The sequence below is a fragment of the Microcebus murinus genome, chromosome 8 (assembly GCF_040939455.1).
Source record: "Microcebus murinus isolate Inina chromosome 8, M.murinus_Inina_mat1.0, whole genome shotgun sequence".
In the NCBI taxonomy this organism is placed as follows: domain Eukaryota; kingdom Metazoa; phylum Chordata; class Mammalia; order Primates; family Cheirogaleidae; genus Microcebus; species Microcebus murinus.
The window spans coordinates 54193277-54481634 of NC_134111.1; the positions used below are offsets into that span (position 1 = coordinate 54193277).

Genomic DNA, 288358 nt, shown 5'->3' on the forward strand with positions numbered 1-288358 from the left:
CTCAGCATGTTGACTTTGTCATCGTCAGACTTACTAAATCTTGCACATAAGGCTGTCATAGTCCTAGACTTCACATTTTTGCAAAGCCATGTTCAAAGGCAGGGTGGCAAGAAGGCTTCTCTTCAAGATCACTCTCTAATTGTCAGAGAAGGACGTATTTTCCAGAAGCTTCTAGTGGGTTTCTCCTTATATCTTATTGGCAAGACTGGGTACGTGGGCATGACTAGCCACAAAGGGTGTTGGTTGTTTTAGTGCTATTGTAAGAGGCAGGGTTTAATAGCATGGAAGAAAGGGGAGGGGATTGATGGACAAGTAGGCAAATAACAGGAGTCTTCCACAGGCCACAGATGTGCTGGGTTTCCCATAAACTATGAACCTTTTCTGCAATTTCATGCCACCACCTTATGGAATAAAATCATGTTCATGAGGAACAGATTCTCACAACTGTCAGACCTGGAGTCAAGCCTCTTTTCTTTGCTGGGTGGTGGGGAATTTTCTTTCATCTATTCTTTCATTTCTTTGTCCAGCTACTCACTCATCATATATTTATTGAGCATCTAGCAGATGTTCTTACATTTTTTTATACCACAAAGCCCCTCAGCAGCAAGATGAAACCTAAGGATGCCCACTTAGAAGGTTTTTTTTAGCATTCACTAACATAAACAAAATTATAAAGGAAACCAATTAAATTGAAATATAATTTACTTTTGGACCCTGTGGCCAGGTCCTGTGCTGGTGCTAGGATATAAAATAACAGGAATTAAGGAAAGAACATTGGTTTTGTGCAGCTTAGAGCCTAGTGGAGGAGCCAGCTAAGCCAAAGGTGACTTAAGACTTGATGACTCTGATAGGGTAATTCTGGGAGCACACATGAGGACACCCAGCTCAACCTTGGTTAGGGGTGGAGGAAAAGAGAAAGATTCCTGAGTATCTAAGACAATATTCAAAGGAATTAAGCAGGAAAGAGGTAGTGGAAAATTAGTTCTGGTGAGAAAGAAAAGTAAGTGCAAAGAGAGACGGTAAGGAATTTGGAGGACAATTATAGTTCAGTATTTCTGGAGCTTAGAGGGCAAAGGGCTGGCTGGTTCTGGGGAGCTGGGCAGAGATGAGCTCAGGCCAAAACATTCCTGAAAGAATCTGGTGCTGTGTTGAATGAGTGTATTATCTGAGGCAGCTTTGACTAGTGAAGACAAGTGACAAGATTGTAGTGACCTTGCTGGGTTTTGCTCACTGTGGCATCTGCAGTCCTCAGCACAGTGCTGTGTTAAATAATGGTTACCTCTGGGTTTCTAATTCCTAGTCCAGCATATTAAAATACATTCTGTGAGTACTCAGGCAACCATGTATGAAAACATGCTCAGTCAGTTCCTAAAACAGGATCTTCTACAACTCTTATTCCTCTCCCCCATTATATGCCTGGCTTAGAGTGGCTGCCACACCCTTCCATCTCTGGCCAAAAAAGTCAAATTGTTGGCTGCATCTGTGGGAGTAAGGCTTACAGGTGTGAATGGAGCCCAAGTTTCGAGGGCTCACCCAGGACCACGTGGGAAGTTGAGTGGGGGCACCTGCCTACGGGACCATCACACAGATTCAGGGCTCTTGCCCTACTCTGTCACCAGGCTCCATGAAGCCATCCAACAGCTGCTTCCTTTGTCCACTTATTTCCTATAAAAGTACCAGAGTCATCATGCTCTAGGTTTCCAGAGTTTCCTTGGTTTCCTCTAACAACAATCCCCAGAGTTCACAAAAGTGTGACTTGTGAGGTATTTCACATATTAGCATGCACCTGCCTCCCAATATTCAAGGAATGAGATAAGGATGGACAGAACATCCAGTGGGAATAGGGAACCTAGATTACCTGAGAAGAAGTAATGACAGTCAGATGTTAGAGTTGGAAGGGAGCTTTGAATGTGGCTAGTCCAACATTTCCCCCTCATTGAGGACCATTTTACAGTTGAAATAAGAGAGTTGGACTTGATCATGGCAACTGTGTCCCTGATTAGGGTTGTGGAAGCTAAGTTGTCTAACCTCAAAATTTAGCATCTTGATCGCTAAGATTAATGGCTTGGAATATATGTCTTTGGACGTCCTGGCTAAGCATAAATTCTATGATTTTGAATCACACCAAACTCTTTCAGTATATGTGAGTCTAATTCTCACTTAAATTGTAACCTTCTTAGTTCTTCCTAAGAGGGATTGACATTTAGCTGCAATTTTTAAATTGATCCACTTTTTGTTATATGGACACTATTTTTTTATGGTTATCCTGTGATTCATGAGTCAATTTGCTGCAAAAATATCAGGTGATGTGAGTGAATTATTCTCATTTCATAGTGGAAACATAGTAGTTTTTCATTTCCCATGTCAGTTAAAATATCTTTTAGATTCTATGTTCTGCATTAAAAAAAAATCTAGCAAACATGTACACTTTCTGTTTTGGGAATGTGTTAGATAACTTTGCACTGTGAGCAATGTGTTTGTGAGAAAGTAACAGAGCTGGGTAAAATTCACATAAGCTGGTATTCTCTATTCCAGGAGCTAAGAAATGTCATTCCAAGGGATAAAAAGATCCTGATGTCAGTAGCCTCCCAATTTGGTTGAATCAGAGCCCCAGCTCATCAGTTAACTTCACTGTGTCTGATCCTTCATTTGCAAAATGAGAGATAACCTAACTGACAGCCAGATAAAGAGGAATAAAGTTTGCAAAGCACTTAAGACATCTACAGAATGATTTGAAGAGAAAAAGATAATAATCCACTTGGATTATTCTTTGATGACATGGCAGATTGGCCTGGTGACATAATTTATAGGCCCTTTTCTTTGTCCACAAAAGGCTCTTAGGATCTGTGACTGTGTTTCCCTGGAATTGTACTAATTTTTGGCATGTATCAGGCCCTGACCATGACCTAGATTTTGAACAGAAGATCAAGTGAGGCCAGATTGGACCACCAGAGTTCTCTTCCTTCGTGTTTTTCTTTACTTTTGATAAATACCACAGCACATAAATGTTTAAAAAGAAAAAAAATATGAAAAAGGTATCTTTAAAGCAAAATCACATTTAGAAAATTTTGTTCAAAAATCCTCGCTGGTGGGCACTGAAAGCGAGCTAGTGAGCTGTTTTTTAATATGGCAGATTATAAAAATATCAAGGGGGAAAATGTATATATTGTAATTATACAAGAAGGGATCTTATGAAGAAAGTCAGGCACAGAAATATGGATTTCCAAAATATGAAAGACATTGAGTAAAGCAGTGCAAATATTCTAGAAGTTTCTAATTAGGTTTTTGACTGTGGAATTCGCCTTTGGCTAGAGCAAGAGCCCAGCTGTTTTACAACAGGGTCTTTTGCCTCCTAGCAACATGCAGACAATGTGTGCCTTAAATAGCAAGGCTATTTTCAAGGGCTACATCTCTTGGTTGTCTACAATTTCAATAACACATTTTCTGGAATTATAATTCATGTTGCACAGCAGTTATTTCTTTTATTGTTTATTCAAAATTTTGACTTAGCAATAAATTCTTATGAATTTTATTTTTTGATGCATTAAGTTTAATTGGAATGCAAGACTTTCACTTTGAGGTTTTGGTATTTTTTAGAAAAAATCATTGGTCTTTAAATGGAAAGGTTTGATGGAATATTAAATTTGATGAATCATAGCAAGTGTCTGTGTTTGTTAGCTTTTATAGACCACATTAAAGAATTCATTAATAAAGTCACACTGCATTGCTTTGAGTAGGTTCTAAAAGGTTAACGACTTGATGCAGGCTGGTGTTCTCAAGCTTTGCCATGAGGGTGGCTCGTGGCAAACTTAGTTCACTTTGAAATTGGAATACAAAAGAGAGATTTTATTTCCTATCTCAAAGTCTAGAAATTTCTTGGTCTTCTTTCTCTTTTTCTCTTCTTCAATCATCACCCAAAATCTTATGCATTCAGATGTACACGCTTTGAAGCTGCAGGAAACCCTGGGGGAGCAGTGGTGTCACCAGAGAGATCACCCTCCCTCCTGGCTGCTCCTACAATGACCTTCTAGCAAGCAGAAGCTGACTCAACTATGAATCACTCATTTTGAAACAAGAGCTGTTATTGGAGAAATATATTGTTAACTGTTTGATATTTTTTCCCTTGGTGGTTCTGTTTTGGAAGACAAAATATCTACAAGGCTGCATAAGAATAACTTATACAGCCCCTATTACAGTATCATCTATCCAGAGGACACCCAATTATGTATTTGTTGACTGACTGAATAACCACTAGATTCAAGACTCAAGGATGCATATTCTCCTATTCTGTGGCTAGGAGCATTTGGAGTAATTATTACACTTGGATTGTTTACCCCAGAGAATTTTTTAGTCAAACTTTTATTTTATGTGTTAGAGACAGCATTAAATTAAATCAGACTGGAATTGTGTGGCTGCGTTAAAAATTTGCTCAATTGTGCAATTCCTTAATATTAAGTACAGGCTCTGGAGACACTTCATGAAAATTCATGAAATCTGTATCCTTCTCAGAGGAAACTCTTTCTTGACAAAGTCAAGTGTGAAGGTAAATTTCTCTTAAAAAAGAGACTTATCCAGTGCCTTGATTCTGTTGGGAATTGTTAGTAAAATAAATGACTCAAATTGGTTTTGTATGGGAGACAAATCAAAGCATTTCCATGGGGGTTGCAGGGCTGACCTGCAGTAGCTTAACCATTTCCTGAACAACTAGAAGCTGCTTGATTGGATGGGTGATAGTTCCCATGTTAGTCATTGTAGAGAGAAAAAGAAAAGTTCATAAAAAAGAGGCCACCAAGGGTTATATGGCTGCAATTGTTTCCAGGCTGAAACAACTTTGTATCTGTTTATTATTGTCAGTATTTTGTTACATTGTTCTTTCAGAATCAATAAAAGCTAAACTTCCCGCATGGTTTTACTACTAAACTCTCCTGGAAGGATGCATAGTACTGAAAGTCAAGAATGGCAAAACAGGGACAGAGGCAGAACTCACGGTGATGAGTAAAATTTAAGCTGAGTTTATTTAACAACCCTTTTCTGAGAGGAAGTTGTTCTATTAATGTAAAACATATGGAAAGATTCTTTTTTTTTTCTGTTTCTTTTTTCTTTTTTTTTTCTCTTAATGTATGAGGTAAATCTTTTCTTCAGAAGAAAAAAAAGAACAAACCCCTATAGTAGGGATGTTTTTCTTTTGACTAAGAAAGGCTATTTTTAGAAGATTCTTGACTCAACTTTTCTATACTTCTAAGAGGTCCCAGCTGTCAGTCATCATATGAGGTTCAATTTATCCTATTTAATGGTAGTTTTTATATTTAATGCAAAGGTAGTTTTATTAAAACTAGTTTAACAAGCGTGATCTTTACATTTTTCTTTCCTCTGCATGTCTATTTTTAGCATGAGCAAAATAGACACTATTAAGTGTATAATAATTCTTGATGTTTGCAATTCCCAGAAATAACTTTCACCAGCATTGGAGTCTAGGGTTGGACTACAGTGCTGCTAAAGTTGTGGTGTGCTGGCAAGCGTTTAACAACCAGCTCCTGGGAGTGAGGATGTATTTGCCAATGTCCAGGGCATAAATGCTCCCCTCATGCCTAATTTGAAACTACCAGCCTTCTATTGCTGAATGAGGAGTTGGGAGGAGATGTACACAAATGGCTCTTGCCAGACAGTTATCAGTTGGCTTCAGCATGTTACTGTAGACGCCTCCCTAAGTTACATGATTATGATTCTGTGATTATTTAACTGATTAGAAAAGGAGAGCTCTGTTGGTTTAATTATTTTTACCCCAAATCTATGAAAACAATTGTATGTAAGATTGGAAATACTGGCCCTTGGTATCAATATATGCTAACTTTATCCAAGCACTGCAAGAACCAGTTCTGGTACATTTCTTTTGCTAAAAGGTTTTGGTTGAAATCACCTTAACAGAATGTCCTAGGAAAGAAATTCTCTGCATGAGGAACAATAGAATGATAAATTATTATTATTAGTTTTCCCTAGCTTTATTGAGGTATAACTGACAAATAAAAATTATATATATTTAGGGTATATAATGTGGTGTTTTGATATATGTATACATTGTGAAATGATTACCACAATCAAGCTAATTAACATAGCCAACACCTCACGTAATTACTGTTTTTTTCTGAGTATGTGGTACGAACACTTGAAATCACACTCTCAGAAAATGTTGGGTATGCATTATTATTAACTATAGTCAACTTGCTATACATTAGGTCTCCAATACTTATTCAGCTTATAATTTATACTGTAATGTAAGATTTGTGCCGTTTGGCCAACATCTCCCCAATCCCTCCACCCCTCAACCCTGGTAATCAACATTCTACTCTGTGTTACTCTGAGTTTGACTTTTTTTAGATTTCACATACAAGTGAAATCATGTGGTGTTTGTTTTTCTGTGTCTGGCTTATGTCACTTAGCATAACGTCCTCAAGGTTCATCCATGTTGTTGCAGATTGCAGGATTTTTCTTCTTATTTAAGACTGAATAATAGTAGAATGGTAAATTATAAAGGGTGATCTACCTCTGAAATTTAAAAAAGTTTATTTTTTAAGATATGGTCTCATTATTGAAATCAGAGACTCTATAGAATGAGTGCATCTTTGAAGGACCCATTCATAGGGTCAATAAAAAATGATGGGCCAATGAAATCTCTGGATCTTTCATAGAGAAACAGGAAAGATAGGATCCATCTATGTGTGTGCGTGCATGTGTATCTATGTGCGTGTGTATATATGAATGTATATGTATATATGGTTAATCATATCTCTAAGGTACTTTAAAGAAAGTTATATAGAGTGAGACTTATCATTTGCAGCTGTTTAGGAGGAATGCCTGCAATGTGAGCAGCACAGTTTTGAAGATAATAGATTTATGAGTTGCAGGAAGCCAAATGTGTGATCACTTGGACCAGAATCTGTTAAGTATCATGTTGCTATTTTTCCCCTTTCTTCTTCATCTTAGGTCACATCTCAAATATGAATGTCACCCAGAGGTTACCCAGGTGATCTCAGGCCATCCCAAGTGTGCAGCTGTGCAGAACTTGATCTTGAAGGACAGATGGCATCAGGGAGAATTCCTTTATACCTTGCACTGGCCAGGGCTGAGTTTCTGACATTTCTGTCTACAGACAACAAAAGGCTTTCACTGCAAGCTGCTTTCTGATGCGTGCTTAAAACCAAGTCGAGCGCATTAAAAGGGTAAAGAGGCACAAATTTGCTCACTGTGCTCTGTGATGAATTAAATAAAATTTTGATGGGAGTAGATGGAAGGAGAAGTAGATTTTTAAAAATATTTATGCTCTCTTCTCCAAAAATTGGATTTAATATTTATTTCAGGCTGATTCTAATTCTCTATTCATTCCAATACACAATGTGTTTATATTATATTTTCTTTAATAAAAGACATTTTAAATAAAATGTTTAATACAGATTATATCTAGCTGAGTTTGATCTCCCTTTCTGATCTGAATAATAGTAGGATTCTTGCAAACCTTTCTCTCAAACCTTTCCTTAGCAAAACTTAATGTCACTAGGACGTGGTATGCTTTCATGGATTCTCCTACAAATTTTTCCTTTTTCAACTAGACTGTTTTCTCAGAACTCCTTCTCTCTAGAGTTACCAAGATCCTTTGAAGTATTATCTGATTTCAGAACTAAGGCTTAACTACCTTATTTTCAGGAGACTTAAAATAACTCTTACATCCTTCTAATTTAGTACTTCATTCCACTATGTATACACTTCAGTCCTCTTCATCCATCATATTTCTGAAAAGTACAAGGCAAAATTTCTGAAATTTAGCAGTTAATTTGATTGCTATGTGCTTGAATGAAAAAAAATAGTAATAGCTAACATGTCTTGAGTGTTTTTACATCCCAGGCATTGTTGTAAATGCTTCATGTGCCTTTTCACTGACAGTGATTTAAAGGAGATAGGTCATATTCTTACCACCAGCCCCATTTTCCAGATGATGAAGTGGAGGCAAAGGGAGATCTTGAAAAATCACAGGACAAGTCAGTGCAGCCAGGATTTGAACTCAGCTTATGTGATTGGAAAGTCCCCATGTTTATCCATCATTCCATGCTTCACAGAAGGATCTTACAAGTTGTTTTGAAAGCTCTGTCTAACCAAGGCAGTGTGTGAGGTGGATGGAACACAGGAACAAGGGCCAAAAGATGGGCCCTTAACCTGATGTTTTTCATGAATTGGTTGTGTAAATTTGGACAAGTTGACCTCTCTGGGAAAACCTAGGCAGAAATTCATTATATTAAGTCCTTAACAAGGATCTTATTTATTTTAAATAAATACTAAGGCTCTCAGTGGGAGGCCAATTAAGCAGAGCTTTTAGGATTAATATCAAACACAGGTTCTGGGATCAGAAATGTGGTTGACACAGGGCTCCATGCAGGATTCATGAGTAGAGTCCCTTTTCTGCCATTCACCAGATATCAGATGGGGCCAAGTCAGTCAACCTGCCTCCATTTCCTCATCTGTAAAATACAGATAATAAAAATCATCCATCCCAGAGGGTTATTGAGGACAGATGAACAGTGCACTTAAAACACTTAGTATAACATGTATATGGTTCTATTATATATATGATCCTGTGAGGTCACTATTATTAGCTCCACTATACAGTGAATAAACTGAGGCTTAGTGAAGCTAAATAACTTGCCCAAGGTTATTCTTCTAAGTGGTAGAGTCAGCATTCTAATCCAAGCAGATGAGTATTTAACTAATACAATAACTTTCCCCCAGGACAAGGAGGGCATTATATGTTGTCTATTACCTGAACTAACAGTTCTTTTTCCAGGATATCCTCCACCTTCTCACAATTCAGTAGCCAAAGGACTAAACTGGTACCCATAGACTTCTGGGATTCCCCTCCCACAGGCCCATAATCCATTGTGATTGGATAGAGCCTGCCACTATTCTGATTGGTCAGTGCTACACACACACACACACACACACACACACACACGTCACCACCACACAGCCATCACCAAGCCTTGGTTTCCTTTTCTGGAAAACAAAAGAGGGTAAAGGAATGCAACCTCAAGTCTCCTTCTAATTTTCAAGTTCTACAGGCATGGGGCCAATCTCCTGGCCCTGTCCCACTTCCCACATGCCACATAGATAAACTTGTTTTACTAAGAGCTAATTCCTATTTAGTACACAATACTGAGAATCATAAAGAGGCTGGAAGAAGGCAGACCAAAGACACCAGCTGCCAGATCATCTCAGAAAGAAGAAAAGTTTTGGATGACAAAGAAAACACAAACAAACATAGATCAGGTATAATTCCAAGGGAAACATGCCAGAACCTACCAGAGATTCCAAGGGACGAAGTTGCCGAACAGAACAGGAAGGAGCAAGGTATCAGCAGAGATCAACCCTGGAGAGGCGTGGAGTCCAGTGAGAAGGGTAGGTGGAGTTTGTTTCTCGTTCTCTTGAGTCTCTGACAGTTGGTCCCCAAGCTGCTGGAGAGACTTTCTGCCCACAGGAGCCCAGAGGCTGCTGCTGCCAGTGAGATGGGACCTTCTTGTGGACAAAGCGCCAGGCTCCCACCCCTCTGCGCAATTCCCACCCCAAAGACCTGAACTGGGATGGGTCTTTTGGATTGCCATATTGCTTCTCTACCCACCGTGTGTCTTTGTCCTCCTCAGGGGGCTTCAACTCCTCAAGTTTCATCTCACGCATTCACACACAGACATTTCCCAACTCTGGCCCAGACTGCAGGAGCCACAGGGATCCAGTGGGTCCTGGGTGACCTGCCTAACTCCAGTAACTGGACATTCTGGGCAGGAGACCTCCCAGAGGGAGGGACAGGCACGATCAGAGTGCTGCCTTTCCTCCACCCAGACTCTTTTGCTTCCCTTCCTCCCCTCCACCCATGGCTACTGAGAGAGACACTGGAACCACCACATTGAGGCTTCCACAGACAGTGGGGTTCAGACTTTTCTTCTTGAGGAACTCTGAGGGGTTCCTGGACTGTGAGATCCCTGCATGCCAGCTCTCCCTAGTGCTGCCTTCCCAGCTGCTCCATCAGAACAGGGCACACACCGAGGCAGAGGGACATCAAACCTGCTTGGGTGCCCTGTGGCAACTTGACACCAGAGCGTTTCTTCCTGGCATGGTCATGAACTGATCTTCAGGGACCAGGCGATGGACCTTCAGGTCAGATCCCATACCCCCAAGTCTCAATTGCATGGCTCAGGGGCAGGGAGGGGAGATTTGTGAATTGCTTTCGGGAGGTGAGGGAGCCCACATGGGTAGATCAGGAGGAAGAGTGCAGTGTGGGTCCTACCTGCTGTGTGCTCATGGGGTAGCTCTCCCCACAGGAGAGCCACACTCTCAGCTCAGGCTGGGGAATCCTGGGCAGAGAACAGTGTGGCCCATATCACAGTTGTGGGGGAACTTGGCTGGCTTAAGCTCCTGCTTGCTGGCAGACACTGGAGGGAAAACCTTTAGAGAAAATGAGGGTGGGGATGAGCAAGGCCTACTCCAGACTGCCAAACTGTGAATCTCAGATGGTCCCACCTCCACAAGCAGAATTTCTGGTTGGGTGGGACCACTTCAGCCCCTCCCTGGTGGCTTTGCAGACTTTTGTCTCCTACCAAAACAGCTACCTTGCCAACTTTTATGGAGTCTGAGGGCAGGCTCACATAGCCCAGTCCTACCCCTCCATACTCCCCCAACCACATCTGCTGAGACAGAATAAGAACTCACCTGGAAGTTCCAGGGGCCCACTCACCACCTGGGGCATTCAAGTGCTTCCTCTGAGGAATGAAAGCTGGTCAAAGGACCCAAAATCAACAATGTAGATTTCTCCTTTTGGCAAGCACCATCAGGCAGCTTGACAGGGAGGTCAATTTGCATGCCCTTTACAGCATTTTCTGACTTAATTTTACAAGTTGTGAGTTGATTCTCACCCACAAGCACCACCTACTGTCTCAGAAACTAAACTGAGTGTGTCATTATAATTGATACTGTTAAGAAGACCAGAGGGCTGGGGGAAAAACAAGATTTCAAAGATGTCCATCCTCCCTCATCAAAGAGAGATAGGGAATCTGCCCACACATATAGCTCACAATTGCTACAGCCTATAAATACTTAGCAACTTAGAAATCCACCACACCAAGGATATCTATAACCAAGGGATCCATTCAGAACCTAGATCACCATCAAAGCACTAAGCAAAACCAAAGGTTCTTACCTAACATATGCCATTATACAAACACATCTGTACGTGTGAGTGCAAGGGAGTAAGCCATATCTAAACAAAAGGAAATCCAAAAATAAGAAGCACCGGCTTCTCCAGATGAGAGGGAGTCACCAAAAGAACTCCAGAAGTATGAAGAATCAACTTGAATTCCCCACTCAAGAAACATAACCTGGATGACTGGATAAAAAAAAAAAAATGCAAGCCAAGTATCTGCTGTCTCCAGGAAACATATCTAACACACACAACATATCTAACACTCTGACTCATCAAGACTCAAGGTAAAGGGATGGAAAAAAATATTCCATGCAAATGGAAATCAAAAGAAAGCAGGCATAGACATTCTCATATCAGATAACATAGACTTCAAATCAACAATAGTAAAAATAGCAACAATAGTAACAACAATAGTAAAAAAAAAAGACAAAGATAGTCATTGTATAAGGGGAAAGGGAACAATTTATCAAGAAGACATAATAATCCTAAATATTTATGCACCTAACACAGGTGCACCCAGATTCATAATGCAAACCTTACTGATCTAAACAAACAGATAAATAGCAACATCATAATTTCCAGGGACTTCAACACCCCACTGACAGAACTGGACAGGTCCTCCAAGGAGAAAATAAATAAACATTAGACTTAAATGAGGCTCTAGAGCAAATGAGCCTAACAGACATTTACAAAACATTCTACCCCCAAACTACTGAATATATACATTCTTGCCATCAGCACATGGAATAGTGTCTAAGATAGATCACATCTTAGGCCACAAAATATGTCTCAATTGGTACTCAATTCTACACAAAGTCAAGGAAATTAAACAACCTCCTGCTGAGCAACTATTGAGTCAAGGGAGAAATGAAGGTGGAAATTAAAAGACTCCTTCAACTAAATAACAAAGGGGACACAAGTTATCAAAATTTGTGGGATTCAGCAAAAACAGTCCTAAGGGGAAAATTCATAGCGTGAAATGCCTACATCAATAAAACAGAATGATCACAAATCAACAGTTGAATGAATTGTCTCAAGGAACTAGAAAAGGAAGAGCAAAACAAACCCAAACCCAGCAGAAGAAAAGAAATAACTAAGGTCAGAGTGGAACTAAATGAGATAGAAAACAAAACAAAAAATATACAGAAGATTAATAAAGCAACAAGTTGGTTCTTTGAAAAGATAAATGAAATTGATATACCTTTCACTAGATTAACCAGAAATAGAAAAGAAAGAATGCAAATAAACTCAATCAGAAATGAAAAAGGAGATATTACAACTCATACCACAGAAATACAATATCATCTGTGAATACTATGAAAATCTCTATGCACATAAACTCAAAAAAGTTGAGGAAATGGAGTTTATATTGATTTTTTTTTTCATTTAAAAATCCTCTAATGGTGTAAGAAAGACCAGTAGATTCAATGGGAAATGTATCTAGCAAGCTGGTTCTTGCTTATATATAGTGATAAACTTTGTAGCTGCCTCTTTAACCAAGAATTTGTAAACACAACTCTAACAAATGTGAGTTTTTAAGGATTGTTATTTACTACTTTGGGTTGTAATTAGAACAGTGCACATCTATCTTGCAAAATTTTGTAAATATTTTTGATTTTTTTCATAAAATGTAAATTTTACATAAAAGTTGTGCCCTTAATAAACATGTAATATATAATTAAAAAAAAAAAGTTGAGGAAATGGAAAAATTCCCAGAAACACACAACCTCCAAGGCTCAATTGGGAGAAATAGAACTCCTGAACAAGCAGTTCATTATGAACAATGAAATTGAAGTAGCAATAAAAATTTTTTCTAATAAAAAAAGGTCCCAAACCAGATAGTTTCACAGTGAATTTTATCAGATCTACAAAGAAGAAGTGGTACCCATACTGCAGAGATTATTTTATAACATCAAGGAGGAAGGAATACTTTCCAACTCCTTCTATGAAGCCAGTATTACCTTGATACCAAAGCCAGGAAAGGGTACAACAACAACAACAACAACAACAAAAACTATAGACCAATATCCCTTATGAATATAGATGCCAAAATTCTCAATAAAATTCTAGCAAACCAAATTCAACAGCACATCAAAAAAAATTCACCAACATATGTATGTAGTTCAACATATGTAAATCCATAAATGTGATTCTCCACATAAACAGAAGCAAAGCAAAGATCATATCATCATCTCAATAGATGCAGAAAAGGTATTTGACAAAATTCAGCACCCTTTTATGATAAAAACTCTTAACAAAATAGGCATAGATGGAACATACCACAAAATTATAAAAGCCATATACGATCAACCCACAGCCAACATCATACTGAAGGGGGAAAAGTTGAAGGCATTCCCACTCAGAACTGGAATAAGACAAGGGTGCTCACTTCCATTCAACCTAGCATTGGGAGTCCTAGCCTGAAAATAGTATGGAGATTCCTCAAAGATCTAAAAGTGGACCTACCATTTGACCCAGCAATCCTACTACTGAGTATTTACCCAAAGGGGGAAAAAAGTCATTTTATCAAAAAGACACCTGCACTTGAATGTTTATTGCAGCACAATTCACAATTGCAAAGATGTGGAATCAACCCAGTGCCCATCAATTCATGAGTGGATTAATAAAATGTGGTATATCTATACCATGGAGCACTACTGTGCCATAAAGAATGAATTAATACCTTTGGCAAACATCTGGATGGAACCAGAGACCATTCTCCTAAATGAAATATCTAAAGAATGAAAAAACAAGCACCAAATGTACTCATTATTAAATTGGAACTAACTGATGTACACAGATGAAAATAAAACTCAGTGGAAATCATGCAGGTGGGAGCAAGGAGAAGGGGAGGGGTGAAATCATAACTAACGGGTACAGTGTACACTATTTGGGTGATGGGCACACTTATAACTTTGACTCATGCAGTACAAAAGCAGTCCATTTAACCAAAACACTTGTACCCCTGTAATATTCTGAAATAAAATTTTAAAAATACACAGGAAATAAAGTCCCAGATCAGTTGACTAAAAAAAAAAAAAAATACACAGGAAAAAAAAATTAAAGGTCTTTCATACTCTGAAAAAAAAAGAGAGAATTAAAGTTACACAAGGCAATTACTAGTAGGAATAGCCTTAGGATATATTGAAATTTGCTTATTTCATGTGTCAAGTGATTAAGAACATTAAATGCTGCACATGAGAAAATAGAACATGGACAGACAGGAATAATGTTGTGTGTCTTTAGGACACACATTAGAACACAAGAGAATTAGTGCCCAGATTTCACTGAATTTATTTCAAATAAAGGCTTAAGAATGCTGTAACCTTTGAACTATTGCACACTATCTAAAGAGAGATACAAAACCATCTACGACTTATAGTGATTTCATCAGATTCTCTAAAAATGCTTTTCCCCCCTTAATAAATGGCTAGGATATTGAATTTTCAGAACAGTAGGATTTCTATATTTTGATACTTGCCTGATTTCTTAAAGTTCCCCAAAGTGCCATATCACTTCCTAATTGATTCTAATAGACACATGATTTGAGTCTTCTTGGGTTCTCCTTTGTTTAAGAACACTGGCAAAAGAAGTCACCAACTGGCATCTCTATGGGGACATCTTCTGTCCAGGAACCCTGTTTAGTGTCTAGGTTTCATGACGATGCTGACTTGAGTCAGTGCTACTGGAAATGAAGCTGTTTTGTAAAATGCTTCAGATTCCTAGTTATTTTCACTGCTGTCTCTTTAGCCCTGAGCATCTCTGGGGCAGAACTAGAAAGGGGCACTACTCTGTGTGAGGGGAGCCTGCGTCCACAGAGGAAAGACACCCAGAGTCCCATGTCATGACCTATGTAATTTATTTCTAACTGAAACCCCATCTTTAACTCAGTGTTATCTTGTATTTCTGGCACCCTGCCTACCCTCTGTGCTGTGTATATTGGGGTTGGTTTCGGGAGAGATCACCCAGAGAGGGACATCTTTAGCATGGTAACATCCTTTGGATGAGCTAAACATTCCCATCTTGCCTGAAGTTTTTCAGTTTTTAAACCTCATTTTTCATTGTGCGATGCTTGATAAAGATAGCAAAATCGTGTGAGTGGGTAAATAAATGTTAACACATGCTGCAAATACAAAAGTGGTTTCTCCTGCAATTGATAGCGTAGGAAAATGTGCAGTAGTATTTAATTTGCACTAGTAGGTGAGAGCCCGGAATCCTTCATTACGACGCAAAATCTGATTTTTGTTTGTGACCAGCATGAACGCTGACCTCTGCCCTTTGAATGATCTTTCTGTCTCCCAGAAAGTTCATGAAAAGGTCATGGAGCTGCACTGACTTCCTCTGTGTGAGCATGGACGTGTCTTTGCTATTGATCTGGGGAAAGACCATTCAGTGGTTTTGTTCATTCTATTTTTAATGGAAACCCGATCAGTAATTATAAAATTTTTCTACCGGAATTCACGCCTGAGTAAGTGAAGAAAGCTAACCTTATTTCATGCTGATTCTGTAACGTTGGTCATAACTCCCAACTAAATGCATTTCTTGAACCCTTAAAAAAGCAAAATATGGCACTTACTGATCGCAGGTTCAAAGCAGGAGATGAAAAAAATGGCTTAATAGCTGGAAATAAAAACATCAGTGAATTTTTCTTATAGATTCCTTCATGTCAAATTCACATCATGAGTGACTCTCAGTTTTCCCTTTAGATCATCTTGGCATGATCGAGGAGCAAAAATAAAAATGATTTCTAGTATATTCTTGAGGTGATTCCTTCTTTTGATGCTGCTTGTCACCGTAAAAGGGGTTATGAATCTCTGGAAACCTGCTCCACTGTCGGCAGCATAGGCACCGGTTTTCAAATCAGGCTGCAGTAACTGGTACAGTTGGAGGGTTTTAAATCTCTACTAGAAAACTATTGCCATTTACAAACAACAAAGATTGTACAGAAATGGTGAAAAATGCACTTGCGTCATATTTAGAATGATTGTGTGCAGGGGGATATAACAATACTTTTCAAGACTGTAAGCAATACGTATATTCATATCTCGTGTTATTTATCTTGTAGATATACAGCGCTGGAAGTTCTCGGCTGCTAGCTGTTAGGCTCGTGGCATTGAGAAGGAAAGATCTGAGGCTTGTCACTGCCATATATCACGGCAGCTGTGCCCTTTGATTACACTGGGGCACCACCAGTCATTAATAACAGGGAAAGCTTTTTGTCTGGCAAATGCATCGCGGTACAGTCCTTTCTTAACACCTAGGCATCTTGGTGTCGTAGCAAAGGTAAATTAAAGATGAAGCTTGCTTATTTTACAGCTATACTTGTGAAAATAGAGGTGCCCTTTCCAGAACCATTTAGAAAAATGTAATTTTTCCTAGTCTTATATACTTGAAACATTTTCATTTTTCGCATTTTCTCAAGGGAACCCCGTCATTAAGTCTCATTCGAACAAACAATATCAGCACAATGTAATTATGATTTTAATTCCATCACTGTCACACTCATTTGGCTACCAGAGTTACAAAACAAGTGATCATTCAAGACAACAATTACAATGTAGACTTAAAAATCCACGTGTGTCGATGGTTGAAGATTTCTTGAAGAGCATAATGTGAATGGGATTTGCAAAGTAGAATGCTTTCTGAAAACAACATGGTCAAATTTGATGCTTACTGAGTATGTTGTTTTGAAGGGTTGATGCCAGCAGCCTGTTTCCCAAGCAGTAGCGCTTTCCCATCAAAAGTCATCCCAAAGTTGCCGAATTTCTGGGAAGCGTGATTCACAGTAAACTAACTCACAAGAAATGGATTTATAAATCCCACCTCTCTATGTCAAATGTTACAACTTCTAAAAGATGAATCATAATACTTACACTGTGTCAATTTTACCTTCATTTCTATTGCCATGAGAATCCACTAAGACCCATCATTTCTTGCCTACCCTATCATAATAGCCTCTTCGGTTGTTTTCTTACCTCCAGTCCAGCTTCCCTTAATTCAGAGTTTTTCAAAGTATGAGATTTTCACAACCCATTGATGGGGGGAGCTATAGTTTGAATGTGTTCCATCCAAAATTCAGGTGTTGAAACTTCATGGCCAATGGATAATATTAAGGGTGGGGAAAATTAGGCCATGAGGACTTCTCTCTCAAGAATGGGATTAAGGTGCTTGTATAGCCTACAGTGTTGGGCCCTCCTGCTCTTCAGCCTTCTGTCATGTTCAGACATAGTGCTCCTCCCCCTGGAGGATGCAGCAACAAGGCGCCATCCTGGAGCCAAAGAGCAGCCCTCCCCACACAACCGAACCTGCCAACACTTTGATCTTGGACTTCCCTGCCTCCACAACTGTGAGAAAACAAATTTCTATTCTCTATACATATACTTGCAGTTGCAAGTACTTTTTATTATAGCACCACAAATGGACAAAAACAGGTGGTGAAATCAATTTAGTGTTTCCTCATCAATATTAAAAAAAGAAAAAAGAGAGAGAGCAGAATGGGCTAAAGCATAGTGCAGCACATCACACAGAGTAAGGGTATTATTGCCTGAAAGGATTTCCTTCGGCCGTGTGTACATTAGGGTGTGTGTGTGTGTGTGTGTGTGTGCGCGCGCGCACTCTTACTGGTTCCAAATGTAAAATGTACTTCTTCTGTAGTCCTCATCAAAAAAGTTTTAATATCTCTGCTCTAGCTCATTGTTTCCCAAAGTATAAGATGCTTACAGGCATTGGATCATGTGATGAGAAAGTTATTACCTTTACAGTGCTTTGTCTAATCTACATAATTGGGTCAAGAAGAAAGTCTCAGGTTGGTGCTAGCATATCTTTAACACCCACTTGACATTTAATAAACTCCTTTTTTCAGTCTGTTTTTAACATAATGAGAACAGTCTTCAAACTCAAATCCTTTGACAAGTGTCTGGATTAAATTTTATAACATTGTTTTGTTAATATTGCTTCCATTGTGTTCATTTTTAAGGAAAATGACACTGACTTTCCATTGATGCTTGTTATATAATGTTTATTTTAAAATAATTTTAGGGAAAAAAGGAAGTCAATTTAGAGGATTATTAAGGAATTCAGAATATTCAGAATATAGGAGGTAGACAGGGCAAAAAAAAAATTATGATTGGTATAAGTAAATTACCAAAGTATTTACTGAAGTTTGGACAACACTATTAATCAATTTTTAAAACTACTGCCAGAATAATCTTTCTAAAATAGGAATCAAATCCTATCATTGTCTCTGCATAAATGTTCTCAGCCTTGTTCCACTGTCTACAAGATCTGAGGCTTGACTCCTTTCCCGTCTCCTATAACTCTACCCACATCCAAATTTTGCCCCTCTGTGGGACTGCTACCCACCCTGTGGGCTCCCCCTTACCCCTCAAGACTCAGCTCACATGTGAAGACTCCAGCCCCTGCCCAAGCATCTGGGCACCCTAATCTCCAATCCCTCAAAGCACCTTATTTACACCACTGGGATCTATCTACTACGATGATTTCTAAGGGCCTTTTTTGTTTGTTTTTACATTTTTACTTACCCTAAACCCCAAAGTGCTTTATTCATCATTGTCTCTTAAGCATCTAAGGTAGTTCTTGGTGCATGCATGTGGTGGACACACAGAAACATGTGAGAATGAATAAATCCCTCATAACAGAAGATAAACTTGGCCCAAGAGCAGGACCAGACATAATTTAGGAGCAAATTACAAATCCTAAATTTGTTTTATCAGCATAGAGAAAGCCAAAGGAAATTTGAAATTAATAACAACAAGGTCATAATATTCATCAATATTTAGCAAGTGCCTACCAAGGGTATGACCTTCGACATGCATTATCTCATTTAGTCCTACAACAACCCTGCGAGGGAGGAGCTATTATTGTCCTCTGTGTGGAAACAGGCTCAGCAAGGCTAGGTCATTTGTCCAAGGTCAATAGCCCTTTGGTGGTGGAGTTGGGATGCAGAGCCAGGGCTTTCTGCTCCCAGAGGCTGCCCAGCCACCATGCAGTTTGCAAAGGGGGATCGACTGCGTCTCTACTCTTGAGGCAGAGTGGAATTGGCATTGAGAACCTGTTTCCCAGGGCTCTGCCCCTCTTGGTCCCAACCGCACCCATGTCTGTTGAGAACAGCCCCAACATCTTTGCTCTGCCCACGGATTTCTCTAGCACTCTGCCGCCTCCTGGGCCTGACAGCAAGTCCCCAAACTTCATTCTGCCACATTGGTCTGACTGCAGGCTTCCCTCATAACCACCGCTTCACAAAACAGCATCACGTCCTGGTTAAGAGACTCTGCTGCCACGCTGCTTGGCTGTGCAACTCATCTGTGTGACAAGTTACTCAGCCTCTGTGCATCTTAGTCTCTTCAAGGTTAAATGAGTTCTTATTTCAAAGGTGCTTAGAACTATGCCTGGCACACAGTAAATATTAAGAGTGTTAAATAAAGTGCAAATCCTCTGGCTTCTGCCAGTTTTGCTTGCTCCAGGTACACATTTTTGCTTGCTTGAGTCTCTTCAGTTCCTCACTCTTTTAGGTGGCCCACAGAGGCTGTCACCCCCTTGAATACCTTGGTCAAAACACTGCCTTGCTGCCTATAACATATCGATGTTATAATTTCTTTCATTCTTAAATAACACCTGCTTGGGGGCTAATACTGTGCTAAGTGCTATAGGACAAGAAAGGCGTAGTACAGTCTTTGTCCTTAGGGAGCTTACGATTGCTAAAAAACAGGATGAAACAGAAAGCATTGTCTCTGTCATGTGGCCTGCTGGGTGTCCCCAAAGGGAAGAGAGAGCAAGTGTGAGCATGTGAGGTGGGGTAGGCACTAACGTAGCAGAAAAAGCCTAGAGGCTGGGCAAACTGAGGCAGGACCTGGGCAGGGCCATTGGCCCAGCGTTCTGGGCTGGAAGAGGCAGGGCAGGGCATTGCGGCAGGGACTCCAGGTGGGACTGGGGCAGGCCTTGGGGTGACGTAAGACACTTCAGTGTAGAACACAGAGGTTTCGGAGGTTTCCCCAGCACCCTTCCTGCTTCTGCCTACTTGGTACCTACCCATGCTGACCACTAAGCCAGCCCCAGGGAAGACAGTGGCAGGCAGTAGGAAGGGCCTGAGGGTCCTGTCCAATCAGTAACCAACTCTAGGCTGTGATGTTCACAAAGACCCTGAGGAGAAGACAATTACTAGGGTGGAAGGCCCGTCAGAAAACCAGGCATATCGATGTGGACTAAGTGAAGAGGCTGTACCTCAGGGATTAGGGAGCATCTAAGTCTCCGTTCACCCTGAGTCCTAGCAAGACTGAGCCTGCCAACCATTCCAGGTCATGTGCCTGCTGGGGGGAGGCAGAAATAAAGCAGACCTGGTTCTCATTGGTCCCCAGTGTCATGGGGGGTGGAGGGCTAGACCATGCACAGAGCAGGTGGGAGACTTTGGAGTCCTATCAAGGAGAAGTAATGTGTCCCCCTATAAGATCAGTGGCATAATACCAGATGAGAGCAATACAGTGTCCCAAACCCAGGTGCTCATGTGCTTTAGAGCAGTGATTTCTTCTGGGGGGTGATCACACAGAGTGGCAATAAGCTAGACCTGGCAAGATACAAGTATTACTCTGATTTCAGCAGATGGAGTTAGGACAGGAATACAATTCCTGGGGACAGAGTGATGGCAGGGGTGAAATAGCACAGGGTGCAGGTGAGATATAGTTAGAAGCTAGGGGTAGAAACTGGGGACATTAGGCAGCAAAATTGGCACTGTCTTTAGAATAATCACATTAATTTTCTCATTCTGGAGACAATCTTGACCTATTCTTAATCTCTAGAGGAATTCATTGCCTAAGTGTCCCTTTTGACACCAACCCTCTGTCAGTAACTGAGACTCAGTGTGTCCGTGGTCCTCAGTAAGGGAGCGGGTGGAGTGGTGGTGGGGGGCAGGTATCAGAACTGAGGAGGCAAGAGTCCAGCTTGAACAGGCCATTATCCCACTGCAGCCCTAGGTGACAATCAGTCCATCCCTGCTCCCAAGAGAAACAACCACTAGATGCTAGAACTCAGTTTTGGTAAAACACGTGGGAGTTGCGCTTGATAATATTTAAGTTTCCTTGTGTGCTTAGATTCCAAGACTCTCTTCTCAATGCTTGCTCATGCTAACAACATCATCTCCAAGTATGTAATATTTAAAGGAGCTAGAAACATTTTGATTTAACTAGAAGAGCAGCTGCTATTTTTTTCATGTCACAATAAAATACCGGTTTTAGCCACCTTGGGAGTAAATTGCGAATCATTTCAATAACTATGTATTGCACAATTACCGTGTGCAGTGAAGATAGCGTGCCGAGACAGCGTGAGATACAAGTGAGTATGACAGGGTCCTTTACCTTGAGGAACTCACAATCGAGTGAGCCTAATACTTAAACACACAACGAGGTGAGGCAGTGTAACACAGCGCTTGAGAAAGTGGGCCTTACACAGTGTTGTCCCGGTGATCTGGAACTAAATGAGGGGTGTACTGGCTTATAGTTCACACCTGTTTTCATGGCATAAAAACTCTTACTGCAACTTATTTCAAGCTACCAACATGACATTACGGATGCAGAGTTGGAAAGAGATGCTAACTACGCACTCCCTAAAGCTTGTCCGAGCTGGCTCTAGAGATGACTGTCTGGTCCTGAGTCTCAGCTCTGGCACGTGCTAGTGTGGTACCAGCTTTGTAACTCCTTCAGGCTTCGGCATCTGCCTCTGGAAAGTGGGATGACAGCAGTGTTTATCTCACAAGGTCGTTTGAGAGTTGTACAAGATAAGCCATGTAAAGCACTTGGAACAGTGCCTGGCACGTGATCTCAGTAAGCCTGAAGTTAATTATTATAATTAAATACAAAGAAGATGGCAGGATGGCTTCCAGGTAAGGGATTCTAGGATTTAAGACAGAGGTAAATTTTTCTGCAGTTGCGGATGGTGGGGTTGTCTCTCATCTCAAGAGTTGGGGGACAGCATGGCAAAGCCAGGCAAGTAAGAAAGTACCAGTCAGGTTCTGAAAATTCCACGTAGCTCAGTTTGGCTGGAATATAGGTTTGCCCTTTTAGGAGCAGAGACATTATGTGCTTAGGAATTAGGCTGGGCCATGTCATGGGGTCTTGAATGCCAGATAGGACTTACTGTAGGGGGCAGTGAGAAGCCATTGACTATTTAGAAGCAGTGGGGTGACATGAGGCCCAGTATTCCCAGAAAAACTTCTTTAAACTAAAGGGGACACAAATGTCCAAGTGAAGTGAGGTGACTGTATCAAATCATCCTCTGGGAATGCATACTTAATCCATTATTAAAAACAAGTATTGACTGGCTACTGCCAAGTCTGGCACACAACTGAAGAATATCTGGGATTCAATCCATGGTTCTGTACTCCACACAGTTGGGCGCATGAAAGTTTTCAAATGAGTATATCTTCGTAATTTTTAACTCACATTGGTAAAATTTCATATCAAGTAGATATTACAGAGATATATGATCTCACTGAGCAGAGTCTTTAGTTTCCAGAATCACTGATACGAAACAAATTGCTGCCCTTTAGAAGTGACTTGCAAATAGAACTTCCTCAAGTATTAATATTATAGGATAGGAGAAGACTATCACTTTCTACAAAGCTGATTGAAGGAAAAATTGCTGTTGATACTCTTCTCCAGAATGTCACCTCTTTAGAAAGTACTTTATTTCAAAATGGTTCATTTGCTCTGGATCTAATTTCTATCATTTCAAGGCTTTGTTTTATAAACAATGTTCAAAGAGCCATTTTTTTAACAGTTTACAAATTACCCCAAATCACACTATTTTTATAATAGTCTTAACACTGTGCACTGCTTACCAGTTTAAAACATACACTGGCATCCATTCTTCCTTTCGTCCTCACAGTAGCCCTTTGAGAGGGGAATCCCAGGGGTTTCGATTTGGATGGCACCTGTGATATCAAGTTAAAGATCCTCATTCTTTATTCATTCACTCATTCAACAAATATTTGTCATGTGCGTACTTGACAGAAACTATGTTAGGATTACTCATGATGAATAAGAGGGAAGATATCTGTTCTCAAGAAATTGACATTTTCAATGGGAGGCAGCCAATAGATACACAAGAAAATTATGAAGATAACGAAAGATTATGGTATATACTCCAAAGGGAATAAACAGGGTTCTGGGATAGAGAGGATGTGGGTGGAAAATTGTACTTTAGATATCATTGTCAGGGGGTGACATTTGAACTGAGCCTTGAACCATAAGAAGGAGCCAGTCATTGAAGACCTTGGTGCAGAGCATTTCAGGCAGAGCCCAGCAAGTGCAAAGGCAACACTGAACTTGGTGGTTAAGGAATCAAAGGAGGAAGGTGTGGCAGAGTGAGATAAGCAAAGGGGACAGTGGTACCGGATGACATAAGAGGCATAGACAAGGCCCAGATTCTCAGGACTTTGAATTTCTATCCTAGCCACTGAAGGGTTTTAAGCAGAGGGGAGATGTGTATCTGCTGGGAGGTGAATCGACTTGTCAGGGTGCCAAGAGTGCAGGCAGTGAGACCAGTCGGGAAGCTGAAGCCCAGAGAAGGAAAGCTTGCTCAAGATCATTCAGATAGTTGGTGGGAGATTCAGGCTTTCTTCTTCAAGGTTCAGTGTTCTTGTCATTTTGCAAATAAGGAAATGTTTAAGGGATTTTAATTACTGTTTGTACGGGAGCATCTGGAAAGTTTATCTTCTTAGTCTTCAGAAAAAAATATTATTTTGAAGTTTTTACTCTGTGTGTGTGTGTGTGTGTGTGTGTATGTTAAAAAAATGAGAGCAGTCTAGACTGCATAGTCACTAGACATATGGATGTGGCAGCACATCTTACTATCTGTCTATACTCCCTTCTTTTCCTTTCTCTTGCCCACAGATCCCTTCTTTTGCTCAAGATGGCATTGTGTTTTCCAGTCTTCTTTGCAGTTGAGTAGCTTAGTTTTGTCCAAGTGCAATTTTGCTGCAGATTTCTGGGAAAGTTTTACTTTCCTGAGAAAGACTCACTTCTTTCTACATCTTTGTCATTTTCTTCTTCCAGTGTGAAACCATGGAGATGAAACCCGCATGTTAACAGGGTAGAATGAGAAGCTGGAGGGAGCCGGGTTCTTGAGGGTTTAAAAGCTGCCACACCAACTTCGCACGTACCACTGCAGAACTTCATGGCGGATGGGGCAAAGTCTATTTGTAATGATGACTGTGTAATTTAAAGCCTCAGTACAGCATAAAGTCCTGTGCGTTATGCCATAAATATTCATTGTGTATTTGACTCATGGACACAAAAGGCGTTCTCACAGCTTCCGTGGAAAAGGCTGAATAACAGGTCATTACGCAGGTTTATAGGGGCAAGGGGTACCTTGGGCTTTCCGGTCCCTCAAAAGTGCCGCAAATGCATGACCACTGAATGTCCTCCATGAGCAGTCTACTCCCGGACTAGGCTAAGCAATCCAAATGGGTATTATCCATAACAACAACCTGTGACATTGAAAAAGTATTTCCACTCTCTGGGCTTTTTGTTCTTCTTGTATTATCCACTCACCAATCTATTCATGGGGCGCACATTTATTGTTTTCTGGTTTCAGTTATTCTACAATCCTTTTAGCTTGAGGGGTATCTGGGAAAATAAAGCATTTGGAAGGTTACCAAGAAAGGCTGACCATGAACTAGCAGTCTCATGCGGCCACAGCCCCGCAGGCCAGGCTGGCTCTAGGGGACCAGTCACGGAGGTGGATCAATTACCACCGAGAGGTTACATGCTGCGTGATCGGAGCACCTCACATGCTTTCGCAGTTACAGCAGCCCCTCTTAAGCGGCTTACGCTTTGGTATTAAAAGCAGAATTTGTATGAGACATGAAAACTGGTTATGGCTCACATTTGGGAAATACAGTCGCTGAGGTCATTTATTTTTCTTTAAAAAAAAATACATCTTAAAGTATTTCTTGACATTCGTTGGTTTCTTTTCCAAACGGTGCCCCAGAAAATACTAGCTTTGTGGTCATTAATGGTTCTGAGGTGGGGACTTGCACTGATTTTTTAAGCATGAGCGGGGAGAGGGGAAGAAGAGATCAGTGCATTCGTTTGTTGTCGAGCAGCAGGGATATACTTTTCAAAAATGCACAGCATCTTGAAAGTTTGGTTTCGCATCACCATTTATATTCCTGAGGAATAGACGTGTCTCTCACTCTGCAGCATTGTTTCGTGACATTTGGATTTACAATGTTCAAGTTGAAGTCTCTAGCCCCTTGCAGTCTGTCAAAAACAGCTTCTTTGTCCATTTATTTTTGTCTTCCACACCCAGTCTGAATATCTTTTGTAAATTTATACTTGACAACCCTCGTATTTCAGTAGCTGGCTTCGGTTTCACAATCTACCTTGCTTGCTCAGTTACATTAGCTGAAACAACAAATTTAATCCATGATGTCAATAGTAAATTATAGCAGAGAGGTAATATATGTCTGACATCATAAGGTCAAGGCCATGGTAAAAAACACTGCAAATTCTGGAGTCATTGTGTTTGATTAAGCGGTCGGCTTGTGCTAAACACTAACATTATGAAAATCAGATTATAAAAACCGCATTTGGCTAATCTTATTTTTTTTAATATCTTTTTTAATGGAAAATTTCTAAAAGCAGAAAGCTCTTTTATTCTACACCGCACTGTGGATTTTGCTCCCATGGACATTGGCTGTGTAATTATATTTTATATTTGGTAGTGGATAAATAATTAAAATGAGAATTACTTTCCTGAAAAGATTCATTTAGAGCACACATTTTCTATTACCATAGCTGTTCGATGGGGGAGGGGACGTCGCCTCCTACCTACCTAAACTACCTTGCCATTAAAGTATCTAAATTACCTCGGTGAATTCTGAGCACAGAAGTGGTTGATGAATTGCTTTTGCATAAATGCACTTTCCCTTTGCTAGAATCTAATTTTATGAAACACTCGTGAGTGTGTGCGTACACACACTCACCAAGAGACACACACATATACCAAAGCAACCACTGAACCCTCTCAAGAAGAAAAATTGAAGGCTGGAATTTTCTCTATATAATGAAGTTTTTTTAAACGTTGCCAGTAATATAAGCATCTCTGAGGAAAGCCCAAATGGTTTCATCTCCTGTAGGGAAGAGCAGTTCATGAATCATTGTTTCCAAGCAAAAGTGTTTCATTCCTTTAACTGGGGCTATCAATTGTACTGGCTGATTTTTTTTTAAGTATCAAAATTTGATTCTGGCTTAGACTCATTTATTACAAGGGGGAAAAAAACGTTTCTGCAGAGTGAACCCAAAAGCCATTCTATGGGTGAAAGGGTCTGAGAACCACATCCCTTTTGACATTACGGTGTGTTTAAATGGTTTGATCTGTCATAGGCACACCCAGCAGCCAATGAGGGTTTTAAGCAGCGACATCTCTCACTTGGCTCAGATGTATTTTTGTTTGTTAATGAGAAGCATTCATGATAGTTTCCATGTGTTCTTGCTGCGTGTGTTAGACATGGGAAAGAATGCAGTATCTGAGCCCGAGATGCAAGGTGGTGGAATACTCTGTGTTAGGTATTAGCTTACTATCATTTGCCATTTGTGTCCCTGAGAAGGGAGAAAATGGCTTTAGCCTCCAGAGTGCCAGGGCTAACCTGCTTCTTACCGGACGTGAGCTGGAGCGATTTCTCTGGGAATCTGGAGAAGACAAACAGGCTGGCAGAAAGGAAGTAGCCTCCATTGTGCCCAGACACAGCCTCTCTGACTTGCCCGCCTTCATTGTTGTGCAGCACGTGACGAGTCTGGCTTTTTGGGCCAGAGGGGAGAGAGGAGCTGGCCAAGCTGGAGGAATCCCACATGCCCAGGCCAGTTTCTCCGCCGCACCTGCAATCGCTTGCCAGGAGCAAGCTGAAGAAACCTATGCCTCCAATTGACCTTGGCTCAAATTCATAAAGCACTTCAGGAAAGAAAATGACTCCTGAATGCTAAGATTATTGCAATTAATAACTATCCATCTTTTATGTCCAAGATTTCTTTAATTTGGTAATTGATGCTCAAGAGAACATGAATGAGATGCAATTCCTGCCTTCGAGAAACTTAAAATTGAAAATCGTGACAAAAACCCATATAGCTCTAAGTCAGCAGTCCCCAACCTTTTTGGCACCAGAGACCAGTTTCATGGAAGACAATTTTTTGGACTGGGAATGGGGGAGTGGCGTGTCATGGGTGGGTCGGGTGTGGTGCGGAGCTCAGGCGGTGATATGTGGCCAGTTTCCTAACAGCCCCCAGACTGTAATGGGTTTGAGTTATGGCCTGGGGGATTGGGGACCACGGCTCTAAGTAGTCTCTCGGCCTGGAATCCCTCTCTCTGTCACACTGCTGCAAGGGAGGCCGGGAGGGTGGAGAACAGGTGTGTGTCATTCATGCTGGGCTTAGTCACAGAGTCTAGCACGGTGTGCGCTGATCCATCACAGCCTGACCGCATTGACTTGCATTGATTCATATGCCAGTGAAAGATCACGGGTGTGTGTTATGTATCTTGCCTTATTTCATCAGCATGTAATTGAGATATTTTTCTTCATAATAAAATTTAAAAGTTATTTAATTTCTCTAATTTTCGTTACCAAGTAAAAAAGGTCCTACACAGTAGGTTTTGATCATTTCTGGTGGGAATTAGTTTTTTCCTCTACTTTAATCCAAGAGTAAATTTTGCTTCCTGAATGGATGAATATGTGAATTGTTGCAGGTACTGTGATCCTCCCATCTGCACTTAATGGACTTCCCTTTCACTCTGATCATGCATAGAAGCTTGCAAAAGTTTACCCTCCCAGTTTGGCCTTAAAGACGTAGAACTTTAGCTTCTGGGCTATTGGGTTGCTTCTTTGGCTAAACAGTAGAAATAACTAACAATGGGTGAGTGTGCTCCATGTTCTAGGTATGTGCTTGGAACTTTATTTGCTGTATCTCACTAAGTATTTGCACCAGCCCTTTTGGTTAGCTATTGCCATTTTCCCATTTTACAAAAGAGAAAACTAGGACCCAGCAAGGCTATGTAACCTTTCAAGGCTACACATACAATAGGTTGATTGCCAGCCTATGAATTGATTTCACTTGAGTCAGGTGTTCACCCTGCTTCAAAAATCCATGCATGGATCCAAACTCGACTGCCTCCAAATGCCACGTGCCTAACCACTGCCCAACCCTGCTCCATCGCTGGTTCCCATTACAAAGTCCCCTTGATGTGCATTGATCTCCTTGCTACTTCTGTCAGTTCCAGAGTGACAACTGAATTCCTTTATGATTTAGAAAGCAGTAGTTTCTTGGGTTTGCCTCACCACCCCAAGTGAGCCTGTTAGCAGCTGCTCGTAGCAGGAGCACCTGGGAACATGACAAATGGTGGCCGCCTGCTCTAGGAATAAACAAACTCTTCGTTATCCCATTACCTATTTTCCATTTCCTGCTAATCCTAAGGATTTATTAGCACTATTTAGGTTAATGTATGGCTGTATTGTTTTACATTGTTTTACTTTATACTCTTCACATGATGGCAGATTTAGGTGCTCAGATCCTCTGTGGCTTTCTGAACACAGAAGTGGATGAGTTTGAGAAGATAACTCCTCTAGCACCGGCACCCTAATTCCTCTTCGTGGAGTAGCCTTTCTCTAAGGGGCTGAGAAGAGTTGGGCAGATGGACACCATGAACCCAATAGGCTTGAAATGTAAGGCAGCATTAGGAAAGAACATTTATGCTCACTTCTCAGTCAGCCTACGCTGACGGTAAATCTTGTGGGGTGTACTGAAAGTAGAACTAGACAAGAGGCCCAAAGCCCACTACTATGCAGGGTTTTTTTTAATGAAAATCAGCAAAGGCACGTGTGTGGGTAATGACTATGAAAAAAGAGACTCTCACTCAGACCCCTTTAACAAAAAGGCATTTATAGCAAGATCCTACGCGGACTGCAATAGGAAGGGTGCTGTAGGGTTTCTTCTGGCCATGTCCCTCTCTTTGTCTCTTTTTAACTCTCTCTGTATCACAAGTGACATGGTCTTGCTCTTGTGGTATCTGTTCTGTTTGACCTTGCTAGCCTCTTGGTGTGTCCACTGCTGTGTCCACTCTTCTGAGTTTCTTGTTTCCATCTCCTTTAGGATTTAGGAAATGGTAAAGAAGCAAAACACAGCCTGAAGATGTGCTTCATTCGGCCAGCTTAATGTTCAAAACAAATTTTGAATTTGAGTATTTTTGGTAGGGCATGTATTATTGACATATAATTGCAAGTTTGCATATTTACTTTATTCAGATAAAGGCATTTGAGTTTAAAACCACTGTACCCTGCATGTATTTTCTCTACTTCTGTCTGCTTATTCATAGTTTTTGCTACTTCTTTATTTTCTGTGACTTCTCAGACTCCCGGCCCCCATCCAATAATGTGCTCAGCTACACACACACACATGCACACACACACACACACACACACACACACATATCTGCATATCCTCATTCTAACCTTCATTAGATCTGTTTCTCTCCATTTACATCCCTGAGAAGGAGCCTTGCTACCCCATACTACATAACAGCAGTCCAAGGTGTCACTACTGACATGTTTATTCTAGTGAGAAAGTACTTTGTAACTTGTACAATGCTATACAAATGGAGGGTGTCCATTATTATTATTGTTATTATGTGGTAGTATATTTTAAGGTCATATAGATAGATCTAACTTCCAAAAAAAATTCTCTCCTGGCACATGTGATGATTTATTGCTTTGGAGTTTATCCAAAGACCTTAGCTAAGAAACACAGCAGTTAATCTAAGGACCAATTTTTTCACTGATGTGAACATACCCATGGGTGTTCTGTATGCATCTGTGGGGGAAATTTTCAGATTCAGAGAAATGGCTTGGATTCTTGGTTGAGTGAGGTAGTCTGCGGGCACAGTCAAGGCACCCTAGAGACACACAGGCAGACCCAGGTCATTTGGGGGTTCCTTGAAAATAGTTTTTCATTTTTGGACACAACAAAGCCATCAATGTTGAAAAATGTTGTGTGGTCTTAATTATGCTTGCAAATTTGGCCTCTTCCTCATCTTTGATACACCCACAAACTCTATTAACTCAGTGATTTACCTGTTTTACTCTGTCCCAAACTACTCTGCCAACTGGGACTTAGATAAAAAATAAACCCTTATTAGAAGACAAATAAGGGATAATAGAAGCTCTTCTCTGGGCACTAAGGCTAGATGTGTCTCTCTCAATGTCTCATTTTATAAAAAGATAAAGACAATCAGAGAAGCCAAACTAATAGATTGAAATACTTTATAAATATTTAGACTTAACTAATAAAGTAGCATATGTTTACAAAGAATATAGTCTTGGAGCTCTCATAACTAGAACTAATTAAGCTTGGTAATTAACTTTGGAAAGAACCCAAAAGCAAAGAAAACAATCACACATATGATCTCTTATTCCAGAAGATGCAAGATTTTGCAAGTGCCAAGACTCAGTTGAATGTCTCTTAAGTTTTCTACTAGAAACACTGGAAACCCAATAGGCTAGATCTTAGCCCGCTTGTTATTGTGTTATCTGCCTTGGCCCAATTCACAGGGATGTTGTGAAGATAAAAGAGGTTACAGATGTGAAGATATATCAAGCATATAGAAGGAAAGGTGCTATGTATATCTCAGGTATTATTAGCATTATTACTATTACCGGTGCTAGCAGGCTTTTTTCTTCAAGGATGCTGCAGCACAGTATCCAGTTGTAAAAAGCTTAAGAAGTAAAAACAAACAACAAAAACAAGACAAACAAAGCAAACAACAAACCTCTTGAGTCAATCCAAGAGTGCCTGGTCCCAGCATTCTTTATCTGTGTAGGAGCCTTTTGAAGCATGTATCAGACTGAACACAGAGCTTGAGAGCAACATTGGCATGGGGTCGAATCAAAATTGGATGTGTGTGTGTGTGGGTGGGGTGGGGTGTCAATTAATCCCTTCCAGTGCCTGCAAGGTAATGCAAAGAGTTTTAACACAAGAAAATTGAATGTCTGTGGATACTAAGAATTGTAAGGTGATATGCCAATTGATCTGCCCCAGCTCTTCAGGTAGTAATGCCTTTACACTTGAACAAAAATGGCAGGGATTGGAGCAGTTAGCAAATGTTAAAAGACATATTTCTTTTTAGCATCGTATGGACATCTTCACAGGATATTTTTTTAAACTGTGTCTTCCAGGTACCTAATCACTAACTGGAAAAGCCTGATCAAAATTAAACACTTAAAAAAATTTTAATAGCAGATTTTCTTTGGAAGGAAAACAAGGACAATATGGGTATTTTTAATAAAGAAAAAAGAGTCAGATGTTTGAAAAAAGGATTATGTTTATACACATCTCATTCCCAGCAGTGTTAAGTCAACCTCTGTAGAGCACTGTGTGGAAACAATGTTGAATTAGGGCATTATGACTAGAAAAGGGAAAATATAAGAGGAACTTGGAGAAATAGGAGAGATGATATTTAGCGATCGTAGTCATTAAACCAGAAGTTCTGACTTGGAAAGAATCCCAGTTGTCATCTCTTCTAGTTCTTCCCAAACTTGAAGGTGCACATGAAGGTGCACTCAGAGGTCTGGTTAAAATACAGATTCTGACTCAGAAAGTGGGTGGGTGGTACTGACATTCTGCTTTTCTAACCAGCTCTCAGGCAATGGGTCCATAGACCACACATGAGTGGCAGGGATCTACCACAGTTCCCTACCTGATAAATGAATGTACTCAATCGCATCGTATCTTTTACATCTGGTATGGGCTGTAGAGGTCACAAAGCACTGTCATATGTCTTCTCATGTGATTTTTGTGATCCCATGAGTTGGGGCACATATTATTATTATCTCCATCTTCTCCCAACCCTGCTTCCTCCACCTGGTTCACAAGTGAGCAAACCAAGGCATAGATGAGTTGGACAAGGTCTGTGGTTGCAATGAAGACAGACCAGAAGTGAAGTCTTCTTACTCCTAGCTGAGATCTCTCATCTTAGGGGATGTAAATACCAAATAAATAGGCAGAGAATGGCAGCTAGTTAGAGGAGAAGTATTTCAGTAATTTTTAAGTGTTTCTTCTGTGAAGTTCAGAAGTGCTTTGTATGTATTACTATGCAAGCTGATTCTCTTTTAAACTGATTTCTCTTTTTTGTCTGAGGGGCCCTTTTGAGACTACGTCAAAAAGTATAGACCTTCTTCAGAATATTACACTCACTCTCACTCACACCCAAATGTTCAGGGTAATGAACTTCCTTGAAATCTGCATCACTATATCTCAGGTTAAGGAGCCTGTCTCTGGCTACCTTTCAGTTTCTTGCTCGCCTTGTATCTTTTTTTTTTTTTTTTTTTTTTTTTTTTTTTTTGAGACAGAGTCTCACTTTGTTGCCCAGGCTAGAGTGAGTGCCGTGGCGTCAGCCTAGCTCACAGCAACCTCAAACTCCTGGGCTCAAGCAATCCTCCTGCCTCAGCCTCCCGAGTAGCTGGGACTACAGGCATGTGCCACCATGCCCGGCTAATTTTCTATATATATTAGTTGGCCAATTAATTTCTTTCTATTTATAGTAGAGACGGGGTCTTGCTCTTGCTCAGGCTGGTTTCGAACTCCTGACCTCGAGCAATCCGCCCGCCTCAGCCTCCCAGAGTGCTAGGATTACAGGCGTGAGCCGCCGTGCCCGGCTTCGCCTTGTATCTTGAATTCACCAACTAGCAAAAACACATTTCCCTTTCTTTGTCTTCTTTTATTCTCTTGGAGATTATGATATGGGAGACATATAATTTGTATATAAGCTTCTAGGCACTAGTACTCAAGATATTATCATTGTTTTTTCCCCCTCCTTTGTCCCCTCCTCTGTTTCCTCCTCCCTTCCTCTCTTCCTTTCACTCGCTCTTGCTCTCTCCCTCCCTCCCTTCTTTCCTTTCTCTCTTTTATCAGAGCATGCTCCTGTCTTTGGCTGAACTTGTCATCTATTAAGAGCTATTTTTTACATGATTTTCTTCCAGGTCAGTGTCTTCACCTGGGTTCCCCTGAAAGTAGAGTCTGATGACCAGGGCTTGTGTGCAGTGGGTGTCTTTGGAGGTGATCACAGGGATCCGGGTGGGAACCAGGGAGCTTCAAATAGGGAAAGTGGAAAAGCCCATCAAAGGTGCCTTATGGAGCTGGTTTCTGCTGTGATCAACTAGACCATCTTGCCAGGATCCATCTGAGGACATAAACTGCTTCTCAGAATTGCTCACAATGAAAACCATTGCCAACAAAATGTGTTTATCCATCAGCTTTCATGCCCCTTGGTTAGGGCTTTCCCCAGTACTATTATTGCACGTAAACTGAGTAGGCTTCTCTAGGTTTGGTTGCTAAGAATCCTAGGGCTTTATTCATTCTAGAGTATCCAGTTTATTGGTGGATAACTAATTTCTTATACACTACAACACAATACACTATGATGTTCATAGTAGTCTCTAATGATCCTTTTTATTAATATATTTATGGTATCAGTTGCAATGTCTCCTCTTTCATTTCTGATTTTATTTATTTGTTTGAATATTTTTCTGTTTTTTTTTCTTAGTCCAGTTAAAGTTTGTCAATTTTTTTTTCTTTTCAAAACACCAACTGTTAGGTTTGTTGATTTTTTCTATTGTTTTCCTATTTTCTATTTCATTTGCTTCTGCTCTAACGTTTACCATTTCCTTTCTCCTGCTAACTTTGGGCTTAGTTTGCTGTTTTTCTAGGTCCTTGAAGTGTAAAGGTAGGTTCTTTATATGTGATCATTCTTCTTTTTAAATGTGGTTATTTGTTACTATACAAACACATAGAAGCTGAGAGTAGAATGGTGGTCACGAGGGACTGGTGGGAGGGGAAAGGGACGGGAGTTATTTGGGGGATACAAAGTTTCAGTTATGCAAGATGAACAAATTCCATAGATCTGCTGTACAATGTAGTAACTATAGGTAACAATACTGTGTTGAGCACCAAAATTTTTAAGAGAGTAGATCTCATGTTAGGTGTACTTGCCACGAACACCAACAAAAATGAAACCAAAAAATACAAAGGGGCACCAGGAAACTTTTGGGGGTGATGGGTACATTTATTACCTTGCTTGTGGTAATGGTTCCATGGGTGTATGCATATATCCAAACTCATCAAACTGTATACATTAAATATGTACAGATTTTTATACATCATGTATACTTAATAAAGCTGTTAAAAAGAAGAAGAAGAAAAAAAATAATCCCAGGGCAGGAAGGTGAGCTCTTTAAATGAGGTGCCATTAGCAGAAGTATCTTGCAGAGATTCTAGAGGAAATGAGCTGTTGCAGTGGCTGCAATCAGAGGTGAGGCTGGCAGGAGACAAGGTGATGCTAAAGAGCTTCTGATGTGCCAGGTCTTCCCCAGCCAGCTTTTGTGTAATTGACTTATGTTAATCTAATAGAAGAATTGAAATTTATTTCTCTTAAATTTCACCTTATTGATTTTTGCCTGGCAATGTAGCCTAGAGAATAATTCAAATATTTTGTTTCCTTCACTTATGGTTTCACCAACCCTGGCCAGTTTTGTTTGTCTACTTAGGTGGTTTAGACCCTTGGATGTGGAATCGGCTGGCCTAGACTCAAATCCCAGCTCCACCACTAACTAGCAGTGCTACTTTAGGAAAGCTACTTAACTTTTCCCACTTATAAACTGGGAATAATTACAGTGCCTACATAATAGAATTTTTGTTCCAAAGATTAAATGAAGTGATTCTTGTAAAACAATTAGCCTAGTCTATGGGTCATATAAAATAAGTGCTTAATAAATATAAACTATATTTTAAGTGTAATGAGTATAATTTTAATTTTATGTCTTCATCTAAGTCATTGGGAAAAGTGTGGAACAGGAAATGTTCAAATGAAGACCTCAACAGTAATTTTTCTGAATCTTTCCTTTAGGTTAATCCGTGGGATCATAAAATCATAGTTTTCAGAGTCTGACCACCAATCTCATGCTTGAATTCATCACAAGAGGAAATGTCAATTGCTTTGGTGAATTAAAGGAATCCTTTATCTATATAACAGTGTTACTCAAAGTGTGGTCGATCAACTGTTACTGGTCTGAAATGAGATGTATAGAAATTAAGAGTACAAATTTTTATAACAATTTGACATTGCCTTGACATGCAAATGCATTATCAGTGGATCCATTTCATTGAACAGTATATAGACCAGATCAGGGAGGTTGAACTCATGAGGTGAGTTATATATGGCGAGCAGTAAGAACATCATAAAACATATACTATTTTAAGGTTAATTTGTCAATTGTAACTAAAAAATACATGAATACAGAATCCTTGTCTGTTCAGAAGTTAAACTATAGCTTTACAGAATAAATTGTTGGAACTGCTTACTTTTAAAGAATTGAAAACTTTTGCAAAACAGTATCACCGGCTACATTTTGGGGAAAAAGTAAAAAATGGATATCCTGCTTTCTTCTTGTTGTTACCATGAATATATCTTTGTAAGATTGGTTTCTGTATTGTAAGAGTTACTAAAACAGAGACAGTTTTGATATACATTACCCCCTAGGAGTAGCATTTTCATCAATTTAACCTAGATTAGATAAGTTAACAAGCCAGAAGTGAGCTCATTCATCACATTAAAATCAAATATTGATATAAACAAATTGTTCATTAAAAGCATATCTGTAGGTGTTTAATATGAGGAATTTATTCCACTCATAATTTCATGTTATGATTGCAGAATTACAAAATTTATGGGTATAATAGCAATTTTCTCTATTATTCACCTTTACAGCTGTTTTCAATGAACAATGTGTACTCTTTTTAAAATTCACTTCTTTTTCCTATGTTATGTTTGATAATTATGGAAGTGTAATTTTCTGTCTATCATTAAACCTAATATTAAAAGGGGAATATATTTTACATGTCTTTTTAATACATTTTTATTGACACATTGTGATTATACACATACAAGGGGTAGAATTTGATGTTTTAATAGATATATATGATGTGTAATGATCAAATCATGGTAGTTAGCATATCTATCACCTCATGTATTATTTATCCTTCTTTTGTGTTTGTGTTGAGAAGATTCAAAAACTTCTCTTCTAGCTATTTTATAATCTATAATACCTACCGTTAACCATAGTCACCCTACTGTACAACAGAACACCAGAATTTATTCCTCCTATCTAATTATAACTTTGTACCCATTGACCTACCTTTCCTTATCCTCCTCCTCCTCCATCCCCTGCCTAGTCTCTGGTGACCACTGTTATACTCACTGCTTCAATGATATTGACTTTTTTTTTTTAGATCACGTGTGAGTGTGATAATGTGGTATTTGTCTTTCTGTGTCTGGCTTATTTCACTTAACATCTTCCAGATTCATCCATGTTGTTGCAAATGACAGGATTTCCTTCTTTTTTGTAGTGAAATAGTATTTCATTGTATACAACAGATTTTCTTTATCCTTTTATCCATTGTTAGATACTTGACTATTGTGAATAATGCTGCAATAAACATGAGAATGCAAATATCTCTTTGAAGTACTAATTTCATATCCTTTGAATATGTACCCAGTAATGGAATTACCCATTCTAACTGGAATAAGGTATATATTTCATTGTGGTTTTAATTTGTGCTTCCCTGATGCTTAGTGATGTTGAGCATTTTTTCATACACCTGTTGACCACTTGTATGTCTGCTTTTGAGAAATGGTGATTTATTATTAGTGGTTTTACAAAAGTTACCAATCTCTTAAATATTTTTTTAAAAGCCGACCTTCCATACTAGATAGTTTGAGAAGCACTGCTCTATGCTATTCACTTGATTTACCAAGCCATCAAGAAAAACAAAGGTAATGAGTAACGCTTATAAAATTGACTAATACAACCCTTATAAGATCTTATTATCTATAAACAATTGCAATTGTATCACATAAGACATTGTAAAGCTGGATTATTGCTAATTGAATTAGCTTTGAAGATAGGTTAAAAAAAAAACCCATCAATTTTTACATTCACAACAATGTCCACGAATCTCATCCATAATCACGGAATGTTAAAAGTGGAAGGCATCACAGAAAATGTCACCTTTCGAATTATGATGGCTGAGACCACAATAAGCATCACCCCCCAGAGAAGGCAATGGGAAGCCTGGAAGATGGGGTGGGTTGGGAGGGGTGCAGGAGCACATGAAAAGCATCACACTGGGTCAGTTTCATTTCTTAGTATAATTTTTCTTGCTGACCCCATGACTCGGACAATATGGCCTGGCCTGGCCTGGCAGCTCTAAAATTGGAACAAAGCTATAATTCATTAGCCAATATTATCAGTTCTGGAGTATATCCTGGGATTACCAAGACTTGAAGAAGACAAAATAAAAGCACAGAAGGAAGGAAGTCAATAACAAAATCCAGTGTATGATTTTCTTTTTAGGAAAAAAATGGATAAATATATTCATTTTAAAAAACATCTTTATTGAGATATAATTCATATAAGATAAAATTCACCCACTCAAAGTGTACAATTTTGTAGGTTTTAGTGCAGTCACAGAATTGTGCAACCATCACCACAATCTAAGTTTCAAACATTTCAATACATTCACTTTCATATAAATACTAATCATGCACATATAAATATTCTTCTGAAAATTTTTTAATTATTATGGGTACATAATAGTTGTTTTTGTTTATAGGGTACATGCGATGTTTCAATGTAGGCATACAATGTGAACTAATCAGATCAGGGTAATTGGGGTATTCATCATCTCAGCCATTTGTCATTTCCTTGTGTTAGGAACATTCCAATCCCATTCTTTTAGTTAGTTTAAAGTATACCCTAACTTATTGTTGACTATAGCCACTTTGTTGTGCTATTAAGTATTATTCATTCTATCTATTTTTGCACCCATTAACCATTCCTCCTACGTTATTATTGAATAAAAAACTACATCAATGGTCACCTTAGAGGAATTAAGAGTGCCTAACTAAGGAAGCTATTAGCTTCTTGCCACTTCTCTGTTTCATGCTCAGAGGGGAGGTGAAGGGGCAGCACGGGGCTGGAAGCCCTCACCTCCCCCGCAGAAGCCGGATGCAGTAAGTGCACTGCTGTCCCCCCACCCGCCATGCCCTGGTCCTGACTGTGAGTGGTATGCGCAGCTTTGGGCCAGTAGCTGAGCCTCACCAGCCAGTGTCAGTGGTGCTAGTGGTTTCTTAATGCTGATGCTAGTCTGGTTGCAACTATTAATGCATGTCTGAGGTGGCCACAGAATATCAGATGGTTTTACTTCCCATGAACCTGGATTATATTCAAACCAGACGTATACAGAGGAGAGGAGCTATGCATTCCTATTTCTTTTCCTATGTTTCAAGTCCTAAGTTCCTTGATCCACTTCTCACTTCCAAACATGGTCTGTCCTTCTAGTTTACCCCTTCTCACAATTCTTACCCTTTTCTTTGATTCTTTAGGAAATCTGATTGCCACTCTTGGAAGGATAACTGGGATAAGCTGTCTTTTGATAAACTGTTATTATTTTAGTGGCTAGACATTCAGCCAACAAAGTATTTTCTTAAATGCAAATAACACATTCCTTTCCAAGTGCACCACTCCAGAGCACCCCAGCCACCAACCACAGCCCCACGTGGAAATCTTCATGGATTAAAACAATAAATGTGTTCATCTGGGAAGAGGGAAGAAAATGAGAATGTGATTTTTTTGCAAACTCAAATGATTTAAAAATAAATACGGAGAAAATATAGTTCCCTAATGTAAACTTCACTATGAAAAGGCAAACATCATAAAAATGTGGTCTCTGTTTCAGGTGTTCTGGAAACAAACTCACTTTTAGGGTTGGGGAGCAAATTGGGAAATCAACAGAATGGAAGGAGGAATCATGTGTTTGCAGGCCTGTATATCATCCCCCTTCCTTTCTCAAATAATTTTTTCTGTCTTGCAGAAGTTTTAAGACTGTAACTTTGGTTCTGATAAACAGTTAAACAGTTTCATCCACATGTATGTAAATAATTCAAAATTTGAAAACGTTAGGCAAAGACTACACTGGTTTACCTTTTTCATTGTCTATAAAGGGAGTGATAGTGAAAACAAACTGGGAAAAGAACTTTGATAATATAAACTCACAACCTAAACAGAGATCTTTAATATTTTTTAAGCACAGCTCGTGCACCAGCCCTGGGCACTGCACTGACAGGGTGCGCATGTCAGAGCAGAAGCACCCATGAACAGCTATGGTAAAGCCTAAGTGTGCTGCGCCGGACAAGGAGCATGGTGCTATGGGAGAGCATGGCAGGGGTCCTCCTCTAGGAAGTAACATCCTTATGGCAAATGGAAATCACAGGTTTCCCAGAAATAAAATGATTTTAGCTTCACTGCTTAATACTTGGATTAGCAGACACCAACACACGATGGAAACCTACTTCTCTGTTTCCTACAGGTTAGAAGCAGCTTCCTGAACTCGGGAAACTGCCAAAATAGAAATGCTGCTTCAATGCATTTGAAAAGAATTTTCCAACATTAAAGGATGTCAATTGCATAGTTTCAGAACAGGAGCACACTGGCAATCTTCTCCATTTATCTTTTTTCTTTAAGATGCTGGCATCTGTTTCTGCTCTGTTTGCTAAGGTTTTCATTAGAAAAAGTACAATTATACAATTCTTCTCTATTATTAATACAAGACATATTGTCTTTTGTGAGTGATGAATTCAGACAAGCAAAGTATCTCTGTCTTTATTTTCCATCATAGTTGGTCATAAATCCTGCGACCTACAAGTGGTAATGTGCTTTGGCTTTATGTAATTGTGCTGGCTGGAGCTGTGGATGCTCGTGTCTCCAGTTTTATTGTGTTGGGAAGACAGACAAGTCTTCCAAGTTGCTGATGGAGACGCTGGCAGTGACCCAGCTCTCTTGGGTGATGACATGTGGATTGCTTTCTCTAAGGGATTGCTTTCCTCTGGCTAGCAATTTCCTTCATGGCAGTGTGTCCATCCTTTGTAAGACCATGAAGAAAGTAGAAATATTCCCCCTCTCCAACACTTAATAAGGGGATGTGTGGGAGGAGTGGGAATGGTCATGTTGACTTTGAAAGCATAAGTGAGAAAATAAGTGAGTCACCTTAAATGCATACACATTAATTCACTCCTCCCTCCCTCCCTCCCTCCCTCCCTCCCTCCCTCCCTCCCTCCCTCCCTCCCTCCCTCCCTCCCTCCCTTCCTTCCTTCCTTCCTTCCTTCCTTCCTTCCTTCCTTCCTTCCTTCCTTCCTTCCTTCCTCCTTCCCTCCCTTCCTCCCTTCCTCCATTCCATATGCATTTATTAAATACCTTACATGCCCTGCACTATACTGGGTATCATGAGAGTCCTAAAGGTGTTTCAAGCTCTGGCATGGACCAGACACTTGTCATGGGAAATGTGGGGAAGAGTGTCGGCTTTGACAGTGTGTGCTAGAGCAACATTGGCTGCTACACAATCAACTTCAAAATTTCAGTGACTTCACACAACAGAAGTTTATTTCTCACTCAAATAACCATCCAAAACAGATGTTCCTTTCTGTGGGGGGGTTTTCCTCCATGTGGTGATGAAGGATTCAGGCTTCTATCTTGAGGTTTGGCCTTTCTCTATGTCTTCAGAATGATTTCCAGCTGGGAGAGATAGTGGAAAAGGCACAGCCACTTCCTAGAAACCTAATTCTGCTCATTTTCCACTGGCAAGAGCTTGTCCCATGACCCAGCTCGATGCACAGGAGGCTGGCTGGGAAGTACCATTCCTGGCCGGGTGGCTGCATCCCACAGTATGGAAGGAGAAACAAAAAACTGAGTGGACAGTTAGCCACAAGGAGAATATGAGTGAATTCTCTCTCTCTCTCTCTGTTTTTTAGCAATTAATCTTTAGATGGCAGGTCCAACATCCTATTTTTCAAGTAAGAAAACATGATATTGTTTATGCCACTTCTCATTTTCAAATCACCTACCATGGTGTGATGTGGCTCATTTTCTTTTCTTTTCATTTTTTTTTCTTGAATGGATCATAAAAATTAAATCTAAAATGAATGCAGTTCTTCAGAGAGCAGGTTTGGTTGCTTTTCAAGACACCTAATTTACAAAGCTCCCTTTAATGGGCGCCATCTTACAGCCGGGGAAATGAGCCACTGCCTTGGCAGTCAGGTTTGTTAGCTTTTTTGCCTGAATCCCCTCCATTTTCCTCCCAGCCTCAGTGAGCACAGTTTCTTTTCATCCTAATGTGGTGGTGGATAAAATGAAAGGAAATTTTCTTTAATTCAATAGTGAAACTTTCCAGTTGTGAAGCACTTTGAAATACAAACTAATTAATAAACACAACTCTCTTCCAAAGCAGTAAGGATGGCTGTTCTCATTTTTCACAGCTGAGAAGGCTGCAGTTAAAATAGTTTGCCCCAGGCTGTGCACCTCTGTGGTGGAAGAACTTTGAGGCACCAACCCTGTATTCTCTCAAGATGGCATGTTGCCTCTCCAGAGAGTAATTGGCTTTTATACGGGTTGTAGCTAACAGTGACTTCCTCAATGACTCCACAGTGCCCCTGGCACTGGCTAGGCAATTAGTAATGTTCTTGTCACAAACTGTGAGTGACCCACTAAAGAAAATAAAGAAAAAGTGACTCACTGGATGGCCCTATCTCTCACAAATACTTCTAGAGACTGAAGAAATAATTTTCCAATCATAAGCGCTGTGCTAAACTGGGAATCAGAAAGATGAGAATATTTGTTCGTATTCTCATGGTACTAAGACCTTAGAGCCAAAATTATTATTATCATTTCACAGATAAAGAAATTTTGACCCAGAGATAGTTGCTTCCAGTAGTGAATCATTAATGGGTCTTTCATCCTAATGCCATTATTTTTTCTTGGCTCACAAAATAATAATACACTGTGTACAAATAGCAGCTATTTTAGTAAAAAAAAAAAAAATTATAATAGGTGACATCATGTGTGAAGGTTTGGCTTGACCATGTCTTTTATGATGGAATAATTGATTCTGAATTATATATCATGGTGGCATAATCACAAACTGGCCCTGCTGGTAGTGGCATCTGTAGCCCACCTGGGAATCCCAAAATGCTTTTACTGTACCCACAGTTAAAACATTTATATTTCCAAGACTGCATCACAGTTTGGTTATGAGGTATAGGGCCTGTCATTAGAAACACTGTTGGCTGTCAAATATAAGAGAAATACCTAGGACAACACATAGATCTTTGCGGAATCTTTGCTTCTCCCTTCTTGAAGTATATGCTATTTATGTAAGAGAGGGATTAATAGTCATGAATAAATCCAGCCAGGACACTCTGGGTTCATTTGCATATGTGGCCATAGTGAGACTTGCTATTGATGTTATAAAACTGCTGGGCTGAATAAGGGAGGCACAAGCCACCTGTGGCTCCTGGGCATGACAACACAGCTGGTACAAACTGAAAAATGCTCTACCTGTCAAATACACACCATATTTTGAAGATTTTCCTTCATAGGAAAACAAGATTGCAAAATATCTCATTATTTTTATATTGATTGCATGTTGATATGATAATATTTTGGAAATATTGGGTTAAATACAATAGACTTAAAATTAATTTCACCTGTTTCTTTACACTTGCATGTGGCTACTAGCAAATTTAAAATTCTATATATGAATCACATATTTCTACCGGAAAATGCTGTTTTAGAATTTTAGCCTTTTAAAAGTTTACTAAATATGAAAGCATATTCAACCACTCAGTCCCCTAGACCGCCAGCAACAGCTTCCTTTTGAATGCACAGAAAGACAATGTTCAAGTGAAAGGATGTTTCCTGACTTTGGAATTTGTCTTTATTATTTTATTTTCTAATATTAGAAAAGAAATTAAAGAAAATGTTTTTTCTATCTTTTTCCCTTGGCTAACTCCTGCATATCCTCCAAGACAGCTCGCTATCACTGCCTCTTGGAAGCTGTCCCTCACCACAATACCCCACATTCTCCCCTGTCTAGTGGCCCGAAGCTGGCTTAGCTGCTCCTGTTCTGTGCTGCCCTAGCTGTATTCGGATCACTGGCTTACTTGTCTCTCTACCCCATTTCCTATAAATTCCCATGGTCAGAGACTGTCTTTGATTTTTATGGAATATTTCCCATATCTAGCACAGTGCCTGGAAACATTTCATAATCATTTGTTGAATGATTACTTAATTCAAGAATAAATGAACAAAAATAATTCTTTAGTTGGCATTGTTATTTCAGAGCTATATACATAATAGTAGCTTACATTTGATGGACACCTTATAAAAGTTATGTTAGTTGATTCTCACAAAAGTATCTGAGGGAAAATCCTTCCTTGTTAGAAGCACCCCATTTTATTAACCATGATTCTTTGTCATTATTATACCCCCCTGCCACTCAGGAGTGCTGTGAAAAGGATATTGATGACTATAGACTGCCATGTGAAAATTATAAAGTAAAAATGTATTTGTATCTGTCTAACACAGGTCAACTAAGTTGATGGTAGAGAGGTATTAACCATATATGTGAAGCATTTGTTGGCAGTTGAGAAGGTGTCTATGAAAAGTTAATGTTGTGTTCAGGGTGTCATATAATTTATTGTCCAGACCTAGATACTTTAAAAGTTAATGGGAGTGCTATAATATTTATTCTGGTACAAAAAGCATAAACTGGACTGTGAGGAACAAATCAGGACATATCTTCACCCTACTTACATTAACCAAGAGCCATTCCTCAGGCAAGTGACCCATGGTATAGAAGGCATGGATGGGCTGTTCCCATAGGCTGATGCAAAGGAAGAGATCCTCACTCTTAATGGAGGTCCCAGGAGTTAGGACCAGCAGATTCTATCTTTTCCGATGGCCAGTCTCTCTGGGTGAAGGAAATCTCTCCAGATGGAGCAACCTAATGGGCACTATGAGTGAGAGCTCTGTCTCTTGCCCATCAGTTCACACACCCAGAAAACTTCTGGGATGGATCTGTCCCATCAGATTCCTTCCTTTATCGGTGCTTAGTGACCAACACCTTCCTCTTTCCTCCTATGGCCCCCCATGAAGGAGGCTGGAAAGAGGAAGGAGCATTGAGCTATCGTTTATTAGTGTCACAAGCCTCTGTCACTGTCCTCAGTCTGTTCCTACTAGCCTTGGGGAAAAACTAAAAGTTGTGTTATGTTGATAAATGCTTTTAATCAAAACCAATGCATACATTATTATTATCTTTTAAGAGATGAAGAAATTGAGGCTCAGAGACATTAGGAGATTCACCCAGGTACAGTATCATGGTGGAGATTGTGAGGCCCAGCCTGGGGCATTTTCCACTGTAACACACTGCTTCATGGAAACACCTCATGAAGACTGCACTGCCTTAATTACATTTGCAATATAAGCCTGAATGTTTCCAAAGAAATGAAGTGTGACATTCACTCTGTTTTCCATAGGTGTGGCCACCCTGTGCCATTCCTTAGGCTCGTTGTCCTTGGACAAATGTGACTGTGGGTCTAATAACTACAGCCAGGCTAGCGGGTGCATGTGCTGCCCGAGAGCTTCATAGATGCCAACCAGGATTATTTAAGTTTTCATTCAAAATCTCCTTTAGGGTGACTTTTGTGCACCTGAAGTGCCCGTTCAAGAAGATCAACAAATGGCTGAAGACAGATTTTTCAGCCAGAGGAAAGAATTATTACCTTACCATCAGTCTAATGAAAACAGAGGTGAAATACCAACCCGCACTAGATAAACAGCACACCGAGCCATCCATCACACTCAGCCGCACTGAGCAGAACACCCTAACCGATCTCACCTGACTCTCCTGCGCCTCACTCAGACAGGCGTTCACAGCACCTGAGAGCTGGGCCCTTTTCCAGCAAGTTTCTGTCAGAATAAAGACCGGAACAGGAATCCTTTAAACCATTCCCTCTCCGGATCTAAATTCCCTGTTCTCTCTAGCCATGGACAGCACTGGCTTCTTAAAGACTTCCTTTGCACTTGCAGACAATGCTGAGCTGGTGTCCCTTCTGGGACCTGGTTTCCACTACTGGGTCTCCTACTCAGCACCTCCAATGGCAACTCTCGTTCTCAGAACCTCTGAGTTGATAATGAGCAGCTTATCCACTCATTCAGTGGAAATGCCTGTCTACTAGCAAGCACTTTGAGTATAGAGATACAAGGCCTCTGTTTTGTAGGAGCTCAGAGTCTAGGGAAAAAGAAATCTTGCCTGTGTACAAAGGTTTTCTTCCACTTTTCACCCATATGATCTCTCATTTGGGTTTTGCAAGGTGAGTGACTGCTATGAGTGTATCTTTCCAATGGTGAATCAAGGAAAGCAGTGCATGTTTTGTTAACAATGGCCTATTGAGGAACATGTTTGAAGGGCTCTAGCACATTATAAATTGTGTTGATGCCTACTTATCTTTCAAATAAGGAATCATAATAGAAACAAAATTGAATATTAAATAGAATTGTGGAATACTTGTGATGTGAAAGGCACTAAGCATATATTATCTTGTATAATACTTTACAGCAATCCCATGAGGGGTTTGGGAATCCCCAATATACAAGAGAAGAAATTGAGCCCAGTCTAAGAACACACATCTAGTGAGCAGCAAAGCTATTATATGGCCCCAGGTATTGTTAATGATATTCAGAGATGGTTAATTCACAAGAAACTAACAGTAGATATAAATGTTGACTGTAGTGGAGGATATTCCTTTCTGAGACACAGACTACCTTTTTTCCCCCTATCTATAGCAACACCTTTCTGGTATCACATTATCTTAGAAGTTGCATTATTATCCTTCAGATATATGCAAAGGGAAAGTGAATAGTTTCAGAGGATGTTCCATGCAGACTATGGTAAGGACAGATGCGATGACCCTTCAAGCCATACACATATGCATACACACACACACACACACACACACACACACACACACACACACACACACACACAATCTCCCATGAGTGGAGTGATTTCCACCTTCACCCCCATCACCATCTCTCTGGGGAAATTCTAGATAAGTCACAAAACTCTGACTCTCTGATTACTTATTTTGTGTTCCAAAGCAGTGCATCCAAGATCACATTCTTCCCTTACCTTGGGCCATGCTGTATTTCCAGAGTAGTTTTACAAGTCAGTTCCTTGGTATGCTAATGAGTATGACTTAAAAGAAAAAAAAAGGCTGGGAGTGGTGATGAAGTCCTGTGGCTTAAAAAAAATGTTTGAGAAATACAAAGGTAAACAAAGTGAAATAGGCATTGTGACTGTGGAAGCTTGTCCCAAACTGATTTGAGAAACATTGCAGGACTTGTGTTCCTCACGACACTGGGCTACTCTCCTGCTGCTTCTGAAATCACTTTTTCCAAAGGGTAAGGAAACATTCTGTCTCTTTAATGATGCATTTATTTAAGTAACTTAATGCTTAAAGGTCAACTACTTTCCCTATTTCCAAGCTTCTGAGACACCTCGCTGTCACGGCCAAGAACCATCTATCATTTATTTCCATTGCCTCTAACACTTATACTTGTGGAGGAATAAACTTGTAAGTAATCATTTTACCGGAACCATGTCTAATCATATTAGTATCTCACCCATGGTGGCTGCTCCATAAAATGTTAAAAGATAAGAAGAACTGAGATTTTGGACTTTTCTTCTGTGGTTGTGAACTTGGAAGTAATCCAGCTGTCAGGTCAAAGACAAACTTCACCTGCTTTGCTGTTTCAGATCCATCATGCATACGATGTGGCAAGATAAGGTTACACCCAGGGAGGTGTTGAAACATGGGAAATCGAACCGACCCCAGGGCCATGTTAATTAAACCAGAGCTCTGCCAAGCAGGGCTTATCAACTGAAGGGGCTGGAGACTCCTTAAACATGCGCAGCTCAAGATCAAACCCAACAAGCCCTTACCCATGGCTGAGAGGCACTCCGAGGACCCGTTTGAAGTACAACCTGAACTTTGCTGGCACCGACCCAAATGCCTACACCAGACTTTGATCATGTAGCTCTAAGTGCTACAGGATTTCAGGCCAAACTGAAGCTCAACTACCTTCACTAACAACGACAAAAGGTGGAGATCACAGGAAAGCAAGAAAGTCCAAAAACTTCAATCTCATGCCAAGGAGATAGCGCTACAGTGAGAAGCAGTCAGTGCCTCCTGAACTGTGCTGTGAGCTCCCCTTTAGGGCAGAGGCATCAATGTCTCCCTCGCAGATGTTGTGTATTTTCACCTTTCCTTCTTGCTATTAAGTTCATGGTCATCAATAGCTTTTTGCATATTAACATTTATTTATCTAGTGCATTTCTGCTCTCTATGTATGCCATGCCACGTGCTATGGCAGTCAGAGAATTTTGATGGAGCTATATATTCTGGACCAACACAACCAAGGTTTGCTTTTCTATGTTATGGTGTAGCTCAAACCAAACCCTGGGCTGGAAAGCGGTTCTCATAATGCGTTTTCCAGTTTTGAGGAAGATGTGGTATTTGTCCAGCCCTTATGTTTTGTGCACCTTTTCCTTGGGGGTCTCTGAAGGGCTGAGAGCCAAGTGCTGAGAGAAGGAAAGCCGGTGTGTGTGGTGTGTGCCGGCGGAACGCGGCAGCCCGGGGAGCCTGGGAGCCGTGCTGAGTGACGTTCTGCATCGTTAGCCCGGGCAGGACGTCCTGTACAGACGGGATTTGTGGCACCCATACAGGTTACGAACTCTGGAATCTCTGCCTAGCAAGAGGTGCTCCTTCTGCCTGCAGCCCCTTTCTGGCCTAATAACTCTTTCTCTGTGCATGAAGTAGCTGTGTATGGTGCTAAGTGTTACCTGAGGAAACAGTTCCTTTAACTGCTAATTCACTAGTAGTAGCCAAAGAATAAGGTCCCTGAATAACTAGATCAAAACCGCAACAAAACCACAGCTATTTTCTATGATATCATTATTAGATAAGCATTCACTCACCTGTATTCCCCCAAGAAGGTGGATTCTAAAACAAAATTCTTTTGTAACTGACGCTACCTCCTTTCACGTCCTTTCACTTTCATGCATGAATCTCCTGCAAAGACACCATATGGGGTCATGTGCTCACTATGTCACACATGGTACTTTTGCATTTTGCCTAAGATCCCTGGGTGGTGCTTGATTGTGTTGGGTTCTTTTTACTCAACAAGTTCATGATAGCTGAGCTTTGTTCCATGTTGGATTGCTATTATTGTTTTAAATCATTAAAACTGTCATGTAAAATAGTCTTTAAGGCAGAAAAGGACACAGACTGGTCTATTTACTTGGATTTTCCAATCTAAAGCACACACATTGAATAAAAACAAACAATAGTCCTTCTCGAACCATTTGCTAAAGTGCATGATCAGTGTCCTTCTCCACTGCCCAACCCCCACTCTCTGACCTCATTTCCCATCTCTTCCCTCCTTGCTCCTGGAGCTCCATCCCCTCCTTCCCTCCAACCCCTTCCAGTACACTAGAGGTGGCCTCTGCACTTGTTGCTTCCTACAGCTGACTGCTCTTCTCCAGCTGTCTGCATGGCTCACCCCTTCTTCCTCCAGGTCTTTGTTGAAATGTCTCCGTCTTAGTGAGGACTTCCCTGGTAATCCTAGCTAAAGCTCTCCCGGTACCAAACGCTTTCTGTTCTCCTTTGTTGCTTTATTTTTCTCCCAAAAATTAATTGCTAGATTATATATATATATATATATATATATATATATATATAATTTTTAGCTTGTTTTAGTGCTTGTCTCCCAAGCAGAATGTGAGAACAGATAGTTTTTGTTTGTTTTGCTCTGTGTTGCATTAGGGCACATGGCAAGTTTTTTTTTTTTTTATTTCAGCATATTATGGGGGTACAGATTTTAAGGTTTCAATAAATGCCCATTTTCCCCCTCCCTCCACATGGCAAGTTTTAATAGGAATTTTTGAATGAATGAATGAAGTCCATTCTCTCTGCTGGTCACTACTGATTAAGCCAAACATGGTTTCTCATTGCAAGGAATTTACAGTCTTACGGGACAGACAGATACTAAGTAGTTAAAATATGTGTCCACACAAAAACCTGCACACAGATGTTTATGGCAGCTTTATTCATAATTGCCAAAATTTGAAGTAGCCATGTCCTTCAGTAGGTGAATGGATAAATAAGCTTTAGTCCCTCCAAACTAAAGGAAATATTATTCAGTACTTAAAATAAATGAGCTATCAAGACATGAAAAGACATGGAGGAAATGTAAATGTATATTACTAAGTGAGAAAGTCAATCTGAAAAGCCTATGTACTGGATGAATCCAACAATATGACATTCTAAAAAAGCCAAAACCATGAAGACAGTAAAAATATCACTGATTTCCAGGGGTTAGGGGGAGGGAGGGGTGAATAGGTGGAACATAGAGGGTTTTTAAAAAAGCAATGAAACTACTCAGTCTGATACTATAATAGTAGATACATGTCATTATTCATTTGTCCAAACCCATAGACTGCACAACACCAAGAGTGAAACCTGATGTAAACTATGGTCTCTGGGTGATAATGATGTGTTGATATGGGTGCATCAATTGTACCAAATGTGCCACTTTGCTGGGAGACGTTGATGAGGCTGAGATTGGGAGGCAGGGGGTATATGTGAGAGCACTGTACCTTCAGCTCAATTTTGCTGTGAATCTAAAACTGCTCTAAAAAATAAAGTCTATTTTTAAAAACAAATAATTTGTGAGCAAATCTTAGTGTCTCCAAGATCACTAGTTTGAACACAAAAAAGCAGCATCTACACTATGAAAAAAAAAATGCTTACTGCAGAGTTTGTGAGCGGGAAGGGCAGTGGAGCCAGCCTGGGCTTCCTGTGGAAGTGATGTCTAAACCAAGCACTGAGCTTTTACATGGAGGGCCAGGGGCAAGAGAGAACAGGGCAGGTTCCAGGAGCTGAAATAGTAACAGCAAGTTCCAGGTGGCTGAAGCTGGGATGTGAGAAGGATCCAGAAGTGCAATGAAGCTCAAGGAGAGGGGAGGGTCAGGCCTCGAAGGTCGAGCCAGCAATCCTGAGGAGAGTGAGCAACGGGAAGCCATGACCCAGTCGTGATAGCATTTTAACCGAATTTGAGAGAAGCAAAATGAAAAGCTAAAATGAAATAGACCACAGTGCATGCAGACTGTCAAATCTGCCCTTGGGAGAACCGGTCAACTCTGGACAAATAAAAATAGTAAGTACACAGGGTACAAGTGAAACAATTTCCTGGAGTCCTCACAGTTTTAGGAACACACTGAGCCCATCCCTGCCTCAGCATTTTCACCCACCATGTCCCCCTCACTGGGAAAAATGTTCTTTTCGCCCATGCAAAGCTACTCATCCTTCACAAATACAGTTGCAGTCCACCTCCTCTGGAGAACCCTCTCATAGCTCTTTCTGTCCTTTCCTTTGATCTCCTAAAGTACACACCACACAATTTAGCTCTTAATGGTCTACCTTCTTGAATAACTTGATACCTTATTACCCCAAGTAGAATGTTCTCTTCTTGCTAACAGGGACCCCTCATCCCGCCCACCTCCTCCCCACCACTGACTAGATGAGGACATACTAGGTCCTTCCAAAATGTACCAATTAATTTACCAACAGATTACTGAATATACCCTGACATTTTATAATCTTAGAGTCACACTTTATAAATGAGAACACCTGAGCATATGTAGGTCAGCAGGGAAAGTGAGGGGAAGAAGCAAGCTTCAGAGCTATGATCTGGCTATAACTGAGTCGTGATCCCAAGCAAAAAAAAAAAAAAGAAAGAAAAAAAGAAAAAAATTAGAAAGCCCTCTAAGATGGTTGAGCATCTGTCAAGAACAAAGGCAGAATATCCAAAATTTAAGGGTAGATCTAAAATATAGTCCAAAATTATCCAATTACCACAAGAATACCCAGTAGGGCCTGAAAAAAAAGAAGCTTCAGGGAAATTTGGCCAACTGAATAAAAGACTACAAATCTCAGCATGGTCAGTACTGATATCCAAAATAACGGAGTAAAATATACAAGAACAGCTCTATTTCTGAAGATGTCAGGGCCCTCCCTCCCTCCCTCCCTTCCTTCCTTCCTTCCTAGAATATCATGAAAAGATTCATTAAACATTGCCTCATCATTCATGTTCTCTTTCAGTGTCTTTACATTGGCCATCAAGGACCATTAAATGGATGACCGTAAGGTAGTGTGCTATCTCTTGACTCCAGTTTCAAAATCTCAGTATTTTGCAGTAAACTATCTCTTCAGTGAGCATCTGATGGTGTTTGACGAAAGCCTTACTGAAAGAAGACAACAATGAATGGGTTGCACAGTGCCGATCTAGATCGAGCAGTCTGTCAGATGTCACAATACACACACACACACATAAAAGTTACAGCAGGGCCTCACTGCCCACACTGTGCAGCAATTATCCTAAGTTTATTTGGGGTCAGTACGGCATGATGAGGGTGCCAACCACACAGCTCTAGTTACAGGCGTGTCAGTGTTACTATTCTTGGTTCCCATAGTCAAGAGTTGATAACTTGGTCGTAAAAACTTATCATGGAATGAATCTTGGCATATAAAAGTCATTTCCCAGAAGAATTTTTTAAATTACAAAGTAGAAAAAAGTTCCACATGCTTTACCTTTCTCATGTTACCCACAGCCCCAAAATGAATTACCAAGTCCTTTTCCTTTATTTTTTCTTTCTTCAAGGAAATTGTGTACTTCAGAGCCTTAGGGCCAGTTTTTTACCTGACTTGTCACGTAAAGGTTATCATTTGGAGTGAAAAGAACTAAGTTCTGTGCTACACACAGATATTTCCCTTCAGATGGTGATGGAAATAGAGAAGGTTGGCTAACACTGAAATCTCGAGTTTGAGTTCAAAGCTATATTTCTGAATGAAAACAAGAAGCTAGTATTGAAATTGTGCATTTAAATGCTCTTTTTCTTGAACAATCTCTACTATAATTTTAAGTAATGAAAACCGGTAAGAACAAAGATTCAACTTTGTTTTTACTTTACAAATGCAGTAACAGACATTTATGGACTGCAAATTGTCTTCCAGATATTTCGTGAACATTGTGCCATTTAATACTCACACTATTAATAATACACACTATTAATAAAGGCATTAATTAACTGCTTTTGTTTTATAAATAAGGAAACCAAGGCCCAGAGAAGTTAAGTAATTTGCCAGAGGTTACACAGTGGAGCTGGAACCAAAACCCAAGCCCATGAGCAGAAGTCAAATCTGTGTTTGTCTTTTCAACACTTAAGTGAAACAAATTACTCACAGTTAAATATATACTCTAAAGCAGCAGTCCTCAACCTTTCTGGCACCAGGGACCAGTTTCATGGAAGACAATTTTTCCATGAATGGAGGTGGAGGGGAGGGGTCTGCAGCCCATTCGATAACAGGCTGCAGACCAGTACCAGTCCATAGACCAGGGGTTTGGGACCACAGCTCTAAAGGGCTTAATTTTGCTAACATAACAAGTGTTTGAATGGCAACTGTTTGGGCTTTATAGGACTGAGCCAAAGAAAATGCTGATACAGGCAGCCCTGCCATTTAGCATGCCCATTTTTGCCCACGTTGTCTTTGGCAATTCCCCTAGTCATCTCCAACTCATTCAAAAAGTTTACCAGAAGAGTTAATTGATCATGATGGCTGGTGGGTAGTACTAACTCAAAGCTCTCAAAGATGACTCCCATTTAAGCTTAGTGGGTTACCCTCAAAAAATAATTCACACTCATGTAAGCTGAACTTCTCCTCAAACAGCTGCTGGGTATTAAAGTTTAATTTTGATCACACCATCCCCCAATATTTCATAGTAAAAGTCCGATTCATCAGGTTTCCAGGTTTTTCATAAACCACTTTTCCTTCTCATGGTTAGTAATTTTAACTGGAGAAAGGGAAAAAAATCTCCAATATACAAAATCTTTTACCATCTTTCACCTTTTTTATAATATATTTATTTATATCCTAAGACCAATAGGCAAAGACCAAGTCAATTTCAGTATTTGGCATGGGGCCTGCTGTAATATTGATGAGATAATATCAATCATGATTATAAGTTTCTCTATCATTATGTGAATATTATTTTATAAGCTTTAATAAGATGCTTGAGTATTTAAGATGAATGGTTTAAAAGTCTAAATTCATATTCATGCCAAATACACAGGACATATTTTTCATAATTGTTCTTGTCCCTTGGGTCAGTAATGCAGTTTATAATCATCATAAAATTTCATTCCTAATTCCTTTTAATTTATCAGAAAGAAAATATGGATGGTTATTACCCAATTAAAATACTCCTGATGCTTTTAAGGTAGACATTATGGGGTTTTTGGAGTTTCACTGAAGACAGTTAAAAAAAGAAAGAGCAGCTGCATGACTTCAAAGTGTATTTAAGTGCTCTGAGTTTGTGGCGATATTCAGCTGTTCAGCAGCACCCTTTCCCACCTGTCTGGTTCTCATCTCATCTGTGATGTAACCAAGGGAAGACTGGAACATTTTGCCCACATGAAAGACACAGGAGCATGTACCTAGAGACAGAATTTTCATTTAGTAGCCATAGAATCCATTCTGACACTTACACACACTTGGCTTACAGTCGCCAAGAACAGGAACTGGGAGTAGGGTCACCAAAGAACCTGAGACAAAGGCATGAATCCCAGTCCACATCCTTGACTGGACGCAGTGCCACTTGCTTTGTGAGAGACACAGGAGCTGTGCCCTTGTGATGGATGCTTTGTGAAGGTGTTTGCTAAAGGTGTTTTCTCTAGATGATTCACATGCTACTGGCCAGAAAGCAACCTGGAAGGTGCCTATGCACAACTCAGTAGGAAAGACTCTGTTACAAAGGCTACAATTTCTTCCAGAGAAATGAAATGGATCAAACTGATTAGTAGCCACAAAAAGAAAATGCATAGTCATCAAAATCGCATTCCAATTCATTATGAAAGAATTACAAACAGAATTTAGCCTGACGCTCCTTCCTTTGACACACTCCATTTGTCTAATTTCTTCTCTACTTGATCATGATCTTAAAGCCATAACTGTATTGAAATCTATTTTAATTTTCTTCACCTCACTTATCAGAATATTTTAATTTCATATACACATGTATCCAATTCTCCAAAAAGAAACCCTCCAAAGTCCATAAGATTAAGATGACAGCATTCTTGATGAAGGATACCATGAAGATGCCTTATTTGTGCCCAGGCTTTCAAATAATCCATGAGCCTCTCCAAAACAGAGCAAAGTCGAGTCTTTGCAGTGGGAGCACAAGGATTAGTTGGACGGTGTGGTAAAGGCAAACAGATTTATTTAAATATATGCAAATAACTTTCATCTGTGGCTGTGTTACAGTTTTTAAAGAGCTTTGGCATGCTCATGTTGTATCCTTTGGCAAAAATAAGCATATCCACTATTCCTAGAAACAATTCACAGTTGTTTCCTAATAAACAGTCATTTGTGAATAATATTTGCTTTCCAAATAGGCAGATTTTCATGAGAAGTACTTAACTGTAGTCTCCATATCATACAAGGTGATGAAGTAGTATCCATTCTTAAGTAAAAATAATACCGTGTTCTTAAAAGGACATTTGGTGGTTTATTACTTAAATGGGTTTCACCCACTCTAGTACATTTGGCACTAGTTATTGTGTTTTGCTCTAGCAGGAGACTCCAATGCCTGAGTACTAGTTACTCCGGTTCTGAAAAGCTATGAATGTTGATATATGGCTCCTCATTATGAAAGCTTACCTCTTTATGGCTTCACCCAGGGGAATGTATGGCTTCGGGCTTTTCTTTTAGGCTCTCTGACCTAGAGGAATGAAGTTTGGAACACAGGATCTGCAGGCGCTGACTTGTGAAGGAGAGGCTCAGAGCTGCAGATATCACTGTATTCAGTAAGCTGGGAAACTCTAGCCAGGAAACAGGGAACAGTCACTAAGCCTTTCAAAGTAGGAACAGAGCCCCAGCTTTTAAGGAGGCTAGCCAAACAGGTGACAAACTGTTGTACTTCAAAGACAGGAAATCCCTTCAAACATCAAATTGTAAGGACCCAAAATGACCTACATTCAGGAAAACGGGGAGCCAGTAATTCAGCATCATGTCTGTTCCAGTCTAATGAAGTGTGTCTGGTGGATATTAACTGGTCCTGGGGATCCCTACTCCAAGTAGATGCCTACCTTTTCCACTGAAAACCATGTTTTCAAGATCTTTTAAAAAAGTCATTTGAGTTCACATCAAATTAAAGTTACTATGTAAAGACTCTCTCTGGACCAGTTTTCGCTCATAAAATTAGTCTGGTTTAAAATCACAATTACTCAGAATGTTTAAGTAATCTATGAAAATGTTTAAAAATCTTCCTGAACATGCATACTAAGGGAAAATATCAGCCTTGGAAAAGGAACAGATGGATTATTTAAAGTTTGAAAGACAGACTGGAAGCTCCCCAATACCAAGGCATGGGACTCCCCAGTTTTCCCCAGCTCAGAAGGCAAAATCTAGATGGATTTCTTGCCAATCCCCAAAAGTACTTAGGGCTGTGGATGCAGAAGTCTGAACCATGTGTGAATACTAAATTCCTGTCCAATAGGCTCAGAATAAAGGGAGGGCTGGAGGTGGGAATGGGTGAAGTGGGGCAGAGAAATGGTATATGCTATTTTCTCAAGGCAGGGCCTCTGTCCCTCTGCACTTGGAAGAATTACTAAACAAATGTGTAAGTGGGGAGGAAATGGATGGGTGAAAGCCAACCTCATCTCAGGACCAAAAAGTTGTCCTGTGTTTATGTTTTCAAAAGGCAAAAATCCAAAAAGGGTTGAGATTGCAAAATTCCTGGGAAACCAAAAAGCTTAACCCACATTCCATAATTTTATCAATTTAAGCCTCTCTGAGCAGGGAGGTCAAACTTCATTCTGCTTCCCGCTTACACAGCAAGTCAACTTATTTTGTATGTATAGCTATAAAGTGTTTGCAAGTTTCCTAAGTCAGGCACTCAGGATGAATTATGAATGGAATTAGCCAGCCCGACTTGGAATTTCCTCACTTTTACTGGTCTTTAAACAAGATTTTTATACATTCATATGTAACCGATGGACCCAACACATGAAATGGCCCTTCACATAAAACACTCTGTTTTAGAGTGATTTTGCAGTTAAGGAAACCTAAATATGAACTTCTAATGTGGAAAAGGTAGTTTTTATATGCTGTTTTAAAACTGATCTGGAAAACTGATGAGCTGACCACAGGATTTCTGTCAGGAACTGAAATTAAGTTTATATTTTAAAATACAATTTTAAATGCTTGCTTTCTTTCATAAAGCCAATCTGCTTCTTATATTCTTAGCCTTAGTCACCTTAAAAATACATAAATTTGGTATTTGGTTATTGAGTTTTGAAGTTACAAGGTATAATAATTTAGATATTCATAAATACAGAGCATAAGAAAATCCTTCCTGAGTGCAAAACTACCTTTAAAATTATCATACAAAGGAATGAATGCTGCACCTCCTGATTTAATTTCAGCCATTAGCTATATCACACCTTAATACATATTTTTCCATATAAAACTTACACTGTCTTAAAATTTTCATACAAACTAGCATGTCCAAATTGATTTCAATAGTAATTTGTGTGCATAAAAAATGAGATCAAGATCAATGCCAAGTTTGAGAGAAAGAAATGAACTTGGATTGTTTTTTACTCCAATAAGGCACATGTTCAAACTTATCCCATGTATATAAAAGGAACATTAACATAAAATATTCTCAACTGTTTATGCAGAAAGTAATACAGAACAAAATCTAATAATTTTTATCATATAGCTGATACAAATATTGAGAACATTTAAAGAAAGGTACTAATTAAAACACATAACATTTTCAAAGTTTAAAAAGCAGTTGGAAAAAGTACGTCTGCTATTTAGATAGAATATAATTGCTTGCACATTTTAATGGTTGTATAGATTTCAGTAGTAATATGTGTTTACAAACTTTTTGTCTTTTCCAGTCCCTCAAACATATAAAGGGCAGAGAATATTCTTCTATATTTTTCACAACACATTAAAAAGTATCCGCCATTTTGACAGAACTATAAATTATAGTAATTTTTTTATGCTTGATTATGGAATTTCTATAAGATTGAAAATAGTCTCTGAATTTTTTTCAGAGGTGGGGAAGAACTGTGTGTGTAAACTACTTTAAAATATGTTTTTATATTCATCTAAAATGTATAAATTCCCAAGTCTCTTTATGAAAAGCTTTGATCTCACAATTTTATATAGATTGCATTTACAGGCTTAGAAATTCTATTCTTTCCATTAAACTCCATGAATAGGGTTGTATTAATATTATTTAAAATTTTTTTTACAAAAATACAGCAAGCATATATCTAGCTAGAGAGAGTTAACAATAATAGTTGCAATATTTATAAAAATATATTTTTCTGAAAGAGAGATGAACTTCAATCTAAAATATGAACACAGAGCAAAATAATACAAGTGTGAAGTTTTCTTTTGAAACTTTTCCTTTTGAGGAAATGTTGATCATACATTTCTAAATGCAAAACTTTTAGTGTACACTGTTAAGAAAATCCTAGATAGTAAAAAATTTGTTTCTGTGCTTCCATAAACATACTTGCTGTACATTTTCAGAGGCAACACTGGCTGGTCACATTCACAATTGTTGTCTGCAGGGAATGGCTCAAAGGCCACTCAGTATCATCTGCCCCTTCCCCAGGGGGGAGGAACAATGAGTCAAAATGGAATTTTATTATTTATATCCATTCTTTTAAATTCTGTTTTTATTAGCTCTTAAAACCTTTGGTAGCAAAAGTCAAACCATACTGAAGTTAACCTGTTTGCTTTTTTAACCCCGCAGCTCCAGGATATTTCAAATTCAATACCTTGCAAATGACAACAAACAGGTTTTTCTTTTAATTGTTAATGACACGTTTTCCATATAACTTATAACAAAAGAAAGTATAAAACATGGGCTTATAATCCTCCCTGTAAATTAATTATATCTATTTCAGGCTTGGAGTATTAAATGAACATTGCTCATCAAGTGACCCTTGGATGCTCCGTTTGCCCTTGAACGTTAAGCTTGCCAACTCAGAACCAAAAGCCCTTGCCATTTGGAAAATAAAAAATACAAGTCGTCTTCACCCTAGTAACCTGTGCAAGCCTCTCTAGGAAACTGGAGGATCTATGTGGTAACTTTAACTTACCTCTTCTGGGCTTTACCAACGGGTTTAACCTAAAAAATACTTTCCTTCTGGCAAAAGGTAATTTTTAAGTGCAGTTTAAAACTTTGGACGTTCCCTAAGGAGAAATGACGCCACGAAACGTGTCGCTCAACATTTATTTCCCGTTTCACGCACACTGACTCTGACTCTTCGGATGGCAGCGTTGGCATCGTTTGGGAACCGCAGAACAGGACGCGGCGCGTCGGTCGCCCCTAGCTAGAGAGCGCCCACCGTTCACAGGGCACCGCGGGCAGCGTCCCCCTCCCTGGAAGACACACACCTTTCAGACCCCGCACCCCTCTTTACAAACCTGCGCGGGCTTTCGGGGGAGGGGGAGGCAGGCCTGAGGCGGGGGCCGCTTCTCTCCAGCAACGCGGGGCGGCGGCGCGCCCGAGCCATTTCCTGCCGACGGCCGAGTCCACTCGGAGCGGCGCGGGGAGGAAGTCGGGCCCGTGTTCCAGGCGGAGGCTCTGCGGTCGGCTCGGGCCGGGGACAAGCGGCCGCCGGTGCCAGCCCGCGCGCCCCGGCGGCGACCCGGAGCCGGGCGGCCCTGCGCGCCGGGGACGGCCGGGCGCTCCGAACTCGGGCGAGCGGGCCGGGCGGGGCACACCTCCCTCGCGGAGCCGCGCCGTCCCAGCCGGGCGCGCACTTGAACCCGCGGCCGCGCCGCTGCCCCGCCGCCATCCGAGCGCGCCCGCGCCCCGCGCGGAGCCGCACGTCGGCCGCGCCCGTTCTCGGCTTCCCGCCGCGGGGCAGCCCTTCCCCGGGCGCCGGCCTGGGGGCCTCCGCGGGCCCCCTGGGGTTTAGCACTGCCGCCGGGGGCCCCTCGTGCCGCTCCCAGACCCCGGATCTGAAGGCGGAGACCAAGTGCTGCCTGCGGCAAAGCTCGACTTGCACTTCATTTTGTTCCGATTTGGAGAAAATGTCACAGGAGAGAGAGAGGGGGGGGGAACCCTAACCGTAAATGCGACGTGGAGGGGAGCGCGGCGGCGGCGCCCTGGCGGGCATTCCCGGTCTCGCAGCGCGCCCTAGTGGACGCCCTCCCGCTCCGCTCCCCGCCGCCCTCGCCTCCCCGCGCTCCTTACAATCTGCTATATATTATTTCTTCCCAAGTATTGACAATGTGCGAGACTCCAGCAACCCCGCAGCTCTTGTCTGTAATCAGCACATTTATTCACATTTAGGGGGGGAAATCCGAAAGAAATCCCCGTGACCCTTATTGGGTTACAGTGTCGTTTCCCCTGGATCCTCTTTTAAATCCACTCCACACTGCTTCTCTGTCTATTACATGCTAATTTAATTTTACTATGGAAGATATTTTCAGCATTTGCTGAGGACAGTAAATTTTGTAGTTTATGTTATTTCACTTTTTATGACTTTTTAACACTTAATAAAATTTTATTAGAGCACTTTTGTGTTTACAAGGCCACAAAACTCTTGGCAGGTTGTCAGAAGTCCTTTTTATTATGATCCTACTGATATACTGCGAGTAATGAAATAATCATGTCCAGAAATGTATCAAAGGCCAGAGGGATTATCCCACTTAATAGCTCCACAGATGCGCCCAGAAGAACGCGGACACGCGGCGGGACGGGCTGAGAGGCTGCGGGAGGAAGGAGGCAGCCCCGCGCCTTTCTTTAGCATTTCGGTTGCTTTCCTGAAAGGCTCCATGCAGGGTCATGTGACTTTCTGCGGTCTCAATAAAAAAAAAAAAAAGAATTTATTCTATTGCAAAATGTGCTTTTCTTTTTATTCTCCTTGTGTGGGCATTTAAGGCTGTTCCAGTGGCAGTGGGGCTGGCTCAACATATCCGTGTCAGTCGCTTTCCTCTCATTTCTAAGTGTACTTTTGTGGCATTTAAGCAGCCGATGGTGACATTGGTGTTGAGCGGCGTGGCTTCCACAGCCCACATTGAAGACACTGGGAGGGACCCAGGAGGGCACAAGGTGTTTTAAGGTCCTTCCCCTCCTGCCAAACAACATTTTTTTCTGTTGCTTTTGGTTTTATTTTGTTTTGCAAAACAGGGAAACAGTGTGACTTAAGGACTCAGCTTTCTGCCTTATAGCAGACAGCCAGTATGCTGCTTTTATTTTATTTTTATTTTTTTGGTAAGACTTGCTATGAGAAGGACTGAGATGTTGCAGCTTTTATTTCTTTTTTTAAAAACTATTTCTTTATCTTTTAAATAGATATATGATCATTTAACACATGGGTGTTCAGTCCATTCTTGCTCCAAGAGAAGGCCATTGTACTTCCTGACCCTGAAAGCAAGGTGGGTGGCTTTATTTTATAATTAAATTTTCTGTCTTCAGCTTCATATTTCTCTTTCTTTATTTTTCCTAAAAAGTGTATCAACGTGATAAAAGAGATGAGGAATGGACTTGTAAAAGGAGTGGTTTTGAAATTACTGTTACTACTCGTCCATAGCACGTGTTCTTCTAAACTTTGGCTTTGAAGAATTTCAGAGATGTTTTTTACAAGCAAGTGTGTATGTGTACGTGTGTGTGTGTGTTTCATGTTCCAGCATAATCACATTAGGATCTAGTAATCTGCCATGGTTTAAAACAGCCCCTCTCTCTCAATTGCCTCGATCACATGCAAATGTGTACTCTCCCGTGCGGATATATATCAGGCTGCCCGTGAGGGCTCTTTGATTTCAACTTCAAGGGAGCAATTTAGTTCTTTGTATGTCGTTTGCTAACCATGGACAAAACTTAGAGCCTGTCTAATAGTCTACTGTGTGCCCAGGATGGTCCAGATTCAGAAAAGAACATATGAAGGATTGCACTCATTCCTTAAAAAAAAAAAAGAATTATGTCCTAAAACTATTGGGGCAGCCATTTTTCTTCATTTACAGTGTTTTCAATTTACAAATATGAGACAATTTTTTTTTCAAATTATTTGTCTTTTTCAAATTATTTCTCTAACAGTTGAAGAACTAGGAAGTGATGTTAGGCTCTGAGTAAACATTCTTCCTCCATTCTGGTTATTGCTGATGGTTTGTGTTCTTCACATTTTATTGCAACAGATACAAGATTGGACAGAGAAAAAGGTTCAGATTTTAGCTCTCCAAATTCTAAAGTGTTTTACGTAAGGAAATTTATGCTTAAGCGTAGAAATCAAGAGGAGCATATTAACTTTCATTCAGCTATAAAGTGATAGTTCAATTCTATAAGTAATTTGTGTTTAGGACAATTTAAATAATACTTCAAAAGCTGCAATAGCTTTCAAGTTAGAAATTTGTTTTATTAGATCATGAAGTAACCCTCCCCTAAGGTAAATCTTTTTAATGCATCAGAGTATGTTTATAACTCTTATTCAAAAAAATAAGAGAGATTGGCTTAAATATGATAACAGCTTGGTTAGTGTCCATAGGAATTTTAGAGTTCCTTCTGAGGTCTTCAGTGCTGAAAGGAAAGGAAAGAGTGAAGCCCCAGTCTTGTGGGTTAGGGAATCCATCTTCAAAAAGAGGAGTAAAGGAATGAAGCCAGAGGTATGCAACTGTCCCCTCCTGCGACTAGGTGCTGTGAGGAAGCAGGAAGGTATGGGGGTTAGAAAAGCAGACCCTAGAACCACTTGGCTTGGTTCTGCTCTAGTTCTGCTGTGTATTACTTGTATGGCCTTGTTATCTAACCTGTCTGTGCTTAGTTTTTTCATCTGTAAAGTAGGACCATTGCTAATATCTCCCTCCTAGTTTTGTTGATTGGTTAAAAGAGTTAACTCATTAAAACAGACACTGAATGCTTCTTAAAGTAAACGCCAGGAAGACTGACATGTCTGTCACAACTTTTCTTGGAGTGGCATCCTTCTCAGTAGAGTTAAGTGCATCCCTGAGACTGACAGTGCCAAGAAAAGTTGTGTCCAGTGCCATTTTACTTTTTCTATGGGTTTCTAAGTTGTTTCCTTGATTAGCAATGGGGTTATAAAGTTTTTGAAGAAAGAGAGAATTCACAATTTTGAGGGATTCTCTATACTACTCAGCACAGTGCTTTGTACTTAAGTAACAGATAATTGATAAGACAATCTAATATACCACACATATCAAAGTCATCCATATTATAATTTATTATTCAATAGACAGTAGTTGCCAACACTATGCTAAATCCTTTGCACACATTGTTTCATTTCGTTCTCACACTAATCTTCACACAGGTAGTTATCAAAACCCCCTGTTTTCCAGGTGAGGAAGTATGAGGCTCAGAGATGTCTGGTGGCTTTCTCAAGGTCACACAGCTAGTAAATGACAGAGCTGGGAGTTTAACCCAGGTCTGTGGGAACGTTAAACCTATTCAGTTAGCACTCCTCTACACTGCCTCCCAATCTGTTTGGCTTTATAGAGACACTAATCAACTTGGTCATTTACAATTATTGTGTAAACCATGATGAAAATGGAAATGATTAAGGCTGGGAACCAGGCCTATTATTCTCGAATTAGCTTGAATCTTGTACAATGATTAGAATGCTGGGTTGAGGGGCGTGAGACTCAGGTTGCCTCCTGGGGCCTTTCCTGTCCTCAGCTCCTTCCACTACTACAAATAGATGTCTGAAAAGGCCTACAGGAGAAGTAAGAGTTACTTTTTCTCCTCTTTGGAAAAATATGATTAAGCTGAATCTACCTCATGTAGTATTAAGACATCAAGTGAACAGATTTACATGTCAATTAAAGACCAAGAGAGCAGTACTCAGACAAGTGAGTGGCAGATCAGTTTTTCCTTTTAAACAAAAGTTTTTAATGGACTTTAAAGATACCTTTCTCCCAAGATACCTGATGGGTGTTCTGACCATTTCAGGGAACAAAGAACATCCTGAGACCATAAGGAAATCCTTGGTCCATGTACGAGGTTATTTAGTGAGTGAGAGTAATGCAGGAGTGCTCTGCTATAACCACGTGATTCATTCTGCACCCTTGAAACAAATACATCCAGAATCCCAGAAGAGAAAACTAAGGACCCCAGGAGTTGTTCTGGGGAATGTTCAACACTCCCTTAGTGAAAACTCCATCCCAGGATAAATTTCAGAAGTGGATGATGAAACAATGAAAGCCACTGGCTGCTATCTGGCAAATCCTATACTTTTCCCGAGAAGAAAGAGCTCAGTCTCAGGTTTTGTGGAACTCCACAGCCAAAACATTTAGAATTAATCTTTGACTCGTGACTTTGTGACTGTTGTTGCTGGGAGAGGGGGCGAGAAAGAGGGAGGACATGAGGGATACCTCGGAAGAGCTCTCGAGTCTGCAGATACAAAGCTCCCCCGATACTCGCAGAGTCCCGGACTCCAAGCCTCTGCTGACCGCTCAGGAATCTAGGGCATCACCAAGCCTTGGTGGCCTTGCTGGCCTTGCTGGGAAAGAGTCCCGGGGTTTGCCAGTCCTCTGACACATGTGACTCTTTTCTGTCTCTGAGGTTTCATTTTTGAAAGATAAAAGTAATCAGACTTTTCATTCATGTTTATGGGGGTTTTGCAGTTAAGGATATACTTGCAGCTAGTTTTGAGCTCTTCACTGTGAAGTCCGGATCATTTTTTTGCACACATGAGGAACTTGTGTCTTGATGAATGTTTGATAAAAGCAAGCGAAAATTAAAAAAACAACATCAGCTGCTCAAATTCAATCCCATCGAAATAAGAATGTAGCACTATGTACCTTAAAACTGAGCTTAGAAATCCCTAGAAAGAACAGCAAGCAAGTAGATGCCCAACCCATGTTGCAGCAGACATAATTTTAAGCCATTGAAACTTTTAAGGACCTTGAACTATTTTCTTCAAATTTGACTTGCCTTTCTTTCTGCATCTGTGAATTTGCCAAGTTAAAGTTTATTGCTATAACAGCTTTTGAATGATAGTGCATCTCTTTTGAAAAGGTCTGAGTACTTTTTGATTATTTGATGGAAAGAACGTATGCTTTTCCCATTTTAAGTGTCTTTCAAACCCACAGCTCTGATATATATGAAATCTTTAAAAAAATGTTTTCACCCTTTTTAGGCTAAAACCATGAAAGTCATGAGTGGTTGCTGAAAGGATGTTTTGAATGAAATGGTTTCTCACCTCTAATCTCTGCAGCTAGCCTGTGGATCACACCTGATTCCTAAAGTTTCAGAATCTAGAATAAATGCAATGATCAGAAAGGCCAAAATACAAAACCTTAGGCAATAAAGCAGCGAGCACACCGGCCGGCTCCTAGGACAGGAAGCCACTGGAATCTGGTTGCTAGGAGACACTCGTCTTTCACTGGCAGCAGGAAGATGTCCTTGAGCGTGGCTTCCCCCGTGGTTGGCTTTGGACAAGCCGTGAATCAGACTGTCCCCAATAGTGCCGCCCTCCCAGCAGGGCCCACCAGCCCAAGGCACAGGTGTCACCGAGGGGCAATGATGGGTCGTATTCCCTCAGACAGTTTCTTACCCATACCTGCTTTTCTGATGTAATCTTCTGAAATCAACAAGCATTTGATACGTCTACTATTTGATATGGTTATAAGAATATGGAATAATAGCTTCCCAGGTAATCATTTAGGGCTTTTTTTTTATTTTACAAAATAAAATTATGCCCTAAATTATATGAAGCAGCCTACAAGCGCTATAAGAAAAAAGAGAGATAAGATAATTAGTTTGTGGTAATTAAAAGGTTTCCTAGAGAACAGGGCATCAGAGCGGGAGGCTTCTCCTGGGGAAGAATGAGTCTGGCGGATGAACATCCTGCCTGCTGCAAAAGGCCCTGGGGGGCAACGTGCTTGTCTGTCTTGCTCACAGAAGCATACCCCCCCCCCCACACACACACACAGGGCAGTACTGGGCAGGGTAAGTGCTCAGTGTTCAAGGGCTGTAGGAAGGAAGGAAGATGCATGGGTACGCACAGTGGGAGCCTGGTGGTCGCCAGGTGTTCCAGGGAAAAGCCAGTGGAAAGAATGCTCAAGGAAGAAGGCTGGCCTCGTTGTTGTTTGAGCATCAAATCTGTATCAGCAAATGGTGAGAAATGAGGTGGGCTGGGTGAGGTGCAGCCCGGTTATGAAGGCTCTTAAAAATCAAACAGAAAACGGCTTCAAAAATTAGGGAGCTACTGTGGGATTGTGAGCTTGGTGGAGATCAAACTTTTACAGTACAAATGCTTTTTCAAATGTGATTGTCTCTTAAATATGTGCAGTTTATTATATGTCAATTATAACTCAATAAAGCTGTTAAAAATACATGATCTCATTAGATGTTCAATATTTGGTGAAATGGACCTTATCATTATTTCATTTTTACAGATGAGGAAACTGAGACTCAGGGAGGTCCGTGGCTTGCCCAAGTTCATAGGAATCAGGTGACAAGCCAAGGCTTCCAGGCCGTCTGCCTCCAGGAGCCGCATTTGCTCCTTTCTGAACTCAGCCCTCCGCACAGGGACTTGGAACAAGGCCGGCCAGAGGCTGGGGAGGGCAGTTTTCTCCTTCTCCTCCCTTGCTTCATTCATCTTACCTTTCCTTTCCCATTCTTTCTCCTTCCCAGCCAGTGTCTCAGCATCAGAGTGATGCCCTGCTAAGCCACACATGTGTGGGGGCTCCTTGACTGTCATAGCTGCTGTAGGGCTAGCTTAGGGACAGTGCTATGCCATCTGGGACAGGAAGGGCAACACCTTTGGATCTGAAATATTATATCTGTAGCACTTCTTTGGAGAGATCTGATGTAAAAGGGAACACAAAGAATGAAATTTGGAGCCCATAAAATAGTACAAAGATTTGGACAATACATGGGGATATTACATTTAAAAACACATTAACTGCCTTGTGAGTTGTATTTAACTCATGCTAGTTTTGAGCCCAGGGCCTTGTGAAGCAAAATCTGGCCAAAACTCTGCAGTTGTTTGTGAAAAATCTTACTATTTGATGTTCTTATTATTACAATTAATATTGACAAATTAATTCTTGAAAAGTGGATTAAATGAATAGAAGCCAATAAATTTCGTTTTTCATTAAATGAGAAAGGATCATTTTGTTTTTGAAGCTTTTATTCTATTTTCATAATAAAACACCGTGGTCCCAAGGAAAAAAATTCTTTTCTAGTGTGGCAGTCAGTGTTTAAACGTGCATTTAAACGTGCATTTAAACAACCATCTGAATGATCTTCCAGACCTGGCTTCAAAAGCAAACCTCACATGCATGTAGTGATAATCATTTAGATTTTGACTTGCATATTAAATGGCCTCAACTCTAAGTACCTAGATCACATTAAAGAGGAAGCATAGTGCTGTGGGCTTTGGAGGCAGATGACTCTGAAGTTGGAATCTGCATTTTACCATTTACTAGATGTCGCTGGTATTAGATGTTAATTAGCCTCTGTGAGCCTCAGTTTCCCAATCTGTAAAATGGCAACAATGAGTCCTGTTTAACAGGTTTGTTGTGGCAATTAGATAACAAAATGGATGTAAGGTATGGTGCACAGTGGCAGGCGTGCAGTGAGCCCTTATCAAGTGAATGGTGACACTGACATCATCATCAGCTCATCTTCATCAGCGCCACTACCTGAAACACTCTGGCCTAGTCCATAGACATTAGAGAAAAACAACCTTATTTGTTTGGGCTTCTGGACTCTCCCAAGGCTGAAACTTATATTTATAATACTACAACTTTGATACATTTCTTTCCTTAACAGTTCCCTCAGCAGCCTTCCTTTTCTAACCAACTTGTACATATAGAGTTATTCAGCAAATGACACCAAAGAGTTTCTTAGTAAATGTTTGTTGAATGAATGTGTGAAATAAGCAACGCCACAGTCAAAGCAAGTTTACTTTCTTCCATTGATTCCAGTGAAGCCTCTTTTTCTCATGAAAGGGATGGCGATGGTTGGTACATGGTGCTGTTGATAAACGGAAGTGACATGGTACATGTGGCCTGTGTGTGCAGGGACTACTGGCCCATGAACCCAATCATTCAGAAATTCCTTTTCATTATATTGCAAAGCAACCAGCTGCAAAAGGAAAATCTAGTTGTTAACTCTATCTAGTTGTTAACTAGTTCTTTTACAGAAAATATTCAGGTTGGCAGGAATTTTTTCACTGAATCCTTTTTTCCCACCCCACCCAGAACCCCAGTCTGCATCACGGGTATAGACAAGCTGTAAAACATGTGTGTGCTGGGGAAAAAACAGTATTATACTGTTTTTGCCAGTTGAATACATGGCAAATGGGAGCAGAATTAAGACAAACAAACAACAGCAAGGAAGTCAAGAAGCCTGCAGGGGCGAAAGACAGTTTGGGCGGACAAGACACCTCTTCCCAAGGGGCATTAAACCAACAACTGGAAACAAGAGGTCTCTTCTTAGTAATAGAGTCAGACATATACACACCCTTTCATCTTATAGTTATACATTGAAGGGAAAAAAAATTTTAAGTATTGGGCCTATATTTTCCTTTATTATCAGAGGCTCTCCTTCCAAATTCTACCAAGAATGCTGGTACTAGTAGTAATCTTGAACAGGTCCTAAGATCCTGGGAAACCTCACTTAGCTTCAGAGGCAAAGCTTAGATCACCATGCCAGAACCTAGTTTCGGGTTCCTACTGGGACCAGTCACTGCCACTGGTTCTGTTTTGAGCTATCTCACCTGGGAATCTGGCTCTATCTTTCTTTGAATGTGCCCAGCCCAAGGGGCTCATCCTAAAGGAATATCAGATTAGACCACCAGACCTGTGTCTGAGTAATACTGTTTTTTCCCAGCACACATTTTCCCATCCGTCCATCCATCCTTTCAACAAATATCCTCATACTCTCAAAGGCATAATTGTTTATACCATGTTTGTCTTCTTGACTACTTTATCTCCAAAACTTAGCCCCTACCTGGCATAAGCTAACCATTGAAGGAATATTTGTTCAAAAAATGAATGAACAGTTATAAAATGCCCACTATATGTTGGTTGAATAGAGGGGCATGGATTTGACAAAACACAGTTCCTGCCTTCTTGGTGTTCACAGCTATTTTTCAGTATGGCTTTGTACCCCATCAGGAAAAAAAATAGATTTCAGGGTTGCTAATGCTCTCTTTGTATTCAACTGACTGGCCGTTTCAATAATTGCCTGCATAATGCACCAAAACAGATGCACGCTTCCCTTCGGAGAGAAATGAGAAACAAGCCAAACAGCTTCACATCACTCAAATTCTGACCACTTCTTCCTAAAGTGCACAGCACCTTCAGTCACTAATGGTTGGAAGAGACATTGGGGACACTAATCCTAATGCGCCATTTCCTACAGGTCTTGTTAGTTCCCAAAACCATCTGTAAGAAGTTATTGTGTTTGGCTTTCTTAAGCCATATTTTTTAAGCAAGACATTTAATTAGCGCTTGTTAGGATGTTTCGAGTGCTTTGGCCACTTGTCTCACCCCTGCTGTTTCTTCTTGGTCAGCATATTTTCTGGAAGTGTTGCTTCCGGGAAGGGGCATACGATGCATCTCTTTTTGGAGGGTTGCAGTGCGTGGCCACATGAGGCAAGTGGAGAGACCGGCCGTCAGGCTGTGCAGAAAGAGCCTCCGTGTTCACAGTGGCTACTTTGAAAGGCTTCTGGTTTTGACATTTTTTCTGGAGAAAACTGAGATCTCAAAATGGGTTTGAAACCAACAACTAAAGATGTGTACACTAGAGAAGAATGTCACAAAGGGAAATGTATTTGAAATCTTAAATCTAAGCACCTTTGTCAAAAAGAGTTTGCTTGTAAGGACATAATTTTTCGTTGCTCTAAGAAGACCTTATGAAAACTGCAAAATAGTTCATGACACTGAAAAATCCACCAATATACCCTAAAATAATAAATAGGTTGAGTGCAGTTATATTATTTTTACAAATATTTAATACCATAAATTAATTAAAGCTTCAAACTGTTTTACGAAGTAAGACATTTTTACTGAGTTTCCTTCTAAATCCTTAATCCATATTTGGATTAGAATGGCTTGAGATTTATACTAGTTTATGAATCATGAATGCACATCAAATCTGGTTATACTTATTTTAAGACAATATGGAATCTGTGAAATGAAGAAAAGTGTATCTAGATAGGTTAAAAAATGTCATATAACCTACTAAGAGAACCTGTTCATATTTTTTTCTGAAACACATATTTCAAAAGGAACAAAAAGCAAAAGGCTGCATGTTGATTATTGCTTTAGTGATAATTAAGAGAAATTTTCCTTCTCTTTGAATTTTAATGTGCTCCTTTAAGGTAATCCTTGATTAAAAGGGAGAAGTGCAATAAATGTAATATAGAGTTAGCCAAATTATTAAATCTCCATATTCCACATGTAAAGTAATTTCTATTGGAATCCCTTTTGCCTCTGTAATCTAAACGTTTACATATATTAAAGGCGGCAGTGAAGGATTAGCGTTTGGCACTGGGTGTCAAAACATTTCCCGCTGGGCTCTCAACCACTAACAAGCTTTTTTGTTTGGGTAGTATGTAATGGGGAGGGAAGTGGGAGAAGAAGGGTTGGGTTGGCCAGCTCTTGACATCTGAAATCTTTATCAGTCACAGCAACTTTTTCGGTGTGTGTCGATGATTTGTGGTATTGTTGTTTATCCGTGTATCATTCACTCGGACTCTCTGTTTAGATGCAAAGGTCTCAAGACCATCTGCAATCTTGGTGGGTAGCTGTAGCAGCCCAGCCAGACATCTGGCTGTCAGTTATAATTGCATCCCTGTCCTTAAAGTTGTTGTTAGAGTCTCCAGATTCCCTTTGAACGTTCTACTGCGATGCACCACAGTTTCAGGCCGTTGATGTGAGAGCTGGAGTCAATTCCTGGCTTTAGTCTAGTTGGAAACAAGATTTATGAAATTAATCCATTTTGCTGGAAGGGTGGTTGTTTTTGTCTGCATTGAGTTTAATGATACATCAGTTTGCTCTGCAGCCTGTACGACTCACTCTTTGAACACAGAAAGAAAAAGTGCATCCGAAAATTATTTTCATGGTGTTGCCATGTTTACTGTTTCCTGTTGTCTTTGCCTGAAAGTGTTTTAGCAAAAATTAAGGTTGAGTATAAAAACATTTGAGCCAGAGGATGAAAGGAGTTGTTATTATGTTTCCTCTCTAGGTTAGTCTGGTTGCCTTTGATTTAAGCACTATAGACTTAGGACAGGATATGACACCAATTAAAAACATGGGACTTAATTTTTGGACTAAACAATCACATAATCCTTCTTCTGGTATCTGGTTGAGGGTTACTGACATGACATTTATTTTTCAGCCACAATCCTAAATTTATTGGGTTGGCTTTATTTAAGGTACATGGGGCAACTAATATTAGTACATGTAAAAGCCTAACAATGTCTCAAAATTGTAAAGCAGCTATTATAAAGAGAATATATTTTTTCCTGATGACTGTCAACACCAGGCCGAGAACGCATGCAAACTTATTCCATGAGCCCCAGACTCATTCTTCTCAGTTGGAGGCAGATTTTGATTTAAGATCTAAATTTCAAAACAAATCAATTAATTTTATCTCATAAAGTACAATGGGGAAAAATTTTACTAATAACCTCTCCTTAGCCTTAAATTGAAATTGCATTGCTATCAAGAGAGTTTTACTATTTATTGAAAAACAAGTTTAGATAGTCATCATAAAATAATACATTAATTGTTTAAAAACATGAAAAGTAATGTACTGTATTTTGGCAACATTTAAATCACACAATTAAATATTAGTGCTTAATTTTAATGCAAAAATAATTAAAATGAAGGCATGCAAATATAATGAGCCAGGTCAGCCTCCCCATCTTTTCACTTTGACACCTTGTTTTACTCTAGCTAATGATGCTATGAAAAAAGTATTAGCGGTTTCAGTTCAGCCCCTGGTGGTCTATGTCACATATTGCATAGCCTGCTGGTGGGTCCTACAGGGCTATTTCTCATTTGCAGACAGTAGTCTTTTATAGCTCTGTCTGGAAGTGGGGGGATCTTGGAGGGAGGGTGGCCTGTTTTAACCTATTTATTATGCACTTAAAAATAGTGAAAATGTTTATAGAAAGAAGTGAAATTAAATTTTGTAAGGCACTTTAGTGGATTTATATGTTCAAGTTTGAACCTACAACTCCATACCAAGTGCTCAAGTAAAGTCATTATGTTTAAAAGAAAAAAGTCACTTATGACTTCTACTCCATGTGGAAAATTACCAAAGACTGCAATTTTTCTAACCACGAACTTTCTCATTTCCCATGTGCAGTTGGTTAGCTCCTCACTATATCCCCAAGGAGTCTGTGTGATTCTGAAGCACTGCAGAAAAATGAGAATTTCCACACTTAGAAAGAGCCAAGGCAGCATTTGTAATGATTAAAAATAAGAGCAGAAGAAGTAAAAGAGGAAGGAAAGATTGGCCCTCAGGTTTCTTTCTCCTCTGTGAAAAATGAGAGTGGGAGTTCCTAGGTGAGAGTCAAATGTGGGCTTGCTTTTAATTTTTATAGGACATTAGGAGGGAAAAAGAGAAAGAAAAAGAATAGCAACTCTCTTAAATTTCCTAACTCAAAGTTGCTTGCAGTGAATGCTAAAATGAAAGGAGTCATCAAGGCCAAATTCACTATGCAGCTTTTGTGAACTGTTAGAAACAATTTCCAGGAACTGTGCTTTTTACATAGGTTTGCTTTCACTCTCAGCTTGAGTGTTAATTTTTGACTAGTCCTTTCTATCCTTTCCTCGAATGTACACAGCTGGATTCTTCAGCATTCCTTTCTCTCTCTCATACACACACACACACACACACACACGCACACACACACACACGTATGTGTACATGTACACACGCATACACACACATTCTATATATTTAAAGAAAGCAAACCCCTATCCACTCGCTAACAGTATTTTAAAAAGCAGCTTGATAGTTGGATTAGAGAATAGAATTCTTTCAAAGACAACTCTTGTGTGCACAACGTGTTAACTGTTTTTTGTGCCACCATTTTATTGTATGCGAGCAGACGCCAAAATGGTGGTTCCAGCATTTTGTTGTATAAGGGCTTCTTCACATTCAGCCTGCGATCGAAGAACCAGTTTGTATACCAATAGAAAAGCCTGATCTCTCAGGCCGGGAGACTGATTAAATAAAGCAAACACACAAATCTTCCACTCACTGCTTTGCAGATGCTTAAGCAAAATTTTAGATAATATAAGTACAAAGAGAACAAATCCTGGTTAAAATTAAAAATGCAACAGAAATTATATTTCAGTTAAATATATAACTCCATGGTGTTGGAAAATGCATATGTTATTAAAAGACCCTCGAACGTCGCAATTAGTAAGCTACCTTGAGAAAAGATCCAAGACAGAGTTAGCATAGAGAATGTGGATGTTTTACTTGTGAATAAACGATCTTTCCAGATCAAGGTTGAGGTCATTGGTGAGCTAGTTTAGGTGAGCTCATTCCACAGTTATTTGCACATGCAAATTGGGGTTCCAATTTTTAAAATACGACTGCCTTTTGTTCACGAGATGAGCTTTGATTAAGTTCTTAAAATATGAATATTCAAATAATTGAACAATGTACCTTTGCTAATAGTTCTTAGTTTTAATTAGCTCCTGAATAGAACCAAAGCTAAAATGGATTTTTACTTACCCTTAACTGGATTTCAAATTGGCGACAGATAAATTTGACTAGGAGAAGATTTGACATTGCCCTCTATTACCTGCAGCTGAATTAACACCCTCTTTTTTCTGAAGAAAAACATTTTCTTCTCAATGAGGTATATATTTTTAGACTGAAGAAAACTGAGGCTCATAGCATATAGTATTTGGTTGTTTGGGATTTTTTTTTTGCCTTTTGACTGCAGTTGCCAAACATGTGAGATTATAAAAATGATTGTGCTTCATAAAATAGACCTGCAGCAACACTGTTTACGGCACACACAACAATATTATTTTCTGCTGTTTGGTGTGCAGAAGTTGTAAATAGGAAAATGTGTAAGCTATTAAATCTAGTAGCAATAGGACTCTTAAAGCAAGGTTTATTATACCAATGCCTGAGAAGCTTTACTTTTTTATCTGTGTGTGTTAAATTTTCGTGTTTGCAACAGTATTTTAGCTCTGGAGCCATTTATCTGGTAGCATCTTGGAGGAAAAAAAAAAAAAAAGAAATGGACAGATGTCCATAAACAAAGGGCTCCACCTGGTGGGAAAGAGGAGGTATGAAATGTTGATGAAGAGAACTAATGCTGCAAAGGCAAACAGATGTTAGGGCAGCCTGTGTGTGTGTGTGTGTGTGTGTGTGTGTGTGTGTGTGTGTGTGTGTGTGTGTGTGTGCGTGTGCGTATGTGTGTCTGTGTGTGTGTCTGTGTGTCTGTGTGTCTCTGTGTGTGTTAATGAATATATTTGAAGGAAAGAAAATGACACAATCCTCCAAATTTGAATTCGAGTGTTATTATAGCCTTACAGATAATATTATTTGATTATTTCATGTTCAGTCCTTCCATTTACAAATTATTTTATTCCAAATACATACATCTGAATAGATATTAACATGTGATCCTGACAGATATTGAGCACAATAGAAGGAAAACTATCCGTATCATCTGACTATCTTGCTTTTTAGTAGAATGCCTTTTTAGTAGTCTGCCATTAGCAGACAAATTTAAACAAAGAAAGCCTTTGCTGCAACACAAGGGTGTGCTTTTTGGGTGGCTTTTTGGCTCACCTTTGCAAGAAGACCTGCAAAGCATGTGTTGCTGAGCTCAGTCAGGGGAGGGAAGAGTTTCAAATCCATGACGAACAGAAAATTGCTCATTTTTAAGTGCCATTTGTGGCTGAAATGTTGAAGAATTTGAATCTACATATTGTGATTCTTCCACCTTTTCAAACTCTAAAATTAGGGCAGGAATTACACATATCAAATGCTATGCAAAATGTAAAATAGGCATGCGTTTATGGCTTTCTACGTAAGGTGGAAATTAAATCTTCAGCCTCCAATAAAATTGTATTTCTGTAATAAAACTGCTGCACCTTGACTCTAGACTACATTGAATCCCAAATTAAACACCCCATTTGCTGTACTGTAACAAGCAAAAAGGTTTGCTACACTGAACAATATTACAGGTAGGAAAAAACGTATTCTATTTTGCTTTACCATCTATGGGGAGTCCACCAAAATGGCTTCATTCCCCATCCTTTCTTTTTTAGAAAAGAGTGTTCTAAAAAAAGTGAGGGAAATTTTTAAGGTTTGTCTTTCATTGCTAAAATTTATATTTCTTCCTAAATTATATAAATCAGCATAGGTGACTAGGCTTAAAAAAGTCAATCAAGTAGGATATTTACTACAAAATGCCCTACTGCATTTCATGGCTAACTCAGCCTGACAAGCAGAAACAGCTGGTGTGCTAAAGGCTAGGTACATTTCTTTACGCATTATATATAGCGTAGATGCTTTTCCCTGTAACGTACACGCACCGTTCACTCCATTTCCACATCTGAAGTGCACACATACTGCTACATAATCTATGAATGGTTTAAGCTTAGAATGTTAATACATGTTCTGTATTTATCTCACCCAGTGTTGATTTAGAAGAATTAGACTGGGTGTTATTTTAAGCAGTGTGATGTTATAGATTGATTTTTTTTCCTCCACCATGCCATGGCCTAGCCAACACTGACTTCTGGCCATTCGTGAAGTGTCTATTAGAAATGAAAGGCTACCGAGGGTGAGGAATGGAGAGTGATGAATGGTAATATTGCTTCGTCTTACCAACTGAAGTGCAGGCGAGCAAAGACAGGGAGCTGTCTGTGCCTCTGTCTGCCTCAGCTGTCCTCCCTGGGCTCCCTGTCCTCCCTGAGCCACCCTCTAGTGGACTGAGGGGGGAATTTCCTTTCCTGGCAGCTTCACCCTGCTATTCGTTTAATAAATATGCTCCCCTCCCCCTCTCTCAGGAGATGGTGGATATTATTAACCTTCAAGCAAGATACAGCGAGATGAATGTTAATCACGAAGGGATTTCTAATCAAGTTTAATGGTGTAGGACATAGAGAAGTTGTGTTAGCAGTTTCAATCCTGCTAAAAATGCTAATTGTTAATGTTTCATATGATAGGTGAGGATAATAGGAAAATGGCAACAGCTTTATAGTTTCAATTTGGAAGTTGTTGCCTATAATTTTGAGGCATATATAGAGGAAAGGGGTAGAGTCCTTAGTATGAATGACTTGTCAAGAGACTAATTTAGGGTTACTTCTTTAGAGAAATTGGAGATTTGAGGCTTGATGTCTACTCTGCTCAAGAAAGAGAATTCTTTGCTAGGAGGAAATCTCTTAGGATCAGAAGCCAACAGGAGAAATTTTGGACCTAGAAACAACAATACGAGTCTACACTGAAGGATACAAAAGTTATAGTATCAAGTACTGATCTTTTGAACACTTTCTATCTTTTATATTTCCTTCTGTGTCATTTTTGCCAACATATAAAGACAATGTTTTTAAAGCAGGTATTTTATCCTGACCTAGGACATATAGTAAGAGCACTTAGTCGTCCTAGATGATAACCAAGAGTAACACCATTTTTGTCTTCATCAATTCATCTCTTTACCTAGGCTCTGGTGTAAGGACACCCCACTGTCCCCAGCTTCAGTGTGCCCAGTCTTGTAAAGTTGGCACCTCATGTACCTCTGTTGTCTGTCTGGCTATTTGAGCTGGGGTTCTTTGGGGGCAGATACACACAAGGAAATACAGGTTATTGAATGTTATATGAGCAATGTGTTCTGCATGTATTTTTACAACTACCCTGAATTCTATGGATCAAGCTTAAACTTCTACTATATTTCATGGTGTCACCATGTTATGGTGTCACCATATGTCATGGTGTCACCTACTAATGAACTGGAAAGTCTTTGCTGCAGTGCAGCTTACCAGTTGAATATGGGCCTTGAAAAATTTCTTTGTTTTTTGGAATTTGCATATTTAGTCTACGTTTAGAAAACACCTAAATAATAAATGCAAATTATAAAAAAAATCCTTTAAGGATATGAGCCTATACGCATGTGGACCATTTTAACTATATTGTTCCAGCCTCCATATGTGGCTTTTGTCTTTTTTTTTTTTCAGACTCCTAAAAAACTGATTCAACACGAGAAGATCTAAGTGATTCCCAGGTGCTAGCAAGAGATATGATATTAGTGACTAGCATTATTTTCCTGTCAATAATGATAATTATACTAATTAGTCCAGGCATCACACCTGTGTAAAACTCTTATTCCTATTTTACAGACGAAGTAACTGAGACATCAAAGGTTAATTGCTTGCCCAAAGCCATGTAGCAACTTGGTGAGTACTACAATTTAAAATCTCACTCTATCGTTTCCTTGGCAATGGAACAAAATTATTTATTGCTTGTATCACAGGAGGTTGGTGTTGATGAACAATGGAGCAAAGAGGTCACATATTATTTGTTTTAAAATTGTAAAGCCTTTCTCACATGAGTAGAGTCTTTTAGTAGATTCGTTTAGGTTGAAGTTACTTTAGCATCATAAAGTGCCACGTATGTACTTTCAGCAGAATCAACAGTCACCCAGGCACATGGGGAGATGCTAATTAGAGATGAGACAGACCCCAATGTATTCTTCCTTTGAAGATAGAGTAAATTATTTTCATCTTCTCTGACAGAAGAGTATATGGGCTTTTTCCTCTACCCAAATGTTTCAGTGCAAACTGCAACTGTACTTCAAGAGGCAGTTTTACATGCAGGCACTCAGAGAACAATGTGGAGAATCAGTCCCTTGGGATAAAAAAAATTTTTTTAAACAGCAACAACAAACTTGAAAACAGATGGTTCTGATACAGTCTGTTAAGAATGTAAACAGGAAAATATCTTTGTTGACTTATTTCTTAGTAATCAGTAGTAATTATTTATTGTCTAGGGATGAATTACAGATTTCACAAGCATGGCCACAAATGGCCTCTGAAAAGTGAAACTAAATTTTTGACATTAGTGAGGAATTAGTGACCCCTGCCCAACCTTTCTCATTAGCATTCTTCTTGATTGATATAAAGGAATGAAACTCTTGGAGAGGAGAATTTCTTCATTCTTCCTTTTTTCTTTTGTCATCATTAAATTTAAAGTTATTATGCCCCTCTGACTAACCCATGAATAGGTTCATTTTAAAAAGAAATTAAAGTTTCTCTGTAGATTAGAGAACTAAAGTTCTCTTTATTCCCTCCCTTCTTCCTTCCAATTCTTCCTTCCTTCCTTCCTTCCTTCCTTCCTTCCTTCCTTCCTTCCTTCCTTCCTTCCTTCCTTCCTTCCTTCCCTCCCTCCCTCCCTCCCTCCCTCCTTCCTTCCTTTCCTCTTCTTTTTGGAGGAGGATTTATTATTCTAGATGAAGATAGAATATTCTCTCTTTAGAGTCTGGGCTGAATAAAAGAAAATCCTTATATTTCTTTGTCAAAGACTTTCTTTTCTGATGGTTACTTAGAGTCAATAAACTTTAAATGAGTACTTCTTACTTGCAAAGCCCCGTGCTAGACACTGGGGATACAAAGATGAGATCAGACATACTTTCTTCTTTTATAGGGTCCATGGTTTAACAGGAGAGGCAGATATGTCAACAAATAACTCTTGCTCAGTTTGTCAGGAAGTGGACAAAGTGGCATGGACAGGGTGAAGGGAAGGGGTGATCCCTTGGGAGATCAGAGAGCTTCACAGAAGAGATATTGGATCAGGTATTAAATATTGCTGTTACCGATTCCTGGCTGTCCGCTGTGAGTAACGAAAATTCAAATTGCTGGCCAGTTTTCTGGATGGCGCCAGTATACAGTATCTGTTGTTTGGGCAGGATGTAGACAAGATCATGAGATCCTTCCATGATCCAGAAGTTTTGAAAGGCACCCTTCTTTTATATACAATACTTGTAAAAGAAAACTTAGTCTGTATTTCTGCATGATGATATGCCTTTGGAAAGAGTAGTCCCTTTTTTACCATGTAATTCAGCCATCTGAAGATACTTGTTATTAAAATAAACTAGTACAAATAGTCTATGCATTACATCCTGGAGGCTCTAGGCATTTCTATTATTCAACAATATTCAAGAACTGTTTAGTGCTTATCACATGCCAGACACTATGCTAGGCATGTCAATTAAGAGGATAAATACTATATGTAACCTCTCCTTTGTAGAACATAAAACTGGGTTGGGCAGGACAATATCCAAATTATTTATTAGTGAAAATGTGACAAGTGCTGTTGTAAGCAATAAATGCTGATTTGTCTACCCTGATTCTATTCTTTCTTCTGGAGATAGCATCTAGATTTTGTTTATAGAACTACCCTTCACCATTGCTTGCAACCTCAGTGGGGGCTCTCAGTCAAGGTGCCCCACCCCCAGCTTGTGATCCAAGATGGGCCAATCAAATGCTCTTATCCAGTAATGAGCGCTCTCCCTCTACAGTTTCATAGTCTATCTTAAAAGTTTATAGTTGATTCATCCTTAACTTTTCTTTTGATTTTGAGAGTTACTCTTATATCCTCCTGATGAATTTAAGTTAATCATTTTCAACTCCTCACAACAAGTTATAGTATTTATAGCACTGCCTAACAAGCCAGGATTCAAACAAGAAGTAAACTAAATCGTGGCATGATTTTGAGGATTTAGTGCAGTTTAAAAATAGACAATCCATTTGACTATCTGTTATGCTTAGAACATGCTATTTTGAATAGCATGAGTTAGATGACACAGGATTAATTTTCACCTTCTTGTGTCTATAATAAAAAACATTTCCATAATAATTATAATAATATCAGGAATCATAAATTGTATTTAAAAATGTAAATATAGTCTAGAGTTGTGTTAACTTTCTTATGTAAGAATATGAAGGTCAATAGCTAATTTAAAAAGCCGCTAGATCCAGAAATGTAGGTAAAATACAGCTACCCAACTGAAGAACTGAAAAATCACAAATTAACTCAAACTGGGGAGAAAATGAAGAGAGAAGGCAGGCATATAAATGAGTGAAATTGTTCCTCTTTTATGGAGAGAAGTCAGTAGGTATTGACTGCCTAAGGTTGGGAAATCAAGAGAGAGAGATGCAGGCATATTCTTTATTTAGAGTTAAAGTAGAAACCACTGGAAGAGCTAAAATATAAATTTATTAACAGTGTCTTCCTTTGGGGAGTGGTTAGTAGGAAAAGGGGGTGGATAGAGGGTATAATTTGACATAAACTTGGCTGGAGAAGATCTGGCATTATAGAAATATATGAGTCATTAACCTAGTGATGGCATTAAGAAAGAGATATTATCCTGGGCTATGTTGAGACAAGTATCATTTGCAGCTAGGAAATAATTCTTGTTAAAATTTATTGTAGGTCGGGCTTTTATTTGAATGTTACACTTTGGGTGTGTAACTTAAAACATATGTATGAAAATTGCAAAGAATTCATGTACAGAAGAGGCAAATGATGACAAGGCTTGGAAACTATGTACACAAGGAAAGGAGGCGAGTTGTTTATCCTGGAGAAGAGAAGGCTGAAGGGAGATGAGATTAACAAACTTTGGGCAGTGAGGTGGAAACATGGGGAAAACCAACCAACCTTCCCCATCTCACTGGACCCAGCAGAAGAAAAGGGGTTTAGACTGTATCAAGAGAGGTTCTGTTTTTAAGACACAGAAAAACTTTGTGATCTGAAAGTGTGACTGAACTTGGGAACAGGCTGTTCCAAGAACGTTTGGAGTACTTTAGAAATAAAATAGAACGATTCGTTTTCAAAATAAGAATTTGTACCAGACTAGAGATCCCTTTAGAGATACAGCAAGTACATTCTATAGTTAGATGTCTGTGAATTTACATATGGAGAAAGGTTAATGATAAAATGGTCCAAATAGTCCTACCTTGGCTGTGATTCCCAGGTGATATCTCATTAGGGAAGAAAAAATCAATATTCACAATTTTTTTCTTTGAAGTACTATGCTAACTACTGGTTTCTTTAAAATATATATGCATGCACACATACATATTACTTTATATATCATGTTTTAAAAGAAATTCATATATTCTTAGCAGTAATAGTTCTCAGATTCAGTTTGTACCATTATTAAAATATTTATGATTTATTTTCCCAACAAAAAAGTAGTAAGTTTTTAATGCTGAAAATCTTCAAAAACACAGAAAGCACAAGAAATACATTTTTTTTTCATTAAAGAGTGAGCAAGCAAACAAAAGCACATGAATAGATTCAGTTCTCCCTTATCCTGACTGCTGCCAACTGATCCAGCTGGGTTTCCCTTTGACTGGAATCTGCTACCCTAGGCCGATCCCTACAAGAAGGAGATCTGCGTGCAGGATCAGCTGCATCTTCATCTTTCCTCCTCACTGCAACTGGATCTCACTTTCCCATTCTCAGCCACTTACATGTTGAAACAATTATTAGAAATATGGTGAAGGAGTATTGACTTACCTGGCAGCTAAATCAGAGTTACTCCCTTTTGAAATCTGGTTATATAATTGGTTTCCACGTAGCTGTGGCCCTGGCACATTTAGTTGAGACATTAAAATTAACATCTGAATGTTGGTTCAGGCATGTGTATTTAATACCTGGATAGAATTCTTCAACTTTGGACTTTGGGTCTAAAGAAGAAGAAGCCTGTCTACCTGAAGCTCGTAGTTTCTTGAGATTTGTAGGGGCAGGGAGGGGAGAGTGAAGGAAATGACTATCGGTGCTTTAATCAACAGTGGCTGCCACAACAGGATTCCAGAGCTTGAAAAAGTTTGAACATTACAGTCCATACTGACTGCAGGTGACAGAGGCACCTTACTGGCCACATCTTTCCATGCTTGCATAGAGTTGAGTTACGGACAGACATACCTAATTTTATCGCACTTTGCTTTATTGCACTTGTAGACATTGCTTTCTTTTTTAATTGAAGGTTTGTTGCAATCCTATGTAAACAAATCTATTGGCATCATTTTTCCAACAGCATTCTGCCAACAGCATGTGCTCACTTTGTATCTCTGGGTCACATTTTGATAATATTTCAAACTTTTTCTTTATTATTATATTTGTTGTGTTGATCTGTGATCAGTGATCTTTGATGTTGTTATTGTAATTTGAGGGGGAACCACAAATAGCACCCATACAAGATGGTGAACTTGATTGATAAATGTGTGTGTTCTAACAATACATAAAATATTTCAAAATAGCTAGACGAGAAGACCTGAACTATTCCCAACATATCGAAATGATAAATACTTGAGGTGATGGATACCCTAAATACCCTGACTTGATCATTACACATACCATGCATGTACAAAATATCACATATACCCTATAAATATGTGCAAATATTATGTGTCCATTAAAAATGTAGATTTATGCAAATAGGGCCAACCTCAGGCATGGTTAATCAGACTCCTGTTCTTTTCCTCTGAAATTCTCTTTACTCTTTGCTCTTCCATGTGTCAGCTTTGTTCTCAGACTGACTCTCTTCAGGGTCACAAGACAACTGCTACAAGCCCTGGGGCTGCAGCTTCCCCATTCACTTATGGGATAGAAACCATTTGTTGCCACAACCAGAGCAAAGTAGCCTGGGTTTGCTCTGATTGGACTGATGCAAGCTGCAAACCAAGCACAGTAAGCAGGTGGTGTAAGATTATGAAGGTTGACTAAGACCAGCAGGGCCCTCCTCTGAAACTAAAGATGGGGACAGTCCCACTTAAACCCTATCCTAGCTATACAGAGGAAAATCTGGAGCAGCTGTTAAGAACAGGGTAGAGGGGCAATGGATCCTGCGAGAATGACCAAAAAATGGCTCACCATTTACTGGGCTCTGGGTAAGGCTTCTGGCTCTGGGGAAGTCCCTGGGGTGACTAGAATGTTCTGATTGATTGAGACAGAAGAGTCTCATTGTCCTGGTCAGATGGGGGCTGGGTGTCAGACAATTTGACTAAAGAACATAGATGGATATTTCTTGTAAAAAGGAGAATGTTGTGTGTGTTCTGACTGTTCTACTGATCAGCCATTTCCCAGTCTCTCTCCCTGTCTTCAGGACTCCCTGTTCCCTGAGACACAACAATATTGAAATTAGTCCAATTAATAACCCTAAAATGGCCTCTAAGTGTTCAAGTGAAAGGCAGAGTCACAAGTCTCTCACTGTAAATCAAAAGCTAGAAATGATTAAGCTTAATGAGGAAGGCACATCGAAAGCCAAGATAGGCCAAAAGCTATACCTCTTGCGCCAGTTAGACAAATTATGAATGCCAAGAAAAAGTTCTTGATGGAAATTAAAAGTGCTACTCCAGTGAACACATGAATGATAAGAAAGCAAAACAGTCTTTTTGCTGATATGGAGAAGGTTTTAGTGGTCTGGAGAGAAGATCAAACCAGCCACAACGTTCTCTTATACACATTTCGTACCACATAGAAATCTCTAAGACATTCGCCAGGGACCGCACGTTTTGGGCCAAACTGCATTTTATTTAAATCATCACAACTACAGATCATAATGTACTTTAGGTGTTGCTTTTCAATAATTATACAATTTTCATTTACAAAAACAATTAAACAACTAAATTAAACAATTAAAGTTCCTAGTACTTTTTTACGTATGGCACTGCATAAAACATTTTCCTCTATGAAGAGGGACCAAACAAAATTTACATAAGTATCTGATTCACTCCTTTTTCCATGGGCGGCACAAACTCTGCAGGCTCCCGTAGGACATTTTTTCTTTCCACTCACTGGAATACACGTAGGTTCATACTGCTTCATATCACCTGACAATCTTTAGGGTGGATCTTTACGAGGTGCTCTCCTTGCACCCCCAGGGGAAGGGCTGGACAGATTGTCTCTGGCTCCGGAGAGCGTTCATTATTGTCATCTGTTATCCAGTCTCTTGCCACTGATAGCAGAAACTGTTTATACTTCATTTTTGCTTGTGGATTGAGGATGTTATACACTCTAAATGAATTGAAAAATCCACAGTTTATAAGGTACAGCACTACTTTTTTGTCCATTTCATTGTTTTCCTTAGAATGGAACAACACGAAAGGAATTGACCCGCATGGTCAACGCCTTTCATGTGGGCATTGTATTCCTTGATGCAGGCAGGTTTTACAATATTCTATCCCGTTTTCTATTTTGTTTTCCTGTTGTCGAGACAGAAATGTCATGGATCATTGATATCATTCAGACAACCTTGCTTGTCTTTTCATGCTAGGAGAAGAATATTGCCTTTTTTGGAAAGTATTATGTCACCTTTCTTCATTGTTGATGTTTTCATTTTCAAATTTGGCAGTAAACCTCTACTCTCCCTAATGGACAAGACAGTGTGTTGACATCCAAGGTCCATAACAGATGGCGCACGAAACACAAGAAAACCTGTGAGCGATACAAAAGGTGTTAAGCCAAAGCCTAATCCAGAGCAAGGCCCTAACTTTCTGCAGTTCGAGAGTTAAAAGGCTGAGAGGGGTGAGGAAGCTTCAGAAGAAAAGTTTGAAGTTAGCAGAGGTTGATGCATGAGGTTTAAGGAAAGAAGCCATCTCCATAACATAAAAGATGCAAAGTGAAGCAGCAAGGGCTGATGTGGAGGCTACAGTGAGATCAAGCCAAAATAATGTATGAAGGTGGCTACACTGAACAACAGATTTTCAATGTAGATTGAACAGACTTAAGCTGAAAAAATGATGCCATCTAGGACTTTCATAGCTAGAGAGGAGAAGTCTATGTCTAGATTCAAAGCTTCAAAGGACAGGCTGACTGTGATATTCTAAAATATAATTTGGTCTTTGACACTGTTTCTAAAATCCTTAGACACTCTAAAATGGTGTATTTTTGTATGCTAATTAGTTGACTGGTGGCTGGAAGCCCCAAGGTAGCTTCAGGATAGGTCTGGTTACCTGAAAGACCAAGGCAGGAGGTCTTGGTAGGGTTGAGACATTCAGCCCACCCTGGACCTCCAAGGAGGGGAGAGAGGCTGAAGGTTAAGTTGATGACCAATGGCCAAGAGTCTAATTAATTATGCCTATGTAGTGAAGCCTCCATAAAACTGAAAAGGACAGGGTTCAGAGAGCTTCCAGATATTTGGATATGTGAAGGCAGAGGCATGGAGGTGTTCTCTGGTGAGCCACTGGTTCCTAAAAATTAATAGTTTAGTACTTAAGAAAAGCCTATTATTATCTATTCCCTGTAACTTAATGTGGTTATTTCCCCAAGTAGATCCATAGCATTAATATATTAATGTTTATATAGTAACCTTTTTTTATATATATAAGAAAATCTATGCAGACAGACGTTACTTTTTTATGTTATTAATTCATTCTCTGTCATTTTAGTTTTTTAAAATCTCAGAGAGCAAATGATTCTTACCCTTTCAGTTTTCACTTTCCTTATCTAGAAAACAAAGCAATACGAGGTGGTCTCTAAGATCTTTTCAAAACCTGAATAACTTGGGTCTCTGCATCTAGGTTTTCTGAAGAGATAAGATTGGGGTATTTTTCCTTAATTTTGAATACTTCATTATAAAGCCTTTCTAAAATGGGTGTGTTATCCCTTGCCTGATATTGTAAACAGTATAGACAGAACACTTGGGACCTCTTCTTGGTGAACCATGGTCAGGTGTGTGAGAACACGCACGTGGCTGAGTTACATACCAACAGCAATGTCCTCAGGGACGAAACCAACATTCAGACCTCTGGCTTTCTGAGTTCTTTTATCAGAAATGATATAATTTCCGAAAAAAGCAGAACAACAGGAAGGGAAGTGAAAAAGTCTCAAAGGCCACTAATGACTGAGGAAATTGGCCAATGGCAAAAAGCCAAGTGACTTTTCACAACTAAAATGCCATTATTCTTTTCTACCTCTGGCATCTATGCTTAACTCCTGAGCAACTGGCTAGTCTTGGTCTAATGTTTGACCAGTTTAACCATAAGGAACAGGAAGGGACAGGAACCCATGAGGCTTTGGGGATCGGGAGCAATTGAGATGACTGAGAGTCATTACCAGGGTTGAGAAGAGGTACCTAGAGGTGAATTGCTTGCTGTCCAGTCGTAGAGTCATGGTTCATTCATGTAGAATGTGTATACATGGTATAATTAGTAGGACTCTAAGTTCCTAAGCATCCTCTGACAGGAACGCTAGATTCAAATCTCTTTCATTCTAGTAGCTGCATCACCTCTTTCCACCACTCCCGATGTCACTTGTGTGAGGAAATAACTTTAATATGGCATCTCTTTATCTAGGGGAAGGGGAAGGGGTGGACACTGAGGACCAGGATGGCAAAAGATTACCCTCTAGTCATGTCCCAAATCTGTCCATGGCACAGCCAGTCCACTCAGTCTAATTATTTTCACAATTGACATCAGCCCCAGTTATATAAGCTTGAACGTATTAAAAATATTCTTCACACTCTAGATAGATAATAGGGATATGTGTGTATACACATAATATTATGTGTATATATTTTTGTAATGTATACATAGTACATGTTACATGTATAGGACACACACACACACACTCAAAGGTGAAAGCAGAGATGCAAATTTGAGAAGCCAGAGAGGAACCACTAATTTTATATAATAAAAATGATTGGAAAGGATTAAGGAGGACCACCTGGGAGTGTGGAGAAACGTTTTGGAGGAGTCTCAGAGGGAGAAGAGAGAATTTGCGGAAACCGTCAGAGGCTGTGAGACTTTGCACCCGGGAGAGGAGTCGGGGGGACGTGGTTGTGTGTTACTCTGTGTTCTATCACTGCACTTCTCCCCACAAGTAATACTCTACGTCTACAAGACTTTTCCTTGTTTTGAGATTCTAAATTGTGCTTTTGGAGAATCTCACTATGAGGAGACGAGCTCTAAGCTGAATGGTTTTTATTTAGGCTGCAGATACTTTCATTAACGAGAACATAAAGGCACCCCACTGAGGATATCTGAAAACCCAAGTTGAATGCGCTGCTTCACACTCTGGCCCCTGCTGGCTTGGTTGCCATCATCACTTGTGGTCTAGTTTACTTAATAGCTGTAAAACCAGAAAAAAAAAGAAAGAAAGAAAGAAAGAAAGAAAGAAAGAAAGAAAGAAAGAAAGAAAGAAAGAAAGAAAGAAAGAAAGAAAGAAAGAAAGAAAGAAAGAAAAGAAAAGAAGCAGGAGCATTCTAGCCAGCTGCCTAATTTTGGAAAATCATATAACTTCTCTGGGTCTTGTTTTCTGTGTCTATAAGAGGATGTTTGAAATTTCTATGATTCTAAGCAGCTAGACATTAAGTGGATTGACTACTACACCTGTGGCACAAATGTGTTTTTAGAATAGTAGTGGGGGCCAAGTTTGTCAGAGATTGTTTGAATGAGAAATTGATAGATAAGGCAACTTCTTCCCATCAACCCTGAAAAAGTGTGTTGACCTTTGTCACTTGTAGGCATCTGATTAGTATCCCGGAGACTAAGCGTGCCCTTCCAGCTTTGCCACGGAATCAGTCCCACTTCGGAGCACGGTCCAGATGACAGCACAGAAATAGTAAGGGAGTAGAACCGCGGTTTTGCTAAAGGGAACCCAAGGCGGTTTTATGCTTCCTTCCCTGGGAGATGGAAAATCCCATTCCATCGAACAAAACCATCCCAAGGCTCAGTGATGAGCATTTTGTGTGTCACACGTAACATTTCCAGTTACCCTCCTTTGTTTGACTCAAAGCTCATTAAGGAGCCCCTTCCTTATGATTTGGCTTGCTGGTTAGACCTGCCTACAGGGAGAGAATGCGCTGCAGTATTTTTGTTCCTGTAACAGTTATAGCTCATTGTAAATTTTTAAAAAGAAAAGTCGATGATATTAATGTGAAGAGGGAATTTAAAGGGATAGAGTGTACTAGAGAAACAGTGGCGGGTGAAGGAGGGGCAGAAAATTGGACGGAAAGTGCATCATTCTGTGACTCTTAGAGAAATTTTGTAGGTCATAGGAACACAGCTTGGAGGTTACCCATATGTCTGTTCTGCTGGTTTGTCAACATACACTTGGAGCAAATGTCCACAGTGGATTCGCTTTATAATCAAGGTGGCGGTTTGCAATTCATCTCTAACAAAGACTATGAATAGTTTATTAAAGACTGATTTGTATTGTGAATAATAATTATTGTAAATAAATAGAAAGCATAGTGGTCACAAGAGAAATAAATAAGATTCATTTAAAAATGGAGCTGGCATGAAATTGCTGGAGAGATTTTGATGGGGCATTATAAAATCTCTTCTATGTGGAAATATCTCTGTATTTATAGATTGACCTACTTCCATGTAATTCTAATTGGACTGGTACTGATGATGGAAGAACTTGAACATTTCAAAAGTTGAACAGTTTTACAGAGACTTCTGTCAATATATAGAGCATTAGCAGTTAATGGGATATATATATATATATTAATACTTCTTAAAGGTCATTTAAAATGTATTATAACAACTATTAAATAAGCATGTAGCTTTATATATGTCACTTAACCTCAAACTAAAAATCTTCAAGAAGCATAAAGACAAATCCCTTCAATCAAAAAACGAGCTGCTTAGCAGTCTAAGAAGAATATAATTAAAGAAGCCTATTTTAGGCATGTATGCAATTATTTTAAGGTATGTTTATAATTTGCATTTAGTAGCAAGATGGGATTATTAAGCAACAACTTACCATCCTTAGTAATCACATCAACAAAAATAAAATGTCCAGAAACTTTAGGAAGTTGATTAGTAATCTATATTTTGTACTAATTATGGGGGGCAATATAGATTATAAATACACAAAATAAAAATACCAGGTTACTGAGTGCAAAAAAATAAACTTTCACGTATTTTGACAAGCATTGCCTGGTCTGAACTATTTATAATACTTTAGAGTGTACTAGTGCTTTTTTGGTAATATAAAAAGTAATAGAATCTTAGTAATATGAGGTCCCACTAGAGATATTTGCTATTAAATTGTTGCTGAGTGTGCTGAGGTTTGGGGGAGAATTATCGAGTTTGCAGATTAGCAAAGCAGGTTCTGGCAATGTTTTAAAATTGAATCAGTGATGCTTTAAAATGGGGAATATTTTAAAGATTCACAATAAGAATTTAAAAATAGATGAAAAGATTGGTTTGCTGTCCTCAAGCACTATATGTTAATTAGTGTTTTTATGTAAACTAATTTCCTGTTTGTCTACAGGTTTAAGCATATACAAGCAAGGGGGTGGGAGTGAGGTAGAGTTCAGGACAGACTAATTGAAAATGAGGTGTGACATTAATTTTAAATAAGTATTTTCCCATTTCTGCTTTCTTTTATTTTTTAAACAACAGAGCTGCAAACACAAGATCGCCCAATTATGTGAAATTAGCCTTTTGCCTGTGTTTCTAATTCTGAATTTGATATACTTTAACTGTCACCCTGAATGTTGCCAGTGAACACTCTCTTATCACCTGGGCACTGTAATCTTTATGGGGACACCAAAGGCAGGGATATGCCATGTGTAACCTTTTGCGACTCGCCATGAGCTTTCCTTTGTGTCATTAAAACCCTTTCAGCAAGGAGTAAAGTTGCCCAATATAAAAAAGTTCCTTGATGATGGCAGAATTGTCACATCTATTCTCTTAACTGTGTCCACCAGTTTAAAAATGAAAAGGTCAGTGGTATGGCAAGAAAGGAATTCTTTGTAGTTGCCAAATAACTGTTTTAATTATTTTTATTGCCTGTGTTCCACTCTAGAAGTACCAATGGTGAGGAGACAGTTACCAAAAGTTCGAAAGAGGAATCCTAGTAGTTTGTCAGCAATAGTTTCCAGCAGTCATCTTTGATTTATTTTGAAACAATTATTTAAACCAGAATTAGTTTGTTATTAAGTCACACATAAGGTAATTAGCTTGTATGGTATGATTGATTATTTGAAGGAAATTTGTAATTAATTATCATAAGATATCTGTACTAGAAAAGGAACTCCTTTATAAATTGAACTAATTTTCATGGTACTAATAATTATATTTATACCTATTGGAGCCTTTATTGAGTATTAACATTATTTGTTGTTATAGGATAAACTTAGATTTACAAGGATCCTGAGGAATTATCCAATTTAGCTTTTATTTATTTACTTTTTACCTTCAGAGAAGATTAAGCTAAAACTCTACCTATTCCTTGAAAATGATTCTTTTTGTCCTTAACCTTGGGGAAGCTTTCCTTTCTTTGAATTCTGTGCTGGACATTTGGCACTTAGCATTGGTTGCCCTGTACTGCAATTTTATCTGTGTTCCACCTCCTGAACCAGAGTGCCAGACCTTTCCAAGTCAAAGACTGGATTTCAACATTTTGGCTCACTTTCTCTGTATCCTATCGTAGTGGTCTATCGTAGAAGATGCTCAATATGCGTTCAGGATGATGATATAACTTATCTTGAAAGTCATGTTAGTCCTTAACAATCTTCTCTTGCTATTTGATCAACAACTTGAATTAAAAAATGTTGGAGCTCCTTGGGATCTTGGAGATGGTCTAGTCTGATCTCTGTCTTACAGGTAATAAAACTAAGTAAGGCCCAGAGAGCAAAATCACTTGCCTAAGAAACATTGCTGGTTAGTTGACAGGATTTGGACCAGAATTCCAGTTTTCTTAACTCCAGGCCCTGAACCCTCTTTTTAGTATACCATTTTATGTTGATACCAGCGTATATACCCTACTTTAGAATGCAACTTCTCAGGTAAACTCTACTCTCCTTAAGTTTGTTCATTTGAGTGAATGAATAAATGGTTCCTTGTAAATGTCAGAGATACCCCACCCAATGTTCTTTCTTTGTATGTTCATAGATAGGCAGCAGCTTATAATGCTACAGATGTATTCTGATATTAGCCAGTGGCTCTGAAACCTAATTTACAACATCTGGGTATTCAACATTCTCTCTGTCTCTCTTTTTTTTTTGAGACAGGGTCTCTCTCTGTTGCCCAGGCTAGAGTGCCATGGTGTCAGCCTAGTTCACAGCAACCTCAAACTCCTGGGCTCAAGTGATCCTCATGCCTCAGCCTCCTGAGTAGCTGGGACAATAGGCATGTGCCACCATGCCCAGCTAATTTTTTAGGTATAAACTTTTAGCTGTCCAGCTAATTTCTTTCTACATTTTTTAGCAGAGATGGGGTCTTGCTCTTGCTCAGGCTGGTCTCTAACTCCTGAGCTCGAACTATCCTCCTGCCTCAGCCTCCCAGAGTGCCAGGATTATAGGTGTGAGCCACCATGCCTGGCCTCAACATTCTCTTGAACAAGTGATTTTTTTTTCTTCTGAATTCTATTTGTTTTAGGTTGCTCATGGTAGAAGGTTTGGGAAATAAATCATCATCATTTGTTACTGCTCCAAATTGGGAAACCAGTTCAGTGAATTGTACATCTGTATTAGCTGGTGTGGAAGGACTGTTTAAAGCATTCTCAGACATGTAGCTAAGCAAGTCTGGGGCTCTCTGACATTACATAATTTCTCTGCTAAACCAAAGATCTCATTGAGTTTGCTGCTCAGCCACGTCTTAGTTGGATTAAGGGTGTATTTGCTCAAAGCTCAGTTTCATCATTTGTGCAGCTTCACAGTATTTCCCCAGATAGGGAAACTGTCTTCCAGGCTTGACTGGTTTCTCAGACATTGCTGGGAGAATTTTCATTTGTCACAGATGTTATCTCATTTCTAATTTTTGTTCAAGTTATTTTAAGGAAAAGCACCACCCATTTTCTCTGACCAATTAAAAAAAAAAAAGATGAAAAGATCTTGTCAGCATGAATAATAGCAAAAAGCATATGACAATCTAAGCTTTTGAACTCTGAGACAGCTGGGGTGCCCAGAATCAGAGTGATTTTCTTTAACGACTTCAGAGCACCATGTGTGTGCAATCAGAGCAGACTGTGTGATCTTAAACAGTCTGCTCATGGTGTCACATGGGGAGTTTCCATTTCTTGGCTAAATAGATTTTCTGGTTGAGAATTAGCATCCCATCATGAAAAGTAGGACCGTGTACAGGGATGTTGGCTAGGAACTTTGCTATCATTTGAAACATGCCCTTCCCTTTGCCTCTCCTAACCCCAGTGCCTTGGAATGCTATTTGGATTTGGGTTTCAAGTGACTCTAAATTCTCTCCAAGAAAGAAGAATCCAATGACGATTTAGCAGCAAAAACTGGGTTAAAAGCACAGTCCATGTCTGCATAGGAATGAAGTAGAAACAGACTGTGAAAACCTCACCTCTGTTCAGCATCACAACCAGAAAGTTGCAGACAAGAGGACGAGAGGAAGGTCTGGGTTTTCACTATGTTTGTTGCAGGTGGTCATGAGAGTGATAAGATGTGACTGTGACTTGTGGTCGCAGGTCCATTTACTTTCAGGGAAGCAGGCTGACAGGCTAAATACTGTGGTATATTGATTACCTTAGCATTTCATAAACTAGCAAAGTTTCCAAAAAGAGTTTTAAGACTAACAATATTGCTAACTCCTTTCTACACCTAGTCCAGTACAAATGAACACATCAAGTCTCTTTTATCCTTTGTTTCATATAAGAAAGGAGGTTTTAATTCTGCAATATGAGAAGACCATAAGCTAAGACTGAAGTCCTTTAAACTGAATAAATTTAATTTTAGGAATGAGTCCCAAAAAATTTCTCTCATTTTGCTCTGGACCTGTGAGAATGTTTGCATAGACTTGCCTTTGGGAAATCCCTGCTCTAGAGCAAGCACCACAAAACTCCCTCCTTTTACGACTGCTGCATAGCTTTGCTCCCAGCTAAAGCTAACTTTCTGTGTGCATGATGCTCTTTTTAAGATTCTGGTTGAATATCACTTAGTACTGGCTGGAGCCTTGTTCAATAGTTTTGATCGATGCTGCTGGTATTATCATTATTCAGTCATTCATTCAATTTGCTTATATAACAAACAGGCAGACCCAGGCTATGTGCTGGAAAGATAAGATAAACCACTACCTTCAGGGAGCTTGAAACTCCTTTTCGAGAGTCTGTTATTTTTAAATAGTGTCCATTTTTGTACCATGAGGGCTTATATGTTAAGAGAACACAAACAGAAATTATAAAATAGGTATTTGTCTGTAGGTGCTGAATATAAGTTTATTGGAGAACGATTCTCTTTCCCTTTCTTTTTTCTATACTATTCAATGAAACCCTGTTTTTGATAAAATAAGGTATTATAGACGTTATTCAACTAAATAAAATTCTGACAATGAAGTTGGAATAATGGAATCTAATGTGATTTAGGGGACTCAAGAACCAAAGAACATTTATAGTGTGCACAGCCCATGGAATCTATTCATCTGATCAACGCAATTTGTCGAAATATTGTTCCACCCTCCCTTCTTTCTCTCAAAATATTCCAGCCACTAATAGCAACAACAATAAATAAAAAGGAAAGGAGGAAAGAAGAAAAATTTCCTTAGGGGCATAAATTATTCTAATTTGCTTTCTACAATGATAAAATTAAGTAAACACCAAATAGCTACATTAGTTTGCACTGTGTAGACCCAGGCTTTAATTGCTGGGTAAGGTTTCTTGCAGCTGATGGGGCTAAGAAATTGCTTTCACTTTGAATAGTGTGTATTCAAAGCCCTGCTCAGTTAAATTCAACTGTTTGCAAATTTAAAATTGAAAGGTTTTGTATGTTATCTTTTTAATTTAGGACTCATTTCAAAGGCATATCACTCACTGGATGAATTACCATCCACAATTCCAAATGAAAATCAAAGGGGTCTTTAGGCAACATTGACACTACCAAATATTTGGCATTGTACTGCTACACTATGAGCACTAAGTAAATATTTGGTTAATGAATAAGTACGCAAATTCAATTAATGAATTAAATTCATGATCATACTATTTTGCATTTGTATGTTGCTTTATAATTTGTAAAGTGATCTCACATTTATCTTCACAATAGCACTTTGAATCAAGAAGAAATTAACTTATCACGTTGTATTCTACTTTGAAGTTTTGAAGCCACGAAAATGTCCTTGGCCTAAAGTAACAACTATAATAAAAATGTGCTAGGAAGTGTGAATAATTAGAAAAACAAAACAGAAATAATAAAATGCATACAAACAGTTTAATGAATGAAGTAAAAATAAGCAAAGGGTCAAAATAGTGGTTCCAAAGATTATGTTACCATTATTTTTATACATTGTGGGGCAGAGTTGATCTTTAAATCAGAACGTCACCTCCAATTAATGTTTTCTCTCATATGTGTGTGTATGCATACATAGGCATGAATGAGACTGTCCAGAAATTATCCAGCCATTGTTAATGTAACGAGAATGGTTTGCATGACATAGATGTAATGTGGCAGCCAATGAGAGTGGAATGGAATACACATGCGTGAACAATGACTTCAATGTGCTAGTCAGTGGGGTGCTAGACACAGTAGAGTGAGCATGTGTACCGTGTGGCCATCGCATTCAAAATGACTGAGCATGTAGAGCAACGAATCTGCATCAAATTTTGCATTAAGCTTGAACAATCCTCCGAGGAAAATATTGGGATGACCCAGAAGGCTTTCTGAGACAATGCAATGAGTGCAGTGCAAATAAAAGTGTGGCACAAATGCTCCAAAGATTGTGGAGAATCTGTTGAAAGTGATCTACGTTCTGGAAGGCCTGCAACAAGCAGAACACCTGAGGATGTTGAAGGTGTACGGGTTAGATTAACAGGCACTGGGAGAACTGTGTGAGGTCCCAACGTGCTTACTTTGAAGGGGACTGAGATGTCATTGTCTTGTGTACAATGTTTCCTGTATCTTGTATCTTCTTCAATAAACGTCTCTATTTTTCATATTACATGGCTGGATACTTTTTGGACAGATCTCATATATTGTAGTTTTTCTATTCTCCCCAGAAATATAATTTAAAAAAATCTAGAGAGTTACAATCAAATATCAACACCAGAGCTTCAGTGCAAGTAGCCAAGATGGCAGCTATGCTCCTAGCTTTTACTCTTTCCCTGGGTAGAGTCATGGTCTTGACTGAGCTGAGTGTCAGTAAAAGTAGTGGTGGGCAATGCTCCCAAATAATCCATCGAAGGACCCCAAAACTGGAGTCTCCACACAACTCTCCTTCCTTGCTAAGGCTGTGGATGACAGAAAGGCTTCCTCGAGAAACGAGAGGCAAAAACCACCGATGGCAACTTGCTTCAAGTTCCCAGACACCTCAGCTCCCAATTCTGTTTCAAGAGCTCAGTCATCATAAATTGCTGTGAGTTCTAAGATATCTCATAGAAAAGAGCATTTCAGCTACCCTAGACTGAAAGGTGTTACATGAGGCTTAGTGAATGTTAAGAATGTTAAGTAAATTCCTGAATCCCTTGTTTTCTTTTGTTGTTGTTGCTGTTGTTCCTGTTATTTGTTTTATTTGATAGTTGTTCTTTAAACATACTTATAGTAAAATGGACTTATAATGAATTCACAGGGAGATTGCAAAAAAAAAAAAGTGTGCATATAAAACATGTTATGTCCCTGAAAGAATGTGTTCCCATCTGTGTGCACATACCTTTTAAATCCTGCCTCAGATTCCCTGAGTGTAGGCTTCGTAGTCCGTAGCCCTGAACTGTCCCCAGGCCACAATCCAGCTCTTCAGGATATTGTCTCAACATTAAATGCAAAAGAGATTAAAAAGAGAACTGGAAGCCAGGAGGTGACTGGGGCAAAAAATATTGACCTTCCCAGAGAACTTTGTTTATCAAGATGCTTGTGAAAATTGCAAAGAGGGCCACATTAAAGCTCACATCAAGGGGGACTAATATTTAGTAGAAGAAACATATAGAATCAGAGGACCTGCATTTCAGGTTCCTGTTCTGTCACTTAATAACTGAATATCTTTAGGCAAACCCTTAATCCCTCTGAGCCTCAGTTTCCTCATTTGGAAATAGGGATACTAATACATCACAGTTTTTCTGAGGAAGTGATGGAATAACTACAGGACAAGTCTGTATGGACTATGAAGTGATATCAAAACAGGTGTTATTGTTAGTGGTAATATTTTATGACACTTAGTATGTTTTGATTATAAAGAATAGTGCTTGTTGCAGAAAATATTACAGTGATATGAGTTGTAATGCGCTGACAACACAACTGAGGGATTCTGGGGTATGTGCAGATCCTAGTAAGTCTAAAGCATCTGCCTTATGTTTCTGGGATTTACTGCCAGTCCAGAAACACTGCTTTGGAGCTCTGGGTGACCACAGACTGCCCAGAGTGCCCTGTCTCCTAAGGCCACCTAAAGAGTTTCCACCAAAAGACTTCTCAGAATTAACCAACTAGCTAAATTGCAGGTGCCTGCAAAAACTGTGGGGTGGCCTGAGTATTGGAAAGAGACCTCTGGGATGGAAACCAGGGAATGGAGTGCCAGATCCAACCCTCCGTTAACTCTTTATGCTGCTAGACCTCAGTTTTCTTGTCTACAAAATGACCAGGTTGGACTAGATATTCTTTGAAGTAGATTCCAGTGATGGCGTTTGTGAGTCTTTGCTCAATCTATTGTTTTGGTGGCCTCTTCACGAACCAGTGGGTGCCAATCAGGAAGGTGAGACCCACCTGATGTCAGCACAAGGAACTTCCCATGATATTTCCAGGTGCCTTCAGGAATTTGGAACACCACTGTCATTCCATGTCACCCATAAGACGGGAGAAGGGAACCCAGTCAATGAAAATTACGGGGAGATTGTTTGTTGCCCAGTTTCAAATATCTCCATTGTGCTCTTGTTTCCCTGGGTGGATGGAAAAAAACCGCAAATATGGTTTTGCGAAATGTGAATTGGTTACAGATTTTGTTTTTTACAGGGATGAGAAGTAGATAGATTAGGTGGAAGAGACAGAACTAAATGAGAGGGGAAAAGACAGAGAAGCATCTGCTGGGAAAGACCAGAATTCCTTTTGCCTCTAAAGGGAACAATAACATGTTGCTGGGCATTTAAACATTGCTTCTGACAGTGGCTTTCAGCCTATATGGAGCCCTTGGAGTATTCTGGAACGAAAAGTACTTAAATGGAGTTTCTAAATAATAACATACAAATTTAATGTTGGGGTTCTTCAACCCAAAATCAGCACCAGCCTCTACACTGATTAAAGCAAGCTTTTACAGAGGATTTGGATCTTGCCAGCATTTTTGCCCATTCAAGGCAATTTACTGAAAATTTGAGACAGCTCTTGTAATAACACAATAAGAATACAACCTTTTTTATTCTCTTAAACTTGTCATCAAGAATATTTGCTGCAAGAATGTTGTGTCAGATATTAAAATGTGATTGCTCAATGAAACGGTTTTGCTTTCATTTTAGTGTGAGAACAGTATATGTCAAGCTCTGAAAGATCTGGGAGTAAAAACACAAGCGATCATTGCAAATGAATTCTTAAAACAGTGGATTTCTTTAGAACGTAATGAAATACAACTTGAAAAGATAACTTACCAAAATGACACTGCTCTCACAATATTACTGGAATAGTCTTCCTGACTGAATCAGTAATACACTATTTTTTAAAAAATTAAAGTGAGGCTGATGTACTGACATTAAATTCCACACAAATATTCTGGTTATCTAGGAGTAATTTATTGTAGTTTTACTGGAAATTTTCTCCTGTTCTTAAAAGGTTTTACAGGCTCAATTAGCACCTTTACTTCTAATAATCAATATTGATTTTACTGTATTCATTTTAGATTTTAAAAATTTTGCCTAAAACTCAAATCTTAGCCATTTTTAAAGTAACATATTTCATTTTTAAAAAACAAGGCTTATTGGGTGGACCTTGACTGCCATCTGGAAAATGATACATTTAATAAATTTTCATTTATTTTAGGTGGGTTCTTGATTCGGAAAAGAAATTACAGTTCTGGGTAATAGGACCTCTTTGGATTCTGAATAGTTGGCAAAGTGTTAAGCAAGAATATATGCATCATTTTTCCAGTATCTTCTTAAAATTGGGTAGCAGTGGTTATTTTGAGTCATATTGCAGATTCTTTTTTTAGCCTGCCTATTTGTCTCCTACTTCAGTATACTCGGAGCGTCTAGGAGCTGACTCTCCCGCTCAGGACGAATGCTAGCTTCACAGGGCACGTTGCCTGACGGGGCAACATGGACGTGGCCCCTATTGTACTAAGAGATGTCCTCATGGGGAGAGTCAGTGACAGTCAGGGGTGATTCCTATTCATTCACTGTGCTGTGACAGTGAGCTAGAATTACCCAGTTTTGTTTTGTTTTTTTTTTTTTTACATTATTAGCGTTTTCCCCCATATGACTGGCTTTCTCTGGTAACATTGCATCTGCAACACAAACATTTCGTCAAATCCTTCAGTTAAATCCTGCAAATTGTTTTGTTTAAATGTTTCCTGTGGTTTTTTTTAATATAGCATTTAATTTTATCTTCCTTTGCAATTTAAAAGATCAGTTTTTTTGTTGTTTGCAGCGTTCGGTGGCACCAGCAAAAAATTAAAAGGATTTCTAAGGACTACCTTTTCCAGCCACACATTTCACAAATATCTGAGCTACCTTGGGTGAGCCAGGAAATGTCTGCCGCCACATTAGTGATGTGATAATGGGCTTCACATATCACCTGGACATTAATAGAATGAAATCACTTACTGCTTCTGAAAGCAGCTTTGTTCTCAGCGGGTGTCCTGAAGGCACTATATGAGCACAATGGACTTTCTATCACAGAGGTGAAAGTCAGAAATAGCCTAAACCCATCTTTATCGCTGGTTGTATTTGTGTGTGTGTGTGTTTCATCTTTATTTAACGGGTCCACTGATATTTGATGTAAATGACCAAAATTCAGCTAGTTGCATAAAGTATTTCTGTGTGGGTCTCCAATCTGCTCCACTCTATGACATGCAAAAGTTCTAATGACTGGGGACCCCTAACTCAGCTGCAATAGCCCATCAAAGGTGCAACTTTATTCTCTCATAACAGCCTTGTAATGTGATCAGCAGACATATCTGCAAACTTTTCCCTGAGCTGTGCAGATGTGGCCGTAAAAGAGGCATTATGCCATTGTGTATTTCCTACTTGCCTTCGAAAATGAATTTGCTTTCTGATTATAGCAGAATGGCTGCTGTATAAATTTTTCTACAGGTGCACATCCACCTAAAGAAAGCCCAATTTATGAAAATCAAGAACTACACAATGAGAACGATTCAGGGATATTATGAATTTTATAAAAGTGCCCTTTGCTTTGTAAAATCATTTGCCATAGAATTCTGTAAATAAAGGCATCTCCGGTGCATTTATGGTATTCGTCAATTAATCAAAATTATATTTGTTAATATTTTTCAGATAGAAAACTGTCACACAAATTAAAACTTAGACATTATTAAATAAATAGCTTTGTGATTTTTTTTTTGGTTGAGAAAAACTAAAGACTGGGAAATGATTTGCTGTATGATAGTTTTATTTAAAACTTGGGATATATTTTACTGGAAAAAAATCAAGCCTTGAATTATTGTTCACAGAAATAAAATGTATGGTTTCTAAATTTTAGTTTTGCGTTTTTAGCCTATTTCTCCTCTGAGGAGTATGGGCTTGTGAATAGTAGATATTCTTCATATCACATTCAGAATGTAATCTGGTTTTTCTAGCAATCACATGGATAGGTGTAAACAGATAAATAGTCACCATACTCCATTGACTGCCATGGCTCATTTTTCATCTTTTGAAAGAAAAGCCCAAGAGAATTTTTGTCAGAATAAATTGGAGATAAAAAAAAGTTCTCTTTTGAAGTGGATACTTTGAACATGGCAGATTTGTGGGGAATTGTCTTTTGCCTTTGACTCCTTTTAAGACCTAGAAGACTCCACAAAATTAGAATTTTGATTACATAAGCAGTGTTTATCTGACTCTGAATTAAAAAACTGCTTTTGAGCCAGGGCTGGAATTGTTTTGATTTTTGTAATTTCAGATATATTATCAGGTTTAACACTAAATTTAAGCATTATAAATTAGTTGACTTTTCCCTTAATTAGCCACAGCTACATTCCTATAGAAAACCTGAAAATATGAATAGTTACATTTCTCTCAAAAGGAGTCTAATTACATGATTATCTGAAATAATACCCCCTTAACAATTCTTGGAACAATAGTGCCTATGTTTTCTCCCTCCATGAAGACTTTTCATAAATAACACAGTCTACATTAAGACAAACAGTACATTCAGCAAGTTTTGTGATATATAAAAAGGCAAGTTGGAGAAAGCAAGTGAACCAAACCTCTGTATTCGGAATAAACTTCTCCACCCCTTTAATGTAGAATTCACAACAGATATGTACATTGTTCATAGGAATATTTTAATAGTTTTTTCATATAATATTATCCACCAAATATCCAAAGAAGGCAAATTGCTCACAAGAAAGAATCTGAAGAAGCCCAGAAATACTGAGCTCTGTACGGAGACATAGTGAGGATAAAATGTGCAGTGAATAATAACAATAATACCAACTACTAATAAACAAAACATGATCACTAGAGTAGTGGTCATATTCAAAATAGGCCTTCTTATTTAAGGCCAAAAAATAAGACCCTATCAATCCTGATCTATCTTACTTATTTAAAGCACAGTAAAACAATACTTCTAGCAAATCCCTCTAGACATTTTAAATCCTACATAAGATATACAAGAATTAAAGAGCATTACATGGACTTATGGATGGCACAACTGCAGAGTTATTATCCATTGTACGATAAGGAATGGCTTCCCCTCTAGTGCAGGGTTTGTTTTTTCCCCTGTAGTCAACGTTTAACCCATTCTAAGTGTTTAGCGAGGACAGATGTGTCAGTTTTACTTTTCCAAAAACTTCTGTTCAGAGAATTACATCGCAGCATGGTGACATGCATTGCTCTTTAATACAGGTTTCTTTCTTTTCCAAAAATTCCATTTTATTCTATATTTATTCATTTCTTTAAGGACTACTTGAATTCACCAAAAAAAAAAAAAAAAAAAAATCCTTATACGTGCTACATGCCATGGGTCCATGGGCATAAATAACATGATGTGAATTCAAACACACATCCTTTTCCCATTTGTTTCCATTCTCAGTGCCAACTTTGGCTCAATAAACAATGACCTTCAGCTTAGCATGAAGGAAGCATCCAGTACGTAATGCACAGAGCAGTGCCCCTCCGAAGAATGAAACCCTTCAGAATGGCCAAGGGTAAGAATAGAACAGAAGCCCATGAGAGCAGAAGGTGACAGTAGCAACTGTGGCTGCATCAGGGAAATATTTTCAAGCATAGTTTTGTTGATCATTTTTAAAAACATAACCCAGTAATAAGCCTAGAAGATATTCATGAAATGAGGAGTCGACATGGTCATAGAATTTAACGAGAACTGAGATTGCCTAATTCATTCCTCCTTGCACATGTTCTTTAGCTTCTCCGGCAAGAAAATAAAAGCATGAATCCTTTCCACATTTCTCAAAAGCATGTTTCAAGGATTAAAGAATTCAAGGTGGCAAAGGATCAAATTACTATTTATCTCTTTCTAACCAGCAGGGCATCATGCAGTAAGTACACTGGAAGAGCTTATTTATTGAATCCCCAATTGAATTGGCCTCAGAGAGTTAATACAACATCCATGGTGACAAATTTACTCACTACAAATGAATTGCATTAGTTCCATTATTTGTAAAGCACTTTACCACCTGGGAAGAAAGTTGTAGTATAAATCCCATTCTTTTCAGTATCCTGGCTAGGGAGGTTCCAAAGAAACTAGCTCAACCCTTTATGAGCTGGAAAAGTCAGGGTTTTTTCTTCTATTAATTTGCTAAGTGTTCTCTGCCCCATGAGTTTTAACACGTGGGAAATATGGCAATTGGCAGAGGATGAGGACAGGGAAAAGAGGTGGGTCCTTTGCTCCACTCAGTTCTTCAAAGGCTTGTGGTTTTGCAAAATTTGAGATTGACTCTGGCTCCAAACAGGGGCCCTGAGTTAACAACTAGAAGAATCATGTTAGTTGAGAATTACCTCTAGGCCAGAGAGCATCTCAAAATTTTAGAAGATTCAGCATGGGTCTCAGAGTTCCCACATCTTATGTTCCCTACCCCAAGCATTTCACAGAGGCAGTATTATATAATGTCAGGCATATATATTTGGGAGCCCAATGATCTAGATTCAAGCCATAGTGCCCATCATTGTTAGTTTGACTTTGGCTCAATTAATTTCACCTCTGAGCCTCAGTGACAGCCTCGAAAAATGGGAATAAGAATAGTAACAATATTAATATCAGAGGGTTATGGTAAGATAAAATATGATAATGCATGCAAGTTTCCTAGTATGATGCTTAGTACATCATAAACCCTCACCAAATGTTCCCTTTTATTTTTATCATTGGATGAAACTTTTCATATATGTGACTCCACTAGAAATGGCACCCTGAGTGATCTGGGAGAGTCCAGTAGACATTAATCCAACTCCCTTAGCATGTCAACAGTAGACTATAGACATTTTTGCTGGCTCTTGTCAACACATCCTGCCCAGTAATTTTGAACCCTATTCTGGATAATAACCGGGATTCTTCCATCCATTTGCTCAGGGAACACAGAGTTAGGGCCCTGTGGGTAGGTCCTATGCCAGTCACTTTAGGATGAGAAGGGAGAGTCCCTGTCTTTTGGAAAGGTGAAAATACATGGAATTATTTTTAAAACAATATAAGGCATATCTATACTTACAGATGAGTTAGTAATGAATTGTATGTAATTTGATTGTTTGATCACAGCTAACACTGAGGGCTCATCAAAGGCCAAAGGGCACTGTGCTAAGAGCTTTGTGTAAATTATCTCATTTAATCCTCACAAGGATCCTAAAAGGCAGACACTATTATTATTCTAGACTTTAAACTCAAGGATTCTAACTCTGGAGTCTATATCCTTGACTGCTACCCTAAACTACTGTCCTAAGACAGTATTGATTGCTAACTCACTTTTTAAAATTACTAGATGCTCCTCTAGTACAGCATGTCTTCTTTGAAGACTTAGACCTTACACTTTGTCACCTTGCTGTGTTGATCCAACACAGTTGCAACAGTATTTATTAGCAGTCATAATCTTTTCCACTTTTATCTGCAATTGCCAGTTTATAGAGAGTATTATATGTTTCATTATTTAGACCCCATGTTTTACCAAAACGATTGCAGAGTTCTGTATTCCTAGCTTGGAGGTCACAACCATCCCCACTTGGCAGCTAAGGAAGCTGAGCCTTGGAATAGAGCCATTCTAGTGATGAGTAAAATCAAGTATAGCTTGAACTCAGGTCCTTGACCCAAATAAATGATGAAGTCATTGTTAGTCTTTTAAAATCTAAATAATGCATGCATTTTATGCGACCAATGCAAAAGTGACTTTAAACTTGATGGGTGAACCATTGCATTATCCCTCTGTTGCCAGCTCATTCCTAGTTCGTTCAGTCAACATCACTGAGATCCTCCCTAGGGTTAAACGTTGTTGGGGAGGCAAAAATAAATCAGATACGGAGTCTGGCTGCAAAGAACTTATTTGCAAGGGGAAATTAGAATCTTCAATTAAAGAAAAATAAATAAATGAATAAATAAAATAAAATAATAATATAGGCCATAAAAGAAGGATTGGAGTTCAGGGAATTCAAGAAGTCTTTGCAGCTGGCTTGCAGCCCCTGTGGAAAAAAGTGGCTGCCTTAGCAGGGAAGGGAGCTCGTGTTAAAGAAGTGCTAAGCTGGTTTACTCAAGTAAACAGCTGGCTAGGTAACTGGGGGGTAAGGTGACAGGGGGAGCACAATTTGGCACAAAAATGAAAAACATTATTGTCTACTAATTTAACTTTTCTATACCAGTTGTTTTGTTGTCACAGATACAGAATGAAATATTTTATGAACTTAAATGAGAGGTTTCATACACCAAATGAAAATATTTACAATACATATATATATTTTTATATTTAGCATTTCATTCATTTTAAAGCTATTCCACACTGTTCGACTACTGTATTGAAAACACTTCTTTGTAACACACTTATGCAGTTTCCCTTTAAGAAAAGATTCTGGGCCTGTTTTTCAGATGGTCATTCAGTGATACAAACCTGTAGGACTGAGATAAATTGCTCCTGGAAACATTTTCCTCTTGGAAAATCACAGATGAGACTAAATGAGACATTTTATATATATAGTAGCAAACAGTCATAGGTACATTTCATTTTGAAAGTCCCATCTGTCTTGCAACCTAAACAGGTTTTGACACTGCAGAGTGATTGCAGCACTTCAGGACATGCGAAAACACCAGAGATACACTACAGGATACCAAAGAACTCGCTCCATTTGTATGTTTTGGATTTTATTTTTAAAAAGCAAAAATATAATTAAAACTGCAATTGTGTCTCTTGATCTATGTGGCTACTGTATTTTGCAAAGGATAGCTTGCATACCCCAGCCCCTCATTTAAGTATAACTGGTATAGCTGCAGCTTTTACAGCAAAAGAGAACCAGCAAAGCTTTTTGCTAGGATGAGAATTTTAATTGATATCATTATAGCTAAAAGTTTGGACATGGTAGGAATAAAGACTCTGGTGTTATTTTCAGCACCGTATTATTCATTTTACATCTTTCTGTCAGCTATGTGCTCAAGTCCACAGAGTCTGTAATATTTAAATTAATAATGTAAATTTAACTATTGCCATTAAAGCAAAGAGCTAATTAGGTCCCTACTTGCTGACTGGCAGTATGATGCAATGAGTAAAATGATTTGAGCTGATAGCTAACATTGCCAGGAAAATGTGAATTGAGTTCACTTGAGATTAAACAACCTCTGAGACTTCAAAGGAGAGGAAAATAAAAAGTATCTCATCCCATTTTTCTAAAAAAGAAAATCCATGAAGAGATACAAATAGTTCATCAAGCAGCTGAGACCAAGTTTTCTGAGATGTTGTACAATTATTTTGTGCCTTCCATTCAATGGCTTTTCTTCTAAGCACTCTGTGGAGATGCATTTTTTCTCAGGCATCAGTTAGAATGTCTGCCTTTGTCCATAGTTCTCACATCTTACACTAGCAAGGCAAGGCAAGCAAGCTGAACTTTACCTGTTTTATAAACACCTCTTCTAAATAAGCCCTAGCATTAAAAAAAAGAAAGAAAGAAAAGAAAAACCTGAATGGCATTTCTGTTTGCCATTATTCTCATTCCAGAAAAATAACCCCAAATTGAATTAGGTAGCAGACATAGAGAAAAGAGGCAAAACAATGCTATGTCAAATTCAGGTCTGGAGAGCTTGTCCTGGAACTTGTAGAAGCAGAAAAACAGTGTAGAAAAGCACAAAAAGCATTAAAGGCATAAGGACATATTCCATTTAATAAAGTAAAGACTTTGATGATTGTCAGAAATGAAGAAAGGACTTTCTTATACTGAAATGAGTGTGGGCTTTTCTTCCATCCCACACCGGCTGATGGGGAGTTGCTTTCAGGACATGGGCAGCCCACCCTCTCCTCTCTCTGCTCTGACACAACCAGTGGGCTGTTGGAACATCTAGTGAGAAGCCAGGCTGATCAGGGGGTCCCAGGTTGAGAGGTACGATGGGGCAATAATTGAATGTGAGACAGAAAAAGGTAACTTGGCTCAATGTGCTTTTAAAACATTAGCTTTGAATATAATAAAAGGTGAACATTATGTTCACTGAGGGATAGCTTCTCTGTCGTATGAAAAGCCTCCATTTTTAAGAACAGTGCTCTTACTCTAAGGAAACTGATTATTTAATTGGATTGCTACAACCTAGCACTATTAAATATTTGCCTCATTTAATTTCCTCAAATGACAGTTCATATATCTGTGCTAATGAATCCATTCGTTAGTAGGAATATTTTCTCATAGCAAATTTACTCATGTTCTTCTATTTTATCAAAGCTTCTCTTTCTCTTTCTCCCCATTTCTAAAGTGTCATAACATGATTCTCCAAGGATAAGTTGTCCGGATTGTCTGTCATTGCAGAAGGCTCTTCCATAGAGACTGATGAAGAACTCCATTTACCTAAAGCATTGCTTTCCTTTCCCTCCAGCTTAGCAAGGAACTGGCACTCCAGTGACAGAATGGAAGTCTTAATTGCTGAAAGCCTATGCTGGCTGAAGGTGTTGGTCCAATTACTCTTCTAGAACTTGTCTACATGGCATCAATGGTTTCTGTTTCAGACCAAAATTTACTTTCTATTTTTCTTTTTTTTCCTTCTTCTTCTTCTACTTTTTTTTTTTTTTTTTTTTTTTTTGATATAGGCTTTCACTCTGTCACCCAGGCTGTAGTGCAGTGGTCTTACCATAACTTACTACAGCCTTAAACCCCTGGGCTCAAGCAATCCTCCTGCCTCAGCCTCCCGAGTAACTAGGACTACAGGTGCACATCACCACGCCTGGCTATTTTTCTATTTTTGTAGAGATGGGGGAGGGGTCTCACTCATGCTCAGCCTGGCCTTGAACTACTGGCCTCAAGCGGCCATCCTATCTCAGCCTCTCAAAGTGCTAGGATTAAAGGCGTGAGCCACTGTGCTTGGCCTTTCTATTTTTAAAAAGGTGGGTCATTTAACATCACTAGAGGCTATGTTGCACAGTGATCTGTAAAAATAACAGCTGCTGTGTGCTGAGAGCTTACTATGGCCTCACATACATGATATCTAATCCTCAGGACTATTTCATGACTGGCTTTGAAGTTAGATCAGTTGTGTTGTTTGGAACTTAGCTTCTGATATGGTTTGGATGATTGGTCCCTCCAAAGCTCATGTTGAAATTTGATCCCCAGTGTTGAAGGTGGGGCCTGGTGCAAGGTGTTTGGGTCACGAGGGCGGATCCCTCCTGAATAGCATTGTGCCCTCCGTGTGATGATGAGTGAGTTCTCACTTTCTCAGTGCACAAGACAGCTGGTTGTTTAAAAGAGCCTGGCACCATCTCCTCCCTCTCTGCTCCCAGGACCTGCAGGTTGAAGTGAAGAATACATCAAAAACAGGCTGGTTCACAGGAACCACAAGAAGACCAGTAGCTAACATTGATTGAGGTTTTCCTAGAATAGCTAGGTTTGTGTTTAGCACTTTACATGGATTATTTTATTAAATCTTCCCTACACCCTCATTTTATACCTGAAAAAACTTTACTATTAGTATCTGGAAGTGAGCAACTGAAAGCAAATTTTCCAAGGGGAAGGAACAGTCCATAATAATTAGCCCAATTTTTCCACTTTGCATCCAGATTAGCAATCCTAGTATCTTTGCCAAAAACCATGTAAGGCAGGAGGGATCTCCTATGGGGTTGCACAAAGAAGAAAAGGAGGAAGAAGAAAGGCAGGTGAATAGATCCCCTCCCAGAAGCTTTCAGAGGTGCTATGCCACCATGAGCTGTGATCCTTCGGGCCAGCAGTGCCTTGAAGCTTTGCAGGATGGAAACAGCCAATGCTCTGCAAACTGTCAGGTATACTGATAGCGGTTAATGCCAATGGACTGGCCTTCCATGATGCATTTCTCCATCTCTGAAACATAAACACATATACATTCCTGTCCAGATCAGACACACGGGCTTTCCAATTCACCTTTTCTTTCCTGAACAAGCATATTTATCACAGTCAATATACGAGAAATGTGCTTTTTGTGCAGTTCCCCTTGCCCCCCTTCTCATACCTTAAGCCATCAAAAGAGCACAAAACTCTGTGACATTTTGTAGGATTCACCTCTGAGACTCCGGAGTCACAAAAGCAGCTGGGAGTATTGATGTGTCCGGGTAGCAACCAGTGTCTTGGGGGTCTTCCCATTGATTTTATTTCTGAGTTCACAGGACGACCCTGGCGTGTTTGCCTTGACTCAGTGCTGAGATGCAGTCATCTTGGGACAGTGTGTATAAAGGGTAAAGAGAGAAATAAAGGAGGAAAGGGATGGTACAGGCCAGCTTCAGAAATACAGCTATGAGGTTGAGTGAGCCGAACTGTCTCACCTACTATATTTCAAAATAGAACCTTAGTCCCGCCCCCCTAAAATACTACGCCATGAAGTCCCCAGTGCTCTCAGGATCAAGCCCAAGCTCCTCGATGTGGCACACACAGTCTTTTCAGATTCTACTCTACCCTCCGGCAGCCACCACTCGCCTTCACGCCAGTCTTACTGACCCATTTCCAGTGCTAGGCTTGCTTCACTCTCTGGCCTCAAGGGCTCTGTGCCTGCTGATTGCTCTGCCTTTTGGGACTGTCCTCTTTCCTCCCTGGCTAGGCTACCTTAAATGCCACCTCTTCCGGGAAGCATCTCCTGACCACCGAAGACCTGGTTATGCTCCTCTCTTACGGGCTGCTATAATTGCCTATGGACTCTGTTCTTATCAAAATACTTTTCTCACTGGTTGAAATTTCCTTTTACTTATCTGTTCCCTGTCAAAGCTGAAAGCTGGCAGGAGGGCTGTGTCAGTGTTTTCATATCCAGTTCTTAGAACAGTGCATGACTCAGAGAATTACTTCATAAATATTTATTACTGTGGAAGTCCTGACTTTGGTTGTTTCTTTAGATGACATGTACTTATACTTAAATGCACAAAGTGTATGGAAATTAGTATCCGTGTGTTTGTTCCACTGAAATGCAGGGTGTCTGAACACCTGTCTGATCTACCACACAGTTTTCATGCACTCTCCCTCTCACATAGGCACACACACACACACACACACACACACACACACACACACACACGGTTATTCAGCTACATTGTTGAACTAGAATGGTGCCTATGAACACTACTCTAAACTCAGAAGGCATGCTTTACACATCCACTCTGCATTTACCCAGAAACCATGGTTACTAAGTTTACTAATTATTCACACAACCTTGCTAAACAATTGGTATAAGCTCACAGGAGGCTGAAAATGTTCCATCCTCTTTTTATTCTGGATAGCTGAGTTTGGGTTCATAAGCCCACAAAAAGACAGAAAGATTTCTCAGAACCACCCCCCTCCAGTTGGTTGCAGAGTGGGGAAAAGGCATGCATGTTTTATCATGGCTATTGTTTCCAAGACTCAGCTAAGACCTGAATAGATAAGCACAAAATGTATCACAGAAGCAGCCTATTATTTGTGGGCTTACTGTGACTGTCCCCAGGGCCTTGCAAATCATCAATGAAAAATACAACATACTTTCACAGAATTAAAATGCTTGTTGGGCAGATAGCTCAACTTCGAAGAGTGACTTTGTTTAGAGCCACCTGGTAACATGTTCTCAGTCCTCCTTCCTGGACAGGGAGTGGGAACCACTCCTTACTACCTACCTTTTGACCTCTTAACACAAAGCTTGTTACATTAAGGCAGGAAAGTTTTATGTGTGTGTGTGTGTGAAGTTCTCTTGAACAGACAGTGCTATAAAAATGCTGTTATTAATAATAAAGGTTGGCTAACCTAAGAACACTATAGAATTAAAGTGATGAGATTCTATTTTTAGGCAGGCTTGCCAATAACATGCAAGTATGGTAAAGCTATGATTTAAAGCTCACTTGAACCTTCCATTGCTCTAAAGAGTACATTTTTGGGGCCGACTGCACGCAGTAGTCAGCCACACAGAGCTCTGTTAATGCTAATGGTGGCTCCACTCTCAAATCCCAGCATGCCCAGCTAAAAATAGGCCTTCGTCTTTCAGACATGGAAGTGTATCTCGCAGACAACTTGCTTTCACAAAATACAGATTGGCCTGTTCAGTCACTCGAAAACCCCCATCACTGTCTTTGAAAGGATCAAAAAAGCCTCTAGAATGTGTTTGGAAATTTTTATACATCTGTAATTTTGTGATGATAAGGGATGTGCTTTGGAGGCTCAGTTATGTTTATTTTCAGATGTGAAAAGATATTTAATAAAGGCCCAGATTCTAAGTGATTCATAACTAGAAAAGAAGTCCTACTCCTCAGGAAAAAAAAAATAATTAGCTCTTCTACCACTAATGTTCAGGTCAATGCTTTGTCAATAACAGTAACTCTTCTTCGCCAATTTAGTGCTGCCTATAAAGATCATTATGACTCATAATTACGGATGCAGATTTATGTCAAAATGCACATATAAATCTCCGATTCTGGCCATGGGTCACCTCTGATCAGAAAAAAAGATTTATAGAAGGAGACACTCTCCTTGGTCCCTGTGGGCATTTTCCTTTTCCATTTTGGGGCTAGAATTGTAAGTTTAATATAAATGACCCAAATATAACCCAAAGCACATTACAGACTCACAGCTGGAGAGAGTGAGGAGCTGGCTGGCTTGGTGGTGGGTGGGGGGAGAGGATGATGTAACTACAGAAATATACTTTCTGGGATCATTGTTATCTGACTAAATGAAGAGCACCTTTTCAACACCTGCTGGCCAGATTCTGTAAATTGGAGGAAAGATGATTATCTGAACAGAGGGAGATGGTTTTTCAAATGACTGAGACTTCCCAAGGCTGAAGTCTACTGCTTGAACCCAAGGTCATCGTAGTCCTGATGGGTTATCAAATTCTCTGGAAGCCTGAGTGACCACACGAGATGTCAGGTTGGCCTTGGCAAGGATTCTGTCATGCTGGCCTTTGTTTTCTGATGCATTTTCTGCTAGGAAATCCAAGTTTTGAAACATCGGGTCTCAAGAGAATAATCTCCCTGATGGCAAAGGGGCAGGATTTCCCCAGCACCTGTGGAGGATTTGAAAGATGCTCTCATGCTACATGTGCACAGGTAACTGCTAAAAAATTGCTGACTCTTCTATTTAATACCTGCCTGAATGCTGGGTTTGGGAGATTGCTATGAGAATACCCAGATAGTCCACTTTTTCTTGCCTGCCAATCTCAACCGTATATGCCTAGAAGAGATAATAGATGTTTAATATAGCACCTCTCAGACAGTGTTAATAAAAAATGCACAGACGGTTAAACACATACCTACCCTATGACCAAGAAATTCCACTTCTGAAAATAGACCCAAAAGAAGCAAGTGCATATGCTCACAAGAAGACCTGTACAGGGATATTCATCAGAGCTTTATTCATAACAGCCCAACCCTGGAGACAACCTAAATGCCCATCAGCAGGTGAATGGATAAACTGTCACATGGCCTTGCATTCAGCAATAAAAAGCAATGAACTATTGACACCCACACAGCATAGAAGAATCTCAAAACCATTACATCAGGTGAAAGAAGCCAGACACAAATGAGTCCATAGTGTGTGAATCCATTTATATGGATTTCAAGGATAGGTAAAATGAATCCATGGAAACAGAAGTCAGAATACTGGTTACTTCAGTGGGACTGACGGGTTTTGACTAGAAAGATGAACAGGAGAACTCTCTGGACGATGAAAATGTTTTATACCCTAATCTTGGCAGTGGTTAACATGGTATATACATATGTAAAAAATTCACTGGGCTGTATACTTAAGATTTGTGCATTTTACTGTTTGTAAATTATAGCTCAATAAATAAAAGTCTTAAGAAGCTATGTGGAAAAAAATACATGGAGAAAAGCTCCTTTTTAAGAGCAGTCATGAACAAAGGCAAAATCATGAAGACATTTTAAAGAGTAAATGAAAAGGGATAAATGAAAAAATATGAACCTTTCACCTCTTTGCACTTCTATCACATGACATGAAAATACTGGGACTCAGGAAACTAAAATCATTATAGGATGTGCTTAGGAATTCACCGAGAGTTCTTCAAAGGTTTATTTTCAGAATGTTCCTCCTAAATTAGGAAGTGCTTTATTTGCAAGTTTCTCCTTAGGAAATGGTGTTGTTTAAACATAAACAGCCAGGAAATGGATATTTTCAGTTGATTCATCACTTGTCCTAACAAGAGATCAATTAGTTAATGATACTGTTGGCCTTAAGTGTATTTCATTAAAATGTTTTTTATTCTCTTGAGCATTTGGGTTAATGAAGGTGTGAAGCAGTGGTGTTTTTATGATAAAAATTGAAATCAAATACACATTTCTGATTTTTCAAAAAATATATTTCAATCTTTTTGCATTTGTCTTATGATAAAGACTTTCAAGTTGTCAAAGGAAGTCTCTATAGGGTACTTGCTTTCATGTGTGGCTCATGAAACAAACAAGTTTATTTTTCAAGAACGATCATGACATAACTTCCACATGCCATCTGCTACTCATTATTCAGTTGACATTTCCATTTCTGGAATCCTAAAGTTTGTCTGAAATTGTTAGTGACATTTACAAAATGCTTGCAGAATTTTAAAATGGGCCCTAGAGATCACCAAGTCTTTCCTCCTCATTTAAGATGAGGAAACTGAGATCAAGGAAGGTTAAGTGTTTTCCCCGGGTTCGGCTGCTCTGGCTGACTTCTTGTGTAGAATTTGGATGCCTTTCTTGAACTCTGTGATAACAGTAGATCGTGTGATCAAAGAGATATCACCGCTGCATCATTTGTGAGTATGTGTGCAGTTTACAGAATGGGGAGGCCAGATATAGATCGTCTTTGGGACCCACAGTATTTCCCAGTCATGGAATTCTGTTTCTAATCTCTAGTTAGTTTCCCCGCAGTGAAGCTTCTATGACTCCCGTTAGGCTAAGTCTGTGTATCCTCCTTACAGTAATAATGCATGCAGAGCCCTGTGAACCAGTGTAATGCGTATCATGTGGTTTGGGAGCTGCATTGCCTTGGCTCACCTCTCCCTTCATTGCTTACTAGCTGTGCAGCTGAATTACTTGCACTCTAAATCTCAGGTTCCTCATCTGGACAATGCCAATAATGATATTACCTTGCCCCATTTCATTTTTAGAGTTAAATTATGCTATGTATGTCAAGTCAGCCTGGCCTTAATGTTAATAAATATTCAATAAGTGTTAGCTAATTAGATCATTTTGGAATTTTTACCAAAAATATATACTCTGTCTTATTTTGCTTGGTTTTCCCACCTCTACATTTTTGCATATACAGTTCACAGAACCAGACACTCCTCTTTCCATTGAGTCCTCTGTCAGGCCTCCTCTCAGCTCTAGCTCCTTCCAGCATTAACTATTTTATTCTCCATATACCCCTCATCTGCCTGGTTTTCCATGGCATGCATAACTCGTTTGGTCTTATATGCTCTTTAATTATTTTATCTGATGTAAACTTTCAGAAGGTAGAGGCCATAAAAGGTATTTCTTTTGCATCTTTAACAGTACATAGCACAGTGAGGGGCATGTAGCAGAGCTTGAAAATCATAACAAAGAAATTAAAATAGAGCAACTTCAAAATAGTAAATATTGATTTTGATGATGGTTGGCAAATTGTTTCAATGGAGATATTCCATAAAATTACATTTAAAAATATTTTATATAGCAGGAGAATTGTAGCTCAGAAAAACAAAACCAAAAACTAGAATGGAATCACTGTAATCCAAATTCTGAAAATCTGGTGTTTCCTTTCAGTCCTGTTAGAGTGCATGTAATCTAGTATCAAGACAAAAACCCTGCTTTTGATTTATGTGTCAAATAATGACCCAAAGCCAGAAAGAAAATATGAAAACATTTCTCCAACTCATTTTCATAGTCACACTCTTTATAAATACCAGGAAGTTACAGAGCCATTGAGAATATACAACAGCAATGGTAAGACTTATGGTTAACATTATATACACATCAGAAAATAAAGATTGCATTGTCAAAAGCTTTTAAGAAAGCACCCCAAATACTTAAGCTTTATGGTGAGTCTGTACCCAAATTCTTTCATTCCCTTTTTAATGCTATGATTCTCTAGCATCCATTTCACAAAAGATCTTTCTCAAGTAAAGAATGCATAAATGTTTGGACGAATGCCATTTATGCTGTAACTTTAACCTTTTCAAGGCCTCAGTCCAATTTTGTGATTTATTTAAACAGTAAATATTTTCTTCCTGTTTAAATGAGTTCATTGCTAACTTAGGCATCTGAATTTTAATTTTTATGTAATTCCTAGGTAGAAGCTAAGACATCCTCAGTGCCAGAAGAAACAAAGCCAGGGAAAACGTAGTTCCTGCACTTTGTGTCCCTGAGTCATTGTACTCAGCAGGAATAAGACTTGTTGGGACATCACTCTGTAAAAAGGTTTGCTTACTGGGTTTGCTCACTCAAGGTGCCAGGATTCACTGCAATTGTTAGAGTAATCTGAGCACATCCAAGCAGCTTTGCAACTATAATATACAGGGCGTTTCTAGTATTTTTATTATTTTTTTAATTGACAAATAAAAATTGTATATTTTTATGGTGTACAACATGATGGAATGGCTAAATCATGCTAATTAGCATATGCATTACTTCACATGTTTATTATTTTTTGTGGTAAGAGGACTTCAAATCTACTCTCTTAGCAATTTTCAAGTATATGATATATTGTTACTAACTGTAGTCACCACGAATGTACAATAGATGTCTTGAATTTATCCCTCCTGTCTCACTGAAATTTTGTATCCTTGGACCAATATTTCCTCAAGCCCCCCTCTCCTTCCAAGCCTCTGGTGACCACCATTCTATGCTCTGCTTCTATGAGATTGATTTAGAAGTCACATACAAGTGAGATTTCACATACAAGTGTGATCATGAAGTATTAATATTTCTTTTTATTTGCCTACCTTATTTCACCTAACATAATATCCTCTGGGTGCATCTATGTTGCTGCAGATGACAGGATTGTCTCCTTTTTAAGACTGAATAGTATGCCATTGAGTATATATACCACATTTTCTTTATCCATTCATCCACTGGGGGACACCTAGGTTAATTTCACATCTTGGCTATTGTGAATAAAGCTGCAATGAACATGGAAATGCAGGTATCTCTTTGACATACTGATTTCATTTCCTTTGGATATACACCCAGAAGTGGGATTTCGGGATCATACGGTAGTTTTGTGTTTAATTTTCTGGTGTTGTCTTCTAATATTTCTTCATTTCTGCAATCATTCAATGACAATTGAATGTCAACTATGTAGCACTGTGGAACATAGTAGAGAAGAAAACACAAACAGCTCTGCCTTCATGGAGCTTAGTTCTAAGATTTTTTTCTTTGAGCCTCTTGGGACGTGGTCCATTGCTCTTTTGGCTCAGTTGCCATATTGGATTTTTGGGGTTTTTCCACCATTAGGTTTTGACAACAGTAACAGATAGCGCTTTGCATGCCTGTGGCCAGTCAGGATGTTAGTTTTAGCATTGCTTGTTTTAGGCTATACTGACCATACATATCTCATTCTTAAAATATAGCCCAAATATATATTAATTACTTTTAAAAACCTGATATCATTTCTCTCTTTAGAGCCTTTGCAGTGGAGGGCTTTTCTTAATAAAGTATGTAAAGGGAGCATTTTTTTAATGAAGAAAATTGGGATAATTTCAATTTACCTTATATGCCTGCATATCTGTGATATTTTGACAATTAGTTAATGAATTGATGGGTCCATTAATGTTTTGCAGAGGCTGCTTTTGTTCTTGGTAAATTGTTTTTTATATTTTTTGTGTTCAAAAATAGAATCTATTTGTTGTGCCATTTGGCCTACCAATGTTTCTCTTTGCTATTGACATTATATTTATTATAAAGGCTAGTGATAGTATATGGAATCCCGTGTAAGCCTGAAAATGCCTCTATTTTTTAAACAGAAATTCCAAAGAATCTCTTTCATTTCTTAAAATTTATAGCAAGATGAATCTTTTTATTGATTATGGGACTAAACTAAATCAAAATAGTAAATTAAAAATAATAATACAGTAACATTTATAGATTGCTTTTCATTTGTCAAACATGCAAGGTACCAACATTATTTTATTTCACTTTTATTTTAAGCCTATGAGATTAGTACATATCCCTTTAGCAGCTGAGGAAACTGAGGCACAGACAGATCATCAACGTTCCTAAGCTCCCGTAGTCAGTAGTTGGACTGGGGCTCTGTAGCCCACACCTTTAACCATCTTTTTTACAATGCCTGCCAGGCTACGGCAAGAGAAAAGGAAATTCTGTAATATTCCTTTTTATCTCATGTTGTTTATTCAAAGGTCAGATTCACATCCCTTCCAGATGGACATTTTGTGGTTCTTTCTGGAGGATGGTTCATGATTCTTTTCAAAGACATCTTTGACTTAAGGCACTCATATCCAACTTCAAAAGTTGCCTCATCTGAGGAGCTTAAAATTATCTGGTTCTTACTTGCAACCTTTTTAGTAAATGCCCTTCTAGCTTGGGGTGGCTTTGATATTTCATATTTAGTAAAAGTGTCTGCTACCTGCCCTTAGAAAATATCTTGGTTTTATGTCTCCCAGACTGCTTGTTGCTGAAGGCAAAATGTGGAATGGAGAGTGGTGGAATTTCACTGTGCTTTGGAAATTAGGTGCAACTACTACATTAAAAGCAACGGCAGGTGCTATAAATCTGAACTTTGTTTGGGGGGAGAAAAAGAATAAAAGTAAAACATGGGACAGGACAAGCTGCAAATTGCCAAGGTGAAGACAGTTTTCTTAAAAAATAATTAATGCTTTCTACAAAGAAATCATGTTTTATTTTGGATTACACTTAAAATATAGCTATAATGAAGCTATAATGCAGATTTCTAAATAATCATTCAGTCAACTTCTACAAAGCCATTTCATCTCCTTCAGGGCAATTCTCTTTTCCCAATATTTAAAAAAATTTTCTTATTAAAGCAATTCATATTGATTGTAGAATATCCAGAAATACATGAATAACCCAAAATATCATAATAGAGAAATTACTACTGTTAACATTTTAGTATACATCCTTCCAATATTTATTTTACACACAATTTTTAATGCAATCTGTTCTTTTCAATTATTAATATATCACAGAATCTGCCCATCTTATTAAATATTCTTTTACAACATTATTTTTAATAGTTTTTTAGTAGCCTATGTGTGATTATATCATATCTCAATCAAATCATTATGCTGGAAAATGAGGTTGTTTCCAGTTTTACACTGTTATAAACAATGCTGCAAATGAGCACTTTTGTAGCTGAATCCTGGTACACATTCATGATTATTTTTCTTAGGATAAATTCCTATAATTGGACATGTTGACATCAAGGGTTTGGAAAATATACTGCCAAAATGCTCCTCCAGAAAGACACTGATTTACATTCCTATGATCTGGCATTTCTGGTCACTCTTTAGAGATGTTTTGGAAAGCTGTTATCTCTATACCAGTAAAGCAGGGAGGGCCCCCCTTTATCTCTACATCCCATGGACGGGGGTGGGGGGTGGGGGGGGGCTGAGACAGTTTGGGAGTCACCTTTCCATTCATTTCCATCTCTTCCTCAGGCTTGACATTATGCTCCACTGCACTTTGGTGAGGTTGGCACAAAGAAAAGAAAAATGCTGGAGAAGCAGAATGTGGACAGAAGCAAATGCACTATCCTAAACCTGCCTGTCATGGGTATGGTGCTTCCTTGTGACGAGGGAAAAGACGCTTCCTATTTTCATTCATTATTGCACATACACTTCCTCTTAACCTAGACAAATACAGCTGCCTCAGATTCTGTAATAAGCTTTATTAATATGTCCTTTTAGTGTGTCTCTATTTGGACCTGCTGGTTGTACTCAGTCCTGGTGTGTCCTCCGCACAGTAGTCTTCACTACTGGTGTATTTTAGTGGTGGAAGAGCTTTATCAAAACCTCCAATCCACCACCCACCATCTTGAGAGAAAAGATGACTTTGCAGCTGCAAAATACACTCTGATCAAGAATTTAGAACATCTTTACAGACTGTAACCAGGCCAAGAAACAACCTCACTCATTCAGAGTTAGAAGAGCCCTAACAGGACTGTATTTTTGAGAGTGGTAGCCAGTCAGCCAGAATAGCATTTAGATACCCAAAGGAGGCATCTTCCCAAGTAAGAAAATGCAAAGTTCTTATTCACTGAATCTTAAGGAAGTAGATCTAATGATGAAAAGAAGTTTAACCTTTATTGGCTGAAAAAGCTTCTTTGGTTCCTTGAAATAATAATACATACTTCTAAACTCTATCTAGAGATGTAACCTCTGACTAAGTTAAGCCCAAGAAAGAGAATCACGCAGCGCAATGATTCTCAAACTCTGAGACCACTGAGATGCTCCGGGTGTGGCTGCGGTGCTACCAGAGGTTCTGGGGGTGGAAGTACTTACTCCTCCCTCACCTGGAGCAGCCCTGCTACTGGTTGAGCTCCACCTTGAACCCCTATCTAAGTGCTCATTAAAAGAAGGCTTCCTCAGCAATAATAACAGTGATAAGAAAACAACAGTAGAAAATTACCAGTATAGCTGTAAAAATGTGGTCTAATAATGATTGAAATATGGCCAGAATATTAATTCAGCTATAGATACCAGCACTGAAATATGTTTTAACACTCTTACAGACTATTTTCTTGGAAATGAGATTAGAGAAACCCTGTGCCTAACACATAATAGGTGTTCAATAAACGTTTTTAGAATGAATGAATAGCCAGTAGAAGAGAGAGAGGTGTTGGATCAGTGGTTTAACGATCTAGATCCAAATCTTGATTCCTTGAGGGACCTGGGTTCTTCTCTGAGACTCTGTTTCTCAAACTGTCCACAAGGAGTTTAAAAAATTACATCACTTTTGAGATCCCATCCAATTCTTCCTGGAATTATGACTAGAAAAATGTATGCTGTGTTAGAAAGAAATTGGAAAGGGAAAGAGCAAGTTACAAATGCTGAAAGTCAGAAAGATCAATAAAGATCAAGCCACCAAAAGCATCTCCAATACCCAGCTCAGCCTGCTCTGCAACCTGCATATCAGTTTGTTGTTCACAGACAATTTCTCAGAATGCTTTCAGCCCCATTTTATAAATGACAAAACTGAGGTTCAGGAAAGTAAGTAATTTTCTTAATGTCATCCAGTGGCAGAGCTGATATTGGGAACTGAATCTTTAGACTTCATCGCCCCATGGACTTAAATATTTAGAAAGCTTTTATAACCTTGTCACCCAGGTGGGAGAGAAACATAAAGTGGCAAAAGGATTCCACTCAGTTGGGGTGGCCTAGTTCTCTTCTACTGAGAAGGAGGCCTATAACCTAAGTCTCATAATTTCCGATCCAGAGTTTCATGCATGAAACTTTATGGCCTCTTGAAAGGTGAATGAGTAGGTTTGATTCATTGGACGTCAGAAACAGCTTTTTAAACATTTGGGAATCAGGATAGGTAGTTAGTCTGCCTTGTAAAATTTTCTTATGGATGTCACCATCAGAAAAATTTATCTTAGCTTAGTGTACCGCAAAGCTTATTCAAACTCATCACATCTTCAGTTTCAGTCATTGTTGGTTAAGGGTTTTAGCATTAATCCTACCTGCATCTTAATTCATATGATCTTGGAAAGTAGCGATTTGTTTTGCTATCACCAAATTTCATCCATGTAAAATAGGTCACCAAGATGTCACATTTTATGAGGTTATTTATACAACCTCTCTCTTTTTGGGCTGCAGTTCCGCAGGTTATCTTTCTTCTTTGTATTAATGAGAGGAGTTCAGAGTACTGAATTTTGTTTATTGAAGAAATTGGCATCTGTGAATCCTGAGTAAACAAAAATTACAATATACTGAAATACTTTGGCCATGAAAAGGTAAATTCTAATTTTATAATTTTAATCAAAAAAACCCTTAAAATGAAGAATGTTCTCCATTTCCTTGTTTATGTGTAAATTCTTTTTATTGTATAAAAACTTATAATCTATACACGTAACTCTCAAAATCACCCATTTATACTTTAATAATTTTATATGGGTGTGTAAATGTGCATGTACATAAACCTGCATATGCACATACATTCCAGCATAATAATCAACTATTGATGCCGTTTTTTTTTAAAAAAAGTGTCTTGTTAAATAACTACAATTTCTAGATGTATGGACAAGATAACTTTCTACATATCAAAGTTAGTTAACAAATAGCAGCTACATGTCCATTAACATACTAATAACTATAAGTTCTATCTTGTCCTCATTATTTCTAATAATCTCTGTGGAGGCTAATATCTCAAAAAGTATGCATGTGTTGATGATAGAAAGCAGGTTGAAAAGTGCTGATTTATTACAACCCTTCATTAAGGTTAAAAGCATTCCAGTGAGATGAAGACATCTGCCTTGTATTTTCACATTGCAGAAGAAAAGTTAAGGACAGGAAGAATAAAAAGAAAGAAAATGATGCTTTAAGTTGAATTCAAGCCAGGTTTAAAGAAAACAATTCCTGTTTCATATCTGTAAAAGTTTTCAAGAAAGAAACTTCCCCACGCCCATGACCATCATTTATTATTACGATATCAAAAATACTTAATACTATATATTAACAGTGAAAATCATACTACATGTCCGTAAATTATTTTTCAAATTTTACTACAGTTAATCAACACATGTATCTTTCAATGGTTTTTTTCCTTTTTAAAAAAAATTAACAAAGAAAGATACTACTAGAAAAAATTAAGATGAATTCATTAGGTAATATATAGGAAAAAGATTTTTGACATGGGCTATTTCTTTCTTCTTTTAAAGGTAGTAAGGGAAAGGTTGGCAATTATAGGGTTTAGTGAATAGTCACTTGATATTTTGGAAATCAAAGGAAAAGGCCACTGGAGAGAGGCTGAACTTAGCTGTTGCTGGATTTTTATCTGTCTAAATGAGTGCTACTGACGGGAACCATATGTGTTACTTACTATAGCTGAGGAAAAGAACATGGGTGGTTTTACAAGGAGCTGTGACCTGCCTCTGTATGCATGTCTATCTGTGAGCTCATAGACAAATCTGATGTATTTATGATGTTTAATAAACACTTAGAGCCACATGTGAGCTTGGGAACTGTGTGTTTCTCTTATTCAAAGGATTATATTAATATGTGAATATCCAGGTTGATTTTGCCTTAGAATTAAAATCAGTCTTTGTACTTAGTGGTGTTTGTCACTTACACAAAAGCATTCATGAATCTGTGAGGCCTCCTTTGAAATGACAGAGAAAAGATTAAGTACTTTTCGATTAACCTTGTATTTAGCCCACTTGAAAATAAGAAATACTTTAAGCAGAGCTGATCACTCAAAACAATAAGGATTTTGCTTCAGTAACCAAGGAGTTTACTTCATATTGTAGTATTAATCTTCTTGAATGGCAGGTATTTTCCCAGGAAAAGCAGATGGAAACGACATTTTAATTTGTGTTTTTGTGGTATATCTCTTTCCAACCTTCCACTTTTAACCCACTATATCATTATACGTGAAGCGAATTTCTTGCAGAAAGCATTATAGTCACGGAAGGGCATGATTTTTTTAAAACTCCATTCTGATAATCTCTGTTTTTGATTGATGTGTACAGACCATTTATATTTAATGTGATTATTGGTATGTTTAGATTTAAGTCTATCCTTTTTTTTTTATTTTCTTTTTGTTCCTTCTGTTTTCCATTCATCTGTTTCCCCTTTCCTGTCTTCTTTTCCCATTTTAATTGATTATGTTTTTGACTATATATCTTTGTATAGTTTCTTAGTGGTTACTCTAGGGATTGTATTCTATATACTTAACTTTTTGCAATCTACTTGAAATCAATGCTTTATCATTTTAAGTGGGATATAGGAACGGTACCACCATAGTGATCCTTTTGTACTTCCCTCCTGTGATGTTATAGTTGTCATAATTACCTCTACACAAGTTGAAAACTTTATCAGACAATGTTATAAATTTTTTCCTTCTAAACCATCAAATGTGTTTTAAGAATACAGGAGCAGTCTACTATATATATCCTCATATTTGCCATTTCTGCTACATTTCCTTTATTCTCTATATTCCAATCTTTTTTCTAGAAAACTTCCTTTAGCAATGACTTTTCTTAGTTTTTCTTCATCTAAGAATGTTTATTTCACTTTCATTCCCGAAGGATATTTTCTCTAGATATAGAATTCTGTGGTGATAGTTATTTTCTTTCAGTATTTGAAAACTATTAGACCACTTCCCATTGTTCTCTGTGGTTTCTGCTGAGAATCTGTAGTCATTAAAATCCATGTTCTATAGACAATGTGCTGGCTTTCTCTGGATGCTTTCAAAGTTTTTTTCTCTTTTTCAGTTTTCAGTGGCTTGATTATGATGTGTTTAGGGATGGATTTTTTTTTTTTTTTTTTTTTTTAGTGTATCCTATAGGAGGTTCACTGAGTTTCTTGACTGTCGAGGTTTATGTCTTTCACCAAATTTGGGAGATTTTAAGTCATTTTTTTTCCGATTTTTTTAAAGCATTATACTCTTTTTCCTCTTCTTCTTGAACTCTAATGACATGAATATTAGGTCTTTTTTATTATCCCACTGATACCTGAGTCTGTTAGTTTTTCAACCTTACTTTACCCTTTGTTGTTTAGTTTGGATAATTTCTATCAATCAATCTTTACTTTCACAGACTCCTTTGTAATCTCCATTCTGCTGTTGAATCCATCCAGAGAGTTCCTTATTTCACTTATTATATTTTTAGTGCTAAAATTTGCATTTGGTTCTTCTTTTTATTTTTTGTTTTTCTGATGAGATTTACTATTTTTCTATTTGTTCTAAGAGAGTTTGTCATTGTTTGTTGGAGCATTTTTATAATAAGCTGTTTTAAATTCTTATGTTATCTTGGCATTAGTGTTTGTTGATTGTCTTTTCCTATGTGGATTGTTTTCTTGATTCTTCATGTGCCAAGTAATTTTAGATTGTATCCTGGAAATTCTGATTATTATATTATGAGACTGTAGGTCTTGTTTAAACCCTGTGGGGAATACTGATATTTTTGTCAGCAAGCAATTGACCTGATTAGGTTCAGGCCACAAGTTTCAATTTGCCTTCTATGGGCTGTGGTCCCAATGTCAGTTCAGTTTTTAAAGGCCAGTGCTATTCAGATTTGTCCTGTGGATGTGCCACCCAGTGGCAAGTCTGACACCTGAGTGGGATTCTATCTATGCACCTTTCAAAGTCTTGTATATGCTGAAAAGGATGAGATCAATGCATGTGCAGCTCTTGGAACCTAAGAGTTAATAAATAATTTTATAGGGCTGCTTTCATGGACTCAGCCTCTCCACAATCCCCTCAGTACTTTTTGGTTTCCTAGTGCTTCCCTTTTGGCACTTCCAGGCAGGAAGCTGGGGCTCTGCCATGCACTTCTGGGGCCATGCCGGCCTCCAGGGCCACACAGTGAGGAAAATATAATGGTAGACCCACATCTGTTCAGTGATACTTCGAATTTTAGTCCTTTTCCCCAATTTTCTATTTATTATTTGCCACTGAAAGTCCTAAAATAACTGTTCTACACATTCTGTCCATGTTTTATAGCTGCATTTAGATGGACAGCAGGGTGTTTTCTCCGTCTTACCCAGAACCTGAATCTCAAGATGACATTTTAAAATGACATGTTTTGTTAGAATAAGCTCATCAATTAAAATTTCAGGTGCAGTATCCTCAGTAATTGAGGACATTCAATTTAAAAAGAGGTATTCAGATATTTAGGTCCTAAATCCCTTAATATTATAAGGAACGTCATGCTTAAGTAATGAACCAGGAAATAGCTGTGACAAAATCAATACAGTGTCATATAACAAGATAGGCATGACAGTATAGATTTATTTGTCTACCTGCATAAGATACATATGCAACTCTAAAATTTTCTCATTCTGACTTTTGTGGCTTGTCTATATGGTGGTTTCCATAATGTATCATAATGTGGGATGTTTTTAGCTCATATATAACCCTTCTGTTTGTGAGTACGTGTGTGCACAGATGCATTCTCTCACACAGCTTTGTTCCGAAAAGGAATCTGTTTGGAACTAGGTTTTCCTAAAATAATGGCTCTTTAATATGCCCCACCTTCAAGTGTTCGAATCATTATTTTTGGGATGGGGTCTGTGAATTGGCATTTCTAATAAGACAGTGCCAGAAGATGCCAATGCTGCTGGCTTCAGGCCTGCTCTTTGAGAATGGCCACCCTAAAGGAACAGCAGGATTTTATGTGACCCTTCAAAAGGCATAAAATGAAAAGCGATTGAAGTTTGTGACTTTCTATTAACTTCGTGAGATTTACCAAGTACAAATTTATTTTAGCTTTGTGCTGACTTCTTTTCACAATACTTACAGTTTGGGTGAAAACAAATATTTCAGTCAGTTCAATTGTTTTTATATATGTATATATATGCAAGCACATTGTAGTATATTCATACTAATATTACCAGTGGAAATGAGAATAATTCATTCAATCAAATACATTATTTGGTTTCTTCAGTGTCAAAAAATTTTTTAATTAATCATCTTAATTGCTTCTCACACATTTAGATTTAACTCATTTTTAATCTGGAACAGAGGTTGCGAACTATGGTATATGGGCCAAATCTGCCTCATGGCCTGCTTTTTATGGCCAATAAGCTAAGAATGGTTTCTTTACAGTTTTTAAATGAGAAGAAGGAAGAAGAAGAAGAAGAAGAAGAAGAAAGAAGAAGAAGAAGAAGAAGAAGAAGAAGAAGAAGAAGAAGAAGAAGAAGAAGAAGAAGAAGAAAGAAGAAGAAGAAGAAGAAGAAAAAGGAAGAAGAAGAAAAGTATGCCATAGAAACTGTATGTGGCTCGCAAAGCATAGAATATTTGTGATTCAACCATTTACAGAGAAATTTTATTGACCCAGATTTAGTGTTTCATTTGGTTAAATTAAGACAGTGCATCAAGAGATGGGATAGGGCAGCAATTAAAAATATGGTTTTTGTTTTCAGATTGCCCTTGTTCAAATCCTGACTCTACTAACCACTTTCTGTAGCCTTGAGCAAATGAACACAATCTTTCTGTACATCCATTTCCTCATCCACAAAATGCAGAGAGGAAAAGCCTCTAGCCTATAGGATTATTTGTGATTTAATTAGTTAATACATACAAAGTCCTTAGAATAGCACCTGGCTCATGGTCAGCATAAAATAAATATCAGCTGTTATTATCTACTTGATAGAATACTGTATAAACATTAAAAGTGGTACTATACTAAGCATTCATAAAAATATATAGAAACATTTCTATTTAATATTAAGTGGAAAAAAGCACCCCAACAAATGGCTTGCAACACTTTGTAGAATAAGTGACACATAAAAACTATGCACTAGGAAAAAAAATACACAAAGAAAATATTCCAGCTCATGAGCAATGGTTGTGTTACTTTGATGGGACTATGGATGATTTTCCCCCTTCTACTTCTCTACATTTTCCAAGTTTTCTAAAATATACTATAAATTTCAGCCTAATGGCTGTTCCTCAGAAGTAGCTTATGCCTCTGCCAAGGTGCTTATCTCTGAGATGGGCTAACAAGATGAGCTAAGGCTGCAGTGGTCACCATAATTCTGCCAGTATTTATTTTGGTCCCTGTAAGTCAGGCCCTTCACATTCTTTGTACATAGTTGTATTTAATTAGGACTTGAGCTAGCCATAAAATGTGCATTAATTGTCTGTTATTTCATAAATGATGGCCAAAATAACAATCCTTGATAGGAACAGTTTGGGGGTAAGCACCACTTGGTCTGTTCATCTTCTAGGGCTCCCTGCCCCAAGCAAGAGATTTCTATTTGTTATCTCCTTTTATCCTGGAGAATTACTAATCCTGTACTACCATATTAAGTACCAATTAAGCAGAGATTTGTCATTCCTGCTTGAGAACATTGAGCTGGGCTGTGGCTGCATATTTCACAGACTTCTGACAGAAATTATTTTAATTAGACTGCTGCTAGCAACATTTAAAATAGTCTGTATGACCAGAGAGAGGAAGAATGGCTCCTCAGTCTGATAATTTACTTATTTTTCTTTTTCACTCACCATAAATCTTAGGATTGTGGTTATTAAGCCTTTGAAGGGGGAAGGGGAGAGTCAAGGAAAGAAATCAGCTAAACTTTATCTTACTTTAAATACCAGAAAAGAAAAATCTCCCACAGCTTTATTGAGAAAGACATTTTTAAAAGAAAAATGTGTTCGAGCAAAATGTGACCCCAACAGGATATTTTTACATTATGAACATCTAGCATGTCTAAACAATAAAGAGGATCCAAATGTCTTTTTTATATAATGAAGGTGGCTGGGCTCTTTCCTTTTCACTGTTGTTTGTGGTCCCAAAATTGAAGTCATTATTTGGCAATCATTAGGTTAATCTGGCACTGAAAAACAAACTAAATAAACAACAACTAAAGTGAGTTTCACATTCAATAGACCTCGATTAACTAGAACACAAGTTTTGCAGTTTTATAAGGATACATTTTATTTTATGAATCCATTTTACTGAAATGAGAAATTAGATGAGTATAAGCTTTTTTTTCCTCTTTTAAAATTTTTTAAATAAATATTTGTCCTCCCACCCCTTTAAACTTTCTGATCAATACTCTATTAAGTGGAATGTTATTTAGAGTTTCATATTTCCAAACCTTCTGGTTATTCAATCAGATCAGATATATCTGAGTGCATATTCTAAAAATATGCTATAATATTGAGCCATCAAAATGGGTATTTTTTCCTTTGAGTTCCTCTCTCACACATTTGGTCCAGTCTTCCCTTTATGCAGCAGCCACAACCCTATCATTTTATCTTTAATTGAAATTTTAATGCTTTATGGCTTGAGAGGTTTCCCACATGAAAGCCAACAAGCTTCCAAACAGAGGATGAATCCAAAGGCTAGAATCACTACAAGTTCTTGAAGAACAAGTTAAAACACCTTTTACATGCGCATCACTGAAAATGAAAAAATAAGTATCACATGGTTTAATGATAAGATCAGAAGAATAGCACTGCTTTGAATGTAGCCCTAGGAGAGATCTGCCCACAGACACCCAGTAAAGAAACCTCAGTAAATCACAAATGGGCTTACTACTTCCCTTCAGTCTGACTGGCTACCACACTATTTTCACTACTCATTAAAAAAAAATTTTTTTAAGAGGAGACAAGAAGACATGGTTGCATTTCTTAATGTAAAGGTTTAGAAATGTTAGCTTGTATAACTCGTTTGAAGAACTTGTGTTTTAAAAAACATAAGTTATAACTGCTATTGAATTATGAGAACCCGCAGGTGACAAGAAGTGAAAGAGCAGAATGAGTTAGGGAAGAAGGGATGGTGGTCACAAGCCCCAAGACAGGCAACCCTACCATACCTGTGTGATGGCTCCACATGCTATATCTACTCAAGACGGCAGTGAGAAGAGGGGCACATGGCCAGGGAGAAGAGGCAGTGGAAGTGAAACCTGGGCTCTTCCTTAAAACAGTTAGTGGCTAAGAATTAATGGTAATTGGTACAATTACTAAGTCACAGTCTTTATCTGACTTTCTAACTCTTTAAAGCCAAATTCTCAAAGTCTGAATTTCTCTTAAATAATTTTGAATAGATTCCTTGTTTCTAATTTACAGTGCTTATTACAACTTTTGTATTACAAACATAGCAAGTTTGCATTGGCTAATATAAAAATTCCAAATGAGTGCTTATAAGTTCATTTGTTAGTAAAACCCATGAAGGAAGGGTATAAACTTGATATCCCAAGACGCAATTCTGCCATGCGTTAAAGCCAGCTATTCTCTTGACCATTATTAAAAAATCAAAAAACAATAGATGTTTGCACAGATGCAGTAAAAAAGGAATGCTTATACACTGTTGGTGGGACTGTAAATTAGTACAACCTCTATGGAAAACAGTATGGAGAGTCCTCAAAGAACTAAAAGTAGACCTACCATTTGATGTAGCAATCCCACTACTGGGTTTCTACCCAAAGGAAAAGAAGTCATTATGTCAAAAAGACACCTATACTCAAATGTTTATCACAGCACAATTCACAATTGCAAACATATGGAATCAACCTAGGTGCCCATCAATTGATGAATGAATAAAGAAAATGTGGTATATATGTATACCATAGAGTACTACTCAGCCATAAAAAAGAATGAAATAATGTCATTTGTAGCAACTTGGATAGAACTGAAGAACATTTTCCTAAGTGAAGTATCTAAAGAATGGAAAAACATACACATGGTCTTACTAATAAGTGGGAGTTAAACAATGGGTACACATGGTCATAAAGTGGTGTAGAAGACACTGGAACCTAAGAAAGGCGGAGCATGGGTGAGGGATAAAAACTTACCTCTTGGGTACAATGAACACTATTCAGATGATGGACACACTAAAAGCCCTGACTTCAGCATTATACAACTCATCCAATTCATACAACAAGAACACTTGTATCCCCTAATATTCTGAAATAAAAATTATTTTTTAAAACCCAACTATTCTCCTGTTCTTGCTGAGGGCTTTATCTGGTATCTTCTAAAACAGACCAATTCTATCTGTATCGAATATCTGTTGAGGCAGATCACATTCTTTGATGATCTACCCAAACATCTTAGAAAAAATGTAGCACCCGTAGTATTGCACACAGGATCAGAGTGTAGATTTGCATGCCCCTTGAAATTGAACCCAATCATGGGTGGTAAAACACATTTCATCAGGTGTACTGTCACCCTGAAGTCATAGTGAAGTTGGGTTTCTCCTAAATTCCTATCAGATTAACAGGATCCAAATCTTGAGGCTGATCCTCTAGTCCAGTGGTTCTCAAAGTGTGCCCCCCAAACAGCAATAGCAGCAGCCACTGGAAACTTGTTAGAAATGCAAATTCTTGGCCTTCATGCCAAACCTAGTCAATCAGAAGCTCTGGGGGTTGGGCCCAGCAAGCTGCAGTTTGGTAAAACCTCTGGGTGATTCTGCTGCTGAAATCTGAGAACCACTGCTGTAGTCCAAACTCCACTGCACATTGTAACCATGTGGGCAGCTGTACAAATCGCTAATGTCTATGCTTCACCACCAGAAAAGTTCTAATGTAATTGGTCTGAGGTGTGGCCCCAGAGTCTATATTTTTTAGAAACTCGTTGGGTGATTCAAATGTGCAGTGAGGGTTGAAAACCACTGTAATGGCCAAGACAAAGATGTCTCCTATTTCATCAATTTCTTGGTAACAGTTGTCTATTGTCTAATATATAGCTTTCCACAAATTGTATTACTACACATTGGCCTTCTGAATTATTCTTACTATTCAATGTTTCATTCCATATTGATGAGTGAGGTTTGTTTTTACTCAGCACATTCACTTTTTTTTTAGCCCTTTCACATTAAAAAGTATTTATTGTTTCCATCATAATCATATACTTAGCATCTTCTGGATTCTCAGTGCTTTCACAGTTATCCACTATGCTGGGATGGATAATATTGATTAATGTCTCAAAATGAAGTACAGACACACGAAACATAACTTTCATGACATCTATTTGTGGCAGGCATATTGACACGATTCTGCTTGGGAGGATCATTTTGTTTTCATTTCAAAATTTTCCCATCAGACAAGCTACTTTACATGATTTATTTCTACCTTTCCATTGGGAATTAAATTAAGCAGGTCCAACATGCATATAGGTGGATCTACATACATAGAATAACTCTTACCATAGGGCCACACACAAATTTCTTTGGCACTTATACAGATATCACACTTACTCAGTGACCTATTTGACAGATATTCATTGAAAAGGCACCACACCTTCAATTAAACATTTAACTAAGGGTACTGTGGTACCCATGCCATTGGTAGTAGTTCAACAAATATTAAAAAACAGCTACCCATTACAAGCCAGACTGATAGAAATTTCATCAAAAAAGAGTTATCCATAGAGCCACATTCTAGGAGTCTCCTTATTTAGTGATGGTGGTGTGTGGTGTTGGCCCTCGAGAGAATGGCACGACATAGGAGACAGCACGAAGGCACCCACTTTCCACTGCCGCAAAACTAAGGTGTTAGCTTAGCTTTCTGCCCTCTGATAGATAACCAACTCAGCTCGTCACATACTTACTGAATATTTACCAAATACTTATTAAGCATCATCCATGTAGAAGGCATGGTTGTTTCCCAGGTGCCAAACTGTGATAACAGAAGAGAGCTGTTGCTGATGTGTTATTGCAGACAGGTGTTGGTGGCCCCAGTCAGGTATGGGCTAAAACGTTCCACTACCCTGGGTAGCCATACCTGCTTGACCATGCCTGGATGATTTGGTGGTAGGGGCTGTGGAGCAACATGTGAATAAATGCATTGTCTATTATATCCAGGTTTCACTCTGTGTGGAGAAAAGAAATGGAGACATTTCTTATGAAAGGGGTTATTCACTGACTGGCCAAGGGTCCAAGGAGATTTGGAGAATGTCTGCTATCTGACGCTCCTTTCTGGAGAAAAGTCAATGCACATGGGAAGACTACAGTCTGAATTCGTACTCTGACTGACTTCGGCACCCCTCCCCGCAAAACACCGAGAAACAAAACGACCCAGTGTTCTGGCAGTGCGGTGGTGCGCCTTGGCCCTCGCAGGGGGTCAGGATCCGCGCGGAGGATCTGACCTGTTTCTCAGCTCTGGGAGGTTGCAGGATGATTGTGTTTGGTCCCCAGAGTTTCCAGGGCTCCCTCCCCTCCGCGCTGTGTTCTGAAGCTCACGCGACTCCGCTGTGGGGCGCGTGGCCGACGCGGAGGCCGAGGAGAGAGGGACGGGCGTCAGGGAGATGTGGCCGGGAGGAAACGGGAGCACATTCCTCCCAGTCGACCTGGCAGGAAATGACGGCGTGTCAGCCTCCTACCGCCCGCGCGGGCGGGCGCGCACAGGGAAAAGGCCTTCCTCATCGCCCAGCCGTGCCAGAGCGCAGTAGGTGAGGATGATGAAATAATAAAGCATTTCCCGTGTGTGTTTTTCATTAGGGCTGTTTTGTTTTCCTTCCAAGTGCTGGGGAAACAGAACAGAAGCCCCGCTTGGGCTGGCACCGCCGCGGCCGCCTCCCCAGGGAGCAGGACGGGGGTGCGCTCAGCGGCATGGGTTCTCACACCTTCCTAATGGAAATAAGGATTTGTAAAGCCTTCTTTATGCCCTTTGCTGCGTAATTAGTCGCCCAAAGAGCCAAAGATTAAAAACGCTGTTCTTACTCCCAGCGATTTTGAAAATTTGGCAAAACATTACATGTTCCGTTCAGAGGGCCAAACAGGTAGAGGTCTTTGAATAGACCCAGCCCTGGCCGGCCGCGCTGGCCCTCGGATCACTCAACACTTATTACACAGGAATGACCTGGCTTGATGTCAATTAGTGAGAATTTGTTAGCAGACATATCCAATGGACCTCCCCGTCACCCAATTTGGTAGTTATTATGGAAAATATCTAAACAGCCTTCATCCACGCTAACTTAGTGTTAGGAGACACACGCTGCATCGGCCTCCTTTATGTTTCACATGTGTGTGCCCAAGGCCAGGGCAGAACGTCAATTTTTACCCATCTCTCAGAGAAGATAATTAAGAGGAGCTCTAAAAGAGGCTGGCTGGAAAATTCTCTCTGGCCCTAAGAAATAACCAATCCAAAATGCCTGTTGTTAAATGGGTCATAAAAGCACTGGGAAATCAATATTTGACTTTCCGTTTCGGGAATGGTGGCTGCTACACGCAGTTTTAGATCAATCTCCTACTGTCATTGTGCCCAAGACTCAAAATAATTTCTGTGTTAACTCTGGACACTTTGAAGGTGGAAGTCTCATTTGTTTATCTTTTTATAAGTAATTGCTCGCCCACGCCAATACTGGATGGCCTGTGTAAAATAAACCATGAGATAAATAAAATAAGGACTCATTTTATTAAATATCTAGGAGAAGCGCTTGGGTGACCTGCAAATGTAATTAAACCTCTAAATAAGCAGATTACTGGCTGAAAAGCGAGATTGATAGATGAACCCCTTCAGCTAAAAGGGATTGCTTAATGGACTGAGCAACAATCTTGGACTCTGTCCACCTTGGAATCGCAGGTCCAGAAGTAGGCAGGCTCCACTCCACCACTCCCCTTCCTAAGATAAATGGAGTTCCATGAGGCCGCTGTGAGGAGAACCCAGGGGTGAGACCTGAGACTGCGTGTGGACAGGCAGATGTGCGACACTCCTCATAAAAGTAGCCAAAGACATCCACCTGGAGCAGTGTTTCCAAGGGCTCCTCCTGACTTACTATCCAGGAGACCTAAAGAACTTGTTCTTCTCAAAAGATTAAATTTATTCTGGCATTTTGAAAAGAAGGTATTCATTGTATTAGAAAATGAAGGACTGAAAATGAAATTAAAGCCTCAATAGGACAAAATAAGCTAAAATAATGAAAAATTACCTGTTATAATTGTACTTGTACTGCTACCATTTTTTTAAAAAAAGGCCAGATTCTACCCTTCTCATTGACAAATACGATAAACTTTCTGATACTGAGCTTTTTAACATTCTTTTCTAAAGAAAGTTTTGGTGAAGTTTTTGGTGCCAATAAATTTTGGCCCCAATTCATATAAAACTGATATATTTCAACTTTAAATATTTGGAGCATTTGGGATTTATCATCCTGGTTTTCTGCTTTGTTTAATTTATAACCTGGAATTAAATGAGCATTTCCCTGTAGCTGTGTGACACTTCCCAAAATTGACAATGTCAAAACATAATGTCTTTTCTTTGATACTGATAGGGGTCCTGTAACCTACATGATCAAAGCAATTTATCACAAGACAGAGGCAGTAGCCCTAACTCCAAAGCAGACTGATGGAATTGTAGTTATCTTAGTTTGTGCTGTTGGTCATCCAGGCCTCTTTGCCCTCATGACTAAAGGTCAGTCCGTAAGCCAGCATCTCACTGGTAAATTCATTCATGGCATGAATTGGTCCACAACATTTACTAACAACCCTGAGAAACGGATAGCCCTTGTGGAAACACGGTTTTCCCAATCTAGTTTTGCAGGACAAAGCATCACTGTCTCTCAAATTATGAAAGGTAGAATTTTATCCTCTTTTCCCTTCCGGAAGAGGGCATCTGGAGGGGTATCATCCTCATCCCTAAGTGGGAAGAATGGAAGAACATTTTAGAGGTCATGACCACAGTGGAGTTTAGCTAGCTAGTAAACTGTAGTTCACTTTCTGGTAACAATACAGCTTTACGGCTTAGAGGCTACTCTATTGTCATGTGTTCAACCTTGAATAGAGCAAAGAACTACTTTGATGGTAAAGTCGATTTATCCTCCCAGAGTTCATTGTCAGTAAGATTACTATTTCCTAAAGCACTTTAATCTATAATTTTATTGGAGTAACTTCATCTAGCTCCCCAAATACCCATCTTAGACTTTATCTTGGATCAGTTCTTTATCTTATTCCATTATGAACTATGGGAGAGTGGCTTGGTTCTAGAACCAATTTAAGAAGTACCTATTTTTCAGATTGAGTACAAGAGTCTTGGTCTTTTCAAGAATTATCCCAGACCATCTGTGGAAAGAATCCTTCTCCATGATATTTGTCCTATTGTGACCCCCAGCAGGGATAGTGGATGAAATTACCCTTAAAAAATGACCCAAAGGGACCAAGAACTGGACGAAAACAGAGTCTCTGGTTTCATATGATTTAGTCTCAATGACAGTCAAAATGTAGCCTTCAAAGAGAGAAGACATTCTGAAAGCTGCAGGGATCTTTCACAATATTACTGAGTTATTACCAAATGCATATACCTAAAGAAAATAGGCAGAGACTAATGAAATTTGGAAAAAGAGTGATTCCTTGTATCTTGATTTCCTAAGTTTTATTTCCTAAAGTTTTTCAAATAATCAACTATTAATACTGTGAGCACATGAACAACTTGACATTTTGGCATCTATAATTACATGTTATCTCTTAAAGGGGCTTTTACCTGTAGAATACTATGTGAAACGGTACACACTGACTTGGAGTTCAGTCCAGATCTTCAATTGCTCTTATGACATAAGGCTTTGTGTTGACTATATGGACTTTTCAATAAGCTGGGAGGTAGGAAATCATTGTGGTCCAGCGGATGGACCCTGGAGCCGGACTGCCTGGGCCTGAATCTCAGCTAGACGACTTACCAACTGGTGTATTCGTGGGAAGTTACACAGACTTTCTGAGCCTCTGCTTTCCCACCCATAAAATAGGGTTAATTATAATGCTATTTCATGGAGGCGTTGTAAGGATTAAAAGGGTTAAAGTAGGTCACAAGCTTAGCTCGCTGTTTGGCACACGGGAAGTTTGTTCAGGTAGGCATTAGCTGTTATTGTTACTATCTTGTCTGCCGGGCATCATTCCTCACAGCAGGGGCCAGCTATGGGGGAAGGTCAGGAGAGCTCCCTTCCAACAACACAGCTATGGGAGTTGGCTGTGCTTTGCACAAAGTGAGACTTGCCAATGCTTCTTTTCACTAGAACATTCTTCCCATAGTCCCCTCCTCATAGTAACTGCTCAGTTTAGCTTCCAAAAAGTTCTCAGTTCTTTTCTCTCTGGCCAAGATCCTCTTATCTTTTCCCTGCTCTCAGATCTTTTGATTTTCTCCAGGCAGCTTTATGTTCATGTGCATGTGCGTCAATAAGCCTCTGTGTTTTTCCATGTCTGCATCTCGGCCTGTTATGCCATCACTCCTGGTAAAGAAAAAAGGGAGGGGGATTCCTCTTTTGGAGGCAGGAGAGGGAGAAAGGCTGTGAATAATTATATTTTTAATATTTGTATTTCTGTCACAGTAAATAACTTTCCAAAATACATGAATATGATCCTATGAATCTTTCTAATCTGAAGGCAATACCTAGAGTCTAGTCATTCGCATATATTGCAGTGGCAAATTTATTTTTTTTAAATATACTATTTGCTGTCAAGCACACTGGCAGCATGATAGAATCATCACTTTATTATTATTATTTGTTGTTTTTAAATTACTATAGCAATCTACATTAAGAAACCTACCGAAGTCTGTATTTCTCTTTCTATTGAACCAACAGAATGGATTGAAATTAATTTCAAATCATTTCTTAAAAACAACATTTAGTGTTTCCTTGTTATTCACTACTTGCTTGACAAAGACAAATTCTATTTGAAATATTATGTGACATTACCTGATACTGTTTCCCCATAAAGAAAAAAAAAGTGCCCCTATTTTTCTGTTGAATGAACTAAGATAACTGAAGGCTATGGCACTTGATACATCTTGTGGCTTTTATGATATTGTCCAATTTTGCGAGAGTCATAATTTACAACTCAACTAGAGAAGGCAGGGATGGGCATGAATGGAAATTAGAAGCCTGTTGGGTAGCACTTTTGAGTGTGGAGGCTTGATGATAATTAGGATGAGAGGTTCCAAGCTCCTCTCCAAGTGTGCACCAAGTTGGCAGCAAAGATAAGGCTGCTCCACCTCCATTACTGCCGAAGAGGGAAGGTCTACAGAACCCCCTAAGGCTGCTGCAGGTGGCATCTGCTGCCCTCTCCCCACTGCTTCCTTTTCATAAGCATCCTGCTCTAAGTGGCCACCCAGATTCCCACTTCCCACCTTTTCCCTGCCTATTCTGTTCTCATAGTGGCTGTGATGGCTAGCTGCCCACCAGAAATTTGTGCTCACCCTTCGATAGTGCCCTGAGAAACAGCTGTGCTGGGGACTACATTTCCCAGCCCCACTTGCATCATGGTGGAGCCATGGACTAGTTCTCACCATTGTCCTAAGAGCAGCGATAGGCCTATCCATCCTTGGCCACAGTATTTAAGAAGCCTTCATGCTCTCTCTTTCCCCTCTGCTGCTGTAGACATAAGACCCTAAAGGATGCAAGGGCTGCATTGTGGAAGGAGGAGTCTAGGTCTCTCAATTTCTGCATGGGGAAAAGCTGTCTATGCACCATGATGTCTATCTTGTACTGTCACATGATTAAAAAGTAAACATCTTTTGTAGTTAAAACACTGAAACCTTATGGTTTGCCAGAGAAGCAAGTTTTACCCCAGCCTAGATAATAAGCTGGTCTCTATTTCATTCTCAGTTGGCTAAACACCAATGCTCAGGGGTAAGCCAAGGGATTATGATAATCTTCCTCCTGCCAGGGAGATCTGAGTTTTACTTGGGGGAACTGCCCACCCTGTGCCCCTCAGATGCTGTGGTGTGTGCTGTACCTGCCACGCATCAGCATGACGAGGAGAAACAGTGCTCGTGGGAACCAGAGCTCCTGGCTCTGAGTTCTAATAACTTAATACTCGCCTGGTACTAAGCAGATTCCTTAACTTTCTGAGCCAGTTTTCTCATCAGGAAAGGTGGGCATGGGGGATATTGACATGTTTAAGATTTTGTGACCCAGAGTCCAGCCCCTAGAGTGTGATCTTGGCAAATTCTTGGCAAAGCAAATTCTTTGCCAAGCAAAATCTCGGCAAATTCCTTATTCTTTATAAGCCTTGCTTTTCTCATCTGCAAAATGTGGATAGAGCATATTTCTCGTGGGCTTATTGGCTAATGCACTCATTCAATAATTCATTTATTCATTAAGAAAGTATTTTTTGAGAACCTTCTCTGTGCCAGACATAATTATGAATACGGGCAACACAACTGTGAATAAGACAAAGTTTCTGCCCTTGAGAAGCATGTGGTGGCTATGGCAGGTAATAAACAATAAATAAGCCTACATTTGGATAGTGTAGTGAGATGAAATGATATATGTAAGTTGCTTGTATAGTGCCTGGTACAAGGCAAACACTAAAGTGGGAGCTATTATTAATATTAACTACAAATATGGAAATGTTTGGCAATTACATCTCACAGCATCCAATAGGGCTATTGTGAGGATTAGATGAAATTAGTGTTTATGAGCTATTTATTTTATCCACTTATTTGGTGATTACCTGAATCAAATATAAAGAAGAATATGTTAAGTGCCACCTCCCCATGTCACTGAGGTTGGGACATTTTCAGTGGTCATGAGCTGCCTGCCTCTTGAGAGCAAAGAAACCACAGTCATAATCCGTCCCTGCCCCATGTCAATCTGAGTCACTTTGCTGAACAGTTTTGGAGGGCGTTTGTGTCTGCCCTCAAGCAGGAATAATTTAGCTTTGGCTAAACCGAAATTCAAGAGACCATGGCTTTTCAAATGGCCTTTGCATTCCGTCATTGCCACAAAGGAAAAGATGAGTCCTGGGACCCTAAATAGAGGATCTGACTTGACTGGCACCAGTGTCCACCTGCTGGACAGTGTCTCTGCAAATCCTGGTGTGGAATAACTCTGTGCACTGCTCCCGAGTAAAAACCAATTCGTTTAAATGCTTATACGGGGCAGGGAGTATGTGAGAGCATAAAACATGTGCAAGGGAAAAATATGTACAAGGCACATTCTTTTGAAATTCTTGCCATGTGATCGTCCTACAAGCAGGTAAGCAGAGCACACTGTTGGCTAGTAGTCTGGGTTGCATAAAAGTAGGATGAACATAAAATTTATTATCCACTATGGGACACTTTTGAGAGTGCAAAGGGACAGTAGTAATAATTATTCCAGGACAACAGGAGTAAACCAACTGTCCTAGGCGGCAAAACAGGACGCATGTTCACCCCAGGCACAGATCCTCAGGCAGATAACTCTTATTGACTTTTAATACTCATATTTCCTTTGGAGAAGGACAGGATTATGTTTAAAAAATGTCTCAAAAGTAATAATATACTAATATTTCTTTGTTATGGTGACAGCTGTGTGCTAAATATTTTGGATCCGCCCACCATCATGTGAAAGAACTTGTGCTGGGCCTTCAGGCAGTACAGAGTTGTCCAAGGCATGACCCCAGGCCTCCAGGAACTTGTGATTAGCAGAAATGAGAACCCACGTACCTGAAGGCAGGATGTGCCGATGCTGCAAGAGAGGCAGAGTGCTGTGGGCTCCAAGCAGCAGACGTTCTTCTAAGTGGAATCTGAGAAGACCATGTGCAGGAAATGGCCCTTTAGTGGGCCTTTTAGGTCTGGGTGAGATGAAGCTGGTGTCGAATGGAGAGGAAGGCTCAGGTAGTAGGAGACTATGAACAAAGATTAGTAGACCACAAAGCCTGGTTGGGATTAGGGAGTGATGAGCAGTTGAGTGTTGCCAATGCAAGCGTCGGAGGGAGAGAATGAAGGTGGAGAAGTGGGTTGGGGCCACATGTTGGAAAGTTGTGAATTAGACAACTTTGAACATGAAGGGTTTGGGTCGCCTCTTACCCCTTACACCATCCCAGAGGAGAGGTGAGGAAAGTTCTGTTGCACAGCTCAGGGTAGGTCTTACGCCCAAGCAGACTGTGTGGCCAGATTTTCAGGAGCATACGCATCTTAGTGGTACTAAGGACCAATGTTTAAACCCCAGATGTGACATTAAAAGGAAATCTTTATTCTGCTAAATGAGTCTGCCTTTACCCAGGCATGTAAACATGGTGAGTGAGGAAAAATACAAGAAAGCCTTCTCTTGTTTCCATCCTCTGAAGACCCAGTGGGGAAGAAAAGGGAAATTCTAAGAGGGGAGTTAATGGTCTTAGTTTCCCATTTCTCACCAGTCTTGGGCAGGGATTAATCCAGAATGTTGGCAGTGGATGGGTATGGGCAAAGTATTCCCAATAGTGTCCTCTGGAAACTGATTTGGAAGAGGTCCAGAACTTTTACCAGTGGGCCTTAAAGAGGAGAACAGAAACAGCAAGGAGGAGGTAGTGTCTTGTTGCCATGGGCCATTCCACAGTGGTGGCTATAGGGCCTTCTCCCTTCTGGGGCCAGCTGTGCACAGTCCTGACTCTTATTAAGAGGGGCCAGGTTGGTTCTCCTGGAAACAGAGAAGGTGATTTTTCATTAGGAAGTTTATTGAGGCATGCCCTTGGTTGACAGGGGTTCAGGGGTGAGGGCAGCAGGACCAGGCTATGGGAGGAGTTGACCTATGATGCAGTCACAGCAAAGGCCTCAGTGGATCCCACGGGGAGCTCTGAACTCGGGTGGCCCTTCAGAGTTGGCCCACACTGAGAAAAGGGGGCCAAATCTTTGGATTCATCCTCCTTATCTTCACAGACCAATTTTGCATGCAGAATGTCCCAGAGAGGATGCATGGCCTTGGATGAGGCAGCTCTCTTCAGCTGAAAGCAATGCCAGGAGAGGGACTCAGCTGAGAGCTGGCAGCTACCAACACTCCCAAAGCCCGTGGGCTGAGCACTACAGTCCTAAGGGGGGAATCTAGGCCAACTACCATGGCAAATCCTGCACCAGTGTTTCCCAAACTTCAGCGGGGTGCATCAGAATCACCTGGATAGCTTATTAAAATGCAGACTCCTAGGATCTATCCCTAGTGTTTCTGATTTATTAAGGCTAGGGTAGGGCCCAAGAATGTGTATTTCTAACAAGTTCCCAGGCAATGCTGACCTGGGAACCCCACTTTGAGAATGACTGCATTACACCAGGCATTTAGGAACTCATGCTCAGGCATAGATAGTTCACCAGTCCTTTAAAAATATATATGTAGTTAACATCCATTCAAGTTGGTATATGTCAAAGCTGAACCAGGCAGCTTTTAGTATCTGTAAGATCTCAGGCTTCTACTTCTTTAAGTGACAGTTTAGTGACCAAGAAAAAAAAAAGTCCTGCTGCAATGCAGCATTTATTCGGGGGGCCTTAGGTCTCAGTGTCATAAATTATCTCCATTTTCCCTAAGCCAGTAGTGCTATTTGAAATTATCATAACCTATTTTTCCTTGACCTTAAGCATAGTCGCCTAGAAAAGAGAAAGAAACTGGCTACTTTGCTTACAAAATATCTCCCCACAGCTGTGTCTATGCTGTCCCCATTCGTTCTTCTGGAGAACCACTCCTCTTGCCCCCTGGCTTTCTCCATGTAGTCCACTTCAGAGGGCTCGTGCCCTCATTACTCTGTGGCCTCTGCAACTGTTTAAGGGTGGACAGGAACCGAAATGAACCCATTTGAGTCCTTCCCCAGGACTTCTATTTGGAGCTGAGACTTAAGAGCCCCTTCCTCTCTGTGTGAGGATCTAAGCCTCCGTGAGGGTGGAGGGGCCCGTACATCCTTTGCACAGTGAAGAAGCCTACAGGCAACAGGGGAAACCAAGACCAGTGGGTACAGCGAAACAGAGAAGAGAGGCAGTCGTGCCTAGCTACATCCCTACCATTCTTGGTTACAGGAGTCAATAAATCCTCCCTTTTCTAAGGCAGCTCAAGTTAGGTTGCTGCCATTTGCAATCAAATGAGTCCTGTCTTATGTTCCCTTTAAAAGCAAATACTATGGAAAGCAGAATACATGGGACTAATTTTCAATCCTAACAACTTAATTGCAGAAAAAATAGAGAAGCTCTACAAGAGCCTTGGTAAGGCCTGGGTTGCATGCTTCAGTACAAATCTTTTAAAGCTAGGTTTGCTCAGAGAATACTGAGGGTAGGAATGGGAGACAAATAGAGCCACAAGTGAATGCTCACTGTATACATACACCAAGTGCTCTATTGTATATGAAATACCTTCTTTCCATTTAGCCCAGGATGGCAGGTGACATAGGCAAAGAAAATGAGGTCCAGAGATGTTTCATGTATCTTTCGAGGTCACATAACTAGTAAGTGGCAAAGCCACGATTCAAACAAAACCTTTTTCTGATTACAAGTAACATGCACTTAACTACTGCCCTGTATACAACCTGTTCCAAAAGCAGAGGCTACAACAGAGAAAGAAGGAGATTTATAGTGGTAAGAAGACAAAATGTACCCATTTCACAACTTTGGCAAGGGTTAGTCCAGAGACTGAGACGTGGGACCTTTCTAGTGACCTAGGAACAACAGGTACATTTCTTAAAAGTCATAAAATCCAGGAAGCCAACTTCAGCACTGAAGAATGTTAGAGTAAAGCATATCACATTGAAATTATATTTATACTGAAATTAACATTTATATTCTTTTGACAGTTCACCCAGAGGTAAAATGATCAATTTCATCATTTTGTTGTTTGTTACCAAGATGCCCCATTGCTTCCATGGTCAAGATACTCCATGGAACTCTTCCAATCAAATGTTGTTAACTCATATTCCATTAATTTGAGCTCCTCTTGTAACTCAGAGTATGTCTGTATAATACTTATTTAGTAAAAGCTTTGAAATAATTTATTATTTTACCAATTCCTGGGTCTCCCTCACAAGTAAAGAGAATGTAGTCTAAAAAAGTATAACATTTTCAAACAAAAACTCAGAAATTAAGAATTTATCCATACCACTGTGTCAACTATGTCTTGTATATTAGAAGAGACTTATGTTTAGAAGGCATTAATATGTAGGACAAGCCTGTTGTGGATAACTTTTCATGATAGTCCTCAGTTAATCTGTTAGTACTCATTTAAGTCTTCATTTATGATATACACTGTACTTAAAAAGTATAAAACACCATTTCTTTGAAAAACATTCTGTAATTGAAGCTTTTGTCTAAGTCACAAAAGCCTTTCATCATCATTAGATCTGTCAGGCTTCATTCTATGTTGTTGTACTGATGCATTGAAACCAACTGGAAGGTTTGGAAATAAGTCTTGCCTGAGTTAGCCAGACAATTGTTTCCCTAACTTGCCACATGATAAGATTAACCTCTGAGATTCTGATTCAGGAGGTCTTGGTTAGAACCTGGGCAGCTTTATTTTCAGGAAGCATCCAGGTATTCCAATGTAGGCAGTTCAGGACCATTCTTTGAAAAATACCAAATTTGATGATTCCTAAATTCTTTATTCTCCTTTGACACAAATCTGAATTAAGCCCAAAGGACACAGTATAGTAAAAACATGCATTTACATCACCCATATGTGAACATATGTGTAGTTGGTATGTATGGTTAAAAGCTTAGAGAAAAATACATTTGTGAAAAAAGTAAAATTCCTTTGTACAGAGAATATTTATGGTGATTTTTCTCAGTCTTACTCATTTCTTTCAAGGTGAGATTTAATTTTCCGTGACAATCATTTCATCAGATGAAACACACTCACAAACACATAATTTTCCTTTGAAAAATTCAATATACTGCTCACCTCCGGGGCCTTTTCTTTGCAGTAGAATGATTTGTATAATTTCACACCTTAGCTGCATTCTTTGAATTCTTATCGATAATTGTGCATGATTTGTTATGGGGACAAACACACATCAATAGGAGTACTGAGTGCTACAAATTATAAATACAAATAAGATGAAACAATTGTCTATTTCTGGCAAACACATTTCATATACTTATTTGACCTTGAAAATGAAACTAGGTTTTAATCAATTATTCAATCATTTTGAGACAGATTTGAATATAGCCTCCATTCAATTTATTAATTTTGAAATTATAATATTCCAATTAAATAAAAATATTTCAAAAGACCACTGCATCTCGCTCCCTAATCGTCAAAAGTATCAGGTATGATTGCTATAGTATGAGCTTATTTATGTTTCTTTGTTAATTCACAAACTTGCTCATTTTCCCCTGATAGCCAATAACCTCTTGGTTAATAACAAAGGTTTAATGAACAAATTCAGGAGTGATGCGGTATTCTAAGACGAAAGGTTTACAAAACACATCACAAAACATTTACTAGTAGGCAATATATATTATCAGTGGTAATTAAAAGTACATTACCCTTGTCAAAATGAATGAATAAATGAGTCTTATGGTGTGCTACTTTTGTATTTTATCATGTTTGTTTCTCACCTGCTTATCAGGGTGTTTCATGGGGTCTCCTACTGCAGTTTCTTCATGGCCTAGTAGCAATATTAGAGAGCAACATGAAAGAATATGATGAATTCATCCCTCATTTGTGCACCAGGGATCCACTATGCAAAATCCTGTAATCTGAAGTGGTCTCCCCTTTGTCATTAGTGAGTAAGCGAAGTTCTGCTTTCCTTATTGCTTTACAAAAGTGTTCTCATTCTTACTCTTTACTTTCCCCTTCAGCTGCTGACACACATGAAAATATTTCCTTGAAGTGGATGGTGGTGAAATGGAGAAAAAGAATATGATAACCAATCTTTCCTTCCTATAACCTGCTGCCTGCTTATTCAACCAGTGCTTAGTGGGTACCTACTATGTGCCAAATGCTGGGCAGGCAACAGGGAGAGAAGATTAAAATCAATGAGATAGTTCCTGCCCTCCAGGAATTTTCATTCTGACTGGAGAGACCAATGCATAAACAAATTAATCAAAATAGAATGCTCTGAATGCAGCGATGTACACACATGACCCCTACATAGGGCACACATGTGACACACATGGAAAACATCTAACTCAGAGGATGACCAATCCAGGAGGCTCCATGGTGTGACAGCCATTAAGTTGAAACTTGAAGCACAAGCAGAGGACAAAGAGCAGGGGGAATGTAAAACAGCATATGACTTGTGGGGTTGGGGCAAGGTAGTCTGAGTGGCTAAGTATAAGGGGAGCAAGGAAGAGAGGGATTGTGTTGAAGAATGGGAAAAGCTCCAGGCTGTGGACTGAATTGTGTCCCCTGACCCCCAAATTCATATGTTGAAGCCCCAACTCCCAATGTGACTGTATTTGGACATAAGGCCTTTATGGAGATAATTAAAGTTAAATGAGGTCATATGGGCAGGGTCCTAATCTGATAGGACTGCTGTCCTAATAAGAAGAGGAAGGGACACCAGAGCTCTCTGGTGAGAGAAGAGGCCATTGAGCACACAGCAAGATGGCAGCCACCTACAAGCCAAAAGAAGAGGTCTCAGAATGAAACCTATCTTGTTGGCACCTTGATCTTGGACTTCCCAGCCTCTAGCACTGTGAAAAATAAATTTCTGTTGTTTAAGCCTATAGTCCCCAAACCCCAGGCTGCAGACCAGTACCAGTCCATGGCCTGTTAGCAACTAGGCCACACAGAAGGAGGTGAGCAGCAGGCAAGTGAGCAAAAGCTTCATCTGTGTTTGCAGTCACTCCCCATTGCTGGCATAACGGCCTGGGCCCCACCTCCTGTCAGATCAGCGGTGGCATTAGATTCTCATAGTAGCGGGAACCCTACTATAAACTGCCTATGCAAGGAATCTAGGTTGTGCGCTCCTTACGAGAATCTAATGCCTGATGATCTGAGGTGGAGCTGAGGCGGTGATGCTAGTGCTTGGGGGTGGCTGCAAATACAGATTATTGTTAGCAGAGAGGTTTGCTCAATAAATGTAATGTGTCGGGGGTAGAAGCCATCTACCCCCTGCAGTCCCCATTCCACTTCCCCACCACCAGATACATTAACTATCAAATCAACCTGGGAAATAGGCACTCACCTCCTCATCCAAGCCAATTAAAAATATTTGCTAAGATAATAAAAAGCATGTTGATTCTATTCATTTCACCCGTTAACTTCTTTCCACAAGGAAGAGAGTGGACTGCTTACAAGTACGTGTGACCTCATTTCAGTGGTATCTTACTTATCTACATGTAAAGATACTGTGTGCAGTGGGTAACCTTAAAATCATGTTGAGCCTCATGCTTTTGATTTACAATTTTGTATACATTTTAGGTGATTAAGAAAGAATTCACTGTCAAAAATGGGAATCATTGATTTGTAAGTGTGACCGCAGGCTGGCGCAGCTGCTGCAAGATGCTGGTCAGCACCGCAGCGCTCTTGGTGGGACTGACAAGGTTGGCCCCATCCAGAGCCTCAAAGGCTGCCCTGACATTATTTTGGTTGGAAACACCCATGGCCACAGCCATCGGGGCTCTTTAGGGCTGCTAAGGTGGCCTGTGATGCCTGCCCAGTCCTTTCCAAAGCCTCCAGCACACCCGGCAGCCACTCCCCAGTGTCCGTGTTCACAGAGGTGGGTATCAACCCTGGGCAGTGCTTCATGTGTCCTTAGAACAGAGAGACAGCTTCGAGTAACTCGCACAGGGTCAGGATACATTGGCAGAGTTATGATTCGGTGATTCTGTGTCTGTAATGAGCTAGTGAAGGTCTTAAAGTCTGGTAGAAAAAGCTCAGGCTCACTTCTCAAACGGACCTGAGTGCGATCCTAAATCGGTCACTAACTCCACCAATTCACTATGTGATTGTGGGCAAATTGCTCGATCTTTCTGAGCCTTTCCGATTTCTTCACCACCAAGATAGATAGATGAAAACAGGGTTGTATTAAACAAAATGGCCAGCCCAAATTAAGGGACTTAATAAATACTTGTTTTCTCCTTAATTATTAAAACGATCAGATTTGTTCAGGGTTAGAGACAGTTGCTAAGTTAGTTTTTCCCATGAAACAAGTGACATTAACCACAATAAAACATTCTTCTTTATTGACTGGAAAGAGAAGAACTAACATAGACAATGAAGGCATATTTTGGCAATGAGCCTTGCCAACTCCACTTTGATGTTTTTGTTATGTAAGAGCAAAGCCAGATGGAAATGATGAAATGGCTAAGATTGGTACAAAAAATATAAGACAGAAGTGTTGTTTCCCTAGATTTTACCCACAGAAAGATTCAGTCCTCTCCCCAAGTGACAGAAGAAGAAAGCTGCTAGTCAAAGTCTACAGCTCACACAGCCCCTAACCAGACCCCTAAGAGCCCTTTAGCAAAATTCTGACTTTGAGTTAAAATCAAAACTGGGTTGTGGGTATCTGCTTTGGAGGCCTCAGATAACACTCTTGCTTGTCAACCTTGATCAGACAGGATGCCAGAGACACATGGAAAGGCCTCACCCCTCTGACCTTCCCACTATAATGTTTGGAAATGAGAGGGCTCAGGATACTTTAGGAGGGGCCTGAAAAAGAGGTCATTGTGCCTAAGTTCAGTTCTGCACACATTTATCAAACCTGTCCCAAATGCTAGACATTGTGCTGGGAGCCAGGGTGGCATTAGGAACATCACAGAGACCAGAAGGCACTTAGTTTCTCAGAGCCATAATGGCTCCATAAGGGTACCAGCTTTCTTTGTAAATTCACATTCATGCATTTGATTTGCACATGACATTCTCTGAATATGTTGCAAACCAGTCCAGCAACAATATAGCCATTATTATTGTTGTTTCATATGTATGAGCTCACAGAGTTCTGAGCATTGTACAGAATATAATCACAGTAGTTTCCTATTCAGTATTGCATCAGATCTGAGATCCTAGCTGCCTAATTTAAAAATAGTCCAAGTTATATGATAAATTATGCTGAAGAGGATGATATACCGTAGAAATTCATAATTTCTGAACTTCAGGACTCATCTGAGGATTCAGTAGAATGATTCATGAATAGCACCTAATTCAGTGCCGGGCCCAGGGCAGGTTCCTTGGTTCACAGTGGGCATCACCAAGATTTGTATCAAATCAGCAGCAGGCAACAATCAATAGAAGGGATTTTGAAAGTTCATCTTATCTCTTCCTGTAGCTAACCTAAATCAGCCTTACTTGTACGCCCAGTTTTCTTGACCTGTCTAAGCATGTTCAGATGGATCAACTTTTGATTTTACTCTTTATGAGTGCCTAAAATCAGAATTACACCTAGATTTTTTTTTAATAAGCTGCATGTTCTAGACAGAGAGATGTTTTTCCTCTAACTTCACAGTTCAACTTCAAACAGAAAGTGTTCTTATGAAAAGACGGGCCAGATGCAGGTATATATCTCTAGGAGTCGTCCTGGTTTCTTTTTAAATTAGGCAATGAATATACTTCTTGACATATGCACACAAGATTTGTGGCAAAAACACCTTTCTTTCATGTAACTGCTTTTCCTTTAATCCCAACTTTAATGTATATCATTCTTGATGCATAATCTCAAATGGGCTTTGAACTAGCAAATGCTAACTTTGAATAATGAAGAAAGAAATGACAGTTTACTTTATAGCTGGGTTCAGGATACATGGGGTTGAGGGGCAATGGCAGTAGAACTGTTCACCTTTCACCTTGGCACAGGCAGGTAAAGTACTAAAGGGAAGTGATTAGTAAGAGGTGACAATAAGTTAAAACCCAGAGGCTGAGTGTTCCCGATGCATTTGCATTCCTCAGTTTGTAAGGCAGTGTTTAAAATAAAAAAGTATCACCAAGACAGAAAAACTACTACAGTTATATCACAGCACACTGAGTTGCAAACCTTTTAATGAAAGACATAATTCTTGCGTTGTCTACATCATACTATATTCTCATGCAAAACACTTTAATGTCTGGCGTAAATTACTTTAGACTTTCTTAGCATGTATTGCGTTTTTTAATCATGGGTGTTCAGTTCTATTTTCTATTCGGCTTCCAGGAGAGCAATATCCAAATAAAGCCAGATGAGCTCCATACCTCCAGCCTCCCCTTCTCTGGTCTCACTCTCCCCCCACCACCCATCTTTTCCTCCCCACCTCTCTGGGACATCCCTCACCCCCACCTCTAGGACAACTACAGCTCCTGGTGCATCCTCAGCTAGAGGGTGTAATCTGATACTTGGTCAGAAAAGTGAACAAAGGCAGCCTTTTCCTGGACAGGGTGTTGGACAAAGGGGCCATCAGAAAGGCTCTAGCCTACCCTGCACCAGGTCCATCTGCAGAAAGATGAGGCTTGCCAAGGAGAGCTCTACCCTCTTCACAGCAGGATACCTTAGAAGGGGTACAGAGAACTGCTCTTACCCCGTCTGCCTTCTGAGAAGGATACAGCTGAAGGAAATTTTGAATATTCATGGAAAATGCCTAGGCCTGGGCCCAGAGTAGGTGTACAGTATAGGCATACTGTGCTGCCTGCCTGACTCTTCACTGTTGCCATGGTAACTTTCTAAAACACCAATTGGGCCCTACCTTTTGATTGTCATCAAATGTCAACCATCTTCTGTGTCTCCCTCTAAGAAGAATTAATCATTCATATCTGCCCCTATATGCCCATTCATATCTGCCCCATATCTGCCACTGTTCACATGCCTTTTTTATGGCAAGTGTCACAATGGATCACAACGGGTTCACAGTGTCTTCCTTGACAACCTGGAACCCAGATTTATGCGTCTAGGAATCCCAGGGCACAGCACAGTGCAGGTATGCTCAAAGTTTGTTGAATGAATGAATGAATGATATATCCTAGGGAGAAAGACATCAGATTTACACACTGCCATTTCAATCATATATATTTTTATTTCACAGTCTCTGAATTGTGTAATAAAAATGGAAAATACACTGTGATGGTGGAAGAATTCCATATTCTATATTCTGGAAAATATATAATGATAGTAAAATATTGAATGTGTTTATCCAATTTTTAATTCAGGAAATAGACAACGTGGCTGCAGTTAAGATTTTTTTGTTGGGGAGGAGTGAAGAATGTACTATATCCTCTGCAGGATTCCCCTTTTTTCCCTGATGGGGGAAAAAAGCAGCTTTTCCGTATTTATCTATAACCTTTGGAGGGCTCTATTTTTTCAGCTGGTTCTTCCTATCCAGCTACAGCGTCTAAATAGGCGGTTGGTCCAAGGTTAGCTAAAGGCCTGGATGAGAGGAGTGTTGGCACTGGTTCCTATGACTATTGATTCTGGGGCTGTGCCAGGTCTCTGGGGACTGGAAAGATTCCCTATCTGAGGCTACTTGGCTACAAAAACCTGTCCTAGAGCCCTTGCCAACTAAAACACAGTAGGAGCAAATGTTGTGTGGCAACCGGGTATAAACACAACAGTTGGAATGCTTCAGAAAGAAGTTTGGATTTCCTGGTTAAGTGTATTCAATGTTAAAACAACAATAACAGTGTTAAAAACACATTTGGGGATTGTTAGAATGCCTTACCCACTGGTTCTCATTAGTACTCCTACAGGCTCATTGAATGCACTAGTGTCTCTAAGAAATATTTTCTTGAGGACTGCGTCAGAGGTTATGTCTACACAGACAAGGTAAGGTGAATTGAATTAAAATCATCGCCCAAATAAAGCAGATACAATGTTTGTTAAATCAACACCTCACCTTTGAAAGTATGGAATAATGGAAGAGAAGTAATGTGCAGTCTATCACACTTTTGACTGTAGCCCTTACAAGCTCTGAGAGTTTGAGTAAAACATTTCTCTAACTCTCAGTTTCCTCATCCATAAAGTGGGTAGGTCACTCACAGAAGTCTCTGAAGTGCCTTCTGGTACTGAAGCTTGGTGAGCTTTGCTGCCCCTGAAGTTGACTGAATGTCCTCAGCCCAGCATGCTTGTGCTTGAGTAGAGAACAGAAGCTCTTAGTTGGTAATATCATGGCTTTTGCTGTTGTCATGAGGACAGAAGACCCGATGAATCTTTTACCCAGAGACTACCTGGTGGGGAAAGGTCCTGTTATAGGTTGAACTGAGGCCTTCCCCGGCAAAAGAGATACTGTATATTAAAATCCTAACCCCAATTCTGAGGAATGTAATCTCATTTGGAAATAGGGTCTTTGCAGATTTAACAGGTTAAGATAAAGTCATTAGGGTGGGCTGTATTCCAGTAAGACTGGTGACCTTATAAAAGGGAGACATTTGGACACGGACGAATATGGGGAAGATGTGTATAGAAACACAAAGGAGAATGCCACGTGGAAACAGCAGGAGAATCTTTGCTGCCACAAGCCAAGGAATGTCTGGGGCTAATAGAAGCTGCAAAGGTAAGGAAGGATCCTTCCCCTAAACGTTCCAGAAGGTCCTGCTGACAGCTTGAGCTCAGACTGCTGGCCTCTGGAACTGTGAGACAATACCTTCCTGTTGTTCTAAGCCCCTCAATTGTGGTACTTTGTAGGAAATTAATATAGGCTCTTACCTCAGTCTCCCGAGCCTAGGTTCCACCTGGCTTCTTTGTAGGAGAAAAGGGGCCTTTTGCCCAAGGCTTGTATTATTTGACATTTGCCAGATGAAAGAGTGAACAAGAGACAAGAAGAGAAGAGGAGGAAAAGCAAAAGAAGAACAATTAAAGGGTAACTTATTATGAACATGGAGAAAGCTGGGACCAGGGCTCATAGTTAACTGGTATGCACAGGTATGGCCTGCTAATGAAAGGTCAAGTATTTCTGAGCCAGTTTGTACACAGTCATTGCCCTGAGCCCCCTGAGTGTCCCATAGCTTCTGCCATTGCTCTGCTCCTTCCTTGAGCCCCCACTAGGACCTCCCCCAAATTCCAGGAAATGTAAGCATTAGTGAGATGGGCTCTTCTGGGACAACTGAGCTACTGCCTCACCTAAAAATGCCTTCTGGCTTTCTGGCCTTTTCCCTAGCAACCCACCACTGATCCAGGAGTAGGAGAGGAGGGAGGAGAGAGGGCCCAGTAGAGAAAGGCAGGGAAGGGCCAGTTGTTGACCCTGCAGCAGAGAGAGATTAGGCGGGACGTGAGTAGGCCAGGACAGGTGCTGTGTTAAGTGACCGCCTGTCAGTGCTAACCACAAAGGCTCAGGCAGGCTGACCAAGCCTGGGGACAGGACACTCGAGTCAGTCAGTCTTGCTGGCAGTGGGGTGGGTAGAAGCAGCATTCATAACAGTAGTGACCATTTCACTTCTCTGTGTGCCTCATTTGAGGTCCCTTCACAAGACCTCTCAAAAGTATGTATCATTATTCCCATTTATAGGTGAGGAATCTGAAATGCAGAGAAGCTAAATTATTTATCTAAAGGCCTGTGGCTAGTAAGGAATGGAGCGAGGATGCACACTCAGGTATACTTATCTTCAATGCCTGTCTTAGTCCCTTGCCCCTGGCCTTTTGTTGAGAGGTTATCTGGCCACGTGTAATTCAGAAGTCACTTAATCTGAGAGTGCCTGGTGTGTGCCATCACCAGTCCAAATCTCCAACCAAGTGAAATCTTTTGACCAAGTCAAGATGACTCATGTACAGATAAAATCATTTAATAATGAACACTCATGGCTTATTTTCCACATTGTCAAGGACTTTTGTCCAAGTAACCTCATTTACTATTTACTGAATGTTCCTTGGAAGTTAAGCACAGTCTGCACCATGACCACACACTGACATTTCTCAGGTTTTCTGTAAAGGAAACAAAAGAGGAACTCCTATTCTCTACTGTCCAGCAGTGGTCTTGAGAGATTAGATATTACTCTCACTCTAACCCTACCCATTTACCTATTGGATATAAGGGAGAATTTCCTAGACACAAATCAGATTTATGGGTAACATAAATCCAATCTTTCTTAAATAAGAATTGCCTTTATCATCTGGCCAGCTCTGGAGCATTCTTAACTCTTTATCTCTGTTTACCCAGTCAATCCCATCTGGTAAACACCACCCAAGCATGCTCCCAAACACACCGCCTTTCAGAAATCAATGTAAATGTAATTCTACCAACATCAACTAAGATAATAAGATCTGAAAGGTCATAATGGTTCCAGACATGCTATGAATAATAGCTGTAAATGCGACTCAATGATTGATTCAACTGATGATGATGAAGGTCCTGGGGAAAATGTGCTATTTAATTTTCTCATAGACCCTAGTACATTCTAAAGCACCTTTAAATTTGGGATCAGCTCTCAGGCTCACTGTGTTATCACTATATGCACACTGGAGCCTGCAGGAGGAAAAGAAACAGCAAAAAAGGAGAGGAACTTAATTTCATTGCTACATCCATGGTGGTCCCGCTCCTCTGTTATAGAAGGGCCCTAATCATCGGCATGCGTGTTTCATCTACTCCCTTTAAACACATCTGTGTTACTTCCTAGGGTTACTATAATAAAATACTATTATCTAGGTGGCTTAAAGCAACAGAGATTATTGTCACACAGTCCTAGAGGCCAGAAGTCCAAAGTCAAGATTTTGGCAGAGTTCGCTCCTTCTGAAATTTCTGAAAGAAAATCTGTTCTATACATTCTCTCCTAACTTCTGGTAGCTTCTGATAGCTCTAGACATTCCTTGGCTTGTAGATGTGTCTACTCCAATCCTCTGTCTTCACATGGCTTTCTCCCTGTGTCTCTTGTCACATGGCTGTCCTATAACAACGTCAGTTATACCCATCCTACACCAGTATGACCTCATTTTAACTAAGCATATCTGACTAAGCAAATCAAAGCATATCTAACTAAGCAAAAACCCCATTTCCAAATAAAGTCACATTGCAAGATGCTGGAGGTTAGGACCTTAACATATCTTTTTTGGAGGGAACACAATCCAACCTAGAACAACATCCAAATAGACAAACGTTAGAATTCATATCATTATAGCTGTTAGGTTACAAATCAGATGAAATATTTACCAAAACTATAACAGAAGTTTTAAGTAGGTAATTTAACTTTTTCTTTCTTACTTTTTAAGTTACAAAATAATTAATATAAAATAATACATATAATGTACAAATAACGTAGAGAGAGTAATAAAATGAATATCAGTATATCTGCCACTCAGTTTAAGAAATAGGACATGGCCAATAAAAGTCCCTTCCCCATGACTCTTCCCAATCCCATCCTCCTCCTTCCTTGGTAAGCAAGATAGATGAGGAGGTCCCTGTCCTCAGGAGTGTACATCTTAGTTGAGGGAAACAGACAATAAACAACAACAACAACAAAAAAATGAGAAAAAAAAGTATCAGATAAGGAAAGTGCTATTCAGTGGATTAAAATATGGCGGAGTGACAAAAAGTAACTGGTTGGCTACTTTGGATTAGAAGGTCAGAGAGGTCTTCTTTAGGGTGGTGACATTTAAACTGAGATCTAAGTGTAAAGAGGGAGGCAGTCTTGGAAGATAAGGAGGAAACACTCTCCAGGCCCTAAGCCAAGGCAAATGTGGCAATAAAAGGTCTGTGGCTGGAGGTTTGTAAGTAAGATAGAATTACAGTTAAGAATGGGTTTTAAAAACTAAGAGTAAAGAGTTTAGATTTTGTCTAAGAGCAATGAGATGCTACTGGAGGATTTTCCACAGGGCAGTAATGACTAAGCAGGGAAGAAGGAACAGGACTAGATTGGCGGAGGTGGAGCTGCAAACATCATTGATTTGGAATGTGCTTTAGGGGTGGGATCTACACAGCTTACTAATGCACTGGATTTGGGGAATAAGGCACAGAGAAGATGATGCCAGTATTTTTGGTTTGTACAACTGAATGGAATGCAGGTACATATGAATGAGATGGAAAAGATTTGTAGAGGAGCAAATTTGGGGTGAGTGTGAATCACAAGTTCTCTTCTGCTAAGGTTGAAAGATGCCTATCAGACAATCATGTGAAGATTTTAATTGGCAGTTTGCCACATAAGCCCTTGTACTTGGTCAAAAACCAGTGTCATTTCTCATGTAATACAGTCAACCCTACATTAGTCAAGATACATTCTCTGGTTGGTAAATTTCCTCAGCCATTTCCTTGAGGCCTTCTTTCCCTTCGCTTTCTGCATATTAGATAGTCAATCATTCACTACATATTTTTACTGGTTATGTGGATGAGCACAGGGCTGCAGCTAACATACTATAGACATAGGGAGTTCTCAAGAATGTTTGCAGAATAATTGAATGAATGAATGACTCTACTGCTTAGATTCTCTTGAGGCTTAAGTCTTGAAGGAACGAATAGTCCAGTATAGAAAATAATAAATACATTTTAATAACTAAAATACAAAGTAAGAAGTAGTGAGCCAAACAGGAAGGGCACTAGTAAAAGATTGAGAGTTCGGAAGAAGCTAGGGGATTCAGGAAAGGCTTCACTAGAAATGTGGCACATTTATAAGATAGAACACCCTTCAGTAATGAGAATGAAGAAAATGAAGCTATATGCACAACATGGATAAATTCCACAAACATAATTCTGAGCAAAATCAGCTACACAAAAAAACTAAACACATATGACTTCATGTACATGAAATTCAAGAAAGGCAAACCTAACCTATGTTGTTAGAAATCACGCTAGCAGTTACTCTTGTGACTAGTAAGGAATATGAGGGGAATTCTGAGGTTTGGGTTATGTTCTGTTCCTGGGTTTTGTTTATATAAGTGTGTTTACTTCATAAAATTCACCTATTTGTATACTTGTGATTTCTGTACCTTTTTAATGTGCATTATATCAAGAACCGTGAAGGGTCTGAGATTTTACTTTATTTGCAAGCCTGCCGTGGTTTTATGGATGCCAGCAGAAGACATGATACTAGAATTGATTACTCATAGCACGGCAAATGGCATGAGCTTTATGTTTGTTCAGGTTCCCTTTGGTCTCCCTCCCCAAAGTTGCACAAAAGAGGCTGAGGTGGATACTGTGCATGCAATGGGTTAGAAACGCCAAGCTTAGAGAACCCAAACCATTCTTAATGGGTTACAAGCAACCTTCTCTACATTTGTCCTGGAGGAAGGCAATACCTTTGTTACGGGAGATAGTAAACAAATGTGTCCTCTGATTGGGAGGGAAACACCATCTATCTTCCAAAGCTGTTCTCTATGCAAACATCCTTGAAAAGATAGTCTGGAAGGAAAGTTGTCAGTGTCTCCCAGTGCCATATCACAAGACATGCAGAAATGGGACAGACCTCTGGAGAATTATCATGCAACAAGACATACTCCATGAAAATGTGTACATTAAAAAACCTGTGGTATTTTAGCTAGGCCTTATTTGGGCATGATCAGACTGAGGGAAAATGACTTTTACATAAGAAACAGTGAGCAGTTGAATTTAAGTAGAGCATAGGGTTTTCCCAATCTGAAAGGTCTAAGATGGGAAGGTGAGCAAAATGAAACTCAAATTGCCAATTTTACAGTCTTTTTTACTGCTCAGATAAAGGTTTGTAGAAGGGAAGAAAATCACATTAAAGAATGAAACAAGATTTTAAGGAATCATCTGTGGATATCATTTATCCTTTTCCCTACTCCCTCAACTGGACAAGAATTTGGATTATGTAGAATTGAGATTTAGAAAATGTTTCCATCATAATGTGTTTACAGTTCAGTAGATTTTATTTTGAAAATAAGCTTTGAAATATAGAAAATAATAAACTCAAATGCCTTTAAAAGTTTTTTATTTTCATAATCGAAATTTTTAAACCAAAATTATATTGGCCCTAATTAACTTTACTTTGAAAGATAAATCTCTAAATTTCTCTTGTCTTATTCACAATAAATCTAGATGACCCAACAGCATTTAAGCAGAAATGTGATATACTTAACGCTTAACATTTTCTTAATATTTTCTCTCTGAAACATCCACTTTTATGCTACCTTGGTAAGAGTATGGAAGTGAATATTAAAATCCTATAACCATATTTTGGTGCTGATATTGCATTTTCGCGTTTTATGATCTATCTTGAGCTGTTTGATTGAACAGCAGTCTGCTGTTTAATCAAGAGCCATGTGTTATTCTATATAAGTGTAGTGTATTATAGAAGCAAATGTAAAATTAATTTCAGGATATATATGTTTAATTACACAGCTTCGTGTTACATATCTGAATCAAATTGTGCACTGCCTTTTAATAGCTTAAAAATGTCTGGAATTAATTTAAGCAATGAAGCCTGAGATATTTTTAAGGGGGGTTTTCTCAGATCATAACTCAGTTCTTGAAGTTGGGTCCTTTGCAATTTAGCCCCTTGGGTGAGGAAGTCAAGGGATATTACATTTATTGAAAGTTTGTTATGCACCAAGCAAGGGGATAGATGGTTTATATCTATCACCTCATTTTAAACTCTAACAAAATTCTATGAGGTAAGTGTAATTATTACCATTTTATAGATGAATAAACAAATCAAGGGTAAATTACTTGAGATTACACTACTAAGTGATAGAACTAGGATTTGTATCCAGAGCTGTATGACTCCATACTAAAATTATTGTATGACCTACATATGGGTAGAAAAAAAAAGACTAGAAGGATAAATGTGTACCATTATATTAGCAGTGGTGTGAGCAATTAAAAGTAATTTGTAATTCTTCATTTTGTCATTCTATATTTTCTGAATTTCTGATACTCTGTAAGTATATGTATTTATTTAATTGTAGCATTGAGCAGTTATTAAGGAAGATGCTATTAATGGCAAGGGCTCCCCTGCGCTATAGCCATATAGAGTCTCTTGATAAGCAAGTTTCAGCTTGATAGTCTCCTGAAAGCCCAGGTCACGGGGCTAATGCTGGGAATCTGATGATCATGGGCTGATAGTGTGCCTCCCACGGAGATTTCAAGGTCAAGTTTGGTCCAAAAGATAACCAATATAGGGCTCCACTCCAAGCTTGGAAAGTTCTAGTGGGTGGACCTCAGATGGCTTGATTATTACTAGGTCACTGAAGCAAGAACCACCCCTGCCTCTCCACCCACCACCACTGCTTTAAAAAAAATTGCTCTAATAGCCTATGGAAATCACCTGGAGTCATTTCACTAATCTCTCTATTAAAGCACAGTCTTACTGTTTGTTTAATAATTACCCCTTTACTTTGCATGTATGTATCCTTGAAATAGTTTGGATCAAGATTCATTTGATCATTTCTCCCTTAGATGTATCATTCCCCTTAATAATTCTGAAGCTAAGTTGAATTGTTCATTTAAAAGTATCGGGATAGAAAGATCCACCAGGAGGGTGTGACAGATGCTGTGGTGTGCCACCTAGGTCCCCCCTTTTGGACTGAGGTGTCACTCCCCCGCTGCCAGGAGTATTGTCTGCTGGCAGCTCACAGGTGAGGCCTTCCTCAGCGTTTGCCCTCAGTCCAGGGGAGCTGCCTTGCCTGAGGCTGCGCGCCCTCCGCAGGGGCAGCCCGCATCTCGTGCCCGGACTGTCAGTGGGTGCAAAGCACAGCCTCTTTGCCTCACTTTGGGGGCATCTCTGAAAAGCCACTCCAACTTCAGACCCCTCTGCAGGATCACAGGAACCTTCTGCTGCAACCCCATCGCAGTTCAACTTCCTCTTCTGCCCCGTCCTCCTGTGCGCGCTCCTTTACAGGTGCGGCTTTTTACAGCAGTCACCCGTGAGCCTCCTGCGTGAAAATCTCTGTGCCAGAGTTTCTTTCCCGGGGAGGCTGACGTGGGATTCACTTACCTGTAACTCTTGTGGCTTCCACTCCAACATGCTCCCCCTGGAGCTACGGAAAGAGGTGTCTCCAGAGGTGAACATCGCGATAACTCCACCGGGCAGGTTCCCGGATGGATCCTCCGGGTTGGAGGAGCCGAGGACTCACACCCTCAGTTTGCTCAGAAAGGGTCTAGAAACCTGCTGTCTGAGCCGTGTGGTCGAGAGCTGTACTGCCTGTTGGCCTCTCGCTGCCAGTACTCTCTGTGGGGCCTGAAGAAAGTGAGCACTGGCTCCACCAGAGGTCTGTGACTGACCTGCGCTTGGGCGGTCGTGGAGTGCCCCGACAGGTCAGAGCTGAGAGCTTTCTGCGGTGGCAGCAAACTGCAGTAGCGGTGGTAAGGCAGAGGCCTCTAGTTTAGGGTGGTGCAAAGATGCCACTTCACGGTGACCCTTTGTGATCCAAAGCCTGTCTTTTGGGCTGGGCTTCGCCATTAGGCACATTCAAGGAATCATAGAATTGAAGTAGACCCTGACTGCTCTGGGTTTGAGTGACTGGGTAACTCAGCATCCTGTCTTGGATTTGCAAACACTGCCATTTGAAGCCCACAAAAGCCAACAAAGTTGGAAGAATAAGATGGTCTCAGAGAACACCGCAAACAAATATGTTATCTCTTTGTAACAACATTTTATGAAAAATATACTGGATCAGATTGCAGTTGGACAAATTTGGTCAATAAAGACTTAGGAATTTAATCACCCACATGGGAGAACTTTTTTAAAAACATCAATCAGAGTAAGTAATTTTCCCCAGTACTACAAATGACTGTTACACATTTTGTAGACCCCACAGAATTTCCTCTAGGTGTGATCTGATAACCACCATCCACACTAATACAAATGATTGACTTAAATGCAAAAAGATTTCAGGAGAAAAATCTTTAAATAGTATCACGAGGGCTGGGTTCCTCTTCTGTTAAACTTGCTTCTCCACTTCTCAGATATAATTTCCCCTCATAAGCATTCAAAAAGTATTTACAGTGTAAAACAATTTCATTCGACCAGTAATTTGATTTAGTTTTATGAGGGCAAACTTTGTAGAGAACTCCTCTGGTTAGGCAGGAGGCAGTGTTCCTCAAAATCAGACCATTAAAAAAACCCCTTTTTTTAATAATCTAAATTGTCAGCCAGTAGTCCTCTCTGTTAGCATTATTTTTGCCAAAATTGAAACAAAATCATAAACTTCACCAGGTTTCCCTCTTGCCTTGACTACTATGAAACTCAGAGCCAAATCTAATGTTTAATTATAATAACAATTCTTAACTTAGATTTTCTAATAAAATCCCACGTTCTTTTCTACCCCACTTTCATCCTATCTCCCAAACACACGACAGTTTAAAAAATATTAAAAAAAAAAAAAAGTGCCACAGGCCTGCAAGACAATTGCCATGTTTTAGAATACCCATTCCTGTAGCAATGTTTAATGGGCATTTATTGAAACCTTAAAATCTGTACCCCCATAATATGCCAAAATAAAAAAAAATAATTAAAAAAAAAAAAAAAGAAGTATCCGAGGGCCTACTATGTATTAGGCACTGAACTTGGCAATGAAACAATACAAAGGAGGGAAACTAAAAAAAAAAAAAAAAATAAAGCTGAATATGTGCATGCTAGATTCAATGATTAGGCATTTGTCAAGAACCTGACCCAGCTCTAACTGGATATGCAGGTTTAAAGACATGGAAATAATTTATGGCAAACCAAAACACCAAGAAAGACTTACATTTTCCAATCCATCCTGCTCCAACCTACCAAAAAGAGGGGAAAACATTATACTATCTAATGTGAAATCACTAATAAAATTTTTTTAAATTAAAAATATATATATATATTTAATAGTTTACCATGAGTAAACAATAGAAAACCAAGAAACATTCTGAAAATTGTATATTTCTATCTTGGTGGTCCAATATTTTAAGGCTGATATGGGAGAGGCAGGTACATCATAAGCAACTTAGAAGTGGGCAACAAGGAGAAGAAAGAGGTTCAAGTTCAACATCTTTCCAAAGATCAAGAATTTGCTGATAAGTGGCTGAATATGGATTACATATCCACCATAGAAAGGAAAACAGTCTTTTCAATATGGAATCTATTTTCACAAACTGAATAGATCTGGGCCTCAAGCAGTTCCATCAGACAAATTGTGTCTTAAATCTTCTCTGAACTGCTGGGTTTAAATCAAATTTTGATATAAAAGGCTTCATTTTACATAACCTATATTTAAAGCTTTTACTGAGTCTTCAAAATGATTTGCTGCAATGCATGTATTTTTGGTGTGAGCCCAACTTCTTAACCTGTCTATAGTTTCAGTGATAAAAGTTCACATTAACTTAAATAATATGCCAGCATTGAAAGCTCTGAGGCTAGTTATCAGTGTTCTTCATGTTCCTAGTATACTGAGATAAGATGAACTGAACCTTTATAAATACTGACATTCACTGATATGATTCTCTATATCAATACCTCAGTCAATCTTAAAATCTCATTCCTTGTTCTGTGTATCTTAGAACCTTGAGATGTTGGTATGTGTATGTCAAGATAGCATGGGCTCTGATGTGAGTAAAAATATAATCTTGGAATCCTAGTGATTTCACGTGATAAAAGTTTATTTCTTATTCATGCTTTTCCCAATGTGAGTCACTTAATTCTTCAGGGTAGCTGCCCTCCATGCTGTGACACCAAGATTGAGGCTGCTCTGCTTGCACCTTCTAGCTCCACCATCTCTCTCTCTCTCTTTCTGTATGCATATGTGTGTGTGTGTGTGTGTGTGTGTGTATTTACATATACATAGACACACATGCATATATATATATGTCCAAAAAGTATCCAGCCATGTAATATGAAAAAATAGATACATTTATTGAAGAAGATATAAGAAACATTCTACATAGGACAATGATGCCTCATTCCCCTTCAAAGTAGAGACCTTGAGACCTCACACAGTTCTCCCACCATCTCTTAACCTCACCCGTACATGTTCAACATTCTCAGGTGTTTTGCTTGTTGCAGGCCTTCCAGAACGTGGATCTCTTTCAACAGATTCTTGACCATCTTTGAAATGTTTGTGCCACATTTTTATTTGTGTTGCCCTCATTGCATTATCTTGGAAAACCTTCTGAATCATCCAAATAGTTTCTGTAGAGGAAAGTTCAAGCTCAATGCAAAATTCGATGCAGATTCATCGCTCTGTTCACTCAGTCATTTTGAATGCGATGGCCACACGTTACACATGCTCACTCAACGGCATCTAGTGCCCCACTGACGAGGACAGTGAAGTCGTCATTGTTCACGCATGTACATTACAGTCCGCTCTCCTTGGCTGCTGGGTTACATCAATGTCACACAAACCATTCTTATTATATTAACAATGGCTGGACACTTTCCAGATAGCCCTTGTGTGTGTGTGTGTGTGTGTGTGTGTGTGTGTTTACTCTTCTTTGTATTGTGGCAGGAGAAAAGGCAGAGTTGGACACTGACTCTTCAATGCTTCAACATAGAAGTGACTGTTGCTCATGGCCCATTGCCCAAACCCAATCACTTGGGAGCAGATGGATATTCAGTGAGCAGCAAATGCCTGTGCCTCGTGGAATGTTCAGAATTCTGAAGGAGTGTGCAAACTCCTTGTGTCTGATTCTGTGAAAATGTGACTTCTATCAATGTTGGTGTGTTTAAATAAGGCCTTGTTTAGTAGTATCATATGCGAATGTATACATAACATCCTTGCTTAGAATTACACATCTAAAAGTAGAACATAGTTTTGTTTCATAAAATAACTCTATCTGCCTTGTTGTTTATAAGTGATTCTTGTGTGGATATTAAGATTATTTTTTGGTAAAGGCATTCTTTTATTGTTTGAGTGACAACGGTCGAAGACATACCCCATGTAGGCAGGAAGTAGTGTTTCACTTGAATAAGAGTCTATTCATGGTGCCAGGCGTCAGAATTCTAGCAAGCTTCTGAGAAAGAAGCAAACCTCTGTCCTCCAAAGGCAAATCAGGAATGAGAGACGTTGCTCCATGAGGCAGTAGAATAGAGTATTTTTCTCAAAGTAGGTGAGACTGTCAACAGAATTTCTCCTGTGTGTTGGGAAGAGGGATAACAATGGGAAAACTAAGGGCTGGGGAGCAAGAATCCTAGGCAAGGGCTCCTACAGGGTACCAACCATTTAGAATAAGAACATAATAGTAAAGGAGGGGGGGCCAGGCATAGCACCTGTGACTCTGCTCCCTATCTCATTTCTTAGAGAAGATTCTGAAAAATATCAGAGCTCCTGTTGGAGGGTAGAGACCAAGGGCCTGGTTTACTTTAGGCCAACTTTTAGAAAGGAAGCTGAAAGTCTTATTAGTGTAGATGGAATTGGAATAAAAGAAGTGAGAAGACCCCCATGGAAAACTACATTCTGGGAGAAAAGGGCAGAGCTCAAATCATTGAGTGTGGCTGTAATGTTTGATACATCTGAAGGTGTGGAATGGGGGGGTTGGGGGTGGGGGGTGGGAATGATGAGAGATAAGATTGGGGACATGGAAAGTGGCCAGACCATAGATTTGCTTCCAAAATCAATGTAGAGTATCCTGGGATTCATATTATGATAACACACAAATAGAATTTTATTTTAGAAATAGCAGCCAGGAAGCTATTATAGCAATGCAGTCTAGAGATGATGATTTTATGAATAATGGCAGTAGTTGGGAAAGAGATCAAATATTTGGCAATAGCTGGTGGGTGTGAGAAAGCTGGAAGTGAGTTGGGATGACTTCCAGGTATTAGGACTGGGAGACTGGGTGATGATGGGGCCATAGTCCCTGGGAGAGAGCAGAAGAAGGCTAGGTGTGGAGAAGGGGATGGGATAGTTCTCTGCATGGTGAATTTTTGCTATTTGTGACATAAAACAGATACTCATTAATTACTATTTGAATATGTGAATTCCTTTCTCCTTCAAAAGAAAAGAAATGACTATTTTCCATTATCTGGGACCCATGTAGAAAGAATGCTGAAGTCTTTTGAGTAGTTTCATGTATCTATTAGAAGTTAAGATAGTAAAGGCTCAGTTTTCATTTAAAGTTGTCCTCTACTAAGTGTTGGAGGCACTCACTGTTACTCAGACCCTCGTGCTGTGTCCTACACATTGGGCTAGACCCCCTGGTTCTGACTCCTGAAATCATAGCTGAGTTTCCTAGATCCTCTGGACTCTGTACCTACACCAACATCTACAAACTGGGTTAGCACCCCCACACTCAATGAGCAAGTCCTCTACTTACCCTCAGTCAGCCTGTCATCTGCAGTCACCCACATCCTGCAGCCTGTGTAGTCATCCGACTGGCCTATCGCAGTGACCCAGACAGCATCTCTGGATGTTCACGGCACTCACTTCCTGAGGAGGGAAATCATCCCTGCCTAAGTGATACTCATCAACTACATTAAGACTATCAAAATATATCATTGTTCTCCTCCCCAAACTTCAATAAGACACCTAATTCAGTAGTTGGTACATGAAAACACTCAGGAAATGTTTGTTGAATAAAAAAGAAAGGATGATAAATATATCAAAGGGAGGCTAAAAATAAACCTTCTTCTTTCTCTATCGATGTTCCTTGTGCTCACACACCTGTGATTTCTTAAGAGTCCCCATGCCAGTAATACATTTGCCTTATCTAGTGATGAACACAAATGTATTGGTAAAAAAAGTTTCACTAACGACTGACTAGAAATAGCCAAACTCATCATATATTAATATCTATAGCCTAAAAGCTCCACATGCATGTGTCAAAGGAGAGAAACAGACAGGTCAACCTCAACACCCTTTGTGACACAACTCCCCGAAAGTGGTGTGACAATGATTCTTTTTACAGATATGGCAAACACAGCAGGAACAGGAATAACATATTTTTAATTAGAAACATTCCTATTTACTCTTAATTTAATTCAGCTGCCTGGCAGCCATGATTAGATTTGCATCATGATGTATCTTCAATACTATCTATTTTCATAAATGTAAACTTTCCTGGATATGGTTCTGATGGATCCTGACATTTTAAAATATGTCCTATTGTCCTTTTCTGTGCAGTAGACCAAGCATCGAGTGTTCACTCCTATATCATTGTCACCGTACTATCAGACCAGATGGCTACTTCATCACAGAATCAAGAATTAGGAATAATTTATGCTGTTCCTTGCTCTAGAATGTGAAAATAGAAAGCATTTGCTGCACGCAGACTCATAAAGAGCAGCTTGACCCAACAGTAACAGCCTCGGCAGAGGACATTTGGTATTATGGCTGCACCATCTTTAGTAACTGGATTTCATTCCACGGAGCCCTAAACTCTCAGGTCAGAGAAGATTGTCAAAGCACGTGAGTTGATGGCGCTTCACCCAGTAACCAAATTAAGCCCAGAGTGCCTCTTTCTTAAGGAAAACAAGTTACAATAAAACAGTTCTAAAATGGGAAAGATTATATCTGAACCTTTCATTGTTTCATATTCAAGGATTTCTCCCCTTCATAGGAAAAAAATTATGAATGTTGGCTTAATATTCAGAGCAGTTGTTTTTGTGTCTGTGAACATTAAATGTTAGAAACGGAAGAGCTATTTATCCTCAGCCTGCTGAAAAGAACAGTGGAAATTTCTCTTTATTGGGCTATAAATAAGCAAAGTCTGAACACATCCTTTATTGGGAGAAGAGCTACGGCAACTCATTACACATATCAACTGCCTGGTCAGAATTTCTTTATTTGATATTGCATAAGCATGCAGCTAGAGTCATAGACAAACGATTGTCCTCTCAAACTATCAAATATATTTAACCCTACGACCAACTAGTATTCCCTACATGAAAGAAAAATGCATATAAAATCATAAATGCCTCTGGTTAACAGGTGTTATTGTTGAGAAAAGCTAGGGGAATCAGTGCAGTATCATTTAACACAAACTCTGAAGTGACCAATCAAATGGCCATTGGTTTCTTTGTTGCAAAATCACTTATAATCAACAAAGAAATGTGGGTCACTTAGGCTTTATCTACTTAGTACCAAAACCAAATGGTGAGTTCAGTAAAAACAAAACAAAACAAACAAAACTCTGCCCCAAAATATCAGTTCAGATGCCTGTTTGAATTCTATAAACCAAAGATCTGGTTGTATTAATCTCTTATCAATTATTTGTAATTGTGAACATGTAGAAAAGCCATTGAAAATGTCTCGATTAAATGGGCAATATAATCTGTCCTTTTTTTTTGAGTCTGTTTAATGTGTTCATGTGTATTAACTTTTTCAGATTAGATAGCCCGCAAAAACAGGGGCACTGTAGGCAAAAACAGTTGTGTAGGCAAAATTAAAAGGCTATGAGTGTGCAAAGTGAGAACAAACAGAAGCTTAACAAATTGGAAAGAACAACAGGCAGCTAGCAGTAATCATGTTCCCTATCTGAGGGGGAAACTGTATCTGCCTGGTCCCTGTACGTGATTTGAGGCTTATACTCGTATTAATGATGATACCTCTTCCATCAATATCTTGGATTATTACCAGTGTCTGGGAGAAATTTTATTGGCTGGCGCAGTTCATTGAAAATTAATTGCTATGACACACTTACTCTACATGAACTTGGAAAAAAGTCCATCGAGTGAATGATTTAATTCATTTTATGTTAATTATAAATTATGCCAGGAAACACTATTGCAGTGGACTTGTTTCCAGCTCTCAGTTTGCATGTGTGAGCGGTCTGTACTTCCGACAGGCTGCATATCCTGACTTTGACTGACTAACACCTAGGAAAGACACTCATTTGGCATTCTCACTAATATTTGCAATGTGGCATATTCTTAAACAAATTAGGCCAGGAGGAGGCAGCAAAACGGCCCACTTATCTTTATTTGTAATTTAATCAACATTATGAGAGACATCGTCCAAATTGGGTAATTTAAAACTTTTACTCACACTCTGTATATATTTAAATAATCTCCTAAGTGTTTCATAAAACTGAAATGGAAGAAGGTGGGGGTGAGGTAGGGAGCTGCCGCGAAATCAAAGGGACAATGAAAGATGGCTTTAGAAAGAGAGTGCGGAGCTGCTGGGTGCACGTGAAGGCAGCATCTTGCAGAACTCTTTATTTTCATTTCCTATTCGATACTGCTGATGAGTAGATCGCTCTGATTCTCCCTTCCCGTGAGCGTGCACTAGTACTTTTATTAAAAGAAGTCCATCAGCATGGGGGTAGTTGTTATGCAGGAGCGGTCGCTCACATAATGGGGGATGGCATTTCTTTCCACTCGTGCTGGTCCGCTGGTTCTAATAGCAACCTGGAGCTCAATTTCCTTCTCAAGAACATTGCATTTCATGTGGAATGTCAATTATTAAAATGCAGTGTCCCGTGTCTTACTTCTCACTAGATGAATTCATTTGCAAAACTTGCTAATTTATGCAAATGATCCTTAACCTGTAACTGCCTGGAATCTATTTCATCCTTTCTAGCTTTCAGCAGCTTGGAGCCTAGATGTAGGAAGGAAATCCATTAATGCAGAATTTGTCAGTTCCGTCATGATTATATTGGTTATTGAGTTGTTGTAAAACAAAAACACCACCACCAGCAGCAGATAAAAGCATGTTATTAAGTGGAAGGCAGCCGACAGCTAGAGCTGAAAAATCTAGAGATTAAATTAAAGATAAACCAGGGTGAAAAGATCTGATACCTGCATCTCCTGACATCCCTGAGTAATGTTGGACACTAATAACCTTTTTTCTGGAAGAAACTAACTGGTTAATAACCCAAGGAGGGTCTATCAGCTACTGACTGAGACAGATACGGATAGTGAGCAGATAAGAAATTTCTTGTTGCAAGTAAGAACCAAACTGGCCTGGGTTTTGGTAAATACAAAGCACAAAAGAAGCTGTATACAATTTTTTATTTTTAGGCATGATTACATGAAAGACAAGGCAGCAAAAAAGAGATGTTTGTCAAGAAGGGGATTATCGTGTGTACGTGTGTGTGTGTGTGCACATGTGAATATAGGAGGGTACAAGTGGGCCTGCTGATATTTCTTGTGTCTCAATGTGTGTTCCCACAGGTACCTCACATGTGAAATTTTGAGCCTTTCCTTTGAATGAGTTGAGCTTCCTATGTACCAACATCAATGATACCCTCTTTGAATCGACAGTTCTGAAAAGACATATATTATCATTTTTGCCCCTACAGACCCTCACTTTTTGAGACACAGTTTCTTTTTATGAACAATACTGAAAAAGAGCTTTCTGCAAACCCTGGAGCTGCTCTTCCTTTTCCTTTTCAGAGGTCAAGAGGATTCAGATTCCTGGCTTGGTTTCTGAATCCACAGGACATGGATCTGTGGTTTTTATCTGGTGTTCTTCATTCAGGCAAATTTACAAAGGCCGGTGAGCAGGCTGGGTTAGATTAGCCAGGGAAACTTGGCCAGGGAAGCAGCTGGCTCTCTCTCTCTCTCTCTCTCTCTCTCACTCTCTCTCTCTCTCTCTCTCTCTCTCTCTGTGTGTGTGTGTGTGTGTGTGTGTGTGTGTGTGTGTGTGTGTGTGTGACACAGGTCAGCTCTAATCTGGATACTCATGCTGGACCATTGCTGCAGACTCTCCCAAACAGCCCCTGCAGACTCCCGCGTTACACTGGCCACCCTCCACAGTCGTCGGTGATTTTTTGCCGGGCTGAGGTGGCCCTTGACTCATCTGAAGCCGTGCTACGCACACATGGCTACAAGCTGTCTTTGTAACCTGCCGCTGGGGCTGCCGTATTTTTTCTCTTTCAAGTATACCAGTAGTTGCAAAGCAGGTAGGGGCATTTGTTGTGGATATTGGAATGGATTCCTTCAACTCCACAATGGATTTCAATTAAGAGGAAAAAAAAAAAAGAATCTGCCCTTGGTAAAATGGACAATTGCCACTTCAAGGAATCTGTCCAAACTCCAGAAGAACAATAAGACAGTGCACATTTAGTCACTCACTTTGCTCCTGTTTCTTTCAGAACTGTGTCTCTTTAAATCTACTGAGGAAGATATTCCTTCTGGCCCACAGGATGCCAAAATGACTTGATGATTTATTTACACGGCGCTTGGCAGCCTATAGTCCAGATTGTGGCTGAAGCTGAATTTTATGAGCCTTCCCTCAGTGAGTATATTTTAAAATTATATTAAAAATATATTTTTTGAAAACCTCAGTCATGTTTGTCCCAGCCTCAGGCCCTGAGAACAATGGTGATGGGACTAAGTCACGAAGGAATTAATATTGCTAAGGACCTAGCCAGTGAAATTTTTATTGTGAGAGCTTAGAAAAGTGTTAAGCTTTCATTTGGGGAAGGGAAAAAAAAACTGGATTCAGACATAAATGCTTTAGTGATATTGAATGTGACCTTTTCTATTTGTAGCAATTCATCTGGTCATTCAACAACTATTTATTGGGCTTCTTACTGTGTTCCAGGAAGTATTCTAGGCCCAGGGATTGTGGTGAAAAAGACAAATACTGACCCTTCTCTCCTGGAACACACATTTCAGAGGAGGGAGATGGATGATAAACAGGTAAGCAAATGCTATAGGTGGGCAAAATATTTTCAAATCACAGTAACAATAATTTCCATGTAATGAACTGAGACCTCTCCCACCCCCATCCCCAGCAGTACAGTGAGTTTACATGTTTGCCTAAAAGGATAGCTTCTTTAATGTTACATCACAAAAGTAGAGGATCTGCAAAACAATTTCCTGAACAATGTGATTTCTGCGAAATCCAAACAAAAAGGAAAATACATTGTTAAGCTCAAACAGAAAGGCTCAGACCAAGAGTAGACAGGAGTTGAAGATATGAAGGAGGTCAGGTAACGTGGTTCTAGAAGCAGCTTTGTAGTTGAGCATTGTGAGTTTAAACTTTACAGGATCAGTGATTAATTGTTGTAAGGAAGACCAAGTTTACAAAGTCTGAAATAAGGCTAGAGGGGCAGGTTTTTTATCAATGGATAATAAAACGTGACAGAGCAAGGATAAGAACTTAAAATCTTGGGCAGTCTTTATTGAGAATTATTAATAGTAATACCTCATGCTTGCACACCACTTTATGCTTTTTTTTTTTTTTAAGAATACAATTCACATTTTTTATGTCCTTTCATTTCCACATCAATCCTGGAAGCTATTGCAATGCCCACGTTAGATGAAGAAACCAAGTCATGGAAGAGTTATGCAGCTTTAAAATGGTGAAACTGGTCTCTACACTACAGTTTGCCATTTACTCAAAAATGCAGATAACATACTTCACAATTTTAAAGAAGCACTTTTTTGTGATTTCATTACACGCTGCTTCTGTAACCAGTTGAAGTAAAAACTGTTGATAGTCCGTAAGTTTGTTCCCATTTTTATCCCATTTTTATGTGGATTTTTAAGACTGAAGTTATGCCTTCAAAGTACAAAAACAACCACTTGCGTGAGCAAATGGTAGAGAAAATGCTCAAGTTGGTCCTATCTACCAAACAAACTACTTAAAGCTATAGGTTGCTGTGGAGTCAAGTACACAAGGACTCGAGTTCAAAGACATAGTCTGGCTTGTATTGCTGACACAGTGAGATAAATTTTACTTTACTTAATGCTAAAAAGTAAAGGTCAAAAGGAGGCCTGGGATTGTGTCTAAGTCTTTGCCAGAAGATATCAGGGGGCCTGTTGTTACCATTCAAAACCATAACCAAGAGCAATCACTATAATTTAGACCTTTGCCAAAGAACTGCTGGGCAAGGAACAAAAAATTAGTGATTCAAATTAAACTCACTTAAATCATTTTAATATTTCTTTTTGGTAAACAAAGACCTCTTCTTGCAGCAGTGGGAAACCTGTGGCCTTAAGGTGAAATGTGGTCTTCTAGGTCCTTAAGTGTAGCCTTGAATCCAAATTTTGCAGAACAAATCCTTTTATTAAAAGGGGTGCAGCAGAGAAAAATTAAGCTATTCTTGCTTCGTTTGGTGTCTTAAAAAGAAGAATCTTGAAATCAGAAGGCCACAGGTTCCCTACCCCAGGATGAAATCAGACATTTCCCTGCCTGTTGAGTGCCTAATCACAATTCAACAGATAGACACTGCTCAACACTCTTACGCTAACATGAATCTGTCACCAGGAAACTTTCTAGTGATTATCTTTTAAAAAAGATTTCATTATTGTTTAATTTCTCCACGATGTAGTCTTCAGTGCCCAAGCCTTGTAAGTAAGATTGCTTTATGAGAGAATTATGTATGTGTGTTAGTGTGTGTTGCATTGAAGATACATAAGCATAAATTTGAGCTAGAATTACAGTAATTTCATTGTCCAGAAGTACAGAGGGGGAGAAGATTCAATCTATTAAGTGTGCCTTCCTGTCATGTGTACAACTACATGCTATACTGAGCTGTCAGGGAAAACTTGGGTGTGGTCAAATCTCATAATCTCGAGACTTTGCAAGAATTCTCCCTGCTCTATTCCAGTCAGGGCTCCTTGTGCTCCTCCAGGGTGATGATGGATTCTGGACTGCATTTACTCCATGGTTCACACTCTGCAGCAGTCCTGGACAAGCAGGTTCATCTAATTCCAGAGAAGAGCTCCTCAATTCATTGAATGTCGGGATCTCCTGGGGCTTCATAAGACACATTCTCATCCAGAGCCAAAAACCTTTGGTTTTTTTCCTACCCTTTGAGACTAGCTGAAATAGTCTCATCCCTCTTCTGCATGATGGCTGGTTTCTTTGGTTATGGCAGAAGTTTCTAAGTAAAAGGTCCGGTGGGAACAGGAGTCCTAAGTAGTTGAGATGATAGTGTTGATGGAAAGGTCTAGCTTTAGAATCACCTAGATCTGGATTTGAATCTCAGCCTTACCAGGCTCTGTGTGAACTTGGGCAATTCTTACGCTACTCCTTAGCCTCAATTTCCTTATTTGTAAATGGGAATGATCATGTCTACTTTGTAGGATATTGTGAGGATTAATGAGGGAAAAAACACAGACACAGCAAAGCTGTGAACTCCCTTCCCTCCTGACTCCTGAGGACCTTGCCTTATAGATCTATCTCCATCTCATATACCCTTTCAAGCCACAGCTACACAAAGTGAATTAAGGACTCAGTTTCTTCTGGCTGCATATATCATGTGAAATCTCTAAGTACTTCACTGGTACAATGGAGACTTTCTCTAATGCCATGCTTGGATTTCTTGTTCTAGAGCCATTTTGTAAATGGGAAGGTGTAGAACAGTATTAACTTCCCTTGACTACGGTTTAAGTTAAACTAACCCACCCTATCATATAGTATAGGGTATAATGGGGAATGAGGCCTTCATGTATTATCCTCAAAGGTGCTACTAAATTCCATTTTGCAGTTAAGACTTAATTAGGATCTTTGGCATGCTAAAGCCCCAGTTCCAAAAGTAAAAAATTTAGACTAACAGTTGCTTAGTTCTGTTGTCAATAACATGGAAAATAATCAAGTTGATTTAATTAATTCATTATTTTCTCATCGAAGGCAGCCTTGCCACTTTCATAGAGACAGGGATTTGCTTTCTTTTAATCAATGTGACTTCTTAGAGACAGGATTCTGAATGGACTCTGTGATTCCTATAGTATCAGTCTATTTTCCTTACAGCTATCTAGACAGCATCAGTGTTTTTACTTCACGAGTTATACAATGGAATAGGGGGGAGTTATAGGTAATCCCTTCTTCAGAACTAGCTTGAAATAAAAATTAAATGGGCCTTGAGCGTTTGTGAATTGCAGTGTTTCATTGGGGCCATGGAACACTAAGTGAGGCTCAGAAACAGGGTGTTAATTCAGGCCTAATCATTTAATTCCACTCTGTTATGTGCCGTATTTATTGCCCTCCTGGATCTGTTTTCTATGGCCTGATAAAGAGACAGTGATTCTCTGAAGCTCAGTCAGGGACCATTTTATTTATATCGTTAGTTAGTCCAATAAAAGCACTGGCTTCAGATTCCTGCTGTTATTTTCTGTTTTGTAGCCCTGTCATTAACTATGAAAATGCTGATGGGGTTTTCATCTCCTGGGCTGGAGTTGCTCTGGTTGAATGGGGGCTTGTAAGGAGAGGGGAAGGTCAGGACTAAATAAACTGTAAAAAAGTCAAGTGTGATGTAACCAGGTGCAAATTGACTGGGAGTCAACTCAGGTTTTAGCAGCAAATTCGAACTTTCCATTATTATGTGTGTTAGTGTTGTGAAAACTTGATTGACAGTTTTTAGAGTGAACTTATGTTCTTTTAAGCTGTGATTCTGTTTGTGAACAAGACAGGTTTCTGAATTTTTTTTAAAAATCCCACCTTGCTGCAACTCTCCACTAAGTGAAAATAGTTCTACTTTTGCGCAGAAGAGAATGGAATATATCTCTAAAATTTTTTATGTATGTCAAGCAAAGGAAAGTGATAAAAAAAACCAACAAACATGCAATAGGATCACACTTCATACCCTCTTTTTTTAAAATAGTTTTAACTGCATGGTTTGATTGTTTTTCTAACAGTCTGTAAAGTGTTATGGAGAGGTCTAACATAGACAAATGATACTGGGAAACCGATTTATAGAGGTCACTTGAATTAATGATATGGCAATCAGAAGATAACACAGGTGCATTAATGTAACATATTGTGTAATTACTAGTGTTCCCAATGGAGTTAATGTGTAGTTATTGATGTAATAACACATTATTTCATAGCAGATATGCAATTAGTTCATCTCATTGCTGTGTAGTGCATAAATAAAGCAAATCATGATTATTATTTCAACACTAAAAGGTGAGGGCATATTGAGGACTGATGGGCCTCTTTAGTAGACAGATTATATTTTTAAACCTGTCTAAAGCCTATATTCAGCAAGCAAATGCAAAAAATAATGGTCAGTGGCTTCATAGCTATGCTGGTATTTAGATGTTTGGAGCAATTTGCATAGCAGAAAATTGTGTTGAGGGATGTGGTTGAAACTGCATGAGAAAATCTGAATGGAGTGTATACGTCAATAACCCAAAGTTATCACATTCTCATTGAAAGATAAGAAATGAATATTTATTCATGTTGTCAACAAAGACTTGTTGGCCACTTTCTATGGAGATAAACAGCTAATGGTTTAGGTCATGTCTCCTCACACTGGGTAGAACCTGATGATCCCAGAAATCTTTCCTGTTCCAATATGGTAGAAAGAGGTGGCAGAAATTTCCAAACTCAGAAAGCCATCTGAAGTGAATAAAATAAACAATCTGTCTAATTCTCCTAAATATAGGTAAATATACTTTTAAACCAGGGGTGGGGGAGGGACTGTGCTGTGTATAGGGATGTCACTTAGTATTAATGAATCACTTTATTATATGTTATTACATGTGATCTTCAAAACAGCCTTCTGAGGTAGGTAGGCCAGGTGTCTTCATTGTACAGTTGTGAAAACTGAGTCTCCAAGAGCTCCCTTGTCAGGAAAATGTAGAGTCAGATCTTCTCACTCCTAATCCAGTACATGTCCATTAAATAAAGACTGAGGGAAGCTATATGAAAAAATGACAAATGGTCCCAGTCCTGTCCCTGCCAGTTCTAACTATTTATGATTCTGTAATAATCACATCTTGAATTTTAGAGAAAAAAGGGTCTAGGATAATAATAATAATACAAAATTTCACAGAAGATGTGGGGAATGTGTGGAAGGGGACTGGAGAGAATGGTAAAGACATTGGAAGCCAAAGGACGAGGGGGGGGGCAAGGATGGGATCAGGGAGCGTGCCAGGCAGGCAGGGTTTGCACAGGGAAGCTGTGGGAAATACATATTAAATGGTAATCAGCACCCAGAGGGTGGAGGCCCTGAATGCAGAATTTACTTGGAAGGAAGTGAAGAGCCACTGACAGTTTGGGACAGGAGAATGATGCACTGAAAAAGGATTTTTGTGAGGATTAGTCTAGTGGAGTACAAGAAAAAGTAGCTATTGTTGGCAAAGACACAAATTATGAGCCCGCAGCAATTGTCCAAGCAAGAGGGAGAAACTAATACTGCTTATGAGAGTCTACAGCCACAAGGATTTAATAATGCTCTGGTGAATTAGAAAAACTATTTTTGAATGTTATAAAGTATTTAAATAAATCAGTCACAGCTGCTCTCCCTTCTCGAGAAATATCTCCAAATTAAACTTGGCTTTCAACAGACATGAGAAGCAAAATTAGGCAATCATCTAAAATCTAGGACAATGCCTTATATTTAATAGGGCATTTTTTCATAATGTTGATGAAAATATTTCTTGAATTCAAGCAAGAAGAAAAGTCATAGTATTTTAGATATCTAGCTTTTCAGATATCAATATTCTTGTTAAAATATGATTTATAAGGCTGCCTTAAGTCTTCTGTATATTTTAATGAACTGTAGAAATGATCCCTGAAACTATAGTCTTATCTTCTATGTATTTTAAATGTATAAATGTAGATTAAATGAATGCTCAATTTTGAGGTCAATAGAGGATTTTTTTGTGTGTTTGAGCTAAGCAACACAGAATAGGATAGTAGTAAGAATAAAGGAATAAATTTAGTGTTTTTAATTGAGTCTAGAGTTTTTATAACAGTAAATTCCATAAAACTTTGGCCAAGTAGTACAATATCAATTAATCGAACAACATGGCTTTAAGATAAGTAAGCTCCATTATTTCTATACAACCTTAGGCTAAATCCCAAACTAAGATAAATTAGCTTTTAGACATACCCAATTCTTCAGTTTAAATTGTCACACTGGCTGGGTAAACTTGATGAACAGGTTCTTTAGTATCTCTAGGCCTCAGTTTTCTTGCCTGGGAAATGGGGATATAATAATAATGTAGTAGTATATCTGCCCTTGCTGGTACACTATACAGATGTTAGTCATAGGGCGATACATTTCCCAAACCCTTTTGGATGCCCCTGCACCCTGTAGTGCCCAGGGCCCTCCCGATGTCTTCTCAGCAACACTTCCTTTTCCCTCACCCATCTCAGAGTTACCTGTCCTGAGTTCCAACTCAACCTACTTAGTACCTTAAGTTTGGCTAAGTTGATAACCTACTGCATGCCAAGATGTTAATGAATGCTAATATATCTACTTATCAACCTTCCCACACATCTTGTTTGCATTTTAACGGGGTCTAAAGGCCTTAAGCCAAACAGTGAAAATGGTATTAATTTTAGGTTCTTCAATTGGCTAGTGAGAATGATTCCCGCAGGGGGAGAGGGAAGAAGTGTCTAACTTGCGCCACGCCTGAGGCAGACCCTGGGGAGAGCCTGAGTTTCTGGTGGTCCGTTGGCCCACAGTCAACACCCCATATGGTGGCTGCTCCAGCCGTGAGCCTGTTTCCTAACCCTGGGCCACAAGAGGTTGATGCTATCATCAGGAGTACTTCTCTGGTTGATAGAATATTTCACTGCCCCTTTCTCATTCAGTGACTGTGCAGATGTCCTCATTGGGTTCAGCGTCTATGTTTCCTGCAGGCTTACAGCAAAGGGCTGCATCTTGGTGTGTAATGTTCCAGCTACAGTGAAAGCCCACTGGGTCCTCCTCCTGCGTCTGCAAACATCGGCATTTAGTCCTCAGCCCTGTTTCCCTGCATAACAGGCTCTTTCCACTCAAACCAATCGCCGCACTTGCTTCCCTCAGCCCTGGCGCCTACCTACAGCTGTGCTTACTGAAGTGAGACTGTAATTTGCTACAGCATGCCAGAGTATTAATAGACAATTATTTATTGCAAATCTGAACCATTTATACTGTTTACTGGCTGACACAATGTAAAATTTTGATCCAAATGTTAATGTGTCCATGACATTGCATAATTCTGTTCCATGCCATGGTTTTTCTCTTCTAAATGAATCGAATTTGCAGTACAAGGAAATGGCATTTTTAATGGATGAATGATTTACAGCCTCAAACTTATAAGGCTATTATTTGTATAACTAAGGGAGAATTGACTAATTGCAATAACACAGCAAATTAGACAAATTTAGGCTTGTACTGGGAACAAATTCATAGGGAGAAAATGAAAATAGCTTGCAAAGTCCTTAAAGGGTAACTGAATAAATCTCACTTTAGCTTTACAGGGCAATTGTATTTTGGGGGGAGATCAGGTACCTTTGAGGCCAAACAGACTTATAAATATTCAATTGAGTAGAACATAGATAAAAATTACCTCTTCATAAAGAACCATATGTGTAGGAGAGAGCACTTCCAATTCTCCAAATGTTTACTGAAATTGCTTACACAAATGTTTTCGGCAGTTGGGTGAAAACAAAGAGCTTTACAGTTATGTGGTTTTCATGAAAAAGACACCAATTTTAGCATATTTACCTTCTATTTGTTGAGCATGCAACACAATGCCAAGGAAGAATGATTTCCTAATGGAGACCTTCATGATTTTTCAAAATAAAGAATGTGCATCAGCAAAAATAATATTTCTTTCTGAGGTATTCCTCTTAGGTTGTTTATATCGATTCTTGTTATATCGTTACCTCTACTCACAGAGAGATTGTTAAGATAAAAAGAGTCTCAACACAGCTCTAATTAAAGCTCTGAGAGCTACATTGGGGTGTCTAAACACAAGGTCATTCAAAGTGAAGATTCCTTTAGTATTTTAGTACATGGGGCTCCCACAAATTAATGATAAAAGAAAACCGATTTGGGAGGGTGCTCTAAAAATTATAATAAAATATTTGTGTGTTAGTCCAAATAACAGTTGATCTTCGAACAATTCAGGGGTTAGGAGAGCCAACCCCCATGTAGTCGAAAATCGGCATATAACTTTTGACTCTCCCCAAATTTATCTATTAATAGCTTATTGTTAACTAAAAGGCTTACCAATAACACAGTAGATTAACACATATTTTGCATGTTACATGTATTATGTATTGTATTCTTACAATATAGTAACCTAGAGAAAAGAAAATGTTATTAAGAGGATCATATGGAAGGAAAAATATATTTACTATTCGTTAAGTGGAAATGGATCATTACGTCTTAATCCTCATCGTCTTCATGTTGAATAAGCTGAAGAGAAGGAGGGGTTGGTGTTATTCTTTCAGGGGTGGCAGAGGTAGAAGAGGTAGAAAGGGAGGCAGGAGAGGCAGGTGCAGTTGGTGTAAATTTCCTTGAAAAAATTCCACATATAAGTGGAGCCATGAAGTTCAGACTCATATTGTTCCAGGGTCACTGGTATATACAAAACAGCCTTCTCTTCTGCAGATAGCAAGGCCTTCCCTCTCACTGGCTTTAGTAATTGCTTCCTGGTTTTCTTTCCTGCCCCCTGACACAAGACACAGCCCCTTCCCGTCTGTTCTCCACAATTTAGCTAATCATCTTTCTCAAATATATGTCTTACCTTGCCTCTCCCCTTCCAAACACCTTCCCCGGGAAGATCAGGATAGAATACAAACACTTTACCGAGGTGTACGCAGTGAAATTCCTATACTACACTGGATTCCTATACTACACTGGAAATGCCTATACTACACTGGATGCCTCACTACCACCTGTCCTGCCCTCCTCTCTCCACAGTAGCTGCTCACCCGACAGGTGAATGAGAAGCTCTGGGTGACCTGCAATCCTGGGAACAGGCCATGTGCTTATCTCCACTTTCAGGGCCTTTGCATATTTCTGTTTCCCCTCTCTTTGTGATGCCCTCCCCCACTCTCTTTGCTCAGATGACATCTCCCCTGGGAAGCCCTTGCTGAGCCCACAAGCTAGTCGGCTGCCCCTTTCCAAAGGTGGCATTGGCTGTCCCTACTTTCCCCCAGGCACTGCCACACCCAGCTGAAAGCACTCAAGTTCTTTTTTTTTTTTTCCTATTCTTTATTAATTGACATTTATTTATTTATTTTTATTTCAGCATATTACAGGGGTGCAAATGTTTAGGTTACATATAGAGCCTTGCCCCACCCGAGTCAGGGCTTCAAATGTGTCCATCTCCCAGACAGTGAGCACCACACCCATTAAGTGTGAATATGCCCCTCCCCTCCTTGCCCCTTCTACCTACCCGACTCCCGATGAATGTTAGTACTATATGTGCACAAAAGTATTGATCAATTAGTACCGATTTGATGTTGAGTACATGTGGTGCTTGTTTTTCCATTCTTCTGATACTTCACTTAGTAGAGCACTAGTTCTTTAATCATCTTCTCCACTGGGATGAAAGCTTCTGGAAGGCATGACTTGTCTTCTTTACTGAGCTTGGCCACAGAGTAAACGCCTGGTAAATATATGAGGAATAAGTGAAATATCTCTTGAATACCTACCTTGTCCCAGGCACTGAACAAGGTCTCATGAAGAACACAAAAATAGTTTGTGCATGATCCATTCTCTCAAATAGAATAGTTATAATTAATTAGGCGTTGTATAAGAAAACCAGAAATAACAGAAGAATATGATGAGAGCCAAAAGAAATGTAAGACTTGCTATAGGCTTTCAGAAAAATGAGATTCATTATTTAAAAATCATAATCTTCTCTGTGTTTTTCTCACTCTCACTCACTCACTCACTTTGAAATCAGGCAGACCTGGAATTAAATCCTCATTTAACTACTTATTAACTATAGTGACCTTGGACAGTTTACTTTACCTAAGCTTTGATTTCCTCATCTGTAAAAAGAAGATGATAATATTTATCTTGCAGGGTGCCTTGAAGATTAAGTGATATCGTGCAAAAGGCCAAGAACATAGAGAAGACTCAGCAGATGGTGCTGGGAATATTATTTCAAGACAACGTGCTGCTTGCTGTCTCAGACCTGCTCCACTGTACTTCAGGTTTTGTTATTTAGTATCTCATATTTCAATTACTGGGAAGATATATTGGAAGATATATTTAGAGTAGGAATCTTACCTACATATAGAAAATAGCTTATTTTCAAATTAGGACACAATATACTACTCAGTTCCTGCCAATATTGATTGTAAATTAATATTTGGAAGGGTTGCCTTGCTACTAATAAACTTTATTCTAGGTCTTTTTGAAATTTTAAGGACCCAAGGACAGAAACCATAGCTTAGTCAGGTAGTCAAAGACTTTTTGCTGGATTTGAATTCGAGAATTTAAAAATCTGATTTGTTTATTCATCATATATCTATTGAGTTCTTGGATAAAGACCCTCTTGCTATATCTAGCTTCCTTTTCACAGATTTCCATAAAGAATGAAAAAGTTTCAGGGGAAATAGGAAGCAGTAGCCAGCCACAGCAATGTAGACAAGTAGTGATGCAATGACTGGTTGAAACTAGATCAGCCTTAAGAATTAATCGTAGTGCCCATGTTGGATAGAAAGACCAAACGCCATTCCTGTAATTTACATGATAAATGAAGCCAAGACTACTGTCCACTATATTAATACTGGACCCAGGGGTATATAGTGGTCAAGAATCTGGGTTGCAAAATTAAACATACCTATATAACTGCGTGACTTTGTACAAATTACTTAATCTTTTTGAACTCCAGATTCTTCAACCATTTCATAGGGATTATAAAACCTATTTTGCAAGATTGCTTTATAGGTCAATTGACAATGCGTATAAAACACTTAACACAGAGAGAACTCAAAGCATGGATATTTTTAGTATCATTTTGAACATAAGTCATAGCATCTCTGGCATTTTAAAATATATCCAGTTAAGGGTGCCTGTTTGAGGGAGATTTTTACATTATTCTTACACAACTGAATGCCTAGTCCAAACTCACTGGGTAGTGCAATCCTTTTTTCCTCTAAACAGCCCAAGAATGGGGCAGGTGTGAAACAGGCATTCAAGAAACAGAATCAACAGACCTTAAAGTCCTAACTAAATCAATGCAAACGGATAGTTTGGATAACTCTTGAAATAATCAGCTACCGTCTTTAGTACATGACATCTCTTGGTCTTACTTCTTGATATCAAACAAAACTGGAATGTGGAAATATTAATAAAAATGACTCCATCACAGAGAAACCAGAAATGTCATTTGGCCCGGTCCTCTGCATGTAGGAAAAACTCAAATTAGTTTTTGAGCATTTTTTTCTAATCTGTAATCATAAAAACACACTGACAAGAAAGAAAATACACATTGGACAAATGTCACCCTGGGTTCCCATATTGGATCGTAAGGCTTGCAGCACACTATATTAAGAAAGATTATTTACACATCATTGAAATATCCTTGAATAATACAATTATCTCGTATTAAATATTTTATGGTAAAAGCATTAAATTTGTTACTTTTGTTAATTGAAAATATGCTACAAGTTCTGTAATTCTGTTTAGATGCTTCTTCATTTTTTAGGACTCAGATCCTCTACAATCTTGACTTCTAAGGAGTCACACCTTGTCTAATGCATTCATCTGGTTAATGCCTGATTTTGAGCAACTGGGGGAAACTACTCTCTTTTCATATTAAATTTATTCATTTTACTTTCACATCTCATTCAAGAAGAGAAACCATAAACAGGAATACATTGATTAAGAGCCAGTTTTATCTTGTGCCCAATGGAAAAATTCCGTGGGAGTTGCGTAGGGCTGTGTCACTGATGTACATCAAGAAGAATTCAGATTTTATATTATTTGCTCTAAACCAGAAAATTTTACTTATTATTCATAATACATGTTGAAAGCACACACCAAAATGGCTCATTTGGAGCTTTTTTGTGCTCACCCGCTAATGCACATTAACGCCAGTACACATTCTGTATTACAGATCCATAAAATGCATTTGCATAATATTGAAATTATAATCCCAAATGTGTACTAAAAACCTTTATGAAAAATTGTTACTGCTCAGCTACTATACAGTGGCTAATTTTTAATCTTCAGCCTCTCAGCTGCGAGTAAAGATGGGGAATTCTTTAAATAAAAATCTCAGGAGTAAGAGCCTATAATCTTAACTCTCCCCTCTTCTAAGCAGGCTATTTTGGGGGGAAGGAATATACTATGCAAGTTGTTAAACATTTGCTTTTGTAGTGATCCTGGTGTTTTGAAACTGATGTCTTGACTTTTACAATTAGGTGAGAGTATCTCCAATTTACCTTCCTTGGACCAGCAATGGGATGAGGGTTTTATGATGCCACAGGGGGCCCTTCCTAGTCAAGAAGCCCTCTGGAGTGTAATCAAAGTGGCTCAGCTGAGGTGGCAAGTATTTTAGCAGAGAATACTGCTGGCCACTGTTCCGTACATGCCACCTATGCACTTAGTGCTGTGGTGGACTCTTGAGTAAACTGTAACAATGACCCTTCCAATTATTCAATGAGGATGATCCCTTGTCATGAAACTGAGTCACAGAGAGGTTAAGCACTTGCTGAGTCTCTCATCTCTCACATGTAGACCCATATCTGTTGACTCCCACATTCCAACTACTACATCCAACAGCAGTGCTAAACATACATGCTTGATTCTTCAAAGGATTCCACAACTATGTTTTCAGATAATTTCCAGAGAGTTCTAGATGAGCGTTTTCAGAATTAACATTGCTGAGTTACATTTCTACCAGGACCTTTGGACATTGGCTTTAATAAAGGAGAACCCGATGGACAGGCTAAATTGTCAACTTGTGCCTAGTGGGGCCCAGAAGAGAGTGACCCTGCATTTCCTCTGTGGAACTGGTCTTCTCTTGGCCATTGGCCCCTCTTGCCTTTCCTCGTGGCCCTAGGCAGAAGTTTACCCTCTGGGCAGCCCTAAGCAGTTCTACTCAATCCATCAAATCGTGAAGCAAGGAAATGCTCTGGTGCCCTGTCACTAGACTCTTCCTCCTTTCTCCTCTTCTTTCTCTTTTGAAATTTACAGCTGCAGGAAAGGAATAAGAAAACCAAACTCAAACGGGCCTGTCCCCTTCTCTATGGCCATTTTATACTAGTGGCTTCCTGGCTGGAACCAAGGGAGAATTAGAGATAAGACAGAATAAACCCTGTACTTTATTTGAGGGATTTTGGTCTGGAAAAGTGTTCCCTTATTTTCCCTTAGTCATTTATTTGATTTTCATTTATTTGATTTTAACAGGTATTACCTAAACGTAGTACAAATTTAAAAGGTATAATAGTTCGAAAGTTGTGTTTTATACTGTGAAAAGTATGTCTTTCTTCTCCTTTTTTAAAAAACACAAACAATAGCTTATTATACATGGTATTTTGAACCTTATTTCTTAGAAATCCCTTTTTACAGGAGCACATAGGGCTGCTTCTTTGTTTTAATGCAGATATGCCATAATTTATTTAATCAGTCTTCTTTTGATGGATATTAAGGTTGTTTCCAATTATTTGCTATTAAAAACATTGCTGCAATAAATCACTAATTCTTGGGTCATATTGAAATATGTGAATAGATCTATGAGATAAAGTCCTGGAAATATAATTGCAGGGTCACAGGATATGTGCGTTTTTAATTTTGGTAGATTTTGAGAAATTGTTCATCATAGAGATTGCACCAATTTACACTCACTCTTTCCCCAAGGGTCCCTTAGCTTAACCCTTTAGATCAAGAGCTTCTGGTAAGAAAGGGCTCAGACTTGGGAGAAGATGTATTCAGGAGAAGGTCGGACAGAAGCCTGCCCTGGTGGACAACTGCTAGACTGCTAGCCTTGCAGTTCCAACCTCTGGGCCTTGGGCTAGTACCAATATGTGGCCTGTTATGAACCAGGCCACACAGCAGGAGGTGAGCTGCAGACCAGTGAGCAAACCTTAGTTTGTATTTACAAAGTGCTCCCCATTGTTTGCATCACTACCTGAGCTCCACCTCCTGTCAGATCAGCAGTGTCATTAGTTTCAGGAAAACAAGCTCAGAACTCCCACTGTTTCTGCATTATGGTGACTTGTATAATTATTTCATTATATATTACAGTATAATAATAATAGAAATAAAGTATACAATAAATATAATGCGCTTCAACCATCCTGAAACCATCTCCCCATCCCCATCCATGGAAAAATTGTCTTCCATGACATTGGTCCCTGGTGCCAAAAAGGTTGGGGACCACTGTGCTAGCCTGTTCTCAGGCAAGTGACAGAGAGGAAAACTAGGAGACTCTTGATGAGCTCATTCTATTCATTTCAAACGACACTGAAATAAACCCAAACGTAGGGGTCTCCTGTCTGCAGCTAAAAATCTCCAGGAGGTAAATTTCTCAGCCTTCTTGGGTAAACTATTTGGGCTTCTCACAACTCTTCTGAAAGTCAGGACATTTTTCCTGGTGTCTAATATAAATCTTTCCTGCACACATCCACTTGTGAAAAACATGTGCTAACATTTCCCAAAAGCAATGCGAGTTCAACTTGCTAGATAATATGATGCTATACTTTCATGGTTAAAGTATGTATCCTTCTTTTTTTTGTTTAAATAGCAGACATCTCTTAAGTCATTTTAGAAAACTTTAATACCTACACAAAGGATAGCATGAGCCCTTTTATTTTATCCCATATTTGATTTAGCTATGGACTTTACAGGGAATGTGGATATACTTTAAAATTTTACAATGCTCTCTTGCTTCCCTCTTCTCACATATTATAATCAGAGAATTGAGATGCCTTCTCACTAGATGCTGATCAACATACAGCTTTCTGAGTAGCATGTCCCATATCACTTCTTCTGAAGGAGACAATATCTCTGTAACTGGGAGAGATATAGGTCATTCCTGTGTGTATCTTTCTCCTGCTGTCTAGATACAATAACTATTTTAGGAACATTTGGCATCCAAAAAATCCCAGCATTGTGCAAATTAAAACATCTGCTTGTACTTTGACACCCTCATTCTTCAAAGGTTAGTTGGATTTGCGGTTGCTTTGTTCAACAAGACTGCTCTTGGAGCCCAAGGATGCACATTTAATTATTGGGAAGATCTGTTTGACAGAGCTGTGGGGGAAAAAAATTACCCTTCATATTCAGACCAGCATTAACATTTTTATAGAAGGAGATTGCCTGAGAGTCAAAGAAGGAGGAAAAACTCCAGGAAAATAAATATGAATCTATTTGGTCACTGGTCTTCTCCTACTGATTTACAAGACTCCAACCAACGACTCTTTGCTCTGTTTCCTAAAACTCATCAGCTTGCTGTTAAACTGGCATTTCTGATTTCTGCTGAGGTTAAAGACAGCAAAGTAAACTCTGCTTCCAACAATAAATAACAGAGAGAGTTTTTCTTTTTATTCAAACAGGCTTTAGATCACAGCAGACAGCTACAACCAGGTGCATTTAACTACATTTGTCATTGCCACGAATGCAAAACATGTAAAGAATCTGCTGCAAATGGGACTATATCCAGTCTTTTTCTACCTTAAATATTTTTCTATCCCTAATTGTGGCTGAATGGTTGTCACCCATCACCATCGCCATAACGCAGGGCCGAGGTGCCTGTAGTAACACCAGTATCTCCTGATTGATTTGTTTATGTATGCAGGTTATTGGCGCCAGGTAGCAGGTTGTATACTGGAAGGCTTTCTGTATCTCAGGCCGAAGACTAGTGATCTTCTCCCTGGGCAACGCCGAGATAACACATGTCAAGAGGCAGCAGTGGCTAGTAAGCCAGCTCATCACTCACCTAGTCCCACCGCCCTGCCTGGCCCACTCTCCTTGCAGTCTTTTTTTTTTTCTTAAGACAGAGTCTCACTCTGCTCCCCAGCCTAGAGTGCTGTGGCGTCAGCCTAGCTCACAGCAACCTCAAACTCCTGGGCTCAAGCAATCCTGCTGCCTCAGCCTCCCCAGTAGCTGGGACTACAGCCATGTGCCACCATGCCTGGCTAATTTTTTCTATATATTTTTAGTTGGCCAATTAATTTATTTCTATTTTTAGTAGAGACAGGGTCTCACTCTTGTTCAGGCTGGTTTCAAACTCCTGACCTCAAATGATCCACCCACCCCAGCCTCCCAGAGTGCTAGGATTACAGGCGTGAGCCACCACGCCCGGCCCCTTGCAGTCTTTTCATTGCCATTGCAGAGGCCAACAGACCTTAGCTGCTGGACAGCGAGGAAGGGGATAGCAGAATGGGAAATGCATAACGCATGTAGCAAGAGGGATTCGGTGAGGCAGGAACCAGCAGGTGAGCAATGACTCATTTGGAAACTTGCAGCTATGTGTGTGTTGTTTGCATATCAGGGACCCTTTGTTAAAGTGGCTTGCCCAGCTGTGTGGGTGCATCGATCCAGGGAGGGGAGCGGGTCTGAAGCAGAAGATGAATTCTCAGAGGGAGCAGAGTTACCTCCTAGCTCATTTGTGCACAAGCTAAGGGAGGGTGCTCTCACTGGAACCTGCTGCAGAAAAGCTGCTTGGTTCTGGGGTTTATCCTCCTTCTGCCAAGTCTATTAGTTCCAAACTTGCCTTTTCAAGATCTTGCAAATTCCTTTGAAAAAAAAAAAGACTTAACAATTCAATGAAAAGAACAGCAAAACAAAAGCTGTGTTGATGAGGGACAGAGATAAGGTTGGGTTTGAAATGAGTGACGAACCTCGTAATGAGGTGTGCAGCTTTGTATATTAAGCCATTTCTCTATGGTGCTTTTCCAGATGTGATGGAATACATTTATTTGTGTGTTCATCTGAACTGAAATAATACAAATGAGATACTAAAAAGATATCATTACGTGCAGAAGTAGGCGAAGAATTTAGAATCCCAATTCTATAAGTTAACAGCTGTGTGTAAAGCAATTCGGAACGGCTCCGAGTCTGCAGGTTGCCTGGGAACCTCTGTCTAGCTTGTGTGGACCGGTGATGATCTATGTGTGAGTCCTGCATGCTGATAGTTCAAGGCTACTTTATTCCAGACAAAAATAAATAGCTGGTAGTAAGAAGTCTGTCTCCACCGAAAGCCTACAGAATGGCTGAATACAGCCGCTGCAGTAGTGCAATAAAACGGGATGAGTTTAAAACTACCAGATGGTACCCTGTACAGTGCCTGAAATAAAATGGAGAATTAGGGTGCCCCAAGGTGTGCACAGGAAAGGCAATTACATGAAATAAATGGGCCTCGGGCCTACAGGATGCTCGAGTATGCTACACAGGAGACATATAGTACATCTGGTGAACAGATTTTATCACACACTGGAAAGCCATAAAGCACGCCGTTGAATATCGGAACCCCGTCTCACAATGACATTTTACCTGTGTTGGTATTCAGTGCTGTTTATTTTAAAAGATGCTGTAATCTCAATGATGTGTTTTAAAAGCTTCCTTAACATTGTTTCCTACTATGTCCCATTTTTTGGGGGGGAGAGGGGACAGATTGAGACAATGCAATGAGCGTCTGTGGACAAATAGCCACTCTGGTCACAGGAGATCATGTTTTTATTTCATTTATCTCATTGCTGATGTGATTTGAGTAATAGGATTATACTTGTCAGCACTCCCCATTTGGGAAAATGCCAACATATTTTTAATGCTAGTTCCCACATCTCCGTTTTATTATCTGTAGCTTCACTAGCGTTCCCCTCCCCACCCACCCCTCCATTTCTTAATGTTCAAAGAAAAAGCAAATTTTTTTGGGGGGGGGTGGTGGAGGTTTGTGAGGAGGATTTATTTGTTGGCATGGAGCAGAGCCTTTTCTTGTGTCCTCCTCAAACACAACAAGTCTGCTTTCTGTTCGAAAATGGTGTGCTCCTTTCCTTTTGTAAAGAAAGGCTGAGGAACACATAACATTCATTATTGTTTTAAGAGTTGCTGTAATAAAATCCTCTCAGTACTTACAGATAGTTTTAGTGTCCCTCCTAGGATTCATTCTAGCTTTGATAATTGGGTAATTGCGTCCCCTCCCCCACCAATAAATATTTTCACCCAATTAAGTTTAAAACTATAATAAATTTTAAAGAATTATGGTCTAAAAATTCATACCCTAGAACCAGTATTAAGTATGAATATTTATCTAGAGCCATGAAGCGGTGCAGCCTGTCTCCGTGCTCCTGCACCTTCTGTGCTCCAGCGTCAGCCGCCGGGAGTGTGGCTTCCCTGAGCGTGGCCTCAAGGGGCAAGAGCCACAGTGCCCTTCGCTGCCCACACGGATTTTGGACAAAGCAGTCCTTCACTTCTCTGTTCCTGCCCTTCATTGTTTCCAGAGAGCATTATTCATTTATTCGGTCGCTCACTCATTCATTCACTCATTGCTGGGTTCAGTAAGTTCTGACCGAGGGATCAGGTCCCGCTGTGGCTGAAGCAGGGCCTGGGGAGACACACGGAAGTCAAGGTGGCTGCTCGCACACAGCTCACCTTCCACTCCCTCCCTCTTCTCCACGAACCAATGTTTCCAGATAAATCTTCCAGGCCGTTATTACAAGTTAAGCCCTCTGTTGCACCAAAGCACATACTCTCAACACTAAGGGACAACTAAATGACACGCGGCACTACCGTCGTTGCTCAGATGTATAATAAATGCAGAGCGGCACCCAGAAGACAGTCCAGGAGTTCACATTGCAGACTCCAGCCCACTGGAGACCCCAAACCTCCTGTTCCCTCTTGTTGAAAATAGAAATTCGATCGCAGCCCCCAGAGCCAGTAGCTTTTGGCAACAGGAATATGGGGAGCTCCGGAGCCAGGAGCAAGGACAAAAGGGCACCACAGGCAAAGCTGAAGCTGATGCTCGGAGAAGGGAAACGTGCAGCCACGGCAGGGGTGAAAGCGAGAGGCGGGAATTGGGTACCAGGGGAAGAAAGAGGGCCAAAAAAAAATCAGAAGGCCCAGCCAGTGGGTAAGGGGAGGATGGACCCTGGTCTCTGGGGTTCTACCAGGAACCCCACCTGGCCTTCCCACCACCATGGCTTTCCTCAGACCTGCCACCTTCTTTCATCTCCTCTGTCCTCTCCTCCTAAGACAGCCATTCTGTCATGCTGCCCCCAAATGCCCATGTATATTCTTCTCTGCTCCCCCTCTCCACCTCCGCCATCAAAGCTTCACCATCTCCTCCCCACTTCCACCCTCACCGTGCGGGGGAAGTGCATGGCGGTGTTGAATGCCCAGGTAGTCGTATTTCAAATGACACGCTGTGGGAGAAGAACGACTTAAAAACACAAAAGCAATGATGCTGAATCTCCAGGGAATGCAGTTCTGCATGCTGAGCTCTATTAATGAAGAATATGCCAATGATAATATTAAGTTGGTGAAAAAATTATAAGATATCTAAGAAATACTTTATCTTCTAAAGTTCTATATAAATTTCAGGAATTTCTGAAGACATCAACAGGGAAGTTGTTTTAAAAATTCAGGATCATAATACCTGGAAAAAAAAATCAGAATCTAGTAACCTTTGTTCTTCAGAATCTTTTGTGATGGGGTTTCAGGTAGGGGCATTGGTGACGGAAATCAGGTTTACAAAGAAGAAACATTCTAATGTTTGAGGGTCAAAGCTGAGCTGGAGATAAAACCAATCTGGTATTTAGTTCTTTATGTTATACACAGAACTGATCAAGATGATGGCAATAATACTTCATTTTATTTTCTCCGAAATATTCCAGACAATTTAATTGGTTTCAAAATTTTTTTATTTAAGAAAATTGTCTAAGCAAAGGGCAGGAAAAGATGACTAGGAAGAATTTTCAAGGAAACCCTTTTTTATCTGGATTCAATTTTTACTGTATTCAGATTTTTCATTAGTCATAAGCCCTATACACAGAAGTTGGAGGCAAGGGCAGGGGAATGACATTGGGGGTTCTACATTTGTAGGAAGCCACGAGGGAAAGTGTGTGGAAGAAGGAGCTCCGTTGTGAAGTCTGTAAGTTCGTTTCCATGCTGTTTCTCCAAGGGCAGGTTGGGCTACAGGTGGCTGCTTGCTGGTGTCACCTGCCCCAAGGGTGGAGTTTTCTGAAGTAAGGGATTGGACCGGAATCAGGCAAGGACCAGGGAGCCTCCCCTAGATGGAAGTAGCCTGAGCAGGTGTGGAGAAAGGTCGTTTCCATGGCAGCTGTCACTAGGCGCTTTGCCAGGGAGGCTGTCTGGTACTTAGCGGACTGTATGCAAGATGTCAGTATCTCCCCACGGCCCTGCTGTACGAGCAATCCATGAGCAGCACCCACTTTCACAGAGCAAGGCATTGCAGCATTGTGGATAAAGAGAGATGGAATGAGTCTAACTCCTGCTGCTGCTGTTTTCTAACTGTGTAAACTTGGAAACGTTATCTCTTTTAGCCTTAGTTCTCCATGCTATAAAGTGGGCACAAAAATAGTAATATTCCCCCCCCCAACAAAACTAGAATGAGAAGTAAATGAGATAATCTACATGAAAGTACATTGCCTGGCTCATAGTAAGAACTCAACCAGCTGGGCGTGGTGGTACGCACCTGTAGTCCCAGCTACTCAGGAGGCTGAGGTGGGAGGATCACTTAAGCCCAGGAGTTGGAGGCTGTAGTGAGCTATGATGGCACCTATGAATAGCTACTGCCCTCCAGCCTTGGCAGCATAGAAAGAAAGAAAGAAATTTTATTTCTCAATAATAATAAATAAAAGTGGAATTATTTTTTTAAACAAGAACTTCACCATTTTAAGCTATTGTTACAAATGATAACTCTGTAGTCAAGGATGAATGGACTAGACATGTAGAGAAAAGCAGAGGGAAATGAGGCTCTCTTTGGGGCATCATAGAAAAGCATCAGAAAGCATATAAAAGAAAAAAGTGGAGGAAGGCACAGCGTAGGCGGAGGACACACAGGTGATGAGGAATAAAATCAGACTGGACCCACTCTCCACCTAATGCCACAGGGGTTTTCTATCATCAAGAAGCCTCATCCAAGGAGTGGGAATCCTTTAGGATAAACAGAAGCAAGTTGTGGGTGCAGGAGGGGAAATCAGAAACCCTTCCAACAGCTGGCGTGGTGGCAATCAGTGGGGAGAACTGCGCAGGGATGTGTCCCAAAGCTGCAGATGTGTTGGGAGGCGGGTCACAGCTATGATGGTACCTGTGGATATAAAGGCAGAGGAGGTGTTGACTATTAGACAGGAAACCAAAGTTAGGACAACTCCAGTTGTGATCCCAGGGATGTTGCCAAAGCCTTTTGAAGGTCCTAAGAGACCTGAGGATCTTTGGCATGTCAACATGTAGATGAAAGATGGTGCAAATGGAAAGGTCTTGTGCTTGTAGGAAACTGGTGACATTGAGGAACAGGAGAAGCCTATTTTAAAGGGCTTGAATGAATGAATATAAAAGATGTCAGATGCGATACAAATGTTTAAGTTACATAAAAAAAAAAAAAAAAAAAAAAAAAGATGTCAGATGCTGACATTCCATTATTTTAAGGTGACAGAGTAAAATACATTTAAATTTTCAGGGAAAATAAGAAACATAAAAATATGAGACTTGAATTTGCCTAATGATAATTTCAGAATGTTCTGATGATAAACAGGGTTGAAGAAAAATAACTGATGTGTCAGAATGCATCAGCAATAATGTAGGATGAAGCAGAAATAAAACCAGACTGTAGGAATATTTCTTGCTGATCCCATTAACTAAACAAATCTGAGATTTGTAAGGCTGAGAGATCAGCAGAGAACTTGCTATAGCTAACTCCTCCATGACGGGTAAGGAATGATAAGAAATGAAATTTTCTAGGCTATAGATAGAAGAAAAATAGGAACAGAGAAGCTAGTAGAACATGAGAACCTCCATAAATACAAACTCCATAGATGCATATCATATTTTCACAATATCGTTTTGCAGGAGACCTCTATTTTCTCACCACCTTTTCTCATCTTACTATCTTGAATTCTGAGTTCCATCTCTTTGACTAACTCTGCTCTCTCAAAAATCAATTGCCAAATCCACTTACCTGTGCACACACACAATGCCTTTATTCAATGCACATTTACTAAATATCAGCTTCATGTAGGGCTCCATGTTCTAACATCCTGGATGCTATGATCCCTGCCCTTGGAGAGTTTACAATCTGGGGAAAAGGAAGATGTACCCAGATAAATAAATATAGCACAATGCAGGAGGTTAATAGTCTGAGTTTTATAAAGACAGTGCTTTGAGGATATGAAACATGAGGCAGGAGCTATGAGTTCCCACTGGGTGGGCTGAAGGGGCCACATGGGAGTTTAGGATTTCAACAGTGAGGGCTGGGATGTAAGAGGATGTCTTAAACAGAGAGGAACAAGAATGAGCCAAGATGTTTTCAGGAAACTGCAGGAAGTCTGGTGGTGGGGAGGACACAAGTGGAAGAAAAACCTTCCAATTGTGGAGCGGCAGTTTGATATACGATCAGTTCTACATATAATAAAGATACTGCTCTCAGCAACGCAAAGCAAACAGAGAGACAGATAGTCCTGGGAAGAGGTAAAGATGGCCTGAACCCAGGCCACAGCAGGACAAATGGAAAGGAGGGGTTGAGTTTGAGAAACACTGTGGGGGTCGAATCAACAAGACAAAGAACCTGTTGGGTGTGGGAAATGGGAAGAGGTTGGAACCCTCATCCTTTTCAAAGTTCACCTTCCTCTCCCACATGACATTGCTTACCACTTTTGACTTCTGGAAGCTTTCTTCTGTTTCTTTTAATGAGACAGTACTGCCCTGCTTCTCCTTCTGGTCATGAGCAAAACTTGATAAATGACTTTTTGTAAGAAATTTGGCTCTTCATTGCAACAGTCATCTCTGCAAAAGATTAAGTGATTTATGGGACTCAGGTCAAGTTTGAGTTAAGTAGTAGGTCTGAGCCCATGAGACTCCTTCTATTCCCTGCAGAGAAGAAAAAGGGAAGCGATTTGGTTGCAGGTGTGTACAGATGAGAGCTTAGGGAATTGAAATGTTCCTAAGACTCTCTTGGCGGGGGAACTTAACGCTTCATACTAGCGGGCAAAAATAGTTTGAAGTTCATTCCCAAAATAGTGAGTTTTAAATAGAGATATGATTTGGAATGGTCAACATATAAATCTTCTTCCCAGGCTTCCACATGAAGCACACGTTTGATCCAACAGACAGCAATGAGTCTTTAAAAGCTGTAATGGCCCATCATGTCAGAGGGTATTTATAGATTTACAGACTCTTCAGATATCTGGATCTTGTGCAAGCATGATAAAAGCCCTCTGAAAATTTTGCTCAAATAAACGAGTGCTTAGCTAGCTGTGTTTCCTAAATTAAATGACTCAGCCATTGTTCACTTGTAAAATACCCAAGGGTCCTAGTCTACATTTTGGAGTAATGCGCTGCAACATTTCTGTTGCAGGAACAAAACAGTGTGGGGGCTGTAGGAAATCACTAACTCTTATTCTTGTACTTCACACTGCTAACTTAATGAGAAATATGCTGCTGAGGACAAGTTTTAGGACAGGTATTTCTCAGGTCATATCTCTAGTCACCAACAAAGATGATGGGAGCAAAATAGTTTTGTATTTGAAAAATTGATTTGTAACATAGGTCGATAATTTTAGGAACCAAACACTTTGTTGAAGTCCTAACTGGTAGGACACAGAAGCTAATGATTGTAGAAATGGAAATCTTGCCAGTAGAACCATTGAGTTCTCTCATTCCCTGCAAGTGGCTGAAGAATTTTTGCCATTTCACAGACCCTATTCTTTGATAAGGAAAGAAATTAATAGTTATTCTCTGTATCTTCATTAAAAGCTTGTCATCCTATGTCATTATATGTCATCATAAGTTATCCCTTTTCATTCAACGTTTGAAACAAAGTATTTCATAAATTGTAGTAAATAAAACTTTCTGACAAGTAGCTGGTAGTAAAAGAATCAACTCTGCCAGAGGCCATGCAAGCTCCCTGGGGTCTTCCACGTGCTGTTGATCAAGCATGCTCAGCTCAAAACCAGAGGCCAAAGATTTTCTGATTTGTGTCAATCAGGTAAATCTGAACCCACAGAGATCATTGCTTTAAAAAAATAAAATAAAACTGTTTTCCCAACCAATACTTTGTGAGATCAGTATTGGAGAAGGGCTGAATATAATGTTTTTTTCTTGGTTTTGAGTATTGAAATGGGAGCATGGCCTATAACGATAGCCATGTCTGGAGCAAAGTCTAAGGGCTTCAGGAAGGCTGCCGCCACCATCACCACCACTGTGGCCCTCGTAGGCAGTCTCCGAAATCCCCGGGAGAGAGGCAGAGTTCTCTGCTTGCTGATGTGGTGGCCAAGAGATTGAAAAAAGGGGGAGAAGAACAGGAGGACCTGTACCTTCCAACCCTGCCAAAATGACTCATCTTGCCTTCAAGTCAAGTCCTCCTAGGTTTATAAAAGGAGTTGTTTCTTTAATCGTTAAAGGAAAACTCAGTTTAAAAAAAAAAAAATCTGAAGATGAGCAGTCTCAACCTCTATTGTATGTGATTTAAATGAGTGACTATTCAGAGAACACCAAAAGCCACATGTAACTGAGGCTCCTCTGGGACTCACGCAGAGTCCCATCAGATGACACAGGCGTGCATTTACAGAAATAGCGGAAGACTGGCGAGTCGGAGGCACTGAGGCCGTAGAGAAGAAGACTTGGTTCCGAAAAAAGAAGAGAATCAACTGAACAAGCCGAGGCCTGAGTCCTCTCTAGTGACTCTTCTGGGAGACTCCAGAATCAATACCAGGGATTGCACAGCTTTTCGGATGCATGAAGCCATAGACATTTCCTTGGTTGTGAAGATATTTAATCCCCAGGCACGGAGGGAAACTCATATGTGGCTTCCTTCCACCAGGTTCCCAGGGGAATGCTTATCGGGAGTGGTAAGAAAGCCTTGCTGGTGTTTTCCAGCTTCCTCCTAGCACTGTCCTCCAGTGTGGGACCACCCATGTCGACAGGATCCAGGGCTCAAGGGATTGGCAGTGGTGCATATGTCTAAGGGGCTAGCCTTTTGGGTCTGGCCACTAGACTTACGTGGGTAAGCCACAGGGACTGCAAAGGCCATCGAGCGGAGGAGCAGCATGGGTAGAGCTGTGTTCTGTGAAGCCCACTCTGGCAGCCCTGGAGGGATGAATGAGAGCAAGAAGAGAACAGTGGCAGGGAGCATAGTCATAGTTTTTCATGGACTTCAAAGAAAAGATGAGGAGAATTTGAAGGAGGACAGTGGCAATTACACTGGACCATCCATGACTGCAGTTATGATATCAAGAGCAGCCATGGTCCTAACAAACCTCCTCATGACCCAACCATGAATGCCTGCCTTGGCAGCTTCCGTGTCTGTGCCTGCTTTCTCCCAGGAAGCTCCACACCTTCCTCAGATATGAATTGACATGTCATAAGCATGTCTGCTTCTAATAGGTTTGAATGTGCATTCCTTGCTATAAGAGACTTCTAGCAAATTTACAGTTTTGGCACAGGGCCATTTCCTCATCCTGCTCGTAACTAAACCCAGCAAGATCTTCTTTGCCTCTGCCACCTTCTAACTGCTCATCACGCAGACAGGTAGAGCAGGGATAGACACATGGTGACAGCCCAGCAAACAGCCTTTCTTTCTTAGGATGAGTAAGATCAAGAGCGGATTCTATACATCTGAGACTAGTGTGGGCTCACAGACTAATTAATATTCATAAAATAAATATTGCAAGTTTGTACTCTGCACAGAGCATTAGCTTCTGTGATCAATGTTTTATGTATATTTGGTCATTTAATCCTCACAACGATCCTATGAAGTGGGTACTATTAGCATTCCTATTAAACAAAGAGAAAACCAAGGCTTACATAGAGTTTAAGAAAACTTCCTGAAGTTTCATTCATAGTAGGTGGCAGTGCAGGACTCAAATCTAGATCGGTCTTATTCCTGAGCTCCAGCTCAGTGACCCTGTACCATGAAGAACATCATCATTCCTGCACAGATGCTAATCTATTTCTGGACCAGTCCCTGGTGTAAGGTCAGCCTGAACCAAACTGCAGGCATTTCTTCCAGTCCCATTCCATACAGGAAGGAGATCCTTTCCCGAGTCACAGAGGGCTCTCTTAGATAGAATACAGCACTTACGATCTGCGTCTCTGCAGAAGAGGATTTTTGGAAGGATCCAGACAAGATGAGCTCTCAGACCCACTAAAGCAGGGGCCTAATCTAGGTCCTATGAGAAGGGAACAGAGTATGTTCAGCACCCACTATGTCCCTCCTTCAAGGATTGGTGACTAGACTCATCCCAGTCAGCTTACAGGGACTCCCTAGCATGAACGGGTTCCAGTCCCAAATTTATGACATAGATGAAGCAGAAGACAGTCTTTACAGACTTGAAAAGAAGCTCAGGTGAGGTGTTGTACCTGGGCATTACTGGGATATTAGCTCCAAGAGCACTAGGCAGCCATATCGGCTGAGGAAAGTGGGTCTATGAGCCAGGGCTCTGAGATCAAACCTTTACCTGCCACAGTGAATTGTCAGCTGAGAAAGTCACTCAATCCCAAATGGAGAAGCTACTCCTGGTCATCAGTTAGCTGCACATTACAGAGAACATCTAAAAAGTCTGATGGCATAGAGAAAGTAAACAAAAGATTAATATCCAACATTTATATGCAAGCAATACATCATTAATGATCATTATGGAGAACTTGCTTAGTTCAAATGAGGTTCCAGAAGACTGGAAGCGTTTCACTGTAGCACCAGTATTTATAATAGCCACCCTGGGGAGCAGCAGGCCCATCAACTTGACATAGCTAATATGCAAGGTAATGGAAATGAGTAGAGGTGAAATGGAGCCATGCGGACACTGAATTATCTTGGGAGCCAACTTCCATGCAAATAATTAAAAACTGCCCTGATTATTAGCAGAGTGGAGAGGACACTGCCTCAGACACCTTAGGTCACTTTTTAGCTTACCATTTAAAGCTGGCACATCATGTTGCCCTGCTGCTTAAAATCCCAGCAAAGAACCTTCAATGCAATTGACAGAGGACAAACAGTTTCCAAAGAAATTTGAGGAAGGAGTTTGTTCACATGGTTTGGGAAGCAGCACAATATTGGAGAAGAAGGGGGGTCGTGGGGTGGAGTCTGGAATTTAGTCCCTGTCCCAAGAGACTCACTGTGCAACATTTAAAAATTCTTTAATCTTTTATTAGTTTCCTTAGCTACAAAATATGGATAGTATTATCTAACCTCTGCCTTACAGTTTGTATAAAGCAAGATAGAAGAGCTTATATGAAAGTGCTTTGTAGAGTGTAAGACAAGAGAGGAAATGCAAATGACTAAGTGAGCCAAGTGACATGCCTGGAGGACACACGTGGGGGACTTCATAGGGATTTTGTGAACTGGTGAGACATGGCCTCTGAAAGGGCCCCTCAGCTCTAAGCCACTGCTTCTTGCAGGACTGGAGGACTGGTGCTGCAGACAAGTCTCCCTGTTGTAAAGCAAAATTAGAAATAGCATTTTTGGGGGAGATGAGAAATCTCTTGATTTAAAAATGTAGCAACTGAAACAAAAGTTTGTAAAACTCTGTTCATGTGGACTGCATCCTGTTCATGAACTATATTAGTCCTTTCCCCAGTGCAGCATATAGTATAACAGCAATTGGGAATTGTACTAGTTGATAATAATCATAGTGGCTAACATTTACAGAATTATAGAATAGAATACTTACAGTGCACTAGGTACTGATTTTTAAACTAATGGAAGTAAGTAAGCATTATTGAGGTAAAATGGACAAACAGAAATTGTATATATACAAGGTGTACAACATGATGATGGAACAGGTACTATTCTAAATGTTATGTAAAGTAGCCTTAGGAAGCCCACAAGAAGATAATATTATAAACCCCATTTTACATGCGTGGAAACTGAGTGAGATAATCCCTGGTTAAAATTATATGAGTTTTATGGAAGCCTTAATTAAAAAAACAAACTTAAGGAAACCTAAATTTTTTTATTAATAATTCAGCAGAGGATGTGATGTAGAAGCCTCCCCCTAGCTTTTTTTTAACAAAGCCCTTCATTATGACCATTCCAAGGAAACATTTCTTAATTATGGATCTTTCCTATAAATAAGTACAGCGGATTTGCCAACATTTCCTCTCATACATTTACTTTTGCCAGGGAAGGCAATTTCTCAGCCAGACTTAGATATGAGAGCTAACCATCAAGTGGGAAAGGCAGGCTGCCCAATGTCAAGCCTATGTCAATTTCAAACACAAGGTAACTGAGTCCAGAGGTGGCACAATAATATTCTATCTTCTTGTTCTTGCACATTAAAGACTCCACCAGAGGCCTTTCATCCTGGAAAATAATATCTAGAGGGGGTCTTCAACTTCAAGAAAGACATTTCCAAGATCTAGAAACAAAGAGGACATCATAGAAAAGCCTCTATTAGGAGATCAAATGATCAAGTGAATATCCGAATGATGAATGAAACACGACTTTCTTCTCCTCCCTTAGCAGGTCTTTGCCCGTCTCTTTGCTCCTTAGCATAACTGCCAGAGAGTACACAGAAGAACATTAAAAACAATGTTCTTCGTGGGACAAGTAGTAGAAAATGATCATCTATAGTGATAATTCGAAAAGGACTAACAATGAAAGAAAAGTCTGATTGCCTACAATCCTTCAGTGTGCAGGAACTTGCTGTTTCCCAGGCCGAGTTTGCACCCTGTATCCCCCAACGCTCTCCTTGCCCACACTCCTGTTTGCTCTGCCCAGCCGTTTCCAGCATCCTCTTCCAGCACGGGGGTGCAGGGCTCCCGGGCGATAGAAAGCAGTTGACAATATCAGAAGGGGCTGGCGAATGAAGGTCAGAGTTAAGGGAAATAAGAAATGGAATCTTACCAAGGGTCAGCATGTGGCGCTCAGATGATTCCGGTGCACATGAATGACAAGCTTGGGCAGAGAGAAAACAAAGTGGGCAGCCCAGACGCAGAGGAGCCTTGAGTCGTCTCCCTGTCCGTGGGCTCGGGGCCTGCGTCCCTTCTCTTCCCGTCATGGCCTGAGTGTTTCCCCAAGGAGCTGGGGAGTTAGAAACAGGATGTGTGTAAACCCCAAGGGTATCTGAAACAAAAGCAAAACAAGAAAGAAAAAAAAAAACAACTTTCCTTTATGTGCCCTTCACCAAAGGAGCATTCATTCTGAGAAGCAGAGAGAGTTCTCTGCAAAGGGCATTTCCTTGGCCTGTGAGAGGGAACTACTCAGTGAATTCTCAGAAGCAACCACAAAAGAAGAGTCTTGGGATCTTGACAACTTGTAGGTACCCTTGACGCTAATCGTGAAAAAGGAAATGGTAGCCATTAGAAAGTTCCCAAGAAAGGTTTATGCTGGGACAGAGGGAAGAACAGTGCTGTTTTTTATTTTTTTTTAAGTGAGCAACATACCTCCCTCACACCCACTAAAATAGCCTGTGGAGCCCATGTGTCCTAAGCCCTTTACATCACATGTAATTGTGCAAGTGTTTGTAGAGCTTTGGTATGTGCTTAGCACTATGCTAGGAGTTTCCTTCACTTTGCTGTCAAGAGAAGGCTTTTCTCATTAAGCGAAGACATTACATTTGGGAATGGAGTTAGTGGGGTCAGGAGAGGTTCTCATGATCCTCTTAATGGAGGACTTATGTCCTGGCTCTGAATTCAAGATGAGAAACCTGTCTTGTGCACATTCCAGAAGTGGGCATCCCAGAAGTGAGGGCATTTAAGTCACCATGGGTATCAAAAAAGTCACAGGGCTTTTGGACAACTTGCAGCCCATTGCAGGCCCAAACTAAGTGCTCTGTGGAGAACTAGACCCAATTAAATTGGGGACTGCTTTGCAGTTGCCAAGTTTCATGCAACTTCTGATAGATTTGGAACGAGGAGTACAGGCAGGCCCAGACAAAATGAGCTGAGTCGGGAAAGGGGAAAATAGATTCAGAATGTAAAAGCAAGGTTCTTTGATGGGCTGAAGAACTGACACATGGAAAATGTAATGCATTATTGACAAACACGTATGCTGGCTGCAAAAATAATTAACAGAAGCAGAAAAGAAATAGGAATGAAATGGAGCAGAAAGACTTTGAAAGATTGTGAAGTGGCCGCTGAAATTGCCAAGCTAATGTCAGAGAGATGATTAAAATTTTCCAATAGAACAGGTGAATAGGTACTTAGGAGAGTGTGATGTAAACCAAGAGAGAGTGGATCATTATATGAATCTGCACTGAGGTACTAATCAGCATTTTATGTGCAACTTTGCAGTGCACATTTTAGCAGATGGAGGAAGCTCTTAAAAGCTGATAGCTAAACCGAGTCTGACTGCCTTTCTGTTTCATAATAACCATCCCTGGAATGGGTACTTGTTCCAAGTAAGCACTGCAGAACCAGTTCTCAGAATAGAATTCCAGACATATCAATATGCTTACAAAATAAAGACATCTGCAAAACTCTAGGACCAAGGGAGAAGAAAGGGAAGAGAGGGGGAGTTTAAGTCTTCGTAAACGAGTGCTTGTGCGAACTGGCTTTAACAGATAAATAATCAGAACTCAAAATAAAGATCAAGTTGCAATGAGGAGAAATTCTTCTGCAGGCCAAACTGTATAGATGCAAGCAAGTGCACACACACACACACATTCTTGTAGAAACTGTATTGCTGCAATAACAAAAACAATTAGACGGTGGATTGTGGGTATGTTAAAAGAGAATAATTCTTCATGATCAGAATGACTTTTTCGCTCATTCAACAGAAAAAGACTCTTATTTTTTATTTGTTGGCAAAGCCAAATTAGAAAAAATATATATCTTTACGACCATAGGAGACAAATGAGTGATACCAAATATCACTAAAAATGCTATTAATCTACAGTGATATAAAATTACCATCTCAGCACAAAGAAAGCCTATATAATCTGAATTTCTCTAGCGTCGTAAAAACGAATGAGAAGCGAAATTGAGAGTAAGTATGCTTTTGAGATGCCGTTAAGAGTTACATGCATTGTTAACAAATGTGGCTAGACAGACTGGTGATTTACCTTGAGTAACAAATTTATAGAGACACAGAAAATTTCCAAAACGGGCCAACTCATTGCCCTTCACATTGGTTGATGACACCTTTGAGAGTGTTATTCTCTTTACTTGGATATTTAAATGTGCCTGATTAGCCATTGACTTTATGTATTATTTTTCCTATTTTCATTTACTTGTTTTCTGCATATGTCAGAAGTCAAAAATAGCTTGGGGTGGGGTGAGAGTGTGGCAAGGAAGCAGATACAGGTTCATGTACCAAAGGAGCCCAAGTGACCTTACAGGGTGACCAGTGAAGAACACAACGGACTTTGGCTCCATAGCTGGGGGGGGCTTTCCCCAAATCTGAGCAAGGCCCACTTTCTGTTACTCTTACATTATCTCTTGATCAGTCCAGAAGAGGGGAATATCATCCCAATTCCAGGATATTTTCACAAGCCCCCGGAAGAGCTGGACAAGGCTAATGACCAGGTCAGTAACTAACAGGAAGTAGCAGGCAGTATGTGACAGGAAGTAGAGGGCAATACCCGACAGGAAGTAGAGGGCAGTCCCTGACAGGAAGTAGAGGGCAGTACCTGACAGGAAGTAGAAGGCAGTACCTGACGGGAAGTAGAGGGTGGAATCTGAGGGGAAGTAGAGGGTGGAATCTGATGGGAAGTAGAGGGCAGTACCTGACAGGAAGTAGAGGGCAGTACCTGACAGGAAGTAGAAGTCAGTACCTGACGGGAAGTAGAGGGTGGAATCTGACAGGAAGTAGAGGGCAGTACCTGACAGGAGCTAGAGGATAGTTGCATTGGTTGTTGAGGGGGAGGCCAATAAGGATGTAGAGGAGGAAGGGCTGAGTGAGGTAAAAAGATGGGAGCAGATGGGAAATGAGTATTTACACTTCTTCCATATTTAAAAATAAGGAAAAAGAAAAAAAGGGGCGGAAAGAAAGCTCACCACCACTGCCAACAATAAAACTTCAGGGAAATTTAGCAAGGGATATGTGTCAGTTTTCAATTTGTCTGAGAGGTGGTGTGGGAATAGTTTATGAAGTTGGTAAAGCTTTACCAAGATGTTACCAGTAACCTCCAACAGTTTGCTTGTAGCTAAGGAAAAAAATGCAAGCAATGATAGCAATGGTGTTTTCCTTTTTGTTGGCTGCCTTCTACAAAGATTTTAACATTTGTATATAATACTAATGCAAGACATCCCTGTGAGATGAGCAAGGGCTCTTATTTAGAAGCCCATTTTACTGAGTATTACAATCTCCTGCCCACGGATACAGCATTAGAACAAGGTTAATCTGGAAATAGAATTGAAGTCACACTCCAGTCCATTGTTCTTTCTGTGAAACTCAATCAGGCATCTTTTCCTAATATCCCTGTGGGCAAAGACTCCAGCCCTGAGAACATGGGGATGCTGAGCATGGCCTTTTATGTCACAGCAGAAGCTTCAGGGTTGGCTCCAGGAACAGATCCAGGTTGATGGGACCTGAAGCTTAAACATGTATGATACTCTTTAAGAAAAATAATTCAAACAGATGAGTTCAAAATCAAGTATAAATGGGAAAATTTATTTCAAATGAATAAAGAAATTACATCAAATTATAAATTTTATAGAGCTGACTGCTGTGGTTTGGTTTGTTTGACCCTTCCAAACCTTGTGTTGAAATTTGATCCTTAATACTGGAGGTGGGGCCTAATGGGAGATGTTTGGGTCATGTGGACAGATCCCTTATGAATGCTGACTGCCATCCTCCTAGTAATGAACGAGTTCTTGCTCTGTTAGTTCATGCAAGAGCTGGTGGCTCAAAAAGGTCTGGTACCTCCCCACTGTCTCTCTCTTGCTTCCTCTCTTATCATGTGATCTCTGCACTTGCTGGCTTCCCTTCACCCTCTGCCATGATTAGAAGCAGCCTCACCAGAAGCAGATGCTGACACCATGCTTCTTATACAGCCTGCAGATAGTGAAACCAATAAACATATTTTCTTTACAAATTACCCAGCCTCGGGTATTCCTTTATAGCAACACAAATAGACTAAGACACTGACAAATATTACAAATTTTTTAAAAATTCAGGAAAGTATTATTATGTTTTTAGTAATTAGTTGCCTTATTATAGTTCTATAATGCTTGCTTCTCATTATTTTTGCATTTATACTCTTTGATTACCTCTTTATGATAACAGTTTTGTAGTATTTTCTATAGAGAGGATAAATAAGTAATTCAGTCAATTCTTTAACATAGTTGATCAAAATGTAGTCATTATTGGTTTCAAAACCTGACTTTTCACTTCAGCCTTTTATTGACAATGCCGTATATGTAAATTCCTCAGCAGTTTTTGCCTAAGGCCAAAGCTTTTGGATACTGCTAGCCCTCTGATCTGCCTGGACAGTCCCTCACTCCACCCACCACCCCAAGTTCCAGGTTCTCACTGAGCCCTTCCTCACTAGGCCTGACCAGGGGAAAGGAGGCAAGAGAGTCAGGGAACTCTGAAGCCCAGGTTAGAGTGGTAATGAGCAGTGTCTGGTTCAAACCCCTGTCACTGCAGGCAAGGGTGGGTCCGGAGGCTCATGATGACCCTCCAGAAGAGGTGCTAGGCAGATGCAGAGGTTTTGCTGAGCTCACAAGCCCAGCCAGCAGCCCCAGGACCACAACAGGCAAGGGCAGTGATGTCCCCAGACTGAGTTAGCATTCTTTGTCTTCTTGCTGGGGTGGTTGCTTTCTCCTGCAGACAACAACCTGAGCCTTGGACAAGACTTTGAACTTTAAGCTTGTCCAGCTATGACTTGCCTCTAGTTGGCCCTGGACAAATTATAAAATAGAAGGTTATGAAATTATGAAATAGAATACCACTATGGTTACACTTAGCTTGCAGCGTGTGAAAACACCTATCATAGTGGCCTATTGATGATGCTTAATAAATGTGGTTTCCTTCCTATGGTTTTACAACAGGGGCTCTCAAATTCTATAGACAGTTTTCTATGGTGTCTTTCAAATATACTAAATGGTCCATTTATGCAACTCATCTTCCTGCTGGAATCTAGAAACTCCATTGTTCTTAAGTCTTACTAATTCCTGACAAACCCTCAACTTTTGCTTCCATTCTATAGTGTCTGCTATGTGTGATGTTGCCACTAATCCTTGGAGCAAATGAGCTGACAATATTAAATCTTTTCTTTACATAGATTTTGATGCTCAACCTTCCTAGAAAGAGTGGCTGCATCTCTCAGGTGGCAAGTCTGAGGCACCATGATATATCATACAACTTTTTCTCCTATTCAGACTTCTCCAGGCTACATGTATTTTTAATTTTAAGACTGCCCGCAAGCAGTTAGGAGTCGTACACACACATATTCTATGGCCTGTGCCAAAGCTGTCCATGTCTGACCAGATAATGTACACTCAGTTATTTCAAATCCTTTCCTCTGAAATGGATGTTTTATTGCTTCATAGTTTTCTGATATTCAGAGATGTACTTTTCCAGACCTCTTCCTTTTAAAACATGTTGATTTTAATGTCTGCTCTGGGCTGTTGAATACATCAGACTCATTTATCTTTAAAAAATCTATGAAAGATTTTAAAAATAAAATAATTTTAAAAATTCTATGTCTGTCCATGGAGGGGTAAGAGGCTTGGGAGGAGAAGGCAGGTAAGGTAGGATTCTGACTGAAAACGAGTTGATTTAAAGGTAGCTGAGATGGTTGTTTTCAAAGGTGAAAAGAGATGTCTAGGCAGGCATGTTGGAATGCAAAAGTGATCAACATGGGCGCAGATTGTACCACCCATGCCCTCTGACTGCAAAGGAAAGGGTCCTATGCTATGGCTTCCTTCAGATTGATCTGGGTTCCCAAACTTAAAGGACCAAGGGAAACACTTGCAGAGATTTTAACTTGAGAAAGTAGGTTTGTAGCATTAGCATAGCACTTTGACTTCTTTGGAATCAAGTTGCTGGCTAAATTTTCCCTGCTGATAAATATTTTCATCCCAAAGTATACCCAATCCCATTATCTGTGTGATGAATACCAAGTTTTTTGCTCTCAGCAAGACCATTTTGCATTGAAGTTATTCAGAAATCACTGATCAATTACTAAGATGAATTCTCATAGGAAATAAATTATTGTCATGACCATATAAGTATATAAACTTAAAAATAACTTTGCAATTAGAGTTTGCAATTGAAATAATTTTGCAATTGAAATAATTAACTTAATCCAGCCATTTTACAGTTAATCCAATTAACTGAGTTCCGAGTTGTTTGTGTGATTTGGTCAAGAAAAGCTAGCAGCATTCTTTGATCAGCATTAACATCTATGTGTTCTGATGTCTAGTAGAAGTCAAAATAGGACATAATATTTGTACACCACACTGGGACAAACTATAGGGGACTTGAGGACCTCTATACAAGCTGGGTGAAATATTTACTATATTTTACTTATACCTGATTATGATGATAATAAAAATAAAATACAGAGCATTAGAGATAGATATTGAATATTAAATTTGTGTAAAAGCTCAAAATAAAATCTTTTTCCAGAATTTTTAATGAGAAAGTTGAGCTTACTTCCATGCACATAACTATTTTATATCGAGTTTTATGTTTGAAATGGCTACAAGCAAGTCCTGATCAAGTCTTTTTAATGATCTCTTCAAATTCTTGATAGTCACCATTGATGAGAAACTTTGTTCTCACAAGTAGGTGATAAAAAATTTAAAGCCATTTTTTACAGCCATTCAAAATTTACAACAGTTGAAATTATCTTTAAAGAATCCTAGCTCTTCTTTTTTATTTTCTTTGACCGATGTAAATGTTGAAATCTCTTTTGATGAGAATGGATTTCAAATCCAGTCAAACTTTTTCATTCCAAGTATTTCAAAAGAAAGGTACCCAAACACGCAGAATGTGCCTGCAGTGCTAGAGCCTTTGCCCTGTGCTTGCGTGGACGTCATTAAGAGGTCCCCCTGCTGCAAGGGGGCACAAGTTCCAGCATATGTGAAGCAACTGATGCAAGGCTGCCTGCAGACCCCTGCCTTGCCTGAGTCCCACCTGGCCCCACCACCTCGCCATCTCCCCTGCTCCACCCAGACTTGCATAGCACATCATCCTGCTCAGGCCCCGGAATAAGAAGTCTAGCACAGGGTTGGGGAACCTGCCGTCTTAAGGCCACGTGTGGCCTTCTAGGTCCTTCAGTGCAGCCTTTTGACTGAATCCAAATTGTATAGAACAAATCCCTTTATTAATACACATTTGTTAGTCTTTTGTATTTTTATTTTATTTTTTAAATGAATGTATTTAAAATACCAAAGAATAAAATAAGTTTCAATGAAATAATCCTCCCAGATTGACCTGCACAATTAGAACATTAGTGAGCCATGAGGGCTAAATTGACAGCTGCTACACTCGTGATTTATGTCTAACTTCCCCTGCCTGACTGGCGCCACTACCAGAAGAGGCTGGTTGGTGAGAGTTTATGGGGGTCAAGTACACCAGTCTGTTATCAGCTTTTGACAGTGGTGCACTGTGTTTCTGTTTTAAATGTTATTTGTGAATAGTTGCACAGCTCAACAGTATTTTTTAATTCTGTCTGCTTAGTAGCCCATCAAGTCAACAAAGACCAAGAGAATGCTGAACGAAGAAAACAGACTTTGTAATGAGGATTGGGAATTGCAATAGTATTTTGTTTCTGCTAAAGATAAGATGATTTGCTTCCTTTGTGATACTGCAATATCAACAGTAAAGAAATTCAATGCTCATCAGCATTATAGCAGTCGTAAGATCCACAAATATTTAAATTAGAGGGAGAGGCACAAAAGATTGTATTGCAGAAATTAAAAGATGAAAAGCAATAGCAAAGACAATTCTTTCAAGCAGCAAGAAGACCTGGAAATAATGCCACTGAAGAAAAAAGCCACTGAGAAAAAAAGCTATCTTTTTTCAAAACACTTCTTTAAAAAGAAATTTCAGATGAACATTTTCCCCAGTTAGCAAAGGTCAATGATGAGCAGGATGATATATACTAATCATTTGAAGAATTCACAGAGGTTATAGACCTATTAATTGGAGAATACAATCAAAGGTTCACTGGCTTTGAGAATCATGACATCACACTCAAATTAGCATTTCAGCTTCACCTGGTTCACATCACCAAGCCACCTGAGGAACTGTAGATGGAATTGATTGGGCTCTCAGTAGATGACATTTTAAAGTCATTGTTTGATGCCAAGAAAGATCCAGTTGAAACATGGAAAGATGCAATTGAATACCCATGCCTTTGGCAACATGATGGAAAAATGCTTTCTTGCTTTTCAACCACTTATTGATGTGAATCTACCTTCTCCTCCATAACCCAAACTGAGACACCCTTAAGGTCAGAAATGACTGATACCCATTAGAGGATCAGCTGAAACTGCAGACCTCCATACTGCAACCAAATATTCAAATGGTTTCCAACAAAAAGCAGATATAACAAAGTTGTTAAAAGGTTAGTTAACTTTAAATTAACAAATAGTTTTCATTTTTTGAAATTAAGTACATAGTCAGCCCGGCATGGTGGCTCACGCCTGTAATCCTAGCACTCTGGGAGGCTGAGGCGGGAGGATTGCTCAAGGTCAGGAGTTCGAAATCAGCCTGAGCGAGAGCGAGACCCCGTCTCTACTAAAAATAGAAAAGAAATGAATTGACCAACTAAAATATATATATATACAAAAAATTAGCCAGGCATGGTAGCACACACCTGTAGTCCCAGCTACTCAGGAGGCTGAGGCAGGAGGATTGCTTGAGCCCAGGAGTGTGAGGTTGCTGTGAGCTAGGCTGATGCCACGGCACTCACTCTAGCCTAGGCAACAGAGTGAGACTCTGTCTCAAAAAAAAAAAAAAAAAAGAAAAGAAAAGAAATTAAGTACATAGTAGATTTTTACAAAATACTGTACATTTTAAAGTATATCTAAATGAAGTTTCTTGAATGCAGCCTTATTTAATTACAGCTAAGTTAATGAGGCCTTCCAACATGGAAAGGTTCCGCACCCTCCTCACTGAGCATCTCTGCAGAGCTCTTCCCACAACCGGCAGCAGCATGCTCCGCAGCAGCCTGCTGAGATGCATATCCAGGAGTACCTTTTTGGCAGCACTCACTGCGTTGCAGACAAGATGTTATTGGCCATCATGCTTTCAGAGCCCCCTCTGTCTGCTTTTGAGGTGTCTTGGCCTGACAACCAGCTCAGGACTCAGTTACCCCAGGCCTCAAGGGCCAGGTTTCACCAGATCAAAATAACACCTATCTCCCTTTCATGACACAGCCATTAGGAAGCCCAGAGAATGCAAATGGCTGGCCCAGGTCTGCAAGTGACAGCCCAGGACTAGAAGGAGATAATCTACCACTCAGTCTGTGTTTTTTTCTCCCTTCCATCATTCATCTCACTAATAACTCGACCAACATACATCCTCGAGGATGGAAGTAATGTCTCCTAAGTTCTACCAGTGAACCAACAAATGTGGTAGTTTTACTTCTCATGTATAATAAATGGTGGTGCTAGAAATTCATATAATTAGCATCCAACTGAAATTTTATTTTACAAATAAATTAAAAATAATGAATCCTATTATATCCACCGTGAGATCACTGCTGTCTTCTTCCCCAAATGTTCAATGTCAGTGAGACTGGTACCACTGACCACTTTTCATCCATCAGTACAGATAGAAAAATAAAAACAAGCAATTTCTTTTATCATGTTTTTGCCCAAACTCCATTCATTATCTGACTTTGCATATGCTTCATCCATTTCAATTCCCCTGGGCTGAGCAGTTTATGTTCTAAAGAGCTGCAGCCTGCACTGAAAATGCCCTTCTTCTATCTTTCCTTTTAAAAAGAAAAACATTTTTTTTCTCTGCTTGGAAAGAAGTGCTGAGTGGACAACCCTGGTGGCTTCTGTTTATACTATGAGCAACTGCGGCACAAATCAGTGCCAGGTTTCTCTAGATTTCTGCCTGGAACAATGTTATCCTGCAGGGACCCACTCTGGGGGGCCAGAGGTTGATGTATTCCTTGCTATCATTTATGTGTGTCTAAGAGGGCAATTTTGGCCCCTCTGACGCTGCCAGAGACAGTGAACAGTGACAAGTGGAGGCACCATGCCACCACACTCTTATTATATCCCATCAGCAACACACACTTATTGAATCCCTACTATGTACCAAGCCATGTGTTAGTACTATGTGCTAAGTCTATGTGCTAAGTCCAGTCCAGGAGAGAAGAAATAATAGTAAATATTTGTTGAATATTTCCTATGTGTCAGGCACTAAGTCAAGGGTGTTACATGCATCATTTAATTAAGCCTCAACATGATTCTGTGAAGACCGCATTATTGTCCCAATTTTATGCATAAGCATGTTATTATTCCCAAGATCATGGTGCTTCTACGTAAAGGTTCTCCCTAATTACTTTGTCCAATCCAAGTGTCTTTTTCTCCTCTTCGGCACTTTGTTTTCTTCATAATGCTTTTTCGTTGTTATTCATTTATTGGATCCTTTTTTCCTTTTGTGTGTGTGTGTGTGTGTGTGTGTGTCTTCCTCACTACTGTGTTATGCTCTATAAGGTTAGAGGTTGTGTATCTTTTGTTTGACTTCCTAGCAGTGTAACTGGACACATAGGACTGTCTTAGTAAGTGTTAACTGAATGAATGAATGAATGAATGAATGAATGAATAAGGGAGGGAATGAACAAAACTGAGACAAAGCAGTTAAGTGCCTTGCTCAAGGTCATGGAGCTAGTGAATGACAGAGCTGGGATTTGGTGTCCACATGTTTAAGAAGCACATTCATATTCTCCTAAATACATGATAACCCCGTTTGGGATTTGAGATGTAGACACAGAAACCAATACAGAGGATTCAGGGGGTCTCTACCTAAGAGAAAAACCCTTTCTCAGGCCTAGTCTGGAACTACTTCCTATTTTAGAACTCTGTGGATCCTCAAAGTATGTTAGAATTCCTGCTGCGTGTATTGACCCACTGACCACACATTACCCTTTTGATCTTTCCCCTCCACTTCTCTTTGCCACTCAGGGACACTGGATATTGTGGCTTCTCCGTGGGCACTCTGGAATGCAACTGCGTAGCCTGCATATCATGGTCCCCTGCGTAAGGCATGGGAGGGGCTGGAAAGTGAGCGCATGAGCTGGTTGGAGCCAGATAGGCTCATTCATTATCCAAACTTCATTTGTTATCTGACTTTGCTCCCAGAAGCTGCATAGCCAGAAGCCAGTTCTTTTCATTGATATTGGACCAATTGGAAGAAGAGAAAGATTAAGTTGGTGAGGGCATTGGCTGTCTTATAGAGCTTTTCTCTCCTCCCAGCCTGAGAAGGAAGAACCAAACACAGTGCCCAAGATGTCAGTCAGAGTAGACCCTCAACCAATGTCTATTGCCTGAATAAATGAATGGTTGGGTGAGTGTTTCCCTTTATTAACAGTTAATCTTTCCCTTAATCTGTTCAAGTTCCTGCTGTGAGAAATTTTTAATGAGAAGACTCAATATTGCAAATACTGTAGTTTCTATCTTACGAAGTTCAGTTATTACATTAAGTTTATAATATCTTTTATCATTCTTTCTTGGGGAGGATTTCCCAGGGACAGTGAGACTGCTTTCAGACAACCAGATGCTTTGGGATTCATAAAACCAGTGATATTTTAAACTCTGCAGATGATGTTCACCAAATTTTTTTTAAAAAATTAAACAGAATAGCAGATGGATTGTATTATCGCGTCTTGGGGAGAAGGGTGGTGCAGCAAAGCGCCCCTTTCCATGTATGGGGTCAAGGAATTTCCTGAGTTGTGAGGGGGTGTGACTCACTTTTCATGAAATAGTAATGGACTTCTTCCATTTCTCTCTTCCTAAAGTGGCATTGAGGCTGAATCATATTATCTGGAAAGAAAAAGGCATTGGTGTCATCAGTGCTTAGAAAAGAACCTTTGTATATTTCATAGTGAAAGTTCTATTATCTTTACTGGTGTTTTTCTTCTTTCTCTCTCTTCTCACGTGGTTGGTCTCCACCCTTCCTCTTCATTTTCTCTCTCCTTCCTTCCTTCCTTCCTTCCTTCCTTCCTTCCTTCCTTCCTTCCTTCCTTCCTTCCTTCCTTCCTTCCTTCCTTCCTTTTTCTTTCTTAACACATATCTACTTCTCTTGAGCAATCATACGTCTTTGGCAACTCTCTTCAACATATATTGGCAACATTATTGTGAGCCTGTGAGTTTTCATCCTGAAGTGATGCAGTGGGATTTTCATAGAGGAATAACATCCTCTGTGAAAACCATCTTGGTGGTGATCTTCTTCTGGTAGGGCTGGGTCATCTCTTGGGCTAATATGCAATTGAAAAGAGACATATCTGCTCCCCCCCCCACCCCCAGAAACATCGAGAGAGTTTCATGGGTATTGACAATGGGAATTGAGCCAACCACAATTGGCTTTCAACAACATGCAAAAGTAACTGGAATGTCTCTGTGGCCTCATCAGCATGTGCATTCAAATGAGTTCCCAGTGACATTGTTATCTCAAGTTTCTTTCTCTTGTCTCCACCCTTCTTCAGTCTCCCTGCCAAGTCCTCCCAGTCTATTCCTGGGGGTCTCCAAGGAGTGTCTGATCTCCTCACACAGCTGTCAGTCAGCGTCGGGTCCCCAAGCAGCCCCACAACTTCCTCTCCTGGATCTTCCAGTCACGCCAGGCTGGAGGGAACTTCACTGTAGCAACAGCTGAATTACCATGGTGAGAACACAGTGTTTGTAACACAGGAGGCATCTCCCTAGCTCCCCCAATCTTTAGGGAGCCAGTGCTGTCTTGGTGCCTTAAAGAAGTAGAAGAGAATGGTCTTCACCCTAGTTCTGTGCCATACTTTGGTGTGCACAAGAGTGGCCACTTTGGGGTCCAGGTGACAAAGTCTCTCATGAAAATAACTCCTTCAGCTTCTGGCCCTTACTTCTCTTCCCATCAGGTAATAGCCCAGGGCAGGGATCAGTTGCAGAAAGAGGCTAGACCATGTCTTCAATCCTCCATGTCTGTGTGCGCCTCTCAAAACTATGCAAAACAAACAAAAACAAAGAAACCACCACTGCCAACAACAGCAACACCATCACGCTCTCCCTGCTCCAAAAACAAGAGCTCTCATGGATATTGACTCATACAAAGCTGTACACAGAATAGTCACTACTCTATCCTGCTCCACAGCAGCCAAATTCTGACCCTTGATCTATGCTCAGTAAGAGCATCCTGTTACCAGGTACAGAGGTGGTTCCCCATATGGTAACCCCTACCATTCAGGACTCTGGCCACCCCTCACTCACTGTGCTTTGTAAACATGACACAACAAGCATTCCTGGTCTCCTTAACTTGCTCATTCAGCAGTTCTGCTGGCATCAGTTAGCTGCAGCCACAGTAACATTACACAACAATCCAGCCCACAAACTTGGTGGCTTAAAGGAGTAATCATTTATTCTCCCTCTTGTATTTGGGTGTGGCTGGTCCAGGCTCAGTTCAGCTGGACTTGATTTCAAGCTACAGCTTGGGTGCAGATCTGCTCCTTGTGTTTTCTTCCCCCTCTGTAGACCACCAGGCCAGCCACATGCCACATTTTCTTCTCATGGCAGAAGCACCAGAAGGGCCAGCCCAACTACACAAGCACGTTTCCAGTCTCTGCCCCTGTCAAGTCCACTAAAATCCCACAGGACAAAGCAAGTCATGTGGCCAAACCCCACACCAGTGGAGCAGGATGAACACTCCTCCATGGAGGTACAGGGGGTGGGGTTGAGGGAAACATGGAGTGAATATTTGCCAGATAATCTAATCTACCGCAATCTCAAACCCAAACTTAAAGTGGTTGGTAAACATGTCATCAAATGTAGTCACAAAAATGCAGAAGGAGCTAATTTTGCCTGAGACAGTTTGCTCTAATAAATTTATTTGGAAGAATTCCTCTATGCCTCGTATTGTGGAATAATGTGTAAAAATATTTCACATCAAAGCAGTGCCACTTGGCTTCTTGGTCAGCTCCAAGTTGATTTTGTTTGAAACAGTCATGACTTACCCAGTGAGGGATCCCTGGCTTCCAGAACTGATCCCATCTTGTCTTTCAAGAAATTATTACTTCTTTCTCTGACTGGTATTCCATGCTGTTTGAATTGCCTGGACTTCCCCTCTCTCTATACCCCCATTTCTAACTCTCCTGTGTTCAAACTTCTCTCTCTTTCCCAAAATATTTCTGGAGAAGTCTGATGGCTTTGTGAATTCAAAGGAAGGAAAAAACAGAGGTCCTTTTCTATTAACACTACTCTTCTCCTTCCAGCTCAAATTATGTGTGTTTATATGTGTGCGTGTGTGTGGTGTGTGTGTATAATTACATAGTGTGTGTGTGACAGAGAGAGAGAGAGATGTACTCACCGCTGGTGATAGAGCAGAGATTAAACAAACAAAAACAGCACTGTCAAGACAGCGCTTGCCCCTTCCTGCAGGTGAGGAGGGTAACAACACCATGTTTGGGCCCCTTCTTGCCCCTATTGTTCTGCATTCTCTTTGGTCTGAAATAGTCACATAGAAACTTTCTTTCACAGGGACAATGACATCATTTTCAGCCACATGTTTAATGCTTCAAAGTCAATATTTGCCTTGCCTTGGAGTCATTGATTAACTCTTTCCTGAGGCTTTTTCTTCTAATTCCCTTTTGATTTTCAGCTCCTCATTGGTCCCCTGATGGTGCATGTGCGCCTCTCCGTGTGAGTGTATTATCCTGGAGCCCCAGAGCCTGGTAGGGACTCTGGTGAACCTTTATTCTGGATTAAGGCATTCAGACTTCCCCATTTCCATCCAGCTCCATCTGTAAGAATGGTAGGAATGACTAAACCTGGCTTCCTTGGGAAACAGAGACCAGCCCTGGATGCCTGAGAGAAGTAGTGATGGCATGGATGTAATCTTCAACCTAGGTACACCAGGGTTGTTTGTCATCTGTTTAAGGAGCTAAAATGTTACCATGAAGTATATAGTTCTTTGATACCCATTTCATCTGCAAAGCAAAGGAGGTGCATGGACACATGAAATGACAAATAAGAGTCACACTGTGAGTGAGTGAGCGGGCAGGAGACCTGAACAACCTTCAGGAGTCTCTACCTCTCGGGGCACTGAAGTCCTGGACACCAGGACTCTTTCACTGTGCCAACCCATTTCCCTGCCCCACTTTGGCTTTTAGATGGGAGCAAGGAAAATTGAGAAATATTAGAAAAGTTCCTCTGTAAGAGAAAGGTGAACCATTTTCAGTCTCCTAACAACTTTCCATTTCTCCTTTCTTGATGTTTAAACAAACTTTAATCACAAATTCACTGGGATGTTGGTTTTCCAACCCATTCTCTACAGTATGGGATCAAGAAATATCATTTTTTGTATCTGTTTGTATGGTTGCTTGTGTAGCCTACAGACATTCAGAAAGATGTAACATTGGTTTCCTTCAAATATTAGGGCTTTATTCTATTTTATTTTCATTTTCAGAAAGGTAAAGTCTGAGTGTCTTAGCTTGGGATCATTAAGTGCTAAGAAATTTTAGCTGAGTAAATTGGTTCATAGAACTTGGGGGCAATTTTAGCTTCTTGCAAAGCTGGAAAGAAGAACTTCTGAGTCAAGGTCGTTCAGTAAATCCCATGTTAAATGCAAATTCCATTAAGTTTTGTAAAACCATTTTGCTGGGCAAGAAGTAAAAAATAACTTACAAACCACTTGAAAAACCTCAAAGTCATTCAGACTTTTCTGGGCAAAGGACTTCATCAGGTTTATGCCTATTACTGGAAGCCAAAGCGTCCAATGTCCAAATCAAATGTTGAGTCCTCTTTCCTCCCACCCAGAGCAGAGCCCAACTGCCTCACAGTCTGCCTGCTTCCAATTCCTCTGTGCCAGCATATCTGTTAATGTCCCAAGCGGCTTCCTTTACAGCCGCATGATCATCTGTGTATTATTAACTAACCGCAAATTAAAGTCATTACTTGGTGCTTAATTTTATGTAACATTTCTTTGTAATGTGTACAAAAGAAATTTGTTTTTAACAGGAGTTTGGTAAATAGCATGTGCCATGATTAATTAGAGAATATAATAGGTCTGTTGATTTGAAATTAAATTCAGTGCAATAATTTTCTTTAAAAATAATTTCTTAAATGACATTTCAAGGTGTATGAGTCTTTAAAAAAAAAAAAAAGTAAGTATTCTGCATGGATTGTCCTAATTCCCTATCTCAGATATTTGTTGAACTTTACCTACTAGAGAAATCACTTTTATTTTTCTGAAATCTCTAGGCACTCCAAGAAACAACAGCATTCAAAGAGCGATTTTCAAAGATCCTTTTTGGAACAAGATAGAGTGTAAATGAATAAACTAACAAACAAGCAAATCCTCCAATACTTTGAGGTCAGTTATATTTCAGTATAGTTCACACTTCTCCAGCTACTGTGTTCTTTCTCTTCTTACACACCAAGTGCTTTCCGGCCTCAGGGCCTTTGAACTTGTTACTTCTGCCTAGCCCTAAATGTCACCCCCCTTGGGTCTTCATGTGGCTCAAATCTTAGTCAGAGACTTCTCTGCTCATCCAAGCTAAGGAAGTTCCCTGCCCCAGTCCAGATCACATCACTGCATTTAATGTTTTATTCACTGAATAAATCATTCTGTGATATTATCTGGCTTTGTGGCTGTTCTTTGCTTTTCCTCTGTCTCCTCCCATAGAATGTAAGATCCTCAGGAGCAAAAACTTGTCTGCCTTGTCCTTCCTGTATATCTAACACCAATAACAATGCCTGGCACGCTAGTAGGTGCTTAATAAATCTCTGTGAAATCAATGAGTGGATTGCATTGCTTTCACAAGTCAATAATTACCATGCCCCTAATGGAGAAAAAGCATCATTGGCTTTCAAAGTTTTCTTAAGGGAACACAAAGAGAAATTCAGTATTTGTTGCCTAGGCATGAGATACCTTGCAAGCAATCGAACAATTAAAACGTGAACAAATTAATGGGAAGGGCAGGAAGTAAAGGTTAGTTTAGTTTGTGTGAATACCAACGCCAGCTGAGAAGTGAAGTCCTCAATCAACCGGCACCTTCTGACTTTATGAACCCAACAACCAGTTGAATTGTTTCTATTAAAATAACTTAGTCAAGCCACTGTCTTTGCTGATAATAAATTAAAAGATCTGAAAATTTTTTCAACCTTCATGTATTTAAAACTGGATTCCTAGGGTTGATATGGTGTTTCATTGTATATAAGCAAGAATTAGATGAGAGTGCTGCTGTGATATCACAAGGAAATTCTGAACAAGAGAATAAGAATTAAAAGGTATAAAATTCCATGTTAAGTGTCATACTGTATTTCAGTTTTATCTGCAAAACATACCAAAGTCTCTCTTTCTCCCCAGAGCCCCGTGCCTTTTAAAGCTCTCCTGCAACTCTTCTTCTATATTATATCTATATCAAACCAATGGGAACTAGCCTAGCAGTATGGACAAGATCTTATTACTCAATTGTGGGTGGTGTCTGGAAAATGGTTATTTTCTGATTTTTCTTGATGTCCTTAGAGTGAACAGAAGTCTGTGTGGCTCTATGTGCAATGAGTTGCAACTGTGGCGTGTTCAAATTCCATCTCTGACATTTTCTATGTAAATTTGGGCAAGATATTTAATTTCTCTAAGTCTCAAGTTTTCTCATCTGCAAAGTGGACTTAAGGTAACTCATGTGGATTAAATACCAAGCATTTGTTTTCATGTAATCATAAATGTCAATTCTTTTACTTTTTCCTTTTGGATTTTAAGGTGTAATCTAGAGAGTTATTCCCATTACAGGTTGTACATTAATTCACCCAGCTTTTTTTCCCCTGGTGTTTTTATATGTTTTATCTTTTATACATAAATTTCTCATCCATTTAGAATTTGTCCTGGCACACAGTAGAAGGAATGGCTTAATTTTATCTTTTTGCATATAGCTATCTAGCTATCCCAACACATCTAATTAAAAAGTCCATTTTTCCTTAATAATTAGGGATGCCATTTTTATCATACATTAAATCTTCATATGCAATTAGGTCTAATTCTGAATTTTCTATTTTTTTCCATTCATCTGCATATTCATTCATTAATACCAAACTATTTTAATTTTAGAGGTTTATGATATGTTTTAATATTATATCATTGTTTTTGCGGGATTTCCTAACTATTTTTGCATGTTTATGCTTCCAAACATATTATATAATCAATTTGTCTAGCTCTAGGAGAAAACCTGGTGACCTTTTTATGGGGATTGCATTAAATGTTTATATAAACATAGAAATAACTAAGATATTTATGATGTTGAATTTTTTCTGTGAACATGGTTTACCTTTCCAATTGTTTAAGTCTAATTTTTTATCTTCATGAACGTTTATAATTTTTCTTGTATAGATATTGGACATTTCTTATTAAATTTACACTGAGGTGTTTTATTTTTTTTTATCAGACATGTGGTCTTTTATTTCATTATATCTTCTAACCGGTTTTGTTTGTATCTATTGATTCAGGAATCGCATTGTTATGGCAGTATTGGTATTGGTATTCTGAAACTGTATGTTGTGTAGGATAAAGCAAAAATGTATATATATTGGTGTCATTGAGAGCTGTGATTTTTCAGTTTGGGTGAGAGAAGATACAGTAATAATAAGATCAATGAGTTCTTATAATCTTGTAGTTCTGAAAATAAATCTGAAGTAGTAATACTAATTCATAATGTGTTCTCTGTTTAAAAAGCACACATTTTCTAGTTCTGTCTACTGAAAAGGCTGAGAAACAATGGCCAACCTAATAGCAATGCGCATCCTGGAACCCTGATTCTGTCTCTAAACACTATTTTCCCCCAGAAGGAACAAGGCCTCTTGAAAAGATGGCTAATTCCAGGTCTGAGGCAGGAAGTTTATTAAATGAGTCTGGAATATCCTGTCATAGCAGGTAGCAAGGAAGCTATGAAAAACTATTAGGGTTCTATCTAAAGGATTCAGATACCAGCTTAAAGAGGATCTCACTAGCCAAAGATGGGATAATTTGAGCATCAGTAGGATGATAAATGAAATGAATTGAAACATATCAAGTATATTTAAATCCATAAGTTCAATATGATACCCCAAATCTAAACTCATTAATCACCTTTAAAGAATGTTAGGGAACCAATTCATTGCGCTAAAAATCTGGTCTCAGAGGAATCAGAGTCAAGGGTAACTTCCTCATTATAAAATGTTTCCAGCTAATAAATGAATAAGCAATGATAGAATTAAGATATCACCATTTTGCAAACTTCTAATGAATTAATGCCTCTGGACAATGATCACCAATGAATGGCTGCTAACATCATGAGAGAGAGACAATTAGACAATATGTACCTCCTACAAGACATGCAGAACACCACGTATGAAATATTCTTGATGAAACAATTGAATCTGAATCTGTCAAGCCTCTAAATCTAACGAGCAATTTACAGCTTACAATGACAAAGGAACACATTAAACAACATCACAGGGACACAAGCAGCAAACTCCAAACTATAGGAAATTCTAAGACAACCAGTTTCTTCAACCATAACAACAACAAAAAAAATGAGGCAGGGTATATGGTAGGGAAAGCTATAAATTTTTTTTTAGCATACAAACTCATTTACTTGATCATATTTTTAAAAGCAGGGCAGAATCACATTCATTTTCTTAATAATGTCATTGTAAATAGATTGGCTTTCAGAGCTCTTAGTTTGCTTTGGGAACTTTTGAAGAATTGACCATTAGCAGCCCAGCAAGCTTTTTTCTTCCCTTCCAGGCTCTCCTGCACTTCAGGGGGTAGGGGCAGTGTGCTGGTGACAACTGATGCTAAATAAAGTGTGTGGTTACGCTTGCCAAACCCTTTCCATCTCTTCCCCAAAGCAACAGGCTGACTCGGCTTATTCTTTATCAAAGTCACTGAATGAGCAAGTAGGTTATCAAACCCAGAGAAGAGAGGGGCATTTCCATTGTAGATAATTTCCAAAGTTAAGAATGGATGAACTTGGAGCTTAAGTGTTCAGTGCCTTCTTTTTGCTGACCAAAGAGAGGTATGCTAGCAATGGAGCTCACATCCTTGGTCCATTGTGACAGGGTAATGTACTCACTTCCTTTGTTTAAAAAGCCATCTCTGGAGGGGGAAGAGAAGTTAGTTTCTTACAGTGATGGTCTTATAAGAGGCAAATCAAAGCAGCAAACAGCAGTCAGCATCCATTTCCTCTTGAATTCCAAGGATCAGTCCACTCCTGTCAGCTTTACAGGCCAAGCAAACTCTACTGGGAGAGCAGAGGGTGGCATTGGGGCAGAGAAACGGGAAGGCCTCTATCCAGACCTGTGGATCACTTCAGATCCTCTTGGATTCCCACACTGTTACCTTTGTAGTTGCGGTAGTTATGGGGGATTCGAGGTTGAAGGTTCCATTTTCTGGCCATTGCAGTAAAATGGCATAAACAGCCGATCCATTGGAGGTACACCGCACAGATACCATGTTCTTTTCTGATCACAACACCCTCCATCGCTTAAAGGCCTGGACAGCCTATCCCTGGATGCTCAGCCACTTCCCAACAGTAAGAAGCCTTTCTTGGAAGATGGGAACAATCAGTTTAGCGAGTCCAGTGTTAAGAAGGGAGCTGTCTGCCAAACTTAATGTCTGACCCAGTGCCAGAATGCTTTCAGATGCGCTTGCAAAGCCAGACATCGCCCTGTCCGATGATAACCCCAGGGTTTCTCATCAGTAGTGACATCTCCCACTTGTGGTCTGGCAACCTCCCAGGCTTAAGTTTATCTTGACAGTCGTGGTATCCTTCACGGTGATGGGAGCATTTCTGACCCCACTGGTCATTTATTGCCACCTCTTCCTTGACAGGGCTATCATTGTAGAGCCCAGAAAGAAAACCTATAGAGTTCCAATAAATATCAGGACGTTCCCACGCTCCATCAGACCAAATCACATCAGGTTTGTGCCTGTTAACAAGGTAGTATAGCCCTGGCATTGTTTTCACACCGATATTAATAAAATGCTGCATTTTAAAGCCATTTTTCTTGTCCAGTAGGTAGAGTGGGTGGAACCATAGGAAGAGGGGGTGGCAGAGTCCATAGCGTGTGTTCGTCTTCCGGACAGCTGCTCCGACCAACCAAATCGCAATGGGGCCCCAGGTCCTTAGCGTCCCAGTTCCAAGACGCGCGACTCGGACAGTCCGTACAGCCTGGTGACGCTGTGTCACCAGGAGAGCCCGGGCCCTTCTTGGGCCCTGCGGCCTGGAAGAGATGGGCCCACTGGTGGGTCAGGGCGGAAGAAGCGCGGGGAACTGCTGTCCGGAGTGGGCGCGGCCGAAACCGGGCGTGTAGCTGTGGCGCATGAGGCGTTGGTGCTGGGCTGCCCTAGGCGCCTCCAGTGCCACCAGAGCCACTCGATGCCCCATTGAGCACCGAGACCACGCCCCAGTGCACGAACACCCCGAACTTGACCTTGTGGAGCTGGCGCTGCAGCTGCGAGAGCCCAAGCCAGGAGCACCACGTGGGGGCGACAGCGCTGGGGTGGGGGGACGGCCTGCAACCTCACTTGAGAACCCCGGAAACCTGCACATCAACGGAGACTTTTAAATTAACCAATACTAATGAATGGACCTTGTTTGGATCCTGAGTCAAGCAAACTGGTTACTGTGTTTGGTTTTGTTTTAAGGAGAGCAGGACCCGTGTGGCATTCCTGGAAGCAGACGGGGTCTGCTGTGGAAATCAGAAATGCACGTGCTGGGGTCGGTGCAGGCCAGGGGAGCTGATGTGGTGGTACCTTCCCCACCTGTGTGGCTCTCGTCACCACCTCATTTATTATCCGTTGTCTCCAATCTGCTTCTCCGGGAAATACTTTGGTCTAAATAAAATCTCAGAATACGGATCCAGGAAGAGATTAGCTAGATTAAACCGTTCACTCCAGTCCAACTAGAGATAAAACAAGAGAGAAAGGAGACATATCTCCCAATTCAATTCTCCTATCTTCGGTTATGTTTTATGAAGAACTTATGTCACTCACAAAAGAGATGTAGCTTCCCCAGGGGAGACAGCAGGTGTACATTCTCTCTCCAGGTTATTTAATTGCTGTCAGGAAGACATATGATTAACAAAACCAAATGCTGGAAATATGAAGTATAGACAATTTTAAAGTTGTTTATATAGTTGATTACAGTATATCATACAACGTGTTTATTTGCCATAAACCTGCCTATCACAAACTGTTTTCACACCTGTGCATCTGCACTAAACAGCCTACTGCTTAGCTGTGTGTGAATTCCCGGTTGGAGACTGGCCAGCAGCCAGAGCACAAAGTAGCGTCCACTGGTGGCCTCTCTCAGTCACCTCTGATGTACTAGCTTCACACCGGGAGTTTTCGACCACCTCAATCTGGGGCTGAGGCCTGCTGACCATGGCGTTGCCTGCTTTCATGAGAGCCCTTGGAGCTCTATGGAAGGAAAACAGTATGGAAACGACAGACCTTTGGCTTCATCACTGTCCTTGATGACTCAGCTACCCAAAGTGAGGCCCACGGTCTGTCATCTGTCGGGTACTGCTTGGAGACAAGTACAGAACTGAGAGGACGCCTTCAGAACTGTTGAGAGCCATTTGGCAGCACACGTTTATGTTTGTTGAATCTTAAAACTTAAAAAGGGACTTGAATTTTATACGCATTGTTTCTTTTTATTTCACTTTAAGTTACTTTTTATTGCACTTTGCCAATATCACTTTTTATTACACTTTGCCAATATCAGTCTGGGACAGATTGGAAATTGAAAAAAAGAACTGATCCTTCACCACAAATAGTTTGAGAAGCACTGCTTTAGAGTGTTGGCGTGGAGCATGCTATATCCCAGGGCTTCACCTTGACACTCTGACAGTTCCAAAGGGACAGCCAGTGGCAAAAATATGGACCTACAGAGATAGCCTTCCCAAAGGATTATTCAATGGTAACCAGCTGACATCTAATCTATTGCACATCTCTTAGGTTCATGCCAGAGGTAGGCAGATCTCACAAAAACAGCCCAGCTGACCCCTAGTTGCAACGTTACTTGTAGGCCTTTCAATACTAAGCAGTGTAGTAGCAGTAGTAGTGGTGGTAGTAGAAGCAGCATTTAAGACCCTATAGGACTTACGTGATCCAGGTACTGTACTAAATGCTTTACATATACAAGTCACCAAATTGTCTTCCTCTCTCTTTGAAGTGATACATATTCTAACCTACACATGTACACAGGGATGTATAGCATCAAGTCTATTCACAGTGACTTTTTTGTATAGCCATGAAAATTTACTAATGACTGATACCTTATTAGGGTATTTTAAGACATCATTCCAGACATACTAGATATACTAGATATGCCAATTATACCAAAGACAGTAATAAAAAATGGTAATTTAATATTCAGTAAATAACAGTTTTGTGTCCAGATATTGGTCATAGAGAATATCTGGAAAAATTAGTAGTACAGAAACAGCATTAGATATCAGAAAATAGGGAAACAGTTTGCATAATTTTTTCATTTTTGTTGGTATATCTGGAAATTCTCAGGCCTGAAACAGAGACAAAAGATATGTAAGAAGCAAAGACAATATAACAAAACTTGCATCACTACATAGAGACATTATCCAAGACCAAGTCTTTTATCTACTACTTTACTTCCCCCAAATAGACTGTAAAACCAAGTAGCATTTCAGATATTTCTATGCTCCTTGCCCCAAAGTTGGGTTTAAAAAATGTTTGAATTTTATAAAGTCTATATTTAATAATGTAATAGGGAGTCTGTTCACCCTATTTCTCTAAGAATGAGCCTTCTTAGACTCTGTAAGGGGAGCTACTCTCTGCCCCTCCCACAATCTCTCCAATAGCCAGAGTTACCCCCACTACTGTTGGCAGCCTGATTCTCACCTTGGCTTGGGGTGGTCAAAATAAAAGTTAAAATTCACACCCAGATTTTCAGTATACAGATGTAGGGGGGGATTAAGGAGTTCGCTCTGGGGAAACAAATGGTGATGGGGAGGCAGGGCTAGCTCTCACCTTTCCATGGCCTTTGTCCCTCCTCAGGCCCTCTGAACAAGCTGGCGCTTGACTCTGTGGGCATAGTAGATGGTACCAAACCCGTGTAATCAGAGAGGGAGATGTTTTCTCCCAATTAACTAAACTATCCTTTTCTTCCCACAAATTTAAAACCTAGCAGTAAAATGGTAATGCTAAATCCCAATCAGTTCATATGCACTGGAATCCCATAACACTTCAGAGCCATGATTCCAGCCCTCGGGAGCTTTACCCTAATCAAGCATAAATCTTGACAGCACCTCCTCCATGTTAACCCTGTATATCCTTCCAGATGAGGTCATAGTTGGGGGCCTTCTCCTAAAGGTAGAAAATCAGAAGAGGAGGGCCAAGGCAAAGCAGTGAAAGACATAAGGTGAGTGAGTGAAAAGCTAAAAAGAGAAGAACATCTACTGTTTAGTAGGGATATTTCCAGAAGAGAAAGTCCCAGCTTCTTCCTCCCTTTCTATATACCTACCTACCTTTCTCCCTCCTTTCCCTCCTTTCTTCCTTTCCTGCCTCAGGTTTATTTTACAAATAACACAGGAAGTCACCAGCAGCTCCGGGGTCACACCAATCCTTCCACCCACACAGGCAGGCAGAGGCCTCTACTCTGGAGCCTTGGTAGAGGCCTGGGGACATTTGGGAGCCTGAGCAGGAGCTACAGCCACAACCTGGGCCTTGGTTTGAGCCTTAGCCTTGGACTTTAACCAGCAGAGGCCGAAACTCTTGGAGATGCAGGCATGAACACGCTTCCTGAGTTTGGGGTAGGCCACCTAAGCAGGTTAATTGAATTTGAAGCTGACACCTTTTGGGATCTTGGGTTGACCTCCGTGGGTTTTATGAGGCCCTTGATAGCCTTGGCTCTTGCCTTGGCCTTGGTGCTGTTGGCCTGTATCCTTTTCAGACCCATCTTGTGCTTCTTGGCAAACCATGTACTACTTAGGAACTTGGGGCCCACTTGCTTAAAAGAGTCAGATCTTTTGGATAGGGGTTTCCTGATACCATTTCTGTTCCATTTTCAAAACTAGTTGCACACAATGTGGTTCTTGGATGTGGCCATGTCTATACCATACCTCAAGGTTCCCAAAGCAGCTGGGACCAAAAGAGAGAGAGGGCCTAGCTTGCTTCTTTCTGTGCTATTTCTTATGTCTCTATCGCAATAAGCAGTAGAGTCGCTCCTTATAAAATACCTTCAAGATTGTTATTTTATCTTCCCAACAAGTTGATAAGATAAATACTAATATGTCCATTTTACTGATGAGGAAACCAAAACTCAGGAAGAATAAGTCTCTGCCCCGGGTCACACAGAATCAGGACCTAACTGAAGTCCTTTACCTTCAAGCCCAGTGCTCTGTTGCCATTGTAACTGCCTTTGTGGTCTTTTCCTGGATTCTTTCTTTTGGATATTTCACAGTCGTCTCAAATTGGACTGACCGAAAAACTGAATTCCTGATTATTCCTTCAGATCTTTTCCTTCTTCTATTCTCTAAATAACAAGAAATTTGGGAGTCATGTTTGATACCCTGTCTCTCTCACTTCCCCATATCCAATCTGTCACCAAGTCATGATCATTTTACCTCCCAAACACCCCTCCTGCGACCACTGCCTGGTTCAGGCACTCCAGATATTTATTTGTTAAATAATTCTTGAAGTGGAATGTGTTCAAATAAGGATACCAGGAAGACAGAGTAGTTGGTAGGTGAGCTAGATTTCCTTTTAAAAATAATGATTTTGAGAAGTTTCTTCAAAAGAAAATAAGATAAATTAAGTTTGTGGGTCACTATATTTGCTTTAATATATTGGGTAGTATTTGTACAAGTAGTCGTAGTAAAATATTAAATTTCCATTTTAACTTCCCTAAGTGCAACTGAAATTCTTTCTGGAACAAAGCAGTTCAAATTAAATGCATTGTAGTTTAAGTAGCTTAATAATAAAAGAAACTAATGCTTTAGATCTGCGGCCCCATCCCCTGGGTGCTGACTGGTTAGGTCCAAGTGGCCTGTTGGGAACCGGTCTGCAGGGCTCCACCTCCTGCCCAGCTCTGCCTGCCCCAGAGCTCAACCCTCCCTCCCTCCCCAGTGGAAAAATTGTCTTCCATGAAACCAGTCCCTGGTGCCAACTGCTTTAGATCAATTATCTAGCTTTCCTTGCACAACCACACTCTTAGAGCTAGGCAAACAGATGTTATTGTAATTTACAGGTTGAATACTGAAGTTCAGAGAGGCAAAGTGACTTGCCCAAGGTCATAGACTAGAATCCAGAATACTCATGCCAACATGGGTGTTTTTTCCCAATAGGCTGTGCTAACCTCTCTAATGCATCCTCTCCTCATATTTTAATGCTATTAATAAAATAGAGAAACCCCCCAAATAGAGAATAATATAAGAAATTCGCTGATTTAGCAGAAGCTGATGGCACATACACTGTGGCTTGGAGACCACAGCTGTTGTTCTTGTTCTTCCTCCTCCTCCTCTTCCTGCTTCTCCTGTTGTTCTAGAGACTGTGTGTGTGCTTCAAAAAAAAAATCAAAAACAAAGACCTTAATAAGAAATTTTCTTTATTGGTAAAATGACAGTCCTGAGGAGGAAAAAAACCTATAAGAACATATTTCTGTGATACTCTTTTGTACACTGATTCTCTGTGCCCTTGATACAAATCCTTCATTAAGTGACTGTCAATCTTGCTGAATCTTCACTCTTTAAAATACCTTCTGAAATATTGTTTTCTCTTATGGTCCTTCTTGGAATCAGAAATCATGTATTCTAAAGAAATTCAAAAAGCAATTGAAAATAATTTTTTAATTTACCATTTTACATAGATTGGATTTGGTTGTTACAAAATATAATCTTGTTTTGTCAGCTCTCTGTTGCCTAGAAAGCATTTCTTTTCTCTCTAAGTTCATGTCATTGAAAAATTTACCTTGAGCTTCCTAAAACCTGGGTCTTATGGCAAAATGCACTTCTAGAATGGCAAACAAAGATAACGAATTAGAAAATCCCTCAGTGATGTTGACAAAAATGAGTATGAAAGCAACTCCTAGGCTGCAGCAAAAGACGCCAACGTTTACATGATCCCAGTGTGCATAAATGGTTTCTGCTATACTTTCTTGCTAAAACTCACCTGGCTTTGCTCAAGACCCCAAACACAGTGAATTCTAGACAGCACCTAATATTTATTCATGCCATTGTCAAGAGCATCTTTGCAGTTCTTGCCAAGGTCTGTCGTTGAATATGTTTATCCAGCTGCATGGCAAAAATATAATACACAGTCATCATTTTACTCAGTCACCTACTCAATATTTTCTTCTATGATTAAATTAACTCATAAATATTACACTTTTAATGCCAGAAAGCCATGGTTCATCCAGCCAGTTGAATGGTTGTTTGTCCATTATCTAATGTTGCTGGGCACTCAGTCATTTCATTATAGAGCTTGAAATAATGAAAATCATTGCATTTACTTAACATGCACAATAAACAGAGCTGGATTCTACCAAGAGCTCCTTTATTATGCAGTGCAAGGCCATAGAAGAAATTTTGTAAGAAGCACTGAAGAACTGCGGGGGCTATGTTGGAAACAATTTTGGTGTATATAAGCAAATCTGCTCTGATTGTCTAAAGCCAAAGACACACATGCTGGCTCTATTTGCAGCTGGCATCGTTTCTTGCTCAACTAAGTAAGGTTTCAAATAAACACACACATCTTGATCTTGCTTGTACCTAATTCACTACCAGACTGTGCTCATGAACCCAGTAGGCTGTTGCCATGTACTGAGGCATTTTTGAGACTCCTTCCTCTAAACAGCCACACCTTATCCGGTTTGTTAAACAGCCTACAGAAGGTCTTACACTGTCATCTCCATAGTATAAAGACTGAAGCTTGAAGACAAGAATCTGCCTTTGCCCTCTGATACAGCCCCAGTGAGGGCAGCATAACGTGCATGCACATGAACGCCCGGCCCTGGAGGCAAGAGCCGCATTCCACAGGACCCTTCTCAAATCACCTTCTGAATGAAATATGTATAGCTGGCACTGCAGGGCAGTTAACTTTTCTAGAATTATATCCAAATTTGCTCACTCATTCTGGGAATAGCCTTGGTTAGCAATTGTTCATAATGTCATCGCTTTTGGAAACTTTTTACGGTCATTTTACTGTTTTTATTTCAAAAATAAAACTTAAAGGAGCTTGAAAAGTAGATTTTTAGATGATCATACAATGGCCTGATTTCAGTGGTTTCAGTTCTGTGCATTTTACTTTATGTGCACCCACTGAAATTAACCAAAATTAATCCATATTTGAACAAAGACTGTGGATACAAATGAGCCCTAACTTCGTAGATGACTCCGTGCAATGCACTAGCTGAAGCGTTTGGAATGCATTGGCCCTGGGAGGCGAAGAAGTTATAGCAAACAACATATGGGCTTTAAAATGTGGAACTATCCAAGACAGAACAAGAGAGCTATTTTCACTTTACTTCTTTCTTTTTTTTTCTCTCTCCTCCTGAAGATGAATGATTTCTAATCACATTTTATTCTCATCTTTAGAGCTGGATCCTGAAAAAGGCAGGTTAGTTTAAAACCACGGGTGAGTTTGCAGCCCTGTCCAAGGATTACCTAATGCATTTGTGTCATCTGCTTTCCTTGTTGTATGAAAACACACTGAGGAAATGTGTAAGTCCACTGAATTGTTCCCAACTCTTTTATTCACCTTTCAGCAGGCTAGTTCCTTCCCTTGGCATTGATATCATTATGCATTTGTCAAAGATAGACTGTCACTTTAGGGCCTCTATTATGTGCAAGAATTGGCAGCAAATTTTGCCACCGGGATTTGCTTATATCCTCTGTATGTTATTGTACTTCTTTGGCATTCAGTAAATTCCGTACACCCACTTCTTTGATGTTCATTCCAGCCCCTAAATGTGGAAACAATGACTGAAATTTTGGATCAAAGCATCCCATAGATGGCAGGCAACACAGCTCTCTGATAATTCACTAGAACAGAGAACACCTCCCCTTCCCCCACTAAAATCCAGGCCAATAGTCCTCCAGGAGCAGCTCTGGCTTCCCCAAAGCAAAGGCACGCGAGGAAGTTAAAGAAAACAACTCCAAGGTTTTAGTAAAAAGAAAGAGACTCAATTGAATAGCTCTATTGAAGCTCATGGTCATTTCTAACTACAGAGAAAGCTACCTACTCTTCCAACTGACTCACCCGTGTCTTTTCACTGGTCCTGCTCTAGCTAGCACTTGAACTGGGCCAGGCTTCTGGGGGATTTGGAGCAGTCTCCAGATCTAATTTCTGTATCATGTCAGCTGCACAAGATGGCCCAGATTTTTTAAAACAAATTTATAAAAGAAGAGTTAAAGAGTTCATGAAGGAAGGAATTTTTTAAGTAGTTGAAAAAACCCAGAACTATCAAAATTTCAACTAGTAACTTTTGCAAACTGGAATTAGCCATCTGGAACACACTTTCAATATTTGCTTTTGCTTTACTCCTGGGATGCCAGTGCAAATAACTACTTCATTCAATTTATTTCACAGGTCAACCTTGACTCATAAAAGCATTAAAGCAGGTAACCCCCCAGGGATGTTTGGAAGACAGATAAGCAAATAGATATGAAACTGTTGTAAGCAATTTGGCAAAGGGGGACAGTTTATAAATGCAGAGTATTTTATGGTTATGTTTTCACTCCAATTCGTGTAGTATCCAGAATGTGCTAGTTATAATTAATATACATTGTTGGGAATTGTTGTAAAAGTACCATACGCCTTTTAAATATAGTGAAGAAAATAATTGTGTTTGGGGAATCTAATTCTGTGTAAATTAGAAGAATTCCCAATAGAGTGGCATAATTGAGAAGTGGGCTGACTGCACTGGATGGGGAAGAGAGTCATCTTAGCATGATAGCATGTGTTCAATCAAAAGGTAGAGCAACAACAAAATAACTGACAGCTCTTAAAATAACAGTTTCAGATCATCTCTCTAGATAGGAAGTTTTTACAGCCAGACGTATGCAATAGTGACATCCAGCGGTTGTAGAGATAATTACAAGTGCATCTCATACAGAAAATATTTTGTATTATAATCAAATATTCTCTGTTGTCCAATGTTGTCTATATTCTTTGTCTTGCCAATATGTAAGTAAATAATTGAGGCTGGATTCTAAGTAAAGCAAAATATACTCTGCTTATTTACTAAGTAGTTTCCAAAGTCTGTTTTCTGTTATTGCTATTTTCTAGTCTTTTAATTTTACTAAGACTGCAGTGGGGTGTACTCTCCAAGGGTCTCTCTGGCTCTCCTAAGCATACTAGATACTTTTACAAGCACAAAGGAAATGGTGTGCATGCTACACACACACCAAAAAGGGAAGCAGCACTTTACTCCACTGTTAAATACTCAAAGAAAGGCATCGTGATCCTGAACGCTTTCATTGTTGTAGAAGTGCTCTGAGAAGTCCATTAATATATTTTCTAAGTCATTGGAGAAGAAGAGAAAGAAGAAGGGGAAAAAGAAGAAAGGGAAAAGGAAATAAGGGAGGGAAAGGAAAGGGCGAATGAAAGAAAAAGAGAAGGAAGAAAGAAAAAGGAAAATAAGAAAGGGAGAAAGAAGAGAGAGAAAGGAAGGAGAGAAGGAAAGGGGAGGACAGCTGAGAGGAAGGAAGGAAGAAAGAAAGGTAGAAGAAGGAAGGAAAGAAGAAAGGGCATGACTAATCATTGATTTTATTACGTTTTGGCAATAGAGCCATTAACGCAATGATATACCTAAGAGGCAATCCAGAGATATTAGCCTCCAAAATAAATTCTTGTATTAATACTTCTTCAACTACCAGACAATTAATAAGAAAAATTTTTTTCACTTAAAAAAAATTGAGAACAATTGCTACACATGTACAAAGATACTTGAAAAGCATCCCCCTGCTCCATGTTGGGGAGGAACTCTAACAGAAGCCTGCGATGTCATATCTACAAGTAATTTATGTCCATGTCGATACTGAGCACACCAGGTGACTGCCTACTGACTTCCCAAGCGCCACTCCTTCAGACAAACTGTCATCTGCATCAGGCTGTTTCTCAATCTTAGAATCCCTAAAATTGGAGGGTTTTCCCCCTCAATTACCTGTCTCTGTAAAAGGTTCTCAAGATGAGAAGAACTTAGAGGTGCCTTCTTTCACTTCCTCCTCACTAGAGGAGGAAAAAAATCAGACAACAACAAAAAATACCTACCCAACTCCAATAGAAAGTACTAAAATCAAGAAATAATTCCATTTAAAAAAAACACAGAAAATGTTTTAGGTTGAAGGAGCCTGTGTGTGCGAAACCTGTGATTTGCATCAAGCAAAGAGTCCCAGGACAAAGAGAAGAGAATGGCCTCTTTCACTGGGGGAAATGATTCCCGTCTGTGTCGGTGCGAGTTAGGGGAGAGACGCCTTGAGACAGAGCAGGTGAATCTGCAGCCTCTAACCAGGCTGGTTTGCTTTTAAAGAGCTTTGAACTGCAAGCTGGATTATGCAGATTCAGAAGTAAAAGAATGCTGCCTTCCTCGCACTGCTGTCAGGGTGCATTCACTGGGAGATTCCTCTGGCTTCCTGCTTCTCTTAGCCATCTTCACAGCAGGGCTTTATCGAGAAAATATGGAGGATTAGCATGCCCAGGTCTCACCTCTCCCTTTAAAGCTGCAGGAGACTGGCTGGGCTAGCTCTAATCTCATGCACCCTGGAACCCTGATTGGATGACTTCTGGAATCAAGCCAGAGCCCATCTAGAGTGAAGGTCGAACTTCCCCTTGGCGTGCAGAGGACTCCTGCACCAACGTTGCCTCGACCAGACCACCGCATTACCAGCTCCTGCCAGTCTGAGGAGCAAGAGGCTGGCATGAAGAATCGGATCCCTTCTTTCCTCCTTAAAGAAAAAGCCTGCCTTGCAAAGCTTTCTTCAGTGTTTCAGGACACACACACACAAAAAATAGCAGTTGTACAACATACATCTCCTCTCCTTGCCCACGGCTCCAGGTATAGTTTTACTGCGGTATATAATCTAATAATCCATTTAATTTCTTTAGAGAGATGTTATATATACAGGTGGCATTTGGGTGGAATCACATGCCATAAACCTGTCTGCTCCTATCCAGGTTCAGAATACAGAAGAAGAATCTGTTTTACAGGCCTTCTAGAATTTTTACATGGTCAATTGGCTGGTTTTTGTATTCTGGAACATATGAGAGCATCTGCAGGGAAAAATATATATAAATCCTATAAAATGGTGGCAGGATTTCTGATTTACTGATAGTGCTGGTTTGAATTTTCACAAAAATATTTAGCTATAGGACAATGTATTAGGCGTATTCTTAAAGGTAAATAACTGCAGCCAATAAAAGTTCGGCCTATAAAGGGTCCCATCTTCTACTAGTTTTCTGCACCGAGAATTACTACCAGTATAATCATGGCTCCCTGCACACTAATATTTCCTCTGATACAGTATGATCAATGTTGTGGAAAAACATTTATTATATTTCTTCTAGCTACTTAAAGGCATTACTGAATTATGGGCATCGCAAAACGAATCCACTGTGCATTTTTTCTTTATGTGACGTTTTTACAATCTTCATTTTCTGCTTTGCAGCCACTGAGCTATAGAGATCCACACTTCGTCCCTCTTACAACTGCCACTGGGGCCACCCTCTCCTTTCTGCTTTATTACGTCTGAAATGCACTTCATATGATAACGTTCCTTTTCATTCTGTGCTGGACTCTTATTTGAAAGGAAGAAGTTATGAAAGAAATTAAACAATCAGTGTTGTTAATAACAGTTCTTAATCTCCTTACTTAACAAAGGTTATGAAGTTTAGGCTGAGAAAAGGACGAGGGGCGGAGATGGTATTTTATAGATCATTCCGGAAGAGCTGATGAACTCTGAATGGGTGTGGGTTTTGCAGTTTTGACATTTAACAATTTTATTAACATCTTTGCTTATTATGCACCTTAATCCACAGGATCTGCAGCTGGGAGAGAGTGTCCAGCTAACAGCCTGTGTCTCAGGCCCTGCCAGGGGATGAATCAATTAGCAAGAGAAGCAATGATGCAAATGCTCCGGGGTCACTTGGGATGCTGTTTGCCTTTTTGATAGAGAAAGCACACCATAAATAACATCACACCTCAGGAAATCATTCCGGGAGGCCCAGATGCCGGCAGGGTTGCTGCCGAGGACGGAAGGAACCATTTGCTCATTGTGTATATTTCCCCCATCTCAGTCAATGGAAGATTTGTAGTAAAATCAAAGTATTTAAAAGGAGGACAGTATGTGGTAACAGAGGCATTGGTTAGTAATTTTTTAGTACCAGAACCCGTGATTTATGACCCAGAGTTATAGCCAACTTTATTACAAAAATGACTTCACCCGTAATAACCTTATTCAGGGCCCGCTGGAGAATGATGTAGTACCCAACAGCATGATAACCCAGCAGATATCCACAAACAATTCCCGCCTCCGTCCCATTGCCACCCGCCCCCCCAGAAGCAGGGTTCCCCCTGTACCTGCTGGGAGAAGTGGGGTCCCGGGCAAGGTTTTGTGCTCTTTCTGTGGGATCTGCCTGGATACCAGGCACTTATGCTAAGCCAGGACAGAACGCTGCCTTCTGGGTCTCAGTCATAGCTCGCCCAACCTTGTGCCCTGAGGAGTAATGAGGAGACACCCACTCACCCTTCATTTCCTCCCCACACCCAGCCTCTTCCCTCCAGGCCCTCTCCCACCCCACCGGAGCTCCTCCCCACCACCTTTTTAATTGCCATGGTAACCAGCGCCTGCACTAAAACCGCCAGGGCTGGGTGTCCAAGCGGGGTCCCCTGGGCGTACCGGGATCTAGGAACTAGACGTCCATCTTATTAAACTCTGATGTCAGTTCCTAGCAATTGTCTTAAATTTACACCTTCAGAGTGGCTTAGTGGGATTACATGTCCATTTGCATTAAAACAGGTTTCTGTCATTAAACTGCCATACAATAAGCTTCCTTGGGACAAATTAATGAGCTCTAAATATCATCAAGTAGAAGTTCACTTCGCCAAGACAGCCAACAAGGGGGGGAAGAAGGCAGCGGCTGCTCAGAACCTTCGCCCAGGAGAACTGTAAGTGCCAACTAAAGAAGGGTCTTGTCCTGTTTCTTCACTGTAAGATAAGTCGTCCTGATTTAGAGCTGACTGGGGAGAGCTGGCGACATTCTCTCCATTCACCAAAACCCTACAGCTCATCTCCTCTTACTCCCCGTTCCAAATGCGCCTTTACCCTCGGCTTTGTCTGCTGAAATTTGCTGATAGACCACTGCCCTCTTGTTTCTGTGACTAGTTACTGCCATACAGATACATATACGTGTCTAAGTAGAAAATTTCCATCCAAAACAAGTAAATAAACCTCCAAACCTTCTCTTATGCAAAGGAGCTATGACTGGCTGCTAGACAGACTTCCTGATCCACATAGGCTGTGATCTCATTTCTGTGTAGCCTTAACAGGGGACAGTAATGTATGATTGAGACACTGCTATATTTAGGAATGACAAGATGGGCATTATTAATAGCTTAATTGACATTAAGGCAATTACCCCTACCCTTATTACAGTTTGTAGAATTACACAGAAAATATTGGCTGAGGCCCTTTTTTCCCTAGAGCTACCCAAGGATACAGCATTTTATTTCATGCCAGATCTCGGCTTTGACATTAGATACTTAGCCATAGAATGATTCCAGTAAATCATTATAAATGCATTATAATAAAGATGTTATGAGCTATCAGATATTAACCCCCAACCCCTAAAGAGAGATAAATAGTCCAGTTGCATGATTCCCACTTTTGTTTCATAAGAAATAAGCTTCTGCAAAGAGCAACTGACTAATGAATTATAAAATGGTGTGTTGAGCTCAGATAATTAAACAATGCATTTTAGTGTCTAGTGCAGGATGAACACTAAATCATACACAAATAAAAAAGGGAAAAACCCAAACCCCAGCCCAACTCCTATTTTCAAATAATATTAAGGTTGTTCTACAGTCCACAAATGCTTCAACTCTTTTCTTATCTGATGAGAGGAGCGTATCAAGTATAAGATCAAGGTGCAAGTAGGTAAACTAAACCAAGAGTCAGAACAAGAATTCTGGAGGTGCTAATTTCAGATAAGCCCACAAGGTTATTTTAATGGAGATTTTACATGGAAATTGCTTCCCCTCCCCCCAAAGTGTTAATGGGGCAAAAATCTAGAAAAACCTGTAAGTTTCCAAGTTTCCTTATACTTTTCAACTTTTATATTTTCTCTGAACTCACAGTGAAACATATAAGTGAGGCTGGAAGGGAGAGTAAAAACTGTGGTATTGATGGTGGTCTTGACCTTGCAGTGTGGGAAAGACAAATGCATGTCCTAAAATCTTCTCTATGCTGTGGAGGTGGAGGGATGGGGAGGTTGGTTTGGGTTCCAACCATTGTCCTCAGGTATGTTTTCATGCCTAGTAGGGCTCCACCTAGTGGTCAACCTTGGATCACCATGACGTTTTCACCAGCGACCCCACCCAGGACTGGCTTGCGGTTGGCTGATGTTTCCTGGCATGTCCTGGATTTGCTGCATGATTTGAAGCTGAGCTTCAGCACATCCTAAATATGTGTTTTAGTATTCCAGCCTCTCGAAGACATAGTCAAACAGCACACTATTAAGGGCTGCGTGGCCAAAATTAGAGATGGCCTTGGACTCTGTGTGGGCAATGACCACATGTGCTGGTGACCAGAGCTTCCCTTAAGCACCTGCTATATGATGTACCTCTTGGCCAGTCCTCCCCTGTGCCCAGTTAGGCTGGACCACACAGCCCAATCCTCCCTCCACTTCCCCAGCTCTGCGTCAGCTGCTGCTGACCTCGATCTTTCTAAGGCTATTTTCTTCTAATATAAAATAAAAATAATAATAATGCTTACTCATAGGGCTGTGTGAACATTCAATGAGATTAGTTATGTACAGGTCTGTCTATGCAAAGTAGCTATTACAGAGTAAGTCCATGATTAAAGCTTATCTATTTTTATTTTGGTTATCTTGTATTTTTCTATCCTGCTTTTTCTCTCTCCACTCTTACATCTCCCAATTTCCTTTCTCTCTCTCTCTCTCTCTCTCTCTCTCTCTCTCTCTCTCTGTTATATACACTTATGCACACATTCACAAATCTCTGAAGGCAGAGACTCAAGTGCACCTTGTTGTGTATAACACAGTGTTTTGTTTGTGGCACACACTCGGTACATGCTTGCTACCTTGAACAATATTAATGATAACAGCAACTAGTAATAGTTTTCCAACTGCTTAGTATGAGACAGGCACTATCCTAAGTATCGTCACCTCATTTAATTCTCACAAGTACATGAGACAAATACTATTTTAATCCTCATCGATGGGAAATTAAAGCTTAAAGCTGTTAAGGCACTTACCCAAGGTCACGCGAGCTCATAACTGGACAGGCGAGACGCAAACCCAGAATCAGCTGGGATTTGAAGTCTCGGTTCTTAACTATCACTGTGTCAGCTTTCTCCTCTTTTTAACTGGGCCCCATCAAGGGATCACTCATGAGCATGTATCTGTTCTTAAATGAGTGACCCTTAGGACCTTGATCTTTGGAGTTCCAGGAAGTCCAGAAATGTATGCTAACTCTAGTTTACAGCTGCCCAAAAGTCACTTGTCTAAAAACTCCTGGGAGATTACATAAAACTATCCAAAAAGATTTTTAAATTGCACACCCCATAAAGTTAATTTCACTTTGAAAGAATGTGTCTGAGGGAGGCGATGCACTTGGTTATGTATTCAGGTTGGTGGTCACAATAGATGGGGCTGCGCTGTCATCCTCGACACCCTGGATTACTGGCAAGCCTCGCTCCGCCACACCGTCACAGGCAGGGGTGGCCTCCCGGTCTTGGCTCAGAACACTTATGCTTCCTAATGGCCCAAGACTCACAAACCCCACACCTCCCTTAATTAAAAAAAGTAAATTAAAAGGAGTATTTCAACCTTAGGAATGAATTATCTTAGTAATTTAAGATTGACATTCTATTGGATAAAAGGACACGCATGAGTTTATTAAAAACGCTCTCTTCATGAACAAGGAACCTTGGAAGAGATTGCCCTGAGGTCATGAGGGGTTTGTGTAGCCCAAAAGACACCTTTGAAAATAGCAACTGGAGGGGCTAGGAGGGAGGCCTGTTGCCACAGACCACAGGTCAGCTACTTGTTCTACGCTTGTCCTTCAAGCACGACAGCCAGACGTTTGGGATTTGCCATAGTCTTCCTTTCAAATTTGATTATCCTTAGTGCTGTGGTGGACACTACTAGCACCACAAAGAATCGGTCACCTTCTCCTCCCAGGCATGTAGAGGCTGTGCTGCTTGGCTCGCTGCTTGGCTCCTTTGAGTGAGATAGGCCGTGTGATTTGTCTGTTGTTGTGAGGGGTTACTGTGCGTCGCTTCCAGGCCAAAGCATTTGATTGTCAGCGGAAGCCCTCCAGATTGCTTCTACCCTGTGGAAGTGATCTTGGAAGCGTGTGTCGAGATGACAGAGTTCCTGATACCCTGGATTTGTGAATGACTTGGTGGAACCGAGTCCTTTACAGGCCCATGTTGGACATGTAGCATCAGCAAAAAATAAACATTTGTTGGATTAAGCTGCTGGCATTTGAAAGTTGTTTATTACTACAACAAAACCCAGCCAATCCTGACTAATCCAGGAGCTGACTTTTTGTTCAGAAAATATGGCCCTTCTTTCCAAGTCATAAACCCTTATTCTTTTTCCAATAGCTTCATTCACTCATTAAATGGTTTACGCATTTTTTTCATCCTTATGGTATACTCTCAGGTGCCTAAAATTGCCACAATGACCTTGAATTGGGCAAAGTGGTGGTTCGTCTTTCATTCATTAATAAATATTGCTATGAAATAGTGGGGAAACAAATGAAGACAAAATTGGCCTTTGGAAAATAACATGGCATGGTATAATAACAGAAAGGAAGAGGAAAAGTAAAGACAAAGAAAAGAATGAAATAGAATGAAAAATAAAAAGAGAAAAGTAGATAAAAGAAAACAACACAAAAGATGGGCAATTTGTTTCAAGTTAGTTGTAACCAATTGCTTACAGTTGGATTCCACCCCAGAAGGCATCTCTTAGGATATCTTTGACCCTCAGCACCTATCTGTGTATGTGCCTAGCATACCAAGGTGCTTAAGAAATGTTAGTTGAAAAGGCAAATGAAGGAACAAATCTCCATTTTATAATCTTGGAAGCATTTATTACTAGTTGATGACCATAAATGGGCATTCCATCCATCGCATATTGAAAGGCAGTACAAAAAGTGAGAAGGGAACTAGAAATAAATGAGTTTGAATAGCTCTTCGTAACCTTTAAACCTGAGTCCTTGCAAAGAGCAACCATGGGATCAGAGCAATAATTCTTTGTCCTAGAAGCAGGACACCACTGATAACTCAAAACAGTCTGTTGAAGAAAGTGTTTCAAATAAACTGGTTGAAAAATGTCCTTGTTTTGTTTGCCTCTGGCTGGGCAGAACTGAGGCGCAGTAGGCATTGAGGTGCCTGTAGCCTTGATGTGGTGGGAGGTGAAAATGGGGGAACTGAATACAATGCACCGAATACTTATTTTTTCAAAATTCCAAATGGGGCAAGGACGACCAATGTGCCAGTGGGACAAAAAGGAAGTGGTGTGAGTCACTCTACTGCTGATGCTGTCTGGAACCCCCAGTAAAATATTTCCTTGGTGATGGAGCAATTCACTTTTTCTGAGATGAACATAAGGTCTGTGGTAAGACTGCCCCCATTCAAGATTGCTCACAGGTAAATTTAATAGAAGGCAAGTCTAAGAATACAGAAAGAAGTTTGCTTTTCCTTTGGGGGAAAATATGCCTCCAGGGTCTCTAGTCTGTGAGTTTATTTGTGTGTGTGTTTTCACGTGCAAAGCTCAGATGTCTAGGACGTGAGATAAGAAAGGAAAGCACTGAGAAGCAGGAAGCTGCTGCACGGTGGCTGAAGGAGGATGACTGCAACCTTTAGGCTGGAAATAAAACACACCACACAGTGGGAGGTATCCCTGTGGGTCACACGGAAACACAACAAAAGTGTTGGTCCCTCCTGGCTGCAGTTTTACAGAAAGGGCAGCTCTCTAGGCATGATCGTCTCTTGGGGATGAAGACGCTCTATACATCCAAATTCAAATCCGTCATCTTCCACCAATAATCCCCACCTTCCTCTCCCATTTCTTATCAAAGGAATAAGCATTCCTCTTGTTTCCCTGTCTTCACTCCTCAGAATCATGGGCTTCTTTTCCCTGGTTTTCCCTTCATTCAAAAATCTTCCTTTTCCAAATGTTTCTTGAATTCACTTTTATCTTCTTCCTGCCTGAGCATACACCTAGCTGGTTAACCTAAATCGAGATCATTGCCTTTCTACAGGAAATATAAAACACACAAATAATGAAATACTATCCCATAATCCAAGGCAGAGAAGATGAGTGTTTTAGTAACAGTAGCCTTAAGAGTTAGATTTTCCCAGACAGTTCAGATTTCATGTAATTTTATAATTTTCAATAAAATCAATTTTTCAGATTCATTAAGTTGAAGGACAAACATTTTTTAATAGTACTTGAGTTTTTTTTCTCCAGTATTTCTTTTTCCCCTTTTGACCTTTCTCCTTCCCCATTCAAGCAGCTGGACATGTCTATGCTCTTAAGGAAGGAATGAGACAGCATTAAAGAGAAGGAGAATTATCTTTCTGACTCGCATATTTCAGAAACAAAGATGTTGAGTAGAAGCAAAAGAGAAAACATGAATACAAGGTAGGCTCTATCCCCCCTCCCTTATGAAAGAAAAGATGCCCAGAACTGATGGAGAAGAGAGATTTGGAAGGAAGCAATGAGAATGAGGATGTTGGTGAGCTTAGGTATCCCAAAATAAGGATGTGGATTCTGTTTACCAGTTTTGGATGTAGGAAGGTGGCAAAAGCCCCAGAGCAGTTTCTGGAAGTAGAGGTGAAGGGAGCAAAGATTAGGAAATTGGTATAGTCACTTTGAAGGGTGACTCAGCATCACTTGGTAAAATTGAAACACTGGAGACATTTTTACACATATACTAAAGAGTTTTGTACAAAATGTTTATTGGAGCATTACAAAAGCTTCCCAACAACCTAAATGTCTATTAATAGAAGAGGGAATATATAAAATGTAAAATCGTGTTGACCATAGACTATTGTGTAGCAATTGCAAGAAATGGTTAAAACAATACAAAGAAATTACAGGGAAATTTAGACTTTAGAATTCAATTGTCTAATAGCCTTAAGAGTTAAACTCTAAGTGCTTCATTTTACAGATGAGAAGGAATGGCCAGGGGGGGTGGGGGCTGAAGATTAAAATCAGGCTGTTGTTCAGATTTCCAACCTGGCCTTTTGTCCATGATGTCATCAGATGCTCCAAGCTACCTGGTATAGTTTTTAGTCTATTCCAGGAACATCATCCTCCCTGATCTCCCATTGTGCTAGCACAGAACAAAAAGAGGAGAGGGATGGGAAGGATGAAGAAAATGAGAGGATGTTGCCCTTGCTCTTGAGATCACAGCCCAGATGAAGAACAGAATCATAATACAATACCATAAAATCCACCTAAGTGACACAGTTCTTGTATTTCCCACATTCACAGCTAAGGGGTCTCTTGATCCTGCCTGAATCTCCACGTTTTTATTAGCAAAACAAGAGGTCCACATAGAAAGAATTATGATCAACCCCTTAGGTTCAAAACATCCTTACAACAAATCTAACTTTAGCTAGAGAATCTAAATTGATTTGAGTGTCTTGATTTCACTGTTGAAATCTATACCCACAAATTAATTTTTAATCCACTTTTCCCAAATCTTTTTTCTATATCTTAACATTTTCTTCTGGTTGGTCAGACCTGGAGACCATAACTGATGTTTCTTTTCCAATATAATATTTAATTCTCAGCACTCCTATCAATAAACTTGCAGGATTCTTTTTAAAGACCAGAAGTCTGATGTCCGTGGAATGGCTTCGGCTCCATCTCTCTGGGAGCCGGAGGTGTGCGTGGAAGTCTCCACATGCCCCGCTGACCGTCCGCCATGGTCTGATGGGCTGATGGGGGTGGGAGTAGGGAGGTCCATGTTAAGTACTGATTGTGTGACTGACTTGGGCTGTGACACTAAAGGAAACTGTTCCACCTCTAGGCTTCTTTTGCAAAGGAGGAGAAAGTCGTAAAGAGAGAAAGTTCTCTGAGAAGTACATCATGCTCTGGAGGCCAAATGTTACTGTCATTAAGGAAGCAAGAGAGGACTTCTTCCTCAGCCATGACGGGCTCCCTCCTGGCACCCCCACCCACACAGCCAGTGTCACAGCCCAGCCACAAAACACAGCGACCCTTACACAAGTGCCTCAAATTCACTTTTCACATTGAAAGGAACACACTTTACGTAATTATTAATGGTTTGTTCGTGTGGCCACCCATGAGTGAAGTGCATTTCCATCTCCCCACGTCTTTAATGGCAAATAATTAATGATGTGTTAGAAATTAACAACAATTAACAGTGCATAGGAGCAATGGTAGAAGGTCAGAGACTCTGAAGAAACGCAATGTTTAGCTTTTCAGACAGAATCTTGCAATTTCAAGGAGGGAGATTCCAAGAGAAGTTTTCCCGTTGAATATTTTGCCATGGTAGTGACTTTTTGAATGGGAACAACATCAACTATGACGATGACACCAGTACGTCTTAACAAGACAGATTTCTCTTATGGACCATGAGAATTAGAACCCCTGAAATGCCTCCCTTGGCACAAATACAACTATTGCTCCAGAACACAGGCCCAAACCCAATCATTTTTTATGATTAAGCATGTTAATGGAAGGAAGCAAACAACTACCTGGCACTTCTATTAAGCTTATTAGTTTTGCTAAACAAGCAAAATCGTATATTAAATTTTTAGCTCAGTATTAATAAGCATTGCCTAAAATATAGAACATATTTGTAATTTAAGCAATTATAGGATCATTTTAGAATGTAATAGATTCTAGTGAATTTCTGGAAATAACTTAGTTTGAGCAACATATAAATATATACATACAATTAAAGACATTGTGCATATTCTTTGTGTTTGTAGGGTCTCTGCAAATATGATTATTGTATATAGGCAAATTAATAAATAAATTGCTTTAAATTTATCTACACGATAGAGAAGTGCCTAAGAATATTGTTATGAGGTGCTGAATCTCCCAGCCTCTCTCTATGCACTTTCCCCCCGGTTTCTAAAATACAACCAAAAGTCCTAATGCCAAAGTCTCACACATATTTTAATGTTGAAAATAAAGTCACAGAAAGTGACTTGAGCTCAAATATACAAATTGATGATCTAACTATGGATATCTACCAAGGGTATCCTGTTATAGAACGGGCACGGGATATATATATTCTGCTTTCACCCACAAAGTAATTATAATTATAATTACATTACCTGTAATTATAAACATAATTAATTATACTCCTGCAGTGCTTTAGAGCTTACAAAGTACATTCACGTACATTAATTATTTAACCTCATCAGTACTCTGTGAGGCAGACATAGCAGAAAACCCCCAGAACAAAACCTAGGTTTTTGCATGGAGCCCAGGTCTACTGCTTGCAGTCGGCCGCTTCCTTCTTTCTGTCTGATGGGTTGCCCATTAGACCAAGCTTATGCTAAAAATGAGAAAAGAATCCATTTTTTAGGGGCAAGGATGCTTCTAGCTCCCTAGTCAAGCAGCTTCCAAAAGTGGTCTTAAGGGAAGGATGGGCCCAGAAATTGTGAGGGGGTACCATTCACAACCACTGCAAGGCTCTGGTGTGGCCCAGGTGTGCAGGAGCAGGTAGCAGGTGCTGAGCCTCAGTCCGTGTTTTCACAGATAAGAGTAATTCACAGAATGATGGACTTTTGGAGGTAGAATAGAAACCCCTATTGTGCATCTAGGATGTGCCCATTGCGTAAAACGCAGACAGAGCCCAAGCTCTACAGCAGCTTCCGGGCAATAGGAAGCAACCGTCATGAGATCACGAAGTTCAGGCCTTGTGCATCGCAGGTTAGGAGGTCAAGTGCACACTCTTCTGCCTGCCTCTCAAGGTTCTCCTCCACACTCTCCTCTCGAAATCCACATATAATATTAAATATATAACACACATCTCTCTGGGCTTATTTTCCATTGTGCCTTAATAGCCTCTCCACTCACCCTCCCATGCCACTCTCTGTTCCTGTTCTTGGGCTCCTCATTTGCTGTTAGTATAATCAAATCCTTCCTGGCCTTCAAGTTCCAGCCCAAGGCCCACCTCCCTCCACCAGAAATACAAAAAGGTAGACTTCGGCACTTCTATAGAGAACTTACCGTCTCCTTGTAGAAGAGATTTGTACTCAAATAACTATGGTGGAAGTTTTAATAACAACAACAGACATTTGTTGAGCCCTTTATTTATAAGAATTCTCTCATTCTGTTCTCACAACCTCACTGAGTAGAAAGTGACATTAGGTGACCCCCATTTAAAGATAAACTGAGGCCTTGGGCTTAAACTGCCCAAATCACACAGCTTGGGTTTGAATTTTTACAGCAATAAGGATATAGGTTGACTTTTGAGCTTGACAGCACCAGGATCATAGCTTGACTTTAGGACGATTTGGGAGCCATGGAGGGATGGTTGACACACAGACAGTCAGCAAGGAGACCTGGGTGACAGCCATAATCCAGGAGACAGGTAATGAGAGCAAGGACCAGAACCGGACCCATGGGAGTAACAGAGAGGGGCGGATTCTGGATCGTGCGTCCTCAGAGAGCAGGACTTGAACAGGGATGAGACAGAGGGGACAAGAGAGAGGCTGGGATCAAACACTGCTGTGGGAGCTCACTCTGGGAGGAAGCTGGGGTCATTAACCTGAGCAGAGAACAATACCAGCAGCAAACACGTGGTCCTTTTGTTCATGTTGGATTTCATTTCTCAAACACTTACATACCAGGTACTATTCCAAGAGCTTTACAGTTCAGTTCATTTAATTTTGAAAACAATATTAAGAGGTAGTTACTATCATTCTTCCATCTTATAGTTGAGAAAACTGAAGCACAGACAGTTTATTTATTTATTTTTTTTTTTCTAGGAGAAAGCTGTTGTACACAGACAGTTTAAATAACTTGCCCAGGGCCACACAGTATGTCTAGCCTTGCTATAAAATAGCACTGACATCTTTTCAGTGATGGGATATTTGTTCCTTGAAAGGACTCGGATAGGTTTCTCCCAAACTTGGAAGTGAACAGAACATAGCCAAGTAAAGCAACAGGTTCATTAATTCAGTAGTTCTCAACTTTCCCCTTGCATGAGAATCACTGCTGGGATCCCTCACCCAGCCATCAAGATTTAATTGGTCTGGGGTGAAGCCAATGCAACATTTGTTGTTTTGTTGATTTGTTTAATGTGCAGACAGGACTGAGATGTTGAATAATCAATTGACAGGCATTTATTGCTTACCTACTAGGTGGTAAGTGCTGTGCTCTATGCAGTGGTAGACTCCAAGGGTGAACAAGATACTGCCCCAGCCCTCAGACTTGATATCCTCCAGGATCTACATAAGACCAAGGAAAAAGACCAGAAAAAAATATTGGGGAGCAGAGCAGAGATACTGAATTTAGCCAGAGACCCAGAATTAATCTTTGGAGCCTGCTAGAAGTAATAGGGAAGACTCAAAAAGGACAGTGTTTATACTAAATAAAGCAGATAAAGAAACCTCCAGAGACTGCTGTGTAAAGCTGTGCCTCCTCTTTGGAGGTCAACTGGTGTAGACCAATTTGTCTTCTTCTGCCTCCCTTCTATGCAATAGGAGCTCTGAAAGGCTTATGTGTCCAGGCACAGGTCAGGCCCTGGCGCCTAACCCGCTGATGGTGGGGCACATCTTTTCCTTAGCCAATAGGAAAAGAAGGAAAACATTTCAGCAGCTGCTAAATTCCAGTGTCTTTATTTGAACTCCCCTGAAACAGGCAAGTTGGTGGTATTTATGGCTTAAAAGAATTTGCATCTGTAAGTTTATCTTCTTGTTAAAAATCAGCCACCCCCCTACCCAAAACAACCAAAGACAATAAATCAAAGTTTAAGTAAGAAGCAAAGACTTAGCTGTACAAATAGGAATCCCTGCGGTTGCTAACATACTACATTTTAGGATCAGGCATCACCAGAGGTTTAAGTGAATGGGGGGCAGGGGTGAGCTTCCCTTCAGCCAGACACACAGAAGGCATGGAAATGAGACCAGATGTTGTCCAAACTAAGGGAGGAAGAGCAGGGCTGGCATTTCCCAGTGAGCCCTAGTGCCTCGTCAAGGCTTCACCTCTCTCAAATGATGCATGCTGGTGCTGCTGTTATTTTTCACTGATTCTGCCAATTGATGACTACGATCTCCAATCTGGTTCCTCTTTCTTTCACAGAAACAATGGTGTCAAAACAAGCGTGTCTCATTTCTGAACACTGAGCGGATGTACAATTCTATCATTGTCAGCGAGGGGATGACAGCAGAGTCTGGCGGGAGCCCAGAAGCTGTGACTATTGTATCCAATGTAAAAAAAAGGTGCTATTTGGTGCCCACTGGTCCACTCTGTGCTCTTCTTGTCCATGCCTGTGCTCAAGTGCAGTGTCAGTGACAGGTGCAGACTGCAGCCTTTATACCCCGACACCCAAGCTGCTCCCACTCCTCACCTAGGTCACATTGCATGAGTTGGGTGGGGGTGTCACTTTCCCACTGCTCAAGGGCACCCTTATTCATAGGTACAACAGAAGGAGCCCATGTAAGTAGAAGGCTTTTTACCACCAACTGTGTCTATTGATCAAGGCGCCACATTGTCTGAAACAGTTTTTTTCTGAAGAATTTCTGAAAATATCAATTTTTATCTTTTGGAACAATTTGGGAGAATTGCTCACTGTCTCAGAACTCCTCCCTTAATTAAAGTGCCTTGGAATTTGGGCTCTACATCTTAACTCACTTTCTATTATTTATTCCTTATCACACAGAAAGTTTTCTAGTAATATATGGTAGTAATAACATGCACACAGAGAGACTATAGGACTTAAAAGCTACAAATCACGTTTCTGGAAATGCTTTGCTCTCCAATGCCATCCACGTGGGCAGATAGGGCCTTACCCCTCCCAGTATGAGAAGAGGCTGCCTTTCCTGACAGCGCTCTTGTCTGTCGTATAGGCCAGTGTGAGGAGACAAGGAGAGGGAAATAGGCTGTCATCAGCAAAAATGTCTTCCACAGGAAGCCAAGCATTAGCTCAGAGTTTCCTTCTACCACAAGGGAAGTACATATTGCTTAGATCCTCCAAAGCTCAAAGAGAAATTTGTATTATTTTTTTCCCCTGACAAAATTTTCTTCCATTCCCTCCCCCTTTTCTTGAAAAATTTAAAAGACACAGAAAAGTTAAAACAAACTCTTGCATTCATACTTCCCAGGGTTAACAACTATAAACATCTGCTTGTATTTTTCCCTATTTTTTTCTTGGAGAACTTATATGCTTTAGATTCCAAACCTGGTCTCCTTTAACCAGTCCACTACCCCATGCCCAAGGGAAACCACTTTCAGGTGTTGGGTGTGAATCCTTCCAATCTATTAAAATGCATATGTTTTGTACACTTATGTATGCCACAAGTAATGTATAGTGTTGCTTTCTGTGTGTACAGTATTTTGTTATTTAAATGAATGGAATAATTCTTTGTAGTTTCTGAAACTTCCTTTTTTCCCCTACTTAACATTGGGTTTTTGGTGATCTATCCATGTTGAGCCAGATCTAGTTCATCCCTTTTCTTTTTGTATCTATCACACTTCCAATCCACTAGTAATGGGTATTTAAGTTCCTTCGCATTTTTTACTATTTTCTACAATGCTGTAATAAACATTCTTGTACATGTCTCTTGTACACACATATAAGTGTTCCTATAGGAAATACTCCAGTAGTGGAATCTATGAGCCTAGGTGTGCACAGTTTCCATTTTGCTTAGGTGCTGCCAAAAGAGCCCCGAGTGACTATTATACATCAGCACAAGGTGATGGGACCAGTTCCCCCAGAGACCAGCCAATACATGATATTATTGGACACTAAATTATTTTCCAATTCGATGGTTAAAAAAAAATGTTTATTGGTTTTACTTCTCATTTCCATGTTTGTTAGTTTTAACAAAGGCAGCTAGATTTAACTACCTTTTCACAGGTTTATTGGCATAACAATTTTCTTTTGTCATATCCTTTGCATATTTTTCTGTTACATCACAATTTTTCTGTTACATTATTTGTATTTTCATTACCAGTTTGTATGGGTTCTACATGTGCCCTGGATAGTAATCTTTTGTATATTATACACATTGCAAATAAGTCTTTTTTTAATTAGTAACATTCAAAGAGTACAAACTTAAAGAGTTACACTAGTACGCAGTGAACAGTCTTTCTTTCATGTCTATTCCCCCTTCCCCATTTAGTTTCCCTTTTTAGAAAAAATCAGTGCTCTTCCAAAGAGCCCTATGCATACACAAAAAATAGTTTATATGTTCCTCTACTGTTCCTTTTTATAAATTTAAAAGATAGTACACTATGCATCAGTTCTGCATCTTGCTTTTCTCACTTAAACATATCTTAAAGACCATTCTACCAGTTTATATGAAGCTGTTTCTTTTCTTTCTATTTTATTTTATTGGCTATGAAGTCTTCTTTTTTTATTTATGACCAGAATTTATTTTACCAGTTTCCTACTGATTGACATTTAGATTGCTTCCAATTTTTTGTTACTAAAAACTGTGCTTCAATGACACTTTTATGCTATTTTATACATGTACAAGTATCTACAGAATAAAGTCTCAAAAATTAAAGAACTAGTTTAAAGACTGAGTGCTTTTTTAAAAAATAGGTATCACCAAATTGTCATCTGGAGAGGTTGAACCAACTTATACGCCCACCAGCAATGTGTGTGTCACTTGTCTTTTTAAAAGATTAATATAATAATGACAGATAACTTGTATTTCACGTTTATTATAGGCCAGGCATGGTTCTAAATCCATTTCTTGTATTTTAAAGAAATCATTTTGGAAAATGTCAAACATGAATAACATTTAAAAATATAATATAATGAACACACGTATACCCCTCACTCAGCCTTAGTAATTAAGAACATATGGCAAATCTTTTTTTTTTGTCTATACACCTACCCTCTCTCCCTTCCCCACACACCTGCTAGATTATTTTAAAGCAAATGCCAGGCATTGTATAATTTTATTCACAAATACTTCAATAGTTTCTGTAAGAGATAAAGATCTTTAAAAAAGATAAACATAATATCATTATTATGCCTTAAACACATTAACAATAATAGTTTACTATTAGACAGTAACCAGTCAGGATTCAAATTTCCCCACTTGATCCCCAAATATCTTTTTACTCTCAGTTTCTTTGAATCAAATCCAAACAAGGTCCACAGGTTTCATTTGGTCGCCATGTCTTTTAAGTCTCTTTTCTCCCTAATAGCCCTCATCTCTTTGTTTTCTCACCATTTATTTATTAAAGAAAAAAGCATCATATGTCTTATTCAGTTGCATTTTAACCTTGTTTATAGTAGGTTTGGGGTTTGGTTTGGTTTGGTTTGCCATAAAAGGAGTTAAATTTTGCCATAGTCAAATTTCAATACCTTTTCCTCCATGGTGGTGTGTTTTTTGTATCTTCTTAAAGAAAGCCTTCCCTATGCCAAGAGTATATATGTATTTTTTCTCACAGGTTTAGAATTACATTATTTATTTTTGAAGTCTTTAATCCATCTGGAATATATCTTTTTGCCTGGTATAAGATAGGAATCTCTTTATTTTATTTCCTGGAGTAGGTCCATTCTTTACCCTTTCTTTGTGGATTTGCAATTTTATCTTTGGCACAAACTAAATTTTGACATATGCAAAGCTCTGTTTACAGGCTCTCTCTCCTATTTGATTAAGCTGAATATCTGATCCTACTCCAACGCCCACACTGTTTTAATAATTACAGCTTTTAAATATGTCAGGCCATTGTTAGGACAAATTTGTCTAAAATTTTTTTAAGTGCAACAAAATCAAGCTAATCAGAGCCTTCACATGTCCAAACAATGATGAATTTTGGTTTAAGAAAAAAAGATGACATTTGGCAAACTGCTGAAACTGAGGTGGGAATCCATGTTGTCCTAATAGATAAAATTTAAAAGCTAGATTTACTTTGGAAAAGTTTTGTGTAGTTCTTCTATAAGAACTTCACAATGTCTTCTCACATCAACAAAGGATTTTATCCTTTCCTCCCTTTCTTCTCTTTCTCTATGCCTCTCCAGATGAGTGTGGACAGAGAGAAAGAGAGGGAGAAAGCTCTTGAATCCAGGGGCTAAGTGAGGGCAAACTCAAATCTTTGGTTTACAGGTTAAGAATAAGAAGCTCCAGAGGTGAAAGAAGGACAAACCACAAGTCACAAGACTCTTGTTATTTGTAGTCCTCCTAATGACTAAATTTCATAGATTTAAGTGCCTCAAAGAGCCAATAGCAAGCTGACCATGATTAATTCATCAGACACAGACTGCTTGCCCAATCTTGAAAGTGTGGGAGGGATGGCTGCAGTGAGTGTACCCGTCAGCTCTCAGATGAGAAAGAAGTGTTCTTGCTACAAAAGAAAGAACATGCAGAGCCCCAGAAACAGAAACCTGTCCTATTTCCTCGAGGCTCTCAAGGAAATGCCTTCTGCCCTACCTTGGTGTGAACACCACTCCAAAAAAGCAAACACTGGGTTCTTTACTCCAAAGCTTCAGAGATCTTTCCACATCTTCATAAGGCTAACTAAATAATGTTTTGATGGTAAAGCATGCAGAGGTCCAGAAGCAAAGAAAGTACACTCTGTAAAAATTAACTTGGGGTATAGCACAGCATTTGAAATGTGGTTTGATGCATCGTGCAGAGAAAAAGACTTCTTGAACTTTTTAGTCTCTGATTTGGTGATGCCCCAAAGCTAAGAGACAATTTCATTGCCAAGATAGGTAAAGGGCAAAGCATCTTTTTGCAGGCTTAATAAGGGGTCAAAGTAGAAAATCAACTAATGTTATATTTTATAAAGGGTATAAAGCAAAGAGAGATGCCACCAGTGATTCCCTACTGCAACTTTTCTTTAGCAGAATAAGATCAACGAATAGGACTCGTTCATTCATCCACCAAGTATTTACTGATCCCTACTAGTACTGAGGAATGCACAAGACATGTGTGGTGCCATCTTCCTGCAGTTTCCATTCTAGAGCTGAGAAGGCAAAAAGCAAAATAATAAATGACAAGCTGCAATGACTGGTATGAAGGAAACAGACAAAGGGCTGAGACAGAGGCCAAATGCAAGGAACTTGTGTTCTTTTGGGCGGTCAGGGAAGGCTCATCTGAGGAGCTACACTTAAGTTGAGACATGAGAGAGGCAATGGAGACAGCAAAGCAAAGACCAGGGAGAGAATAGTTCCTGGCAGAAGCAGGGGCAGGGAGCTGAAAGAGAAGCAGAGAGCCCAGCCTCAGTGAGCCCACTGAGGTTGCACGAGGTTGGAGGTGGTGGTGGGAGAGGCCCTGGTAGGTCACGCAAGCCAAGATCATTCATTTGCACTTTTATCCAAGAGGAACAGAAAGCCGTGGACAGTTTTAAACAAGAGAGTGACACGATCTGATTTGCATTTTGCAAAAACCTGTGTCTGCTGTGTGGAGAATGGAAGGGAGGGCGGATGTTTGAGTGAGAAGAGATGGTGGCTTGCACTGGGGGTGTGGTGGGGGAGTGAAGAGGAGGAAAATAGATGGATGTGAGTATATTTTGGAAGAGGATTTGTCTGGGCTTGTTGGCAGACTGTATTGAGAGCGTGACTCAGTTTCTTTGCTTGAGCAACTGGGTGGGCGGAAGCAGGTTTTATTAATACAGGAGCGAGGAAGGGAGAGAGGGCACAAATGGGAAGGGGAAGTTAAGTGTTCTATTTAGACAAGTTCAATTTGCAGGGATATGATTCTGAAATTCAGAGAGGTTTGGGCTGGAGATGAAAATGTAGGAGTTGTTGGCATAGAAACGGTATTGCACACAGGAAGGAATGAGATCGCCCAAGGCGAGAGTTTGCAGCTGCATGAGCAGATGGAGCGGAACCCAAGTTCAGTGTCAACACCTTCGTCACCTGAGGACAGGCTGAAGGACAGGAGCTCACACAGGGGCTGCCTCCATCTTCTTTACTGCCCCACAACGTTCCTAAATTCCATGTTAAATCTCCCTTCTTCCCAACTGGCTTTGCTTCAAAAAGTCCTCTTTAAGGTCAAAAGCACCATGATTCATCCTCGCTCCAAAGCCCAGGAGTTGAGTTATTGTTAACTTTTGCTTTCCTTTTGGTCTAGACAGCCACACTGTATCTTGGCTTTCTGAGTCTTTTCTGTAACATTTCTTAGATTCGACACTTTTTCCATTCTAATTTCAGGGCGTCTCTGCTTTTTACCTATAATAATGCAAAATCCCCCTACTTTGAAAATACCTCTCTTAGCTCCAAAAACTCAGAACCACCGCATAGTAGAATCGGAAAGATTCTTTGAGGTAATCTGTCTCATTTTTTGAAGTGGGAAAACTGAGTCCCCAAAATAAGAAGGATTTGCTCAATACTGCAGTTAAACATTCTCTTTAGAGATCTTTCCAACTATCTTTCCACACTCTCTTATTTGTCTGCAAAATGTTCTCCTCAACTTGGCTTCCTTTCCTACACAGCTGCCTTCTTGATCTCCCTTAAGATGGAAATGATCCTGTCGTTCTCCAACTCAAAAAACTACAGTGGCTTCTAATGCTTCAGTTAACCCGAGATGTCTACTTCACTCCTTCATTGTTCCCAGATTTAGGCTCAAACTCCTCAGCCTGGTATCTGGTATTCAAGTTTTCACAAGTGAATACTCTTCTGCTAGCCCCAGAGAACAGGAGAATGAATAGGAGCAAGGTATTGGAAGAAAAATCTTAGAGCAACATAAAGAGGCTATTTCTAATTATTAAAATTGTTCTCCAATGGCATGGGTTTTCTTGGGAACTAGTGAGCTTCCTATGAGCCTCAGTGTTCAAGAACAGGCTAGATAATACTTACAGGAAATGTTGGAGAGAGACCTTCTACCATAGATGTGGGCAGGGGAATGGGGTGAGATAACTTCAGATTCCTTCCAATTCTTAGCTCCAACACCCAGCATCCTTCCTGTCCTAATCTGCTTGGGATTCTGTAACAAAACACCATAAACTAGGTGGTAACAATGGAAATTTATTCCTCACTGTTCTAGAGGCTAGGAAGTCTGCCATCAGGATGCCTGCTAGGTTCTGGGGAGGACCCTCTTATGGTTTCCAGACTGCTGACTTCTTGTATCTTCACATCTTTGACACTTTTGCAGATACCTCCATTTCGGTGTCTCTCTCTGTCTCTATCTCTACCTCTGTCTCCATTATCTCTGACCTCCTTTAGCATAGAATCATGTAATTATGTCCCTCCAGGTGGATTAAAAGGAACATTAATGGGCATCTGGCCCAAAGTTCTGTGATTTTTATTCCCTCTCTGTCTCCTCTTACAGGGAGACCTGCACACCATTGCTGGATAAATCCACATACCCTTTCTTTCATTGCATTTTGTTTCCCTGTTAGAGGACCTCCAGCAATTCCTGCCTCAAATCCAGCCTCTTCATCCTGCAGCCAAGGTCTCCATCAGCAGCCCCTGTTCTGGCTTTTCCAGCAGGGGCTACTGCTCTTTGGTGGGATAAGCTCTCTTTGCTCCTCTGCACACATCCTTCTCCTTCTGCCCTGAGTGCTAGGCCATGCTCTTGGCCAGAAATGATTTGCCCTTTCTTCCCTGCTAAGAAATGTGTTATACCCCTCTCCAGAAAGACCTTCTTAATTAAGAGGGCTACTCTTTTTATTTTAACTTTCTTCATTGCATAGCCATACAGTAATTAAATGCCTGGCTCTATACTGACAGTAAATTGTTTGCTAGCTTTTTTGAGTGTTGACATCTTCTTTCCCTATTGAGAACATGAGCCACCTCTTATTTCTTTTGCCCACCCCACCCACCCACTGTATCAAATACACAGGAGACAATAAGCACTTGTTGATATTTGTTAAACAAGTTATATTAGTACAGTGGCCATTGTATCAAACAATAGTCAAAACTGTATGGTGTGTTGAGAAGCAAAACCAGATAGAAAGAAAAAAAAATGTATTGGGAAGGGAGACCATGAGGAAAAATTGAATATTAGCCCTGAAACAAAGAGGTAATAAACCCTTAATAGTTTCCTAAAAGAGCAGGCATGATTGCTTTAATTGAAGCAGAAAGGCACGAACACCAGAGATGTGCTCATTTAACACTAGGAAGATGAATTAGAAAAGCTGCCCCAAATATTTTTTTCTTGAGTGATGTATTATGTGATGAAAAGCTTGTAATACGTTATGGTCGCACCTTTGACATATGATTTAACCCATTGATGCAGTGTCTGGATTTCTTGGTTTGCCTCTGTCTGCCTTTGGCTATTAGAAAGGAGATTCTAAAATGAGAGCAGAACGGATCCTTATAAGGGTTTGATGTGGAGGGTGAAGTCTTTCTGCAGATTTATGCTGAGAATTTACAGCGGCTTAGGAAGCATGGCGAAACGGAACAGTACAATATGAAAGTTATTCCTTAGAGACAGATCACTCTGAAGTCTGGCTCCAAGTGGTCTTCCTTCTTAAGCTTCTAGGCCAAATAATGGCAGACAAATATATTGCTAGAAATTGGAGATGTGGCATTTCACTCTTCCAAATGTTTCCAGAAAGGTAACTTTTACTGCAGGAAAATCTTCAATACAAAGCAGAACTAAGCCAAAGTGTAGACCCTCATCCTGGCCCAGGCTCAGGGAGGTGGCCTGTCCCTGGCAGAGCAATTACAGGACTCTGCAAGGGGGGCTTACGAACATTCTGACATGGCCTCAGTGAACTCAGGTCAGGAGTGGAGATGCAGGGTGCTCGCTCTATGGAACCCATAGACGTGCTCTTCAGAGACAACGCGCACTGCTGACCAAGCTACCAGCTTGTGCCTTACCATCTTTCATAGCAGAAGGATTACTATTTTAACAGTTTTGACAGAACACGTGGTTTCTTCACCTCAGTGCTATGCTGCTAGCTCATTTTATTTTCAGCATATTGTGACCTCTTAATGTTTTTCTGCCATGCTTGCCTAGAAGCAGCCCAGCTACATCTCATATTTGGCATATTTAATGAGTCTCCATTCCTATCTCTCCTTTCCATCATTAAGATTATTCTCGAAACATGTAAGCAGGAGTGGGTTCGGCCCAACACTCATAAACCTCGCCCTCTTCTGGGTCATGCTGACCTGGTCTTGAAGTAACCACATCCTGTTGGCTGGCTCAATGCCTGTCTCGTGGCAGTTTGTCCTCCTAGCATCGCCCCAGATCTCTGCTGACTGTGGCGTGTGAGACAGCCTCAGAAGCCAGAGTATAATACAGAGTGTAGCCACTGCCTCCCTTCCATCCACCCTGCAGGCCTAGGCCCACACTAGCCATGAAGTATTTCCTCACTGTTACTCTCTTCTCCTCCAAAGAGTTCTCAGAACTATTTTTCTACTGCTTTGCTGAGTTTAGAATATGTTGCACCTTGATTTTCCTAGGCCTTTGAGTTCCAGTTGTGGCACTTAGCCTCAGCATTCTCTTTTACTCTTATAAAAACAATTTCACCACGTGGTCCAGGTCACAATTTCATCCTCAACGTGACACCAGGCTCCTCCCTCCCTTCCTCTCTCCCTGCTCCAGGAATGAACACAGAGCAGACTCCAAAGGCTGGGAGGCTGTTTTTCGGCAGTATCTTTTCCCAGCATCTGACGAATTCATAGCCTGTCTTTCTCTCTAGGGTTTTTTCTTTAGAGAATTGTGCACAAATGAAATAACAACAATCCTCACCATCAGATTTGGGAGGAGTGGTGGATGCAAAGTGCCTGACGCAGGCCTTCCCACAAATCTGAGAAATGAACCCAGCCAGTTCTGTTATTCTTTAACAGCTATCTTTGAAGGGGAAAGGATGGAGAGAGAGCAGATGTTCTGGGCTCATGCAACAAAGTTGACCTCCTAGAGTCAGGTGCTGGGCCAGATGGGCCCACAGCAGAACAGGTTGACATGACCTAACAACACAATCTAAAACTTTCACCCCAAGAATTGACAAACTGGGCGTTTCCTTAAAAAAAAAAAAAAAGAAAACACGTTTGCTTTGAAGTGGGTGTTCCAACAGCATGTGGGACCCTACAGCTCAGATCAGGCATCTCACTTTTGTCTAAAGCTAGGAGTTTCATTGAGGGGAAAAGAGAGAATAACAGATTCCAGGCTACAATATTCAACGAAGTCCTTGAATGCACTTCAGCTTCTCAATTCATTTAGGATTGAAATGACAAGCCTCCAACTCTAAAAGATTTAACGGAGAGAAAAGCAAGTTAGCTTATTTAAAACCCTTATTAACACTAACAACAATTAATTACATTTATTCTGATTTATGGACACCTGCTTAGCATCAACAACACAGACCCACCCCTCCAATTATTTAGTGATACAATGGCACATTTATTTTGCTCAGTGGAGTCAAGACTTTTCTAATTTCCTGTGCAGCCACCTTCAGCTCTGTGTATATCTTCCTATTTTAAATTACCAACAGGCCTCAAGCATATTTGCCTGGTTTTGAAAGCAGCAGGAGGTGGTTTTTGAAGTCTCTGAAATACATGCACGTGTATACATGCGTGTGTGCGCGTGTACTGCACACGCACGGGTCGCTCAATCCAAGCTCACATGCTAAGATCCTTTCCATGTGAAAATTTTCCAGGGACTTAGTAACTCTCAGACATACAAAACTTATATTTTTCCCCTTATTTTAATGATCTATCACAATTAGATATGTTTCTTATTTATAACACTATTTTTGCAGCAACAAAGAAATACAAGATAAGTGATGACCAAAATGACTTTAGAAGTCAGCTTAGGACATTATTTTCTGTTATTAGTCCTTACCAATGTCAAGTGCAAAATTTAAATTAACAAGCACTTCCCTTATTGGAATGACTTCAGCACTTTTGCTGCCTTTCATTGATTTCTATTTACTTTGGCAGCCACAGGCAAGAAGAACATATTTCTGTGCCTGAAGAAGCAACCTAAGACTTCACTAGGGTATATAGATGTGTATGTCATGATGAAATGCTGCTGTGAGGCTATTCTAAAAATTAACATAATACAAGAGGAACACTATTTATGTAGTGTTTCTACAGGCCTTACCTTCCCGTTAGTGTTATGTTAGAGTCATCTCCCAGCTATATTTCTCATATTAACAACTGGTCTATAGTCCTTTAACCTAGCAGTAAATATGATGTCAAAGCCATTTTAGTACTAAACAGCTTACCTGCAAATATGTTAAATGCCAGATATGCTGAACCAGAGGTAACCTTGACCCTACGCTAGCTCATAGGGAAAGTAGCTAATGCTTCTGCTAAGTCACCAAGTTACTGTTGGTGATAGGTGTCTACAAGGGATCATTCTTCATTAGAAATACCAATAATAAATATTTCCATGCTTCAAATTGGCTTCAAGGAGGCATAAAATCCTACAGAAGGGCTGAAATGAGCTTTGGACTCATTGTCCAGTTTTTTTAGTTCTTCATAAACTGTTAGCCTCAGGTTTCTTAGAAGTGAAAAACCAATGGGATAAAAGCAACTAGAAGATACTCCTTTACTGTTGTGCTCTTCCCCACCTTATCACTTGCAATAAAAATTTGGTCATATTATGGCTCAGTCAATTCACCTACCAAAGATAAGTAGGCAGAAATATGAGTTACCACATTTTTCTTGAGCCCTGTCTCCTATATTCTGACACTTCAAACATTTGCCAACATTCAGTGGCCCCACTGGCTTTATCAATAATAGAGAAACAAAGAAATAAAGTTAAGCTAAATAAAAAAAATAATAATAAGCTGAACCCTAGAGGACTATAGGAGGCATTTTCTCACCCTGCTTTTAAACTAAAAGACTTTGTTGAGTCAATGTCAACCTCAGCCTCTCCTTCTGGGACCAGAGGTGATGCCAACAAGCAGCCCTGGTGTGGAGGAAGAGTACCCCAACTTAGCATAGCAAGGCCTGGGTTCTGTCACCATAAGCAGGCAGATGCTCATGCTTCAATGACCTTATAAAGACAGGCATTCATGGTAAACTCTTAAAGAGCGCTGTGAGAGAGTGGGTGCAAAACCACTTTGGAAACCAGACCTTCCCAGACCTGCCGGAGTTGCTACGGCTTTTCCTGACATCCTGCCTAACCTTGGGCAGTTGGCATCCGCAGGCCGGGATGGGCCCTACCCGAAGCCTATCTGGTTGAAAGCCAGGTGGGAGGAGGGGCGTGCTGACACGCGGAGGCAGTTAATGCAGCCCCAGCTCCGCCAGAGCACCCGCACTAACCCTCTGGTGTGGGGAGAGGGGGGCAGGGGCCCCTTTAATGACCCCAGATAGTCAGGACCTCTGTTTTATGTCTTATCGCAATTACAGGGCGGCCAGGCCCGGTAAGTCAAAGCAGCTGCGGGGCCACATGCACATTAACGACGGATGTGCCGCCCCTTCAGATCTGCCCGCACAGGCCCCCGCCCCCTACCCGACCCCCCGCCTGGATTAAATCCATTTCTTTGAAGCATTATGTACAAAAGCCACTTCTCAGCAATTCTGAGTTACATTTGAATGATGCTGCGTACTTGCTCTTCACTCCTTGAAACACTGGTTAACGATACTCATGGAAGAACGTTAGCCAGTGCCCTATATCAGTGGGCAATTTCTAATAAGGAAGTTTCCACAGCAGAACACATCTCTTGCTGTGCCCTGCCATTGTGATGGGTGACTTCCTAGGCACCCGGACTAACAGCCTGTCGGCCGGCATCGTCCAGTCAGGTCCTCGTCTCACCTGGCCTGCCTTCCCTCTCAGGCATTGACAAACCCTATGTGCCAGGTGCCAGGATATAGCCGGGAGCAATTCTGACAGGGTCTTGCTCTCACTCAGCTCCTGAGTCGAGGGACAATTAATCACTGTGAAGTAGGGCGAGTGTGCAGGAAGTGAGAACCCAAACTGTATTAACAGTGACCATGACGCTTCTCGGGACAACCACATGGAGGCCACCTCCACCTCATAAGGTCAAGTTGGAGGGACAAAGAGGGCTTTTTGGCTAAAAAGGAGTATGTAGTCCTCCAGGCCCAGGTATGAGTTCTACCTATATCCTTGGAAATTTTCCAGGTTAAAAAATGAATCTAGATGTGAACTTTTGCCACCTTAGGATATGCAAGGACTGGATTTTGTTAGGTCCTGCATCCAGTTACCAATTTCTTTGTAAATTGCTTTTCTAAAAGTCACTGGGAAGTAGCACTCAGGGATTCAGAATCTATTTATCCATTATACAGATAGCATAGTAGCATTTAGTTTCATTTGTTCAGCAATCACCTACTTAGGCCTCCCTGTGTGCCAGGCACCATGGGAAGCACTTTGCTAGTCTTAACCCATTTAAGCCTTGTGGAAACCCTGAGAGGGAGATGCTGGAAACTAAACGTTGAGAGGTTTAGTCACTTCCACAGGGACACACAGCAGGAGGGAGAAGCAACTTCCGCAGGATCCTTTCTAAGCTGTCTGGGCATCTGCTTGACAGGGAAGCTCTCTGAGAAGGACCATCTGAACAGCCCTTCCCCATCCTCAAGGTTCCCCCTTCTCTGCTGCCTCCTGGGGATGTTCCGACCCAACCTTGTGCCCAGTACTGTGTCCAGCAAAGTACCTGTGTCCAACCTTGTGTCCAGGACAAACTGTGCCCAGTACCAGGAAGAGTAGGGGATCTTTAATGCTGACATCTGCAGGGTCCCTGAAGCCAGGGAAGGAAGATACAAAGCAGCGTCCACCCGGGTCACTCCTTGACCCTAGACTTTTGGGAGGAGAATCTTATGCCAAAAGAACTCTCTGGAGAAGACAAAATGTAATAATAAAATCTTTAAGGGATGCCAAGCAGAATTTTCCTCACAATATCTGCAAGAGCCATTGCTTCAGGGTTGGGTAATTGGACAGAGCAGGCTGGAGGTAGAAGGGTGCAGCTGGGTCGCACCCAAATTGGCAGTCAGATGTCAGGGTCCTTTGTACCACAGCACCCTCTCTGCATCGGGCAGTACATGGCAGTGGGGTTTTGACTAGAAAAGGGCAAGCACCAGTTTTTTTCCCAGGATTCTAGATATGTGTAACCCTGACCATGTCTGTGTGATAGATACCATCAGTTTAATTCCAAGCATTTTATGCAGAACTTGTCCTTATAACATAGGCAGTAGGCATTTGCAGGTTTGCACCATGAAATTAACCACCTGCAGTTATCAGAACAGAAGGAATAAACTCTTGAGATGAAATGCAGGTGAAAGCTATTTTCAAGGGTAACAGAGTAAGTTCCCCAACCCTGGAAGTGTTCAAGCATCACTTGGCCCAGATGTGATACAGGGAAATCAGACAACTTGGTGCAACTAGATCAATGGTTTCCAAACTGAGACATTTACCACCATCTCCTGGGGAACTTTGAAAAGATACATTTTGCCAGACTCAATGCCATATGGTCAGATTCGTGAAGTCTGGAGTGGGATTTAAGGAACCTGTAGTTTTCATAAAAACTCACAGTGATTCTAGTGCTCACCAGGATTGGGAATCTTTAAACAGGATGACCTTTGTGATTCCTTTAAACTGAAGAGTCTATGATCTCTTGCAAGGATCTGAGACTCACCTATCACAAATTACAGGTAGAAAAATGCCTGCATAGATGGCCTGTCACGGGGGAATGGTTGTTGCCCCTACACAATGCAGTGGTTTGCATATTTGCTGATGTTTCCCCCCAAAAGCACGCGGGAATGAATCATTATTGAAACAATTTACTTTCAGTTAGTGCATGAATGCCTTCCCATGATGCTCTGATGCTTTTGTTTGTCCTCCTATAAAAATTATTTATGACCCAAGTGTGATCTTTTAAATCAGAATACTTATTCCTGAAATCAAAGCTCTAGCATGCTAATGCAAGTAGAAACCTTGATAATTTTTCAAAGCCATGTTGAATATTCAAAAGCTGGAACTGACGGAAAGGAGTTAACATTAATTAATATTTGAAGCAGTAAAATAAAAGCAACAGTGAAGCTAATTTTGCAGGACAATTAATCATGAGTCTTGCTAATTACACATGGGATTTTGCAAATGATTTTTTTCTCAGGTAGCAAAGTAAAAATGATAATCCGCTACCCATCAAAATCATTGGCTTCTCACCAATGTCCCCAGCAAGAGCAATTAGTGGAAACAGCAGAGCCCTAGTAATTGCATGTCAAGAGAGGAGAATGTTAGAATTTTAATTGCTCTAAATAAAGACCACTTGCTCATATGCACACCTGATTGTCCAAAACAGCTCTGCAAGCCAGAGCAAGTATGCCACCACTTCCAGGTGCCCGCATAAAAATAACTCTGTGGGAGCAGTATTCTCCCAGCAACCCATGCAGTTTCTGGAAGAAAATATCAATATGCATTCACATTCTGAACTGCAGTGTCATCACTTGAATATAAGAACTGCAAAAAAAAAAAAAAAAAATCACCCACTTGGGAAAATGTGCATATTCTTTATATTTGCCAAATATTTATTGCTGACTTTTTTTTAAGAACTTTAACTATCTCCAAGGTGCCAAGGGCTTCAAATTTACTGAATTTTAGGATCCCCAATAAAATGTTTTTAACAAGACATCTCAAGAGGGCATAAAATAAAAAATTACCATATTCATGAGTGTAAGCCTCTAAGATTGCAATGCTATAAACTGGATGTTTATAATTTGCTTGTGGCTTTCTTAATTAAAAACTGGTAATTAGAAACTCAAGTACTATTTTTACACTTCATCTTCTACACTTTACATGCTACTGTTACTTTTCAGTTTAATATATGTACACATGGATGCACACAATTGCAAATGATCAATAATATTTAACTGTGTGTCTAAAACCTAAATGATGATGGATACATTTAAATATTGCTTTCCAGGAGATTATTATTCCAATGACCATGTCGTGGCTTAAACATTTAGTTTAAACAAGACAGCTACCATTTTTTGCTCTCCCCAACATGCATCATTTACTCTCATTTTTAAACCGAATTGCTGAATTGCCTTCCAAGTACTCCTTGTGTCTATTGTCTTCAGACTAGCCTTGCATCTTTAAGTGCACAATATTGAGGTGCTAAACCACCACACATTTCCTGCTATTAACTTTGTGGGCTGGGCGTTAGGCGCAAAGCAGTAACCTTAACTTAACACCCTATCTTTGCACATCCAAAATTGTGTGCAGGGTTTACTACGCCAGAACTGCTTAAAATCAACAAGCAGGGCATAAGAAGGGCTGCTTCTTTTGCTGAATTACCAGATCACAGGTGTGTTTCTGACTCCCGGAGGTGATTCAGGTAATAACACCAGGATAATGATTTAAATGGTTAGAAGCTTTTCCACCGAAGGCAGTCCTTGAAGTCCTATCATTTTGCAGATATCGCTCACAAATGGCAACTTATTTACCTGGCCTCCTTAAGTAATTGCTTCTGATTTTTATTATGTTTTAAAGTAGAAACCTTTGAAGATAGGTGTTTTTCTGTTGAGGCACAACCATTATGCCATCCTTAAGTTAGAATTCCTTTTTCAGGTTTATACACATATCTCATGAAAACTTTAACCTCCTCACCACTTTTTTTTTTCACACATTGATTTGGGGGCAAAAAAGAGATGTGAGTCAGAACAATCATTATTTATTTAGAAGCATTTTACCAAGACACAGAGAACATGCTGTTTATTTTTATAGGAAGATTTTCAAGTGGATTTAGAATAAAATGACAAACAACAAAAAAAATGAAAAAAAGAAAGAAAAATTAAAAGAAAGAAAGCCAAAAGCAGAACAAAGCCTATTGGGTAGGATAGTATCTGTATCTCATGAGACACTAAAGAATCTGACATGAATTTTAAGATGATTAATTAGAAAAAGCATATTTTTTACAGATCAAGATTACAAGGACATACCATTATTCTAAATTTCTAAAGGACAAAAGGAGTAAAGTACAGAATTCTCAGTTTCTTCTTTGGGCTATAGAAATTCTTTGAGCAGCATCTAGAATGTTCATATATACATTTTGTTGCCCAAGTTATCTGGCATTAATGTCAGGAGATTGTGAAAGTGTTGTTTATATTGCTACTCATTACTAGACAGAAGGACAAAGAAGCTTTTCGATCTGAATGTATCATTTCCCAATATTAAGTGTTTATGAAAACGTGTTGTAATAATAAGGGGCTAGGTATGCCAATACTTTCCAAATCAAGGGCCAAACCACTCTGGAGCGAATTTGGCATAAGTATCCTTAGATTATAGCTATCCATTAAGGGAACAGAGTAGAGCTTGGTTTGACCTTTGCCCCACAAAGCCCTCAGGACCTTTTGTGGTTTTTCTTGACTATAGCATCTGCAGACATGTTGGTAATTTTTAACACCATGGCAGACTTCCATTGTAATAAAGCATATCTATTATATTGGCCCTTTGATGGAGTTTATGGTGCCACATCAATTAAATGAGGCAGAGAGAGACAGTGAGCAGACTTCCTATCGCCCATCATTTGGGAAGAGATTTGCAGTAAAAGAATAAATTTTGTGCACGCATATCAATTTAACATTAAAGAAAAGATATAAGCACAAGTAACAAAGAAAGAAAGAAGAGAACAGAAAGAAAATGATGAAGCCAGATGACCCACGTACGCTTTTGAGTTTCAGTTGCCTCCTTTGGTTTTGGACCAGATTGGGGGTTCTTAATTTGGATTCCCTGGATCCCCTGTAGGATCTATAAATGGGCTTGATGATACCAGTGAGTCCCCTGTAATCATGGGTCAAATATTGTGTGTATGTATATAAACATAATTTTCTAGGTTCAGTTTTACAGCTTTTATGAGATTCTCAAACAAGATCATAATCCAGATAAAGATAAAAGCTACTAGGAAAAAGTGGTTGCTCAGGCCTTTTCTAATTCTAATCTTTTATAATAAGGGACCATTTGATGATCCTCTTTCTAAATGGAGGCTGTTCCAAATGGCTCTTACATCCAAAGAATTCTAGAGTTCAAAATCTTGTTTTAGGCTGGGCGCGGTGGCTCACATCTATAATCCTAGCGCTCTGGGAGGCCGAGGCGGGAGAATCGCTCAAGGTCAGGAGTTCAAAACCAGTCTGAGCAAGAGCGAGACCCCATCTCTACTAAAAATAGAAAGAAATTAATTGGCAAACTAAAAATATATAGAAAAATTAGCTGGGCATGGTGGCGCATGCCTGTAGTCCCAGCTACTCGGGAGGCTGAGGCAGAAGGATTGCTGGAGCCCAGGAGTTTGAGGTTGCTGTGAGCTAGGCTGACGCCACAGCACTCACTCTAGCCTGGGCAACAAAGTGAGACTCTGTCTCAAAAACAAAAAGAATCAAATCTTTTTTTAGTTGTATTTATTGTTTACTATAATTGCCTTCTATGGTTGGCATATATCTAGAAATTAGAGATCCTTCAGCAAATAATTCACAAACATTTCACTTTAGCTTTTGTTGTCCTGCCCTCCTTTGATGCAGTATTTAACTGAGCTGTATTAACAGGCATAAAGAAAGAAAAAAGACCAGCGTGAGTTGATTTTTGTGAGAGGTGAAAGGTGTGGGTCTTGTTTCAGTCTGCCACATGTGGCTATCCAGTTTTCCCAGCACCATTTATTGAATAAGGATTCTTTTCCCCAGTGTATGTTTTTGTCTGCTTTGTCGAAGATTAGTTGGCTATATGAGGATGGTTTTATATCTGGGTTCTCTGTTCTGTTCCACTGGTCAATGTCCCTGTTCTTGTGCCAGTAAAAAGCTGTTTTAATGACTATAGTCTTGTAGTATAGTTTGAAGTCTGATAAATTGATACCTCCTATTTTTTTTTATTGCCTAGAATTGATTTTGCTATACAAGAGAATTCTAGAGGAAAATGTTGGAAATACTCTTCTAGACATTGGCCTAGGCAAAGAATTTATGAAGAAGACCCCAAAGGCAATCACAACAGCAACAAAAATAAACAAATGGGACCTAATGAAATTAAAAAGCTTCTGCATAGCCAAAGAAACTCTCAAGAGAGCAAACAGACAACCCATAGAATGGGAGAAAATTTTTGCAAGCTACACATCTGATAAAGGGCTGATAACTAGAATCTATGTAGAACTCAGGAAAATCAGCAAGAAAAAATCAAACAACCCTATCAAAAAAATGGGCAAAGGACACGAACAGAAACTTCTCAAAAGAAGACAGAATAATAGCCAACAAACATAGGAAAAAATGTTCAACATCTCTAATCATCAGGGAAATGCAAATCAAAACCACAATGAGATATCACTTAACTCCAGTGAGAATGGCCTTTATCAAAAAGTCCCCAAACAACAAATGCTGGCATGGATGCAGAGAGAGAGGAACACTCCTACACTGCTGGTGGGACTGCAAACTAGTTCAACCTCTATGGAAAGCAATATGGAGATACTTCAAAGAGATACAAGTAGATCTACCATTTGATCCAGCAATTCCACTACTGGGCATCTACCCAAAAGATCAAAAGTCACTTTATGAAAAAGACACCTGCACTCAAATGTTTATAGCAGCACAGTTCACAATTGCAAACCTATGGAAACAACCCAATGCCCATCAATTCATGAGTGGATTAATAAAATGTGGTATATGTATTCCATGGAATACTACTCAGCTTTAAGAAACAATGGTGATATAGCACCTCTTGTATATTCTTGGATACAGCTGGAACCCATTCTACTAAGTGAAGTATCTCAAGAATGGAAAAACCAGCACCACATGTACTCACCAGCAAATTGGTATTAACAGATTCACCTAAGTGGACATATAGGAGTAACATTTATCAGGTGTTGGGAGGGTGGGAGAGGGAGGAGAGGATGGGTATATACAACCACAACGAGTAAGATGTGCAATGTTTGGGGGGTGGACATGCTTGAAGCTCTTACTCGAGGGGGGAGGGGCACATGGGCAATATAAGTAACCTTAACACTTGTACCCCCGTAATACACTAAAATAAAAAAAAAAAAGAAAGAAAGAAAAAAGAGCTGAACATTTTCCTTCATAGCCAGACAGAGCCACTTGAAAATCTCAATGGCCTGAGCAGTAATAGGTCTTTTATGAGTTGGTAACATCTACAGAGTTGGTGAGTTTGGTTGAAGTTAGCTACTATTGCTATTATAACAACGTTGCAAATTTCGTCTACTTGGTTATTGAAAATGCACTATTGGAGGCGGGTATATACATACATAATGAGTGAGATGTGCACCATCTGGGGGATGGTCATGCTGGAAACTCAGACTTGTGGGGGGGACATTTATTGAAACCTTAAAATCTGTACCCCCATAATATACCGAAATAAAAATAAAATAAAATAAAATAAAATGCACTATTATTGTGGACGCCACACTGGACAGTCTTGCTGTGTTCTATGTTCTTAAGGTTTCTTCAGCCTATATGTCAGACTTTTAAAGGGCTGTTGGAATCAAACATGACCTATGTCCATTAAAAAATAAAGGAAAAAGGAATTAAACATATGAAAAAATGCTCAACATCTCTAATCATCAGGGAAATGCAAATCAAAACCACAATGAGATATCACTTAACTCCAGTGAGAATGGCCTTTATCAAAAAGTCCCCAAACAACAAATGCTGGCATGGATGCAGAGAGAGAGGAACACTCCTACACTGCTGGTGGGACTGCAAACTAGTTCAACCTCTATGGAAAGCAATATGGAGATACTTCAAAGAGATACAAGTAGATCTACCATTTGATCCAGCAATTCCACTACTGGGCATCTACCCAAAAGATCAAAAGTCACTTTATGAAAAAGACACCTGCACTCAAATGTTTATAGCAGCACAGTTCACAATTGCAAACCTATGGAAACAACCCAATGCCCATCAATTCATGAGTGGATTAATAAAATGTGGTATATGTATACCATGGAGTACTATTCATCTCTAAGAAACAACAGTGATATAGCACATCTTATATTTTCCTGGTTAGAGCTGGAACCCATACTACTAAGTGAAGTATCCCAAGAATGGAAAAACAAGCACCAGATATATTCTCCAGCAAACTGGTATTAACTGAGTAGCACCTAAGTGGACACATAGGTACTACAGTAATAGGGTATTGGGCAGGTGGGAGGGGGGAGGGGGGCGGGTATATACATACATAATGAGTGAGATGTGCACCATCTGGGGGATGGTCATGATGGAGACTCAGACTTTTGGGGGGAGGGGGGGAAATGGGCACTTATTGAAACCTTAAAATCTGTACCCCCATAATATGCCAAAATAAAAAAAATAAAATAAAATAAAGGAAAAGGGAATTCAGGAAGCTGAAAATAATTGAGCAAATTTATGAATGAACAGGCAGCCTGGAATTAGCTGGAACTAACCCTTCAAACACATCCAATAGAATGAAGTGAAAGCATATGCCATAGATTATTCAAAATCATTAGAGAGAGTTCTAAGTGTGTTTGCTCTAATATGACCATAGTGGAATTTTAAGGGACAATCCAGGCAGCTAGAAAGAAACAGGTAATAAAATAAACCATGTGCATTCTTAAGTGGGACACCCTAATTTGTAAAATGCAAACATGGAGGTGTCTATTTTCTGAATTGTAAATTGAAAGATTGATCTAAAATACTCTCTTTCGAATTACTATCCTGGGAGTAAATCGCTCAAGATGGTAAAGAAAATATTGCTCTTATAAAAATATGAAACAGTTTTTAGGGAAGACTGAACAATGAGAAGTTATGGAAGGAGGAAGGAAACATAAACACGATACAACAAGACGAGGTAGCAGTGATAACAGAGTGGTCTTCTCTCGTTCTGTACCCTCACAACTCCCAGCTAGTCAGGACCGGGCATGGGCAGCATTTGCTTTGGTGTTGAGTAAGAACACTTAGGTACTGCAGGAGAGAATTGCCATTCAGTATAGGTCTAGTGACCTCAAACTGTCGGGTGATCTAATGCACACAACAAGGAAGTACATACAAGATGGCATTTTTTTGCAAAACTTTGTGTGCTGACCCAAAGAAAATAAATCTATTAGGCTTGGTTTTTTTTTTTCTATTTTTTATTTATTTTTTTTTCTATTTTTTTTTTCTATTAGGCTTTTATTCAAACAGATAAGCCCTAAGAGACGTTTCCAGCAGGGAGAGAAGTACAGTTGGCCCTTGAGCAACACAGGTTTGAACTGCGTGGGTCCACTAACATGTGGATTTTTTTTTTCAATAAAAGTTACACTGTGTGTGTATGCCTGCCTCTCCTGCCTCCCCTTCCACCTCCTCCACCCCTGAGACAGCAAGACCGACCTCTCCTCTTCCTCCTCGTCCTCAGTTTACTCAACATAAAGATGATGAGGATGGAGATCTTTCTGATGATCCACTTCCTACTTAATGAACAATAAATATATTTTCTCTTCCTTATGATTTTTTAAATAACATTTTCTTTTCTCTAGCTTACTTTATTGTACAAATACAATCTAAAATACATATAATGTAAAAAATAAATGTTAACCAAATGTTTATGTTATATCTAAGGCTATTATATGTTAGATTTGGGTAGTCATAAGTCATACACAGATTTTTGACAGTGTGGGGGTCAGTGCCCCTAACTCCCACATTGTTCAAGGGTCAACCGTTCACTGTGTGTGTTGAGACAAAAGCAGCTTCTCTATAATTATGCCTGAGGCTGGGGGTGGGATGTTGCTGAGCTGCCCCAGGGAGCAGGGTGACACCCCTGTGAAATGAAAACACTGTGCTAACAACCCCCAAAGAGGGATAAAGGGGAGAAAGAAGAGAGAAATTTTGAAATTAGAGCTGTTTGGACAAAGGAGGGAGAACCTGATGATGCAGCATTCTTTGTCTCTTCATTTCCAAATGGTATCATCTTCAGAAATTCAAGAGACCCTTTTTTAATGCAGTAAAGGAGGTTGACCAAAGCCACATCATCCTTCCAGCCATTATTCACTCCCCCGCCTTCTGTCCCCTGAACAAAATATACACATCTTTTCCTGTCCAATGTCAACTCGTCCTTCTTGGGAGCTCTCAGAAACAGCTGTTCCGTGTCTCCACCCATATTTCTGTTCCTCTTCTCTTTGACCTTTTAAACAAGCTGTTGACCTGTTTTCAAATGGGAATCACTTGGAAGGCACAGGGGGAGGGAGAGGAGCAGAAGAGTTCAGGTCACCAAGAAGAAATGACCAAATAACTGTGTTCACAGAGACCCTCCACCACCCATAAGGCCACAACTCCCCAAAGAGCGTAACCACCATCACAGTTTGAAAGATGGGATCTAATACTCACTATTTCCCCCTCACAAACTGTAAAACTGCTTGAGATTCCTTAACGTGCTATGTGCAATTTTTCACCAGACTACAGAGCAAAACTAGTGTTATTCTCTGATTCAAAAGATACATTTTTCTTTTCACTTTTTGACCTTTTAGATATTTGGATTAAATTTTCATATATTCCCACTTTACTCTGTCAGAGATCATTTGGTCAGTAAAGTCTTTATAAAACATTTAAGATAGTGTAGAACTTTGTATGGGAGTTTGCAATAAATTTACATCCTACAAGGTCTATATGCAATTCATCGAAATAACAAAATTTTTTATCAGAGACTTAAAAGGATCTCAAAGCATTTTGTAATTATCACATTTTGGGAAGGAGAGTAAAAATATATGTTAATAGCTAGCACCAAAATTCCTCTTGGTGAGTAAATTACCTTTGCTTAGGAAATAGCTTGATAGTTTTTCAGTGGGGAGATAGTGAAACCCTAAGGACAGGACGCAGGGTTAGTGGGAGGTAAGGTGGCCAAAGACAGCTAAACTGCTCTCAGAGGGGAGGAGACAGAACAGAAGAAAGAAAGGCAAAAGCAGGACAGAGAAGCAGGAAGATGGCATGAGGGGGCACTTGGAGATGAAGCAACTGGTGAAAAAATCCCCTGCAGGGTGTGGTATCACCAGATGAAGGCACTCCTAAGGGGATGAATAAATTCAACTTGAGGTTATTCACTTTTCTGTGATGTAAATCCTTCCTGTGTCCCCAGCAGTCTCCAGTAAGGGGTATTGAACACATGTCTTAGGTTTCTTTCTTTTGGAGAAGTCAAGAAAAGTCTTGACGTGATGCAGACCAGAAACTGCATTAAACACACGGTGTATGTATTCAGGAGAGGATAGCCAGAGGTGGCCATGACAATGACAATCCTCTCCCCTGCCCTCATTTCCCTCTCAGAAACTATAGAACTTGGGAAAGGCTTTGGGATTAGGAGTTCAAGTCAGTCCTGAGGAATAGGAAGACCCCAGCTAACATCTGAGATGAGCTTTCCTAAGTCACTGTCCTTTATGTACAGGACACCCTCAAGAGAGTACATGGTCATTTATTTTTCAAGTTACCCTTAAGTATTGTATCTTGCCTACCTGCTGCATATATTTTTGAGGGTTTATCAATCGATACAAGGGTTTGGAATGCAAACGTAGAGAACACATAAAGTTACCTCTCCAGGTTGAGTTCAGTACATAGCCATAGAGCCAGTTAGTCAATAAAGATTTATGATGAATGTACCTCTCCAGGAGCCCACCAAGTCACCTCATTAGAACAAATGATTCTCCTAGCACCCCTAACTACAAGGGCTTTAGGAACTCTATGTCAGAATCCAGGGGCAGAGACCGATATATGTATTTCTTATTATTTCATGGAAGGCTTCAGAGAGTTGGATCATGAAAGATGAACTGGAATTAAGCAAGCAAAGGAGAATAAAAAGGGGTGTAGAAAGGATTGATGTTGTTCAATATGGTGGAAACATAGATAGTACAAGTGGAGAGATGGTACTAGAGAAGTAGACAGAAATCAGATCATAAAGGGCCATATGCCCCTTGGGAAGGAGTTTATCCAGCAAGCAGGGGCATGACAAGGTCAGACTTATAAATCTCTGGCAGCATTGTGAAGGATGCGTGTGGGTGTGGGCTTGAAGACTGGTTGGGAGACACATTTCTGCAGCATTCCAGGTAAGAGGAAGTGAGTAGCTGGACCTGGACAGAAGTTAGGGAGAAGATAAATTCATGGTACATCTGAAATCAATTGTACACTAAGTGCTGAACAAAGCCCTGAGAAGTGCAGCTCCTTGTACCAGGACTTCTGATCTAAATACGATAAGTAGTTATTATATGGGCAGTTCCCACTTTTCAATGGCTCCCATCTCCTTGTCTCGCTCATTCAATCTTTATAATAAACACATGTATTCATTAGTGTCTATCCACTCATTTGAATATGTCTGAGGGAGCATTAAGTATTTAGTAGTTAAGAACGTGAACACTAGAGTCAGACAAACCACACTCTGGATACTTTTTAAAAATGTTTATTTCTTAAATTATCATGCAGTAAAATTGACCTTTTTGGTGTACAGTTCTATGAATTTTCATACATGTGTAGATTAGTGTAGCCAGCACTGCAATCAGGATATGGAACAGTTCCATTGTCCTAAAAACGTCTTCATGCTATGCTGTTTCTACCCTTAACCCTTGGCAACCAGGTTGATTTTTTTTCTTTCCATCACCATATTATTTTTTTCAAGAATGTTCTATAAACAGAATTATACAGTACATAGCCTTTGGAAACTTTCTTTCATTCAGTATACTGCCTTTGAGATTCATTGATACTGTTGCACATATCAATAATCCATTCCTTGATGGTGCTGAGTATTACTAAATTATACGGTTGTGCTACAATTTAACCATTTCCCATTTGAGGGCTATTTCGGTTGTTTCCAGTTTGGGATATTATGAATGAAGCTGGGTTTTGTGTGAACTTAAGTTTCTATTTCTTTAGAGTAAATACCCAAGAGCAGAATGGCTGGTTTACATGGTAAATGTATGTTTAACTTTGTAAGAAACTTCTAAACTGTTCTCCATTTTGTGCATTTTGAATTCCCATCAGTACTATATGACAGTCATTCTACATCTTCGGCAATATTTGTTATTGTCAGAATTTGTTTTAATTTTAGCCATCCTAATAGGTGTATATACTCAACACCAGGTCACAAAGATTTTCTCCTGTTTTTTTCTGAAAGTTTTATAACTTTATATTTTACATTTAGATCTGTGACTCATTTGTGTTAATTTTTTGTATAAAGTATAAGGTTTAAAGTCAGGTTCTTTTGGGGGGCTTATGGATGTCCAATTGTTTCATCATGATTGTTGGAAAGACTATCATTTTTCTATTCAATTGCCTTTTAATTTGTCAAAAATCAATTGTTCATATTTGAATGCGTCTATTTCTGCACTCTCTATTCTGTTCCATTGATCTATGTGTCTATCCTTTCATCAATACCACACTGTCTTAAATACTATAGCTTTATAGTAAGTCTTAAAATTGAGTTGTGGGATTTCTCCAATTGCATTATTTTCTTCCCCCCTTCCCAAATCAAGTTAATCAACCTACCTATAACCTCACATATTTACTTTTTTTTTTTTTGGTGAGCATACTTAAGATCTACTCTCTTTACAAATTTCAAGTACAATGAGCAATACATTATTATTAACTATAGTTACCAAGCTGCACATTAAATCCCCAGAACTCATTCATCTAGTAACTGCAAGTTTGTCTCCTTTGACCTACATCTCTATCATCCACCCACCTCTAGCCCTTGGCAACCACCATTCAGCTATTTCTATGATTTTGACACACATTGTGTGTTCTTGGCACCTGGCTTTCATGGTTGCTAATGATAGATGCACAGTCATTCTAATTGCTGTTCTCCCAACTAATGCATTATTTTTCTCTGGCTGCTTTCAAATGTTTTTCCTTTGTCTTTAGTTTTCAGCAGTTTGATTATGATGTTTCTAGGCATTTATTTCTTCAGGTTTACCTTTTTATGGGATTTGCTGGGCTTATTGAATCTGTGCCTTTTTGTCTTTTAACAAATTTAGAAAGTTTTCAGCCATTATTTCTTCAAATAATTTTTCAGCAATATGCTTTTTCCTCTTCTCTAAGACTCTGCTAACTCAAATATTAAACATTTTGTTATTGTCCCACAAGTCCCTGACTCTACTAATTTTTAAAGTTATTATTGATACAGTTACATTAACATCTGCCATCCTTGTAACTTTTCTATCCATTGCATTTGTTCTTTTTTTCCTCTCCCTATCTTTATGCCTTCTCTGATTTTAATGAGCATTTCATAATACCATTTTATCTCCTTTCAGCATATCAATTCTACTTTTAAAAAAATTAGTTGTTTATCTAGAGTTTATAATAAAAATTTTTAACTAATCGAAGTCCACCTTCAATTAACCCTTTATGTGTAGTGTAGGTACTTTATAGTTCCCAATTCCTCCTTCCCATCCTTTGCGGCATTGTTGTTATTCATTTCACTTATCTATATGCTGTAATCACTCAATACATTGTTATTACTATTTGTTTAAGAAAGATGATGATCTATTTTCATTTATTACTTCTCTCTCTTTCTTTCTTTCTTTCATTTGTTCTTTTGTTCTTTCTTTCTTTCTTTCTTTCTTTCTTTCTTTCTTTCTTTCTTTCTTTCTTTCTTTCTTTCTTTCTTTCTTTCTTTCTTTCTTTCTTTCTTAGACAGAGTCTCACTTTGTTGCCCAGGCTAGAGGGCTGTGGCATCAGCCTAGCTCACAGCAACCTCGAACTCCTGGGCTCAAGCAATCCTACTGCCTCAGCCTCCCAAGTACCTGATACTATAGGCATGTGTCACCATGCTTGGCTAATTTTTCTATATATTTTTAGTTGTCCAATTAATTTCTTTCTATTTTTAGAGACAGGGTCTCGCTCTTGCTCAGGCTGGTTTTGAACTCCTGACCTTGAGCGATCCTCCCGCCTAGGCGTCCCAGAGTGCTAGGATTATAGGCGTGAGCCACCACGCCCGGCCTTTCTTTCTTTCTATATATATACATTTCTGACCTATATTATCTTCCATCTATCTGAGGAAGATTTTATAACATTTTTGTGTGTGGGACAAGTCTGCTGGCAATAAATTCTCTCAATTTTTGTTTGCTTGAGAAAGACCCTATTTCTTTCACTTTGAAGGATAATTTTGCTGGATGTAGAATTCTAGGTTGGTGGTGTTTTTCTTTCAATCTTTTACTTATTTTGCTTCAATCTCTTCTTGTTTGCATGATTTGCTATAGGAATTCCATTGTATTTCTTATCCTTTGCCTCCTTAGGGGAGGTGTTTTTTTCTCCTCTAGTTTCTTTCAAGATTTTCTCTTTGTCTTTGTCTTTCTTCAGTGTGAATATTATATTCCTTAATGTTTTTTATATATATATATATATTTATCCTACTTGATATTCTGTAAGCTTTCTGTATGTGTGTTTTAATGTTTGGCCATTATTATTTCAAATTGTTCTTCACTCTGTTCTCTATTTCTTCTCATCCTGGTATACTAATTAGGTGTATGCTATGCTTTGTGATATTGTCCCAAAGTTCTTGGATATTCTGTTCCATTTTAGCTTGTTTAATTTTTTTTTTCTTCTTGCATTTTATTCTGGAAAGTTTCTATTGCTTTATTTTCAAGTTCACTGATTCTTTTCTCAGCTCTATCAAGTCTACTGATGAGCCAATCTAAGATTTCTTCATTTCTATTACTGTGTTTTTGATTTATAGCATTTTCTTTTAATTCTTTCTTAGAGTTTCTTTCTCTCTGTTTACATTACCCATTTGTTCTTGCATGTTGTCTACTTTTTTTATTACAGCCTGTAACACTATAATCATAGTTACTTTAAGTTCCCTGTCTGATAATCCTAATATATATGTTACATCTGAGTCTTGTTCTTATGATTTTTTAGACTGTTTTTGTTGCCTTTTGTCCTGCTTTGTAATTTTTTGTTCAAAGCACACACGTCGCATTGAATAATGGGAACTAAGGTAAATAGGCCTTCAATGCAAGGATTTATATTAATCCAGGTAGGAGCTGAGCTGTGTTTAATGCCTGCTATAGCTATAGATGACAAAACCTTCAAACTCCTTTAGTATCATTGTTTTGTCACCTTTTGACTTTGGACTCCTCTAAGTACTCCTGCTAAGAGGAACCTGTGTTTAGCAGTTCTTTTGGCTATAATCCACTGTTATTATACTGGTGCCCTGTTGGTGTGATGGTACGATAAGGAGAGGAAGGACATTCTATACTCCTCTGATTAAATCTCCATCATTTATGGATCTATGTCTCATGGCTGTGATAAACACAATTATTAATATTTCTCCTTGTTATAGCCTTTTTTTCCCTACCTGTCCCCTACTCCTTTCCCTAAATACAGTATTTCCATTTTCTTTCCTTGAAGCCTTGACCCATGGGAACTATGATATTTTCCCTTTAGTTTAGACAGGAAGGCTGGAGGGCGTTCGAATACGAGGAATTTCCTTTCCCTGGCTGCAAACAGGTTCTAGCAAAGTCCTTTACCCTGAAAAGTGACCTTTCATTATAGAGAAGACTCTGAGTTTATATCACAATGATTACTCTTCCTATCCCCTGCCAAAGCCACAAGCAGATCTTTTTCAGATCTTCACTGTGAGAAACTGGTAAGGCTCTTAGATATAAAGCCCATGAAAGACTGCAGCACCAGGAGTTTCTCATTCTCATAACTCATTCATTCTCCAACAATTTGTAAAACTTACTATTTAAGTGGCCCCACAAGTTTATGTCTCCACTAGGTTCTGCTCCAGGCAAGCAGATCTCAGCCGTGTCTCTCTGGACACATCTGTCTCTCCAGATTTCAGGGTAGTGTTTAGCCCTGTGATCTCAGTTCTCTAATGGGTCCAAGAAAAGTCATTAATTTTTAGTTTGTCTAGCTTTTCCTTGATGTAAGATCAGGAGTGGTGATCTTCTAAGCTCCTTACATTTTGGAACTAAAACTGGAAGATAGCTGATTTGAAGTCTTTGTCAGATTATTAGACCATCAAAGTCATCTTTTGAGTTGGCATCTGTTGATTGTTTTTTCCCCAGGTAAGCTGAGATTTTTTTCCCCTGGTTCTTTGTATACCAAGGAATTTTCAATTGAACTTGGACATTTTTAACATTATCTTTTGAAATTCTAGGACACATTTAAATAGTATGGAGAATGTTGATATTTTTGTTTCACCAGGCAATCAACCTGGTTTAATTTCAGGCTGCAAGTTCCAACTCTTTTCCTATGGGCTGTAGTTTTGATGTCAGTTCCATTTGTGAAGGCTTTTCAATGCTATTCAGATCCATCCTGTATGTACACTACCTCATAGCCAGTCTGGGACCTGGGCAGAAGTTTATCTGTTTCTTCATTTCTCAAAGTATTCTATTATGTATGCTGATTGGGACCTGATCCATGCCTGCACAGCTCAAGGTGAGCCCTGGAGTTCATAAACAATTTTATAGGGATCACTTTCCAAATCTTTCAAGTAGTTTCTGGTACAGGGATCTCCTGGCGAAATAATTCTGAGGTCCTTCAGTCCTCTGGCCAGAAAACTGGGTCTTTAGTTAGTCCAATCTATAGCAAAGCAACAGTGTTTTGCCCTTTTAGGCAAATTCTTTTAGGATCACAGCTCTAAAAATCAAAGGCAAGTGCACACCTCTCTGCAAATTTTGGCTCTCATAGCCATGCTACTACCACAGGATTGCTTGAAGACTAGAGTGCAAGATAATGGAGAAAAGATTTTTTTAAAAAGAAAAATGTGTGATCTCCCTCACTTTCTCTGAGTGTTACGAGTTCCATCTCCTGCTTCTCAATCAAAAAACGGAGGGTTTCTCCTGAATTTCTCCCTGTGACATGGCACCCACTTCTGGGTTTTAGATTGTATTGAATTCAAGCTAGAAGGAAAAATCAATGGCCAATTTAGCGACACTTCAAATTCTGGCTTTTCACCTACTACTATTCACTTTTCAGAATTCTTAAATAACTGCTCTGTGCATTCTATTCAGGCCTTATAATAGCACTCGGTAGTGTATGCTTAATTCATCTCAATGGGAACCAAATTTACTACATACCTAATAACCAGATAATTTTCAAACCCTTAGTCTTTTCATCTGCAAAGTGGGAATAACAATTTTTATAACTAATGTTTGTGGAGAGCAAAGGCAATGATAAACCTTATAATGTGTTCAACAAATGTGAGCTATTGTTATTTTTATTAGTTGCTGTTGTTTTTGCTGCTGCTACAGAGCTGGAAAGACACATAAGAAAGGAGGCAATAGATATAGACACACAGAGGCAAGAGAGAGGTGATACTATCAGCAAATGTTAAAAGAAACAAGGAGAGTCTACATTTTATATATTACACATACATAGTTCATTTCTACAGGATACATTTTGCTTTGAGTCATGAAATTTTGCATCTGTATGGACAGTGTGTCATGCAGCAAATGGCTGTAGGAAGTCACAATGTGTTATTGTGTGATTCTCCATGCTAAGGTACATACCCTGTCTTCGGTGGACACTTTATTCCTTCTTTATTGTCTTGAAGAAAGATAAAGAGGAGAAAGGCTCCCCTGTGTGCCATCGCCTGGACAGATACGGAGTTGACGGAGATGGATGTGGAGGTGGAAAAGTCTTTAACACCCTCCCTCGGCCTGATTCACTCCCTCTGTAACATGGGTTTACATGGGCATTCCCTTTGGTGCAAAATTCATCCATCTATTCCATAAGTTGACATTTTTAAAGTAAGAATAATTTTATTATTTCTTTGTTAGTCATGTAATACCTTTTAAGTGCCATTTAAAATGTTATAGGAGAGTGCTAATAGATTATAAATAGTGGGTGGTAGTGTCGTGGGAATGAATCTAGACCTTCCGTTTCATTCATTCTTAAGGAAAGAATTGCCTTTTGTATGTCTTTTGGCTGTCAGTTGGATTTTTCTGGAATGCAACTTTGGCATACAACGTGGTTCTCTGTGCTAAGGCTCATTGCCGTATAGACAGCCTATATATTCCACCCGAGGACAATGAAGCAAGGGAGGAAGACATCCTTTCTATATGAGCCGATGTTGGGTGAATTATTTAGCTGTGGTGATTATAAAGCAGAAAGAATGGGAATATTTTATTCAGACACAATTGGGTTCAAATTCTGGCTCCTCTACTTTTTATATTTGAATTTCAGTAAGTTACTTCAACGCTCCAAACCTCAGTTTCCTCAATCTGTAAAATGGGGTTAATAACACTTAGCCCAGAGAGCTTCTTTGGTGACTAGAAATAACCAAATGTAATGTGTGTGTCCTGTGTGCATAAATAAATTTATAGAATACCAAGGCCACCTTGTATGAAATGTAGCTGCCCCACTCATGTCTGTGTTTTAGGGTTTAGAACTCAAAGATTATTTCAATGAACACTTATAATTATTTAATCTTTGTGTTTATGTCAATCTATCCTAAAATTCAATTTCCAATAGGACAGCTTAATGCAAAGTATGGATTTCTATACTGTTAAAGATCTCTTTAATACTTAACAGAGTTAGCTTTGTGTTCAGAAAATAATTTTGGTAAGTGAAATTCACTAAAAACAGGGGCCTCTGTGCCACCCATAAACACATCAGTTGGCCTTGACTTAACCACCTAATACCAGACTCTGTTCCACGGGTCATTCCCCAAGGAGAACTACAGGGGCTGTAACTGCTCACTGGTGGGAGCTTCCATTGTGCCATATCTTGACCTCCCTTTGTAAAATGCCCTTATATCCGTGGGCCCCTAAGAGAAGACTATATTGGGCTGGGTGTGGTGGATCATGCCTGTAATCCTAGCACTCTGGGAACCCAAGGCAGGAGGATCTCTTGAGCTTAAGAGCTCAGAGGCCAACCTGAGCAAGAATGAGACCCTGTCTCTATTAATTTAAAAAAAAAAAAGAACAAAGACTACAAAAATACCTACTATATATTGGATGAGCACTTCCACCTGCCAGGAATCTACTCAGTGCTGCACTAACGTCATCTTAAGTAATCCTTCTGACACCTCTATATGCTGGGCCACTTTACAAATGGGAAACCTGAAGCTTAGATCTTTTAAGTAACTTTCCCAAGAAAATGCAATTTATACATTGCCAAGCGAGGATTCAACCCAACTCTAGGTGACTGTAAAACCTATACTCTTAAGCCACCACCCTGCCTAGAAAATTCTTCAGTTTCTTACATCTTGCTGGTTGAATCTCACTAATCAAAACTAAACATTCTAGCCCTGTGACACATTGGTTATTCTAGGTTCTCCTGTTTTTTGTTGTTTTTTTTTTTTTTTTTACCAAGTCTCACTAATCAAAACTAAACATTCTAGCCCTGTGACACATTGGTTATTTTAGGTTCTCCTGTTTGTTTGTTTTTTTTACCAATAATTAAGAATCAAAGTTACTACTTTTAGGCACAATATGGGTTAAAATCCATTACAATGCCAACGGTCTTTCCAAATTCTTTTGTTGCACTTAAATTTTGTTGAGTTAAACAAAGAGGCATCTGTCCGAAACCTGACTTTTCTTCTCTTACAATTTTTCTAACAGAATTTATCTCAATAAGATCTCCACTACACAAAGAAAAAAGGTAAAGAACTTGGCTCCTGCTACTTAAAGAATTGAAGATAGTTCATCCAAAGTATTCCTAAAGAATGTCATATTTAGATAAATTAGTTTAACACTTTCCATTTAAATATCCTTTACAACATATAAAACACTTTTGCAAAGGGTGGCAAGTAGGTCTGGCCCATATTTATAATCTCTTCTAGAAGGGGAAACTCAATCTTAAACAACTAAGTGATTTGCCAAGGTGATGTAGCCTTAGGTGGTGAGTCAGAATTAGAATCGGAATCTTTTGGATATAGGTCCAGTTTTCTACAAGGTGAGCAAGTGAAAGTGTTATTTCCCAGGAATGTTAATTTAAGTAGAAAACACTACTGGGAGATGTTTTATGCTACAAAAACATACATTTTAGTTGGAATTTGTTGTTACCCATTTACTGATAAGATACTAAATAGTATCCCACGTTATCATTATACCATTACAATAGTATGGTTATGATTATGTTATAAATCAAGAAAGGTAGATGTAAAAGGTGACTTGTCCAGAGAATGTTAAAATAAGGGATAGATTTCAGATGACGGCATAGATACATGTCTTGTTATACATCAATTGACATTTTAAAGGATATTCTTGGCTGAGTATTGGTATGATTCTAGATGGCTATTCCTCTTTTATAATATCAGCTATACAGCATTGTTAAGAAGCTTTGACTTTGGTCAGCCATGGACTATTGCAGAGAGAAATGGCAGCACATGCTATATTAGGTCCTCATTTTCTATTTTGGGAAAGAAAAGAATTCTTTAATATGAATGTGAGCTTTTTATGTACATAAAAAGGTTAAAAGGATTATGTTGGGTAATAGAATATTACACTTAAAGATTTACTCACTTCAAATAGAAATGCATTAGATATGTTAATATGCCTAAATGCATAAAAAGAATTTAAATACGATGATTAATTCATCACCTGTTGACAAATAACATTTTATACCTAATGTTAAAGGAGAAATATTTTTCATGAAATTGCCAGTTCCAATAAATATGCCAAACATGCCTGTAAATAAAAGGTGATGATGTTAGCCAGCACCTTATAAACTCTCTGAATTCAATCTACTCTAAGTAATATGAGTGCTAAAGAGAAGGGCAGTAAGAACACAGTGACAAAAGAAAGAGCTACAGCTAACTGAAAGGGAAGATGTTCCAGGTGTGAGGACAAAGGCACATGCATGGTTTAGCTCACTGTTTTGCTTTCTTGAAGCTGCAATTAATTTTCAAGAGGAAGTCACAAAACATATATTTGAGTGTTCCTGGGTAGAGACCTAAAATACCCAGGCTTTGTCATAGGCTTGGATAAATGCTTCTTTAGTCAGAAACATTTTTCCTTTTAAGAGAAAGTTTATGTTTTGACTATTAGGTATAATTTCAAAATGATCTATGTATTTGACAGTATAGATTATTATTAGCTTTTAGCTAGTGGATATTTTATAAACCTAATGACTAAATAAATAAAATTGGTTCCTGGCCTATTTTTCTTTTTAAAAACCAATACTAATTGTTCACCATACCATGATATGAAAGTTACATGGCCAAATATATAAAGAAAAAAATACCACTGAGAAATAGAGTTCCAAAGAAAATAGGAAAAATGAATGATTATTTTAATGTAAACAGGCTACCTATTCCTCAACATTTAGCTCATTACATTTTCTTTTAAAGTTATTCAACTGGAACTCAGGAACAACCCATCCTTTCCGTCTTTAGCTTCACAGCATTGAATTAAAACAAAAACAAAAACATATTATATATAAGGTTTATCTGGATTTTTTAAAACAAAAGTTTCCATTACTCAGCACCCTTTTGTATCCACAGGACAAGGATAACAAATGTTTCATAATGATGGTCCTGAAGTAGAGTGAGATTCTTCAGAATCTTATAAAACACAAAATCAAGAATAAATTATGGCAGATATCATTTACAGTTAAGCATATTTTTATTATCATTTGAAAATTATTCAAGATTTATATAAATTTTAATATTGTTTTCAGAGCAATTGATGCATCAGGCATGCAAGTAATAAAGCTTGAACTGTTCAGAAAAGTGGCAAGTTTGATCAATTTGATTTGGAATCCCAGTTCTGCTTCTTATTCATTAAGTAACCTTGAGCAAGTCATTACCTCAGTTTTCTGCCTATTAAATGGGGATTATATTAGTACCTACTCTATAGGGTTGTCATGAGGTATTAGATCCTGTAGGCAGGACATTTAGCACAAAGACAGGCACAAGATATACACTCCAAGAGAGTAATATATTATTTTAGGCTTACTGACTATTGTGGGAAGATGAGAAAACATCTAATCATATATGTAGTTAGGGAGAAGCTAAACAAAAATATCTTCCAATGGGCTTGACACAGTAAAGTTCACTCTGAATTAAAGAATCCATCGAGAGAGAGGGAGGGAGAGAAAAAAATGTCCTGACCTCAACCCTAAAATAAGTGAAAAAACAATTGTACTCTGAATAAGAGTATAAATTTCTCTCTTCATGTAGTGCAAAAGAAAGTAGCATGTCATATAAACAAATGCTGTATGATGAGTTAAAAAAAAAAAAAAAAAGGAAAGGGACTGACTGGTCCTAATTCACCTAGAGTTCCAAGGTCATTGCAGCATTTAACATAGGCATGTAGGGTACAGCAGAGGGGAGCGGATCAGGGCCGTGGCTTCAGGCCCAAGGCACCACTCAGAGAAGACACAACTGCAGAGGGAGGCCCTTCTCCTCTTGCTTCAGGCTGTTAAGAGAGGAAAAGCAAGGAAAAGCTACCACTGTCCCTGTAGCTTTTCACTAGCTTGTTTATTTACCCATCAAGAACCATAAGGACCTTTACTGCATAAAATGCCAAGTGTGGTGGTAATTGACATCAAACGATCCATGTCTACCAACAAATAAAAGACTAAAGTAATAAACACAGAGAGATGAGTGTTTAATGACCTTCAACAAATTTTTATTGTAAGATCCATAACAGTTAACTATATACACTGACATCTCTGGCCTGGAGCAGTCTCCGTTTTCAAAGTCAGAGGAAGAGACCCAAATCCTGCTTTGCTACAGTGGCCTGTAAAAGCTAGCTTGAGTGTATCTGCCTGGCACGAGCTTGCCGAAATTACCAGGCCCCTGAAACTACCACTACGTCCACAAAATTAGAATCTCTCCACCTTGAATACTCTCCTCTCTACCCCACCCTCCACATACATTCTTTTAACTCTTTCCATAGCTGAATAAAAATACTTCAGTCAGCAGATACTGTTAGACAACTTCTTCCCAAAACCAACACATGCAGACGTAGCATAATAAATACCATCATTCAAGATGCTCTTGAGTTTCCATAATCCTCAACCACTGGCCATAACTTAATCCTACAAACATCTGGCCATAACCTAAATTGAACGGTCATTTTGTCCATGTTAAGAGAACCTTGGGATGTTTCCCTGTATATGGATTTTTATTTGTAAACAGAGCATAAATAAATAGAGGAGAAAGCAACAATTGTCCCTCTGTTGAACATCACAGATTATAAAATCCCCACAACACAAAGCTAGAAAGAAGGCACAAATACATTGATTTCCTTTCAGGGCCACTGTCTAGTTTTCTTTAAGCACCCTAAGGCTTCGTTGAGGTCCATGGTCTGTGTGCCAGGCTTAATTTCATGCCTGGATTCATCACTCTTCACTGGGGAGAGTTCTTATCAGACTCTCAGACACAGGGATCCTCAGGTAAGGAGGCTGCCCCCCTCTCTCTCCTTGTCAACGGCCAACAGCAGATCTCAGCCCCGAAACAGACTCGGATAACACACATCAAGCCCCTCAGTAGGGGTGGGCTCTGGGGTTACTTGTTTTTTTGGGAGGTATCACACTAAGGTATATCATAATGCTCAATAAATGATCACTAATTTCAAGTCTATGATAAGTGTTTGGGAGATTAAATACAAGAATGGTAATAGTTTTTCTCTTCATGGTTCCCAAAATACAAAATTAGTATTTCAGTAAAAAAAATAAAATAAAAATAAAAGGATTTCAGAGGTTATGGATTCAATTGACAATGGCAGTAAGGAGTGGTAGAGGAGTATCAGTTTAGAGAAGACAAAAGCACCTCTGTATCCCAAAGTCTCCAAGATCAGTTTTAAAATAATGTAGGCTTTGGGCTTAAACCCAATTCCTTGTGGTTTATAAGCTTCTGCCATTCAAGGAAAGATCTTTCCAAAAGTTGCATAAAACTTGGGGCAGAAGCTCAGAGTCACGGGATTCCATTCTTTTGTCTGCTCAGAACAAAACGCTTTCTTGGAAATGCTCCTTCTAATATTTGTTTCAAAAAAGCGGCCGCCACATTCTGACAGCCCCTTACCTTCCACTTAAGACAAGTCAGCATCGGCCACTGAGCCAAACCTGTGCCAGGCATCAAGCGAACGCTCTGGCTGTTATGACCAGCCCAGGTCCATCAGAGTGCTTTCTGGGGTATTTTTATTTTTAGGTAAGACAGCAAGTCTTAGGGCCTCTATGCCTCTCCAGCAAGGAAATTAAAGATAGGGGTCTGATAGTTGCTGGCCACCATGTCCCAACCATGTAAAGAAGCTAGTCTGTAGGAAGAGGGGATGATATTGACATGCAGAAAGAAGCAAAGCAGGACAAGGGACAGAGATGGAAGCTGCTGGTGGCATTAGTCCCTGGTTCTAGTTGTCTTCCTCCCGGTAATCTGATTATATTATATTATACTTCAACCATACAGATACAGCAGACATAAATAAACTCAAGAGCATAGCTAATATCAAAATGTAGTAAAATAATTAGGAAGATAATATCTTTTTTTACCTTTGTTCTTAATGCAATTTAATTAAAAGTGCATATAACAAAATTTTTAACGATCAATCTATTTAACAGCCATCTTTAAAATTTCCTGAAAATTTTATCATCAGGTCTGGTATGAGCTGGACAGTATTAATACAAGCACATTCATGGAGCATTGGTAACCATATTTAGTTGGAGTTTTTTTTTTAATACTAAAGTTTTAGATTTTTATTTACTTATATCTATCAAAACTTTGTGGTATTGGCCTTTGGTATTACATTAGGAAGGTCTCCTCCTATTAGAATATTATAAAAATATTCATCTTTTCCTCTAGCTCTCTAATAATATTATTTTTTCACATCAAAATCTTTATCTGAAATTTATTTCCATGTAAAGTGTGAGGTAAGGATCTAAACTTTTCCCCTAAATGTTAGCCTGTTGTATTAATGTCTTTTATTTGAACAACCATCCTTCTACTTTACCTTTATGATATATTAAATTCTCACAAATTCTTGGATCTATTCTGCAGGTTTCTATTCTGGCCCACTGATTTATCTTTATTTTTTATGGCAAGCATCACACTGCTCTAATTAGTGAATCTTTAAAATACATTTTTACCTCTTTTAGGGCATCTTTCCCATTACTCTCTTAAATCCTTTCTGAGCTATTTTTGTGTAATTCTAAGTGAATTTGCATGATCATTTTTGTCAGGTTTCAAAAAATCCCATTAGAACCTTGACTGCATTTGCATTAAATTTTTACTTCCTCACAATACTGAATCCTTCCATCCAAGAACATGGTATTTTATACCTACATATGTGTATGCCTATAATTATATCTCTATTCATCGCCTTTTATTTCTTGTAGTATATATATATATGTATATATATATATATATACCTTTTAATTTAGGGCTTGCATTTTTCTTATTGTTTATTTCTACAAATATTCTATTTTGTTGCTATTGTTAATGGAATTTCTCATTCCATTCAATCAGAAACTTTAAAATACAAAAGTGTCAATTAAAAACGCTAAATTTTTGTTTTCTTGCACACTTCTAACCACCACTTTTTGAGCTCCCTTACTGATTCTAATAGCCCTTTATTTGATTCCTATCTGCAAAGAAAAATGTTTTTACTTTATTTCTAATACCTATACCTCTTATTTCCTTTCCTTGTCTGATTGCATTGGCTAGGACTGCCAAACAATATTAAATAGTGGTAAAAGTGGACATCCTTCCTCATTTCTTCTTTGTACACAAATTTCTCTAGCCATTGTCTTCAGATAGATACTTTTTCATTATTTTTAAGTAGTATCATTATGATCCCATTTAGCTAAGAGATTTCATTAAGATTGAATATTAGGTCGGGCGCGGTGGCTCACACCTGTAATCCTAGCACTCTGGGAGGCTGAGGCGGACGGATTGCTCGAGGTCAGGAGTTGGAAACCAGCCTGAGCAAGAGCGAGACCCCATCTCTACTATAAATAGAAAGAAATTAATTGGCCAACTAATACATATAGAAAAAATTAAACGGGCATGGTGGCACATGCCTGTAGTCCCAGCTACTCGGGAGGCTGAGGCAGGAGGATCGCTTGAGCCCAGGAGTTTGAGGTTGCTGTGAGCTAGGCTGATGCCAGGGCACTCACTCTAGCCTGGGCAACAAAGTGAGACTCTGTCTCAAAAAAAAAAAAAAAAAAAGATTGAATATTGATTTTTATTAAATCCTTTTCTGCATTATGAGAAGACATATGGTTTCTTTCCTTTGTTCTATTAATAAATTTTCTAATGTTGATCTGACCTACATTCCTGAAGCATACCCTCCCCTTAAATTATTCTTTTAACACTGAATTGAAGTGTAGCATGATGACGTCTACAGAACAGGTACAAAATGTACCGATCGATTTATTGATTGATTAACAATGAAAATGAAAGTCAACAATCTTCTCTGTCTCTGAGAGTTGAAATTGCTATGACTATTTTTTCTTCCTTAGGAAAATAAGGAAAACAATATTCATAATAATGAATTCATAAACAATATTCATAATAATGAATGCCAAGGATGAAATTTCCCTGGGTATTAAGTCTCAATTCCTGGGAGAATAAGTTACTGGCTTTTAAGGAGATTTTTTTTACATCCCTTGACTTGATAAATGTGAAAATGAATATGAAAAAATGGTTAGAGAGTTGGCCTAATTAGACACTGTTTACAATAGGTGGACATATTGGATAAGTTAACATCTAAAAAACAGACCTGTTGTGAGAATCCTTAGGAGATACTACTGTAAGAAAATTTAACTGGGCTAACAAGCATTGTAGTGACAATTTCCTGGGTCACAGACTGCGTCTGCCAGATCCATCTTAAAAGCGTGCCAACGTGGTCTCTTTTGCACTCCACCATCATGAATGGTCTTCCTCGCTGCTTCCGTGCTCCAGTCGTGAAGTCTGAGCCCAGAAGGGGGACCACCTCTTCCTCTCTCAGCCCCCTTCGTCCTGGCTATAGCCAGGTCTAGATCACCCCAAATATTCAAAATCAGTAAAGAAAGATGACAGCTTTGCCCCTGAAAGACAATTTCTGGGTTTTCATATTTCCTAACATCTAGCTTCAATTCCACACATTCTCTTTCTCTTACAGTTAGTGTTTTAAATTGCTCTGCCGAAATTCTCCCAAAAGAGTTCTTGCCCTTCCAGGTGGCCTGCCTCATTAGGAGTGAAGCTACTGAGAAATTACTACACAAAATCCAATACTCCTAGTTTTATTGAGCACCTACTATGTACCAGGTGTCAAAGCAGGTGCAAGAGGAGAGTAAGGAGGGGAAGATGAGAAAACCTTTAAAATAAAGATGAATCTGACTTGGTTCCTGCCTTGAGAAGCTTGTGAATTACCTGAGGAGTAAACACTAAAAACATAAAATTATCCCCTTAGGGTATTTTCTGTGGATTATGACTTCCAAATGAGAATTTCACATATGGAAGAATGTTATCTGCAAACACACAATACAAAGCATTTCATGCTACTTGATGTTTATATAGATCATTTTCCAAGAAAATAAAAGTGATTTATATATGTTCCTGCAATATCTACACATCCCCTCACCTGCCAAGGCCCCTGCTTCCCTTCACACACACATAGTCCTTTTATTAACTTCAAAGGGATCTTGCTGTATAAAGGGAGAGACCCACAGAGGCTGAAATGGACACACACTGCCATTAATCTCTGAACACTTCTCTGAGCTGGAGAGGCAGGAAATGCTGTTACAGCCCTTTAAAAACAAAGGAATTGGACATAAAGATTAATCAACTTTCCCAGAGCCAAAATAGTTCCTGGGGGTTGAATATGGCGGTGAAGTGCTTCAGCTCTGAAGTCAGACTGTTGGAATTTGAACACTGGTCCCAGACCTTGTCACCAGTACAACCTCAAGCACCTGACTTAACCTCTCTGTGGTTTCCTCACTAGAAAAATGGGGATAAGAATAATGCCTATTATGGGAGTTTATTTTGAGGATTAAGTGAGTCAACATGTGCAAAATATTAAAATACTGTTGATCACACATTAATTATTCAATAATATCTATAAAGATTATATTGGCACCAATAATGCAAATTATCTCCCAGCCTTCTGCGTAAGTATTAGATTTAGATCACAGCCAATACAGCAATTAAAACCTTAAAGATAAATGTCACCCCTAAGCCATCCCACTAAAATATTTAATAGAAATAATAGAACTAGTTCCAAACTAGTTCAGCAAACCTCAGACAAAATGAGGGCCCTCCCGTCTTCCTCTTCTTGTAATGTCTTTCTTTTCATTAGCCTGAGTGTCCAAAACTGAAACTTCCTTCACCTGAAATTATTCATTTCCATTGTGATGTTTCTTCTCTTTTTATGGCAGGGTCACAAAGATGACATAGGGCCTGAGAAGGATCATTTTGCCCCGAGAAGATTACCTGGTTATTTCCAAAGCGATGCTGCATATAAGTCTTGAGAAAGGAAAGATCATCTTATTCTTATGGGCAAGCTGTAAAAATTTTTTACACCTAAATCAAATTGTCAGGTCATTCTTCAATTCCAGTTAGCTTCATAAGGGATATATTATTATATGGTCATGATTATATGCTATGCTTCGAAATATTTATATACAAAACAAAACTAGGTATTAAAAAACTCATTCTGTAAAAACTTACTTTCTGTCCCCAACAGGCAAGTAGTCCTTATATGGGAATCTCTATTATAAATGTATTGCAATATAATAGAAGTAAGAATAATTAAAAATCCATGAAGTATACCACCACCATCCCCTAACTCCATCACTGCCCAGCAAGGCCTTAGATTATTAGCTTGTACTAACTGGAGGCTAATGTTCATCAATCTTCAGTAAAATCCTGAATTCAACCTCTATTTGAATCATTTATCTTTCCTGTAGTTACAGATGGGCACTTCTGGCCCCAGGCTGACTGACTCATGTCATAGACTGACCCCAACCACTGTGGAGTTCAGTCTTTGCCCGAGAGCCATTAGCATCAGACTAATTATGAATGCAGGTGACTTGTCCAAAGTCACACAGATAGTTTTAGCATTAGACTCACATGTCTGCTCCCTCAGAAACATTTTAAACATTACCACTACTGGATAAAATGCCTTAAGACATATGCCCAGCTGATAATGCATTGGACATCAAAGGCATTAAATAAAGAGCACAGAAATGACATTATTTATATTTTTAATTTGCTTCAGTGTAGAAGAGGCCTGTGAAATATCTGCTCTGACCTCAATGACCACCTTGTCTGGGAGCTGTCTGCCTCACCCTCCAGGGCACCCACAGCACAGCAGCTATGTTTTACCATATCATCTCCCTTCAAAAAAGGAGGGCATGGCCCAAGTGGGCCAATCGCACTCTCTCTCCCAAGAATTTAGTGTCTCCTTGACAAGTCTGCAAATATTAGCAGTATAAAGAGGACTAGAAAACCCAGTCGGGGGAGCTGCATGTTGTCATCAAGATGATATCACCTTGTTCAGAAACTCACTAGCCTTCCAGCAGGAACAATGGTCTGCAACTGGAGACCCAGTGACATCACAGGAAGGTGGCCCTGCCGCAAGCTGTGGGTGTGAGGCACTGCTCACCTGGGAGGATGACGCCACCTGGGTGGGGATGTCAGCAAGGCCGCTCTTTGACCTCCCTGGCTTCCCTGGCTCCACCTTCTGCACTGTCCGGGTATCATTTCCAGACATTATTTAGTAATTGTCAGGTGTATAATACATTGTTATTAACTGTAATCTCCATGTTGTTCAAGAAATCTCTTGAGTTTATTCCTCCTGTCTAACTGCAATTTTGTATCCTATGACCAGCATCTCCTAGGTCCATGCCATCACCCGACCCCAGCCCAGCCTCTGATAACCACGGTTCTAATCAATGCTTCTGTGAATTTAACTTTTTAAGATTCCACACATAAGTGAGATCATGTGGCATTTGTCTTTCTTTGTTTGGTTTATTGTATTTAACATAATGTCCTCCAGATTCATCCATGTTGTCACAAATGACAGAATTTCTTTTTTAAGGCTGAATAGCATTTCAATGTGTGTATGTATATACATACACACACAGTAGATAGATAGATAGATAGATAGATAGATAGATAGATAGATAGATAGATAGATCACATTTTCTGTATCCATTCATCTGTCAATGGACACTTAGGCTGACTATATATCTTGACTATCGTGGACAATGCTACAGTGAACATGGGAGTGCAAATATCTCTTCCACATACTAATTTCCTTTCCTTTGGATATACACCCAGCAGTGGAATTGCTGGATCATATTGTAGTTCTGTTTTTAATTTTTTTAGGAACTTCCATACTGTTTTCCATAATGGCTGTGCTAGTTTACATTCCTACCAGCAGTGTGCAAGAGTTCCCTTTTCTCCACCTCCTCACCAACACTTACCTTTCATCTTTTTGATAATATTCTAACTGGTACAAAGGGAGATCTCATAGTGGTTTTAATTTGAGTTTCCCTGATGATTAATGATGTTGAGCTTTTCTTTTTTTTTTCTATATATTTGTTGGCCATCCAGGCATTTACTCATTCACAGAAGGTGGTAAGATAATCCTCTTTAAAGGATTACTTGTAAATAATTTAAAATGTTACTATCTTACTTAGTAATCTTACTAAGGGTATTTATATTTCTATAGAGCATTGCTACTACTTATGGTAATAATGATAATTGCTAACAAGTCAGAGACTTCTGAGCTGCTGCAGGCCTCAGCCATCTGCTAAAGCTCCGCCACTCCCCTCAAGCACTCTCTCCTACTCAGACACCCACCCTACTCCAAGGTAGACTCCAAAAGTCCTGATGAAATCCCTCACGGTGGCCTTCCACCTCGGATTACCTCCTGTGTTGACTTAGTCCAGATGTCTCAGAATCCAACACACAAGGAGACTGACAGAATGGGATCTAGGATTGAGAGTCATTGCCGGGAAATGGAACCCATGGGAACGGATGGGGCCAAAGACTAATTTCTAGAGAAGGAAAGATCTAAGGGATGATAGAGGGAGAGGAGGAGTCAGAAAGGAAGAGGAAGAACCCAGAGAGATGTTAGTGAAGCTAAGGCAGGGAGAAAGCTTTCAAGCTTTTCAGCTTTTAAGAATAGGTGATGGGTGATAGAGCCAGAGGCCAGAAGAGAGATGAGGCACACTGAGAATGGCAGTGGGGCCAGCAACGGGGAGACATGGGCGCCCTGGGCTTACCTCCAAGCATGCACAGATGACAGGAGGGGCAGCAGCTGGCAGGAGCAGTCAGGACACACCAGGGAGGGGGACGACCCAGCAGCAACAGGCGGCCAGAGCTTGACTGGCCAACACTAAACACTAGTCCCATGAAGCTACCGATATTGAAGGTGCCACACTGGGGGAAATTAAGTCAATACTGCATAGAAAATATTTAAAAGACTGTTCATCAGTGTCCCTCCTACCTCACCACTGCCAAAAAGCCATCGTTTAGGCACTCCACACTGTTTCAGAAGAGTGCTACTATGCCCGGTGACGATGATGATGCCAAAATATTGACCAGCAGACACCCAGGTACGTGGGCTCTTCACCTGATTTTATTTATCTGCTCTCCACTTCCAAGACAGATAGAAAAATTGTCAAAAAAGAAAAATTTCAGAGATTTAGTCAACAAAGAAATATGGGGTCTGTACAGATTCAACGCCTCCCCCGTATCTTTTCCAGCCGCACAAAACAACAGAAACTGATGCTTGGGATAACAGCCCTGAAATGAAAGACCCACAGCCACTGGAGAAATGCTTACTTATGTTCAGATACTTCCCTGGACAAAAATTGTGTATTTTAAAAGCTCTATTCTGCTTAATCTTGACAACCAGCTGAGGTAGATATTACCTGATTAGTTACCTGGTTAGTTAATCAAATTCAAATGGAGTAATCTTTGGTTATAGATAGTCTAACAACAAATTTATGTTGGCAATATTGTAGATAGTCTTGGTGCTCCTCTGAGTTTCAGAAATCAAAAATTAAATCACTTAAGAAGAAACTAATCTCATGTAATCAAGGAAATTTTTTTGAAATATTCCATTCCTTTATTCCTTCCTTTTACTATTTTTAAATTATTGAGATATAAAATGGAAAAAAGAAACAATGGGTTTGGGGTGTTTTATTATATTCCTTGAGGTTCAGGAATAACAAATCTAATGGGATTTTAAGTTTATAACTTGGGAGCATGGGTACTACTGAAATATCTGTACCCTTTGTCGTGCACAAATCCATCACTAGGGCTTTATCTGAAGGAGATGGGAGAAGACATTCCTCACTTCCATGTGAAGCAAATGAAACATAAATATTAAACCAGTAAATAAAGATGCCAAAATTATAACTCATTTCTCCTGATTTTCTTTCTTTTTTATTCTATTTTATTATATTGTTTTTTACCCATTAGAATCTTTGAACTTATTAATAAAATTAAGGTGTGTTGCCCCAATGAACATTAATCAGTGAAATTTTGCATATATCAAGGCTGACCCAAATGTTTTTATACCTGATTAGGAATTACAATATCCAACTAGAATGAACAGTACTTTTTATATTCTCTTACTCTCTCTCTCGTTCTCCCTCTCTCTCTCTCTCTCTCTCTCTCTGTCTCTCTCTCTCTCTCTCTCTCTCTCACACACACACACACACACACACACACACACACACATACACGTGCACGCACCCCAGACAGCCAGACAGCCATTCTGTCTAGGATGTGATTGTGAAAAGCTGTTGGCTGTTGACTGACAGACCCCTCTGGGTACCCAGTGATGGCTGATTCATTCCCCTTCTCCATCGGCCAACCATGTTGTCGGAAAGATGGCCAGCTATGAAAAAAGAATTGGTCCAGAAAAGGGCAGATGTGCAAAGGGCAGCTGTTTCCCTTCTCTCTCGGGACATCCAGGTGCCATTACTAAATTTCCTGTATGCAGGGCCCGGGAAAAGTTCATTGACCTCAGGCAGGGGTGGTGGGGTGAGTAGGGAATACTTTTTCCTTTCAAATCTTTCTCTACCCATTGTAACCGGAGGATTACCACTCACTATGTTGTCTTATAAATTATTCTTATAAGATTTATTGCCATTTCTATGCTTCAAGTCAAACATTCTTTTAAGGCCAAACAGAGTAGTAATTTACTGGATTTGTGTCTCTAAACTATCTTATAAATAGTTGCTCTCTAGTTCAAGGTGAATAACAGTCGGTGGCAGGCTAGTATCAAAGAATACTGATTGCAATTCAATTTTATTACCTTTGAGGATTCACCCTGAGGAATAGAGCAGACTGGTCAAAAATCTATAGGCTGATCATCATGGGTTTGTATTAGAAAATCCTTTCCAAGCAAATACCTCCTTTCTTCATTGATGACCATATATATTTTTTCTTTCCTGGAGATACCAAGATGACAGTGTTGCTAATCATTCCTGCAGTTATGGCTGAGGCAGGCAATGTGTGCTCTTCCCAGCCAGCTTGCACAGAAAGCCTGATC

The 288358-nt window shown here is 39.7% G+C and overlaps 1 long non-coding RNA gene across 2 annotated transcripts; it reads left to right on the forward strand.

Moving 5' to 3' along the window:
* The first annotated feature begins 60340 nt into the window (after window positions 1-60340).
* Window positions 60341-166517, forward strand: LOC105883036 (uncharacterized). 2 transcript variants are annotated; one of them, XR_012920575.1, is made up of 5 exons: window positions 60341-60453; window positions 60687-60769; window positions 76679-76735; window positions 165967-166109; window positions 166419-166517. It is a non-coding gene; the product is annotated as an uncharacterized LOC105883036 (long non-coding RNA). The 2 variants fall into 2 exon arrangements; XR_012920574.1 differs by lacking the exons at window positions 165967-166109; window positions 166419-166517 and adding an exon at window positions 123704-127543.
* The last annotated feature ends 121841 nt before the right edge of the window (window positions 166518-288358 follow it).